Here is a 288,358-nt window from a genome sequence, read left to right as displayed (position 1 = left end):
ATGTAGTTATGTAGTTCTCAATTCCTTCGAGCAATCAATCATTCATAATAGGAAACACAGTCATAACTCGGTCACTCAAAATGATTCAGAAATTTTACTTGTTAGAATGAAATCAGGCTATGATTCTTCTTCTCTGCAGGCTCGTGCTTTGCAACAGTCTGCTAATCTGTACAAATAAAATGCCTCGTATTTTTCGGAGCGTTGTATAATCAGTCGGGAAACCTCACATCAAGCGGATATTTGGCTTTGATGAAGTTTAACCTTCCGAAGAAGTAATGGAGCTCTTGGATTATTAAATGTAGGTTCGTATCCAGTCTTTCGGAAGTTCCCTTCTGATTAACAACTACCCAATAAATCGATGAATGTCATTAATTCTCAAATGTCAAATAATGTAAATTGTTACACAACTTTTGTATGAAGGAGCAATATATATATATATATATATATATATATATATATATATATATATATATATACTTATCGCGAATGGACCCAGAAGGATCACGCAAAGCTTTCTGACGTCGTTTCTTCCATACTTCTTTCATTCGTTCTCCATGTTTTCTTTTTCTTTCTTCTGTCCATTTTGTTCCTGGTCTCTTTAGTGCTTCCTTCTCCGACAATACAATCCACTTTTCCACCTTATTTCTAAAAGTTTTTCTATCTTTGACATCTTTAAGTTCAATATTTGCTTTTTGTAAATCTAATTTTACTTGGCTAATCCATGGTGTTGTTGATTTGACTTTTTCTATGTAAGTGAGAATTCTGTTGGTGAGTCGTGTGGGGGGAAGTCTAGTGACATGTCCATAAAATTTTAATCTTCGCCTTCTTATGTCTGCTGCCAGGTTTGATATAGTTTCTGTGGTTCTTCTTGATTGTACCCGGTATCCTTCTTCTGTTAATTTTGGACCTAAAATCTTTCTCATAATTTTGCGTTCTTCTTTTAGTATTTTTTCTAAATCACATTTTGTGTGGAGTGTGAGCGTTTCACTAGCATATAGTGCTGCTGGCTTAATTACTGCGCAGTAGTGTCTGATTTTTGTGTTCGAGGAGATGATTTTTTATTGTATATTTCATGTGTCATACCATATGCTCTCTTCATTTTCTGTTGTCTGATCTTCTGTGCAACTTTCTCTCCTCCGGTTGGCTCCAAAATTTCACCTAGATATTTAAAATGTTTTACCCTATTTATTTTTCCATATTTTGTGTTCAAACTGTGTATATGGAATTTCGTACAGAAAAATTCTGTCTTTTGAAACGAAATTTGTAAACCTACTTTATCCGCGCATTCCTTAAGGATCTCTATTTGTTTGGTGGCGATTTCTTCATCATCTGCAAGTATGGCCAAGTCGTCCGCGAATGCTAAACAAGATATCTCCACGTTGTCTTTGGTTCTACCAAGATGGATTGGTTGCCAGTAGGATTGATTTTTTAATTCTTTTTCCCATTCCTTAATGACTTTATCCAGGACTATATTAAACAGAAGTGGAGATAGCCCGTCACCTTGACGTATATATATATTTTCCTTTTAATCGTACAGTTTCCTATCAGTTATCTTTTGTCATAAATCTCAATATTCAGATGACAATTCTTCAATGCTCAGGCTAATCGGCACGAAGACAATCTCGGAAGCTTTTTTCTAACAACCACCAGAGAGAGTACTACAAAGAATAATTGTGCGTTCATGGCATAGCTAATGTATGAAACTACTTTGCGCGTGGATTCCGCGAGTATGAAGATAGAAAATTAGTAAACGTCATTCAAGGGTAGAATTGTACCAGAATAATTCACCGAATATAAAGAGATATTGCACAGGTAGCACAGTACCGTCTGAAACTACAAGCCCTGCATGGCCCATAAGGAGAGGCTGTACTAATTGTATACGTAGATAGTTAACTTTCGTTATCAATAAATTTCTTACAAAGCAGTTACCGCTGGAAGGTTTATGTGGGTAAAAACATAATCCCAATTATTGTTAATACACGTATTTAATTGAATTAATTCTACATTTACATAAGGTATAGGAATCAGAATGGATGCGATTGATATCAGTATGGATGCGATTGATATTTTCATGCTTGTCTTGTATGTGATAACTGTCTTCAGAAAGGCATCCATAAATACAGGGTGTTTCAAAAATGACCGGTATATTTGAAACGGCAATAAAAACTAAACGAGCAGCGATAGAAATACACCGTTTGTTGCAATATGCTTGGGACAACAGTACATTTTCAGGCGGACAAACTTTCGAAATTACAGTAGTTACAATTTTCAACAACAGATGGCGCTGCAAGTGATGTGAAAGATATAGAAGACAACGCAGTCTGTGTGTGCGCCATTCTTTACTCGTCTTTCTGCTGTAAGTGTGTGCTATTCACAACGTGCAAGTGTGCTGTAGACAACATGGTTTATTCCTTAGAACAGAGGATTTTTCTGGTGTTGGAATTCCACCGCCTAGAACACAGTGTTGTTACAACAAGACGAAGTTTTCAACGGAGGTTTAATGTAACCAAAGGACCGAAAACCGATACAATAAAGGATCTGTTTGAAAAATTTCAATGGACTGGGAACGTGACGGATGAACGTGCTGGAAAGGTAGGGCGACCGCATACGGCAACCACAGAGGGCAACGCGCAGCTAGTGCAGCAGGTGATCCAACGGCGGCCTCGGGTTTCCGTTCGCCGTGTTGCAGCTGCGGTCCAAATGACGCCAGCGTCCACGTATCGTCTCATGCGCCAGAGTTTACACCTCTATCCATACAAAATGCAAACGCGGCAACCCCTCAGCGCCGCTACCATTGCTGCACGAGAGACATTCGCTAACGATATAGTGCACAGGATTGATGACGGCGATATGCATGTGGGCAGCATTTGGTTTACTGACGAAGCTTATTTTTACCTGGACGGCTTCGTCAATAAACAGAACTGGCGCATATGGGGAACCGAAAAGCCCCATGTTGCAGTCCCATCGTCCCTGCATCCTCAAAAAGTACTGGTCTGGGCCGCCCTTTCTTCCAAAGGAATCATTGGCCCATTTTTCAGATCCGAAACGATTACTGCATCACGCTATCTGGACATTCTTCGTGAATTTGTGGCGGTACAAACTGCCTTAGACGACACTGCGAACATCTCGTGGTGTATGCAAGATGGTGCCCGGCCACATCGCACAGCCGACGTCTTTAATTTCCTGAATGAATATTTCGATGATCGTGTGATTGCTTTGGGCTATCCGAAACATACAGGAGGCGGCGTGGATTGGCCTCCCTATTCGCCAGACATGAACCCCTGTGACTTCTTTCTGTGGGGACACTTGAAAGACCAGAAACAATTGAACAGCTGAAGCAGTACATCTCATCTGCATGTGAAGCCATTCCGCCAGACACGTTGTCAAAGGTTTCGGGTAATTTCATTCAGAGACTACGCCATATTATTGCTACGCATGGTGGATATGTGGAAAATATCGTACTATAGAGTTTCCCAGACCGCAGCGCCATCTGTTGAAAATTGTAACTACTGTAATTTCGAACGTTTGTCTGCCTGAAAATGTACTGTTGTCCCAAGCATATTGCAACAAACGGTGTATTTCTATCGCTGCTCGTTTAGTTCTTATTGCCGTTTCAAATATACCGGTCATTTTTGAAACACCCTGTATCTCCCCATAAAGTTTTCGAGAAGGCAATCGTAAGATCATTTGCCGCAGTACCTCCCTCGATATCTGCCAAATCTGTAGCCAAGCATAGTCTCAGCCATTGCTGCATTCCTCATTCTCTTATAATTAGTTTTTGGTGTGAGTAGATCTCAAGCTATAGGGTGCCGATGTGTTGCCTGTTTCTTCTGGTAGCGTTATCTGGCCTGGAATGATACTGGACGCGACACGTGTTTTCTGTACAAGAATGTGTTTGACACTTTAAAAATGAAGAAAAATCACATAAGGTGTTTCCTAGATTTCATTTACCAAGTACAGTTGTACCTCATTATCTTACAACTGCCTTTAGTGTCAGTAGATATCAAGACACCAGAAGCTGTGGAGTGCGGTTTAAGCATTTCTGTTGTATCGTCTGCTATTACTTCTTGCAGTGTTTTGTAGTCTGAAATAACACTGTCTATAGGAGAACATGTATTACGTCTGGGTACCGTCTGAAACCACCTAGTCTGGCTATGTAGCCCTCTAGATGAAATAGAACCAACTGTGACATAGGAAAAAACCGCAGATAAAATCAGGAATAGAGAGAAGTTTGAACGGCCATCAACAGTTTCCACTGTTTACATAGTAATGTATTATTTCTGCCCACTGGGCCAAAACAGACGTAAACGGGCACCGTAGTAATTTCTGAAAAGAGAGGCTAAATGATCGAAAAGCGCTGAACGCACAAGAAGTTAAACAGAAAAGGGCTGAACAGATTATCTGCCTGATCTCACTCATCGCTGTGGCGCAGTGGTTAGACACTGGACTCGCATTCGGGAGGACGACGGTTCAATCCCGCGTCCGGCCATCCTGATTTAGGTTTTCCGTGATTTCCCTAAATCGCTCCAGGCAAATGCCGGGGTGGTTCCTTTCAAAGGGCACGGCCGACTTCCTTCCCCATCCTTCCCTAATCCGATGAGACCGATGACCTCGCTGTCTGGTCTCCTTCCCCCAACAAACCAACCACTCATCGCTGATGTGCCAAGTGTTCCGTCACATCAGGCACTGTCGGACGAACTCCAGTGACCTGACACCTCAGCGATGTAACTAGTGGATATAGGCTCAGCGATAGAGGCTCACTAATTTGACAGCTTCAATTCTAACCGTGGAGAGTGATATGAACAATGAAGGCAACCTACTGACAGAGAACCAAGGTGACACCACACTATGGTAGTTGATGATGATTTTTGATTTGTGGGGGGCTCAACTGCGTCATCAGCAGCGCCCGTACAGAAACACAATTTTTATAGTGTCCGATCTAGCCACTGTCAGAAATGATGACGACGATGATGAAATGATGAGGACAACAACAACGTCCGCAGCTCGTGGTAGTGCGGTAGCGTTCTCGCTTCCCACGCCCGGGTTCCCGGGTTCGATTCCCGGCGGCGTCAGGGATTTTCTCTGCCTCGTGATGACTGGGAGTTGTGTGCTGTCCTTAGGTTAGTTAGGTTTAAGTAGTTCTAAGCTCTAGGGGACTGATGACCATAGATGGTAAGTCCCATAGTGCTCAGAGCCATTTGAACCATTTGACAACAAAAACACCCAGTCCCCGATCAGAGGTAATCCCAAACCCGACTATGGTAGTTGAAAAACTGTTGCTGAGTATACACAAACCGCATTAGAGACGCATATGGAGTAATTAATATGCAACTGACGTTCCACCTTGGCCAGTCGCTCTGATACGTACTGGTAATCAGTTTAATATCCTCGTTTCATTGAAACTACAAATTAATGACGCATATGTTTGTTTCAATTTATGTGGTAACGTATTACTCGCTTTTCCTTCCGTAGACTTTTGTTGTTGGTCTGATTTTAATAGTCTGACGCAATAACCGTTAGATAGAAATGGAGGGCCATCACTGCAATACCGACAGCAACAGTCACTCGTCTCTGCGCTCCTGGTGCTGGGTAAGACACAGTCTGTGACCCGTACCCCATGTGCAAGCCTGTTTACAAATCGCACCATTTTTAGAGAGTAATTGTAGCGTTAGGAATCACAATTGCTTCTCATCAAGCTGTAGTTCACTCCCCTGTCAGCAAATACACTATTTGCCATTACAATTGCTACACCACGAAGATGACGTGCTACGGACGCGAAATTTAACCGACAGGAAGAATATGGTGTGATATGCAAACGATTAGCTTTTCAGAGCATTCACACAAGGTTGGCGACGGTGGCGACACCTACAACGTGTTGACATGAGGAAAGTTTCCAGTCGATTTCTCATACACAACAACATTTGACCGGCGTTGCCTGGTGAAACGTTGTTGTGATGTCTCGTGTAAGGAGGCGAAATGCGTACCATCACGTTTCCGACTTTGAGAAAGGTCGGATTGTAGCCTATCACGATTGCGGTTTATCGTATCGCGACATTGCTGCTCGCGTTGTTCGAGATCCAATGACTTAACAGAAAATGGAATCGGTGGGTTCAGGAGGTAATACGGAAAGGTGTGCTGGATACCAACGGCCTCGTATCACTAGCAGTCGAGATGACAGGCATCTTATCCGCATGGCTGTAACGAATCGTGCAGCCACGCCTCGATCCCTGAGTCAACAGCTGGGGACGTTTGCAACACAACAACCATCTGCACGAACAGTTCGACGACGTTTGCAGCAGCATGGACTATCAGCCCGGAGACCATGGCTGCGGTTACCCTTGACGCTGCATCAGAGACAGGAGCGCCTGCGATGGTGTACTCAACGACGAACCTGGGTGCACGAATGGCATAACGTCATTCTTCGGATGAATCCAGGTTCTGTTTACAGCATCATGATGGTCGCATCCGTGTTTGGCGACGTTGCGGTGAACGCACATTGGAAGCGTGTATTCGTCATCGCCATACTGGCGTTATCACCCGGTGTGATGGTATGGTGTGCCATTGGTTACACGTCTCGGTCACCTCTTGTTCGCATTGACGGCACTTTGAACAGTGGACGTTACATTTCGGATATGTTACGACCCGTGGCTCTACCCTTCATTCGATCCCTGCGAAACCCTACATTTCAGCAGGATAATGCACGACCGCATGTTGCAGGTGCTGTACGGGCCTTTCTGGATACAGAAAATGTTCGAATGCTGCCCTGTCCAGCACATTCTCCAGATCTTTCACCAACTGAAAACGTCTGGTCAATGGTGGCCGAGCAACTGGCTCGTCACAGTACGCCAGTCACTACTCTTGATGAACTGTGGTGTCGTGTGGAAGCTGCATGGGCAGCTGTACCTGTACACGCCATCCAAGCTCTGTTTGACTCAATGCCCAGGCCTATGAAGGCCGTTATTAGGGCCAGATTGGTTCAAATGGCTCTGAGCACTATGGGACTCAACTGCTGTGGTCATAAGTCCCCTAGAACTTAGAACTACTTAAACCTAACTAACCTAAGGACATCACACACATCCATGCCCGAGGCAGGATTCGAACCTGCGACCGTAACGGTCGTGCGGTTCCAGACTGTAGCGCCTTTAACCGCTCGGCCACTCCGGCCGGCTATTACGGCCAGAGTTGGTTGTTCTGGGTATTGATTTCTCAGGATCTATACACCCAAATTGCGTGAAAATGTAATCACACGTCAGTTCTAGTATAATATATTTGTCCAATGAATACCCGTTTATCATCTGCATTTCTTCTTGGTGTAGCAATTTTAATGGCCAGTAGTGTAGTATCTGTTTCCCCTTTGTATATTTATTTCCACGTGAAGACGATTTCGCATTAGGTAAACATTGACCTAATAAGAAGTACACTGGTATTTCCAGTAACTGTTTTATTTACAAACTATGCGACCATCTCATCCTGCTGAGTAATCAAAACACCCCTTCCAGTACCATTTTTAGAGTGTGCTGTTCTGCAGAAAAGTACATCGTCAGAAGAATGCAAGAGATGAGCGGTATTGGAAACCACGGTCCGAATGAATGCTTACAAATAGCTACCATGAAATCCCCTGTGAGCCATCGCACCAACTAGTGCTGGCGAGGCAGTACAACCAGCCAGCCAGCCAGGCCCACCGCTGGGACTCGGCACTGATGAGCTCTTCCTGCCGCCAGAAAATGGTGGACACAAGCAGGCGACCGACAGCTGTCTCCGAGATAGTTTCATTCCCGATAACAAACTGACACAGAAAATCAGTTTTACTCTTTCCAAGATGATCCAAACATTTTTAAGGAAAAAATTTTCACTCTAGGTTTCGGACAGCTTCTAGCAAAAATGCTACGTATCTTGCACAGCATTTTATATCTAATACATAATTTAAAAATTGGTTACTCTTTCATTTGATATGCCTAAGGAGTCAACCATTTCATTCACCTCCAATCACCGATTGTACATCTCTTGCTAGCAAAATTTTCTAAGCGCCCTTCAGTTCCACAATAATGGCGATTTGTAAAGTACAGACGTAATTTTGCGCCACAAATTTTATAAAGCAGAGTCACTGCTAATAACAATTTACCACATGCTGTAAGAATCATTTGAAAACCTAATTAAAATGTTTTTGTTTCCTACAGCCTACCGTCCACCATGAAAGCTGAAACACTCACTAGTGGGCGGTAGGGATAGATACATAGCAATCATCGAGCGAGGTGGCGCAGAAGTTAGCACACTGGACTCGCATTCGGGAGAACGACGGTTCAAACACGCGTCTGGCCATTTTGATTTACGTTTTTCGTGATTTCCCTAAATCACTTCGGGTAAATGCCTGGATGGTTCCTTAGAAAAGGTACGACCAACTTCCTTCCTTATCCTTCCGTAATCAAATGGGACCGATGACCTCCCCTCCTCCAAATCAACCAATGAATCATACATACATACTGATCCTGCCGATCAGTTTGGCGCGTCAAGAATGTAAATGGCTTATCAGAATATTACATAATATACTAGAAAGAAAAAATTATGTAATCGGTGATTGAAAGTGAGTGCCCAATATAATACGAGGCGTGTTTTTTTTTTAAGAAAGTACCGTTTTGAAATTAAAAAAAGACGTGCAACGATATCTCAATAATTTTATTTTTATATGAAAGCCTGCACCTTAATCTACTTTTCTAAATAATTTCCGTCAATATTGGAGCACTTGTCACAACGTTGTACCAGTTTTTGAATACCCTCCTCATAGAAGTCTGCCGCCTGACTTGTTAACCACTGCATCACCACTGTTTTGACTTCGTCATCGTCTTGAAGACGCTAACCGCCTAGGTGTTTCTTCAAGATGAAACACGGGTGGACTACGTCACACCAGAATCAAACCAACAGTCCATGGAATGTCAGTATTCAGATTCACCCAGGAAAGTGAAGTTTAAGCAAACAATTTCTGCCCGGAAAATCATGTGCACAGTTTTTTGGGACAGAAAAGGAGCATTGCTTGTGGAATTTCTGCCTCGTAATGAGACAATCAATGCAGCAGCTTACTGTAAGACATTGCACAATCTGCGCCGTTCAATTCAGAACAAAAGACGTGGTAAGTTGAGCAAGGCCATCGTTTTGCTGCAAGACAATGCCCGTCCGCATGTGGCGAATCAGACCAAAGATCTCATCACATGTTTTCGATGGGAAACTCTAGATCATCCTCCGTGCAGCCCCGATATTGCGCCCAGTGACTACCATCTGTTCCTGCACTTGAAGAAACACCTGGGCGGTCAGCGTCTTCATGACGAAGTCAAAACAGTGGTGATGCAGTGGTTAACAAGTCAGGTGGCAGACTTCTATGAGGAGGGTATTCAAAAGCTGGTACAACGTTATAACAAGTGCCTCAATATTGACGGAAATTATGTAGAAAAGTAGATTAAGGTACAGGATTTCAAGTAAAAATAAAATTATTGAGATATTTTAGCACGTCTTTTTTTTTAATTTCAAAACGGTACTTACTTAAAAAACACGCCTCTTATTAATCAGTCTCCTGTCGTTTTCATGATCGAATGCGTTTTGAAACTTGTTTCATATGGACTTCCTTGAAGAGGTAAGAATACTTTTAACTCAATCAGCATTTACTGTCTTAACGTAAAACGAAAAGTATCTCCTAGAAACAACGCGCCGCGCAAAATTGCGGGAACCTCCTGGAGTGTTGCAGCAAAAGTACTTAAAACTACAGCCTTGTCTTTGTGTTACGCTGCAGGTAAAAATGCCAGCTAGTTTTTGTATAGTTCTGTCAACGCAAAACAAGCGGATGTTACTCTGAATGAGTCGTTTAGACTAATTACTGGATGTCTGGCAACTACACCACGGAGTAAACTCTATCATTTAATTGCTATTGCCCCTACAGACATCTGGCATGAGGTAGCTGTATGTAGAAAACGGTACAGAGTATCTAACTCAGACAGACACCCATTATATGGCCGCCACCCTCCTCCTCCATGAAAAGGTCCGTGAGGACAACAGGTAACACAGTCAAACAGGCATGTGCTCGACTATCTACGTGGAATATGATGTCTGAACCCTACTGGAAAATCGAAGAATGTTGCGTGTGGAAAACTTTGAATAGGCTCAGAACTTGGGTCGAAAGGTCAAAAGACAATCTGCAGAAGTAGGTTCATCCCACATTATCAGTCTTTTGTGACTGTAGAGTTCAAAGAATTACGGAGCACGTAATAACAATGTAGAGTATGTTCTGCAGGATGTGCCATTGATGACTTGATATCGCCAAACTCTGATGCCATTGCCATTACCAAGTTGCTTAGATTTGTGACTCAGGAAGTCGGGATGAGGGTTCCACTTAACATGGAAGGTCAAGGCCCCTATAATGTCACTCAAACACAATAACTACCAAAACAATAAATTAACAATTTATTCAAGACAATATTTACAAAACAGCTAAGAGACGATCAGCACGGGGCCATCTTTAAGACAATACCAAAATGTCACATAGCTTGCTTCTCAAGCAAAGCTGCAAATTATAATTACCAAGACTAACTTAGAGAGATGGGCCACAAAGATTTGAGTAGCTAAAGGAACAATAAATTACAATGTGAAGGTGATTTAAAAGTTACCAATTAATACAATTCATTCCCAAGCAAATTAAAAAAAAATTACGTGAAACACGTTAAAGTTTACCAAACGGCAGTGAAGCCAGGCTGCCCGAGGAAAAAGGTGACTTAACTTAAAATGCCTTAAACAACACCTAAACTTCCTCTGAAAGGGCACGGCCGACTTCCTTCCCCATCCTTCCCTAATCCGATGAGACCGATGACCACGCTGTCTGGTCTCCTTCCCCAAACCAACCAACCAACACCTAAACGCCGGGGCCCAGCCGGGAGTCACTTCCCATTAGATGTCACGTCACAGTTTCTGTGCACCGAAGCGAAACGTGGCGCCGCTCCCACACACGCCAACTCGCAGGAAATTAGAACACAAACAGACCGTAGAAGACACGGCAAACACCAACCCGACATTAATTAACAGTCTATAAGTTAAGATATCAATAAATAAGAATATAAATGAAGAAGCAATTGCTTTAATACTGAGTGAGTGCATTCAAACAAATGCACGTATATAAAGGAACTACGTATAAATCACTATCTTTACAAAATACGAGTCTTTACTACTAAGTGAGTGAATGCTTTCAATAAACGCACGTATGTAAATGACCAAAATTTTACATCAATATACATGGGACGTCGACTTGGTGGCAACCAAAATACATTGAAAATATCATACAGACAATACATAAACTTCTGGATACCGTCCCAAAAAGCCAAGAAATATAACACACCTACGTGCTAATCAGCTTCGTAACATTAATGCAACCAGTGACTTTTTAAAAGAAATTAGTAACTGCTGGTCTCCATGCGGTCACACACTTTGCAGGCTGCTCTTGCTTCAACAACGCGTACATTAGGGCAACCAAGCAACAAATACACTCGCTGGGACGCAAATGGTTCAACGAAACGAAGGCACCAAAATCACTTACACCTTCGATGGAGAGCGTTGTTCGAGATGGCCTCCAGTGATGGATCTCTCCGAGAAAATAGGCACGAAGGCAATGCGACGAACAGCGCCCGGCGTTGACATCAGGCAGGTCCTCCACAAACTCGCGACCGTCTTACGAGGTACGCCCGGCGGGCCGCTGCTGGCTGAGTACGCGTGTTTTCCTCTTCGTCCACCCAAGCACGTCCTTGCGCCCCGCCCCGTTGCGAGTCCAACACCAACTGCCGTAAGCGCGAAACACCGCGAGATCACAACAGGGGCAAAGATCCTAGTACAGCCGGGTAATCAATAGTGTCGTGCCAAAGATCTGGTGTCCAGAAAAGGCACGCCACGGCTCAAGATTGTCATCTTTGTCTTTATTTCTTTTGTTTAACACTGTTTCAATGTCCGCAAAGGTGGAGTATGAACTGTAAGATGCAACATTGTCTTCAGTTTTTTTTTAATTAGCAATCATAAAGTTATTGTTGCTATCCAGCCTACTACATGTATCTATCTTGAATGCTGAAGTTCCATATTTTGACACGAATAAATAAAGAAAAAACATTTAAACTGTTCTACAAATGAAATTGACATTTGAGATATGTTGTTGGCCAACGTGACCAAAGGAAATTTATTTTATATCAATGGCATCTATGTGCAATGACGAGGTATTTTCGTCTTTCCCTAACACATAATGTGATGTATACCTTGCGACAATCGTGGGGCATGCCTCTAAAACAGTCTAGGCCAGTAGGCCAGCAATAAGCAAACAGCTCTTCTCTGAACACCAGATTGCCTCGAGGCTACCTGACGTCGCTCCTACACAAACATAGCTGGGATTGTGCCGAGAGGAATGTGTGTACCGTAAACCCTCTTTCGGCAGTATTCGTGAGCCGTGACCAGGTGAGTGACCTCACATCATTACGAGTTTCCAACAACGCTTCCGGTTCCTGTTGGAGACAACGTCGATGTCGCGTACGTCGAATCGCCGCCGTCATCAGAGTGCAGTACGAGTACTACAGAGTACTAGAGACATGTGTAGCACATTCTAAATCGGACGTTACTGTTTCGCACCACACTTCTTTCTAGCTTAATTTCATTAACATTTCCACTTTCATTGATAACGGTGGCTTATGATCGCCACTGGAGGAAGTAACTGTATATGTCACATCCAATAATATTGCAAAAAGTAGTTATGCTTATTTTACATAATTATATTACTATTATGAACCGAAAATCATTTTTGACATTCACAGTTATGAAAAGCTGCTTAAGTGGAACTCTCCATCACGCGCCGAAATTACAACACGAACCAGTATAAATCAAGTCCAAATATACAGAAGACATGTAAGACGAGAGAACGGCGGGAGCTTAAATAACACCTCCAACCACTCGGACCGCATCTTGTTGAACGACGCGGAAAGGAACCAGAAATGCAAGCAACGAGGTCCAGGCGAAAGTTCACAACGTTCGTTGGCCAATGCACGATTCAAAACAGCGTACAGCGCTAAATCAGGCCTTACTAGTGTCCTCTTTCACTGTGCCACCGTCCGTTAATTTCACACAGACTTTCCCAGCTGCTGAAAACTCGTATTTCCTCCGCCCCTTGCGATAAACTGCGTAAAAGTAGTCGTCACATTAGTTCGAGCTACGCTCGTAACGCTTCCTTTTGGGGACAATAAATGAAGGCGAACCTACACTGAACTGGTTTAAGACAAGAAACATTTCGGAAGAAATTAAATACTGGTTCCTTACCTGATATGGCCGAGCGGTTCTAGGCGTTACAGTCTGCATCCGCGGGACCGCTACGGTCGCAGGTTCGAATCCTGCCTCGGGCATGGATGTGTGTGATGTCCTTCGGTTAGTTAGGTTTAAGCAGTTATAAGTTCTAGGGGACTAATGACCTCAGAAGTTAAGTCCCATAGTGCTCAGAGCCAGCCTTACCTGACAGCATAAATCAAGGATAGTCAACCTCTTTTGCTTCCCGCTCACTTTCGTGTATCTGTTACCAGAAAATTTTTCTAACCGCCCACCAGTTCCACAATAATATAATTTACAAAATATGGAAATGACTTTGCTTTATAAAATAAAGTTACAGCAAGTCAAAGCATATAATGAAAATTACTTATCGAATAGTTTATATAAAATTGTATGAAAACCTAATGAAAATGTCTTTTAAACCGCTAGAGCCTACCGCCCACCATGAAACCTTGAACGCCGACACGTGGCCGGTAGGGCCCTGGTTGACTACCACTAGCATAAATGAACGAGATATACATATAATGTCGTAATCAGTCTAACATGTCAAGAATGTATAAATGGCTTAACAGAATATAACACAGAATACCAAAAAAGAAAATCTACTACACAAAGATCACTATTGATCAAAAAAAGCTGAGCGGTTGGCCAGGGGTAGAAAGAAGGAATTTCTGGACTTTGAGGAAGCTTACGATCATCAAAGATGGATAAGCAGTTCTGTATCTAAATAAGAACGAAGCAAATCACACGAACAGTATCTATAAAAGGAATATTTACCAATATTGGCGTTCATATTCGCTATAGTTTGACGTTGGAGTCACAGATGCAACGAAGCAAGAAAGAAAAACGCAGAGATACAAGTGCTACGAGAACTAATATGAATGCTAAGGTCCGCATACAACCTCACCCCTATGGCTGAAAGAAAGGATATACTTTCTGATTAAAAGTATCCAGACAGGCCTATCTAATGCGGAATTGACCACTAGGTGTCGCGAGAAGCGAACGAGTCACTGTAGAAGCAGGTGGGGGCGGGGGGGGGGGGGGGGTGGATATTGTACTGCCGGAAGAACGTCAACAAACAAGTCATTGATTGGATGTCACCTGAGTAATAAAGGGGACATTTCAACTCTATTAAAGCTGCCTAAGACGACTGTTGTTGACGTGAGTGTGAAATGGAAACGCAAAGGAACAGCCACAGATAAACCAAAATCAGACAGACCTCACGTACTGACGAACAGGGACTAATGAGCTTTGCGGAAGGTAATCGTAAAAAACGCGTGAAATCAGTGGATGAAATCACTCGTGAGTTCCAAAGTTAACCGGCACTCCAGCCACCACAGTGACTGCGCAGGAAGTTGAAAAGAATGGGCTACAATGGTTGAGCAGCTTCTCATCAGCCACACATTTCTTGAGGTGGTGTTAGAGCGACTGTGGATGAATGGAAACGAGTGGTTCGGTGTGGTGAATTACGCTACACCCTGTGGCAATCCGATGGAAGAGTTTCGGTTTGGAGAAGGTCTGCAGAATCTTACCTGCCATCACATGTAGTGGCAAAAGTAAAGAGGAATTGGTGTTACGGTACGAGGAATGTTTTTGAGGTTGGGATGAGTTATAACGTCGATTTCTCACCAGACTCCAGCGTCCAACATCACTACCTTCTCTGGTTTCGGCCCTTGAGGAAGAATAAGCTGCCTTCCTCCAGAGACCTTCACATGCCACACTGAAAGTGTCCAGAAGAGTTCAAACCGTCATAAAGGCGAAGAGTAGACACTCCACATAAATGTCGACTAATAGATGCCCGGACACTTTTGAGCAATTTCTATTCTGCTCTTACATGACGCAGAATTTGAAGTATTAGAACAAAAGAAAAGCGTCCATGTAGCCAGATGGTTGGCAGCACTGCCTTAAGTGTGGTGAATCCCCGGTATCTCCTCAGATTTTAGAGCGGTCTGGAAAGGGGCCCACTTAGCGTCCTGAGGTCAAATGAGGAGATGGTTGAATAAATAATCAGCAGCATCATTCGGTTTCATCTACTGGCAATAACTTTTTGTAGGTTTGGCGACATGCTTATCACATGTCCCACAGACATAGATCGCTCCTCACACTGCCTTGTACGCATTACTCGGCCCGTCCGAAGAGGCTTAGGGCCTAATCCGTGAGTAGTGTTCATGTTTTAGTACAAAAGAAAAATGGCAAAAGTTAATACTGTGGAAAGAGAAAAACTGAAAACCCGGCTCAGAATAGTAGAAACGAGAACTGAATTTGCAAGATGGCAGGCAAATTACGAAAAATCAGTGTTTCTGAGTTTTCTCTCCAGCAATGATCCCATAATATAGTAAAAATGAAAATCTGAAAATACGTGAGTATGCGTCGTATGCGACGAGGTTCAAATTTAAAGAAACAACTAAATCGATGTAAAGTTAAAAGAAAAATTATTAAAGGTCTCCTGAGATAATAGTGGTCTTGGTACAGGGACTGTCCTAAACCAGCTCACAGTATTTTAGGTGGTATTCATGTGACAAAAAAGTTAATCCTTTAAGCGGTAGAGGAATATCAGGAGAAATACAAGACACGATTTGCGTAAATATATATTATCCGTCTGAAAGCAGTCGTAGAGGAGCGAGGACTGACTTTTTCAAACAGGAAATTACGTATGTTTTACGAACGTCGTGGAGCAAAGTCGTATTGGGCGGTGATTTTAATTCTGTTATTAGCAATAAAGGCCAAATAACAAAATTCAACAGGTACGTGAAACTCGAATACATGGTCAGAAATTTAAATATGATTGATACTTTAGTCATTCACTAATCATTCAGCGAGCAAAATAGACCAGACTTACAACTGACAAGACATAGCACGTAACGCCACTACAATAGAAATCTGCCCTGTATATTTTCTGCGCTGTGCTAATATTACCAGAATTAATGTATAAAAGCAAAAAGATACTAGATATTAAATATTACTTTATTTAAAGGTGAGGAATTAAGAATTTGGCACTGAAAACATGGAAGGCCTTTGTCACTAATTTAAGGAAAAACCCGGCTGATTGAATTGGTGAGCAGAGCATGTGAAACCCAAGCTAAGGAGATGCCTTAACCGATGTGGTCACAACAGAAGTAAGTGGAAGAAAAGTCCTGAGGAATTTTATTTCATGTGTGTCCGAGAATTGTAACAAAATACACGAGATATAACCACTGGAAGTCCACTGATAAAACAGATTAAAGCACAGATATTGTAAAAGCAGGGAAGGGAACTAGAGGATCTAAAAGTGAGGTCAAGAACTCACAGTATTGTTCAAAACGAAAATGCGTCAGTCTACCATCTAATCCGAACATCGAAGGGACAAAACACAAAATAACCGAGACAGCACGACTAAGCCCATATCAAAAATGTAGCACTGCAACACTTCCATGAGTTCTATGCTGCAGAAGAACTAAACAACAATCTCGAATCAGTTTTTCTGTATGTTACAGACGACGTGCTTACAGAAGCATTTAGAGAAGAGGAAATATATGAGGCGTTATTGAGAATTCAGAAAGGCAAGTCACAAGGAACAGATGGCATACCAGCTCAACGTTACCTCAGTCATGTTGATATATTGAAAGAAGAGTTAATTAACATATTCAACGATATATGGTACGTCCAACAGTTTCTTACATGCTTTCAAGAGGAGCTCGTCGAATTGGCACACAAGATCACCGAATCACTTAGCCCGATAAACGTGATGAACGACAGCTACAAATTATTAATTAACTTGACAGGCAAAAGCAAGATTAAAAGAGACTGCCGAATGTGTGCTGTCCCTGGACATAGTGTAGTCGATACCCTGAGTGACTTAGTGGTCATTATGGATATCTATAAAACAAGTGACTCCGTAATATCTATTGATTTTTCGAAAGCTTTCCACCGGATATCTCACAGTTTTCTACTGAAAGAAATGAGGAAATTTAGAACGTATAACAAATTTTCCCATCTTTGCAGAGCAATTTTGCAAGAAGCCCAGTTCAAAATACGGTCAATGGACAACTGAGCCATTCGATATAAAGCTATCGGTCTGTCAGGCTCAGCCACTACCGACAGTGATTTTATTAGGAAAGAAAATCATATGTTGAGCATTTTCAGATGATCTCATCATATTTTTCCTTGGCGCAAGACCAGTTAACGAAGGTAAAATATTTTCTCAAAACTTGCTGCGATGCACAAAAGCCAAGATCAGTTGTAATAAATCCAAGGTAACGAACATTGAGGAATGGCTGCGGTTGGACGAACAACCGCGATCATCCACAGCAGCAGATATACTACGTCTAGGGCTAGCTCTGGTGTCAAACTCGCAAAAAATGCAGACAAATAACTGCCGCCCGATGTTGAATAAAATTAAGTCCAGCAAACAGCTACATTTCGAGGGAAGTCTCGATCTGATCCAGAAATGAAAGCTAGTGAACGAGTTCATCTTATCGGTAATGTATTGCATAGCGTCAGTTCTGACAGTATCAGCACCAATAGCCAAAACTCTACCGCCAGCAACTGAATATTTTCGAATAAACATTAAACTTTGAATAAAATGGAATCGGGTTAACAAACACTGACGCTAAAAGCAAAGTATTACTAGTACGCAATGTCCTCAAACGATTAAAATTCTACCGTACTAACCTGAAAAGTGCCCTTAGAAAAGCACATCAGCCAGAAAACCACGTATCACCAGAAAACATCGGCATAAAAAATCCAAAACTCAGCTTTCTCACAACCTCCATAGCCGTGAGCAGCTGCGTAACTCAGGCAGACAAAATGTATAACGCAAAGAACTGATGAGGTCCTAACAGAATGCAAGCTAAATTTCCTCATGTCATTTGGCCTGAAGTATGAAAGAACATTCACAACAACCAAATTACTTCAGATGTTAGGACAACCTGGTGTAAAGTCGTCAGTGAAACCATTCCAGTCCACACAAAGATATACTCTACTCAACTTGCAGATATACTCATTTGAGACAAGTGTAATAAAGAGTATACACTTATGCACCAATTAACATGTTACCATGCACGCGAATTCTGGGAACGGATGCAACAAAAAATTGCATCGCTACTGAGGACAGCAACACAATAAACCAAGATACAAGAAGTTATCTCACCAGACCAAACATGGTACCCCACCCAGAAAAGCAATATGGTAATCTGGGTGTTGGGCCAATTCACACATTATTTGACAACATAAAAAACGCCGAGTTCAGCGGAGTTTTCTTATAGACTATTAACGTTACACCACGAACCGTCGAAAAAAAAAGAAATTATTTATTTATAGTCATCTAAATGAGCTTCGCTATATTATTACTTTCTTTTAGTTTCATGAAATTAAAAATTCCTCTTGTGATTTAATTTACAATTAAGAAGAAAAATAAATTTAAAAATAAACAAAAATGGTGTAAAAAGGGGGCAGCATCTTTGACAAAAAAGAGGGCTAGTGTCTTTGCCTCGTAATTAAAATATCACGGATCACGGGTTCGATCACATCCACTGGTTAAATTTTGAATAAAAATCACCAGTAATGGTGGCTGAGGACTTCCAGTGTCAGAGGTTATTCTCGTTCTTTTAAATGGGTAAACGAGCGGACATAAGACTGAGGCATTCTCTTGCCCATGAGGTGGGAAATTCCACCTAAATGGCGGCAAAATCAGCAACCATCAACGATGCGAGGATACAAAACGCAATGGAAGCCACTGCATTAAAGAGACATAATCTGTTTTTTTTCCCCTTCATTCTTCTAGTCTGGGTGCCATAGAAATGTAATAACACGTGAGGATATACTGAATCTACGGCTTGTCTTAGAAGATGGGTTAAAGAAAGGCTCACTCTCATTTATAGTATTTGTAGACTCAGAGAAAGCTTTTGCCAATGACAACTGGAACATATTCTTTGAAATTTTAAGGCAGTAGGGATAAAATACACGGAAAAAAGGGTATTTACCACCTGTAAGCAAATCACACTGAAATTGTGAGAGTCGAAGGATATGAAAGGGAATCAGTAGTCAGTATAAGAATGAATCAGGCTTGTAGCATGTCCCCGATGTTATTCAATCAGTACGTCGACCAAACAATAAACGAAACAAAGGGGAAATTTGAGAATTTGGTTAAAGTTCACGGAGAAGAAATAAAAAGTTTGAGTTTTGGGGATGACACCGTAATTCTATCAGAGACGGCGAAGGCCTCAGAAGAGCACCTGAACGGAATGGATACGGTCCTTGAAAAAGTGTGTAAGATGAACATCAACAAAACTGAAACTAGGATGAAATAAGGGTAAGGAATGTACCCGAATTTCGTCTGGCGATGCTACAGGAATGACACTAGGAAATGAGACACTAAAAGTAATAAATGAGTTTTGCTTTGTGAGCAGGAAAATAACTGACAACTGGTGAACTGAAGAGGATACAGAAAGAAGACCGTCTGCAGCAAGAATAGCATTTCTGAACAAGAGGAATTTGCTGGAGCGTAATTTAAGTTTAAGCTTTAGGAAGTCTTCTCTGAAAGTTTTGTAGCCTTGTATAGTTGTGAAACGGGAAGATAACCAGCTGAGGTACGAAGAGAATTGAAGCTTTTGAAATGTGATACTGTAGGAAACTGCAGAAGATGAGATGGTTAGATCGAGTAACTAATGAAGAGATACTGAATCAAATTGGAAGAAAATGAAATTTCCGCCACAACTCGACTAAAAGAAGGGGTCGGATACATGAGTACATATTGAGGCTTCAAGCGATCATCAATTTGCTAATACAAGGAAGTGTTGGTGTTAGAAATTGAAGAGGGATACCAACGGATGAACACAGTAAGCATATTCAAATGGAATTACTCGGAGATGGAGCGCTTCATCAAACCGGTCTTCAGACTTATGACTGCAACGACAATGTTGTGGTCTGTAACAGAAAAAGCGTCATGATGATATGTGCCGGATTCCATACGGATCTCTGGAGGGGAACTGACAAGAAGGGGGCAACCAAGACAGTAAGGCTGAATAACCAACGAGGGAGTACATTCTGCCAGTCGGAGTGTGGTTGCGCAGCTACACAATATGAAAAGTGAAAAGGAGGAGCTCAATGTAAATATAGTGGGGATCAGTAAAGTGAAATGGAAAGAAAATAAGAATCTCACGTTATACGAATGTAGGGTAATGTCAATAGCAGCAGAACGGTATAATGAGAATAAGATTCATTGTGAAAAGGCACGTAGGGCACAGTGTGAATTGCTGTGAACAGTTCAGTGATAGGGTTGTTAACAGATTTGGCGTAAAACCAACTCCAACGACAATAGATCAGGTATAAATACCGACATCGAAACCAGAAGAAGGTGAAATATAGAGGGCATACGAGAATATTGAGCCGGCCGATGTGGCCGAGTGGTTCTAGGCGCTGCAGTCTGGAGCCGCGCGACCGCTACGATCGCAGGTTCGAATCCTGCCTCGTGCATGGACGTGTGTGATGTCCTAAGGTTAGTTAGGTTTAAGTAGTTCTAAGTTCTAGGGGACTGATGACCTTAGATGTTAAGTCCCATAGTGCTCAGAGCCATTTGACCCAATTTGAGAATATTGAACAAGTAACTCAGTATGTAAAGGGATGTAGTAACCTAATAATTATGGGGGACTGGAACGCGGTAGAACAGGAAGGAATAAAAGACAGAGTTACGGGAAAATATGAGCTTGGTAATAGGAATAAGAGAGGAGAAAGACTAATTGGCTTGTTCAATAAATTTCATCTGATAATAACGAATATACGGGAGGAGGCATATATGGAAAAGGCCCGGTGATACAGGAAGATTCCAGCTGGATTACATCGTGGACAGGTATTATGAAATCAGACGTTGGATTGTAAGGTGTACCTCGGATCAGATTATAGACTCGCATTATATTTTAGTAATGATGAAGCGAAGATGAAGCAAAGACTGATGTTTAAGAGAATCGTCCGGAAAAAACAATGTGGACAGAAGTATTGATGAATAATGAAATGCGTTTGAAGTACTCTAAGGCTGTATATACTACGATAATGAATATGACAGTAGGTAGTTCGGTCGAAGACGAATGGACAGCTCTAAAAATGGCTAACAGTATAAGTGCTCACATTAAAAAGGATGTAAGATAGGGATGCAATCAATCATTCCTACAGCTCGTTCTATACATCGAAGAGTTAATGACAGAAATAAAAGAAATGGTTCGAGAGCTGGATTAAAATTCAGTTCGAAAGGATACCAATGATAAGATTCGCTGACAGCACTGCCATCCTCGTGAAACCGAAGAAGACTTACAGGACCCGCTGAATGGAATGAACAGAATGCAATGAGAACAGAATGCAATGAGAACAGAATAGACCGAAGAAAAATGAAGATAATGAAGAAAAGCAGAAATGAGGTTGGTGACAAATTTACACCAAAATTAGAGACCAGAAAGTAGACGAAGTTAAGGAATATTCCTATCATCGAAGCAAAATAACACAATATGGACGATGTAAGGAGGACACAAAGAATAGGCTAGCACTGGCGAAGAGGGCATTCCTGGTCCATTGAAGTCTAACACACCTTAATGTGAAGAAGAAATTTATGTTAATATGCGTTTATAGCACAGCATTGAATGGTAGTGAATAATCATGGACTGCTGGAAAATAGGAACAGAAGAGAATCGAATCGTTTGAAATTTGGTACTATAGAAGGATGTTGAAAATCAGGTGGACTGATAAGAAAATGAATGAATAGATTCTCCGCAGAATCGGTGAAGAAAGGAGCACGTTGGAAACACTGACAGGAAGGGACAAGATGATAGGACATGTATTAAAACATCAGGAAACAACTTCATGGTATAGGGCTGTAAAGGATAAAATTTGTAGGGCAAGACAGAAACTGGAATACAGCCAACAAATAATTGGGAATACAGGATGAAAATGCGACTCAGAGATGAACAGGTCGGCACAAGAGAGGAATTCGTGAAGGGCTGCATCGTAAGAGACTGATTACTCAAAAAGAAACTGTGCGGAGTGAGAACTAACTAATCTGTTCAAAGTAAAGCAGCTCTTCCGAGACGTTAAGGGGCCAGTGAAAGAACTTAAGTCCCATTCCAGTCGTCCTGGATGACAATTCGTTAGAAATTTTACACGATATTTGTAAATTACAACACGAAACTATTTGCCACTTCAGTAATCTAGATATAGAAAGTCTCTGATATTTTCTTCGCTATCATTTCTTTACCTTAAATCTTGTGGTCTAATGCGAACTGCTACAAATTTCCAATCTTCGCCGTGGTATGGCTAAAACATAAACAAGCGGTGTTAATTTAAATTTCGTTTGAACATTTTTTAGGATGCAAGTTTGCCATTACATAAAAATGACTACCAAAGGTCAGGATTTTAATTGAACCGGACTACAGTCACAAAACACAACACGCAAATGTTTCTTTAAAATATTGAATGATCATACGACGTAAGAAATGTTAAATTAGTGAATAGGACTTATCATTTCGAATGGCTGTTGTCTTAGCGTGATGCTACGAAGACGACAGAGGATTTTATGCATTTAAGGACACACATTGGGGAGAGGTGATTTGGATGATTTGGAATGGAAACTTTGAACAGTAATTATACAGGTTGCGGGCTTTCTGAAATAACTACGCACCCTCAGAGTTGCAATATTAAGAGTTTTGGCTGGTTTCGTTGTCTAGGGGCTGGGATACGTAGTTGCCGCATTACAAGCCAAATACTGCTGAGTCTACAGTATACGATAAGAATACACACATGAATCGAATGGTCGAAGGTTCTTATCACTAGGCATTTGCGAATTATTAATGTAACATACAAATTTATCAATGAAAGACTGCAATTAAATAAAATCTGCTGGTACTATCTTAACGACTTTAAATGATGAGTACGATAGTAGAAGTACTTTTGAGAATGCGGTATACTTCTGCAAAACACTTAGTGGTGTCGATGGTCCAGCAATTGTATAAAATACAAGTTGAATAACAGGGAAACAACAGATTCCTACTTCACGTAATTAGTTATGAACAACAACATGGCTCGCGAGATATTCACTTCTGAATGCATACTACTACTTCACTGCAAAAGCCACGGAAATCACACAAGAGCACAGGTCGGCACTCTGAAATATTTCTATCCTCCGCGACCACGCGCAAACTCCTCCACTGTCGAAGTCCTTCCTTCCGTGACTCTACGTCCGTCGCGCCGTCGCGTCCAGCACTTCCCGTGTCATCTCCCGTACCAAGTGCCGTACTCCCCACTTCCATAGTCTCTCCACTTAACGAACGCTGTGATTGGCTAGAGTGCTCTCGCCCTGTCTTCAAGCCAATGTGCTCTCACAAACATATTGAAACACATACGAGATACTGGATTTACATTTAAATAACTAGAAAGTAAATAAATTTTCCTACTGCTGGACCATAAACACGTTCTAACACACATCATTAAATACGTAAACAATTAAATAAACATATATCGAAAGAAAAGAAGCGAAAGGTAGGCCAGGAGGCTAATGTCTCTGTGCTTTCTAAAACACAGTAAATGTTTAACCAGTTTCTTCATGAGTATATATCGGATATAAACAAAGACATTTATGAATAACTATATTTATAAGCATGCTGCTACCGTTTTATCCTGTAACTGTGGAGTACATACGGCCTGACGCGATCGATACTAATCGGCCACTTTAACCTCCAATAACTCATGTACTATTCAAGTTACATGCCTGTAATTCATACCAACTTAGGTTTACACTAATAGCTTTCTAAAGACACGGCGATCGACAAAATCGGATGAAGCGTTTATATTTTGCAAATTAGTTTGTGGGTGTTACCTTTGTAATTTACCCTCAGATACTAAACTGTAAACTAACAAAGATATTGAAAATCTGATTACACCATCAGAGTCGTCGTGCAAATAATAGTAATGTACATGTTTCTTTTTGAGATATCATGATTCATCTGGCTGCTATTAATTTCTGTACGAACTGTGAAATGTCTGCCATTAAGGTTTCACAAAGTCAGCCATCTTTGGCACTCCCAGCATAGACATCTCCTTCATCGACACAAAGCACCGTCCTCGTCGTAGCGGAATTCCCAGCCACGCGGCTGGACCATGCGCTGGGGCTACCCCTCTCGTCCGGCTAACGTTTGCCATCACGTGTATTCTGCCGCGCCCCGGCTTTGACGAGCGTCCTGTGCGGTCGCCCAAATTGCGAGCATATAATATTTTCAGGGCGTCACAACTCGCCCGTTACCTCACAAGGTAGAAGCGTGGTAATGTTGTCGAGAAACTATCTTGCAAGCCCGGCCGACTAGCCGCGTGGTCTATTGCGCTGCTTCCCGAACGGAAAGGCGTGCCGGTCCCCGGCACGAATTCGCCCGGCGAACTAGTCTCGAGGTCCGGTGTGCCGGGCAGTCTGTGAGTGGTTTTTAAGGCGGTTTTCCATATACATCGGCGAATGCGGGCTGGCTCTCCTTATTTCGCTTCAGTTACACTGTGTCGGCGATTGCTTCGCAAACACCGTTTCCACGTACGCGTACACCATAATTACTCTACCACGCAAACATTTGGGGTTGCACTCGTCTGGTATGAGACATTTCCGGCGCCATCCTTATTTCGCTTCAGTTACACTGTGTCGGCGATTGCTTCGCAAACACCGTTTCCACGTACGCGTACACTAATAGCTTTCTAAAGACACGGCGATCGACAAAATCGGATGAAGCGTTTATATTTTGCAAATTAGTTTGTGGGTGTTACCTTTGTAATTTACCCTCAGATACTAAACTGTAAACTAACAAAGATATTGAAAATCTGATTACACCATCAGAGTCGTCGTGCAAATTACTCTACCACGCAAACATTTGGGGTTGCACTCGTCTGGTATGAGACATTTCCGGCGGCGTCCACTGGGGGTCGAAAACACAATAGCCCTGTGTTCAGTGTGGTGCGGCGATGGGGTGAGTAGACTGCTGTTGCCTGTTGTGGGATTGTGAACCACTGAGAGCTGCGGCGGACGAAGCTTCTCCATTGTTTTTTGGTCCCCGGTTTAATACAATACAAGTATGTTGGAATGTGCTGATGGATGAGGTTGAAATTTATTACAATTCGATGGCGCTATAGAAGTTGTACTATATTTTTATCATGAAAAGAAAAAAAAATGGAAGGAGAAAAAAGCAGGTAGAGCACTGACGGAGCCCACTATTGTATGTGATCCGAACACAGTTCAGTTGTACATGGAACAATTACGGCTTTTCATTGCCTAACGTCTTCATTTCGTGAAATTTGTTGATACTATTTCCCGATGACTGAATGCATTAGAATGCTATGGATTTACGGATAAAATGTAATCAGCCGATATTCATCCGGAAGGCGACACGGTATCGTTTTTCTCCTCCATGCGTCAAATCACTCCGAGGTCTCCTGTCTCAGTTCTCTTCTGTATATCGAAGGAGTGACTGTTCTATTAATTTGCGAATAGTATGCTTGATAAGTTAATTACTTCTTGAAACATTTCTCTTTCGTCCAGGATACAACATAACAGATTCCAATATAAATGGAAGCGTCTAATATTTTTATCACTTGTTCATGACCTTAGGCTATCTGAGGAAGTCTTGTAAATGTACATAATGTCAAAATCACAAATTCATGTTCGCAATACGTCCTGATAGCTGTTATCTCTGCTCTCATGATGGCCAAGTTCAATCGATCAAATTTCCATATGTCATCATTACTCCACTTGACTTCATTCGAGTCGGGCGCAGCCATCATAATCCAGTTCAAGCTCCAGCACTACGCAGGAGGGGTTGAAGCTGACATCCATATAGCTAATTAAGCGTTTCTGCCTCTTACACATTTTGAACTTGTACTGCCACTCACTAGTGCTCTGGTAGAACATCAGAAGTGAAAAGTATAACATATAGGAAAACGAAGTTCATAGCAACCTAGCAACAGTTACAACACTGGTTAGAGCTACTGAAAGGAATCTTTTATTTAAAGGGTTTAACTCTTCCAACGATAGCTAACAACTGTCACGATTTCTGCACGACTGCTGCAGCGTCGAAATTTGTTGGAATGGACCGAGTACCAATTAGCGGCTGAACATTAAGACTGGCTCGGGTCGTAAAATATTCCCCTGTTTTGCATGTGTGTGTAGGAAGAATGGGAAGGTAAATTTGCTGCTGATTTCCCCAGCTGTCGTGGTTGAAATTAAATATCGAAGTGGTCGGGGTGTTAGTTACAGACATAACGTCATATTGCTAAATTGCTTACGTTTCTTATTCCAGCTGCAGCATCTCGTCACACAGAGTACATATTTCAAGTTTCGTCAGCGTCTGTGTTGAGAACAACGTATTTATGCTGTAGCGCGCCTGACGCATCGAGCGAGGATGTGCAGTATTTATGTCCCATAATTCTTATTTGGTTCTAAAGAGAGCCAACGCTAATTTCGGCGACTACTAGAATGGTTCCTTCAAAGAACATGCCCTACTTGCTACTTCACCATTGTGGTTGCACAGCAGCCGGTTGTTTAATTCAGCTCACCAATCTAGCCATTGTTTCACCATTCGCTCCAGAATTTTGTGTTGCGACTGCACAATACTGAGGGTGGGAAGACCTTTGTGAAACACCTTTTCCCAATATCATACATAACGATAGATCACGTAAAGTGTCCTCCGCCACACACTGTTGGGTGGCTTGCGGAGTATAAATGTAGATGTAGATCAAAAGATAGTAAGGTCGCCGGGTGATCATTTGTCGACGCAAATACGAGTGACCGGAAAAAATACAGGCTGCTCCCTGAGGCATTTGTCACGACGGCTGAAACGCTCCCCGAAATACACTGCAGCAGCGAAAGTGACTCTGTCTGATCCGCAGACAGCGCTGCAAATACTACAGCATCGCCGTAGGCAACGTCACAATAACGCTTCGTGTTCGAGATAATGCAGCAAGCGGACGTTCTACAACAGATCAGTGTCGAAATTAAGTTTATTTAGGACAACGAGCTGGTGGACATGCTAGAAAAGAACGCCCTTACTACGGGCAGTCATGAGTAATACAACGTCTCGAATTTTTACTTTACTCTGACTTTGAAGTAATTACAAAGAAACCAGCGTCACAATGAATAGAGAACGTGTGATGCCATGGGGCGATGCTGTCGCGGGTTGCAGCTGTACGGTGGTAGTGCACACAAACCATGCTACACTTCTTCCATACGACGGTCACACGCCTGAAATTTAACCACGGACGCTAAAATCAATATCTCCACCGATTCGCAAGATCGGATTCCTCTACCATGAACATGAAAAGGAAGGAGATCTTGTGGGTGGGTGTCAACGACGGAAACAACAAGCGACGAACACTGCTCCCACAATTTGAAATCATAGAACATATGGAACTAGAATTGATCATTTTATAGTACATTTTATTAACTCCACTAAATACAATTCCGCCTGCCCTACTCGCTCCCATTTAACATGGACAATGCCGAGGTGGGCTGGCATGGCTGCTTCCACGGTACGGATTGCCGTAGATGCAGCCATGTCCGAACGATATCTGTGAGGAGGCCAAACAAACATATGTTTCATCAAGAGTGACAGTAGTCTATTCAGTATTTCTTGGGCCAACAGTGTGGATGATTGATTTATCTGACCGAACAACATTTGGCCAACATATTTCAGTTATGTTCGTACTGCGAACGGCTGAAAACAAGTGTACTTCCCGAGGACATTCAGCTCTGTTGTATGACTTAACGATGGTATTCTTATGGGTAAAATGTTTGGGAGGTAAAACAGTCCTTCATTCGAAACTCCAGGCGGGAACCGCACTTTTGGATGTTGTCATTAGGAAAAACAAAATTGCCATTCCTTAGTTCGGAAGAAGAAAAGAATGAAGTGTAACCTATAGGCCACGGATGTCCAGCCGTTTAGATTACCTGGGGCACATTGAAAGAAGACAAGTATTTTTGATCCGCACATAATATACTTAACATTTACGGTGTAACAATGAACGGTATGGCCTAATGAAAGAATAGTGCTCACTCCTTGGACTGTGTTGGTATGTGCTTTAGGGTGCGGGTTGCACGCCCCTGTCATAGACCTTTCCTGGATAGATACTGCGTGTGGCACACCCATGAAGACTATCATTCCAATACCAGAAACGAAGAGAGTGATATAAAATTAAACCAGAGATTCCATTAGTACCAAACACGGACGATTAATTTAAAAATTCCTTGATTAAATCATTCAGTTTGGCCATTAGAGCTAATTTTCTCCGACTGTCAAACCACGCCTTCATCGCGGACTATCGGGTGGAGGGGGCTAACTACTTTTCCCGTTCACCGATTATTTAGTATCAAAATCCCTCGAGATGGCCGGTTTTCTTGAAATTAATGGTGAACCTCCCCACTGACTTCGGAGCACTGCGAGACCTACTCATAAAAGTGTTTGACAGACGAGGAGAAAAATTTGACTTAGATGAAATTTACCGACAATCAGTGATGGCAAACGGACGACTGGCTTATGACTGGAACAAAACCTGGCCGCATGACCACATACATACCTATTTTCCATGACGACTAGAATAAAAATTGGACAACTAAACACTCACAACAGTCGACTGGTAATGCAGGAGCTCCGAAAGGAAGTGGTGGAGAAGAGACTAGATATACTCTGTTTACAGGAGCCGTATTCTCTGGCTGGAAAAGTTGCGTTCACTGCCGCAACATGGCAAATTGTCAGTAGCGGGGACAGTCCCAGAGCGGCTACTGTGATAACAAACACTGCACTGCGTGCAACACCTCTGTCACAGTATTCCAATAGTCACTGCAACGTCGTGGAGATACAATCTCCTTCTGGAATTATCATCATCATTAATATGTATTTCCAGTACGGTGAAAGAATTGAACGACACCTAGATCATCTAGCGAGTGTGGCCACGGCGTTGCGGGGACGCAAAATTATTATAACTGCCGATATAAATGCCAAGTCCCCCCTATGGTACAGTGGCACAAGGGATGAAAATGGTGCTAAGGCAGAGGAGACGATAATGGCTCTTCAACTGGTGGTGGCGAACAGACCAGGTAACCCCCCCACCTACGTGGCTGGAGGAGGACAGGGCACCAACATAGACGTGACGCTGGTCACGCCGAATGCACTGAATATGATACAAGAGTGGAGAGTGGAAGACAATGCCACCACCAGTGATCACAATTTAATCACTTTCACTGTAGGAGGCGGAGAGTGCCGCTGGGCCATGGGGTTGGAGGTGCAAAGAAACTTCAGAAAAACGGATTGGGAACGCCTAGCCAGAGAGTGCGACATTCCTCCATTACCAGAAGGAGACACACGACAGGACTTCAACGTGGACGACAGAGCCGAGGAATTGGTACGAGCGGTAACTAGGGCGATTAAGGCGGCCGTACCAACCAGGAGGAGGGCCGTGGCGGCCACACCGGCACCATGGTCAGCCGAGCTGCAAGAACTACGTCAGTCTGTTAGAAGACTGAGGAAGCACTACCAACGCAGTGTCGTCTGGTGGGAAAAGCAAAGATGGCTACAGTTATACCGGGAGGCAAAGGACAACTTTCAACAAGAGCTACAAAAGACGAGAATAAACAGCTGGGAAAGTTTTGTAACTAATCAGCTGGCCCTCGATCCATGGGGCGTACCTTACAGACTGGTGAGGGAGAAAATCCGCTCCCCAACAATGATATCAACGCTCAGGCACGGTGACGGAGTGACGGAATCTTGGCAGGAAACTGACGAGGTCCTCCTTCGGTCGCTGCTGCCTGACGATGACAGGAATGATGACACTGAAGAGCAGCGTCAATTACGAAACGAAGAGCTTTATAGGTACGTAAATGACGTAGCGGTCCTCCCCTTCTCGGAAGAGGAAGTTGCTGCTCTTATTAAGTCCTTAAAGAAAGGGAAAGCCCCCGGACCAGACGGCATTGAGGCGGAGGTAGTGCAGTTCTTGGTCCCACAACTAGTTGCCCCACTTACAGATCTTTATAATGCATGCCTTAGACAAGGCAAATTTCCAAAAACATGGAAAACCGCAGACGTGGTAATCATCAAAAAAGGCCCCGAGAAGGACCCTGCTGAGGCCAAATCCTACAGGCCCATCTGCCTGCTGGATGGCTTTGGCAAACTCCTAGAAAAGTTGTTAGCGAACAGATTGACGGCTCACCGCATGCTGCAGGGGATGAGCGACAGGCAATTCGGTTTTAGGCCGGGACGATCGGCATCTGATGCAATCGCCCTGGCGGCCAAGGTCTGCGGCTCAACCCCGTGTAAGTATGTTGTTGGCATCATGGTAGATATCAGTGGCGCCTTCGACAACCTGTGGTGGCCTTCGCTCTTCTCCTGCCTTCGGGAGAAGGGATGTCCAGGGCTGCTATATGGGTGTTTGAGGAGCTATTGTGAAGATCGGGAGGTATGGCTATCATCCCCTAGCGGGAAAGTCCGGAAAACCATCACCAAGGGTTGCCCCCAGGGCTCCGTGTTGGGTCCCCTTTTTTGGGACATCCACATGGAGCCTCTTCTGGAAAGCCTGCAACGGAGTGAAGAAGTGCTAGAGGTGATAGCCTACGCTGACGACCTCCTCCTGCTGGTCGGCGGCCGAAGTCGCGAGGATATAGAACCCAAAATAGAGCGAGCACTAAATAAACTACAACTATGGTGCCGCAACACCAAAATGACGATCTCACCAACCAAGTCGACGTACCTGCTACTTAAAGGACAATTAACGAGAAACCCGACTGTGAGAATTGACGGTACGCCCGTTTTACGGAGACGAGAAACGCGCTACCTAGGAATCATCATCGATGAAAGGTGGAACTTTGCAAGGCACATAGAAACCGTAACCCAGAAAGCCCTACAATTATTAAATAACCTGATCTCCATAGGACACAAGAGATTCCACCTTCCGCCCCATTTAATCAAACTTTAACACAATAGTATACTGACATCCATAGTGGATTACGGCTCAGGAGTCTGGGCTCACAGGCTCACGAGGGTGGTGCCTGCCATGACGGTGAGGAGAGTACAAAGAAACATGATATTAAGGTCCGTAGGAGCATATAGAACTTCTCCGGGCGGAGCACTGCTAATCATAATGAGGCTCTGCCCTTTAGATATTAAGATTAGGGAGCAGGCCGCTTGGTACTGGGCCAGAAAGGGTATTAACACAAAAGTAGAAGAAATTATGGGGGTAATAGTCAGGGAAAAAGGAGAGATAAGGGAAAGAGGGATAGATCTATGGCAGGAGATATGGGAGTTAGATGAAACTGGTAGAAGAACCTTTCAGTTCCTACCAGACGTCAAGGAAAGACTAAAAATGAAGTATTTCGAGCCAAGTAGGGGTTTGTTCCACTTCCTCACCGGTCATGGCCCATATCCGGCTTATCAAGTCGGTTTGGGAAAAGAGCGACGCCTGCGTGCGACTGTGGTGCACCGGAGGGTACTCCTGACCATGTGGTTTACGAGTGCCCCCTTTTCGATGATGTAGCCGGGACACTTAGACGACAACTACCAAAAACAAATACCTATGACCTTTTGAGACAAGAGGAGACTTTTCAAAGACTAAACATACTAGCCAACGAGGTATCACAAAAAGTATTAAAAGCTTTTTTGAGAGACCTACAAGCCTAGTTAAATAAAAAACACTGATTGCGACCACAGCTCCGGTCCCATACCGCCCGTTCGTGGATAGGTCGACTTCACAGTTGGAATCCGCCACGACCGGGACTAGGGGGACTGGGGTAATCCCGAATAGGACAACGCACCAACTTTGACTTAGAATAGGAAGTAGATTTAGGCAATTAGAATAGGATAGTAAATTAGGAACCTGCAGCGATAAACCATCCTTGCCTGCCCTGTGCCAGGGGCACGCCCATAGGGATTAGCTCTATGGGCAAGGCTTCCAAAGTAGGTTTATAAATTACACTGGCACAATTGTAACGCTGCAGGCAGTTAGTACTAACCCTTTCGTAGTAACTAGAAGTTAAGCTAACTTAGAATAAGAAGTAGTCTGCCTAGTACTAACCACATAACTGTCTGTAATTAAGTAAAATGTAGAAGCTGCCATTGTATAAAGTAGGAACATAGGACCCACTAATCATTAAGGTGGTGGGTCAATCATGTATAACTATTATTGTGTTATGAATAAATAATTTTTTTTAAAAAAAAAAAAAATTAATGGCCATCACCTTCAAATTTGGCCAGAGGGAAACGGAGGCGAAAATACCCAAATTCGTAACACGCTTCGGAGTTTTGGTGCCCAAAAAGGCCTGGCAACCTAATCTTCAAGCTTATAGCATTAGAAGCCAAGATCGCTTGATGTGAAATACTTTATTTCATGTGCTGTCACGCTCAGATTCTCGTATCTCCCAAAAATATAATTATACATCACTCGCGCCGACATACTGAGAACATGCTGCGGTGCGTCGACGAGATGTAATTCATTTCTGCGAGCTCTGAGAACTGAGGACAGTTAGTTACTGTCGAAACTGGTCATGAAATAAACTATTTCACATCAAGCTATGTTGGCTTCTAACATTATATTACAACGTTAGATCGTCCCAACAACACTGTGTTAACTATGTAATCTTCAAACACCGAACCATGTCTCCAGTCCGGAACACAGGAACCGTTGGCTTGACCCCCTCCAATTATGCTGCATCTGGAAACTTCCGCAGAAGTGCACTCTGGGGAAGTATTCCTGGTGACAAAAGTCTTGAGAGACCATATCTCAGCCCTAGTCAAAAAATGGTTCAAATGGCTCTGAGCACTATGGGACTTAACATCTGTGGTCATCAGTCCCCTAGAACTTAGAACTAATTAAACCTAACTAACCTAAGGACATCACACACATCCATGCTCGAGGCAGGATTCGAACCTGCGACCGTAGCAGTCGCGCGGTTCCGGACTGAGCGCCTAGAACCGCTAGACCACCGCGGCCGGCAGCCCTAGTCGTGCGCACTTATCTGGTGATGCAAGACGTGCAGCAGCAGCTAACTTGGAAGTGGCCGCAATTTTAGCCAGGACTGTCGCTTCATCACTTGGAAAGCAGCCTCGTGTAACATTCAATTGCTATAGAGTGACACGAATACCGACTGGGATCTTGACAAGACTCCGGTTGTTTCCCATGTGTCGTTAGAGGAAATACCACGCTCGCATCTAGTACCGCGACACCACCAGTGGTAACGTTGTAAGTCACATCGAGTAGCCTCTATCTCTGGTTTGGTACCACAACTTCCATGGTTTTCTTTCACTATGGTCGACGTAGAAATCTCGTAATCATTGTCACTCTCTCCCTATGGATTTTTTCTCAGTTTTATTGCTTTCTCGAACTGCACATGTGTTTACCTTGAATATTTAGTGGCCTATAGCGGGATGGAAGCTCGTCATTTAAGCCAGTATTCGTAATGATACTGTCATAATTTTTGTAGCGGGGCTACCTCCAATTGTGTTTTCTTTGAGAACAGTATATTTTCGAATGAACTTCTAAAAAGATCTCTCACTTACTGTAGCTTATCCCTGCCGCTTCCTTTTAACTCTATTCAGAATCTAGAAAGTAGGAGAAGAATCCGACAGCCTATGCGGTCGGCGAGCACTATGTCTGAAAGTGAGTGATTATCTCTCTGTCCGATTTGGCCAAAGGTGTGAAGTCGTCTGCGAATATTTAATCCCAATCGTCGCAGTTGCATCGATTGTTTTATCACTGTAACACTCCGTTACGTTCGAGTGATCAAACCCAAAATCTCTAGCCGCGCGGTTTAGATCGCCTTGCCACGTTTTTTCGTGCGGCTCCCCTCCCCCCCCCCCCCCCCTTCCCATCCGGTGGGAGGTTCGAGTCCTCCCGCCCCGCGCGCATGGGTGCGTATGTATTGTCCTTAGCGTAAGTTAAAGTTACATTAAGTAGTATGTAAGCCTAGGGACCGATGACCTCAGCAGTTTGAAACGCGTACGTTTCATATGTTTTCATTACCAGCGATGGCGAGGCATTACAGAATCTCTGACCAGACAGTTATTTATCGTGTCTAGTCTGCGCTTGACTGCGTGAGAGTTGAGTTGTGAGTTGGACTCAGTCGGAAGTGGTGTGTGAGGAGTCGGCGGGCGTCGACATGGGTCTCTGGTCAAGGTTCGGGACGAGGTATATTGTTAAATAAGGTAATGAAGCAGCATTGCGCACGTCTGATGATGTAATGTATGTTAATTGTAATTAATTTGTTCAAGAAATGCCCCAATAATAATTTTGTTTTCAAAGCAATCGTTTTTTTAAAAAAAGAATCATTCCAATTGAAACAATATTTCCTATGCTTTTCCTCCCAGAATCAATTTATCAGATTAATTATTGCACAGGGCCTAAGGTCAGCGATGCTGCCATATTATTGTGGGTTTAATGATTAATTTTCATTTCTCAATTTTTGTGTCGAGTTTACATTGGGCCATTATTTTTCAATATTTTTGTAGCGAAGGTACAGTCGCTTTTATTTCAATTTAACGATGTTTTGTGGGAGCTCAACAACATTTGGCTCTATTTCGATTAACATTTAATTATTGTCATTTCAAAATTCTGCGGGGAGGTTACACTTGGCGACATCCGGACCTGGATCGTATTTCTTTGAGAATCTTCTGAAAAGTAGTCAGATATCTGCTCTTATTTACTAAAATATAATTAGTATTTGGCGCAACGCTTTTACTAACTTTATGACTTTCTTTCCTCAGATCATCGGCAATTCGTTGCTCTTTGTTGTATTTGTATTTGTTGGATTTTGCATTGTCTTTGTTTCATTATTGAATAATTGTGATTAGTGTAAAAATGCCGCGAAAGACTATTAATAGTGCATCGCGAGGTATTATGAATGAAATAACCGAATTAAATAACTTCACCGATAGTACTTGCGACGCGCAATATAATGATGACAATCCACCGTTTACTGACAATCATCCTAGTGATGAACAGACGAATTCAATTGTGTCGTCTGTTAACTTAACGACAATTGATGACGCGGGGCGTTCTGTTGCAATGAGCGCTGCCCAGCTCAACACAACCGGTTTGCAAAATTCACGTGACGAACAGACGAATTTTTCCAATGAAAATGAACAGGATACTCAAAGTAGGACAGATTTATTTAATTCCGATTTAGTGACCATCAGTGTACATCCGATTAGCAAACATCTTCAAAAATCACAGAATATCCAAATGGATACACAAAACGTGACAATTGCAGACACACCATCACACAGTACAGAGAATAGAGATCTTCATTTTAGATTTGATCAAATTATGGCAATATTGCTACAACAGGGTAAAAAACAAGACGACCTTAAGGAAGATCTCAAACAACAGCTTAATGAAAATAACGAAAATCTCAAACAACAGCTAAATGAAAAATTAGACAACAATTCCAGACAGTTAAATGAAAAATTAGACAACAATTCCAGACAGTTAAATGAAAAATTAGACAACAATTCCAGACAGCTTAGTGAACAAATTAGAGACGTTGCCGCGCAGTGTCATGATACTAAGGAACAGTTACGCGAAGAAATTGAGGCTTGTTCAAGAAAAAGTAGCGAAGAAATTAGATCTGGAAGTGGCCGCAATTTTAGCCAGGACTGTCGCTTCGTCACTTGGAAAGTAGCCTCGTGTAACATTCAATTGCTATAGAGTGACACGAATACCGACTGGGATTGCAAACAGCTACAACAGAAACACTTAGAGAGGAAATTAGCGCAGTCGGTAAACAATGCTCTGAAAAGGCAACACAATTACGCGACGAGTTTAAATTAATGACAGCAGAACTTTCGCGCACAATGGACGCAAAGATAGACGCGAAATTCGAACAACAGAACACTCAAATTGACGAGCGCTTTAATCATCACCTACAAAACAGTGATACGCGTTTCCGTAAATTTATACAGGAACAGAATAAAGTAAAACGACAAGTCATGGACACAATCACTACACAGAGACAGGAAGACAAACGTAAATTGTTTGCGAAAGCAAAAACGTATGTAGACAACAATATTGTTTCAGTGTCCGATGAAATTAATACCATCAAACAGTCGAACACAGAATTACGTGACGAAATTTCCGATCTTAAATCGAAAACAGACACATACACAACAGATTTTCAAACAGTGACCGACAGACTCGAACAATTAGAACTAACACAGGATTCCGATGTCGTCAAAGCTGACGTTAAAAAACTGAGCGAAACCACACGTAAAATGCAAAAACAGATTAATGCCTGTGACACTAAAACCGATGATCAGGTAAAAATACTGACTGAAAAATGTGATGAATTAGCCAGTCGTATTGCTATTATTGAAAGTAATAATGACAACAAATCAGACGATACTGCACCAATTTCGTTTAACCAAACACCTGAATTCCAAAATTTACAGCAGACAATCAATGAGATCGATTCGTCTAATAACACATTGCGTAGAAAATTGTCAAGTTTACAGCAAGAGGTAACAGAGATAAAAAATATTTCAGTTAATAACACATCACAGCAGACGCATCTTTGCGAACATTTGTCAGACTCACGCAGCGCGTATAATTTAGGTAATCTACAGAGAGTACGTGAGTTAGATTCAGAACAGTCACAGTCAAACAGATTCTCTTACAATCCTGAACCTGTTCCATCATACAGAGACGATAATTTTGATTACAAATATTTTCTGTCAGTGGGAAAATTTAAAGTGTTTAAAAATGACAGAACACAGATTCACCCACTGGATTGGATACAACAATTTAGCTTTGCTTTTCCACCGAATTGGCCCGTAACGCGTAAACTTGAATTTATTTGCAGTTTTTTGGAAGGCGAACCGGCAATTCGTATGAGACCGATTGCGAGACAATGCTATTCGGTAGAAGAGTTTCAGAATGCTTTTCTATCAGCGTATTGGTCGAAGACGACACAGCGCGGAATTAAAGATCAACTAATTAGTTTACCAAATTATGAGAACACAAATTTTCCCAGTGTCACGCGATTTTTTGAGCATATGGTCCAACAAAACCAGTACTTAAGTGAACCATATAGTGAATCTGCACTCATTCAATTATGTATTTCTAAATTGCCACGATCATTAAGAGTGTCACTTTTAACGGATCAGTAAAAAGAAAATATTTCGGCATTCTGGGATCTGCTGCAGCTTTTAGAAGTGCAGCAATCAGATTATTCCTTCGTTAACAAAAATTTTTCATATAACAACCATGCCAACAAACTTACAGTGATTACGGTCAACCACGTAATTTCAATAGCAAAGGTAACAGACGCTTTAGGAACGACAACCACCAGAACTTTAATAGCAGACAAAATTTTGATTATCAGTATCGAGAAAATTATCAGCAAGAAGAACCACATTTTAGTAACAATAGACGTTTTTCTCCGCAACAGCATCAAAGGCAGCCGGTTAGCATACCTAACCAACAATGCAGTGTGCAAGGTCAGCCAGGGTTTAATGTTTCGCCGCGTGCACTTATAGTCTCAGCTCCAACAAATAGTAACGCACGGCAGCAAGGAAATAACTACGTGCAGAAAACACAGTACTTCAATTCCTATCGCAATGCACCGTATAGGAATGACTATCACGACAGACGTAAAAACAATGAGCACAATTATCAGCGTACGTATAATAACAGTCGATCTTACCAGCAGCAAAATGATCAGCAACAACATATTCTCATGAATGAACCCGACAGTAGGTATCATCCAGAGCGTAATACGTCTGGAAGAAATAACAGAACAGTTCAAATAATCGAAATGCCACAACATCCTCCAGAAAATAATAACACGTCAGATAGAATCTGACTAGATACTGTACAGGTCGCATCTTCCAGTAACACAAGCACTACTTTAGACACGCAGAAAGTTGTTCACGAGAATGTTATTACTTTTGACGACATCCGAGACACTCTTTTACAGGAAAGACCAGTTGTTCAGAAAACCATTTCGCACCCTGTCATCGAAATTAAAATTGGATCATCGAAATTTTCAGCAGTAATCGATTCTGGATCACCTATGTCAGTAATAAATGAAGAAACTTTCAACGAGTGTAACAAAGAGACTACGTATCCTACATTACCATTAGGCAAAACGAAAGTAAAAGGAGCAATATTGAGTAAAGGAGTAGATGTTAAATTACAGACACATTATCATTTTGCATTGCAGGTCACACATTTCACTCAAATTTTTGGATTGTTCCTTTATTGACAACAGACGTTATTTTAGGTACTAATTTTCTGATACAACACGACGCAGTTATTGATTTTCAAAATTCCTATTTAATGCTAAAGGATGAAAACGTACAATTGGCTTTAGAATTTCAGCACTCTTTATCTGCGGAAGAACAGACAATTAATCGCACAGAGGTCATTTCCGCATCACGTAACATAGATTGTAATTCCACATTGTTCACAGATACGTTCGTACATAACTATAATACTCCAGACGAAGCTGACTACGATGTAATGCAGATTATTTCTGATAAAGTTAAGCAGAGCAGTGCAAATACAGTAGACGAACGGACGCAACTACACAAAATTCTTTTACAGCAAGCTCCAGTTTTCGACAACATTCCTGGTACTATGTCCGGTTTTATGTATGAATTTCAAGTCAAACAGTACGACACATTTAAAGCAAAGCATTATCCCATTCCATATATCCACAGAGAACAAGTTAAAAAAAGAGTTGCAAGATATGCTCGACCAAGGAATTATAGAACCGGCAGTTAGTCCGTACATAAACCCGCTACATATTGTTAAGAAAAAAGATGGCTCACTTCGCCTCGTACTTGATTCACGTCACATCAATGACATAATTATTAATGAAACAGATCGACCACAGACATTAGAGGAACTTCTACAGAAATTTCACGGTACTGCTATTTATTCTACATTAGATCTGAAATCGGGATTTTGGCAAATTCAGCTGCATCCGAATTGCAGAAAATACACAGCATTTCTCTGTTTTGGCGACTGTTATCAATTTTGCGAATTACCATTCGGTTTAACTATTTCTTCTGCAGCTTTTATTCGCGGTTTGAACACAATACTTCCGACAGAACTTAAAGACAGAATCACAACGTACGTAGATGACATTCTTATTGAAGAAGCTAACTGGACTGAACACAATCTGATTCTAGAACAACTGTTGCAAACTTTTCATGCACAAGGACTCACAGTTAATCTCAGTAAATCGCACTTTGGCAAAACTTCTATAAAATTTCTTGGACATGTAATTTCAGCAGAAGGCATTGCGCCTGATCCGGAAAAACTTCAAGCTTTACGTGACATTACTGTTCCTACAACGAAGAAGCAATTACGCAGTTTTTTGGATTTAATTAACTTTTTTCGTAAATTTATTCATCACTCTGTTTTAGACACACCTAGATAATGCCAATTGACAGGTAAAAACACTATTTGGTCCTGGGATAATCAAGCACATTCTGAATTTATGAACCTGAAACATGCTTTGTTGAATGCACCACTTTTATCGCACCCAGATCTTACCAGAAATTTTTCCATTGCCACCGACAGTTCCAACACTGCTTTAGGCGTACACATTTTTCAGGAAATTGAAGAAGATGGCTCAACAGTAATTAAAAACATCGCATTTGCAAGTCGCATTCTGTCACATGCTGAACGAAATTATTCTGTTACAGAACTGGAAACGTTATGTGTTGTTTGGGTTTTTATGAGATTTAGGCACTTTCTTTATGGAAGACATACCACCGTCTACACAGACCACAGAGCGATACAATTCTTACTTTCAGCTAAATTCACTCACGACAGATTAAGCAGATGGAAACTTTACAATAGTTCACATTCCCGGCACACAAAATATTGTAGCAGACGCACTATCTCGTTCTCTCAGCAACAATCAGCAAGACATCGCAACCAACTTCTGTCAAGCAAATTTCAGCGTGATGTACATTCAACATGTTGCAAAATTCTGTGGGGAGGTTACAAGTTTGGTCCCATAGGAACTTACCACCACCACCAAAATCTCTAGTTGCTACAGAATGGAGTCTAGGGCTTAACGTCCCGTCGACAACGACGTCATTAGAGACGGTGCGGATCAAGGAGTGGAATGTTAGGTCCTTTAAATGGGTAGGTAAGCTAGAGAATTTTAGAAGAGGAATGGATAGACGTAAGTTAGATACAGCGCGAACTTGTGAAGAGCAGTGGCAGAAAGAACAGGATTTATGGTTAGGTGAGTTCGGGGTCATAAATACAAAACCAATTAGGGGTTCTGGAGGAATTTTGATAATGAATAAGAAATTAGGAATGCGGGTAAGCTACTATAAACAGCTTACAAACATACTATCGTAGCCAAGACAGATAAAATCCATCACCCAATACAAGTTTATGCTTCGGCTAGGTCCGCAGGAACACTAGACACTCATTACCTGAGATAGGAGAAATGAGTGGAATAAAAGGCGAAGGTTTAGCTTTGGGAGATGAAACAGTGAAGACAGCAAAGTATCACATCTGCGAAAAGACGAGGCTCAGTAGAAATCCTTGGATAATGCACAATTTACTGAATTTCAATAACCAAACGAGAAGAACATAAAAGTGAAATAAAAAAAACAGGTAAAAGTAAACACAGACGTTTTAAATTGACACTGACAGAAAGTGAAAAGGAAGAGCAGGAATGGCCGTAGAAGCAGCATTACTATAGGTAATATAGATGCTACCTATAGCAAAACATGATAATGAATATTAAGTGCTAAGATGTCACGCTAGTACTGAGAAACAAAGGGAAGGTTGAAAGGTGGAAGAAATGTATGGAAAGACCTGAAGGGCAGGGAACATGAATTCAGTATTATGAAACACAAGTAGAAGAAGTTGAGATGGGATGTAGGGCACTACAGTAAGTATTCGACAGAAGGCTGGAATACCTTATTCGGAACGAGGCGTCTGGATAGACGGCATTCTCTCAGAATTACTGAGAACTGTGGAAGAACTTACCATCACAACACTAATCTATCTCGTATGCAAGATGTATGACACAGGCAAAATATCTTCAGATTTCAAAAAGAATGTAATAATTTCCATTCTAAAAAAAGGCGTATGGTGAGAGAAGTGGATATTAACGAACCGTTAATTTAATAATACGTGACTGCAGAATACTGACACGAATTATTAACAGAGAAATCGAAAAAGAGCTAAAATCGATCTCAGGGGAGATCAGTATGAGTGCCGGATAAATATGAGAACACGTGAGGCAATACTGCCCCTATGGGTTATTTCCAACACAGACTGAAGAAATACAAACCTACATTATAAAATTTTTTAATGAGAGAAAGTTTTTGACATTGTTGTCTGGAATATACTCTTCGAAATTCTGATGTATTATGGATGGAATACAGGGAGCGAAAGATTACCAACAACTCGTACTGTAATCAGACAGTTATAAGAGTCGAATGACATAAAAGGGAGACAGAAGGTGAGAAGCAAAAATGAAAACTTTGAGAATTGGTAATGACGTTCTGTCAGAGACGACAGAGGACGTGGAAGAACAATTTTACGGAATTTACATCGCCTTGAAAAGATATTATAAAATGAAAATCGACGAAAGTAAGACTAGGGTATTAGAGGAGGTAATGATTCGGACTGGAGAGGAAAGAAATTTGTACGAAACTCTGATTAACAGAAGTGATCAGTTCGCAGGACACATCTTAAGACATCAAGGAAACGTTAGTTTGGTAACGGAGGAGTATGGAGGAGTAAAAGTTGTCTAGGGAGACCAAGTCTGGGTTTATAGCAAATAGATTCAAATGGCTGTAGATTGCGATACAAAGAGGCTTGTACAGAACAGAGTGGACAGCTGAATACCGCAACAGCAACACCTCCCTTCTCTTCAATCAGATATCAGTAACAGTTAAATGCGAATGGGTCATTTAGGTTATTTTGCTCTGTTCATAAACTCAATAATATTCCTTCGTTATTTTGCTCTGTTCATAAACTCAATAATATTCCTTCGGAATTTCTTAAATTACTGGAGGAAGTAGCATCAAACGACGTAATATGCAGAATCTGAGAAGCTGTAAGAATTCCATAGAAACATTCGGAAGAACATCAAAGGCAGATAAAAGCAAGAACTATCGTTCAATTAGCTTGACAGCTCATGCGTCTAAGTTGCTGACCAAAATAGCATACAAAAACATGGAAAATATGATTGACGATTTGTTGGATCATAATCTGCTTGGCACAAGAGCGGCAGTTCTAATTTTGCGTTAGATAATAACAGCAATACCTAAGAGAAATCAAGACAATTAAGTATGATCTCTGCAATAAAAAAATAGTTGTACAAGTGTTGCAAGATTTTTTCAACCCTCAGAAACAGTAGGTATACGATACCGAAAAATATGGGTAGTATATAATACGGATAAGAGCCAAAATGGGACAATAACAACAGAAGGACAAGAGAGAAGAGTGAAAATTAAAAAGGATTTAAGGCAAGATTGTAGATTTTCTCATCTACCGTACATCGCGAAAACAATGACGTAAATAAAAGATAGCTGCTGAGACGTGGAATTAAACTTCAGGGTAAACGGATATCAATGGCAGGATTCGCTGATGACAGTCCCATCCTCTGCGAAAATAAGGGAAAACTAGAGGATCTACTGACAAGTATGAATAGTCTGCCCAACACACAATATGTACTAAGAGTATTCTAAACAGAGTCAGAAGTATTAATCAGTAGCAGAAATGAGAGAAGTGACAAACTAGACATCAAAATTGAGAGCACGTAGTCTGGGAAGCGGAGGAATTCTGTTACCTTGCAAGCAAGGTAACGTATGACGAGCAAAGAAGGCCTGGACGGAACTAATCACCACTTTGTCAATTGTTGCGAAGCGTAACATAAAAAATATAATGCTACTATCCAGGGCAGTACGAATTCTATACAGCTTTTATTAACGCCAACAAAATACTCACAACAATTAGGCATACCACAAAACACTTATAAAATGTAAACAACATTAATGTAAATATTTCCAGAATCAGAAAAAACCTGTCTAATTGCAGCCAATATTTAACACTTGATTAATATTCTGTTAAACAACTGGTAAATAGGGAAAGTGTCATAATTGTTTTCAAAATATACTGCAGGTGATCCCTACGATATGAAATATATACAGTGCAGCGTAAAACACACGATACAGCGACTTTGAGACGATTTGCTATTCTACTGGTGACTGGTGATAAGTTGCCGTTTGTAGAATCTTTGCCATTTGTAGAATCTTCTTTGTAATTGTCCTTCACGAGAGATGATAACTAGAAATATGTTAGTGAGGATCAACGTTGAATTTCGTATAAATATCAACAGTTTGACCAGCTTCGTAATATCAGATACTAGTTTAGCGCCCCTTGCTTCGCGTAGACAGATCTGCATGTTTTTTTTTTATTTTTCTGCAACGTATTTTTATGTTTTCCACGAACTGCAACACCTTCTAAACTTTTCATTGGAAGCGGTAACGACCGTAAAATACATAGGAGTTACTATCCGGAGCGATCTGAAGTGGAATGATCACATAAAACAAATAGTGGGAAAAGCAGGCGCCAGGTTGAGATTCATAGGAAGAATTCTAAGAAAATGTGACTCATCGACGAAAGAAGTAGCTTACAAAACGCTTGTTCGTCCGATTCTTGAGTATTGCTCATCAGTATGGGACCCTTACCAGGTTGGATTAATAGAAGAGATAGACATGATCCAGCGAAAAGCAGCGCGATTCGTCATGGGGACATTTAGTCAGCGCGAGAGCGTTACGGAGATGCTGGACAAGCTCCAGTGGCGGACACTTCAAGAAAGGCGTTACGCAATACGGAGAGGTTTATTATCGAAATTACGAGAGAGCACATTCCGGGAAGAGATGGGCAACATATTACTACCGCCCACATATATCTCGCGTAATGATCACAACGAAAAGATCCGAGAAATTAGAGCAAATACGGAGACTTACAAGCAGTCGTTCTTCCCACGCACAATTCGTGAATGGAACAGGGAAGGGAGGATCAGATAGTGGTACAATAAGTACCCTCCGCCACACACCGTAAGGTGGCTCGCGGAGTATAGATGTAGATGTAGATGGAATCAAGGCCATAGAAGCATGGCCTTTGTACAAAGTGCGTTCAAAAAGCTATTTTTTTATTTTTTGCAGGAGGAGAATGATTTTTTTCTGAACATATTTGGAACATTTAGCTATAAGTTGGTGTACAAAAGTATTTTCTTTTATTTACAAGTGAGCCATAATGGACCGTGAAGTAGATGTGAGGTTGCGTCAACTGTCGGCGATGGAGTTCCTCTTCAAGACCGGCAATGAGTCAGCTACATCGATTCATAGGAAGTTGCTCCCTGTTTATGGGGAGGACATAGTAGATCGTAGCAATATCCAGCGCCGGTTGCAGAACTTTCAAGGAAGTGGTTTCTCTCTACTGGACAATCTACGATGCGGTAGACCATCGACTGCAGTGAGTGATGTGAATAACAAGACCATTGATCAAATCATCCAAAACGACAGATGTGTGACGGCACGACAGCTTGCTGAAATGACTCGTTTGTCATTGAGTAGTGTGATATCACTGGTACAGTCACTATGCTACAGAAAAATCTATGTTGGGTGCCTAGATTATTGACAAGAGAAATGAAAACGATGAGGAAGAATGTGTTCGAGGGTCTCATGAAAATCTTTACTGAAGAGTGGAAACAGCGTCATTACCCAGGATGAAACATGGTTGTTTTTGTCGGAACCTGAGAGCAAAACCCAATCCATGGAGTGGCATCATCCGGGTTTCCCTCGGAAGAAGAAATCAAGACTTTCACGAAGAGCAGGCCTAAAGGTGATGGTTTCCTTCTTTTGGGATGAGTGTGGTGTCATTTTCATTGACTTTTTGGAACCTGGCTCCACAATTAACCATGTTTGACTGTTTGTCATTGGACAAGCTGCGAAGTGCCATCAAGACCCTCAGACCACAGCTTCAGGGTCAGTCATCAGACTACACCATGACATTGCCAATCCCCATACAGCCCTTACGACGTAGGAGAAAATCAGGAAAATGGCTCGGAAAATGGTTCCTCGTCCACCCTACAGTCGGGTCTTGGCTCCGTCTGATTTTTACCTCTTTGGTTGTCTGAAGGCCCACCTGCGCGGTACAACATTTGATAATGAGAAAGACATTATTTCCTGTGTCAAGCGATGGTGTAAAAGTCAGTTCCCAGAATTTTACCAAAGTGCATTTACATCATGGAAAGAACGCTGAGCCAGATTCGTCACAGCAGATGGAGGCTACACTGAGTAGGCTCAGTGTATAATTAAATATTCTAAGTACATATGTTCCCAAAAAATTTCAATCTCTTCCCACAAAATATAAAAAAATTAGAGACGATTGTGCAAAACTTTTTGAACGCCCTTTGTACTTCTGACCAGCGATTCTGCTAGCGGAAGTCCAAGATTACCATTAATCCTGCCTTGGTGTCCTTGTGGTGATGTTTGCATAGAAACTTTCATCCCCTAACACGTTTCTTTACATCTAACCGAGAAGGGCAACACCATCTTTCATAGAATTAGCTTTAAAAATTATTTATGAAACGAAATACTTTCTTAAAAATTTTCAACCCGTATTTCATCCCCCTTAAGAGAAGCCAAGTTCAAATTTCCATAGATTTAACTTTGAAAATGGTTTGATAATGAAATCATTTCATTAAAATTCCCATCCCGTGTTTCACTTCCGTAGGGAGTTGAATTTCTAAAACCTCTGAAACATGTATTTTCTTTTTCTTCTTTTTTTTTTGTTTTTGTATCCAACCGTGCTTCAGTAGTCCTTTACTAATGATTTATTTTCAAAAAAATCTTTCACACAATTTTTACCCTCTTCGTGGTTGAATTTTCCAAAAATGATGAAATAATTGTTTTTTTTAATTTCTGAATGAGAAACCAAGTACCAATCTTCGTAGTTCTAACTTCAACATTGCCTTAACAGCGACATAATTTCAAAAACCCTTTCATCCCTATTTCGCTCCCATAGCGCTTGAGTTTCTAAAAATAGTGAAACACATTTCTTTTTTATTTTCAACCGAGAAGGTAAATACCAGTTTTCATAGATGCAACTTTAAAAATACTTTAGTAGTTCTTTAATTTTTTTTTCTAAAAATCTTTCACTTGCTACTTCAACCCCCTAGAGATTACGTTTCTAAAAATTGTAAAACTCATATTTCTTCATTGCTGACCGAAAAAGCAAAGAACAATTTTCGTAGGTCCAACTTCAAAATTGGCTTAATAACGACAAATTTTCAAAAAAAAAAAAAAGAAAGATTTCGTCCCCTATTTCACGTCTTAGGTACTCATTTCGAAAAATCTCTTCTTAAATGACGCTTACGCCTACAGTATAAGATCAGCACCCTCTCCAAATTTCAAGATTCTATCCTTAGAGGTTAGGGCTGGGCGATGATGAGCCAGTCAGTCATAACGTAGCCTTTTATATATATATAGATATAGCCAGTAAGATAAAAGAAATTGTTTCGCCTTAAGAAATAGATTACGCTAAGCCTCAACCTTAATTGAAAACCTCAGCTGTAAGCAGTGGTATAGGACAAGTTGGTTGTTTTGAGAAATTACTCAGTATAATTTCAATACAATTTCACAATTAAACGTTTCAGATACATTCATTGTGATTTGTTTGTTCAGTGAAGTCATTGTTTTAGATATTAATAGAGGAGCGACATATTTTTAAAATCGTAAATTATATTCAAAATTTGATTCCTCTTCACTATCTTACATCTTTTTAAACCTTTAATTACACTCTTAATTTCAGTAATATCTTCTTCTAGATTTTCATGAATCTGGGAATTCTAATTTATAGTTGCATTGTGAACAGTTCAGAAGATAAAGTGCTTTGCATGTATTTCTCAAATCTTAGTATTATTTAAGCCAATACTATCATTATTATATCTAAAGCAAATGCTTGGTATATGGCAGCTCATTAAAACCAAGCTCTTGGTGTGTGTTAGCTCTTTAATAGAGTCTCAACGATCTAATAGACGTTACGAAGTTAACTTTTTAAAAGATGAAGCTATTCCAGGGATTCTTTAACTTTCATTTATATTCCTACTGTTATTGTCCCTTGTTGTTTAAATTGTGCGTATATTCAATCTTTCCAAAGTATTTCTGCAGTTTTGTTATATTTATTCTTCCATTGATGATTTCCTACACATCCATTCAAGCGTGCATTTTTCATAGGTTTTTCTGACCCAAACGATCTGTTTGCTGTTCTGATGATTTCGTTAGATAATTCTTGCCCGTCTACATAGGACAAGATTTCATCTCGATTTTTTCTTTTAATTTTTGTCGAATATGCCCCTTTATGATTTGTATATGGATTTGGAGACATTCGAGTATTGGCTTTTCTTGAAATTTTTCAGAAGGAGATCAAATCCGGACTCAGCTGGAAACATTTACAGACATTTACTGTCATTCTTTTTTATTATTTTGTGTCCGAGATTTCACATACTGTTGTCTTCAAAGATTTCTCTTTCCCTATATGTGTTGAATGAGGGACATGGATACAAAAGTACCATGTGGCCACATATCTCTAGACAACACACATCAGAATATTCTTTCATCGATATACAAGTGCCGCCACAGCATGCAAAGCGTATTTTCTGTTATAGTGAGTGAAGAAGGTGAACTGAATTTTCAAAGCGATCATTATTATAGTAGCCTACAACTTCCGTCCTTGTAAAGTGTTACAAAGGTACAGAACTACAAAGGTACAGAACTAAGTGATACGGCAAGTCTAGAGGTGACAGGACTAGATTTTCACAGTCGTACTGCGCCCCAGGAACCACAAAAAAATGGTTCAAATGGCTCTGAGCACTATGGGACTCAACTGCTGAGGTCATTAGTCCCCTAGAACTTAGAACTAGTTAAACCTAACTAACCTAAGGACATCACAAACATCCATGCCCGAGGCAGGATTCGAACCTGCGACCGTAGCGGTCTTGCGGTTCCAGACTGCAGCGCCTTTAACCGCACGGCCACTTCGGCCGGCCAGGAACCACAGATTACGGAAAACAACCCACGATACCGCTTACCGAAGTGTAAAAAACGCCATGATTGCTCTGTGGAACAATGAAAGAAGGTTTCATATAACAGCGAGTTACAGTACTGCACATTTTGTGTGTGCGTGCGGTGGTGTGTGTGTGTGTGTGTGTGTGTGTGTGCGCGCGCGCGCGTGTGTGTGTGTGTGTGTGTGTGTGTGTGTGTGTGTGTGCGTGTGTGTGTGTGTGTATCAACCTAGTGCGTAAGTGACAAACACCATTTGATGTGGCCCGCCACGAATTCCTCTCCTGTGCTAACCACTTCATCTCCGAGTAGCACTTGCAACTTAGGACCTCAATTATTTGCTGGATGGATTCCAATCTCTGTCTTCCACTACAGTTTTCTCCCTCTACAGCTCCCTCTAGTATCATGGAAGTCATTCCCCGATATCTTAACAGATGTTCTGTCATCCTTGTCCCTTCGCCTTGTCAGTGTTTTCCACTTATTCCTTTCCTCTCCGATTCTGCGCAGAACTCCCTTATTCCTTACCTTATCGGTCCACCTAATTTTCAACATTCGTCTGTAGCACCACATCTCAAATGCTTCGATTCTCTTCTGTTTCGGTTTTCCAATAGTCCATGCTCCACTGCCATGTAACGCTGTACTCCAGACGTACATTCTCAGTAATTTCTTCCTCAAATTAAGGCATGTGTTTGATACTGCTAGACTTTTCTTGACCAGGAATGCTCTTTTTGCCAGTGCTAGTCTGCTTTTGATGTCCTCCTTGCCCCGTCTGATTTTGCTTATTTTGCTGCCTAAGTAGCAGAATTCCTTACTTCACCTACTTCGTTACCATCAATCATGATGTTACTTTTCTCGCTTTTTTTTATTTCTGCTATTACTCTCTACTTTCGTCTTTCTTCAAATGACTCTCAATTCATATTCCGTACTCATTAGACTGTTCATTCCATTCAGCAGATCATGTAATTCTTCTTCACTTTCATTCAGGATAACAACAACAGCGAATCGTATCATTGATATCCTTTCACCTTGAATTTTAATTCCACTCCTGATCTTTCCCCTATTTCCATCACTTCTTCGATGTACTGATTGGACAGTAGTGGGGAAAGACTTCATCCCTGTCTTACAGCCTTTTTAATCCAACACTTCTTTCTTGGTGGTCCACTCTTATTATTCCCTCTTCGCTCTTGTACATATTGTATATCACCCGCCTCTCCCTATATCTTACCAGAATTTCGAACATCTTGCACCATTTTACATTGTCGAACGCTTTTTCCGCGTCGACAAATACTATGGACACGTCTTGATTTTTCTTTATTCTTGCTTCCATATCAGCCACAATGTCAGAATTGCCTCTCTGGTGCCTTTACCTTTTCTAAAGGCAAAGTGATCGTCATCTAACACATCCTCAATTTTCTTTTCCATTCTTCTGTATATTATTCTTGTCAACAACTTGCAAGCATGACCTGTTAAGCTGACTGTGCGGTAATTCTCGCGCTTGTCAGATGATGTGGAAATGAGTGGATGGTATTTTTCCGGAAATCAGATGGTATGTCCCAGACTCATACACAACAACGTGAATAGCCGTTTTGCGCCACTCCCCCCAATGATTTTAGAAATTCTGATGGAATATTATCGATCCCTTCTGCCTTATTTGATCTTAAATCCTCCAAACCTCTCTTAAATTCTGATTCTAATACTAGATCCCCTATCTCTAAATCGACTCCTGTTTCTTCTTCTGTCACAACAGACACATCTTTTCCCTCATAGAAGTTTTCAGTGTACCCTTTCCACCTATCTGCTCTCTCCTTTGCATTTAACAGTAAAATTCCCGTTGCTCTCTTAATGTTATCACCGCTGCTTTTAATGTCACGGAGGGTTGTTTTGACTTTCCCGTATGCTGAGTCAGTCCTCCCGATAATCATTTCTTTTTCGATTTCTTCACTTTTTCGTGCAGCCATTTCCTCTTCGCTTTCCTGCACTTCCTATTTATTTCATTCCTCAGCGACTTGTTTTGTCTGTATTCCTGAATTTCCCTGAACATATTTGTACTTCCTTCTCTCATCGATCAACTGAAGTGTGATCTGTTACCCACAGTTTCTCTGTAGTTACCCTCTTTGCACTTACGTTTTTCTTTAAACTTCTGTGATTCCCTTTTTTGGAGATATCCATTCCTCTTTAACTGTACTGCCTACTGAGCTGTTCCTTATTGCTGTATCTATAGCCTTTGAGAACTTCAAGCATATCTCAACATTCCTTGGTATTTCTGATCCCACTTCTTTGCTTATTGATTCTTCCTGACTAACCTCTTAAAATTCATCCCGCTCTTCATCACTACTACATTGTGATCTGATCTGAGTCTGTATTTGCTTCTGGGTACGCCTTACAGTACAGTACCTGATTTCGGAATCTCTGACTGACCATCGTGTAATCTAACAGAGATCTTCCCGTATCGCCTAGCCTTTTCCAACTATACCTCCTCCTCCTACTGTCATTGTTGAACACAGTATTCGCTATTACTACCTGAAATTTATTACAGAACTCAATTAACTCTCTCCTCCCTCTTTCATTGTCCCGAGCACATTCTCTTGTAACCTGTTCTTCTACTCCTTCCCCTACAACTGCATTCCAGTTCCCCGTGACTATCGGATTCTCATCTCCCTTTATGTGCTGTATTACCCTTTCCATATCTTCATACAATTTCTCTGTCTCTTCATATTCAGCTTACGAGATCGTTGTCGGTGTTGGTTTGCTGTGGATTCTGACAAGAACAACCCTACCACTGAAGTGTTCGCTGTAACACATTCTTTGCCTTACCGTTCTGTTCATAATGAACCCTACTCCCGTTATACCATTTTCTTCTGCTGTTGATATTACACTATATTATCCTTGTCTTCTTTCCATTTCACTTCACTGACCTCTGCTATATCTAGACTGGGCCTTTGCAATTCCCTTCTCAGATTTTTCTAGTTTCCCTACCACAGTCAAGCTTCTGATAGTCCACGACCCCACACGTAGAAGATTATCCTTCCTTTCCTTAGTCAATCTTTTTCTCATGGTCACCTCCCAATTGGCAGTCTCTTCGTGGAGATCCGACTGGGGGATTATTCTGGAATCTTTTGCCAATAGAGAGATGATCATGACACTTTTTCAATTACAGGCCACATTTCCTGTGGATATACGTTGCCTGTCTTTAATACAGTGATTTCCATTGCCTTCTGCGTCCTCTTGCCGTAGATCATTGCTGATTATTCCGCCTTTAGGGTCAGTTTCCCAACCCAAGGACAAGAGAGTGCCCTGAACCTCTATTCGCTCCTACGTTCTCTTTAACAAGACCTTTGGTAGAGGAAGGGTGACGTCTTATGCCGGAAGTCTTCGGCAGCCAGTGCTAATTATTAATCAAAATTTAAGCAGTGGCGGGTTTCGAACGCGGGACCAAAGACATTTTGATTGCTAATCAAAGACGCTATTCCTTTTTTTCAATTAGTTCTTTATTATTCGCTCTATTTGTTCGGGGCGGACGTCCCATGACCCTTCTCATTATATATATATATATATATATATATATATATATATATATATATATATGTATATATATATATATATATATGTATATGTATATATATATATATATATATATATATATTACAGAGAGCAGCTAAACCTCTGACGGAACACGCTGAACTACCCTGCCGGCAGTCCTAGCTTACGGGTTTGTGATGTTGTAGAACTAGTCTGCTAATTTGTGTTACGACCTCTAGCCTTGGTCGACCACAAAATGAGTTCAGATGCTTACGAAAGCTTGAAGAAATGAATTACATACACAGTGCTATCTTACAATACATTTATTCACTACCGGTTTCGATCATGAACCATTTTCACAGTGGAAAAAATATATGTTGTGACAACTTCACATGTCACACATGGTATTTAACCAGAAAAATATACGCCATTTCTGACAAGTGGTGTTGTCACGGTAGACATTTTTTCACTGTGAATATGGTCCATGATCGAAACCAGTAGCGAATGAAGGTATTGTAAGACATCACAGTGTGGTATCATGCATTTCTCCCAGTACATCGACGCTGTAGACAGATGTCTGATAAACATTTTTGATTATGAAAACATTTTAGACAATAATGTACTTTCCAAGAGGTGGAAATTGTTTTCTGAATCTGTCAACCACAAAGATGGAACCACTGAATCGTAGTTCGAAGCTGAACAGAGAGATTTGTTAAAAAGTTCCTCAAAGCCCAGACATGATCACATGAAATATCTCTCGGATTAATTACAATCGTTTTACTGAATACTCTTCAACAAGCAGGTATTATGCTTCCCGGTTAGACCGATTAGAACTCAGAGGAAACCTTCTCCCGAAGATAAAACGCTACAACAGTTCTGAAACGATATCCTACACGATTGTAGTTACTTGACTAGAAAGAACAGCGATATATGTCATGAAACATTTCACTGCATAATGTAGTTCTCGGCTTTCTTGAGGCTTCACGATAGCAGTTTACTTGCATTAAATAAACGGTTCAAAATCAAAATTAGCGGAAAATGCCCACAGAATTGTGGTTTTCCACTGTGCCACCTCACTCTCCGTTATTTTGTGGCCGATAGTTGAACACTGTACAACGTCGGTTTCACTCGTGTCCATTTCTGTTTTCCACACTAATCTCGACACGCCTAGCAAAATTTATTAAGAGAGCATAAGGCCGCTGTGACTCACGGAGCTTCAGGACGTTGCTTCCCTGAACTCCCCAAGGTAAACTTGCGGTCCTAAAAGCGTTCTTACCTTTGACACACCCGGATGAAGGCACGCGGCCGCCATATTCCTGTAATCAAAATGCCTTTTTATGACGTCAGATATTTTCGGCCTATGAATCATGCTAGCCACATTTCCCGCAGAAAATAGCTAAAGCATTCATCGGTCACGATTCTCGGTAACTGCACGGTGTTCTTGGAAAAGCAGAAAAAGGATACAATCAGCGTACATTTGCTGTTCAAATACCGCTAAGCAAATCCTTACAGCGAACACGGGAGTTAACTTCAATTTTCTTCCCAGAGGTACCGTTGTGTCGTATCCTTATCAACTGGGAAAGAAACTGGATACAGTGATTTTGTAGCGTGTTTCTACGGTATGCGTTTTCTACGCCACGCGCTGTGCTTCATGGACGCGCTATAAATACGACTGTTGTTCGTTTCAGAAGTATACCCATGACTTCTGTATGAGAAGGAAGCTAGTTTCTTATGCGTTGCACCCATTATCAGTTAATAAAAGTCCCCAAAGAACCGTAACTGAAAATCATCTCAAGAACCTTAAGTGTTTTCTTAGGAAAAGACTATCTAAGCCGTAAAAAGTCGCATTCAGTGGATAAGGCTTACTCTTTTCCTGGTTTAGCACCATATTTGCAGGCTCTTATATCAACTAGCAGAAATCATTTATCACTACAGAACAGAAAAGTATTTTATTAGAACGTTTGTGCCAAAATTCTTCAAATGATATTTTGTGGCATCAACTACAAACGCAGTAAGCAGACCCGATAAAAAGCCCTGTGCGTAATACGATAGCGTATAGAAGCAGAGAAGATTATTTGTTGGCCATGAGTGCTCTGATTTTGAAGCTTTTATGGAAGAATCATGCAAACAACAAAGAATGTTTTCTACTAGTTGATATAAGAGCCTGCAAATACGCTGCTAAATCCTGAAAAGAGTAAATTTTATCCACTGAATAACTTATTAAGTTCAATTAATGCGACTTTTACGGCTTTGACATATTTTTCCAGAGAAACAACTTAATGCTTTTGAGATGATTTTCAGTTACGGTTCTTTGGAGACTTTTATTCACTGATAATGGGTCAACGCATAAGAAACTAGCTTCCTTCTCATACAGAAATCACGGGTATACTTCTGAAACGAACAGTTATGTCTAGCTCTAAGTCGTATTTATAGTGCTTCCATGAAGCACAATGGGTGGTATAGAAGACAAAAAGCCTTAGTAAACTGAGCGATCATGTGCTCTTACAACAATGGCAGAAATGTCTGGAACGCCCTTCGTTTTTCAACTTCAACTGTTTTACCTTGCTTCTGCAGATTGCCATATCAGATTCCTGAAGAGAAAAGTAATAAGTATAATATTCCACATGAAACTTTTTAATCTATAGTAACTTGTACAGGCGTAGTTTGCTGAAACACGTTATAACAGTTGTATAAAAATAGACTGCTCCAAACAGTTATTTCAATGTATAACACAGAAAACGGAATTCTAAAAATTTTTACTGTTTGGAGAACAGCATATTGCAATGGGACAGTACCTCTGTTGTCCTCGTACCGAAGAAGCACGGCACAAAATCTCTGTATCCAGTTTCTTTCCCGATTGATGTCTCTCTAAGGATACCAAACAACGGTAATTCTGGATAGAAAATTGAAGTAAACTCCTGTGTTCGCTGTAAGGATTTGCTTTGCGGTATATGAACAGCAAATGTACGCTGAATGTATCCTTTTTCTCCTTTTCCAAGAGCACTGTGCAGTCACCGAGAATCGTGACCGACAGATGCTCCGGGAGTAGACAACATTCTGTCAGAACTACTGACAGCCTTTGGAGAGACAGCCATGACAAAACTCTTCCATGTGATGTGAAAGATGTATGAGACAGTCGAAATACCCTCAGATGTCGAGAAGACTATAATAATTCCAATTCCAAAGAAATCGTTGCTGACAGGTATGAAAATTGCCGAACTGTTATTATAATAAATCATCGTTGCAAAATACTAACATGAATTCTTTACAGAAGAATGGAAAAACTGGTAGAAACCGACCTCGGGGAAGATCAGTTAGGATTTCGCAGAAATGCAGTAACACACAAGGCAATATCGAGCTTACGAACTTGACTTAGAAGATAGGTTAAGGAAAGGCAAACCTACGTTTATAGCTTTTGTATACTTAAAGAAAGTTTTCGACAATGTTGACTGGAATACTCTCTTTCGAATCCTGAAGGTAGCAGAGGTAAAGTACGTGGAGCGAAATCCTATTTACAACTTGTACAGAAGGCAGACAGCAATTATAAGAGTCGAGGGGCATGAAAGGGAAGCTGCGGTTCAAAAGGGAGTGGGACAGGGTTGAGGGATGTAGCCTAGCCACAATGTTATTCAACCCGTACACTGAGCAAGCAGTAAAGGAACCCGAAGAAATACTTGGAGTAACAAAGTTCAGGGAAAAGAAATAAAAGCTCGGAGGTTCGCTGATGACAGTGTAACTCTGTCAGACAGCAAAGAACTTGGAAGATCAATTGAACGGAAAGGACAGTGTCTTAAAAGGAGGACATAACAAGGATTATAAAATGTAATAGAATTAAATCAAGTTCTGATGAGGGACTTGAAAGGAGGACATAACAAGGGTTATGAAATATAGTAGAATTAAATCAAGTGCTGATGAGGGAACTGCATTAGGGAACTAGACACGTAAGGAAGTATATGAGTTTTGCTATTTGGGCAGCAAAATAACTGATTATGGCCGCAATAGAGACGACATAAAATGTAGGCTGGCAATGACAAGAAAAGCGTTTCTGAAAAAGAGAAATTTGTTAATATTGAATATAGATTTCAGTATTAAGAAGTCTTCTCTGAAGATATTTGTCTTGACCGTAACCGTGTATAGATGCGATTCATGGACGATAAACATTTTAGACAAGAAGAGAATAGAAGCTTTTCAAATGCTGTGCTACAGACGGGTGCTGAAGATTAGACGGGTAGATCACGTAAGTGATAATGAAGTACGGAATAAAGCTAAGAAATTGTTGGCACAACTTGCTAAAAGGTGGGGTCGTTTGATGGGACACATTCTGACACGTCAAGGGATCGCCAATTTAGTACTGGGGGAAAGTGTTAGAGGCAAAAATCGTAGATGGAGACCAAGTGATGAATTCACCAAACAGAATCAGAGGGATGTAGGGTGTAATAGTTATTTGGAGATGAAAAGATTTACACAAGAAGAGAAGTGTGGAGACCTGTATAAAACCCGTCTTCGGACTGAAGGCCACAACAACAGCAAACAACATGGGTGCTCCAAACGACCTTTTCACGGCTACATCATCAATCCTAATTGAAGAAAAAGACTGGACATTAGCAATAACAACTGTTTTTTAATATGCCATTCGTTTTATGTCTTATTTATTTATGTATTTTAAAGTATTTTTGGCTGTATTTCAAATGTAGTGCTACACGCTGAATAATAAATATTGCATATAGTTAATTTAAAATAAATCTGTTTTAAAACATGTTAGTAGTCCTTTTAAAATTAATCTGACTCAGAAGCAGTGTTTAGCGCAACGAAAATATCACACATGAAAATTTCTTGCTCAGTGTCTGAAGACTGACACAAAACATGGCATGGTATCAGACAAAAGACGCACTACAGCTTTTTTGCAAGATTCTTCGTTCTTACATCATCAGTATAGAAGCCTCGTAACACCAGTCATTACCGTCCCTAAAGGGTTCTTCTTTCATGTTCATCTCCTTCAGAGTAGACAGAGCTGAAGTGAGATACATCACCCTCCTCTCTTTTTCTACTCCTGGTAGTTTCCTTGGTTTTCTCGACTGGTGCTGGCTCTCGAAGGATGTGGAAAGCATGAGGTTTCATGTGATCAAAAATGTTTGGTGTTTTCTGTAAGCAATGTTGGCGCGATAACTTCTTTTAAGATAGCATTCTTGTTGAATGAAAATATTCCCTTTTCCTAAGCATTAATAATATTCTTCTCGCTGAAAGTATGGACGAAAACAAATGGTTCAAATGGCTCTAATAACTATGGGACTTAACTGCTGAGGTCATCAGTCCCCTAGAACTTAAAACTACTTAAACCTAACTAACCTAAGGACATCACACGCATCCATGCCCGAGGCAGGATTCGAACCTGCGACCGTAGCGGTCGCTCGGCTCCAGACTGTAGCGCCTAGAACCGCTCCGCCTCTCCAGCCGGCAAGTCTGGACAAAACTGGATTTAGTTGCGTGTGGAAGTTAGTCCCACTGGATTTCCCTGTTTCGTTTTCTTCCACATACGAACTCACGCTATCTGACCAGTGTGATCTGAGGTACCGTACAAATTACTATCTCCAGATGCTGCAGAAGATGTACAGTATGTGCAAGAAAAATCGGTAAGAAGATGCTGTTCTCCTCTGACGTCTTTATTGTGGTTCAAATGGCTCTGAGCACTATGGGAATTAACATCTGAGATCATCAGTCCCCTAGAACGTAGAACTACTTAAACCTAACTAACCTAAGGACATCACACACATCCATGCCCGAGGCAGGATTCGAACCTGCGACCGTAGCGGTCGCGCGGTTCCAGACTGAAGCGCCTAGAAGCTCTCGGTCACCGCAGCCGGCCATCTTTATTATGTTTAGACTGTTGTGCGAGGCACTGGATTCCATAACGAAGACAACTGCCTGCGTGTGTGGAACTGCATTTGTGGAAAATTGGTACTATTGCAGGAATATCTCGCTAGTGATTCACCCATTTGGAGAAAGTTTCACCACAACATTCGGCAAACAATCCCTTTTTAGCTGTTCACTCCATCGAACTTCCTTAAAAATGATTATATGAGGACATGAAACTGGCTCATTGCTGTCGGGACCAAACACTATACTCAAGTCACAACGTCAACCTGACACCGCGCGAGATGGGGTGTTCTGCAGCTCGCGAACTACGTGACGCACAGACTGTGTGCAATCCACTCAACGTGAGTTAGTTCTTCAGGAAACGTCTGAAGCATTTTGCGCAGGAGGAACAGGACTATTTCTTTCCGCCGACTGAATTATGCGCCAGTCTTCTCATCTCCATACTTGTCAGTCAACGGTCTCCATGATGCACATGCACAGTTGCCCGTCAGATAACAACTTCATTTTTGAGTCATCACATCACACCTACTACAACGCACCTTTCAGCAGCGTCAATCCAAACAACGATCTTTGCACAATCAAAATGTGTTTGCGGCTAGATGGTGTTCAACAGAGGGCTTATCATCACTCTGTTATTTCTGAAATGCAAATACGGTGGCTTGTAGCTATTCTTTAACACTAATGTTCACTGTATTCAGCAATATCAGACTATAGATAATGTCTTTGTCTTCAGGAGTCGTAGCCTGCAGTCTTTGAGCCACCGATCTCCTCTACCGCTCTTGCATAATTACAGTCACAGTTGTCCCACACGTTGCTGAAACGTAAAGGCGATTGTGAAGAAATCGCTGTTCCTTACCAGTTTTGAATCGGTGTTGGTGTATTTGTTACGTTATCTAGTGTAATCGTAGGGGAGTGTTGCTTGGAATGCTATTAATGCTTTTCCTCTAGCCAACCCTCTAGTGAAGCTTAATATATTTCTCTATTTCCTTTTGAAAAGATGGCATTCGTTTTATGTGTGTCGCAGTCCTTTTCTGAAATTAGAAAAATTACTCCGTAAAAGTATGGTTTTTCTAAATGTGAAAAACTATTCCAGGATACAACATGATCATGCACCTAGGAATGAGTAGACTGTTTAAATTTAAAAGTGTTCCAGCCGAGAAAATCTTGTCAGTACCGTCCGTATTTAATAGTCTACGTACTGCGTTATTACTTACTACAGGCCAATAACTAGTAAGTGAAACCAAATTAAAAAGCAGTATCATCAAAAACCAGTTACAAATTAAAAACATTATGATACAGAAGCTGTTGGCAAGTAACACACATTTCCATTTTCAGGACAGGGAAAATTGTTAAGGTATTAAAAAAACTCAGTTCATTTGCAAATGTCAACGTGTTCCATGGCAGAATACTTTCCGTTTGGTGCATTACTGATGACCTATGGCTTAACCTGACACACGTTACGTAAGTATACGTAAGATACATAATTTTACACACTATTAAACTATGTAACTGAAGAATTAAATGTGCACTCCGAATAGCTTTAATATATCGTACAGCACTTAAATATGTAGAACTCGTATTTTTTGTAAACGCTGCACAAAACATAACTCCATGTCTCACAACAACAAGAACACTAGAAAATGGCGGAAACTGGTATGGCCGTGATTATTACACATACCTTTATACTGGCATGATTCTAAAAGAGGTCACTAGATTGAAAAACTGACCAGGTAACTTCATGTGTTCTTAGGAACATTGTCCTCCAGGTACAGCACTCTCCCGTACAACAGACTGTGACTAACATGATATAACATACGTCTCAGATTCTCTACAAGTATTCAATATACGCAAGAATTAGAAATAGATGTCGGAAAGATGGCGGGGGGGGGGGGGGGGCGGCGAAGCACTCCTGGCGTCATGGGGAATAGAACAGTTCAGTGTGTGACGAAATTTTGATGTCATCAAGCCTTCTACTGGACTTCAGCATGATAATCGCCTGCAGGGTGAGCAAGACGCACCGTGTCAGTGCATGTGATCATGGTTGGATCGTTCGTTCCTGTTACATGGGATACTGAAGCTCCGTAGTTGCGCGCGCACTCGGCACTGTGTCAATGGTGTGTCGTGAGTATCTATAGGGTAAAAAGTCGTGTTGATGATAGATGTCGCTGTCGACTATCACGGATTATAATAGAGAACATATGGATCACAGTGTATAAGTCACTCGCCAATTCAGCATTGGCCCATAATCAGAGCTACCGTACTACCCAGAACCATCTGCTCATTCCTCACGGGTCAGAGCTTTGGACGAATTGGTCACCATTGGACACTCGATCCAAATGAAAGAGATCGCTTCCATTGATGATTGACGGTACTCATTGTAGACATTGATACCCTGCAATGGTGCCGTACGAGTAACTCTAATGTAAGTGGGGCGATGTATTGTGATTGTCAACAGGGAAGTTGACTACTATATTCTCTTGTGGGGGATATACGGGAAGAATGAAATTGGGCTCCTAATAAGTCTGTCATTGTTTCTCATCGTGAATGAAATACACCAACTGATCAAATGTACCCAGACATCCCTTTGCAGTGCACAACTGACCACTATAGAGGTCACGGAAGGTGGACCAAAAATGGCTCTGAGCATTATGGGACTTAACATCTGAAGTCATCAGTCCCCTACAACTTAGAACTACTTAAACCTAACTAACCTAGGAACATCACATACACCCATGCCCGAGACAGGACTCCGGCCGGCGAAGGTGGACCCAGCAGTATAAAAGGAGGTGGGAGTGTTTTGTTGTCAGCAGCAAAGCAGTAACAGCAGAATGGGCCAGTCAGGACAAATCAGTGACTTCGAACGTGGGCGAGACACTGGCTGTCACCTAAGTAAAAACCCCAACACAGATATTTCAACCCTTCTAAAGTTGTGATTCTTGAGTTTCTCCCGGCGTATTTGATAGTCAAAATATCCACGGGTGTGCTGCCGGTCTATAGTGTCCAACGGGCACAATATTTCGGCGATCATACATGTCGCCATCATCAGGTGAACTGACGGACTGAGCTCCTGTGAACGTGCCGGCACGGAGATCCGTACGCTATGGCTGCTCAGAGGGAACTGGGTTCGGTCGCGGCGGCGGCCGATTTAAATACCCTCCGCCCGCGGCGCGCTCCCTCCGCCGTCCGCGCCCCGCGCCACGGTCGCGCGGTGGAACAGATTGCGACGGCGTCTGAGATGACGTCGGAGTGATGGCTCTGTCCGCCGTGGTCGTCACAACTATACGTTTGCTCGATTTACTCTTGATTAACCCGATCGCTGGTTCCCAAGCCTTGCTAAGATTATAGCCACAGTCACGGTTTATGAGGTCGTCATTGGTGCGAATTTCGATGGCCTCTCTAACAACGCTGTCCCAGTATCTCGACGTCTGTACCAGAATCCTCGTGCGGTCATATTCCTTGGCGTGATTTTCCGACAAACAATGTTCAGCGACCGCCGACTTGCTCGGATACATCAGGCGAGTGTGCCTCTGGTGTTCACGGCATCGATCCTCGACGGTACGCATCGTCTGACCAATATACGACTTGCCACATTGACACGGAATCTGGTACACGCCGGCCTTCCTCAAACCGAGGTCATCTTTGGCGCTCCCCACCAGTGCACGAGTTTTATTTGGAGGACAAAACACAGTTCCGACCCGGTGTTTCTTCAGAATGCGAGCGATTTTCCCCGAGAGTGCGCCTGTGTATGGAATAAATGCAGTGCCTACCTCCTCCCTCGTGACTTCATCCATCTCAAGAGGTTGTGCCGCAGTGGTTGGGCGGAGAGCACGTTGAATCTGCCACTCTGAGTACCCATTTTTCCGAAATACAGTTCTCAGATGTTCCAATTCCTGGGGTAGACTCTCTGCGTCAGAGATAGTGCGCGCCCTATGTACTAGAGTTTTAAGTACCCCATTCCTCTGTGAAGGGTGGTGGCAGCTGTCTGCGTGCAAATACAGATCAGTGTGCGTAGTTTTCCGATACACCCCATGACCTAGGGTGCCGTCAGCCCTTCTCTTGACCAAGACATCGAGGAAAGGTAATTTACCCTCCGTTTCAGTCTCCATAGTGAATTTGATGTTGGGGTGTATGGAGTTTAGATGTGTGAGGAAGTCAAGGAGTTTATCCATACCATGTGGCCAGATGACGAACGTGTCGTCCACGTAACGGAAAAAGCAAGTAGGTTTCCATACGGATGACGACAGGGCTTCCTCCTCGAAGTTCTCCATGTACAAATTCGCTACCACCGGTGAGAGTGGGCTACCCATGGCGACTCCCTCCGTTTGTTCGTAGTATTCTCCATTAAAAAGAAAATACGTGGAAGTCAAGACATGCCTAAAAAGTTCAGTGGTCTTCTCGTCAAACTTCTGACTAATCAATTCTAGTGACTCTCGCAGGGGTACCCTCGTAAACAAGGAAACGACGTCAAAACTCACCATGATATCTGACTCATCCAACCTGAAGCTGTCAAGGCGTTTAACAAAATCCACGGAATTACGGATGTGATGAGGGCATTTACCCACATAAGGACTTAATATTCCCGTCAGGTATTTGGCCAGCAAATATGTAGGTGCCCTGATGTTGCTGACAATGGGGCGTAATGGTATCCCCTCTTTGTGAACCTTCGGGAGTCCATATAGTCTAGGCGGTGCCGGACCTTGGGGTAACAATTTCTTAGCGTCACCCTCCGGTAAATCTGCGTCCTTGAGAAGCGCCCTCGTCTTGTTCTCCACCTTCTTTGTAGGGTCAACGCTGATCTTCCGGTAGGAATCGTCATTTAGCAGGCTCTGCATCTTATCAGTGTAGTCCTTATGGGAGACAACAACTGTAGCATTGCCTTTGTCAGCCGGTAAGACAACAATTTCAGAGCGCTCCCTCAGATCACGAATGGCCGCCCTCTCTTTACTGCTGATATTTGACTTCATCGGCTTGGATTTCGTCAACGCACGACAAGTTTCACGACGTATTTCCTCGGCTGATTCTGGCGGAAGTCGAGCTGCAACCTGTTCAACAGCACTAACAATTTCTGCGACTGGAGTGAACTTGGGGGTGGGAGCGAAGTTGAGACCTTTCTGCAAAACCGAGACTGCATCATCACTCAACACCATGCCACTCAAATTGATGACAGTCTTGCACGGAACCTGCAGAGATGGTTTGTCAAGGAGACGTGAGAACTTAGCTGTTTGACGTCCCGTAGCCTTCTTATGGGCGGAATCAGCTGACACCCAGGTGACACCATCAATCCAATCCCAGGAACAAGAAGTAAACTTACTAGCCAGTTGCAAATGTAGTTTGAGTAATTCCTGTGAGATAAACTCAAGGCTCCGGCGGGTGAATTGCACTCTCTCACGTACCAATGCGAGGCTGGCTCGTTTCTTGATTCTCTTAGCTGCTGCAGAATCGATGTGATGCATGACCTTAGCAAAATTTGGAACAACATTCTCGGAACGACATCTCTTTAGAAAGGCAAGAGTACTTAGCAAACGACATCTACGGTGGCGCAACTTTTCAAATTTCTTCATGCTGCGATACATCTCCTCCCCGTAAAGGTGTATGATGTGATTCTTGAGTTTCTCCCGGCGTATTTGATAGTCAAAATATTCACGGGTGTGCTGCCGGTCTATAGTGTCCAACGGGCACAATATTTCGGCGATCATACATGTCGCCATCATCAGGTGAACTGACGGACTGAGCTCCTGTGAACGTGCCGGCACGGAGATCCGTACGCTATGGCTGCTCAGAGGGAACTGGGTTCGGTCGCGGCGGCGGCCGAATTAAATACCCTCCGCCCGCGGCGCGCTCCCTCCGCCGTCCGCGCCCCGCGCCACGGTCGCGCGGTGGAACAGATTGCGACGGCGTCTGAGATGACGTCGGAGTGATGGCTCTGTCCGCCGTGGTCGTCACACCTATACGTTTGCTCGATTTACTCTTGATTAACCCGATCGCTGGTTCCCAAGCCTTGCTAAGATTATAGCCACAGTCACGGTTTATGAGGTCGTCATTGGTGCGAATTTCGATGGCCTCTCTAACAACGCTGTCCCAGTATCTCGACGTCTGTACCAGAATCCTCGTGCGGTCATATTCCATGGCGTGATTTTCCGACAAACAATGTTCAGCGACCGCCGACTTGCTCGGATACATCAGGCGAGTGTGCCTCTGGTGTTCACGGCATCGATCCTCGACGGTACGCATCGTCTGACCAATATACGACTTGCCACATTGACACGGAATCTGGTACACGCCGGCCTTCCTCAAACCGAGGTCATCTTTGGCGCTCCCCACCAGTGCACGAGTTTTATTTGGAGGACAAAACACAGTTCCGACCCGGTGTTTCTTCAGAATGCGAGCGATTTTCCCCGAGAGTGCGCCTGTGTATGGAATAAATGCAGTGCCTACCTCCTCCCTCGTGACTTCATCCATCTCAAGAGGTTGTGCCGCAGTGGTTGGGCGGAGAGCACGTTGAATCTGCCACTCTGAGTACCCATTTTTCCGAAATACAGTTCTCAGATGTTCCAATTCCTGGGGTAGACTCTCTGCGTCAGAGATAGTGCGCGCCCTATGTACTAGAGTTTTAAGTACCCCATTCCTCTGTGAAGGGTGGTGGCAGCTGTCTGCGTGCAAATACAGATCAGTGTGCGTAGTTTTCCGATACACCCCATGACCTAGGGTGCCGTCAGCCCTTCTCTTGACCAAGACATCGAGGAAAGGTAATTTACCCTCCGTTTCAGTCTCCATAGTGAATTTGATGTTGGGGTGTATGGAGTTTAGATGTGTGAGGAAGTCAAGGAGTTTATCCATACCATGTGGCCAGATGACGAACGTGTCGTCCACGTAACGGAAAAAGCAAGTAGGTTTCCATACGGATGACGACAGGGCTTCCTCCTCGAAGTTCTCCATGTACAAATTCGCTACCACCGGTGAGAGTGGGCTACCCATGGCGACTCCCTCCGTTTGTTCGTAGTATTCTCCATTAAAAAGAAAATACGTGGAAGTCAAGACATGCCTAAAAAGTTCAGTGGTCTTCTCGTCAAACTTCTGACTAATCAATTCTAGTGACTCTCGCAGGGGTACCCTCGTAAACAAGGAAACGACGTCAAAACTCACCATGATATCTGACTCATCCAACCTGAAGCTGTCAAGGCGTTTAACAAAATCCACGGAATTACGGATGTGATGAGGGCATTTACCCACATAAGGACTTAATATTCCCGTCAGGTATTTGGCCAGCAAATATGTAGGTGCCCTGATGTTGCTGACAATGGGGCGTAATGGTATCCCCTCTTTGTGAACCTTCGGGAGTCCATATAGTCTAGGCGGTGCCGGACCTTGGGGTAACAATTTCTTAGCGTCACCCTCCGGTAAATCTGCGTCCTTGAGAAGCGCCCTCGTCTTGTTCTCCACCTTCTTTGTAGGGTCAACGCTGATCTTCCGGTAGGAATCGTCATTTAGCAGGCTCTGCATCTTATCAGTGTAGTCCTTATGGGAGACAACAACTGTAGCATTGCCTTTGTCAGCCGGTAAGACAACAATTTCAGAGCGCTCCCTCAGATCACGAATGGCCGCCCTCTCTTTACTGCTGATATTTGACTTCATCGGCTTGGATTTCGTCAACGCACAACAAGTTTCACGACGTATTTCCTCGGCTGATTCTGGCGGAAGTCGAGCTGCAACCTGTTCAACAGCACTAACAATTTCTGCGACTGGAGTGAACTTGGGGGTGGGAGCGAAGTTGAGACCTTTCTGCAAAACCGATACTGCATCATCACTCAACACCATGCCACTCAAATTGATGACAGTCTTGCACGGAACCTGCAGAGATGGTTTGTCAAGGAGACGTGAGAACTTAGCTGTTTGACGTCCCGTAGCCTTCTTATGGGCGGAATCAGCTGACACCCAGGTGACACCATCAATCCAATCCCAGGAACAAGAAGTAAACTTACTAGCCAGTTGCAAATGTAGTTTGAGTAATTCCTGTGAGATAAACTCAAGGCTCCGGCGGGTGAATTGCACTCTCTCACGTACCAATGCGAGGCTGGCTCGTTTCTTGATTCTCTTAGCTGCTGCAGAATCGATGTGATGCATGACCTTAGCAAAATTTGGAACAACATTCTCGGAACGACATCTCTTTAGAAAGGCAAGAGTACTTAGCAAACGACATCTACGGTGGCGCAACTTTTCAAATTTCTTCATGCTGCGATACATCTCCTCCCCGTAAAGGTGTATGATGTGATTCTTGAGTTTCTCCCGGCGTATTTGATAGTCAAAATATCCACGGGTGTGCTGCCGGTCTATAGTGTCCAACGGGCACAATATTTCGGCGATCATACATGTCGCCATCATCAGGTGAACTGACGGACTGAGCTCCTGTGAACGTGCCGGCACGGAGATCCGTACGCTATGGCTGCTCAGAGGGAACTGGGTTCGGTCGCGGCGGCGGCCGAATTAAATACCCTCCGCCCGCGGCGCGCTCCCTCCGCCGTCCGCGCCCCGCGCCACGGTCGCGCGATGGAACAGATTGCGACGGCGTCTGAGATGACGTCGGAGTGATGGCTCTGTCCGCCGTGGTCGTCACAACTATACGTTTGCTCGATTTACTCTTGATTAGCCCGATCGCTGGTTCCCAAGCCTTGCTAAGATTATAGCCACAGTCACGGTTTATGAGGTCGTCATTGGTGCGAATTTCGATGGCCTCTTTAACAACGCTGTCCCAGTATCTCGACGAGGATTCTGGTACAGACGGGAATATTAAGTCCTTATGTGGGTAAATGCCCTCATCACATCCGTAATTCCGTGGATTTTATTAAACGCCTTGACAGCTTCAGGTTGGATGAGTCAGATATCATGGTGAGTTTTGACGTCGTTTCCTTGTTTACGAGGGTACCCCTGCGAGAGTCACTAGAATTGATTAGTCAGAAGTTTGACGAGAAGACCACTGAACTTTTTAGGCATGTCTTGACTTCCACGTATTTTCTTTTTAATGGAGAATACTACGAACAAACGGAGGGAGTCGCCATGGGTAGCCCACTCTCACCGGTGGTAGCGAATTTGTACATGGAGAACTTCGAGGAGGAAGCCCTGTCGTCATCCGTATGGAAACCTACTTGCTTTTTCCGTTACGTGGACGACACGTTCGTCATCTGGCCACATGGTATGGATAAACTCCTCGACTTCCTCACACATCTAAAATCCATACACCCCAACATCAAATTCAATATGGAGACTGAAACGGAGGGTAAATTACCTTTCCTCGACGTCTTGGTCAAGAGAAGGGCTGACGGCACCCTAGGTCATGGGGTGTATCGGAAAACTACGCACACTGATCTGTATTTGCACGCAGACAGCTGCCACCACCCTTCACAGAGGAATGGGGTACTTAAAACTCTAGTACATAGGGGGCGCACTATCTCTGACGCAGAGAGTCTACCCCAGGAATTGGAACATCTGAGAACTGTATTTCGGAAAAATGGGTACTCAGAGTGGCAGATTCAACGTGCTCTCCGCCCAACCACTGCGGCACAACCTCTTGAGATGGATGAAGTCACGAGGGAGGAGGTAGGCACTGCATTTATTCCATACACAGGCGCACTCTCGGGGAAAATCGCTCGCATTCTGAAGAAACACCGGGTCGGAACTGTGTTTTGTCCTCCAAATAAAACTCGTGCACTGGTGGGGAGCGCCAAAGATGACCTCGGTTTGAGGAAGGCCGGCGTGTACCAGATTCCGTGTCAATGTGGCAAGTCGTATATTGGTCAGACGATGCGTACCGTCGAGGATCGATGCCGTGAACACCAGAGGCACACTCGCCTGATGTATCCGAGCAAGTCGGCGGTCGCTGAACATTGTTTGTCGGAAAATCACGCCATGGAATATGACCGCACGAGGATTCTGGTACAGACGTCGAGATACTGGGACAGCGTTGTTAGAGAGGCCATCGAAATTCGCACCAATGACGACCTCATAAACCGTGACTGTGGCTATAATCTTAGCAAGGCTTGGGAACCAGCGATCGGGTTAATCAAGAGTAAATCGAGCAAACGTATAGTTGTGACGACCACGGCGGACAGAGCCATCACTCCGACGTCATCTCAGACGCCGTCGCAATCTGTTCCACCGCGCGACCGTGGCGCGGGGCGCGGACGGCGGAGGGAGCGCGCCGCGGGCGGAGGGTATTTAATTCGGCCGCCGCCGCGACCGAACCCAGTTCCCTCTGAGCAGCCATAGCGTACGGATCTCCGTGCCGGCACGTTCACAGGAGCTCAGTCCGTCAGTTCACCTGATGATGGCGACATGTATGATCGCCGAAATATTGTGCCCGTTGGACACTATAGACCTTCTAAAGTTGCCCAAGGCGACTGTTGCTAACATGACTGTGAACTGGTGATGCGATGGTACAACCACAGCTAAGCAAGACCAGGCAGCATTTTGGGGGCGTGATAGTAAAAAATCGCATTAATTAAGCGGAAGAAATCATTCGTGAGTTCCAAAGTGCTACCAGCAGTCCTTCTAGTACAGTGACTGCGCTTATGGAGCTAAAACAATCCACAGTGGGCGAGCAACGTCTCATAAGCTACTCACTTCTGTATCCAATGCTAAGCGACACTTGTGGTATAAAGAGCAACGCCATTGTGCAGTGGATGACCGGAAACGATTGATTTGGAGTGATGAATCACGCTATACCATTTGGCAATCTTATGGAAGGGTTTAGGTTTAAGGAATGCCTGGAGAACGTTACCTATTGTCGTATGTAGTGTCTCCAGTGAAGTTTGGAAGGAGTGATGTTACGGTATGGGTACGCTTTTGGAAAAATTTGGAAATTTGTGATAAGGTTTTATGGGACCAAACTGATGAAGTCATCGGTCCCTGAGCTTACGCACTACCTAATCTAACATAAAGTAACTTATGCTAAGGACAACACACACACACATACCCATGCCCGAGGGAGAACTCGAACCTCCGACGGAGGGAACCGCGCAGGGAATGCTTTTCGTGGTTAGGGTGTGGTCCCCGTACTGCGCTTAAGAAAACACTAGATGGGTAAAGATACGATTCTCTTTTAGAGCATTGTGTCCTGTGTGACAGAGGAACAGTTCGGAGGCGATGATTGTATCAGCATGACACTGCACCCTATCATAATGTAGCATCTGTGTGGCAGTTGTTGTGGAGAATAATATTCTTGAAATAAGTGTCCTGTCCAGAGTCCCGATCTGAACCCAACTGAACGCCTGTGGGATGACTTACTATGTCGAGTTCCGCCCATACCCCAGTGTCCGATATCACTACCATCTTTGGTTCAAAAATGGTTCAAATGGCTCTGAGCACTAAGGTCATCAGTCCCCTAGATCTTAGAACTACTTAAACCTAACTAACCTAAGGACATCACACACATCCATGCCCGAGGCAGGATTCGAAGCGACCGTAGCGGACGCGCGGTTCCAGACTATAGTGCCTAGAACCGCTCGGCCACTCGGGCCGGCTACCTTCTCTGGTTTCAGCTATTGAGAAGAATCGACTGCCGTTCTTCCACAGACACTCAGACACCTCAATGAAAGTGTCCCCAGCAAAGTTCACTCCGTCATAAAGGTTAAGGATGGAAATAGCCAACATTATTGTCTGCTATTGGTTGTTCAGGTACATTTGACCAGGTTGTTTAGGCATCTGCAGGCTCACCGAATGCTTCCACTTGTTCGGCTACATTATCCGGACACCTGGCTGAAAATGACTTACAAGTTTATGGCGCCCTCCATCGGTAATGCTGGAATTCAACATGGTGTTGGCCCACCCTTAGCCTTGATGGCAGCTTCCACTCTCGCAGGCATACGTTCAATCAGGTGCTGGAACGTTTCTTGGGGAATGGCAGCCTGTTCTTCACGGAGTGCTGCACTGAGGAGAGCTATCGATTTCGGTCGGTAAGGGCTGGCACGAAGTCGGCGATCCAAAACATCCCAAAGGTGTTCTATAGGCTTCAGTTCAGATCTCTGTGCAGGCCAGTCCATTACAGGGATTTTATTGTCGTGTAACCACTCCGCCACAGGCCGTACATTATGAACAGATGCTCGATCGTGTTGAAAGATGCAATCGCTATCCCCGAATTGTTCTTCAAGAGTGGGAAGCAAAATGGTGCTTGAAACATCAATGTAGGCCTGTGCTGTGATAGTGCGACGCAAAACAACAAGGGGTGCAAGGTGTTCTATAGGCTTCAGTTCAGATCTCTGTGCAGGCCAGTCCATTACAGGGATTTTATTGTCGTGTAACCACTCCGCCACAGGCCGTACATTATGAACAGATGCTCGATCGTGTTGAAAGATGCAATCGCTATCCCCGAATTGTTCTTCAAGAGTGGGAAGCAAAAAGGTGCTTGAAACATCAAACACGACCACGCTATAACACAACAGCCTCCGAATTTTACTCTTGGCACTACACACGGTGGCAGATGACGTTCACCGGGCATTCGCCGTACCTACACCCCCCATCGGATCACCACATTGTGTACCGTGATTCGTCACTCCACACGTTTTTCCACTATTCAATCGTCCAATGTTTACGCTCGTTATACCAAGCGAGGCGTCGTTTGGCATTGACCGGCGTGATGCGTGGCTTATGAGCAGCCGCCCCGACTATGAAATCCAAGCTTTCTCACCTCCCACCTAACTGTCATAGTACTTGCAGTGCTTCTTGATGCACTTTGCAATTCCTGTGTGATGGTCTGGATAGACATCTACCTATTATACATTACGACCCTCTTCAACTGTCGGCGGTCTCTGTCACTTAACAGACGCGGCCGGCTTGTCCTTTTGTGCTGTACGTGACCCTTCACGTTTTCACTTCACTATCACATCGGAAACTGTGGACCTAGGGATGTTTAGGAGTGAGGAAATCTGGGGTAAGACGTATGACGCAAGTGACACCCAATCACATGACCACATATGAAGTCCGTGAGTTCCGCGAAGCGTCCCATTCTGTACTCTCACGATGTCTAATGACTACTGAGGTCGCTGATATGGAGTACAAATGTTTTTGGGGGTGTCTGGATACTTTTGATCACATAATGTATATGCACCACATCATCGTTCCTCAAACGTGTCGGAATGAGTGTGCTTATACTATTATCTGTGTGTGTGTGTGTGTGTGTGTGTGTGTGTGTGTGTGTGTGTGTCTCCGTTTCCTGTTTCGCCTGACCATAATTCTACTGAAAACACCTGGGAACCCATGGAATGAGATGTCTGCGCCTTGGGTTTAGCTCAGTCCAGTAGGTTTGAAGAGGCTGTTGAGTGGTCGCGGATCAGAATCGCTCCCCAACATTTCAGTGTTTCGTAGAACCCATACCGCAACGCATCGCCATTGTCATCTGTGCGAAGTGAGTACTATTTCTTATTTCGTTGGTTGCAAATAACTGTAAAGTGGGTAGTGGAGCTAAGTTGCATGTGCATCTTCATATAAGAAGCGTTTTGCTTAATGACACTCTATCTTCCTCTTTTACTCACAACTAGAAATTGTTGGACACTGATTGTGCTGTATTGTATTAAGTAATAAGGTACTATGTATTGATTTCAATAATTGTTGATAGGGTTACCCCAAAACGCATCATGAAAGTAAAATTGTCTTGGCGACCAATAAAAGTGTCTTACCATTTAGTGCCAATCTACATCTACATGGATACTCAACAAATCATACTTAAGTGCATGGGCAGAGGGTTCATCGAACCACCTTCGCAGTAACTCTCTATCATTCTACTCTCCAACAGCGCACGGAAAAAACGAACACTATGTCTTTTCGTGAAAGCTCTGATTTCCCTTATTTTGTTATGATGATCGTTTCTCTCTATGTAGACACTTCAAAATAATATTTTCACATTCGGAGGAGAAAGTTGGTGATTGAAATTTCGTGAGAAGTTTCGATCGCAACGAAAAATGCCTTTGTTTTAATCATGTCAACCCCAAATCCTGTATTATGTCCGTGACCCTCTCTCCCCTATTTTGCTATAACACAAAACGTGTTGCTCTTCTTTGCACTTTCTCCGTTAATCCTACCTGCTAAGGATCCCAGAATGCGTGGCAGCCCTCCACAAGAGAACGGACAACCGTAGTGTAGCAGTCTCTTTAGTAGATTTTCTGAGTGTTCTAAGTGTTCTGCCAATAAAACGCAGTCTTTGGTTTGTCCTCCCCACAGTGTTTTCTACGTATTCTTTCCAGTTTAAATTGTTTGTAATTTTAATTCCTAGGTATTTAATTGAATTTACGGCCTTTAGATGAGACTGATTTGACATGTAAGCGAAGTTTAACGGATTCCTTTGAGCACTCTTCATTATTCATGGTTAACTGCCAATTTTCGCACCATTCAGATATCTTTCCTAAATCGTTTTGCAATTTGTTTTGATCTTCTGATGAGTTTATTAAACGATAGCATTATCTGCAGACAAAGCCACCGGCTCAGATTGTCTCCTAAATCGATTACGTAGATAAAGAACAGCAAAGGGCCTAGAACGCTACCTTGGGGAGCGTGAAAAATCACTTCTGTTTTACTCGATGACTTTCTGTCAGTTACTACGAACTGTGAACTCTCTGACAGGAAATCACGAATCAGCCACATAATTGAAACGATATTCCATAAGTAATTTCACTACAAGCCGCTTCCGTGGTACATTGTCAAAAGCCTTTTAGAAATCTAGAAATACACAGTCAATTTGAAATCCCTTGTCAACAGCACTCAACACTTCGTCTGTGTAAAGAGCTAGTTGTGTTTCACAAGAACGATGTTTTCTAAATCCGTGTTGACTGTGTGTCAATAGACCGTTCTCTTCGATGTAATTCATAATGTTCGAACACAATGTATGTTCCATAATCCTGCTGTATATCAACGTAAATGATACGGGTCTTTAATTTAGTGGAATACTCCTACAACCTTTCTTGGATATTCGTGTGACCTGTAAAACTTTCCAGTCTTTCGGTACCGATCTTTCGTCTTCTTAAGTTTGGAACTATTGCATCAGCATACTCTGAAAGGAACCTAATTGGTATATAGTCTGGACCGGAAGACATGCAGTTATCAAATGATTTTAGTTGCTTCGCTACCCGAGGGTATCTACTACTAAGTTACTCATGTTGACAGCTGTTCTTGGTTCGAATTCTGGAATGTTTACTTCGTCTTCTTTGGTGGAGGAATTTCGAATGGCTGTGTTTAGTAAGTATCTTTCGTAGCACTGTCGTCGATAGAATGAGGGTTGCCCAGAAAGTAATGCACTGCATTTATTCTTCAACAATTCTTTATTGAATATAATGAGAATTACACACACGAAAGAATGGAGTTTTATCTACACACCTTATTTTTCCACGTAATCTCCACCTCTCTTCCTCCAGGGCGAAGCAAGGGCGTGTATGCCCTGTCGGTACCAATCCTTGTCCTAATGGCGGAGCCAGTGCTTCACTGGGTGAATCGCCTTCTCATCGTCCTCAAAATGTCTTCCACGAATGGCGTCCTTTAATGGCCCAAAAAAGTAGAACTCCGAGAGGGCTGGGTCAGGTGCGACAGCCGTGGATGGCCCCCCCTACCACTGCAAACCGTGGAGCTCTGCCGAACCGCATTCTGACGACCTCATCCTCCATGCCCAGTGGCTAACTGCATTTCTGTCGACAGCAGATGCTCCATAGACTTCGCACAAGCGTTTGTGAATATTCCCCACAGTTTCTTTCTCTGCAGTGAGAAATTCAATGACAGCACTTACATCACCTACAGACGCCAGTTTGAAACTGTCCTGCAGCTACGCTATCTGTCGGAAGAGGCGGAAACTTGGCGCGGTCACTCAGGAGACTTCAAACAATACATACGTAACTTTTCGCATTCATAGCATTGTTTCTGGCTAAAAAAAAATGCGGTGCATTATTTTCTGGGAAACCCTTGTATTTCCATTGTTATCCCGCAGAGAAACCATTGACTTTGTCTTGCCGTTAGCATACTTTACATACGACCAGAATCTTTGATTTTCTGCCGGGTTTCGAGATAAAGTTTCGTTGTGGAAACTACTACAAGCATCTCCTATTGATGTTCGCGCTAAATTTCTAGCTTCTTTAAAAGATAGCCAGTCTTGGAGATTTTGCGTTCGTTTTAAATTTGGCATGCGTTTTTCGTTGTTTCTGTAACAGTGTTCTCACATGTTTTGTTTACCAAGGAGGATCAGCTCCACCGTTTGTTAATTTATTCGGTATAAATCTCTCAATTGCTGTCGATACTATTTCTTTGTATTCAAGTCACATCTGGTCCACTCTCACATTGTTAATTTGGCAGGAGTGGAGACTGTCTCTTGGAAAGGCATCAAGTGAATTTTTATCAGCTTTTTTGAATAGGTGCATTTTTCGTTTATTTTTGGTGCTTTTGGGGGTTATTCAGTCTCACTATGACAACCCTGTGTTTACTAATTCCTGTATCAATTTTGATGCCCATTATTAGCTCAGGATTATTCGTTGCTAAGAGGTCAAGAGTGTTTTCTCAGTCGTTTACTACTGACGTGGGCTCATGAACTAACTGCTCTAAATAATTTTTGGATTATGCTTTTTTGCGTACCTCCGAGTTTAAACATGTATTTTCGCCAACATATCGAGGGTAAATTAAAGTCACCACTAACTAAAATTGTGTGAGTCGGTTACGCGTTCGAAATTAAACTCAATATGGTCTCAGACCTCTTTAGAACTCTTCTAAGCTAGAAAACTAGCTTTCTCGACATCTTCCGTCTGTCCAGTTTTCTAGAGCTACTACAGAAATCACGAAAATTTTCCTAGCAAATTGATGCATTTCACGGTGCAAATGAAATATTGAGTAAGAGTCTGCAAAAAAGTAGAACATCATGTCATGCGAAGTTTTCGCATATTGTTTCCAGGATGTCTGTTTAAAATTATTTTATATTATTAAAAAGCGGACTGATGGCAGTGGAAGTATTTATAATACAAATAACAAAAAACGAACACAAAGAAATTAGAAATATCCATAAAGACAATAATTTCGAACATTCCTTATCACTGATAGTTGTGATACTGGCGCTCTTACGCAACGTACGGCTTTTTCTACAGATTACTAAATAATACATAAAACACAATTGAAGGTAGCGGACTGCTTTCACACAAGAGCGCGCAAAAGAAGTGTTAAGAGCACAAGTTGTTCCATCGCCTAAATTGTGTTGTACAAAAGTGTGAGGGAAGGTAGAAAAACTACGCCTGCGAATCCTGCTCACGTAAGTATAGACCATTCACAAAATACATGCTTGATTCGAGAGTTTTTATTAGCATTTGGAATGAGATAAACGCGAAATAAAGCAAGAACGTCGATGTTAAACATATAATCTCCATGAACATCTGCTTCTCACGAATAATATCTTTGATGTATAGATGTTAGGTTTTGTATTGGTTATGATCATCTTGCTTCAGCAATAACGAACAAGTTACTCCAGTGTGGTACACATGAGAATATTTTCTCGTCACCATCCACCTAAATCGGGACTGTCACAGAGTCAAATGCAGTCTGAACTTCTGTAAGCAATTCTCAGTGTCACGTCAGCTATGTCGCACCTTGCTTCTGACGACAGTGAGTACTGTTCCGATTTTTCGTGCGATTCACTTACTTTGTCCACCGCAGGGAGAGGGGAAGACGGAGAAGCTGTGCCTTCAGCAGAAACTTCTGTAAGTATGAATGACGCTAATGATTCAGCTGAAGCTATGGAAGCAGGTCCTCAACTGCCGTGGTATGATGCCACTGAAATGTTTCTGAGGACAGCAGGTCGTAATAATACAGAAGTTGACGATAGCCCAGATCCATCTCGAAATGCACTGTCTGATGAAGCATGGACTGCAGGGTACGATGAGGCGTTAACGCAACCACCTAATGAAAAGGATGACATGCCTCAACTGTTAGACAGGTTGGTGTTGGCAAGTGGTGGTATCACCAAGACTGCAAGATCAGATGATGGATACAACCGGCGAAAAAGCTGCAACATACGCTTGGCAAGATCTTGGTCCTGTCTGCGTACCGGTAGCATGTCGCACAGAAGAACTATGACTGCCCCACCTGCCTCCAGCTCGAAACAAATATCATACCTCGAACTCTATAGGAGAAAGATGTACCACATAGGAGCAGCTACGCAGCAACCTGTAACTATAGTAAAACAAGAAGATCAGCAGCATCTGCTAGTGACTTCTAAAGAAAGCTCACAGGAAAAAACCCAGCAATGTGGACCTGAATGTCCCAGTAACACATCAGCCTCTAACGCAAGTGGCATACCGGTAGGGAACATCGACAGAAAATCAGACGAATTTTGCGCTGTTGAGTCCGAAGAAGCAATTGAAGAGCCTTGTACTAACTGTCCTCGAGAGAAACAATTCATTCAAGCTGCCTGCGAATTCACAAAAGCCGTCGGTGACCGTGAGACAGAGAACAAAAAACCGTGCATGAAGCGCACCACCACCAATGTTAAAAATTTCCGTCAAGCGCCTTTAAAATTAGGAAGTCTTGGATTCGATAAGCAAGCGGTGAAAGAGAAATACGAACGCTTTAAAAAGCAGCAATGTTATGGAGAACAAGTTAACATAAGAAATCGAATAAAAATGTCGCAAGCCCAAAAGACATATGATAAATCAGTCGAGGATAAAAAATATGTAAATGTAGGGAAATCAAATGTGCAAGTGTCAGATGTCGTTTCCAAAAAGAGTGGACTTGTTAGCATAGAACAAAAATCCGGCAGTCGACAGAAGAATGAAACTTCAAAAGCTGCACGTGCGAAGAACTATAGTGAAACTATTCGTGCTAGTGCATTAGCTGCTCGCCGTTCTGGTTTAAAATCCGTGATATTACCATCACGTGACTCAGTGGATTCGATTACGCCATTGGTTGAAAGACACATGAAGGAGAACGAAATAGTAGACACAATTCGGCGTAGCTTTGGGAGAACAAAATTAAATTTGAAGCCGTAACAAGTGTCACAGCAGTCTTTTCCAATGTTGAAAATTTTCATGAAATTCTTACGTGAATGTTTCAGTATAATTAAATGGACTGATAATTGTAATCCAGTACAGTCATCTACATAACACAACCTACCGACGACAGGCAACAGGCAGTCTACAGGACCTCACACTGATATCTAAAATGACGTGAATACACATATAGATGTCACCTGCCAATTCCTCCAGAGGATATGCAGAATGAAATTAATAAATTATAATGCAAACTCAATAAAGTGTTTTCTGATTTAATAACTTGCTGTTAGTTACCTGTAGCACCTTAATATTTCATAATGGCTGGTACTGTTCACATGATTTCCATCAAGATCAGTTTAGCCTATAACAACGTCACTGAAGCAATCTGTGAACATACATGAAGCTGTAATTGTTCTTATTTGTAGCCTATTCTTTGTTTAGTTCAAATATTATGTGGTCACATACATACTTGCTACATTCAGTGGCAATGTTTGTTAATCTAAAAATCCACCAAATATTTGACCTGGTGATGCAGAATATGTTTCTTTATTGTATAATTAAGCAGAAAAAATGGTTTATCCACATCTCAACTAACTTTTTGTCCTACATTCTTAAATCAGCAGCAGTTTTCATTTTCCTATTATAATAAGTACTGTGATCATAATCCATCTTGTTCATTCGTGTCAGATAAAGGTTGCCTATTTGTGCATGGTATAAGTTATTCACCAGCCTTCTGCTAAGGCTAAGTAGCACTGGTACCACTACAAAACCCTTTTGATATCAGCTATCTACTATTTTTAAGCTTTACCATATGTTAATGATCTGCCATTTTTATTTGTAGCAGGTATCAGAATTAGTCCTGATTGCAGATGATAAACATTTTTCCTTTGTGCTTGCATTGCTTCAATCCAAGCTTCTTCCATCAGTGTTATTTTAAAAATGCCCATGTTTTGCATGTTTATAATTGTAACTTCTCTCTTGTCTTGTTTTATTTCTGTTTTTGACCTCCTATTTTTGTAGATATGTGACATTAACCCATGAAAATCAGACATTATTGTTTGCAGAACTTTTGCTTCACATTCACTATTTTCAGTAACCAGTATTAATGATAATTTTATCAATGATGGTCTGGCTAAGATCAGTCACTGTTCTAGGAACATTTATTATTATTCTCATATTGCATTGTAATACGTTCATTTTAAATTTTGTTTTGGTTTTGATTCTTTACCTTTATCTATTTTGTAGTTTTCACATGTCACAGCATCCTTCATTTTAAACTTCAGTAATAATTTTGCTAATTGTTTTTTCATAAATATACCCAGAAAATTCTTACTTCACTCATCACTCCAGTAATTTCAAAATCTCTTTCAGTGTTTGCTGGAAGGTTTATTCATTTACTATTCAGTATCATGTAGACTACCAATTTGCTTCTTGTATATAGCAACACCTCCACCTGTATATTTCCGACTAATAATAATTAATCATCTAATAATAATTAATCAGATCATAGTCTCTTATTATTAACTACAAAGTTCTGCTTCATTTAACCCATGCTCACTGAGGTGTAGTACATCTGGTCATTTTTCACTCAGGAGCATTTCTACTTCTAGTTTCTTGTTGCCTAGGTATTGGATGTTTTTGTGAATGCTTAAATGTTATTTTCCTTCTGATGACATGATGTAGCATTTCGCAAACAGCTGACATTGCTGCTGGTAAACTTTTTGTGGTATACGGTCCATGAAACTGATTTGTTCCTAACATTTCATCCAGAATGGTGCTGGATTGTGTACAGTTTTCTGTTTTTTTTTTTTTCTTCTGTTGACGTGATCCACATCATAATGTTTATCATGAATTGGATCTGTGGAACTATCTAATTAATTAAAGCAACTTAATAATCCGCAGTGTCATCCGTGATGTAGGATCTTTGGAGAAAGATGATAGAAAGTAAGTTAATGTAACATTTATTTAATGTATAGAAAACAGTTAAGTGTAACCTTTGTTACATAAATAATAATTGCATTGCATCATTGAGACAATGCTCATATTACTGGAAACATTACGTTACTTCCAGAATGTTATTGCAAATCCATGATGATATCTTTTGTGCTAATTGAAAGTTTAGAGGACTGTTTTGTGCATATATTTGACTATGCACCTCTCCTCACTTAGTCGTATCAAATGCAGTTTGGTCTGCACTTGAATCCATCTTATTGCAGCTATCTACATGGATCACTGCCAGAGGCAATCTGTATGACCTAGACAGTATCCTAATACTAATAGCACCAGTTTTTAAGAGACATTTCAATGAACATAAATTCTTCTTAAATACAGAGCTGCATAGCAAATATTCTTTACTTGTCCATGGATCATTTCTTACAATGATATTGGACACTTTCATTTTTACATAAAATCTTGCATGTACATAGCTAGCTACATATATTTTATAGAATATTCGCAGAAAATTACATCAAAGTACATTATAAAAAATGTATATATACACACTATTTAATTTTTTATTTCAAGATATATTTAACACTGTAAGGGCAAGTATTCATCAGATGTCTTTTTAATTTTCTTCTATCATCTTTATACATTGTGGTAAACTGTTGTACACTACTTGCCCAGCATTTACAGGTTCTTTGTCTGTTGATTTTAGCCTGTTTCCTTCTATATGATAGTCATTTTTTTATTATTGTACTATGTTCATGATATTCCTTGTTTAGCAATGCAGTGCAGTAGCTCCCTGAATTTATTTCTGCAGGGTTCTCTAGGGGTGATACTTTTGTGATACATTGTACAGCTCTGTTTTGTAATCTTAATACCCTTTGTGTGTGCACATTTGCAGCATTTTCCCATGCCAGGATGCCATATGAGAGGTGTAAATGGACTAGTCCATAGTAAATTGTTTGTAGAGAGTGTCTTTTTACTAACTTTGGCATTTTTCTCATCAGGAATATGCTTGAACCTACTTTGCTGCACATGTTATTTATGTGATTCTCCTATGTCATATACCTATCCAATGTTACACCTAGAAATTTATAGCTGGCTGTCTCCTTTAGTTCTAGGTCTCCAAGACTGACTGTGATGTTGTCCAAAGTGTGTTATTTGTTTGCATGTATCTGTATATATGTTGTTCTGGTTCAATTTATAAAGAGATTGTTTTCCCTGATGTAATTGTTTCCAGTTTTCATACACTCCTGGAAATGGAAAAAAGAACACATTGACACCGGTGTGTCAGACCCACCATACTTGCTCCGGACACTGCGAGAGGGCTGTACAAGCAATGATCACACGCATGGCACAGCGGACACACCAGGAACCGCGGTGTTGGCCGTCGAATGGCGCTAGCTGCGCAGCATTTGTGCGCCGCCGCCGTCAGTGTCAGCCAGTTTGCCGTGGCATACGCAGCTCCATCGCAGTCTTTAACACTGGTAGCATGCCGCGACAGCGTGGACGTGAACCGTATGTGCAGTTGACGGACTTTGAGCGAGGGCGTATAGTGGGCATGCGGGAGGCCGGGTGGACGTACCGCCGAATTGCTCAACACGTGGGGCGTGAGATCTCCATAGTACATCGATGTTGTCGCCAGTGGTTGGCGGAAGGTGCACATGCCCGTCGACCTGGGACCGGACCGCAGCGACGCACGGATGCACGCCAAGACCGTAGGATCCTACGCAGTGCCGTAGGGGACCGCACCGCCACTTCCCAGCAAATTAGGGACACTGTTGCTCCTGGGGTATCGGCGAGGACCATTCGCAACCGTCTCCATGAAGCTGGGCTACGGTCCCGCACACCGTTAGGCCGTCTTCCGCTCACGCCCCAACATCGTGCAGCCCGCCTCCAGTGGTGTCGCGACAGGCGTGAATGGAGGGACGAATGGAGACGTGTCGTCTTCAGCGATGAGAGTCGCTTCTGCCTTGGTGCCAATGATGGTCGTCTGCGTGTTTGGTGCCGTGCAGGTGAGCGCCACACTCAGGACTGCATACGACCGAGGCACACAGGACCAACACCCGGCATCATGGTGTGGGGAGCGATCTCCTACACTGGCCGTACACCACTGGTGATCGTCGAGGGGACACTGAATAGTGCACGGTACATCCAAACCGTCATCGAACCCATCGTTCTACCATTCCTAGACCGGCAAGGGAACATGCTGTTCCAACAGGACAATGCACGTCCGCATGTATCCCGTGCCACCCAACGTGCTCTAGAAGGTGTAAGTCAACTACCCTGGCCAGCAAGATCTCCGGATCTGTCCCCCATTGAGCATGTTTGGGACTGGATGAAGCGTCGTCTCACGCGGTCTGCACGTCCAGCACGAACGCTGGTCCAACTGAGGCGCCAGGTGGAAATGGCATGGCAAGCCGTTCCACAGGACTACATCCAGCATCTCTACGATCGTCTCCATGGGAGAATAGCAGCCTGCATTGCTGCGAAAGGTGGACATACACTGTACTAGTGCCGACATTGTGCATGCTCTGTTGCCTGTGTCTATGTGCCTGTGGTTCTGTCAGTGTGATCATGTGATGTATCTGACCCCAGGAATGTGTCAATAAAGTTTCCCCTTCCTGGGACAATGAATTCACGGTGTTCTTATTTCAATTTCCAGGAGTGTATTTAGCAAAGCCTTCTCTTGCAGGTCATCTGTTGTATAACTGGTAACAACAAATGAAGTGTCATCTGCATACATGACTACACTATCGGATACTGATTTGGTCATATCATTGACATACAAAATGAAAAGTTGTGGACCAAGGGATGGATCCTTGAGGAATTCCATATTCAACAATTTCATAATTTGAAAAGACACTTGTAATATTATTTTCCACTTTTTGCTTTATTTCTACACACTGCTTTCTCTATTTTCCAAAAATGATTTAATGATGTCTGCTGCTTTCCAACTTATACCATAAAGATGAAACTTTTCTAACAGGATGTCATGACATACACAATCACATACCACAGACTTTCTTCTGTTCATCAAATGCTTTAGTTACCAGTGTTACAAATTCAGCTATTGCTGTTTTGGTAGTTTTGCCCTTTCTGAATCCATGTTGTTCATCGTTTAGAATATTTCATGTTTATATAAAATTTAATATTCTGTCTTTTATTATGGTTTCTATTATTTTAGAGAGTACATATATAATGGTTATAGGCCTGCAATTTCCTGGGTCTTTTTTGCAGCCTCCTTTATGTATAGGGATTATTTTACTCTTTTCCAGGCACACTGGAAATATTCCTTTTTCTATAGATAAGTTCATCAGACAGGCTAATGGCTTTACTACCAATTGCAAACAGCATTTAATTAGTTTAGTGGACATACCATCAAGTCCCTCAGTGTTTTTGTTTTTACACTATGTATTATTTTTACAATTTCTGATTCATTAGTTGGAGTCAGGAATAAGCATTTTGTCACACATGGAATTTTTATTGTGTATATTTTGGAAATATTATTTTGAGTTATTAATTTGTCCACAACTTCAATATAGTGTTTGTTTAAAGTATTGCTGAGATTTTGTGCATCCCTTAGTTCCCTCCCATTTACCTCAAGTGTTCTGTTCTCAGTGTTTTCAACACCTACACCTTTCCTCTTTTCATTTATGAGAGACCATATGGTCTTAGTGATATTTGTTGAAGTTGCTCTTTTATCAGTTTGGTGTATGTTTTCTTCTTTTCCCTATATACATCCTTATTTTCTTGGGTTGGCCTTAACTGACACTTTTCATACATGCTTTTCACCTCTTCCCTCTCCCTTTTTACCTCTACTGTGACCCAATTTTTATTCTTCTTCTTATTTATTTCTCTAGGTACTGATGGACATGCAACATCCATGTAATGACCTAATGTTTTGCAGAATGATTCTCATCCTTTATCTAGATTTTCTGTTAAGTATACTTCACTAAAATCTTCGTTTTCCAATAGCCTTTGTAGCCTATCTATATTTGTTTGCTTTGTTTGTCTAAACTCTTTAAATTTTTTTTTTCTGGCTTTCCTATGTTGCCTGCTAATTCAACTACTACCCCATAGTGGTCTGGGATGGTCGTGTTTATGACCTGTACTCTCTGCCTGCTCTGTTGTACATTAGAGATCAAGTGATCTATTAATGTTTCTGTATTTTTATAGTATCTCGTGGGACTGTCTACTGCTAAATAAAGTCCATAAGATTTAATCAGATCTTGAAAACTTCTTATATAGCAGTTGTCATTTAGTGTCTCAATATTTAGGTCACCAGCTACAATTATATAGGAGAATTCTCTGCTAGCCTTGCCTAACAGTACTTCTAACTCTTTTAGAAATCCATTTATCTGACTGTTTGGTGATCTGTAGATACCTATTGTCACACATTTCTCCCCATAATATGTTGTCTGTATTGCTGCAGCTTCAAACAACAAATAGTTGCAAATGGAACAACTCTCAGCAGAGCAATACTTTGTAACTTGGACATAGCCATGGGTATGATGAAACATTCACTCAAGATATGCACAAATATTAGAAAGCCAGTATAACATTATTGTAGAAATATTAAAAGAAAAGGAAAATGACAGTTAATACAAAGAAATGAAGTTAGGTGCTAATCCCAAAAGGTTATCTAATACTATACTAAACCTCTTTTTTATGTAGAGCTTCAACTATCGTTCTGACAGAACACAGGCTGCCATTGGTAAATAAACACACTGGGGAAAACATCACCTGCAGGACACATCAAACTGATATTGCATATCATTGCCTTTAGCCTTGAAAATGACCTCAGTTCTCTGAAGAAAAGAGGCTAAAAGTTTCTTTGGTTATGACATAGTCATATGAAGCCACTCACTGATCCTAGAAGCTACCAAATTGTGGGGACATCAATTACTATGTTTCACACACTGTTCCAAACGGCCTCAAACTTTGAAAGCAGGCAAAAATTTTGACTCATCAGACCATACTACATCTGTCTATTCAGCCACTGTCCAGTTTCTGTGTCATTTGGCCCATTGAAAGCAGGTACCTTTATGTGCCAATGAGGGCACTGGACTTTTATCAGGTACTTGCTTCTAGAAGTCCACTGCATACTGTTCCCTTCACAGATGTCACTTTGAAACTGGTTTAGATGGACTCACATTTACTGATGGTAGTAGTATCTATTAGGTTTGCAGTTGATCATTACTGACAAGTATGATACCAGCAGTCACACTATTTTTGTAACAACTGTACTTAAAACCAGGCTGTGAGTGATACACTATCACTTTTAGACTTGTTTGACAGTTCATGTTGATTGGTGAACTTCGTCCACAGTACCGGTATGTCCTTGGGTAAGTCCAAACACAACAGCTCCTTTCTGTCATTTTTTCAGGTCTCCAGTGACCCATCCTACTGTGCTGATGGGCATATACACACCACTTCCAACCCATGACTTGCATCGGCTGCAGAGGGTCACATGAGAGCTTGGTACCAGTTGCACACAGGCTACGCAACTCCAAAGTAACCCAAGTGCTCCTTTAAGGGATGAATAATATTTTGTTATGTGTGAATGTCATCAGTTTCATCACCTGACAAAATTAACTGAAGAGTAGCAGTCTGTGGAGAATTTTATGTTGGTTTTCAGCCAGATAGTATCAGTTGAGTATAACTGTAGTGTTTCTTTCAATTATTCAATACCTTAAATTTACTGGCTATTGGAATATTAAAATTCTGAGTGGCTGATATTATTTATCTTAGCTATCTTTGTAATGACACAATGACTTAAGATAATTCCACTACAGCATTTCTAATAGTTATACCTACCTATGAGAATGGAGGTAAGCATATCATCCATAATAATGAGATTCACTAGTGTCATGCCTTCCTAAAATTTTTTGAAATGCTGGCAGGAATAGGGAAGTAACCCTTTATTTCCAAGCAGAAATACTTAGTGCCTTGCAGTTAGGATTTGGTGAAAGACTCATTTCTAAAAATCTGACAGTAAGTAGACACTGGGATTGATATAATCTCCTTGTTGGCATTTAGTGTGTCAGCGTCACCCTTGTTTTGTCTATAAAATTGTACCTGGGAAACTAAAATATTATGGCATTAAGAGAACATTTGTTGTATAAATAACAAATGGAGAAAATTAGCTAATTTGTCTACAGCAGACCATCAACCTTAATTGTTTGCTTGTTACAGTTGTTTTAGCATTGGTTCAGTTAGCTGAATTTTCTTTCTGAGTTATTAAGTGTGAAATTCAGAAAATTCAACTTATTTGCTAAGCATCAAATGTTTTTAAATATTAGTTGTGTCACAAGAATCATGGTGACTGCAAAGCTTATCATACAATCCATATGTACTTGTATGTGAGTGAGCTAAATGGTAGTTACAATTAAACATATGTTATTTGGGATTTACAGAAAAACAAACTGTCAGCAGATACTTTGGCAAGCTTCCTCCTTCTGGGATTGTGTGATTAAAGAAGCTATTGAAATTAGGGTCCAAAATGGCCTAACAAAGGTAGTGGCCTACAAGCTGAATCAGATGTGAAACCCTGCACTGAGCCTAGAAAAAGAAAAGTGTTCCCCTTCAGTGAGATCCACATCCAGCACTGATAGTGCAGACATTGGAGATCACAGACTGCAGCTGGGTACCACTACCTCCTCCCCCCACCATCTACCATAGCGACTACACAGATAGTGACAGGAACAGAGTGATGTAGGGGTAATGGCCAGTTACATGGGACTCTAACAAGAGCAGAGCAGCAGCCATTAGGAACAACCTGAAGATGACAATGAGTCTGTTTGCCAGAGTATCATGGGAACTCTTGGTGGGACCACAGGCAGACACCCAAGAATTCCACAAGTGAGGAATGCCCCAAGAAAACCTCAGATCACAAGGAGCTAAGCATTTTTAACTGCTTGTTCACAACGTACATATTTGCTAATGAAATTTCTCATTAAAAAAAAAACATTGGTTTGAGAAGAATGTTAATGTCCACATCTACAACACAAGAACAAAAATTAACCAATAGCACTCATTATTAAAGCTGTCAGTATCTCAGAAAAGAAATCAAATCACTGGTACAAAAGTCTTTGATGATTTGCCCTGTAACATAAGATGTCAGACAGGTGTTATTGGTAGTGCGATCTACCATCTGAAAATGGGTTTGGTCTAGCTTTCCAAGCTATTCCGTCCTGTGCAAGCCTCTTTATCTCTGCATACCACTACAGCCTATTACTTAAACATAATATTTAAAATTCAGAAAAGGGTGCTGAGGTGTCACAGTACAGCTGTTTCACAGTTCACAATAAATGTTCAAATATACCATCACCAACTTCAGTACATATGTGACTAGTATTATTGGAAGCAAAAGGTGATTGCCATTTAAACAGGTACAAAATCAACATATGTGGCATTGTTGCCAATGTGGAGATTGCAGACACACTGTATATGAAATGGGTACACATTTTCCACATGTAATGTTGTCTATAGAAAGTCACCATGTGCTGGTAGTAGTACTATGCTGCACTGTTTCAGTAATGTATTGCTGTTCTTGCAGAGGTTGTTGAACTTCATATTCAGAGGAAAAATGGGAACTCAGAAGAATACCTGTTTCACACAATGTGCTGAAACTCTGATAAACTTCTATGAACAGAAATTTGGTTTGTCAGATAGTGCCAATGGTATTCTTTGACTGCAGCAGGAGTACTACCACTGCATAAGCTGTAAAATACACTACATATATTTTTTCTTCATGAGAGCAGATTGCGCCATTTTAATCAGTGTATGTACAAAAACAGTTAACTGATTCTTCTCTCTGAGACACTTCAATCCCTTGCACTACTTCACTCACAACACACCATGGACACATGTGCGCACAACAGATTAGTTTAATGAGAGAAGGACATGCCAAACAAAGAGGTCGAAAGCAGTGAGATAGGATGAGCTAGAATAAAACATCAAAAAGGTTGAATTAGTAAGACAAATACGTGCATGCCACTAGCCCAAAACAAATATACATTAAATGGTTCTATCTCGGAAACCATTCAGAAAAGCATAAATGTTATTTGAAGTTTCACGCTTCAAATGAGCATTTCTGCCATATCCTTGAATATTGACCATTCCTCCTGGAACACCTAGTGTTTATCAAAATATTATGGTAGTGAGAGCAAGTGATAAACACTTCCTAAATAAAGACATGCCTGACCACGAAACAAGAGGAAAGGAAAATTACTACACAAGGCAGTGAAATCTTAAACTGACAATGAATGCTCCGGATGAAGCTGGCAAAAGATTTCTTCACAAGCTACAAAACTCAATTAAGACAGAAAAGGAATTCAGATTTTTCAAAAATTATTTAAAAGTGTATGTCTCAGTAAAATGTGCATACAACATGTGTGAGTATTAAAATGAAACTAAATGTTAATGCTATATTGCAACAGAAACTATGTAATAACCTTTTATGTGACCGTAAAGTATAATCCTATTTCCTTTTCTGTACATTTATTGTGCATATGATGTATTTTTACATAAAATATGCAAAACCTTTTATCTGCCTATAAAATGTAATCCTGAATTCTTTATTGTCTTTAGTTTAATGTATCATGGTAAATGCAGTTTGATCACATATGTTACAACTGCCTTAGTCTGTCAGTCTACAAAATTGCATAGCATAACCATTATTCTCACCTGAAAATTATCAGTTAGACTCCATGGACAAACAATAAATAAATATCAATTTGAACCTGCTCACTACATTCAAGCCTTGGCCTTCGTCAGTAGCTTTTACTCCTCCCCCCATATTGTATTGTATTGTATTGAACTGGGGACTAGAAACGACGGAGAGGCGTCGTCTCCACCGTAGCCCTCAGTGATTCACAACCCCACAACAGGCTACAGCAGTCCACTCATCCCACCGCCACCCCACACCGAACCCAGGGAATTGTGCGGTTTTGCCCCCAGTGAAACCCCCCCCCCCCCTCCCCCCCACACACGGGAACGTCACACACCAGACGAGTGTAACCACAAATGTTTGTGTGGTAGAGTAGTTATGGGGTACACATATGTGGAGACAGTGTTTGTGCAGAAATTGCTGGCATAGTGTAACTGAGGCTGAATAAGGGAAACCAACCCACATTCACTGAGGCAGATGGAAACCCCCCCTCCCCCCCCCCCCTGACTTACTTCCATTATGCAATTGACAATTCCATGATGCTGAGTAGATGTCCTACTAAGCAAACTCATCTTCTAGTAGAAGTACATCATAAATTTCTGTTTTTCATAATCCGATTTAGTACCTCCTCTTTTGTTATTTGATTTCCCTATCTAATCTTGAGCATTCTTCTTGAGCACCATATCCTTTCTCCCATTCCATATTCTCTTACTATGTTCATTTTGTGTCAATAAAAATGTACTGAAACTTACCGAAAGATAAAACCTTGGTCTTTCGTGGGCAAGTGCCTTACCATCTGTGCTATGCAAGCACAACGCACAGCCCATCCTCACAGCTTTGCATCCACCAGTACCTCATCTCCTACCTCCCAAACTTCACAGAAGCCCTGCTATGATACTTGTAAGACTAGCATTCTTGGAAGGAAAGCAAAGCTCTTAAGTTTGAGTTTTGGTATGGCACACAGTTTTATTGCACCAGGAAGTAACATACCAGCACACAATCCACTGCAGAGTGACCATTTAATTCTGGAAACATCCCTGGGCTGTGGCTAAACCTTGTCTCCTCTTCCAAGTCTCTCAGGAGAACTTATGTGAAGTTGAAAGGTAGGAGATAAGGTACTAGTGGAAGTAAAGCTGTGAGGGCGGGTCATGAGCTGTGCTTGGGTAGCTCAGTCAGTAGAGCACTTACCTGCAAATGTCCCAATTCTGAGTCTTGGTCCAGCACACAGTATTAATCGGCCAGGGAACGTAATAACAGTGAATACTTCACTGCAGAGTGAAAATATTATTCTGGAAACATCCCCCAGGTTGTGGCTAAGTCATATCATCACAATAGCCTTCCTTCCAGGAGTGCTAGTCCTGCAAGTTTCACAGAAGAGCTTCTCTGAAAGTGGGAAGGAAGAAGACGAGGCACTGGTGGAAGTAAAGCTTTAAGGACATGTCATGAGTCATGCCTGGGTAGCTCAGTTGGTAGAGCACTTGCCCTCAAAAAGCAAAGGTCCTGAGTTCAAATCTCGGTTTGGCAGGAAGTTTGGAATCATTGCACACTCTACTGCAGTGTGAACATTTCATTCTGGAACCCTGTACTGACCTGACCAGAAACTGTGTTCTTCCTGCCACCACACTTCACTAATTCACACAGGATGTAACTTCAACCTATCCATTTCCCTTTCTAAACTCTCCAGTCTACCTACCTGATTAGGGGATGTAACATTCCACACTCTGACCTGTAAAAGTACAGTTTCATTATTCCTTATGACAACATCCTCTTGTATAGTCCCTGCCTGCAAATCCAACTGGAGAACTGTTTTTCCTCTGGAAATTTTACTCAAGAGGGTGCCATTATCATTTAGCAATTCAGCAGAGCAGCATGCTGTTGGGAAGAATAATTAGGGCTGTAGTTTTCCCTTGCTTTCAGCCATTTGCAGCACCAGCACAGTGAGGCTACATTACAACATCAAGCTGGTCAACCATCCACAGTGTTGCAACTACTCAAAAGGTTGCTGCCGCTCTTCAGCAATCACAGGTTAGTCTGGCCTCTCCACAGATTCCCCACCATTATAGTTGCAACTGTGGTGAACCACTTGTGTCGCTTCCCCAGCTCATTCATTCGGGAGAGGGGTTCAGATAGTTACCACAGTAAAATTTAAACCTTGCTTTACAATATTTCTTTTGGCCAATTTCTTCCATTCCATAAACAAATATTTATTAAAAACTTGTAGCCTGTGTAGCTAAATAAAATAAATTTGTTTATCATTATTTACATGAGTAGTATTAAACTCTGGTAGTATGCTGTTAGTGATCTCTAAATGGCTAGAATGTAGCTACGCTCATAAACATATCATGAAAGCCTACATACTCCATAAAGATACATCATTTTGATTCAAAAGAGGTCTGCATAAAAGAAATAACACTTTCAGCAGTGTTGACTGTTAGGAACTGTAACATACTCAGACATTATCTAGAAATTATCTGCCAACTGCTCAGAAATATGCTGTTTTATGTAATACTCAATTGCTTTGGAGAAAATAAGTACCCGTTAAAAAAAAGTCACCTGTTTTATAGAGGGAAATCTGTTTGTAAGACAGTCTGGAAAATGATCACTTAAATATCCAATTTATATGTGTGCAAAGCTGATACGATATTAAATCCATTATATTTCTAGCACAAAAGTTGACAGGCCATATATGTCACATGTGGAGCATCTGTTTCACCACTAATTTAATTTGATGTGGTTTATTAGCGTCCTTTGCATCACTTACATGATATAGGAATTGTCATAATACTGGACAGAATGGCTCTACAAATTAATGCAATTAATATAAAATTAACATTTTACAAAAGTTTAGAAAATGACACAATGAAGCAAAATATTGGTCTTATACCATATATGCTCTCTGAACAAGTAGATAATGATTTGGCATAGATGCAGTAGACTTTGAGAAACACATTTATCACATCAATTAGAGTTAAAAGAGTAAACAAACAAAGAAGAAATTTACAGTGCAAACAGCATGATTGATGACAATAAAAAAATACAAGTGTTTATTAGTGATTTAGGATTTCAAAATATTTCTCTGTGATATAAAAATAGTTACTTAATAATTAATTTTTTAATTGTGACTTAAAATTTCCCTCATCCCTAATTCCTTCCATAATGACTCACGTGTTTTTAATGTTTTGTTTTTCTTGCTCATTTTAAATGCAAATTCTTACTGATACATGTAGTGTACTTACGAAGTCTGAATTTATACAAACAACAATATAAGAGGAAGATAGGTTGCTTCTCACTGTAAAGATGACATGTTTAGTTGCAGACAGGCACAATGAAAACATGCTTAAACATTACCTTTCAGCCAAAACATTCCTCAGAAAAGGAAACACACACACACATATTCATGTAATTATACGCAAGCACACCTCACACACACAACTGCCACCTCTAGTGTATTTTCATCAACAGTGTAGTACAATTTATTTAAAAGATACATTTTAGAGCCAATTTAAGATTCATTACAGTATTTTGTTTTTTATGCAATGTGCTACGTTGTTCTGAAGTTTTCTCCCTGCATATAGAAGCCCATCTTGCCACAGTTTTGTTTTTGCATATTATTCACTACGCAGTTCCATTTTGTGTCATGTATTATGTTCAAGAACTGATTCATTTTTATACACTATCTGGTCTTCTGTGTTCATTATTTTCTTATTGAAATATGTAACTTCCAAAATATATAAGCAAGGTAGTAGTAGAAATTGCAGGTTCTTAAACAATAGCTTGCTTAAGCCTCTAGTACTTAGCATTCCCTATGGCCCTTACAGTTCATCTTGGGACAATAAAGCTACTTCTGCTGGCAGATGAGCTGCCACAAACAAAAATACCAAACTTTGACAGTGATCCCACCTGTGTATACTATACATTGTTTATCATTTGCTGTGTCATGCAGCTAGTGAGAATCTCATACAGGTCTCACACTCAGTAGCAGATGGTATTCAATCTTTTATTGATAATGTTGACATCCTTATCCCTCTTTAGATTTTCTCAGATTCACATTCCTAGAAATTTACTGAGGTTTACAGTTTCTGTTTACCAAATAGAATTATGGCAATGCCAATTATTACATGTACCATAGACAATTTCAGTGGGAATGTGATGCTACAACTATTTGGTGTAAGAATTCTAATGATCTTCCCTGTAATCTCCTCAGTATCTAAACAGGCTTGGACTAGGGGAGGAAGAGTTCTAGTGGTGCAGACTCATTCATCATGGTTAGATTCAAGGTGATTTCAGGTTGTTGGATTCATATTGATTAATTTTAATACAAAATTTGGCACGGATATACCACTGTTATAGACAGACAGAAGATTTACATGCTTCTTGAGAAGTCTGCATGTTCATCTGCATTTGTAATCTGCAAACCACTGTGAAGTGCATAGCAGAAACATATCCTACTATACCAGTTGTTCGGACTTTTTCCCATTCCATTCATATATGGAGTGTTGAGAGAATGGTTGTTTGAATGCCTCTGTGAATGCAGTAGTTTATTAATCTAACCTGACTCTCATGATCTTTACAGGATCAATACATAGGGAGTTCTAATATATTCCTGACATTGCCATTTAAATCTGGATTTGAAACCTGGTAAATAGGCCGTTTTGGGATAGCTTACATCTGTTTTCAAGAGCCTGAAAGTGGGTAAGTAGACTTTTTGGGGTGATTTAGAACTGTCTTTGAGAGTCTGCCATTTTAGTTTCTTCAGCATCTCCTTGTCACTCTCAGATGGGTCAAACAAACCTGTGACCATCTATGCTGTCCTTCTGTGTATATGTTCAATACCCCTCCTAGTCCTGTGTGGTTGGCCTACAGGTCTCACACTCTTGAGCAATATTATAGGATGGATCACACAAGTAATCTGTAAGCAATCTCCTATGTATACTGATTCTGTTTTCCTAGCACTCTATCAATAAACCAATGTCTGTACATCTATAACCCACTACTGAGCCTATGTGATCACTGCATTTCATATCATTACAAAGTGTTACACCCCAGTATGACTCATCCAGTTCCAACTGTGGCTCATTGATATTATAGTCATTGGATACTTTTTTTAGTGAAGTGGACAGTTTTAAATTTCTGAACATTTAAAGCAAGTTGCTAATCTTTTCATCACTTGGAAATCTTATCAAGATCTGATTGAATATTTGTGCAGCTTCTATCAGAAATTACTTCATTATAGATAAATGTATCATCTCCAAAAAGTGTGAAGTTATTATTAATATTGTCTATACAGGCATTAATACACAGCAAGGATCTCAGCAGAGTTCCCTATTGCACACCCAGAGTTACTTCTACATCTATCATTGACTCTCCATCTAATTTCACTGGCTGTGCTCTCCCTACCATGAAATTTTTAATCCAGTCACCCCATATAGTCATACTTTTGATAACAAGCATAGATATGGTTCTGAGTGAAATGCTTTTCAGAAATTGAGGAATACTGCATCTACCTGACTGCCTTGATCCATACCTTTCTGTATGTCATGTGAGAAAAGTGTGACTTAGGTAACACATGATCAATGTTTTCGGATTCCATGTCAGTTGGCATGGAGAAGGTCATTCTCTGCAAGATAGCTCGTTACATTTGAGATCACGAGTTCAGAATATTTTCTAAGATTCTACAAAAGAAATTGTATCAGTGATATACAGCAATGGATTTATGGACCACATCTAATACACTTCTTGTAGACAGGTACCTGTGCTTTCTTCCAAGTACTGAATGTGGTGCTCTCAACAGCTCTATGAATGATTATAGTTGAAGGAGGGGCTAACTGAGCCACAAATTCAGGATGGACTCTGATAGGGGTTCCATCAAGTCCTGAATCTTTGTGTAATTTTAACAATTTCAGCAATATCACAATGCCACTGACATAGCAGTTACTTCACTCATCTTTTCAGTGATACAAGGATTAAACTGTGGCAATTCTCCTGGGTTTTCCTTTGTAAAGGAACAGTTGAAAACAGAGTCAAGAATTTCTACTTTCACTTTGCTGCCTTCAATTTCAATCCCTCTCACATGCACTCATGGCCTACAGTAGCACCTTTCACTACTGATCAAAATGCCCTCAGTTCTCCTTAAATTTTGACTAAAGATCATCATGGAAGAGGTGTGAACCAGATCTTGCAGGAGAAATCAGGTGACAGGTATCAGGTCACAAGCTTTTTAAGCCCACTGCATATTTTAGCCAAGTGATAGATGATGTAGGATTATTGTGCAAGGGTTTTACAAATCAGGGTCACATTGTGATAGTTGGTGAAGTAAGAGACTGTATTGATAATGATCAGAGCTACAATATTGAGTGTGACCTGGTAAAAATAGTGTCTGCAACGGACCATACAAATGTTGGCTTGGATCCTGTTTTCATGAAGTATGATTGACCCCAATTGGACATCATCATCGGGAGGGTCAATATGGAGCTAGATCAGCTGCTTCAGGTAGCTACTTTGTCAGGCATAGGATTCCTATTGATGGTAATGGTAGGTGGGACTTCACAAGACATGGCCTGCATCTCAATAGGATAGGGAAGGGTAAATTCGCTGGGATAACAGCAAAATTTTTAAGAAGGGGGGAGGGGCACTGAAACTCATGGGAGTACCTATTTTTTAGACTAAGATCAGTTTCCAGTGATTCAACATTGAATGAAATTAAGCTTTATGAGAAGCTCAGACAGGCAGGTACTAGATATGTTAAAATATCACCAGATTCTTGTAAAAGTACAGTGAAAATAATATTAGTATGTCACAAGATTCCCATAAAAGACTATCAGGGTATTACAAAACAAAGTAGATGAGTTTCTTGTTTGTTTAAAAGATTTAGAAACTGAGGTGGAACAAATGTACGATGCCTGTCTGAACATAGTCACAATTATGGCAAAGGTAAATGTAGGTGGATACAAGCTTTCAGCGCATCTAAGCAGAGACACTGTGAAGAGAGGAAGAGTTGCCATATAAGTTAAAATTTATCACAGTGTGAAAAACTTAAAAAAAAAATTCTGTGTATAGCAACATATAGAAGCGTGTGCATGTGACCTTAAACTACATAATGGTACTTATATAATTGTAGCTGTGTATAGGTCCCCACTGGGAAATTTTCAGCTATTTTTGATAAACTTGGATTCTTTGTCATCTTATCTGTCAGTGGTGATTTCAATGCAGATTTTCTGAAAGAGTCCAATACAAAGCTTGACCTAGAAGTACTACTTAGTTCTTTCAATTTGACATCACTTATTGATTATCCTACTCAGGTGGTACAAGAAAGCAGCACACTGATAGATGATGTTTTTATACATCAAGATAAATTTAATCAAATAAATACTTTCCCTGTTAAGAATGGTCTGTCTGTTCATGATGCCATAGGTAGTTACAGTATAATACATCACACCATACAGTAATGCAAAACAGTCCTCCAAAATAATGCTTCGAGTAACAATTTAACAACTGCTAATTTTACAGAAAGATTGCAACTGTTAGACTGGGATAAGGTGTACAGGGAACTTGATGCTAATTTACATTTTACATATTTTATTATACCTTTGTGAATATATTTGAAAACAGTTTCCCTAAGAGGACAGTGAAATACATCTGGAAGAATCCATCTAAAAAGCCATGGCTTACTAAGGCTCATAGCCTTCTAGATAAGATTAAGTAATGTGGTATAGGGATAAAAATATCTTGTCAACAGAAAATAAAAATATATCTTATAACTAGGAGAAGTAATGATCCAGAAACAGTGAAACATTATAATAACTACGCACTGAACAAAGAAAAGTTATTAAAAAGTCCAGAAGTCTGTGCATCATGTCTAAGATTAGAACCTCTGATAATAAAATTTTCAAAAGAGTACTAAAAGCTTGTTCCCAGTAGATAAGTAGGATTCTCAGCCACATACGTAGTTTTTTTTTTTTTTTTTTTTTTTGGGGTCATCAGCCTACTGACTGGTTTGATGCGGCCCGCCACAAATTCCTTTCCTGTGCTAACCTCTTCATCTCAGAGGAGCACTTGCAACCTATGTCCTCAATTATTTGCTTGATGTATTCCAATCTCTGTCTTCCTCTACAGTTTTTGCCCTCTACAGCTCCCTCTAGTACCATGGAAGTCGTTCCCTCATGTCTTAGCAGATGTCCTATCATCCTGTCCCTTCTCCTTATCAGTCTTTTCCACATATTCCTTTCCTCTCCGATTCTGCGTAGAACCTCCTCATTCCTTACCTTATCAGTCCACCTAATTTTCAACATTCGTCTATAGCACCACATCTCAAATGCTTCGATTCTCTTCTGTTCCGGTTTTCCCACAGTCCATGTTTCACTACCATACAATGTTGTACTCCAGACATACATCCTCAGAAATTTCTTCCTCAAATTAAGACCGATATTTGATATTAGTAGACTTCTCTTGGCCAGAAATGCCTTTTTTGCCATAGCGAGTCTGCTTTTGATGTCCTCCTTGCTCCGTCCGTCATTGGTTATTTTACTGCCTAGGTAGCAGAATTCCTTAACTTCATTGACTTCGTAACCATCAATCCTGATGTTAAGTTTCTCGCTGTTCTCATTTCTACTACTTCTCATTACCTTCGTCTTTCTCCGATTTACTCTCAAACCATACTGTGTACTCATTAGACTGTTCATTCCATTCAGCAGATCATTTAATTCTTCTTCACTTTCACTCAGGATAGCAATGTCATCAGCGAATCATATCATTGATATCCTTTCACCTTGTATTTTAATTCCACTCCTGAACCTTTCTTTTATTTCCATCATTGCTTCCTCGATGTACAGATTGAAGGGTAGGGGCGAAAGGCTACAGCCTTGTCTTACACCTTTCTTAATACGACCACTTCGTTCTTGATCGTCCACATATTGTATATGACCCGTCTCTCCCTATAGCTTACCCCTAATTTTTTCAGAATCTCGAACAGCTTGCACCATTTTATATTGTCGAATGCTTTTTCCAGGTCGACAAATCCTATGAAAGTGTCTTGATTTTTCTTTAGCCTTGCTTCCATTATTAGCCGTAATGTCAGAATTGCCTCTCTCGTCCCTTTACTTTTCCTAAAGCCGAACTGATCGTCACCTAGCACATTCTCAATGTTCTTTTCCATTCTTCTGTATATTATTCTTGTAAGCAGCTTCGATGCATGAGCTGTTAAGCTGATTGTGCAATAATTCTCGCACTTGTCAGCTCTTGCCGTCTTTGGAATTGTGTGGATGCTGCTTTTCCGAAAGTCAGATGGTATATCGCCAGACTCATATATTCTACACACCAACGTGAATAGTCATTCTGTTGCCACTTCCTCCAATGATTTTAGAAATTCTGATGGAATGTTATCTATCCCTTCTGCCTTATTTGACCGTAAGTCCTCCAAAGTTCTTTTAAATTCCGATTCTAATACTGGATACCCTATCTCTTCCAAATCGACTCCTGTTTCTTCTTCTATCACATCATACAAATCTTCACCCTCATAGAGGCTTTCAATGTATTCTTTCCACCTATCTGCTCTCTCCTCTGCATTTAACAGTGGAATTCCTGTTGCACTCTTAATGTTACTACCGTTGCTTTTAATGTCACCAAAGGTTGTTTTGACTTTCCTGTATGCTGAGTCTGTCCTTTCGACAATCATATCTTTTTTGATGTCTTCACATTTTTCCTGCAGCCATTTCGTCTTAGCTTCCCTGCACTTCCTATTTATTTCATTCCTCAGTGACTTGTATTTCTGTATTCCTGATTTTGCCGGAACATGTTTGTACTTCCTCCTTTCATCAATCAACTGAAGTATTTCTTCTGTTACCCATGGTTTCTTCGCAGCTACCTTCTATGTACCTATGTTTTCCTCCCCATCTTCTGTGATGGCTCTTTTTAGAGATGTCCATTCCTCTTCAACTGTACTGCCTACTGCGCTATTCCTTATTGATGTATCTATAGCGTTAGAGAACTTCAAACATATCTCGTCATTCCTTAGTACTTCCGTATCCCACTTCTTTGCGTATTGATTCTTCCTGACTAATGTCTTGAATTCAGCCTACTCTTCATCACTACTATATTGTGATCTGAGTCTATATCTGCTCCTGGGTATGCCTTACAATCCAGTATCTGATTTCGGAATCTCTGTCTGACCATGATGTAATCTAATTGAAATCTTCCCGTATCTCCCGACCTTTTCCAAGTATACCTCCTCCTCTTGTGATTCTTGAACAGGGTATTCCCTATTACTAGCTGAAACTTGTTACAGAACTCAATTAGTCTTTCTCCTCTTTCATTTCTTGTCCCAAGCCCATATTCTCCTGTAACCTTTTCTTCTACTCCTTCCCCTACAACTGCATTCCAGTCGCCCATGACTATTAGATTTTCGTCCCCCTTTACATACTGCATTACCCTTTCAATATCCTCATACACTTTCTCTATCTGTTCATCTTCAGCTTGCGACGTCGGCATGTATACCTGAACTATCGTTGTCGGTGTTGGTCTGCTGTCGATTCTGATTAGAACAACCCGGTCACTGAACTGTTCACAGTAACACACCCTCTGCCCTACCTTCCTATTCATAACGAATCCTACACCTGTTATACCATTTTCTGCTGCTGTTGATATTACCCGATACTCATCTGACCAGAAATCCTTGTCTTCCTTCCACTTCACTTCACTGACCCCTACTATATCTAGATTGAGCCTTTGCATTTCCCTTTTCAGATTTTCTAGTTTCCCTACCACGTTCAAGCTTCTGACATTCCACGCCCCGACTCATAGAACGTTATCCTTTCGTTGATTATTCAATCTTTTTGTCATGGTAACCTCCCCCTTGGCAGTCCCCTCCCGGAGATCCGAATGGGGGACTATTCCAGAATCTTTTGCCAATGGAGAGATCATCATGACACTTCTTCAATTACAGGCCACATGTCCTGTGGATATACGTTGCGTGTCTTTAATGCAATGGTTTCCATTGCCTTCTGCATCCTCATGTCGTTGATCATTGCTGATTCTTCCGCCTTTAGGGGCAGTTTCCCACCCCTAGGACAAGAGAGTGCCCTGAACCTCTATCCGCTCCTCCGCCCTCTTTGACAAGGCCGTTGGCAGAATGAGGCTGACTTCTTATGCCGGAAGTCTTCGGCCGCCAATGCTGATTATTTATCAAAATTTAGGCAGTGGGGGGGGAGGGGGGCTCGAACCCGGGACCGAAGACGTTTTGATTATGAATCAAAGACGCTACCCCTAGACCACGGTAACATATGTAGTAGCTCACTGAAACAGGGCATTTTTCCAGATATACTGAAATATGCTATTGTTAAACCATTGCATAAAAAAGGGGATAGGTGTGATACTAACTGCCAATGTCCAATCCCACTTCTGACAGCTTCATCCAAAATTCTCGAAAAAGTAATGTATTCAAGAATAGTAGGCCTACTACCAAAATGTCAGTGTGGTTTTCAGAAAGGCTTTTCAACAGAAAATGCTATATATGCTTTCACTGATCTAATATTAAATGCTCTGAATAACCAAATATCACACATTGGGACATTTTGTAATCTCTCAAAGGCTTTTGACTGTGCAGAGCACGAAATTCTTCTAGATAAGCTTAAGTAATGTGGTATGAGTGGGACAGTGCACAATTGGTTTAATTCATATTTAACTGGAAGGTTGAAATCAACAGTATAGATAGCCTGAAAAAATCAGCATAATTCACTAACTGGGGAGGTATCAAGAATTGTGTTCCACAGGGTTCAGTCTTGGATCCCTTATGGTTCTTAATAGATATTTGTGGCGACTATCGACCAAGCCAGTATAACATTTTTGTTTGGCAAGCTCTTTGTGAGCAGTCTGTGGTCACATGCAAAATGGTAAACATGTACCGAGAATCAAGAGATGTGTATATCTGCAAATGTGCACTTCGGACCAATAAAATAGAGCCTTTTACATGTGGTATAGTTTACATAATTGGATCCAACAATCTGCGACACTAAACCCATACTGGAGACCCCGAATTTATTCACGTGTGCTACAACGAACTCTCGTTCTGTTGAGCCATACACAATGGATTGCTTGCTGCCCGCTACACTGCACAGTTGTCAACTAGATTTTCCAACAGACGCTTTGGCATCCACCTTGTGTTCCCAATAGTTCGACGCAGTTTCCGAACACACCGGCTAGCTGTACTCAACAGGACAGTGCTTCTACATTCCCTTAGCCATGTGTGCTGAGCTTCAGGTATGAACAATAACTTTTCATTATTGTACATCAATCAGCAGTCGTGTGGCAGTGTTCCATACCAACAGAATGTTTTTCGAGCACAAAACTTCACATCCCAACATTTTACATCGAATGTGAACTTTCCACGTGTTCTGAGTGCTCAACAATGACCAACACAATGGGCTCAAAACCCAGTGACTATGTTTACAAGTTTTCCCAGTGCCAGTTTGAAATTTCCACCTGAGTCAGTGGCACTACAAATCGAGCCGGACGCGCAAGATAGGAAATTTCATGATGATCCCGGAAATCTGGATTTTGCACCAGCCACGCTACTCCCCACCCCCCCTCCCCCATACTAGCGTCTGCTTTACAAGTGTTTCCGACAGCACACACCGTTCCTGCTGTCTCTGTTCCCCAAAGTTAGGTGATTTTTACAATTTTAGTGCACCTGTAGGGGCAGGGCCCGGAAACTGTACAGTCATTTTCCGCACTTTGGTCGACTACAGTCGATTCTTACATACTGGTCCTTTCATTTGAGCACCACGACTATGTCGCTGTTTTTGTGGATGGGTCAAAACAAGGGGGTTCCGTTGGTTGCCCTGTTGTTTTTCCGGATCATGTCCTCAAGATCCAACAGCCTCAAGCATTTACTATCTTTGATGCAGAATTATCTACGATGTTGCGGGCACTGGAGCAGATGAGATGCTCTTCCTGTCCTAAATTTCTTGTCTGTTCCGACTCACTGAGTGCCGTTCACTCATTGCAACGTTCGTATCAAGCAGATAAAATAGTCCAGACCGTCCAGGATGCCCTCCTCCAATTACAACGACTGGGGAAGGAGGTGGCTTTCTGCTGGGTTCCATGGTACATCGGCATTGCTGGGAATGAAAGGGCAGATCTTGCAGCCAAGGAGGCATGTCTCGATTCCCAAATATTTCAGTGTGCCATCCCCCTGCACACACTCATCTCGCTGTTGAGCTCATGAGTCGTGCGTCAGTGGGAGGATGAGAGGCTGGAAATGACTCACAATAAGCTCTGTTTAGTCAAGCCCACAATGAGTGTGTGGTGGACTTCCTTCCAGCCACATAGACAGGATGATGTTCTCCTCACTCGGCTTCAGATAGCCCACTGTCCTATGACACATAGCTTCCTGCTCTGGCGAAAGGACCCTCCAATGTGTGGTACTTGTGGCTTCCAGGTCACTGTGCGCCACGTTTTATTGGATTGCGTTTTATTTTCTTACCAGCGGGCCACGGCTGACTTGCCAGCGGATCTGCCATTTCTGTGACTTGTCCAATGTTTTACCAAGATTTTAGGGAGAGGGTCTTAATATGTTCACAGGGTGACTGGCTCGCCCACATTTTACGTAAGTGGCCAGCCAGTGACAATTTTCAGTGGAATCCTTGACGCTCTTTACTCGTTTACCTTACGTTTTATTTTCTTATACAGCATTTTTCGTCTTTTCCAGTTTTCTTTTCGTGTATGCATCCATTTTACTAAATTTGTCCACATTCGTTTCTTTTAACGTGTGTCAGGGCACTGATGACCTCGACGTTGAGCTCCCGTAAGCCCCAAAACACACACACACACACACACACACACACACACACACACACACACACAAACACACACACTGTAATATGTGACACAATACAAAAAATTTTTGTCCCACAAATCAGTGCTCTTTCCTATCATTAATAAGTGGGATTCATCAATAAAGCATCAAATAAACAAGGAGCAGTAACATGTTTGATGAGAGTACAACATTTTGTTCTGTAAATTCTAGTGGTGTTTCCTTTAGCTATCTTATTTATTAAGACTCTCAAATGATCAATAGTTTTTATTACTGAGTACTATATGCACATCTAATAATGGCGTTTTCTCTTTCCCGATATCATTAATGACTTGTACAAAATTGTTTAATCCCTATTGCTATTTTTGAGAGTACCATAAACTGGGGTGAATAGGGACAGTTTTGTGTTTCTTTTGTCACTTGTGAACAGTAAATAACTTCCGTACTGAAGGTAATATTTTTATATTGTGTAACACTGTTCATGCAATCCATGCCATATAATAAAAATCTGTTCTCCTTTTTCTTACACATGTATATATTTCTTTTGTTTGTGTCCCTATTCCCCCCAATGTCGGGGTGAAAAGGGACATGTATTTATTTATCACTGTGTTCCCTATCCAAATATCTGGTGGGCTGTATAGGGACATAATTTTTCTTTTTAAGACAATTTCATGATATTTATTACATAAATGTAGCAGTACAAAGGAACTTTTGTTCATTTTAAACCCATCACTATAATTTTTACAATACAATTTACAATTATACACATAAGGGCTAGCAAAAAATGAGCAAATTGATTATCCAAAGAAATCAATCATTACATAAATGGGTTTGGTTTGAAGGTGTAACATCCTCTTCGCACAGTTGGTGTCTTCAAAACACCAAGAATATCAGCTTTTGAGAAAACACACTCATTGGGCACATCAGGAAAAACAAACACATCGGAGCACTTGTTCGATTGGCAAAGAAATGTTCCATTGTATTGTCTATTTTCTTTATCAATTTGAAGAACCTTTCCAATCAATACCTTCACACACTTATCATAAGAAAACTTGACTTTAACCCAGTCTCCTTCCTTTAAATTGTTTATCTCATCATCTGCAGTGGCTGCATCACCATTTTGCCCATCTTCCACAGAAGAGTGTGGGTCATCTGGAATGGTTTCTTCTTCTTCATCTGATAACTGTTCATGGTCATCTACATTAGTTTTCTGAAAGTCCGCTAGAGTAACACTGCGACCGGCTGGGACATTCAGTCTCTTTTTCCGACCCCTTGTCTACTCTGTGTCATCATTCCCATAAGGCATTATTTTTAAAAATTCTGTCAGACTGTCTGTTGTAGAGGTTGGGGCAGCAGTTCCTTCATTTTCTTCGTGTTCAATTGGCAAGTTGTCAAGTACTTTCTTCCGGTTAAGAGGAAATATACATGTTTTTTGAAAACCAGATTGGATATTATCTTCCAATGCTTCTTCCATTAAATTTAATGTTTTCTTCAGAAGAGATGGAATATACTTTTTCTCAAATGCTCTACATTTGTCATTTGCATTGGATTTATTATTCTCAAGAACTTTTCTCCAGCTTACCTTGAGTGGTCGGAATAGGGCAATATCTAATGTTTGTGTCAGATGCGTCAAATTTGCGGGAAGGAATACAAACGAGATGTTATGGTCCTCGCATACTCTGATAACAATTGGTGATAAGTGAGAATTTAAATTGTCACCTATCACGAGCTTCCTCCCCTCAAATCGCCGACAGTAAGGTATTATAATTCTCTGGAACCAGTCAAGGAAGCAATTTCCATCCATCCAGCCAGACTTACTGTGGTTATAAAAGGCATTTGGAGGGCTGCCTCCAGTCCGCAAGTCATACATATAAGCTGCTTTGTAGATTACATAGTGGGGTAACAGCATCCCAGAAGCAGATGCTGCAAACATGACAGATACACTGGACTTGCTTTGATTCATCACCCTCTCTGGGTATTTGCAACCTCTTTTAAAAATAAGTTTTCGTCGGCCTGGGTCATCAGAGAGAGCAATCTCATCATAGTTTATTATCAGATGTGGTGGTACACTGGCTCCAGTACCTTCCACTGGTGCTGTCAACTCATCAAAGTAAGTGCTGATAATTGTTGGGGACACTTGTGCTCGGCTCCTTTTAATATTTTGACACAATCGTTGGGAGAGTTTAGTTTTGTGTCTAGTGAGGAAGCCAAGTGCCCACTCATATCCAGGCATGTTATCTTTAAATTTAGCTACATTCTTGCGTAATGGATATCCCCAATCTGCACAAACTGTAAGACATTCAACAAGTTCTTCTTCAAGATGATTAGGAAGGCAAGTCTGACCACCTTTCTTCCTGAACTCAATATTCCCAGCAAGCGTGTCTCTTGATTTCTTCACATAACGTTGTACGGCTGATTTAGAAATTTCAAATTTTTTTCTGCTTTTCTTATAGACATTCCACGAGCAACTGCCTGAACTGCCTGCATTATAATCTTTTCATCAACAGGACGATGTATGTTCGATCGAGGATCTCTTTTATATGTCCTAGGCATCGTGAAACACTGGAATGAGGTTAACATTAAGGTTAGGGTAACCAGTAAGTAAATGAAGTTGTTAAAAGTAAATTTTGTTTATCATCAAATTAAATATTTTTAAGTTAAATATGTCACCAGAACTACTTCCAGTATTTTTCGCCTTGTCCCTATTCACCCCAATATAGCAACACAAAAGCTACTTGAAACAAACAAATTAAATGGTTGCTTTCAGAATGAAGATCACTAAACATTTGTTATGTGTAAATACTCACAAAAATACACTGAACTGAGAATATAACTCCAACAACACGTCAATCCAGTCACTAGCTAGCATCAATCAACAGTTTAAGAGGTATAAAAATTTAATGCAGATTACCAGCAGATTAAAATGTTTGCCAACATGTCAACAATAAAAACACGATTTTGGCGCCAAAACATCTTGTAGACAACAGAATGGCCATCTTAACTGCACTCGTCCCAACACCCTAGACGAAAACACAAGTGAAAGGTTTCATTTAATTCGATTTTCCCAGTTTTTGTCCCTATTTCACCCCCACCCCTGTCCCTATTTACCCCAGTTTATGGTACTGACTTTTCATTTTTTAGACGTGAGATTTCCCTGTTGCATGCTCCTGCAGGTCAGTCTTATAGTCACACAGATATTTCCTATAAACACTGCAATAGATACAGAAGCTTCTGTAAAGTTTGGAAGGTAGGAGACGAGGTACTGGCAGAAGTAAAGCTGTGAGTACCGGACGTGAGTCGTGCTTCGGTAGCTCAGTTGGTAGAGCACTTGCCCGCGAAAGGCAAAGGTCCCAAGTTCGAGTCTCGGTCGGGCACACAGTTTTAATTCTTTAATACTCACATTTACCTGCCAGCTGTCAGTAAGTTACACTGACTACTATTCTACAAAAAGATATCCAAGAATCATTTTGAGTAAGTATCTTTGGCTATTTATTTCGCAGCATATGCAAAGATCATGAAGAGGCATCTACTTCCTTTGACCATAGATCTATGGTCGAAGTCTACTTCACATACTATAATCAATGCCACATTTCGATGGTTGGGTATATCTCTGCCACTAATGTCATGTATAATGCATGTGCTCACACTTCGTTGCTTGCAGATGAACTTTTAGCCATAAACAACACTATAAAGTTTGTGTAGCCTCCATGTTTTCCAGATATGGAATCATGTGCCTTTCTGTGTTCCTAAAAACAAAGAAATTCTTAATGGTTTTCAAGCATAGACACGATTAGAAACTCATTACTGAAAGAGCTAAAAGCTATTACAAAGATTGAGATCTAGAAGTGTTTTGGGTATTGGAAAAAGTTCTGGGACGTATCTAATAGGCATATATCTTAAAATGCACATTCTGGATCAGGTAACATTGATGAAGACGAAAGAATAAAAAATAGTTATTTTTTGAAAGCACCTCATATATAAACATGTAAACGATTCTATAAAAAATTGTTTGCATGGGGTTTGGTGTCTTGACCACCATGGCAAACATCCCTCTCCCCCTACCCCAGCACACACACACACCTTCAGTCATCTGTGGATCTGCACATGTCCTTTAGATATTTCACAGTTTCAGGGAGCAACAGTGGAAAGATTTGTTTTGAAATGCAAGATAAATAGCTCAAAGTATATAAGTCAGCTACTGCTGGGAAATGAGTAGTTATGCCAGTGTAATCGCTGAAAGAATTTCATTTCACAAAATAGTACTTTGCTTAAAGGTACAAGTTTTTAGTTTCCTTAGTGGAAAACTGGAATGTTGTGGTGACATTATTCTCAAATTTGCAAACGTCACAATCACTTTATATTCATCACACATAGCATCTCTGTCATTTAGATACCGTTCTGTATTACCGATAGTCACCTTCGTGTTTTTTTTCTTTTTTTTTGCTTCCACCTTCCATTGTTGCAGTAAAAGCAACAAAAATTACTGAGCAAAAAAGTGGTTGCATAGCAGCGCACTTAAGCAGTGAGGGGCAATTGTGGATAAAAAAAGCATCCATGTGTACAGTACAATCCCTCCAGTACATTCCATCCACTAATTTTTGAGGATGCACATTCATTCCCATGTGTCTGTGCTTGTGCACAAGGGAAGGTATTGTGAGTACATACTGGCCTTTTACAATGTTGCTATAATCCTGAGCTGATCTGTTAATAAACAACATCACATTCTAGTATGACTAATTTGGTACATTTTGACCATTGTTGGATGTTGTATAATGGATTCAAGGACAGTGGTGTGTGTTGTTACAATCAATCTTGACAATAGCTGTCTGGGACTACGACTGTAGTATTTGATCACAATGTCTTGAACCATTATGGATCTGCAAAAGTTGGCAGAAATCGGTCGATCGTTAATGTTCTCTTCCTTACCGCTGGCAACCAATGAAGTATTCATGTTTTGCTGCAGTTATTACTAAGTGTTTGTCATGCTGTGCTGTGCCAGAACAGTAAGCAAATGTGTTGTTCCAGTGCGCTTTGCCCCTCGCAACGCTTCTCGCCTCGCCCCCTTCCCCCTTCGCCAGCCAGCGCTTCTTCCTGTTCAAAATTACTAAAAAATGCGAGTTCAACTACCTCATTGCTTCCGGCATTGCAGCATGAGATTTCCTATATTATTCCCAGTATGTGTGAGCTGCGTAGACAGTTATATGAAGATAAGGAAGTGTATAACAGGCAGAAATTCTTTTTGAATCATGCCTCATTTACTCGAGGTACGCCTTGTTGATACATGGGAGTGCGATCGTTCGTAGCACAGAAGCGACTGGCATCACAAAAGTAACTGCGAAAATGTTGACAGGGAGATATCTAGATGAGCGTCAAGAAGGTCTTAACTGTTCACCAAGAAGTGATAGCGAACATTTGATCTGCCAGTGAGTGTGATTACTCTCTGCCGATGTCTGTTTTCCTACTAATTTTCGATCTATGTAACCCCTCAAAAAAAAATTAACCATTATATCTCATAATCGAGAAACCCACTTAGCATTCTATCACCACTATCCCCTGGTTTGGAAAGACATTTTGAACTTGATGCTATGGTCAGCAAAAAGATTTCACTACTCTCCAAATAACATTTTACACCAACATCTATACTCTCAGACCATGTGGTACTGTACCGTGCAGGTAGGGATCTAGGTTTTGTTTTACACCTATTATGCAGTACATGGAGGGTTCCTTCCATCAGAACTGTTCTACTAGGTACCGGTACATGTCTGTCTAGGACAAGAAGAACTATTCCTTCAAACTTTAGCCATAGTTCTTCCACATGCTCCTGTCCTGTGCTAAAAGTTTCAAATTCCTCACTGAGATATGATGGTACTGTTTCTTGATCTGCTTTGCTTAACATATAAATCGTTCTACTTATTTTAGTTGCTCCAAGGTTTCATTCTGATTAGTGCTTGTTTGTTTGAGTCTGTGCAATGTAAGTATCCCCCATCTTAGTGTCTAGGCTTTCCTAACCCTCATTCGAATTATGTTAGAATGATTTTCATACTTAAGGTAAATTGCAGGTAAGAAAGATTTGGAATTATTACTAGTTATCATGGTGTTGCTTCTAGTTGTTCTACATCTACATCTACATCTACATCTACATTGATACTCCGCAAGCCACCCAACGGTGTGTGGCGGAGGGCACTTTACGTGCCACTGTCATTACCTCCCTTTCCTGTTCCAGTCGCGTATGGTTCGCGGGAAGAACGACTGTCTGAAAGCCTCCGTGCGCGCTCTAATCTCTCTAATTTTACATTCGTGATCTCCTCTGGAGGTATAAGTAGGGGGAAGCAATATATTCGATACCTCATCCAGAAACGCACCCTCTCGAAACCTGGCGAGCAAGCTACACCGCGATGCAGAGCGCCTCTCTTGCAGAGTCTGCCACTTGAGTTTATTAAACATCTCCGTAACGCTATCACGGTTACCAAATAACCCGGTGACAAAACGCGCCGCTCTTCTTTGGATCTTCTCTATCTCCTCCGTCAGCCCGACCTGGTACGGATCCCACACTGATGAGCAATACTCAAGTATAGGTCGAACGAGTGTTTTGTAAGCCACCTCCTTTGTTGATGGACTACATTTTCTAAGCACTCTCCCAATGAATCTCAACCTGGTACCCGCCTTACCAACAATTAATTTTATATGATCATTCCACTTCAAATCGTTCCGTACGCACACTCCCAGATATTTTACAGAAGTAACTGCTACCAGTGTTTGTCCCGCTATCATATAATCATACAATAAAGGATCCTTCTTTCTATGTATTCGCAATACATTACATTTGTCTATGTTAAGGGTCAGTTGCCACTCCCTGCACCAAGTGCCTATCCGCTGCAGATCTTCCTGTATTTCGCTACAATTTTCTAATGCAGCAACTTCTCTGTATACTACAGCATCATCCGCGAAAAGCCGCATGGAACTTCCAACACTATCTACTAGGTCATTTATATATATTGTGAAAAGCAATGGTCCCATAACACTCCCCTGTGGCACTCCAGAGGTTACTTTAACGTCTGTAGACGTCTCTCCATTGATAACAACATGCTGTGTTCTGTTTGCTAAAAACTCTTCAATCCAGCCACACAGCTGGTCTGATATTCCGTAGGCTCTTACTTTGTTTATCAGGCGACAGTGCGGAACTGTATCGAACGCCTTCCGGAAGTCAAGAAAAATAGCATCTACCTGGGAGCCTGTATCTAATATTTTCTGGGTCTCATGAACAAATAAGGCGAGTTGGGTCTCACACGATCGCTGTTTCCGGAATCCATGTTGATTCCTACATAGTAGATTCTGGGTTTCCAGAAATGACATGATACGCGAGCAAAAAACATGTTCTAAAATTCTACAAGAGATCGACGTAAGAGATATAGGTCTATAGTTTTGCGCATCTGCTCGACGACCCTTCTTGAAGACTGGGACTATCTGTGCTCTTTTCCAATCATTTGGAACCCTCCGTTCCTCTAGAGACTTGCGGTACACGGCTGTTAGAAGGGGGGCAAGTTCTTTCGCGTACTCTGTGTAGAATCGAATTGGTATCCCGTCAGAAATGTATTATATACATTACAATACATTGTTATGTAATTTACGAACAAGTGCTGTAAATTCAAGTGAGTTGGCAGATTTTACTATGACTATAAAGTAAGCACATCGTCTGAAAAACCAGGCACATCTGTTGTTTTTGATATTTGGAAACAAATGCCAGTGTGGGTGGATCACATCTTGTAGAATAATTGCGGCCCCACTAGTCTTGTCAATTATTATTAACTATTTCCTAACCCAGTTCCTTATGTTGCTTCTGCCTCTACAAACAGAGGTATGAACCAAAGTGTCAACAAGCTGACATCAACTGCAGTATATATTAAATCTACAATTAATTTTATGCAACTATTCACCTGTGAGTGTCCCTTCATTGTCACTGCCGTACCATACTGAAGCTGCCTCGAATGAGAGAATGATGTTTTTGATGTTTGTCCAAAGATTTTAACAATTTTGACATGGGTATTTCTTCTCATTTCGATTCAGCTACCCATCATCAATGAATCACAACTGAAATCCATCAATTTCTACAAATAAACGGGTGTAACAGTTTGTGGAGTTCAGAAGTGAAGTCATCAAGTAGGCATAACCCTAGGTGGCAGATGGCATTGGTAGGATGCTTGGAAAATGCAGTTAGTCTTCAATGGAGATTACTTACGAATCACTCATCTAACCAATTGTAGCAGTTTGCTCAAATGTTTACACCCATGCCACACCAAATAAGACTATCTGGAGACACTGAACTTATACAAAGGACAGCACAAATGCAAAATAATACCCATTACCAGTCACAATAAAAGGTGATTTTATTTAACACACAACTGGATTCAGGCTGGTGCTCATCTTCAGGTTGTTTACAGTCACATGCACGTTTCCATAGTCATTGGCAGAGATCACTGTTTAAATTGGCAACAAGTGATATAATGAAGACTAAGTAGACCCAAATGAAACATCTGAAAATGCATAAGAGACATTTTTTGCAAAATATTATGGCACTTACATAAAGCTGGTGTATCCATAGCGCCGGCCGGGGTGGCCGAGCGGTTCTAGGTGCTACAGTCTGGAACCGCGCGACCACTACAGTCGCAGGTTCGAATCCTGCCTCGGGCATGGATGTGTGTGATGTCCTTGGGTTAGTTAGGTTTTAGTAGTTCTAAGTTCTAGAGGACTGATGACCTCAGAAGTTAAGTCCCATAGTACTCAGAGCCATTTTTTTGTATCCATAACGTCTTCACAGTACATTTGTCAATTTTTGTACAAAAATATTTCGTTTTTCACGTGTTAATTCAATATTTTTCACCATGCTATTCATTATATTATGTCTTTGATAAGGTAATGGTACCTCAGATGTTGCTAACTTCATACACACACGAACTCACAACCCCCAACACGTTCACATTTGAAAAACAGAGGTTATTGTCAAAGAGCTTGAGTCATAGAAGTATAGAGATGTTACATACATCGCTATATATTATATACATTACAAATTATGAAAATGAAATTGTTATATGTGGTTCTTGAAGTTTTCCAGCATACTGAGTATTCTATGAGTTTTCGGGATGCAGCTGGATCATGTTGACTTCTTGCCACAATATTTCGGCTGCAACCGTTCAGCCATCTTCAGGTGAGTGTCTCCCAGTGGAGACTACAAGTTCCTGGCATAAGCTTTACAGCAAAAATTGATGCGGAAACGCATGCGCATTGGCAGCCATCACAAGATTGTCCTCTATTGAAATCCGCGCCCTTTGCAAATACTGTTCTACCTGTGGCGCACAGGCGCATGCGTACAGGTGAAACTACAAGTCCGCCCTCTGTCGGAATGCGCCCCCTTGTCGCTAAAACCAGACATCAGATGTCGCCATAAGTTTCTTTATAAATAAACTATTTCTCTCAGAAGAAATTAGAGAGATCACTGGGTCCCAAGCCTTGTCCAGTTGAAAGCTGCCTTCGCGATTTTGGGCTAGACGAATTTCCACAGATTCTTTAATTACTGAATCCCAAAAAGCTCTCTCTAGGGTCAAGATTTTGTGACAGAATAATCCATAGATTGTCCTGTGGTAATACAATGCTCAGCTATAGCCGACCTAGTGGACTGCGAAAGGCAAGTGTGGCGCTCATGTTCTATACACCTTTCGTGTACTGTGTGTATCGCCTGACCTGTGTAAGCTATGCCTCACTTTCTAGGAATTTTGTAGATACCGACCTTCTGCAGACCAAGATCGTCTTTTACTGAACCGAGAAGGGCACAAATCCTCGCCAGTGGCTGGTAGATTACTTTAACTTGATGTTTTCTTAGGTTCTCCCCTATTTTAGAGGAATGGTTGATGAGCTAGGGAAGGAACACCGTGGATTTGAACAACTTCTTGATGTTATGGGTGGTCACACTTCTTCCTCCTTAATGCTGTGCTGTCTGACGTGGAGAGTAACTACTATTTTTGAACACCGACTGTAGATGTTCTAGCACCTTTGTAAAGCTGTCTCTATCAGAAACAACATGAGCCCAGTGCACCAACCTTCTAAGGACGTAAAAATTTTGTGAAGAGTGATGGCAGGTCGACTCTCGGAGATAAAGGTTCGTATGTGTGGGCTTGAAGTAGACAGAATGCCCTAATGACCCATCCACTTTCCCAGTAACCAAGACTGAGTTCAGATGTTGCAAGAAGCATGACAGTTCTTCTTTATCATGGGACCACACTACAAAATGTCATCTACATATCGTCAGAAGAGCTACCATACTTTTTTTATGGAAGACTTTGAGTGAAGGGCATTTGATTCAGCAAAACTGAAACAGAGAGTCTTCTGGTGACTTGTAGATGACATTTTTGTAGAGTGTGGCTCCATGGCGAAGAAGAAGTGTCAAGCTTTTTGCAACATCTGAACTCACTCAATAAGAACAACCAGTTTACAAAGGAAATAGAGAAGGATGATTGCTTACTGTTTTTGGATGTGGTGTTGAAGCCAGGTTACATTTGGGAGGGAAGTGGGTGGGAGACGTAGACAGTAACAAACTGTAACTGCATCCGCCACCCCCCCCCCCCTCCCATCGTCTCCCACCTGAACAGAATCCTGGATCTGTTACTGGTAAGAGATGTTCTTGGTAAAAATGTGAAGATTACGTGGCTTTCTTTGCTTCATTTGTATTTAATTTTGTAAGAAAACTGTTTACGTAACTTTACTGAAGAAACATTATAGACTAAAATCCTATGACTCCACAAATTTGTGAACATCATAGAACCCACAACCCAACAGATGTCAAGATCGCCAAATTTGTTCTTTTTTTTATAATTTGTTTCCTTCATTTCTATTTCTAGTTGTGTGCTGAAGTATTATACCTGTGCCATCTTTTTCTGTTGTGCAGGTTTAAGATTCCTCAGCTGTTGTGCTACTGAGTCTCCAGAACATGAAAATTCATCCACAGTTCTTGCATGAAGTTTTCCTAAATTTGTAAACTGCTTCTTTTCTGTTTTCCTACTCATCTGATTTTTTACAGTGAAGTGACCATACCTTCAAATAATCTTTAGAGGAGAGATTTAATATGACTTCTCTTTATTAGTAATTATCTATAAATGTCAGTGCACTTTCTTTGGAATCAACAGACATCATTCCACATTAATCGCCTTAATAATCCATAACGAAGTTCTCAACGAAATGCAGGTGCACCTAGCTGCCTGTTGTCTGCTTAACAGTGTAAGAGATTCCCACAAAACTCAGAAAACATTGAACTATTGAGGCACACGCCATATGCATCAACAAATCTGCATATGTACTGTGCTGTAGGAGCGCATATGAAAAACTGAAAAGGAGAAATGCATTATAATAGTTTTTGCTTGTTCAAGATGTAGAGTATTCAAATGAAAAAAAAAGTCGACTTGAAAGGAAGAAGCGTTAAGACAGGTTCAAGAACGTCTACACAGTTTGTGACACACTGCAGTTGCAATGTAGTTGTGTGTGTGAATCCTTGGTTTTAGTGATGCACCATAAGAGATGCAACATTTCTCATACAACAAAAAGTTCAATTTGGTTTCACTCTGTTGCTCCACTTTCCTACCACCACTGTTCCCTGGTGGCTGCATTAAAAAAAAAGAGCATTCTGTCGCAGTTATCGGGGAGTAACTGCTGCTGTACACCATTGGATTTGAGTGTTTTCATTTTATCACTGAAAAAGCCAAAGCAGTTGTCGGCAGATACACTTTCGTACCTTCTGGAACAACAGGAACCTTTGATTAATTTTGTGTGTGTGTGTGTGTGTGTGTGTGTGTGTGTGTGTGTGTGCGTGTGTGCGCAATATTTACTAGCCAAAGATGTATCCCATAATCCCGACAGGTATTTGGGATGCTTGAATAAATAAATGTAATACGTAACCAAAAAAGTGAGTTATATAAACTTTTTAATTTGTGAGACCAAGCCCTGTAGAAATTGTGGATTACTATACATTCGGGAAATAGCCCCCGAGTGTGATCTGGCAGCTGTTAAACTAAAACTAGTCATTCAAAATGCTTACATCAATGAATACAACAAGAATCTAAAATCTTGGAAGATTGGCGAATTTCCTTATGATATTTACATTCCAGGTGTTGGTTACTTTGCCACAGAAGACAGAGTTTGTGTCTTCAAGTATTATTTATTTTGTAAATGCTTTTGTGGTTCTTGATTTATCCCTGCGCGAAAAATATGTTCGATTCCAGCAGTAAGAGTGCACCTTCCTTGTATTTAACTCTTGTCTCAGCTCTAATGCCATAACCTGCACTATAACATTGATACCTGACCACATGACTTCAACTGACGCTACATTGTCTTATTTGAACAGTAGGTCACGGTGTCACTATAGAAACGCCACAAGTTGTGGCCTCACATCAGTTACACGTGTGAACCAGGCTTTACATGTTGTTGTTGTGGTCTTCAGTCCTGAGACTGGTTTGATGCAGTTCTCCATGCTACTCTATCCTGTGCAAGCTTCTTCATCTCCCAGTACCTACTGCAACCTACATCCTTCTGAATCTGCTTAGTGTATTCATCTCTTGGTCTCCCTCTACGATTTTTACCCTCCACACTGCCCTCCAATACTAAATTGGTGATCCCTTAATGCCTCAGAACATGTCCTACCAACCGAACCCTTCTTCTAGTCAAGTTATGCCACAGACTTCTCTTTTCCCCAATCCTATTCAATACTTCCTCATTAGTTATGTGATCTACCCATCTAATCTTCAGCATTCTTCCGTAGCACCACATTTCAAAAGCTTCTATTCTGTTCTTGTCTAAACTATTTATCGTCCATGTTTCACTTCCATACATTGCTACACTCCATACAAATACTTTCAGAAATGACTTCCTGACATTTAAATCTATATTCGAAGTTAACAAATTTCTCTTCTTCAGAAACGCCAGTCTACATTTTATATCCTCTCTACTTCGACCATCATCAGTTATTTTGTTCCCCAAATAGCAAAACTCCTTTACTACTTTAAGTGTCTCATTTCCTAATACAATTCCCTCAGTATCACCCGACTCAATTCGACTGCATTCCATTATTCTCGTTTTACTTTTGTTGATGTTCATCTTATATCCTTCTTTCAAGACACTATCCATTCCTTTCAACTGCTCTTCCAAGTCCTTTGCTGTCTCTGACAGAATTACAATGTCATAGGCGAACCTCAAAGTTTTTATTTCTTCTCCATGGATTTTAATACCTACTCCGAATTTTTCTTTTGTTTCCTTCACTGCTTGCTCAATATACAGATTGAATAACATCGGGGAGAGACTACAACCCTGTCTCACTCCCTTCCCAACCACTGCCTCCCTTTCACGTCCCTCGACTCTTATAACTGCCATCTGGTTTCTGTACAAATTGTAAATAGCCTTTCGCTACCTTTATTTTACCCCTGTCACCTTCAGAATTTGAAAGAGAGTATTCCAGTCAACATTGTCAAAAGCTTTCTCTAAGTCTACAAACGCTAGAAAAGTAGGTTTGCCCTTCCTTAATCTAGCTTCTAAGATAAGTCGTAGGGTCAGTATTGCCTCACGTGTTCCAACATTTCTACGGAATCCAAACTTCTTCCCCGAGGTCGGCTTCTACCAGTTTTTCCATTCGTCTGTAAGGAATTCGCGTTAGTATTTTGCAGCTGTGACTTATTAAACTGATAGTTCGGTAATTTTCACATCTGTCAACACCTGCTTTCTTTGGGATTGGAATTATTATATTCTTCTTGAAGTCTGCGGGTATTTCGCCTGTTTCATACATCTTGCTCACCAGATGGTAGAGTTTTGTCAGGACTGGCTCTCCCAAGGCCGTCAGTAGTTCCAATGGAATGTTGTCTACTCCGGGGGCCTTGTTCCGACTCAGGTCTTTCAGTGCTCTGTCAAACTCTTCACGCAGTATCATATCTCCCATTTCATCTTCATCTACATCCTCTTCCTTTTCCATAATATCGTCCTCAAGTACATCGCCCTTGTATAGACCCTCTATATACTCCTTCCACCTTTCTGCTTTCCCTTCTTTGCTTAGAACTGGGTTTCCATCTGAGCTCTTGATTTTCATGCAAGTGGTTCTATTATCTCCAACGGTCTCTTTAATTTTCCTGTAGGCAGTATCTATCTTACCCCTAGTGAGGTAAGCCTCTACATCCTTACATTTGTCCTCTAGCCATGCCTGCTTAGCCATTTTGCACTTCCTGTCGATCTCATTTTTGAGACATTTGTATTCCTTTTTGTCTGCTTCATTTACTGCATTTTTATATTTTCTCCTTTCATCAATTAAATTCAATATTTCTTCTGTTACCCAAGGGTTTCTACTAGCCCTCGTCTTTTTACCAATTTGATCCTCTGCTGCCTTCATTATTTCATCCCTCAAAGCTACCCATTCTTCTTCTACTGTATTTCTTTCCCCCATTCCTGTCAATTGTGCCCTTATGCTCTCCCTGAAACTCTGTACAACCTCTGGTTTAGTCAGTTTATCCAGGTCCCATCTCCTTAAATTCCCACCTTTTTGCAGTTTCTTCAGTTTTAATCTGCAGGTCATAACCAATAGATTGTGGTCAGAGTCCACATCTGCCCCTGGAAATGTCTTACAATTGAAAACCTGGTTCCTAAATCTCTGTCTTACCATTATATAATCTATCTGAAACAGAAAACTACTATTATTTTAGAAATGAGAAAATGATTCATAGAAATAACTACACATAAAGTACAGTCAGTTTATAACTTTTGAGCTACAATAACAGGAGTTTATTTTCTCATTGCAGAAACAAGAAAGATGTGGTAATGTATTTTTTAAAATTAAATATTACTCATATATTCCGCATAGAAGTAATTAATAGTCATTATAATCGTAAAAGAAATAAATTTTCAAGTACTTTCAGAAATGATTAACAGTCGACAGTTATGAACGTTTGCGCCAGTTTTCGTAGTGTTAAGCAATGTGGCTATACGATGCAGCGATGTTAACTTTCTTTGATGCTAATGAACTTCCGCAGTACTAATGTTTGACAACAAATGTAGCAGACGACTGTTGTGAATGGCAAGATCTTTATTATACCTGGAAAACATGAAGCGAAGTTTAAGTCTGAAGCATGTAATATATAGTTGTAGAAACCTTTGTTCTAAAAAGATGAAGGAAATGAAACCAACGGCAGGGATTGTGAGTAAGTTTTATATTTTGTTGTGAGGTGTAACTCTTAAATTGCGCGTAAGAATTAGCGGATAGATTTTAATATATATGAAGAATCCTGCGTGCAGCTTGATGAAGAAAACAGATCGATTGTTTTCCAATTACACAGAAAAAAATCGAGGCGCCATTATCAAAGATGCAGCACAAAAAATGATCTATTATGTGAAAAGTGGATGGCAAGACTATTTGCCGCCGACAGCTGTGGCAGAGCGGTTCTAGGCGCTTCAGTCCGGAACCGCGCTGCTGCAACGGTCACAGCTTCGAATCCTGCCTCGGACATGGATGTGTGTGATGTCCTTAGGTTAGTTAGGTTTAAGTAGTTCTAAGTCTAGGGGCTGATGACCTCAGATGTTAAGTCCCATAGTGCTCAGAGCCTTTTGAACCATTTTGAAGACTATTTGCCAAAGCACAAAAGAACTGCAATCAGCACCAGCCATGGCTTGTTATGTGTTCAGACAGATTTCCCAAAGGTTATCCTATCCAAAATGTGCCAAAAGAGAATTTTGAAGACACGTCATGATTAATGCAGATGTTTTTGGCGGCCAAAATGTACAAAGAAAATTAGTCTCTTGTGTGTGTGTGTGTGTGTGTGTGTGTGTGTGTGTGTGTGTGTGTGTGTGTGTGTGTGTGTGTGCGTAAAAACAAATCTAAAAGTGATTTTTATTACTAGCCCCCAGCAACAGAACCATAGGAAAGAATTCTCATTGATTGTGGTGGGCAATTTTGAAAAGCATCCTGGTTCATATGTGTGAATGCATTCTCATAGTTCCTATATGAGATATATTTGACATGGTGTTAACAACTTCAGACACCCAATAAAGGCACTTAAAAAAATCATTGCCATTGAAGGATTCCCCAAGTCCATAGTTTCTGATAATGATACACAATTTGTATCAAAGGAATTCAATGATTTCTGTGGAAGGAAGGGCATAGAACACGTGAAGTCTACAGCTTCATTTCACCCTGAAGCAAAAAGATTTGTAAGAAATTCCAAGGAAGCCATGAAAAAGGCCAACTGAGGAGGAGAGAAGAACAAAGATGAAGCAGCAGTTTTAAAGCTCAAGAAGGAAATTATCAAGAAAACTAAATTGGTGCACTTTGGCACAACTGAAACAGTTGTAATAGTCACTGGTGCATCTTCGTAGTCAGAGCAGTGTTGCCTCACAAGTATTCAGATGGACCAGAAAAACCCATCACCTTTGCTTCCAAAGATTTAAATGAACTTCAGATAAAGACAGATGCTATCTGTTATTAATGGGGTCAAGAAATTTCATCAATAATTGCAGGAAAGAAGATTTGGATTGATCACAGCTGGCCAGGGTGGCCGAGTGGTTCTAGGGGCTACAGACTGGAACCGCGCGACTGCTATGGTTGCAGGTTTGAGTCCTGCCTCGGGCATGGATGTGTGTGATGTCCTTAGGTTAGTTAGGTTTAAGTAATTGTAAGTTCTAGGGGACTGATGACCTTCGATGTTAAGTCCCATAGTGCTCAGAGCCATTTGAACTATTTGATTGATCACAAGCATCTGGTTTCAATATTCCATCCAAGCAAACAGCTGCCAGTAAAGTCAGTTCAGAGACTACAAAGATGGACAATCACATTGATGGGATATATCTGTGAAATTGGGTACAGATTCACAGAAGTACCTTGCAATGCCAATGCTTTATCAAGATTGCCATATGGTTTGAATGAAAAATTCTGCGTGTCAGAACAACCATGATTTCAACTTTATGTAAAAATTAGTAAGCAGAGTGATTCATTTCCAATTTACCAGAGAAAAATTTGAGAAGCCAAGAGCAAAGATGCATCAGTAAAAATGATTTTGCATTATGTGGGGACTGAATGATGAGATATTTGCCAAAAAACAAACAGTTCTTGCAGCCACCTTTTAACAAACAGATTGCTGCCAGCACCAGCTATGGTTTGTTACCTATACAGACAAATTTCACAAGGGTTATCACATCTAAAATGTGCGAAAGTAAAATTTTGAAGACTCTTACGATGGCCACTGTTGGAATGAAACAAGTGACTGCTAACCTAATAACATATTATAACTGAAAACAGAGGGACCAAAAATGGTCTATCAAAAGCAGATGCAATAAATTACATAGACAGGCAATGAATTCTCTACCAGAACACATCAGTTTTGCCAACTCATCTGTTAGAGAAATCACAAAGATCTTAAATCACCAAAAAGTAGTAACACTTCTGGCCATGGTAATATCCGCAAATGTTTTTTTCTGTCTTGATTTCTCCACCCTTGAGATGTTTTCAATGAGTCAGTGTGTATCTCTTGAAACACTGAAGTATGCAGATGGAAGTATAAATATACAGAAGTGGAGATTACGGATTTCTTTTTGTAGAACAGTCTCTATCCTTTCCTTGTTATCAAACATTTTTGAAAATGTAGCTTACAACAAAAAACTGAACCATCTGTTGTGAGAATAATCTCTTAACAACAGCGCAGTTTGGCTTTTGTAAAAGGCTTCAGTACCAATTAGACAATGTTTGATCTCGTGAACTCAGTTCTAGTACAAATACACAATAAAAGTTATGCTATTGGTGTTTTCTGTGACCTTTCCAAGATCTTTAATTTTGTGGAACATAGGGAAACGAAAATGGTATAGCATTTATAATTTCCAGAAATCATTTCAATACATAACTGGAAGAATTCGTACTTCAAATGTCAACTGTCCATTGCTACTGTACATATTTTACATAGGTTAAGTAACTGCTATTTAAACACCTACTTACACCACGTTGTTAAGCCAATAAACTCTGTTAACTGGTTCGGATTGTGTGAAGGATTTGCATATGCTACACTTTTCCATATTTACAAAAACATCATATAATTGTTTTTCTTTCTCCCAGCATAACAATAATATCATCCCTTTAGAAAATGTGAGAATTTCATCCCAGACATGAAAAAACTTTTTTACAGTAATTGGAGATGAAGTCTTGAAGGGCCAAACATTGGATACAAATTCACATTTTATAGCAAAAAAGCTGTTTGATATTGGAGTAAAGGTGAAAAAGGTAAGATTTCTTTGTAACACATCATTCTTTTTATAGAAATATCTGTGTTTTAGCTAAAGAGAAATATGTAGCTACAGGTAATAGAATTTTTGGTTAATAGTTAGCACAAGGTTGCGCCTTTGTAAAACATGAAATTTCTCCGATCCAATTAACCGTAGATAAATCTCACACACATTCTAAAACAGTGTATGTGTTTTTAGTTTCGTAGATTTTTCACTTTGTGTCAGTTCTCCATTTCCATGCAACTGAAATGATTCTTGATTCATAATAATGTGTGAATCTTTGAAGCTGTCAATTCCTGATCTTACTTGAATTTCACTGCAGAAATTTATTTGACCATCTCTGTCCTTTCTAACAAAGATTCTCATGTGGCTGTAGTTTGGACTAAGGTGTGGAAAGATCTCCACCTGAAATGTTGGATGTGGTGACAGTCTGATCAGTAGTGCAGTCCAGTGTCAACATTGGCGCCATATTCAATACTCTTTTCATTAAGAAAGGTGAAACTGATGGGCAAATTCAGAAAAGCGGTGTTTGCTAATAGACAAATCTCTGGGGAGTATTTTGGTGCATAGATCTGATATCAGTAACTTGTAAGAATGCTGATGTTTGTGGCATGGACCTTAAAGGGCTGTGGTGGAGAAACTTCTCTGTTGCCAAATTGTCTTCTGTGGAGAATCCGAGCTCTTAAAAATGTCTGCTTTGGTGAACCTCCAGGTGCTATACTAGCAAGCTTCTCTGGATACAAAATTACCACTGCAAATTATCCATCTATTCTTGTGTATTGCAGAATACATGATGCTTTTTCATACTTATTAACACCATGTTTACTTCTTCATAGATGAAAGTGTGGCAGCTCACGTTAGTACTGCAGGCCCCATAAATATTTTGACAATTTTTCTTTGTACTAGGAGGAGACTACACTGTCCATTCACGTTAATATGACTGCCAGTCGAAAGCGTGAACATACACCTTTTGCAGCATAGACCGCTAAAAGATGTGTTGGAAGAGAGTTATGGAGGTTTTAGAAGGTACTGACAGTGATGTGAAATAATTTCTACTCTGTTGCATTGACCATCTGCACTACACACTACGTTTCTCAGTTGAGGATCCCTGGTGCTTACAGCCCGACCGAGATGCTCCCACAGATTCTATGTGGTGTATTTGGTGACCAGGGAATACAGTGAAATCCCCCCACCCTGCAGATCCGTGTTTTAGAATAGGCCCGAGGTATTCCTGCCTGTTATTAGAGGCGACTAAAAGGAGTCTCCCACTTTTCAGCCCTATAAGTTCAGATCCCATTTTATGGTTTGACCTCCTACTTCACAAATTCTACAGAAGTGCAGGCCGTTTGGGGAAGGATGCCTTACGTGGTGCACCAGTTATCCATAGTGCCATTACCGGTAGATTCGATCTCCTGCACCTTTTCTTGTCATGGCTTTGCATGTCCACCTGTAATTCAACTATTTGGGCGAGGACACCTTCTGGGACATGTCATTTATTCCATTGTCTCCTCTCCTCTTTCACCCTCGTGACAATATCGGATTTCTCTGCACCCAGTATTCAGCATGGTAGCCAGTCCCTTGTGGTGGATCTGTCATGTACCCGTTTGTCGGTAGCTCCCTCACAACACAGGGATTGCACTGCTGATACCTGAGCTGTAAACTCCCCCTGTATGCCAAGGAGTAGATGCACCCATCTTCCTGGGGCATCAGGAGTCCTGGAAATGGCCGTTGTGCCAGGTGACCTTTGCTGTGGCTGGGTTGTGCCTGTGGGGAGAGCCCCTGATCGGAGTGGGTGGGCAAGGAAGCAGACTAACTCATCTTTTGCTATGGACTGAATGGCCCCAGCAGTCTCTAAGGAAGGAAAGGTTGAGTTCAATGCTTATAGGTATACCCTAAATCGTTCCTCTCCATATGGATACGAAGCCTCTGTTTTTTGTTGAGCACCTGGAGGATAAGTTTGCGGAAGTGACAGTGCTGTCTAAAATGCGCAATGGGTCAGTTCTGATTCAGATGGCATCCCCAACCACCCCTGAGCATTACTCGCCAGTGACAAGCTGGGGGGATTCTTGTTTCGGTCACTCCCCATAAAAACCTAAACATGGTCCAGGGAATTATTTTTCATTGCGACTTCTGTTGCAGTCTAGTAACGAGCTATGTGCCAATTTAGAATGGCAGGGTGTTCATTTCGTCTGGCGCGTTTACAAGGTACCCAGAGACAATAGGGTTGTTACCAATGCCTTCATCTGGGCCTTTGAGGGTGCTTCGTTACCTGAAAAGGTCAAAGTGATGGTGTACCACTGTGACATCAAACCTTACGTCCCTCTCCCTATGCGATGCTTTAAGTGCTGGGAGTTCAGGCACACGTCCTCTCGGTGCAATTCCAGTGCCACATGTAGAGATTGCGGACGTTCGCTGCATCCAAATACTCTATGTTCGCCTCCTCCCACCTGTGTCAACTGTGGAGAACACCACTCGCCCTCCTCACTGGGCTGTCTGATACTCCAAAAGGAGTGGAAAATTATGGAGTACAAGACCCTGAACAGGCTGTCTTACCATGAGGCTAAACTCAAATATGAAAGGCTAAACCATGTTCACATGCTGTTTTCCTATGCTGCTGCCAAGATGGCGTCGCCATCAGTGACACCATTACACCCATCATCTAAGGTTACTCCAGTAGGCCCTCAGGGTCACCCATCTTCCTTTCCGCTCCAGCTGGCTGGGGGAAAGTCTTCTTCTGTTGCTCCCAAAGCTTCTACTTTTGTAGCATCACCCCCCCCCCCCCCCCCCCAAATGCCAGGGACATAGGTCCCATCCCACCAGCCAGAGAAGAAACAGCCTCCTCTCAAGCAGAAGGGGTACCTTGGGTCTCTACGTTTGACGGTCCCCCCCCCCCCCCCCCCCCCCCCAAGTGGTCAAGTGGACACCAGCCAGTGGCTGAAAGAGCTGGTCAAAGGGCTTCATGGTCTTCTGTCCCTGAAGCAACTTCTGAGAAGCCCTCCCAGCAAGCCCCTAGGGACCGGTGAGAGGGCAAACCACCAAAGAAGGAGGCCACTAAGAAAAGGGAGCCTACAGTAGCCCCTGCACTAGCACTCCCCCATGACTTTGCGACTGAGGAATGGGGTGGAGATTCTGAAATCCTCTGAAGAACTAGATCTTGCCGATGCCTCGGATGCAATGGGACTGGATGCTAATACTCAGTTGGTGGCAGCAGGTGATGCTGAGGCCTAATTTTCCTCCTTGGTCACTTCATGCCTCCCCATACGACAGAAAGTGTCATTCTCTGGTGGAACTGCGGCAGTTTTTTCTCCCACCTGGCCAAGTTATGTCAACTTTTAAGTGTTACACCTGTTCTTTGCATTGTCCTTCAGGAAACCTGGTTCCCAGCTGTGCAGACTCCTGCGCATTGTGGCTATAGGGGATATTACAAAAACTGTAGTGACTGTAATAGTGTGTCAGGTGGAATTTGGGTCTATGTCCTGCAGTCGGTATGTAGCGAACCTGTGCCCCTTCATACTCCTCTTGAAGCTGTGGCTATCAGAGTAAGGACAGCACAGGGAATAACTGTCTCCAACTATATCTTCCTTCAGATGGTGCAGTACCCCTGAATATATTGGCTGCACTGATTCATCAACTCCCTAAACCTTTCCTACTTTTGGAAGGTTTTAATGCCCATAACCTCTTGTGGAGTGTCCGTCCATGGTAGCTGAGTGGTCAGTGCGACAATATGTCAATCCTAAGGGCCCAGGTTCGATTCCCGGCTGGGTCAGAGATTTTCTCCGCTCAGGGACTGGGTGTTGTGTTGTCCTAATCATCATCATTTCATCCCCATCAGTGTGCAAGTCGCTGAAGTGGCGTTAAATTGAAAGACTTGCACCCCAGCAAATGGTCTACCCGATGGGAGACCCTAGTCACACGACCTCTTGTGGGTTGGCTCTGTGCTTACTGGTCGAGGTAGAGATGTCGAAACCTTATTGTCTCAATTTGACCTCTGCCTCTTAAATGCTGGGGCTCCCACACATTTCAGTATGGCTCATGGTGCTTACTCAGCCATTTATTTATCACTCTGTAGCCTTCTCCCATCTGTCCACTGGAGAGCACATGATGACTTGTGTGGCAGTGACCAGTTCCTCATCTTCCTGTCACTCCCCCAGGATCATTCCCCCTGGACACTTACCCCGATGGGCATTAAACAAGGCAGACTGGGAAGCTTTCACCTCTGCAGACACTGATGAATCTCTCCCACACGATTACATCGATGTGGTTGTTGAGGGAGTCACCAGAATGATTATTTCTGTGGCGGAAAATGCAATCCCTTGCTCCTTAGGGTGCCACCTTGGTGGTCGCCAGAAATTGCTGAGGCCATTGAAGAGCGTAGGCAGGCTCTACAGCAACATAAGTGACACCCTTCCCTGCAGCACCTAATAACTTTGAAATGCCTCTGTGCCCGTGTTCACTGTCTCTTAAAAAGATGGAAACAGAAGTGTTGAGTTAGGTATGTCTCGACCATTGGGTACTGTATGTCGCCTTCACAAGTCTGGACAAAGATCAGACGTGTCTTTGGGTACCAGCCCCCAACCGGTGTCCCTGGCATTCATATAAATGGAATGTTATCTACCGATGCAAATGTAATTGCAGAGCACTTTGCTTGGCTCTCTGCATTGGAGAATTACCCCCCCTCCCCGGCCTTTGTACCCTCAAATGGCAGATGGAAGCGAAACTCCTCTCATCCACTACATGCCACAGAAAACCATATAAGACTGCATTTACTAAGTGGGAGCTCCTCAGCACCCTTGCACATTGCCCCGACACAGCTCCTGGGCCAGATCAGATCCACATTCAGATGATTAAACATATTTTGTCGGACTACCAGCGACATATCCTCATCAGCTTCAACCGCATCTGGAGCGATGGCGTCGTCCTGTCGCAGTGATGGGAGAGCACCATCATTCCTCTGCTCAAACCTGGTAAAAACCCACTTGATGTTGATAGCTATCAGCCCATCAGCCTCACCAGCATTCTTTTTAAGCTTCTGTAAGCTGCTACAACGTCTGGTGACTCGGCGGTTGTGTTGGCTCCTGGACTCACAAGTCCTATTGGCTCCATGTCAGGTTTCTGCCAGGGTTGCTCAACTGCTGATAATCTAGTGTCCCTCGAGTCTGCCATCCAAACAGCCTTTTCCAGACAGCAGCAACCAGGTTGCCATCTCTTTTGATTTATGAAAAGCTTATGACACGACCTGGCGACATCATATCCTTGCCACACTGTGTGGGTGGGGACTCCAGGGTCCTCTCCTGATTTTTATCCAAAACTCCCTGTTGCTCCATACTTTCTGTGTTCAAGTTAGTGCCTCCCATAGTCTCCCCCCCCCCCCCCCCCCATATCCAGGATAATGGGGTCCTGCAGGCCTCTGTATTGAGTTTATCTCTATTTTTAGTGGCCATTAATGGTCTAGCAGCAGCTGTAGGGCAGTCTGCCTCACCTTCTGTGTATGCAGACGACTTCTGCATTTCCTACTGCTCCTCCAGTACTGGTGTTGCTGAGCACAAGTTGCAGCCATGGGCTCTAGCCCATGGCTTCCAGTTTGCAGCCGCGAATCTGCATGTTGTGTGCTTGTGTCGGTGCCATGCCATTCATCCGGAACCAGAACTTTACCTTGCTGATGACCTATTCACTGTAGTGGAGACATATCAAGTCTTAGGAATGGTTTTCAGCGCCCAATTGACTTGGCTTCCTCGTCTTCATCAGCTTAAGTGGAAGTGCTGGCAGCACCTCAATGCCCTCCACTGCCTTAGCAACACCAACTGGGGTCGCTCTACACTGTTGTGGCTCTACAGAGCCCCTTGTTCAATCCCGTCTTGACTATGGGAGTCTGGTTTATGGTTCAGCGGCGCCCTCAGCCTTGTGGTTGCTAGACCCAGTGCATCACTGTGGAGTTCGACTAGCGATGGGAGCTTTTAGGATGAGTCCAGTGACCAGCGTACTGGTGGAGGTTGGAGTCCCTCCATTGCAGATCAGGTATCCATAACTGCTCGCCAGTTATGTTGCACACATTCGTAGCTCTCCTGAGCATCCAAATTACCGTCTCCTTTTCTCAACTACAGTGGTTCACCTCCCACATCTATTCCTGCCTGTCGTACGAGGCGACTAAAAGGAGTCTCCAACGTTTCGGCCTTATGTGATGGTCCCCTCTCGGGTTTGACCTCCATCTATCTAAATTATTCCGAAGAGCGAGCCAATTGGGGAAGGGCACCTTACGTGGTGCACTGTATCCTTCGTGCAATTAGACCTATAGCCGTCTTTCTCGTCGTTGCAATGGAGTCCCGCTCGTTTTCGATCTCTTGGGCGATTACCACGCTGCACTCTGCAGTGTTTCTTTTAACTGTGACGGCGACCTTGGCCATTTTTGCACCTAAGATCCAGCACGGTAGCCAGTCCGTTGTGGTGGGGTCGCCATGTACCCTCTTGGTTGTAGCCCCCTGACAACACAGGGATCGCTCTACTGATGCCTGCGCCGTTCACTCCCCACGTATGCCAAGGAGTAGATGCCCATCTCCCTGGGGCATCAGGACTCCCGGCAATGGCCATCCTGCCAGGTGGCCTTTGCTGTGGCTGGGTGGCGCCCGTGGGGAGGGCCCTTGGTCGGAGTAGGTGGCATCAGGGCGGATGACCCGCAATGAAGCGTGGTACATCATCTGTCGCTGGCGGCCAGCCGCCAGCAGTCTCTAAGCGTTCTCGGGCTCAATTTAATGCTGAAAAGTACAATCCGAAAACGTTCCCCTCTCTGGCCACGCCGTGGGAGGAACGTAAATCTCAGGATGGCAGTAGCACTTATTCGCCCCGATTCTTAGTTTGTACGAGAGCTGATGGGGAGTCTTTTCTCTCAACAAAGCCTCAGTTCTTCGTCGAGCATTTAGAGGACAAGTTTGGGGAGGTGGAGGGCTTGTCAAAAATGCGCTCTGGATCGGTCCTGATCCAAACGGCATCCTCTGCCCAGTCACGACGGTTACTTGCTTGTGATAAGTTGGGGGATGTTGCTGTTACGATCACACCGCATAAGAGTTTAAATATGGTCCAGGGAGTTATTTACCATAAGGACCTTCTTTTGCAGTCTGATGACGAGCTGCGCGCCAACTTAGAGCGCAGAGGTGTACATTTCGTCCGGCGCGTTCATCGGGGTCCGAAGGAAAATCAGATAGCTACCGGTGCCTTCATCTTGGCCTTCGAGGGTGATACGTTACCGGAAAAGGTCAAGGTGATGGTCTACCGATGTGACGTCAGGCCCTATATTCCTCCCCCGATGCGGTGCTTCAAGTGCTGGAAGTTTGGCCATATGTCTTCCCGCTGCACTTCCAGCCTCACATGTCGAGATTGCGGACGCCCGTCTCATCCCGATACTCCATGTGCCCCGCCTCCCATCTGTGTCAACTGCGGGGAGCACCATTCACCTTGCTCGCCAGACTGCAGAATCTTCCAGAAAGAACGCAAAATCATGGAATATAAGACCCTGGACCGACTGACTTATACTGAAGCCAAGCGGAAATACGACCGATTACATCCCGTGCGAATGACGTCATCCTACGCCGCCGCTACGACACCTGTGCCCGCCCCATCAGTTTCACGACTTCCAGCCAGCTCGATAACCAGTAAGACTCCTCCTGCCCCCTTGCCAGTGGGGGGCTCTACCCACCGGGTTGCTCCTGCGCCACCTACCTCAGGGGCAACACCATCCCCCCCATCAGGGACGTCCGTCCCTGCTTCTAAGCCGGAGAAGTGTCCAACTTCTTCGGCTTCTCACGCTCGCAAGGGGTCCCTCGGGTCCCTCCCTTCCCAGGTTTCCACCAGTGGGAAGGCTGACGACCGCCAGTGGCGTAAGTGCCCGCAATCAGCTGGTCGACGGGCTTCACGATCCTCCTCAGTCCCGGAGACTGAATCGGTGAAGCCCTCCCAGCCAGTTAAACCCAAGGAGCAGCGTGAGAAATCAAAGAAGAAGAGCTCTAAGCCCAAGGAACTCGCGGTGGCAGCCACCCCACCGCCACCTTACAGCTCTGCGTCTGAGGACGAGGTGGAGATCCTGGCGTCCGCTGAGGACCTAGAACTCGCCGGTCCCTCAGACGCCATGGATAACACTAGCACGGGTGCTCAATCGGAGGCAGCAGGTGACCCAGCGGCGTAATCTGCCTTCCCCGTCCTGTCACGCCTTTCTCAGCCATGGACAATACCATCCTCCAGTGGAACTGCAGCGGTTTCTTCCACCATTTAGCTGAGCTCCGCCAACTTCTCAGCCTTCGCCCTTTCTTCTGCATTGCTCTCCAGGAAACTTGGTTTCCGGCGATGCGAACCCCCGCCCTCCGTGGCTATCGGGGTTATTACAAGAACCGAGCAGCTTATGAAAGGGTGTCTGGTGGCGTCTGCATTTATGTCCTTCACACTCTGCACAGCGAATCTGTCCCTCTCCAGACGCCTTTAGAGGCTGTCGCTGTACGCGTGTGGACGCCACAGGCTGTTACCGTCTGCAGTCTTTACATTCCACCGGATGGTGATGTCTCGCAGCATGTCCTGGCTGCACTGGTCGCCCAACTGCCGCCACCTTTCTTGCTATTGGGCGACTTCAACGCTCATAACCCTCTGTGGGGTGGGTCAGTGGCAACAGGTCGAGGCGCCATCATTGAGCATTTATTGTCGCAGCTCGATCTCTCGCTGTTAAATGATGGTGCCTTCACACACTTCAGTGTGGCGCATGGCACCTACTCCGCCATTGACCTTTCAATCTGTAGCCATAGCCTCTTACCGTCTGTCCAATGGAGTGTGCATGACGACCTGTGTGGTAGTGACCATTTTCCGATCTTTTTGTCACTACCACAGCGCCACTCTTCTGGGCGCCCTAGCAGATGGGCTATGAATAAGGCTGACTGGGACTTGTTCTCCTCCACTGCCGCTTTTGAGCCTCTCTCTACCGATGACATTGATGCGGTGGTTCAATCGGTCACCACCGGCATCGTTACTGCCGCCGAATCTGCCATTCCCCATTCCTGTGGGTCCCCTCGGCGGAAGGCTGTGCCTTGGTGGTCGCCTGAGATCGCTGAAGCGATTAAAGATCGCCGGCGGGCGCTCCAGCGTCACAAGCGACACCCCTCCCTCGACCACCTTATCGCCTTCAAACGGCTGCGTGCGCGGGCCCGCCTCCTTATCCGCCAAGGCAAGAAGGAGTGCTGGGAGCGGTACGTGTCCACCATTGGCCTCCATGTCACTCCCTCGCAGGTCTGGGCCAAGATTCGACGCGTCTACGGCTATCGGCCACCTGCCAGCGTCCCTGCGCTCTCACTGAATGGAGCAGTTTGTACTGACTCCGACGTCATTGCCAATCGCTTAGCGGAGCATTTTGGTATGAGTTCCGCTTCTGCGAATTACCCCCAGGCCTTCCGCTCCATTAAAGAGCGGATGGAACGTCGGAGCCTTTCGTTTCGCACCAACCACCCAGAATCCTACAATGCTCCATTTAGTGAGTGGGAATTTCGCAGTGCCCTCGCTGCTTGCCCTGATACCGCTCCTGGGCCAGATGGCATCCACTGTCAGATGCTGAAACACCTTTCAGTGGACTGCCAGCGGCGCCTTCTCGATCTTTACAACCGTCTTTGGGTCGAGGGGGAGTTTCCGTCGCAGTGGCGGGAAGGCATTGTCATCCCCGTTTTGAAGCCTGGAAAGAACCCTCTGGAGGTGGACAGCTACCGTCCCATTAGCCTCACCAACGTTCTTTGCAAGTTGCTTGAACGGATGGTGAGCCGGCGCTTGCATTGGGTACTGGAGTCTCGGGGCTTTCTGGCTCCATCTCAGGGTGGGTTCCGTAAAGGCCGCTCCGCCGCCGACAATCTGGTGAGCCTGGAGTCGGCCATCCGTACTGCCTTTTCCCGCCGTCAGCACCTGGTCGCTGTCTTTTTCGACATGCGGAAGGCGTACGATACGACATGGCGTCATCACATTCTTTCTACGCTTCATGGATGGGGTCTTCGGGGTCCTCTGCCGATTTTTATCCGCAATTTTCTGTCGTGTCGTACCTTCCGCGTGCAAGTCGCGGCCTCGTATAGTTCCTCCCACGCCCAGGAGAACGGTGTGCCACAGGGCTCTGTTTTAAGTGTCTGTCTGTTTTTAATAGCCATTAACGGGCTTGCTGCGGCCGTGGGACATTCTGTCTCCGCTTCCCTGTATGCTGACGACTTCTGCCTTTATTACAGCTCTACTGGCATTGCAGCTGTTGAACGTCAGCTACAGGGCGCTATCCGTAAGGCGCAGTCTTGGGCTGTAGCGCATGGGTTTCAGTTTTCGGCAGCCAAGACCTGCGTCATGCATTTCTGCCGGCGCCGAACAGTCCATCCTGAGCCGCGGCTTTATCTTGCCGACGAACTCCTTGCTGTGGTGGAGACCCACAGGTTTTTGGGGGTGGTTTTCGATGCCCGGTTGACTTGGCTGCCTCATATCCGGCAGCTTAAACAGACGTGTTGGCGGCATCTAAACGCTCTGAGATGCTTGAGCAACACCCGCTGGGGCGCCGACCGCTCTACACTGTTGCGGCTCTACCAGGCGTTAATCCAGTCCCGTCTGGATTATGGGAGCCTGGCTTATGGCTCAGCATCCCCATCTGCGTTAAGGGTGCTGGACCCGATTCTCCACAGCGGGATACGCCTTGCCACTGGTGCTTTCCGCACCAGCCCTGTGGACAGCGTACTAGTGGAGGCAGGTGTACCTCCACTGCGGTTCCGATGCCAACGTTTGCTGGCCGCTTATGCTGCCCATGTACTAAGCTCGCCCGGGCATCCAAACTATCGCCTCCTGTTCCCGCGGTCGGTCGTCCGTATGCCAGAACGTCGGCCGCGGTCTGGTTGTACAATAGCGGTCCGCGTCAAAGAGCTTCTCTCTGGGCTCCAGGGTTTCACTGTTCCACCTCCTTTCCGGGCTACTTTGCATACACCCCCATGGTGTGTTCGTCGCCCTAGCCTTCGGCTCGACTTGGCACAGGGCCCTAAGGACTCAGTCCCTCCTGAGGCCTTCCGCCGCCGCTTTTATTCCATCCTGGCCACGTATCAGGGCTCTGGTGTTGTTTACACTGACGGTTCGATGGTTGCTGGTCGTGTCGGATATGCGCTCACTCTAGGGGACCATTCCGAACAACGTTCCTTGCCGGATGGCTGCAGCGTTTACACTGCTGAACTGGTCGCCATCCTTCGTGCCCTAGAGTATATCCGCTCCTGCTCAGGTGAGTCCTTCGTTATCTGTAGCGATTCCCTGAGCGGTTTACGAGCTCTCGACCAGTGTTTCCCTCGTTCTCGTCTGGTGATGGCTATCCACGAGTCTCTGCATACTCTCGCCTGTTGCGGCCGCTCTGTGGTCTTTGTGTGGACCCCCGGTCATGTCGGTATCCCGGGTAACGAACATGTTGACCGCCTGGCGAAAGAGGCCACCAGCAAGCCATCTCTGGACGTTGGCCTCCCAGAGACTGATTTGCGGGCAGTCTTCCGCCGCAAAATCTTGGCGCTATGGGACGCTGAATGGCGGGAACTGACAATGCGCAATAAACTCCGTGCTGTCAAGGAGACGACGGCTGTGTGGCGGTCATCCCTGCGAGCCACTCGCAGGGACTCAGTAGTTCTTTGCCGGCTCCGCATTGGCCACTCCCGGCTGACACACAGTTATCTACTGCGCCGGGAGGACCCTCCTCTATGTCGCTGTGGGGCAGCTTTGACAGTGGCCCACATTTTGCTGGCCTGCCCCCTTTTAGCTGTGGTCAGGCAGACATTTGCGCTGCCTGATACGCTCCCTGCCCTTTTAACAGACGACTCCACTATGGCTGACTCAGTTTTACGTTTTATTCGGGCAGGGGGATTTTATCATTTACTCTGAGTGTTTCTGTTTTCTTTTAATGATTTGTGTTGATTCTGGCCTTTGGCCTATGGTTTTACACTGATTTTTTAATGTGTTTCTCAGTGGTTGGCCTTTCCTTTTTATGTCTCTGGTCGGCCAACCACCGTCACACTCTGTGTGGTTTTAGTTTGTTTTGTCTTGTCTTTGTCTCAGTATCTCTTGTTCTGTGTCGTCTGTGATCTCTTCTGTTCCTTGTTTTTATTCTCTGTGGGTGTTCTTTGTCTTTGGAAAGAGGGACCGATGACCATGGCAGTCTGGTCCCTTTAATCCCCCAAACCAACCAACCAACCTCCCACATCGTCAGCCCAGGTCAGGGCTTATGATCGCAGTGCGCCCCCAAACCCTTCTGTGTGAACTAGAGTGCTTTCCTTTACCTCCTCCCCGCTGGGTCCATTTGCATACACCTCCAAGGTGTATATCTAGGCTGCAGCTTCACCTGGACCTTTCGCATGGCTCAAAGGACTCAGTTAATCCTGCGGCTTTCTGCTGTCACTTCCTCTCAATTGTCGACGTGTCCCAGGGCTCTGAAGTGGTTTACACTGACTGCTCAACACCTGATGGTCACATTGGCTTTGCCTATGTTCACAGGGGACCTATTGAACAGCTCTCCTTGCCAGATGGTTGCAGTGTTTTCACCGCAGAGCTGGTGGCCATATTTCGTGCTCTTGAGCATGTCCGTTCTTGCCCTGGTGAGTTGTTTCTTATCTGTATTATCTGTAGTGACTCCTTGAGCAGCCTACAAGCTATTGACCAGTGCTGCCCTCGCCATCCTTTGATATAGTGACCATTCAGAAGTCTGTCTACGCCCGGGAACAGTCCACTCGTTCAGTGGTGTTTTCTGGACCCCAGGACATGTCAGAATATCAGGCAGTGAACTTGCTGACAGGCTGGCTAAACAGGCTACACAGAGACTGCTTCTGGAGATCAGCATCTCTGAAACTGACCTGCGTTCAGTATTACACCTCAAAGTTTTTCGGCTTTGGGAGACAGAATGGCATAACCTCGGTATGCACAACAACTGCGTCCATTAAGGAGACTATGAATGTGTGGAAGTCCTCCATGTGGGCCTCTCGCAGGGTCTCTGTGGTCCTCTGCCAACTCTGCATTGGCCATGCTTGGGTGACCCATGGCTATCTGCTGCGCTGTGAAGACCCGCCTCAGTGTCGGTGTGGTGCCTGGTTGACAGTGGCCCCGGACTCGTTACTGTTAATTTTAGTTGACAACACCTCATCAGCTGATCTATGTTTTATACGTGAGGGTAGGTTTTATCATTCTATCTAAGTTTTAGTGCATGTCCTTTGCCCCTCTGTCTTCTTGACCCTAGTGCTTTCAGGCTGGAGGTTTTAATGCGTTGCAGAGTGGCTGGCCTATCCGTTTTACTCTCGTGATCAGCGAGCCATGGTGATCTGCTCTCTTGTTTTAATCCCTTCTACCTGTTTCTTGTGTCTCTATGGTTTTCTTGTCCTATTTTGTCCATTGTAATGTTTGTTGCCCTTCTGTCATTCTCGTGATTTTTTCTTACTTGTGGTTTTGTGCTATAAGTGTAGTTTGTTTTATTCTTTCCCTAGAAACAAGGGACTGATGACCAAGCAGTTTGCCCCTCCCCCCACCCCCACTCTCGCCTTTAAACCCTTACAGTAAACTCGTTCCAGTGCTCTTCGAACCATGCACGTGACAGGTTGCATTGTCCTGCTGGTAGTTGCCACTGTGCTAATGAAAACCAAACTGCTTGTAGGGGAGGACATGGTCCCCAAGGATAGATGCATACTTGTGTTGATCCATTGTTCTTCCCAGAATGACAAGTTCATGCAGCTAGTGCCTCGAAAACATTCCTCAGACCATAATGTTCTCTCCTCCATCATGAGTCCTTCTGACAATTGTTGCAGGCTGTTTGCTTTCAGACATTCCACACTGTACACGCCAATGACCATCTATCCGATGGAGCATAAAACATTTAATCTGAAATGGCCACCTACTGCCACTCAGTGGACCTCCATTTGCAGTACGAGCATGCAAATTCCAAGCTTCGTTGCCGATGAACAGTAGTCAGCGTGGGCGCAAGAACCAGGTGCTTGATGCATGGGCCCTTATGCAGTAATGTTCACTGAAATGTCGTTGAGGAGACACTGTTGGCAGCCCCTTGGTTCATATGGACAATCAGTCATTCAGTAGTTGCATGTCTGTTCACCCAAACACATCTGCACAGCTGTTGTTCAACCCTGTCATCTATGACCCATAGTGCACCACACTTACCACAGAACCCATTTTGGATAGTGCCATTTTGGCATGCGTGGAATACTTTAGTCAGAGTGTCATACAAGCTATTTACAAACTTAGCCATTTTGGATATGCTTCCACTCTTGGCCCGTCAAATGAATCATTCCAGCGTATATTGTAGGAAAACCACAGAAATGCAAACTTGTATGGTTAGGTGGGGATCCACACCCTGTTGTCTTAGGGTGCAAATCCCGTGCTTTAATTAATGTGTCACCTCATTTGATAACACCAACAATAAACCTACTTCTCATCCAATCATAAAATTATCTTTCTGAACACAAAAAAATATTAAACTTGTGGCAAAGAGCGAATACTCCGACACATCTCCACTAGAATGAGAAGAGACAGGTTTTGGTTTCAGAGTCTGTTTGTCTGAAACTGGTAAGCTTTCTGGAAGAAGTGACTGGTAGGGTCAACCGTAGATATAACAATTTCTGATGTACCAGAATTGGTAAGGTAATCAATTGCAATACTGGTATCCATAATTTATCTTTCAAATGATATTAATTTAATTGGCCCATCCTATTAAAAGAACATAATTATTAGTGTGCTTGTGAAACATGAACTTGCTAAGCATAAACCACGAAACAGATCACAATTACTTGGTCCAGTGACCACCACATACATTCTACATCTACGTACATACTCTGCCAGCCACTGTACCACGTGTGGCAGAGGGGCCCTGTACCACCAGTGATCCCTGCCTCTCCTGTTCCACTCACAAACAGAGCTGTGGAAAAATGACTGCCTCTATATGAGCCCTAATTTCTCATATCTTATCTTCATGGCCCTTACACGAAAAGTATGTTGGCGGCAGTAGAATCGTTTTGCATCAGTTTCAAATGCCTCTTCGTTAAATTTTCTCAACAGCGTTCCTTAAAAAGAACATCAGCTTCCTCCAGAGATTTCCATTTGAGTTCCTGAAGCATGTCTGTAATACTTGCGAGTGGATCGAACCTACTGGTAATAAATCTAGCTGTTTACTTTTGAATTGGATTCAGTGTCTTCCTTTAATCCAACCTGGTGTAGGTTCCAATCCCTTGAACAGCATTCAAGAATAGGTCTGACTAGCATCCTACATGCAGTCTCCTTTACAGATGAACCATACTCTCACAAAATTCACACAATAAACCGAAGTTGACCATTCGCTTTCCCTACCACAATCCCCACATGCTCATTCCATTTAATATTTTCTGCAATGTTTTGCCCAGATATTTAGACAATGTGACTGTGTCAAGCAGGACATTAAACCCTAATAATGCTGTAGCTAAATATTAAAGGTTTTTTTTCCCACTCAACCACATTAAGTTACATTTTTCTACATTTGGAGCTAGGTGTCATTCATCACACCTACAAGAAGTCATCTCGTATCGTCCTACAGTCACCCAACTTTGACACTTTGCTGGTACACCAAAGCATCATCAGCAAACAATCACAGATTGCTGCCCACCTTGTCTGGACCACAGATTGCTGCCAACACCATCCACCAGATCATTTCTGAATGTAGAAAATAATAGCAGTCCTATCACACTTCCCTGGGGCACTCCTGGCAACGTTGTCTCTGACAAACACTCGTCGTTGAGTACAACATACTGCGTTCTATCACTTAAGAGGTCTTTGAGTCAGTCACACTCTGTGGAACCTTTTCCATATGCTCATACCCCTTAACAGTCTGCAGTGGGCACTGTGTCAATGACTTTCAGAGACCTACACATTTGACATCAATGTGCAATAACCAAACACAGACACCAGGCAGCAGCACTAGCAGTGGAGGGCATATAAAGCATTTAATGAGCATTTTCGTCCATGTCTAAGTCCAGTACTATCACGTGCTCTGTATCTAATGACCCGATCGTTATTGGAATGTTAGTTTATTACTTGAAGCCTATGATACAGGGATAAACTACAGATTGATGTCTCACACATCCACTGTTGTAGTCTAGCATAATGTGTGAATTTAATGCATACACATGCATAAGTTTGCACCATATGCTGCTGTAGCTACTTTGTGAAGCTTGAAGTCATGTGACTGTAGATACTACTTCTACATCTACATCTATACTCCGCGGGCCACCTTACGGTGTGTGGCGGAGGGTACTTGTTGTACCACTATCTGATCCCCCCTTCCCTGTTCCATTCACGAATTGTGCGTGGGAAGAACGACTGCTTGTAAGTCTCCGTATTTGCTCTAATTTCTCGGATCTTTTCGTTGTGATCATTACGCGAGATATATGTGGGCGGTAGTAATATGTTGCCCATCTCTTCCCGGAATGTGCTCTCTCATAATTTCGATAATAAACCTCTCCGTATTGCGTAACGCCTTTCTTGAAGTGTCCGCCACTGGAGCTTGTTCAGCATCTCCGTAACGCTCTCGCGCTGACTAAATGTCCCCATGACGAATCGCGCTGCTTTTCGCTGGATCATGTCTATCTCTTCTATTAATCCAACCTGGTAAGGGTCCCATACTGATGAGCAATACTCAAGAATCGGACGAACAAGCGTTTTGTAAGCTACTTCTTTCGTCGATGAGTCACATTTTCTTAGAATTCTTCCTATGAATCTCAACCTGGTGCCTGCTTTTCCCACTATTTGTTTTATGTGATCATTCCACTTCAGATCGCTCCGGGTAGTAACTCCTAAGTATTTTACGGTCGTTACCGCTTCCAATGATTTACCACCTATGGCATAATCGTACTGGAATGGATTTCTGCCCCTATGTATGCGCATTATATTACATTTATCTACGTTTAGGGAAAGCTGCCAGCTGTCGCACCATGCATTAATCCTCTGCAGGTCCTCCTGGAGTACGTACGAGTCTTCTGATGTTGCTACTTTCTTGTAGACAACCGTGTCATCTGCAAATAGCCTCACGGAGCTACCGATGTTGTCAACTAAGTCATTTATGTATATTGTAAACAATAAAGGTCCTATCACGCTTCCCTGCGGTACTCCCGAAATTACCTCTACATCTGCAGATTTTGAACCGTTAAGAATGACATGTTGTGTTCTTTCTTCTAGGAAATCCTGAATCCAATCACAAACCTGGTCCGATATTCCATAAGCTCGTATTTTTTTCACTAAACGTAAGTGCGGAACCGTATCAAATGCCTTCCTGAAGTCCAGGAATACGGCATCAATCTGCTCGCCAGTGTCTACGGCACTGTGAATTTCTTGGGCAAATAGGGCGAGCTGAGTTTCACATGATCTCTGTTTGCGGAATCCATGTTGGTTATGATGAAGGAGATTTGTATTATCTAAGAACGTCATAATACGAGAACACAAAACATGTTCCATTATTCTACAACAGATTGACGTAAGCGAAATAGGCCTATAATTATTCGCATCTGATTTATGACCCTTCTTGAAAATGGGAACGACCTGCGCTTTCTTCCAGTCGCTAGGTACTTTACGTTCTTCCAGCGATCTACGATAAATTGCTGATAGAAAGGGGGCAAGTTCTTTAGCATAATCACTGTAGAATCTTAAGGGTATCTCGTCTGGTCCGGATGCTTTTCCGCTACTAAGTGATAGCAGTTGTTTTTCAATTCCGATATCGTTTATTTCAATATTTTCCATTTTGGCGTCCGTGCGACGGCTGAAGTCAGGGACCGTGTTACGATTTTCCGCAGTGAAACAGTTTCGGAACACTGAATTCAGTATTTCTGCCTTTCTTCGATCGTCCTCTGTTTCGGTGCCATCGTGGTCAACGAGTGACTGAATAGGGGATTTAGATCCGCTTACCGATTTTACATATGACCAAAACTTTTTAGGGTTCTTGTTTAGATTGTTTGCCAATGTTTTATGTTGGAATTCGTTGAATGCTTCTCTCATTGCTCTCTTTACGCTCTTTTTCGCTTCGTTCAGCTTTTCCTTATCAGCTATGATTCGACTACTCTTAAACCTATGATGAAGCTTTCTTTGTTTCCGTAGTACCTTTCGTACATGATTGTTATACCACGGTGGATCTTTCCCCTCGCTTTGGACCTTAGTCGGTACGAAATTATCTAAGGCGTACTGGACGATGTTTCTGAATTTTTTCCATTTTTGTTCCACATCCTCTTCCTCAGAAATGAACGTTTGATGGTGGTCACTCAGATATTCTGCGATTTGTGCCCTATCACTCTTGTTAAGCAAATATATTTTCCTTCCTTTCTTGGCATTTCTTATTACACTTGTAGTCATTGATGCAACCACTGACTTATGATCACTGATACCCTCTTCTACATTCACGGAGTCGAAAAGTTCCGGTCTATTTGTTGCTATGAGGTCTAAAACGTTAGCTTCACGAGTTGGTTCTCTAACTATCTGCTCGAAGTAATTCTCGGACAAGGCAGTCAGGATAATGTCACAAGAGTCTCTGTCCCTGGCTCCAGTTCTGATTGTGTGACTATCCCATTCTATACCTGGTAGATTGAAGTCTCCCCCTATTACAGTAGTATGATCACGAAACTTCTTCACGACGTTCTGCAGGTTCTCTCTGAGGCGCTCAACTACTACGGTTGCTGATGCAGGTGGTCTATAGAAGCATCCGACTATCATATCTGACCCACCTTTGATACTTAACTTAACCCAGATTATTTCACATTCGCATTCGCTAATAACTTCACTGGATATTATTGAATTCTTTACTGCTATAAATACTCCTCCACCATTGGCGTTTATCCTATCCTTGCGGTATATATTCCATTCTGTGTCTAGGATTTCGTTACTGTTCACTTCCGGTTTTAACCAACTTTCCGTTCCTAATACTATATGCGCACTATTTCCTTCAATAAGAGATACTAATTCAGGAACCTTGCCCTGGATACTCCTGCAGTTTACCAATATTACGTTAACTTTTCCTGTTTTTGGTCTCTGAGGACGGACGTTCTTTATCAACGATGATAATGTCCTCTCTGGTAAGCCGTCAGGTATTTTATCGTTTCGCCCAAGGGGGGGTCCCTCTAACCTAAAAAACCCCCATGTGCACGCCACACGTACTCTGCTACCCTAGTAGCTACTTCCGGTGTGTAGTGCACGCCTGACCTGTCTAGGGGGGCCCTACAGTTCTCCACCCAATAACGGAGGTCGATGAATTTGCAACCATTATAGTCACAGAGTCGTCTGAGCCTCTGGTTTAGACCCTCCACACGGCTCCAAACCAGAGGACCGCGATCGACTCTGGGCACTATGCTGCAGATATTAAGCTCAGCTTGCACTCCGCGTGCGATGCTGGTTGTCTTCACCAAATCAGCCAGCTGCCGGAAGGAACCAAGGATGGCCTCAGAACCCAAGCGGCAGGCGTCATTCGTTCCGACATGTGCTACTATCTGCAGCCGGTCACACCCAGTGCGTTCAATAGCTGCCGGAAGGGCCTCCTCCACATTACGGACGAGACCCCCCGGCAAGCACACCGAGTGCACACTGGCATTCTTCCCCGACCTACCCGCTATTTTCCTAAGGGGCTCCATAACCCGCCTAACGTTGGAGCTCCCTATAACTAATAGGCCCGCCCTCTGTGACTGTCGGGACCTTGCCGGAGAATCGGCCACTGGCCCAACAGGCGAGGCATCCTGTGGTGGCTCGGAAACGATGTCATCACCACTAGGAAGCACCCCGTACCTGTTGGAAAGGGGTAAGGCAGCTGCCACGCGGCCAGATCCCACCTTCGCCTTTCGGCCAGGCACGCGCGAGCCCACCACTGTCCGCCATTCACCCTGGAGTGATGGCTGACCGGTAAGATGCTCACTGCCGGAAGACGCAGCGACATCAGGGGTTCCATGTGATTCCAAGGCCACTGAAGTAGGCATAGGTCTCACCACAGTTGCCCCAACGCCACTACGAGCCGACGCCTGCGCCTCGAGCTCGATGAGCCTAACAGACAAAGCCTCCACCTGCCCCCGAAGAGTGGCCAATTCTCCTTGCGTCCGCTCACAACAACCACAGTCCCTACACATGACTATGTTTACCCTACTCTATACGGTGACAAATTCCCAAGATAATCTTCTGATGAGCTACTCTGATAATCAAGAAACACTCACTGAAATACGAGACGCGAAAACTACGCTAGGTTTTCCCAGAAAAACTATTTAAAAGCTAAGCGCAGCAAATAAGTACAAAAACGCTTTATACAAACAGTACTCGCTGCTGCTAGTGCTCTCGCTCTGGCTGTCACAAGACAACTGCTGATTCAAGTGACTAGTGGCTAACGGCCGCGAAACAAACAAAAGACGGTTTTAGGGCGCTTTCTGTTCTAAACGATCAAGAAAACACTAAGAAATCTAACACGAAAACTACGTAAAGTTTTATCAAGAACTGTTAGTTACTATGCAGAGCAGATAAACACAAATAGAATCCCTTCCTTAGTGGAAGGTCGTAAACAAAATGCAAAATAAACGCTTTATACAAACAGTACTCGCTGCTGCTGGTGCTCTCGCTCTGGCTGTCACAAGACAACTGCTGATTCAAGTGACTAGTGGCTAACGGCCGCGAAACAAACAAAAGACGGTTTTAGGGCGCTTTCTGTTCTAAACGATCAAGAAAACACTAAGAAATCTAACACGAAAACTACGTAAAGTTTTATCAAGAACTGTTAGTTACTATGCAGAGCATATCTTGCCGAGAGTTCATGATCACAAATGATTCTGGAGTCCATGCACACATCCACTGACCCGTTGTCTCCACACCAGAGGACTTGCCCACAGATATGTAACTGTTCTTTCTAACACAGGAATGTTGAAAATTAGGAAAAGATTGCAAAGTTATGTCTGTTAGTAGGTGATGGCCTTGGGAAAAGAATGGGTTACGATATGTGGCAGGGGTATATTTCACATTCCAGAAGATAGCATCATAGAGCTAGGTGGTGAATATGTAGAAAAATAATTTGTTAAACTCATTCATATTCTTTTGTTGCATGTGAAATTTGTAGTTTTTGTTAATTTTTTGTTTTGTTTTAAGATGTAGAATTCTACATGTTTGACTGTTTCTTTGCATACTTAGCTAGGATTAGTCCTATCCATCAACTGACATTTTTTTATTTTTTGGGGCAATATATCATATTTTGTAACTTCTCTGGCTAGTGCCTGAGTGTAACAAAGTAATTTAAAAAATCGTAGTAATTTTAGAAAAAATAATGTCTCAATTGTTAATACAGTGAAAGCCCTGTTTTACATTTTCATGTGGTGCAGACTTAAAAAACGCAAAGTTCAGGAAAATACAGAATTGAGAAAAACATTAAAATAACCAAAATAAAAGGGAAAACATATGTAATTGGCATGTATGATTAAAAATTTTGACCCTCTCCAACACATTGAATGAAGTCTGTATAAGTGAAGGACATTAAACATAATATACAATGTTTATACAATCATTTGTTGTAATGAGTTTCATTAGTTCTTAAAAAGTCACAGGTGTGTAACAACAAGTGAAAACTCTTCGAAAAACTGAAATTGATATCTTGTACAAGGTAATCAAGCTATTTTCCAATGTGCTACGACCATAATTTTACTTCATTCAGGAATTGCTGAACGAAGGCAACAAGTATTTAAATGAAAGAATTACTGTAAATTTGATACAATGAGGCAGACTTTTGCAAACAATAATAGACCTGGACATACAAGTTTGCAGCAGTTACAAGCTAAAGTGTCCGAGCGGTCTAAGGCACTGCAGTCATGGACTGTGCTGCTGGTTCCGGCAGAGGTTCGAGTCCTCCCTCGGGGATGGGTGTGTTTGTTTGTCCTTAGGATAATTTAGGTTAAGTAGTGTGTAAGCTTAGGGACTGATGACCTTAGCAGTTAAGTCCCATAAGATTTCACACAAACACAAGCTAAAGTGTCATCCAATTTTTATTTTATGCATTGTAGAAAGGAAAAATATCACAGCACTGATCATTGACAAACTTCATCACCATTGCTGTTATTGTTTAACGCTTTTCTTACAAGTCACACTTCATATGTTCACTGCACTTCATGTGCTCCACCCCATCAAAGTGATATTTTAGGGTCAATGAGAGAAATGTGAAAAAGTGAGTTTACTTCCTCAGTTGACATTACAAACTTAATCGATGTCGCCTCAGTGAATTTCTGTACACTGAGTAAAATATAAATTTAAGAGAGAGCTCACACGCTACAGTTTCACTTCTGCCTTCTATCACTGCTGTCAATCTTTAGGATCTATAGTGTGTTGTGCAAAGTATATACTGAGCAGTGGTGGCTTCTGTGGAAGAGCACAAGAGCATGTGAACACCCTAACTTTTGACATCTTGCAGATTTATTGGTTATTTATCTATGAATGCTGTTAAACACAACATACACTCCTGGAAATTGAAATAAGAACACCGTGAATTCATTGTCCCAGGAAGGGGAAACTTTATTGACACATTCCTGGGGTCAGATACATCACATGATCACACTGACAGAACCACAGGCACATAGACAAAGGCAACAGAGCATGCACAATGTCGGCACTAGTACAGTGTATATCCACCTTTCGCAGCAATGCAGGCTGGTATTCTCCCATAGAGACGATCGTAGAGATGCTGGATGTAGTCCTGTGGAACGGCTTGCCATGCCATTTCCACCTGGCGCCTCAGTTGGACCAGCGTTCGTGCTGGACGTGCAGACCGCGTGAGACGACGCTTCATACAGTCCCAAACATGCTCAATGGGGGACAGAACCGGAGATCTTGCTGGCCAGGGTAGTTGACTTACACCTTCTAGAGCACGTTGGGTGGCACGGGATACATGCGGACGTGCATTGTCCTGTTGGAACAGCAAGTTCCCTTGCCGGTCTAGGAATGGTAGAACGATGGGTTCGATGACGGTTTGGATGTACCGTGCACTATTCAGTGTCCCCTCGACGATCACCAGTGGTGTACGGCCAGTGTAGGAGATCGCTCCCCACACCATGATGCCGGGTGTTGGCCCTGTGTGCCTCGGTCGTATGCAGTCCTGATTGTGGCGCTCACCTGCACGGCGCCAAACACGCATACGACCATCATTGGCACCAAGGCAGAAGCGACTCTCATCGCTGAAGACGACACGTCTCCATTCGTCCCTCCATTCACGCCTGTCGCGACACCACTGGAGGCGGGCTGCACGACGTTGGGGCGTGAGCGGAAGACGGCCTAACGGTGTGCGGGACCGTAGCCCAGCTTCATGGAGTCGGTTGCGAATGGTCCTCGCCGATACCCCAGGAGCAACAGTGTCCCTAATTTGCTGGGAAGTGGCGGTGCGGTCCCCTACGGCACTGCGTAGGATCCTACGGTCTTGGCGTGCATCCGTGCGTCGCTGCGGTCCGGTCCCAGGTCGACGGGCACGTGCACCTTCCGCCGAGCACTGGCGACAACATCAATGTACTGTGGAGACCTCACGCCCCACGTGTTGAGCAATTCGGCGGTACGTCCACCCGGCCTCCCGCATGCCCACTATACGCCCTCGCTCAAAGTCCGTCAACTGCACATACGGTTCACGTCCACGCTGTCGCGGCATGCTACCAGTGTTAAAGACTGCGATGGAGCTCCGTATGCCACGGCAAACTGGCTGACACTGACGGCGGCGGTGCACAAATGCTGCGCAGCTAGCGCCATTCGACGGCCAACACCGCGGTTCCTGGTGTGTCCGCTGTGCCGTGCGTGTGATCATTGCTTGTACAGCCCTCTCGCAGTGTCCGGAGCAAGTATGGTGGGTCTGACACACCGGTGTCAATGTGTTCTTTTTTCCATTTCCAGGAGTGTAGAAGCTGCAGTCTGAAGGATACAGCACTTAAATCTACCGTGCTGCTGCTCCTCTAGACTCCATGAAACATAACAGTAGAGTCATGAGCACAGCTTCAGTTGTGCACATTTTAAGTAATTTTTGCACATGCACTTCACACATGATGTAATTGCCTTACGAGCCAAATATGTACAGATTTGATAAACAATCTGTACAGTTCACAAAGAGCACAGCTAGCCCTTGCCACTCAACTAGAAATTTACGTCAGTGCCACCAGGTGGCAGCACACAGTGGCAGACTTTTGCCACCATTTGCTTGGCATAAATCCTACTAGATGATAGAACACACCACAGATATTCTAATTCATGTACTATATACTTTAGTAAAATTAAATTGGATGTCAGTATATGTTAAAGTTGTACACACAGTAATCCATTTGAAGTGCTGGCAAAGGAAACACTCTAATGCACCCCCCCCCCCCCCCCCTTCAGATTTAGTGGTGATATGGTCCAGTGGATAGCCTGTCAAAAACTGAATGCAAATCAAGCTTCAAAACAGGAAGAAGGTGTACTGAACTGTGAAAAAAAGCAAAATAGAAACAGCAAACAGTTCAAGCTTAAGATGTACAACATAAAGTGTTGTTGAACAGCCATGGCTTCATAGTTAAGTGGTCATGGTATTGTACTGAAAAGTGGATGAGAATTGTTCAAAACCCCCTCATGTCAAATTTTTTAAATTTTTTTTTTTAATTTTTTTTTTCCCACAACATTATCAACTGTCCGTCCAGTCATTGAAATGTTTGTTTTATTTCTGTAGTCTTGGCAATTGTCATACTATACATTGGTTATAGAATATGACTCGTGATAAGAATACATTACTCTGGAAGTAAATGTGATGAATAGTGAGAGCAGGAGAGATACCACATAGACATCTCACAGAAATGATGACAAATAAATGGGTGTGATCAATCTTACAACAAAGCGATTGCAGAGTCAAAACTTCCAAAAATGGAACACAACTTCAAAAATGTTAAAAACATACGAGGTGCTATCCAAACTTTTTTGGACTGATGCTGCCATCTGGACTAACGGTCACCATCACCCTCAAAGTAGTTCCCATCTGCTTGTACTCACCGGTCCTAGCACTTCTGCCACAGGTCAAACATTTTCTGGAAGTCCTGTTCTTCAAGGGTGTTAATCACCACCAGCCATCACCACCAGCCATGCTTTTTGAATCCTCTCTAGAGTGTCAAACCAACGGCCTTTCAACTTTAGTTTCAGTTTTGGGAATATCACAAAGTCACAAGGTGCCAAATCTGGTGAGTACAGTGGGTGGGGTACAACCGCCATGTTGTTTTTTGCCAAAAAGGTCCTGGTGAGCGAGGACGTGTGACAGGGCGCATTGTCGTGATGCAGCAGCCAGTTCCCTTGACCCCAAAGTTTGGGCCATCATCACTGCATGTTTTCACGGATCCATTGCAAAACGTCACAGTATTATGCAGAATTCACTGTGTGGTTAGGTGGGATGAATTCTTTGTGTACAATTCCCTTGGTATCAAAGAAAATGATGATCATACTCTTCACTTTGGTCTTCACCTGTCTCGCTGTTTTGGGTTTAGGAGAGCGTGGTATCATCCGCTCAAACACACGCGTATGGCTCATGCTCTGTCCCCCAAACAATTGTTGAATAATTGCAAGGGTCATCATAGCACTTTTTCTGAGATTCACACAGAATTTGACACACATGCACTGTTCTGTTTGCGGATGCATTGTAAAACACCACACACCAAACACACAGTATTACGGAAATCATTGTGGACACACAACACTTGCTCCCAGCTGAATGCCGCTCCGTCCACTGACTCATCAGATATGCAGCTCTCGCCACCTGGCAGTGCAAAGATCTACTTTCCAGATGGCAGCACCCGTTCTGAAAATTTTGGATTCCACCTTGTATGTTTTGATAAAACAGTGTGATTGTGAAACTGTTGAGTTCATTTGTTGCAGCTTGTGTGACAAACTGTTGTGATTTCACCATTTCCATAGGAGTGATCACATTCACATTCATGATGATGATGAGGTCTCATACTCCGAGGAGCGTAGGGGACGATGCGGGAAACCCGCACCGCCGTACTAGACAAGGTTTGCCATTGCCTTCTTCTGACCATTATGGGGATGAATGATAATGATGAAGATGACACAACAATACCCAGTCATCTCGAGGCAGGGAAATTCCCTGACCCCGCCGGGAATCGAAACTGGGACCCCGTGCGCGGGAAGCGAGAATGCTACCGCAAGACCACGAGCTGCGGACTCACATTCATACAAATAGGCCTACCTAAATCAGGCGAGGAAGCATTTGTCACTCACTCACCAGGCATACCAGTTAGGTGCATTGATAAGAGATTCCTATCATATGACTCACATACTGTCACTAGTGCCGAGAATGACACACCAGACGTGTTTTCCGGTGGAGGATTTGGTTGATTTGTTGCCTTGTCATCAAACATTTGTGGTTCCCATTCGAAAGCCACTTACTTTTGGCTGCTAATACAGTAGTTGTTCAGAGTTAACTTTCATTATGGGTCTCTTCCTTACACCTCGATGTTGCAGACAGACATTACAACATGACACAGACATAAATGTGAATGTTACGAACAGACAGATCAGTGACTGAATGGACAGTTCATAATTTTGGGGGGGGGGGGGGGGGGGGGGAATGGTGCGATGGTGCTTTTAATGCAGACTCTGTGACATTTGCCTACTTTATTTCCTCGTTGATTTCCTCTGTGTTGACGTACTGCGTTGCTTTACTGGCTGAAAAATGGAGGTGGAAGTTCAACACTGACTACTTTAAATGATGTAGCCAACAGGTGCAGATTTACATTCCACAGTTCTTTACTTTCACTGTTCACAACCCCCCAATATACACATTTAATATGGCCAGTTAACTGTTGTCTAATTTTCGATAAGCGTAATTAATAGGTTGCAGGCAAACATCCACATACTGCTACAATAGTTTACTGTTGAACATCTATGAGCAGTAAAAACCTATCCACACATTTCACAGCCTTTCAGATAAGTTGAACAGACACTGTCATTGCTTAAACACATGGCCTATTGGTGTAACACTTATTTCACAGTTGAGTTGATTTGTTCTTGTTGATCTAACCAATATGGGTTCCGCATCTGAAACACGGCCGTGGACTGACTGTGTCGGGACCAAAAATTGGGCCCTTATATATTATGGCAATAGTAAGCACTGAAACTACACATTGTTTGATGTTTAATTTACAGAAATAACAAACATAACTCATTAAATGAACTGAATACATTGAAAAATTGCGTCTTTTTAACAGTTTCTTCTACTACAAGGGTTAAGCCATATTATTTTGTTTAAGTCATGAAATTACAAATATAGTTACACAAACAATACTTTTGACTAAACTGGAAATTACTTTGGAATTAATTAAGAGCTGGCTTTGCTAACGTGTTTTCGATTAGAGCCAAATAGATCCTTTAAGAATACTATTAGTTATTCCTCCAAATGTTTACAGTTATTACAGAATTTATATTTGTTCATACAGGGTGAAAAGTATTTAAACTGACAAACTCTCGGAGGTTGTAGGGGACATCAAAACAAATATTTTTCCCTATCGTCATTTTTTCCTATGAGGATTATTTAAACTGGTGGAGGCCGTATTAAGCTCTTCAGTTGTTAGAGGCTGTATTACGATCTTCATTTGTTAGAGGGCGTATTATGCTCTTCAGTTGTAGGCAACTGCTGTCCACCAGTGTAGTAGTGCATTGTCTCTGTTTATTAATGGAGCGATACACCTGGAGTAGGTACACTGATATGGTTGGTGCGTACTACTTGTATGTAGTGCACCACAACGGACAAGCTGCACAGCGGGTTTATCAACAACAATATCCTAATTGCTGTATCCCACATCGTATGACTTTTGCTGCTGTGTACCAATATCTGCATGAGACTGGGTCATTTAGCAGATTACGTGGACAGGGACGCCGTCACACAGTAAGAACGTTGCAATTTGAGGAACATGTCTTGCACCATGTGGAGTGGAATCCTTCAGTCAGCACTCGTGCAATTGCATGTAACATGGGGACGAATCAGACAAATGAAAGAACAGCCGTTCAAGAGTAATTGTTACGTCCATTTCACATACAGCGTGTCCACAACATGAAACCAGTTGATTATCCACCCAGAGCACAGTTTTCGCAATGGTACCTGGAACAGTGTGAAATGCATCCTACATTTCCATCCTCTGTGTTGTTTACTGATGAAGCAACGTTCGGGCATGATGGAGTCTTCAACATGAACAACTCGCATGTTTGGAGTGAGGATAACCCACATGCCACAGTTACTAGTGCTCATCAAGTGCAGTTCTTTGTTAATGTGTGGGTCGGTGTTGTTGGGGACTGTTTAATTGGAGTGGCTAGCACACTGGACTCGCATTCTGGAGGATGACGGTTCAATCCCGCGTCCGGCCATCCTGACTTAGGTTTTCCGTGATTTCCCTAAATCGCTCCAGGCAAATGCCGGGATGTTTCCTTTGAAAGGGCACGGCCGACTTCCTTCCCCGCCCCTCCCTAATCCGATGAGACCGATGCCCTCGCTGTCTGGTCTCCTCCCCCAAACAATCCAAAAACTGTTTAATTGGACCGTGTCTGCTACCTAGGCCATTAAATGGCAGGCTCTATTACAGTTTTCTCACCAGAGCATTGCCAGAATTGCTGGAAGACGTCTCGCTCCCTACAAGGCAACACATGTGGTTCCAACATGACAGGGCACTGGCACATTTCAGTTGTCTTGTGCATCAATTCTTGGACCGACGGTTGCCAGAAATGTGGATTGGCAGAGGCGGTCCTGTACCATGGCCTGCTCGATCCCCAGATATGTCCCCTATGGACTTTTTTGTGTGGGGAGAGATGCGCAACCTTGTGTATGCAACTCATGTTGCATCAGAAGAGAATCTGGTTGCCCGGATAGTAGCAGCAGCAGGAACAATTCAGGATACTCCTGGGATTTTTGCCCGTGTCAGACAGAACATGATCCGACGGTGTAACCTTTGTTTACGTGTCAATGGAGGCATTTTTGAAAATATTCTGTAATTGACATTGGGTTGTGTTAATGTGTTGTCTCTTGGTCATAAAAAAATGGAAAAGTGTTTGTTGCTTTAATTAATTTGCCGCCAGAAAAATCTTCCTCTACTGGTTTAAATACTCCTCATAGGAAAAAATGACATTAGTGAAAAATATTTGTTTTGATGTCCCCTACAACCTCCCAGAGTTTGTTGGCTTAAATACTTTTCACCCTGTTCATCAACAACAGAATTGAAGTTATGAAACACTCACTGATTTCACTCTGTAATGAAAGTATTAACAAGGAATAGTCACAATAAATTAGAAAATCAATTAAATACATAAAACTAAGCACAAAATTAGATCTGGTTTTATATTCTTTAAAACTGAGGGCTAACCTTTCCTTTATATAAAAATGCAGATTATACTCACATATGTTAATAGTAATTAGTCAAAGATGAAAAAATGAATTTTTAAGGAGGCAGATAGCAAAATAAGAGGGAAAGTAAAGATATCCCAGCTTGCTTCATCACAGCTTGTCCACTTTACAGTCCAACACCATTAGCGCTTAACCACTTGGATCGTTCACTATTTCTATTTTCCATTTTTTTTTCATGCTTGATATCTGTTCAGTTTTTGACGGGCTTTCCACTGGGCGCTCTTACCACTAAATCTGAGTGGGGGGCGATGTGGAGTTTTCCTTGTGAGAATCGTAAGGGCCTAAAGCACATTACCACCGATTGTGTGATTGTAGTATTTATCCATGCTTCAGAAGCCTGTTGATCTTATGCTGAGTCACATTTATCTGTGCTATAGGCCCACATGAAAATTCATGAGAAGCTTCTTTCTCTGATAATTCACTCAAATGTGGGATTGACGGTGGTGTGCTTTAGGCCCTCATTTATATTCTAGTCAAGTGACCATATTGATAGACTTGCTTTTAATTATTTCCACAAACAGCACTTTGTGTTTGGAGTTGGTTGTTTACTATGTGGAAATTGACTTTCATGTGCAGTGCAAACATGAACTTTGTGGAATCTATTTGAAATGCTAGCAGGAAAGTAAAGCTGTGAGGACAGGTCTTGAATCGTCCTTGGGTAGCTCAGTCAGTAGAGCACTTGCCCGTGAAGGGCAAAGGTCCTGAGTACGAGTCTCGGTCCAGCACACAGCTTTAATCTGCCACGAAGTCTCATATCAGTGCACACTCTGCTGCAGAGTGAAAATCTCATTCAGGGAACAGAAAAGTAAATTATTAGGAACAGTTAACCGCAAAGGCACTGGGGCCTCCAAGAACAGATCCTGTGATTGAGAGAGTGACGAAGTCAAATAAGGGTGACTACAAGCGAATGTTTAACAAGGAACTGTTCAGTTAGCAGAAGTTGTTCGAAAAAATTGAAAAGCACAAAAACTCCCACTTACACAAAAACCTGAAATGGAGAGTTGCGAAAGCTTGGACACATTCTTTTGTTAATGCCCTAGACTGTATTTAATTATGCACAAAACAATAAAATTCCACAAAAACAATTCTTTCTTTTGTCAGATCTTAGGCATATTATTATTTTTATTTCTTTCCTTTCTCAGACGTTATGTCTGGCTAAAAATGGAAAGTGATGCGGACCTTGATCAAGCGTGACTTCCTTTTAACTGTACGGTATATGTTACATTGCATTTAGGAACTTTTGGGTAATTGAACATGTATCAATAATTACATATTTCTGTAGTTGTATATATACATGTTATAACCTTTACTCACTAATAAAGTGCGTGGAGATACAAAAGTAGAAACACTAGCGGGTTACATGTTACTAACTCCGTATCTGTCATTCGACTGCCGGGCCGTGACATGCGGCCGGCGCCGTTCATAACCAGGTGGCGCTCCCGCGCTCGGCCGAGCTGCGGAGCGCCTCTATTGCCGTGTTCGCGTACTAACGTAGCGGCACTTTTGAATGTCGTGGCACTGTCACAACATTTTTCCCCCCTTGAAAAAAAAACGTTCACTTTCGTGGAGACACGGACAGTGCGGAGACATCCATGGCCTCTTGGGAGGTCCCGAGAAGATCCCACGGAGAAACACGAGAGTATGGTCGAAAATGTCCGGGACGGAAGCTGGCGCGTGGAACGTGCCTCCTGGACGAGATGATGGGTGAAAACTCCGGAGCAGCATCCATAGGTGTCGTGGACCTGGAGGTGTGCTCCACTGAGATGGGTCCCGGAGAAGGCGGCGTCGCGGCTGTGGCCGGTTCCGGCGTACTCGGAAGTGGTAGCGACGGCGGCGGCAGCAACACGCCCGGAAGATCGGCAGCAGTGACAGGACTGGCTTCTCGGGCTGGTGGAGACGAAAAAAGGGGCGGTGGTACCGGCGTGGCCACCACTCGTGGGCGCATCTGGTCGTAATGGCGAACAACCATGCCGTCGTCCGTACGTATTTCACAAAGCCGGCGGCCGCGAAGAGCCTGGACCACCCCTGGAATCCATTTAGGGCGAGATCCATACCCCCGTGCCCACACGTAGGCGCCCACCGGGTATTTTCCCGCACTAGGGGACACAGTACAAGGCCTGACAGGGTGAAGCAGATGCAATAGGGTGCGCGGTTGGCGGCCATGCAAGAGTTCAGCAGGGCTGCGATCACCCAGAGGCGTGAAGCGATAAGAACTCAGAAATTGCAACAGAGCGTCATCTGTGGAAAAATCACTAAGGAATTTTTTCATTTGGCTTTTGAAAGTGCGGACAAGGCGCTCGACCTCCCCATTCGATTGCGGATGGAAGGGCGGTGCTGTAACATGATGAATCCCTTGTCCAGTACAAAAATCACGGAAGGCCTGCGAAGAGAACTGAGGGCCATTGTCCGTGACAATCGTGGATGGAAGACCTTCTAGCGCAAAGATTTTTGACAAAGCCAGCGTCGTCGCCGCAGTTGTGGGCGACGGACAGCGAACAACAAACGGAAACTTCGAGAAGGCGTCAATCAACAGGAGCCAATAAGTGCCGAGGAAGGGGCCGGCAAAGTCAGCGTGCACCCGTTCCCACGGCTGCGCCAGATCAGGCCACGGAGAGGGCAGAGTACGAGGCGCAGCCAGTTGTTGAACACACCGATCACACGCAGCGACCATGTGGGCGATGTCTGAATCGATATTGGGCCAATAAACGTGCCTGCGGGCCAGGGACTTAGTCCGAGAAATCCCCCAATGGCCCTCATGCAATAGTTTGAGAACAGCTTTGCGAAGAGAGGCGGCACCACAACCCGTGGAGATGCGCCATCCGTGGCCAGAAGAACAACACCCTCACGAACAGACAGACGAAGGCGCAAGGCATGGTAGTTGCGAAGGGGATCCGACGCCCGGCCCTTGGTCCTGTCCGGCCAACCCCGCTGAACAAAACCGATCACCTGACGCAGGACCAGATCCCGCGCAGTAGCCGACGCGACCTGCGAACCTGTAAGTGGAAAACCCTCAACCGCACGACGTTCTTCCTCATCAATGTGGAAACACAGGAGTTCATCGCGATCGAAAACCGGGTCGGGGCCCATCGGCAAACGCGACAACGCGTCAGTGTTGGCGTGCTGGGCCGTGGGGCGATAGTGAATCTCATAGTGAAAACGAGACAAGTATAAGGCCCAACGTTGCAGGCGGTGAGCTGCCTTATCCGGAAGCGACGCCGAGGGGCTGAACAGAGAGACCAGCGGCTTGTGGTCGGTGATGAGGTGAAACTTAGAACCATACAAAAAAACGCTGAACTTTTTCAGAGCATAAATGATAGCGAGCGCCTCCTTTTCTATTTGAGAGTAACGCCGTTGGGCATCGTTGAGCGTCTTGGAAGCGTAGGCGATTGGTCGTTCCGACCCATCCTCATACCGATGGGCGAGAACAGCCCCTAGGCCATACTGTGACGCGTCAGTCGCCAGAACCAAGTGCTGACCCGGACGGAATGCGGCAAGACAAGGCGCCGACTGCAAATGAGCCTTCAGGTGGACAAAAGCCTGCTCACACTCGGCGGACCAACAGAAAGGAACGTTTTTGCGTAACAGTTGATGCAGAGGATGAGCCACTGCCGCCGCGGAGGGAATGAATTTGTGATAATAAGCAACCTTGCCTAGAAACGCCTGAAGTTCTTTGACCGTAGACGGCCGGGGTAGAGCGGTAATGGCCGCAACGTGCTGTGGTAGAGGGCGTATACCCTCACGGGACAAGTGGAAACCAAGATACACAATGGAGGGTTGGAAGAACTGAGACTTGTCCAGATTGCACTTCAACCCTGCTGAATGCAGAACCCGAAACAGTGAACGCAAATTGCGAAGGTGCTCCTCAGTGGAGGCCCCCGTGACAACAATGTCATCCAGGTAGTTGATGCAGCCGGGAACGGAAGCCGTGAGCTGTTCCAAAAACCGCTGAAAAATGGCCAGCGCGCTAGCGACGCCAAATGGTAACCGCTGTTACTGATACAACCCACAAGGAGTGTTGATGACGAGAAATTCCTTGGAAGATGCATCCAACGGCAACTGATGGTATGCCTCCAATAAGTCAAGTTTGGAAAAGAACTGGCCCCCAGCGAGCTTGGTAAATAATTCCTCAGGACGGGGAAGAGGATAAGTGTCAATGAGGCTTTGAGCGTTGACAGTGGCTTTAAAATCACCACACAATCGCAGACTCCCGTTTGGTTTAGAAACCACCATGATGGGCGATGCCCATTCGCTGGAGGTAACAGGAAGGAGAATCCCCGAACCCGTTAACCTGTCTATCTCAGCTTTGACAGGCGCACGCAACGCCATCGGAATAGGGCGTGCCCGGAAAAACTTAGGGTGAGCCGTAGGTTTAAGAGTAATGTGGGCTTCAAAATCCTTGGCACGACCCAGACCAGCAGAGAACACGGACGAGAATTCAGAACACAAGCCATCCAGCTGTGGATACGGAATGTCCTCAGATATGAGGTGCACATCATCATCAATGGAAAACCCGAACAACTGGAAAGCATCATAACCGAACAGGTTTTCAGTGCCCGCATGATCCACCACATAAAACGTGAGGGGCCTAACAACAGACTTGTAGGCAGTGGAAGCATCAAACTGGCCAACGATAGGACTTTTCTGCTTATTATAAGTTCGTAGATTTCGCGTAACGGGAGACAAGGGAGGGGAGCCCAATTAATGAGAGTTACTGCAGAGCCAGTGTCCACTTGCATGCGAATGTCTTTATCCAGAACACGAACAGTAACAAACAACTTATTCGTTTGAGAAAGCACACAGTTAACATCCATGTCCGATGCCTCGTCCTCGTCAACAGGAACTTTAGGGGACTGACACACAGAAGCAATGTGGCCTTTTTTCCTACAGGAATTACACGTGGCCCAACGTTTTGGACACGCGGCTCTGTCACGCTGTACGAAACAACGTGGACAAGAAGGAAGGGCGGAACGAACCTGCTTTTGTGGGTGCTGTTTTCGCTGCGAGCGTGGCGGCCCAACGCGACGTTGTTGACGCGAGTGCACCGCCGCCACATCGTCGTTTCCCTGTGAAACAGGCACATTGTCTGCGTCGAAAGTGGTCTGGACAGCGCCTACATCACACCACGTGTCTATTTGCGCACCAGCAGCGTGAGACACTTCAAACGATTGAGCGATGCTGAGAACTTCCGACAACGACGGGTTTGGCAATTGTAAGGCACGTTGCCGAACTTCTTTATCAGGAGCAAGCCCTAAAATAGCGTCCCGAACCATTGAATCAGCGTAAGACTCATGATGAGTGTCCGTGACAAACTGACATTTCCGACTCAGACCGTGTAGTTCCGCCGCCCAAGCCCGGTAAGATTGATGGGGCTGTTTACGACACCGGTAAAAAGCCACGCGGGCGGCATGACATGGGTGTTTTTTCGGTAATAGTTAGACAATAAGTCACACATTTCTTGGAAGGACAGAGAGGCAGGTTCCCGCAGAGGGGCTAACTGCGATAGCAGCTGATAGATCCGTGGGGAAATCCAAGATAGAAACAACGACTTACACATAGGAGCATCGACAACGCCGAAAGCCAAGAAGTGTTGTCGCAAACGCTTCTCATAATCCTCCCAGTCTTCAGCGGCCTCGTCATAAGGAGGGAACGGAGGCGGAGAAGAGGAAGACAGACGATGAGTAAGCGATGTCGACAACGCCTGAATAGCAGCTGTCAGCTGTGTTTGTTGTTCAATAAGCGCTTGCATAAGCTGTTCCATGTTTGCCCCGACACGAACACACAAGTCCACAACGCAGGAAAAAAAATATCCGACCTCATCGCCAAAAAGTGTTATAACCTTTACTCACTAATAAAGTGCGTGGAGATACAAAAGTAGAAACACTAGCGGGTTACATGTTACTAACTCCGTATCTGTCATTCGACTGCCGGGCCGTGACATGCGGCCGGCGCCGTTCATAACCAGGTGGCGCTCCCGCGCTCGGCCGAGCTGCGGAGCGCCTCTATCGCCGTGTTCGCGTACTAACGTAGCGGCACTTTTGAATGTCGTGGCACTGTCACAACAATACGTTTGGATGTAGCTGTATTGCGTTGATGTACTGGTGGATATTGTGTGGTATGACTCCTGTAGTTGATAGTATAACTGGTATAATGTCAACTTTATCCTGATGCCACAGGTCCTTGACTTCCTCAACCAGTTGGATGCTTTTTTTCAATTTTTTCTCCTGTTTTCTTCTGTATATTAGTTGTATTGGGTATTTATATTTCAATTAGTTGTGTTAATTTCTTCTTTTTATTGGTGAATATGATGTCAGGTTTGTTATGTGGTGTTGTTTTATCTGTTATAATGGTTCTGTTCCATTATTATTGTTATTATTATTATTATTATTATTGTTAATGGCTATTGTTGTATAAACTTGTTGATAAGCATGACTGTTATACAGCAGATGCAATTAATTTCACATTCCCAAATTAACATGAGTCTAAAAATTTTTGAACACCCAGAATGTATACTCACAAGCCGCCACTGTTTGTGAGTAGCGTATGTATCATATAAGATTTGAACACGGAAGTCTTTAAAATATGTTATTGCAAAGCCATTGTTGTATGTCCTTGCAACGAAAGCAACGGTTATCCATCCATTCCCTAAACCGGAAGAAGTAGAACTCTTCATCAAAGAAAAATTAAACCTCGCGCCACAAAACAAAGTAGGTCCATTGATAAGAACAAATTGAGCAGTTTTACCTACTCCCCTTACATCATTCTTTTTCCCCTTAGCAGAAGATGTCGAAGCACCAAGAGTGCCGTCCACATTTACAAGTGTTTTGTAGACAAGCAATCGTCGGCGACGACGATAACAACGTCTTCCGGTTTAGGGAATGGATGGAGTCAAAGATAAACTCCCATGTGGCATAAGGTAAGAACCCTCACCAGAAATAATAACCTCAGATACAGGTATAGTACGGTAAGCCAAAATTTCTCGAGTTTCAAAGGATTCCAAACCAGCTCTCCCTGCACTGTTACATGCAACGAAAGCAACTGTTATCCATCCATTACCTAAACCCGAAGAAGTAGAACTCTTCATTAAAGAGAAATTAAACCTCGTGCCACAAATCAAAGTAGGTCCATTTATAAGAACAAATTGAGCAGTTTTACCTACTCCCCTTAATTCGTTCTTTTTCCCCTTAGAGGAAGATGTCGAAGCACCAAGGGTGCCGTCCACATTTACAAGTGTTTTGTAGACAAGCAATCGCCGACGACGACGATAACAACGTCTACGAGGTTTAATTTTTCTTTGATGAAGAGTTCTACTTCTTCCGGTTTAGGGAATGGATGGATAACCGTTGCTTTCGTTGCATGTAACAGTGCAGGGAGAGCTGGCTTGGAATCCTTTGAAACTCGTGAAATTTTGGCTTACCGTACTATACCTGTTTCTGGTGCCATCTATTGAGCAGCCCAGGGACTTGCACAGAGAGCATCCCAGGGTGCCCCAGAGAGCTACAACACCAAGAAGAATCGCTTCTCGGCTTTTGGCAAGATCAATGTGTAGTATTGTGGCCCTTAAAAGGGCCTTTTTTTGAGAACTGCTTCAATGGTTATACAGAGTACAGTCACCCACAATGCGACAATCTTCCAAAGAGGATGAACCACTTGCCTTCACCCACAAGTGAATATTGCAATCAGAATTTATCTTAACACGTCTATGACAAGTCAAAGATAAACTCCCATGTGGCATAAGGTAGGAACCCTCACCAGAGATAATAATCTCAGAAACAGGTATAGTACGGTAAGCCAAAATTTCACGAGTTTCAAAGGATTCCAAGCCAGCTCTCCCTGCACTGTTACATGCAACGAAAGCAACGGTTATCCATCCATTCCCTAAACCGGAAGAAGTAGAACTCTTCATCAAAGAAAAATTAAACCTCGCGCCACAAAACAAAGTAGGTCCATTGATAAGAACAAATTGAGCAGTTTTACCTACTCCCCTTACATCGTTCTTTTTCCCCTTAGCAGAAGATGTCGAAGCACCAAGAGTGCCGTCCACATTTACAAGTGTTTTGTAGACAAGCAATCGTCGGCGACGATTCGTAGACGTTGTTATCGTCGTCGCCGACGATTGCTTGTCTACAAAACACTTGTAAATGTGGACGGCACTCTTGGTGCTTCGACATCTTCTGCTAAGGGGAAAAAGAACGATGTAAGGGGAGTAGGTAAAACTGCTCAATTTGTTCTTATCAATGGACCTACTTTGTTTTGTGGTGCGAGGTTTAATTTTTCTTTGATGAAGAGTTCTACTTCTTCCGGTTTAGGGAATGGATGGATAACCGTTGCTTTCGTTGCATGTAACAGTGCAGGGAGAGCTGGCTTGGAATCCTTTGAAACTCGTGAAATTTTGGCTTACCGTACTATACCTGTTTCTGAGATTATTATCTCTGGTGATGTACCTCTCTGGGGCACCCTGGGATGCTCTCTGTGCAAGTCCCTGGGCTGCTCAATAGATGGCACCACAGTGGCGCGTGACCTTGAGTGTGCGAGAGAGAGCGCTGTGCAGTGTGTGAGAGAGAGGTGCCGCGAGCCCTAGTATTACTAGGCTCGCGGCGGGCTAAAATCAAGATTGCAGAGTCATTTCCGGCGGCTGTATGAATGGGCCGCCTTATCAGTCCACATCCGCTGCGTGCGCCAGGACTGATGCTATATAAGAGCACACTGTCCTGCCAGCGCATTCACTCTTGTTTGAGTGAATAGCCACTGAGGCACTGCTTCTTACAATGGTTCGCAGACGTTGTTATCGTCGTCGCCGACGATTGCTTGTCTACAAAACACTTGTAAATGTGGACGGCACTCTTGGTGCTTCGACATCTTCTGCTAAGTGGAAAAAGAACGATGTAAGGGGAGTAGGTAAAACTGCTCAATTTGTTCTTATCAATGGACCTACTTTGTTTTGTGGCGCTTGTCTACAAAACACTTGTAAATGTGGACGGCACTCTTGGTGCTTCGGCATCTTCTGCTAAGGGGAAAAAGAACGATGTAAGGGGAGTAGGTAAAACTGCTCACTTTGTTCTTATCAATGGACCTACTTTGTTTTGTGGCGCGAGGTTTAATTTTTCTTTGATGAAGAGTTCTACTTCTTCCGGTTTAGGGAATGGATGGATAACCGTTGCTTTTGTTGCATGTAACAGTGCAGAGAGAGCTGGCTTCGACATCTTCTGCTAAGGGGAAAAAGAACGATGTAAGGGGAGTAGGTAAAACTGCTCAATTTGTTCTTATCAATGGACCTACTTTGTTTTGTGGCGCGAGGTTTAATTTTTCTTTGATGAAGAGTTCTACTTCTTCCGGTTTAGGGAATGGATGGATAACCGTTGCTTTCGTTGCATGTAACAGTGCAGGGAGAGCTGGCTTGGAATCCTTTGAAACTCGCCACAGCACATGAGCTGCGCAAAAACTATTTTTTTCAGCACTTCACAAAATGTTTTCACCCATACCTGCATTCCTGTCATTGAAGGAACACTCCCCCTCTCCACACCTTCAGCAGGCAAGGTCATTTTACATGTGGCAGCTCCGCTGGATGTTTTGTGACATAACAAGACACCAGCCAATAAGAGCTCACTAGCTGGAAATGGCCTTTTCCCTGATGCTGACCATGCTTATTCTTCAAGATTCAGTGTTTGAATTTAAAAGATTGGTGATTGATATTGTTGCTGAATACAGTATGTCGGAAGTACAGTACATGCAAAAAGATTGAGTTATAAGTTGTGTCCCTCATCACATAATGGATCAGTATGGAACACTTTGCGCCAACTGTCTTGTTTTTCCTTTGCTGGTGAAGCTAAACGATGTAAATTGTGTTGGCAGTGCTGATCATGGATTATGTATGCATTTCCTCTCTCTCTCCCCCCTCTCTGCAATGGCCCAAAATACGCCCTTAACTCTACCACCACCCGTGGTGCGAACTGTCTTTCTTTTGTGCCACTTCTAACATGTTCAGTCACATTAAATGTCAATAGGAATAAAACCAGATGAAATTGAGCAAGATGTCGAGTAAGAATGTAAAACCGAGGTAAACCTATTTAGGAAGAAGTGTAAAATTCGGGAATTTTTAGCAATGATCATTTGGGTTTTACAATTGGCTACAAATTTATGGCATAGAATGGCAAAAAACATAAAATTCAAAAACTGGTGCAGAAAGCATTTATTTTGGTGACCCATTTTTTCATGCCATCTCTGTAAAGTGTCATCAGTTTCAGCAACAACACAAGACTTTTCTTGACGAACAACCTTCACAGCTAAATGATAAAGTTCATTTTTTGTCACTGGATGTAGCAATAACAAGTGTCGTATTGGTTTTGAAAAGTGCCCATGATTTGCTATTATGTGATTTATCACTTTCTGTGCAGCCTTCTTAATGTAAAATAAGTTACAAGGTCCATCAGAGCTAAATCACATATTTTCAAACTATTATTCTGCCCATTTGTCTCCACTGAACACCTGCATATCAATTCAGTCTGTACAAAGTGCTTTTTAGTTGCATGCCATCCTTGGTATTGTCCATATTCTTTGGAGTTTCAAATGATTCATACATAGTGTACCAATCACGCTGATTTATTGTGTGCTGTGCTACACCACTGTCAATGTACCACTCATCACAGCCCAGTGTACAACAAAATTATTGTGGACCAGCATTAAAACTTTGTTCTGTTTTTGAAGTATCTGTGTGACTACATTGTCTTGAAATTTCCACTGATTTTATACCAGATGACATCATAGTACAGTCTTCCCTTATGCCTATGCTAATACATTAAATTGATCGGTGGCCCTTCTTCTTGCATTTAAAACAAACCAACCCTGTTTTACACTCTTTTGATAAGTGACTTCCTTCACCACATGAAAAGCATTTTCTATCTTCATTTCTTTTACACTGAAGCAACAAAAGTCATAGGATACCTCCTAACATCATGTCAGACATCCTTTTACCCAGTGTAGTGCAGCAACTCAATGTAGCATGGACTCTACAAGTCGTTGGAAGTCCGTTGCAGAAATATTGAGCCACGCTGCCTCTTTAGTCTTACATAACAGCGAAAGCGTTGCTGGTCAGAACGTTGTGCACAAACTGATTTCTCGGTTATGTCCCAAAAATGTTCCATGAGGTTCATATTGGGTGATCTCAGTGGCCGAATCATTCACTTGAACTGTCCAGGATGTTCTTCAAACCAATTGCAAACAATTGTGGCCTGGTGACATGACTTCGGTAACATGAACTCCAAGAATGGCTGCAAATGGTCTTCAAGTAGCTGAACATAACCACTCCCACTCAATGATTGGTTCATTTGGATCAGAAGACCCAGTCCATTCCATGTAAACACAGCCCACACCATTATGGAGCCACAATCTGCATAGTGTCTTTTTGACAACTTGGGTCCATGGTTCATGGGGTTTGTGCCACACTCAAACCCTACCATAAGCTCTTACCAACTGAAATTGTCTGATCAGGCCACAGTTTTCAGTTGTGTAGGGTCTAACTAATAAGGTCAGGAGGCGTAGAGAGGCACTGCAGGTGATTTTATGCTGTTAGCAAAGACACTTGTATTGGTCATGTGCTGCCATAGCCCCTAATGCCAGATTTTGCTGCACTGTCCTAATTAATGGATATGTTATACATCCCACATTGATTTCTGTGGTTATTTCATGCAGTTTTGCTTGTCTGTTAGCACTGACAACTCAAACGCAAACGTTGTTGCTGTTGCTCGTTAAGTGAAGGCTGTCAGCCATTGTGTTGGTGATAGGTTAATGCCTGAAATGCAGTACTCTCGGGACACTCTTGTCACTGTGGATCTCAGAGTATTGAGTTCCCTAATAAGCTCTGAAATAGGATGTCCCATGTGTAGCTCCAACTACTCTTCCATGTTCAAAGTCTCTTAATTACCATCACACAGCCATAATCACTTCAGAAACCTTTTCACAGGAATCACTGGAGTACAAATGATAACTCTGCCAATGAACTACCCTTTTACACCAGATGTGTATGATGCTACTGCCATCTGTATATTTTCATATCACTAATCCATGACTTTTTTCACCTTAATGTATACTGAGTTGTTTTTTGCACCTTTAGCACTGTTTGTTAATCTCCATCTTCAACATCATTGTTGTAGCAACACTTTTATCATCGTGATCTGTTATTCTCACTTTGCAAAGCTTGCAAAAATCATGCTCAGAGCTCACTATCATCAATTAGCTTTTCTAACAATGAAAGTTGAGTTTGAACCTCATCAAATTTGGATAAATCACCTTGTACACCAGATGCTTCCGACATGATGTTATGTAATTTGTGTGAAAGCAGATCAATGTTTTTGGGTGAGTGAACATCATAAATTCTATGTACCTCATCTCAAATCTCTTCAACAGTCTTATATTCACCAATATAAAGTAAAGGCTCGGTGTCAAGTGAAAGAATTTCACAAGATTGGTTTTGTAATGTTGTCCACTTTCTTCTGGCTTAATAAGCTCAACATTTATGACATGAAAGATTTTGTCATCCTCTGAAATAGTTCTCATTATGGTTCTTAAAGTCCCCAAATTTTCTTCACTAGTGAGGTTTTCTATTTGCTGTATTTCATCAGCCATGGACTCGTCTTTTAACACTTCTGTAATTTCGAACATTTCTGTAATTTCGAATTATCATCGAGATTGGCTACAGCTGTCACAATTCATGAAAATTTTGTCGAACATGCTCTGCTAACATGTTGACAAAACATCAAATGGCATTTTCAAAATGAAACATTTATTTAAAAACCACGAAAGAAACCATCTGTTTATGACATTTACATCTTAAAATGTCAATTGAAATAAAAAAGAACTCAGTTAATCTTTAATAAAGAATATGATTAGGATTACTCTCTCCCTCAGTAGATGTATTAAACTCATACTGACACTGCACCACTTAGTAAGAGAGGAGCCATTGTCTTCAGTAAGCAGACATGTCCAGGACTTCTGGAATATGTTGGAGGAACAAAGTCCTTCCAGGCATCAGATGAGAGAATCTGAAAGGTAAAAATTAAGATGAGGAATGTTTCTGATGCTTAGATCACAAGGGGTCAACACACTTTTAACTGATCTCTCATATCTCGATTACTCTATGAACATGTGTTGAGCAGGGAACTTTTATTCAGTGCTCTATCATTGCATATACATTAGTCCATCACATCTCATTAAATGCTGGTACTTGACATCAATATTCCTTTATATGTGTAAGACATGTTCAGAAAGTAAGTACTGTTGTGGAAAAAAATCATAAAACATTTTTGTCAAACTAAAATTTATTTTTTCAAGCAAGAGCATTTCTTAAACTGTATATCTACATAGTTGCCACCATAGTGCAGATGTTTGTTGTAGTGGGAAACCAACTTTTCTTTGTCCTCTTCACAGAAAGATACGGCCAGTGAAGACAACCCCTACTGAACACCATTTTTTGCATCGTTTTCTGCTTTTTGAGTTCCATCCCAGAGGTGAAGCTATCGGTGTAATATAATACAGTAAAACATTGAGAAAATTTACACACACAATTTAAAACAAAGAACATCGGATACTCACTCAAGGCATTGTGTTGGTTCATGGCAATGCACATCCCCATTCTGCTGGTGTCTCTCAAAGTCTTATTCAGCAATTCGATTGGGAGCATTTTGATCACACACCATATAGTCCCGAGCTCGCACCTTCTGGCTACCATATGTTCTTGAACTTGAAGCATGGTTTTGGAGGAAGGTGCTCAGACAGCAATGATGACACAAAGAACAGTGTTCAGCAGTGGCTCTCTTCTCTGGCAGCATCTTCGTATGAAGAGGACATAGAAAAGTTGGTTTCCTGCTATGACAAAGGTCTGAACAAAAGTGACAACTACGTATAAAAGTAGTTAAGCATTCCCTTTCTTGGAAAAACAAATTTTGGTTTGAAAAAATGTTTTATATGGTTTTTCCAAAAAGGTACTTACTTTTCAAACATGCATCATGTGGGATAAGTATTTAATCTCTAGACAGGGTCTACTATACTGCTGTGCTGTACCACCAGGAAAATTCTGAAAATTACAAGATTAACCAGTGTAGGATTCTAAAATTAATGACTTATGTTTCCTGAGGCAACAGGTAGCATAACTCATTTATAAAGTCACCCCCAAGAATTTTTATCCATAAAAGATTTTGTCCCTCTCCAAGTAGTTGATGCTGTGTAGACTAGTTTAACTGACCTCAGCTATATTATACTCAGACACTATACAGTACATTTAACTTCGAAAGAACGAATCTATAAAGTTTGATGTGTCCCTTAGCACTGCAAAACACCTTCTGCTTTTTGCTTATTATGAAATTAAACTCATGAATGTATTACTGATTCCATATTTATCTTATTGTATTTGTACATTTAGTAGAATTATATTTCTTATTAATCAGCTTTTTATTTTCCTTGGCTTACCAGTTTCCTTAAACTGAAATATACAGTTTACATTGGTTACAGATTTTGGTTGTTGGAGATGATATAGATGCAGTAGCAAATGAAATAAAGGCACTATCTGGTGAGTTTACATATATTATAACAACGGGAGGCATTGGACCAACACATGACGATATTACATTTGAAGGTGAGGACAACACAGAGGTTTTGTTGCAAACAGATTTTGTTAAGTGATGCTCCATTAGTTTTTTTGTTTCCCCTTCTTCCTTTGTACTTCCTTCTTCTCTCTTTTCTGAAGTAATAAATCCTTTCCTAATATCATCATTATTCCATTCTGGTTTTTCCATCTCTGAAGTAATAAAAATTAGATAGATGCTGTATTAACTTGAACACTAAATTGTAACAACAATTGTGGCCTCTCTTTGTACCTCATTCATTTCAACTATGCCAATGTGTCGTTTGGGTATTATACTGCAATGACAGGGGTCATTATTCTTTTCATTATTTTATTTGGATAGTGTGAAAAATGATGAAAGATGATGCTGTTGATTTTGATGATGCAGCGGAGACAGTATGCAGTATAGAAATTCAGCATTTCAGATGCTCATAAAAGTGAGGCATTGCTCTGATGGATTAGTTACGAGCAGACATGAACTGTGGTGATCTTCGTGTGCAAGATTCAAAACAGGCAGCTTGGGAAGCATGCTGTTGAACAACACTGTTCTTTGTGGTCGGGAGACATTTGATGTCATGGGAGGTGGACTTTCAGATGTTCCCATATCCTGAAGTGACCTACAAGTGGGTGACATATTGTAGATTGTCAGGAGCTGTATCCTGCTGTCCAACAGTGGTTGCATCCTACTCTGAACAAGTGTTCAGTGACAGTTTTCATAGGCAACTACAATGGCAGCTCAAGTCAGACAATTGAAGGAAGGCTTGATTTTGTAGCTGATTATTTTTTAATCAAAAGTAAATGAACATGGAGATTAGGTCAGAAATCAGTGATTCTGACAATGAACTTAATACTGTATGGAATGTAGTAAAGTGAGAGGCAGTACAAGCCACAGAACAGTATAACATCACTATTAATTTAAAAGGGAGGGCTGTAAATGATCAAGTCACAAGTAGCTGGTATGTTTAATAATCATTTCTTAAATGTAGTAAAAAATACAGGTTCAAACAGTTCAAGAGCATAAATCAAAAAGTATGTTGAACGAGCAACTTACATGAAAGTCAATCCTAATCTCATCTGTGACCTATCCAAGGCATTTGATTGTGTGAATCACAGTATTCTCCTGGATAAACTGAAGTTTTATGGAACTGATGGTATAGTGAGCCAATGGATAATGTCATATCTAATTAAAGGAATGCTAAAGTTATAGTTAATAATTCAACCAGTGTTAAGTGGTGGCGACTCTTCTGACGGGAGAGAGTATGGGGTACCACAAGGTTTGATCTTAGGTCCACTACTGTTTCTTGTATATGTAAACAACTCTCTGTTTAATACATAACAAGCACAATTAATTCTTTTTTTGGATGACCCGTCCATTGTAATCAATTCAAGCATACAAACAGCAATAGAGTAAATGGTGAATAACATTCATAATAATGTTACTCAGTGGTTTTCTGCAATTGGTCTCTTTCTCAATTTCGAAACAAGACAACATATTTAGATCTGCTTGACAATGTCATGGTATTGGTAATAGCCCAACCAGAGGCTCATAAGATCTTAAAAATGTTGCAAGCTGACTATTCTCAGTGGTCCCTGATGATACAACAGGTGAAACATGCCTGGATTTCAGACCCGGGTGATATTCAGCTGGCCTCCGCCGCTCACACAATGCTTTGATATTAACATGTGTCTGTGCAGTGCGGACATCCAGAAGCTGGTCTGATATATTTTGCCCAGCATGTGCAGCAATCCATCAGTATGTCAGTGCAGCTTTGTGCAGGTCCACACTGTGCCCAGTTCAAATGGATGAAGCTGTTCAGCAACAGTACATACTTGTCAGTGGGGCATGGTTGCACCCTAGAATGAATGTTGCAAACACCGTTTGACTTTAAACTCAGCACAGCTACTGCCTGGAGAGCCAAAAGAGAGGGTGCACAGACAGGCATTCTGAGCGCAATCTGATCACCAGTGACACTGTATTTAAGGAGTTAGGCATTTTGATAGCTGCCTCACAGTCTACTTATTCCCACCTGAAGTTTGCTGTAAATAATCCACTGGAATTTAAAAGGAGCAATGTTGTACATGATCACAAAATCATAAGAAAAAAATGGCTTTCACAACTTCACATTAGTGTTATATATGCACAAAAAGGGGTTCACAAAGCTGCAGCCAAAACTCTTTGTTACTTACCAATTGATATAAAATGTCAGACAAATGACAAAATTAAAAATAAAAATGAACTGAAAATTTTATTTTATGTTTTTGTAATGTGTAAAACGTGCTGGGTAGCAATTAATTACTCAGAACTGTGTTAAAACACAATTTTAAAACTCTGTATGTCAATTTTTTTTAGCAAACTTTGCAGTACTCAGCTGTTCGATAGAGGATATCAAATTAAACATGTTTCAGCCATCAATTTTCAACCTTATTTTGTTGGACAACGAGTTTCACTGTTTTACTGTGCCATCTTCAGGCCCTTGACAGACTTGTAGAAATAATCTACCTCACTTGTGATCAAAACAGGGGCTAGCAATACTGGTATTAGTAGATATTTGTTACAGTGACCACTTCAACCAGCACCTGCCTACCCAGGTAATGATTGAAGTGGTCACTGTAACAAATATCTGCTAATACCAGTATCGCTGGCTCCTGTTTTGATCACAAGCAAGGTAGATTATTCCTACAAGTCTGTCAGGGCCCTGAAGATGGCATAGTAAAATGCTGAAACTGGTTGTCCAATAAAATAAGGTTGGAAATTGATGACTGAAAGGTGTTTAATTTGATATCCACAATTTTAAATGGTCAGCCTTTATCCATATTTACATACAAATGTATAATATGAATGTAAAATGACTCATTCCACATCGTTATGATTAATCATCCATCATCCATGGCACGTGAAACTGTAATAACACAATACAGTGCATCCCTCTCACTTAGCATGTATATATTGTTTCTCATTGTGTTGCCTTGTTCATAGTGATGTTACAATGTATTTTTTTGGAATATGAGAATATTGCACTGATTCTTTTGTTTCCATTTTCAGCAATTGCAAAAGCATTTAATGAAACAACCTATCCACATCCAAAGTTAATTGACATTTGCAAAAAATTTTTCAAAACAAGTGATGATACAGCTCCTGGAATGAAGTTAGCGCATGTAAGGTTTGAAAGTACAGGTACTGCTGTATTTTATACAGAGAATATAACATTAAACAGTGGAAGCTCCAGGTAGGAATATCAACAATGTAGGAAAAGATAGATTGCTACTTACCATAAAGATGACACATTAAGTTGCAGGTAGGCACAATTAAAAAACAGTTACATATAAGCTTTCAGCTACAGCCTTCATCATAAAAAGGAACACACACACACACCATTTCCTCAAACAAGCAACTTCACCTCACACCTGTCCGTCAACTGCAGCAGCTCAGGCTAAAACTCCAAGAGTTGACAGTCATGTGCATGAGGTGTGCTTCCTTGTGTGAATGAATGGTGTGCATTTCTCTTTTTCCAATGAAGGCTGTAGCTAGAAGCTTATGTGTAATTGTCTTTTAACTGTGCCAGTCTGCAACTTAATGTGTCGTCTTTATGATAAGTAGCAGTCAGCCTTTTCCTACAGTGTTGAAAATAGTATTAAAAACTTGTAATTTACAAAAGAGTTATCCACAAAGGCAAACTAAATATGAGAGTGAATCTTTATTGCTGCAGGACTGAGATCTCACACTTAATTGATCATTGGGAAACCCTTTACTAAGTTCCCAAGTTTTTACATTCCAATAAATATATTTCAGAGTTTCCTGCCTTATTAATGTGTTTAGAATTCAGTAAGTGCCTATTATGGGGGAAGTATTGAGAAATCTAATATCTGAAGGAATGTTGTAAAAAGTAATTTTGAATTGTACTTCCCTGCTCCGTGTTCAGTTGCAAATGCCTTTCTAAAGTATTGTGAAGTGAGGAGACAGTATTGTCCTTTGGATAAGGGTGACAATAAAGTAACCCTCTTAAGAGCCATTCTGCATTCAGCATTTCAACTGTTACAAGTGTTTCAGCTGTAAATAAAAGATGATTATTTCTGAACAGTGTTCCCTATCTGACGCTCCCTTGCTGAATATCTGCGTGTGTCACCACTTCGGGAGAGAGAAAAAGAAATGCGCCCTCACAAACATGTAACTTCAGTTGTGGCATTTACAGTCTGTTGTCTTCAGTTTTTCTTCTTCCCTTGAGTCAGACATGAATAGCTTAACACACAAATCTATAAAGTCAAAATACATTTCACACTATTCCCATATAAAAAACTATTCCCTAAAAAAAAGGAGCTGCTGCACTCTGAATACACATGAATATTTTATGCAGTTTTAATTTCTGTGGTTAGGAATCCCATTGAATTTTTTGAACAGAAATTAGCCAAGGACTGAATAACCTCCCCCTCTCATCTCCTTTTACATTAATTTGCAATGATCAGATGTGGATGGGGGATGGTAAACAGTAAGAACGTGCTCCGTTGCAAAATAAATTTGATTGTGTTGCCTAATACGAAAATGTACAGCATTACTTTAACAAATTTTAGGTGGAAAAATATTGCTTTGAAAGGATAACAGTACAGATCATTTTACTTCATTTATTCACTTTTTGCAAGTAACAAACTTCCTAAAAATCCCGAGATCCAGCCATACTGGTATTAACACTTACGTAGACTCCACTTTCAGACTGAAGTTTCCCATTGCTGTATTGATTTTGCAAATTAATCTTTCATGTTATAATTGTCCATGACAGGTTTTTTACATTTATTTTACTAATAATATTTTCCCCTACTGACAAAGAATGACGATACTGTTTTGCCCACTGATTTTGTAGATAATTATCCGAACCTTCCACAAATAAACCAGATTGTTACTCACTGTTACCCTACCAATTGATGTAGTACTTACAGACTCATAATTCATCATGTGAGCAAACTATTCAAATAATTTTGGTGTGGCAAAGCTACATGTGACCGATAAATCCGAAGTCCCATATAGTGACTCCCTCCTCGCATTATGACGTATGACCGGTAGTGCTTGGGCCTTGTTGGACATAACCGCAAGACAGTGCGCCTACTGAAAAAATGTGCTCTCAGCTCCAAAAGTTCCATAGAACCAGCAATGTTTAAAGGGTATGGTCTGCTTTGTTATACCACTATTGATAGTAGTACCTCTTACATGCCTCCTCCTGAATTTTTCCAACAAATGCCAAAAATGAGTTTTTTTGGAAAACTCAAAAGAATCTAGAAATCCCAAGGTGATCCAACAATGACATCCCCAGAAAAATGAATAATTGTACCCTAATGAACAATTGAACAAGATCTCCCTCCTCCCTAAGTCGTCATAACTATAATCAAATAAAAATATCAGGCATACTCAACATTCTCTCATCCTACACTTGAGGCTACAATCTTTTACAGTTTTGTTATATGTGTGGTATGTATACAAGTGTTACATAAGGAATTTCTCTGGTTTGTGGCAATTATGTGAGATCGTGCACTCGGCATGTGCAATCAGCTGATGGCCACAAAATGTTAGGGAATTCACATGCCTGTCACATGGAGTGCTGCTGCCGCACGCTTATTCCTTGCTGCAGCACAGACAGTCTGTGAATTCTGTGATTTAGCAATTAATTATTCTGTTGTTATTAAGTAGTAACTGAGTCTTCCACTACTGCAGAAGGAAATAAATATTCATATTCTCTCTCCTATTCTAGTGTATTACACAGAGTAGCTGGAAACAATGTATGTTAAACTCAGCAGTGAATTGTTGTCTGTAGTCCACATGCCAAGCGCGTCAAAATAAGGCCCAGCCTTGTATCCCTACAAGATAAGCTGCACTGGTGGCCCTGACGTGATCATTGTCAGGAATGTGGATTATAAGAGAAGATATTGTGTTGCACAACAGAAACATGACGAATAACAATGCCCCTGTTACTTCAAGACTGACAGTACGACTTCACCGTTTTGACTGAACAACCCCTCGCTGTGGTTTGCACTGGTGGAGGGAAGTTTTCTGTGTTCTGGAATAATAATGATTCTACCAAATTTGTGCTATTGATTAGTCAGCTTAATCACAGGTATGCAGCAGAGGTACAGGATATTATAACAGTGCCAATCGGAGACAGACACGTACCTGAAACTGAAAGCTGAACTCATACGCTGGGTATCTGCCTCACAGGAAGAGAGGGTACTACAAGTGCTCATCCAGGAAAATATAGGTGGCAAAAAGCCTTCTAATACCTCTGCCATGTACAAAGAAAGGTCAATGCACACACTGTACCGGACATGCTACTACGCATGTTGTGGTATAGCAGATTGTCAGCACAAATCAAGGCCATAGTTGCATTGCAAACTGAAATGCTTTTGGATGAGGTAGCTGATCTGGCTGACCATATACAGGATGCCATCGTACCTACCTCCTACCCTGACATGACTAAATTGCAACAGTACTTCGACAGATGTCAGATGTGACTTCAACAAATTGACAAAAAAAGTTGTGGCACTGGCACAGCAACTGAATGATGTCCTGTTGAACTAAGTTGACGCTCTAAGCAAACTACGGAGCAAACTTCTTGCATAGTGCCATGCTAAAGGTAGATATTCACACAGATCACAGAGTGGTTCTACATCCAGTGCTCCTCATGATGATGACTCAGAAGCAGCTAACATATGCTGATACTATTAGCAGTTTGGTGACTAAGTACATAAGAGTAATCTGCCATGTGAGTATGTCAACCTTAAACAGCAGGCAGAAGTCGATGTGTCTGGTTGTTCCTCTGCCCACCTGTTTATGACTGGCCACAAATTTTTGATTTTCCTGGGATCAGACCTAAGTATTTTTCAGAGAGACAAATTGGGTATGTGCTGCCTGGTCTCAAACTTCAGACTGTCGGCAGCTAACAACTCCACCATCCAGTTGTGCGTGGTCATCATCTCTCCACCTCGTTTTCTAGAAGAACAGTGTATGGTGGCCATATGGTTATTACCATGCCTTAAATGCAAGGACCATCCCAGACTGTTGCCCTGTGTCACATTTGAGATACTACAACAGTGCCTTGAGTGGAAAACAAATGTTCAGCGTTCTTGATTGTGCCAAGGCGTACATCCAGATTCCTGTTGCTGAACAAGACATTCCTAAAACAGCCGTTATAATACCTTTTGGCCCATTTGGAAGTTTGTTTATGACCTTTAGCATGAGGAATGTGATTCAAATGTGGCAGTGATTTATACATATGGTGCTATGAGGTTTACTGAATTGTTTTTCGTACTTGGACAATATCCTTGTCTTTCCAGAAACATTGGAAGGACATAAGCTACACCTCAAGCAAGTTTCTGAGTGCCTGACTGCACACAGTATCATCCTGAATTTTTCTAAGTATTTATTCAGCCAACCTGAAATAACTTTCATGGGCTGTCAGATTTTGTCAGAGAGATCGCATTCCTTACCAGAGAATGTCAAGGCAATTTGAAATAATCTGCATCCAGTAACAGCAAAGGAACTACGTAGATTTCTCAGCATGCTCAATATTTACCGCTGCCATCTGTGTGGACAGCCAAACTGCACACTCACCAGTCCAAAAGTGAAAGGCACTTGTGCATTGGACACTGGTGATGATTGACACATTCAAAGTTGCCAAAAAAACCATTTCCAACCCTGTACTACTCGCTCATCCAGTGATAGATGCATCCCTGACTACCATCGGGCCTGCGCTCCAACAATATGTTGCCTTTTTCTCATGCAACAATTATGGAGTGTGCATATGAAAGAGAATTGTTGGCTGTTTATGTGGTGGCGAGATATTTCTGTGAAAAACGGACCATAAACCTCCCACGAACATTTTCCATGAAAGTAATGACAAGTGCTTGCTGAGACAATTCAACCAACTCGAATTTGTAGCACAATTTTTGATGGATATCCAGCACGTCTCAGGGCTGAATAACATTGTAGCTGATTGCTTGTCACAAGTCGGTGCTGTCACAGAAACTGTTGACCACCTATGTTTGTCCATTGTGCACCAGTCTGATCAGGAGCTCTGTGATGTACTCAGAGATACTAAGGCACACCTTTGACTCAAACTTGTAAACCTGCCAGGAACAGACATGCAATTATGCTGTGACACAGCCACTGTAAAGGCGCGTCCATATCTGCCAGCAGAGCTCTGAAAGTGCAGTTTTCAGAGCCTTTATGATCACCCAGGAACCGCGGCAACTGCTAAACTTGTCTCCGCCGATTACGTACAGTCCAGAGTACAGAAGGATTGCTGGCAATGGGCTTGTATGTGCCTAGGCTGCCAATGTAGTAAAGTCTTACACCATGTCCATGCACCCATTGGGAACTTTCTGGAGACAACTGAGAGATTTTCCCATGTTCAAATTGATGTTATGGGACCCCTGCCACCATCAGACAGGCAACGCTATTTACTGACAATCATAGACAGATTTATGTGTTGGCCAGAAGTTATTCCAATGGAAGACATCTCCACAGAGACGCTGGCAATGGCGTTCATGTTTCATTGGGTTGCGCTTTATGGTTGTCCACTCAGCCTTCATCAGTCATTGTCCTTTACCCATGTATCCCCTTCCCTGCTCCCATTCCAGCTCTACACAGCCTTCTATTCCACCAATGCACTCACAGTCTTTTTATTTTCTCCTCTTCCACTGCCCCGCACCCTCCATCTAACCTCCCGACTTCACCTAGCTGCTGTATCCTCTCTCCAGCTCATCTCTGTATGCTCCCACAAGCACCACTTTACAGTCCTGTACTCCTACCCCGCTACCTCCCCCCCCCCCCCCCCCCCCCCCACTTCCCCCTCTGCCTCAGCTTCCTATTCATCTCCACCACACAGATTGCTTCTCCCATCATGCACTGCTGCTCACAGTCTGGCCTCAGCAGCCAGAGACTGTGTGTGTGTGTCTGTGTGTGTGTGTGTGTGTGTGTGTGTGTGTGTGTGTGTGTGTGTGTTGGTGTGTATCTCGTCTAGTCCCAATGAAGGGCTTCTTGGCCCAAATCTTACGTGTTTGTCAGTCTTTTTGTTGTGCCTATCTGTGACTCATTGTCTCTGCTATATGGTGAGTAGCAGTCTGCCCTTTTCATAATGTTATCATTGTTCAAATCTGGATTTTCCTTTTTGCTTTGAAATTAACTGTTAAAAACTGATATTTGGGAGCCTTTTGATTGGAATGTTTACTTTTGCAAAAACTCCAGATTTTTTTAATTTTCAATATGCTATTTTCTTGCTTTCAACTTTGGCTCTAGTCAAGGTTTCAACAAAGGATTCGTTCTATTGAGAAAAAGCAGCATTATTTTCTGCCGGAGAATAGAGTTCTTCTCTCATTTAAGGTGTTTCTCAACATTTGTTTTTCTTTTCCCACCCAATTTGATAATTAAAAAATCTGCAGAATTTATAATTTTTGTGGGCATTCATAGCAGTGTGACTCATACTTGACATCATTACAGATAGAACCGACAAAATACTTAGCATATAAGTAGAACAAAAATTAAATCTATTTGCACTCTAGGAGAAAATTTTTGGCATGATCGAAATACATTGCCAGTTTTTATTTCCTGGTTGCTATAGTGTAGAGTGCGGACACTATAAACTGGCAGTTGGCTGTGAGTGTAAGCAAATCAGAAGTATGATTTCTGGTGAGGGGAGCAATGCAGTGAAACAAACCCCACCTCCCTCTCGTAGAGCAGTCAGCCACATGTATGTTCTTATCTGCGAAAGTAGAACTGACCTATTGTCAGGGTTGTGAGGATCATAGTAAAACTCTGTGATGGAGAGGATTAGTCACTTCACTCACTCCAGATTAAGAAACGAAAACAATGAACAACAAAATGCATTTGGTAAGTGCTACCTTGCAGTTGGTTGCTGAGGTTGACATTGTCATAATTGAGGTAGTTCATGTCCGACCACTACTGATATTTGATGCAACCACAGTTCAAAATACATGCCACTTAAAACTACCATGTTAAAGTGTCCAAATTGTGCCAATTTTTGAACTTGAGGTAACAGATGATTGCATTGCTTTGTGAAAGATGCTAGGTCCCACAGGCATATCCTGTGTTGCATTACACAGTGTGTATATTATTAGGTAATCATGCGTCTTTGCATTTTGAGGCAGAACGTGCATCTGTACTGGCATTTATAGCAATTGCGAATTTTTCAGTTCCATACGTATGATGTATGAGACATGTTTGGAAAAAAATCTCATGAAAACATTTTTTCCAAACCAAAGTTTATTTTTACAAGAAAGAGCATTTTTTAAACTATTTTGCTACATAGTTGCCATTATTCTTCAGACGTTTTTCACAGCAGGAAACCAACTTTTCTATGCCCTTTACAAAGACAGATGCTACCAATGAAAACAGCCTCTGCTAAACACTGCTTTTTTAGTTATACTTAGTTGTTAAGTCGAATCCATTCCCATTCTACAGAAATGATCAATTGTCTCTGGAACCTTCGAATAAGCAAGTGTATGATTTACTAAAATAGTCTTAGGTTTCATTATTCTCTTGTTTCTCCCCAGAAATCAAACTGGATAACTGCACCATTCTTTCCATTGGCAGTCTGTAGTAGGTGATAGGGACCATATTTCGGAGCCTGGGGTGGTGAAGCTGGTGGTGTCAATTCTGTAGAATTCACGAACCCCTCTATTCTCCAGCCCACCAGTGAAGAGACCCCCAGGAATGTAGTCCTATGTGTTGTGTGTGTGTGTGGGGGGGGGGGGGGGCAGGGGGCAGGGGGCGGGGGTGGGGGGGGGGGGGGGAGGGAGAGGGTAGAGTACCAGTCTTTGGGGGGCTATCTTTTGTCCTCCTTCATTCTTTACACTCCTAGTTCTTCCTTTTCCTTTCTTTCTTCCCCCAATGGGGTACAGGTTCTATCTTCCCAGTATCCAACTGCAATAGTTGCATCGCTACCATATTAAGAGTTTAAAGACATATTTTCATTAATTGTGTGCATGATGGATTTGAACCGTACATTACAAAACATTACAGTATATGGAATTACCTTTTATTAATTACACACGTACTAAAAAAAGGATTATGTGACAATGCTAATACATTTACACAGGCCGACAGGTGTGAGATATTTTGTAGCCAAATTTTGGAAGTAAATAATTTTGTTCAGTGGAAGTGAAATTTCGTACTAATTTTGAATATAAATGAACAAGCTTTATTGCTAGAATTGTGTGATTTTTGTTATACAGGATAATTGTTCAGAATATAAAGCTTTAATTATTATGTAAGAAGATTTATTAAGGGAGAAGTCCTGTTTTGTGTATTTTATTATTTGTATGGGGTGTTCCACGTGGTTGCCGTGCCGTTACAAGAGAGTTGAAGACATATTTGGTGTCCTGGTGGCAGAGTAGTCAAATACGACAAAGATCTTCTGTGGCAGTCATGCTGCAAGGAATACCAATGACCAGAAGTTTATATCAATAAAGTATACATTTATGTAACGAAAAAAAGCTTGTTATTTGTTACACAGAAAGTCTCCTGTAATGAGATACGTAATCGTCTAATATGTGTTGTATTTAAAGGCACAATAAAAGCATTAAAAGATTGGAATTGCCAATTCCTGGATTTTAGGAAAAATTAAGTTATTCTACAGGTAAGAAGAATATTTAACTAGTTGGGGATTCAGAGACTACTCCAAGCTGAAGATCACAATGAATTAAATTAAAAACATAACTTAAACTAAAAACAAACCCTTGCACATTCCATGCCTTTTGTTTTGAATTACATACCAAAGCTTTCTCAGTGTTTCACCTGTGGGGAGGAACCCAACAAGCAGATTTACATTTCTGTCCCAGAACACAGTGCAGTGATTTTTTTTTTTTTTTTTTTTTTTTTTTATGACAACATTGTTCCAATTTTTTTTTTTTTTTTTGGAAACTCATCTCTAAGCACTCTTATTATGAACCTGGTGTTTGATTTGTCTGTCATTGAATTGTCTCGCCAACTTTCTCATCATTCAGTCAGTTATTACGTTTCCACCCTAAATCTCAACAAGTTGATGAATTTCAGCTGACTATAACACTTCTTGCATTCAATAACTGTATTACATAGTGAACTTTACCATCAGTGGATTTTGAAATTGTCTTTAACATTTTGATCAATTACTTACAGATGTAATACTCATAGCCCAATCTAGCTGTAGCCTCAGGGGAAAAAATGAACCAGGGAGACAAGTATGAATTGTGCAGAACTGTAACATTAGTGCTGCAGTGGGAGTAGAATGAAATGGTATTCACTTTGTGGACATGCCTCCCGTGTAAGTTCTTAAAGAAGTTATGTAGGCAGCAAGTGACAAGTTGAAACTTTGATTCCAACTTTAAATTTTGTATTGATATAGCGATTTGTACTCTTCCAACTGAAATAAACAAGTTAACTCTCAGTTTTTTGTTGTGGGTGCAGATTTAAAATAGTTAATGGCAATACAACTGGGTAAAATAGCACAGTGTAGCCAATATTTTGTTGTGTAATATACCACATCTTTCCCAGTCCACAATATGCATTGCACCCTGCTTCTGCTCCATACTTTAAACCCAAGATAGGCGAAACTATAACATTGTAGACAAGAAAGGAAAGCATTCAGAAAAACAGACTACAGATAATTACTGCGTAAATGTTGGTGACGATTAACTGGAATGTAATATATTTGTTGCAATATAGCTGTCACAAGAATTAGGATTCTTCCATACACCACACCTGCATTGTATGGCTCTGTAAGATCTTCCTGCCTTTGTTGTTTGATTTAGCTGATTTGTTATAAAGGGTAACAAAGTCAACCATTACTCTCTTCACACTGTTGAAATGATTTATGTAAAGCACTTTTACAGTTTTCTTAATTATTTTTTAGTTTTTTGTGCTGTTGAAATGATTTATGTAAAGCACTTTTATGTTTTCTTAATTTTTTTTTGTTTGTGCCTTAATCTACAACATTTATAGACTTACGTCTGTGGACTTCTGTTATGAGACATTATTGCTAAATGTTTATAAAACCATTGCAAATAACATTGCATTATGTAAATGAATGACAATTCTTGGTGATTGGAGTGATCTAAAATTTGCTTATCTAAGATGTACTTCATACTTAGCAGAGAGTTCTCTCAAATTAGGATTCTTCCATACACCACACCTGCATTGTATGGCTCTGTAAGATCTTCCTGCCTTTGTTGTTTGATTTAGCTGATTTGTTATAAAGGGTAACAAAGTCAACCATTACTCTCTTCACACTGTTGAAATGATTTATGTAAAGCACTTTTACAGTTTTCTTAATTATTTTTTAGTTTTTTGTGCTGTTGAAATGATTTATGTAAAGCACTTTTATGTTTTCTTAATTTTTTTTTGTTTGTGCCTTAATCTACAACATTTATAGACTTACGTCTGTGGACTTCTGTTATGAGACATTATTGCTAAATGTTTATAAAACCATTGCAAATAACATTGCATTATGTAAATGAATGACAATTCTTGGTGATTGGAGTGATCTAAAATTTGCTTATCTAAGATGTACTTCATACTTAGCAGAGAGTTCTCTCAAATTTTATCCAGGTACCTAAGTCAGCAAAGCTGAATTTTGGCTTTGATGAGTTACGTGGACGTCACACACTCTATCCTTGTGTGTCTGTGAACAATGTCTACATTTTCCCAGGCGTACCAGAACTGTTGGAGAGGCTGTTTACAATTCTTTACAAGGTAAAGAAACAAAAAATCTATATCTAAATTGAAAATTTTAGAATACATGAATCATGTGACAAGTAATGTTTCATATTATCCATGTAATATGAAGCTACATTTCTTTTTAATATGACATATGTATTCTTAAATTTACAGCTTTTGTATGTATGTAATATTGACTGTAGTAATATGTCTGAGAATAAATGTGAAATTGACTTTCTGACTAAAATCTTGTTATAAATAAAAAGTCTGAGTTGAAATCTGGTAGCAGTTAAGGAACTCATTCACTTTTTTCTGTATAATGTGTTTTTGATATTCTTGTGTCTGCTTTTAAGGCAGTCAGAGTTTACATAAACTGTCACCAGGTGATTGAGCCATTTGTAAATCAAAGAGTCCTATGTATACTCTTGAAGGACAGCAAAATAAATTGAAAAATGTGACATAAGAATTAATTTGTTCTTGTAATGGTAACAAAATTACACAGTAGTGCTTTAATTAACACCTCTATCTTACCACATAACACTGACATCCAATCTTTAGTAGAAGGGTATTTTCAACTTATGGAGTTAAACCAGTTAGAAATATGTTACAAACAATCTTTCTTTGCACCAGAATCCTTTTGTATGATGTGTCACTGTTTTGATGATGATGATCTCTGTTTTGATACAGAGACCTAATGTATCGATGGAGTAGTTCAGTTTACCTTAGCTTTGTTTTCATTGTGTCAAATAATTTTGGAAAATGAGATGAATTTAAAGAAATTTTTCAACACACCTCTGCCAATCCCACCTCTGTTACGTACAATGTACTTAGGTTTTCACTCTTATTAACTCATGCATGATGTTTAAGCAGTAATCTCAGTCTGCATGTTAGCCTGTCTTCCACCTTTAAGCTCTCAGATTTTCAAATCTCGTCCGATGCACTCCCCAGCAGTCAGTCTTTCCTCCTCATCCTGTACGATAAGTCTTCCCTGACCTGCGGTTCTGGGTGACTTTCCCGAAATTTACCCCTTTTCCTAGACCTCTCCGGTCCTTTTCCTTCACCCTTCTTCTTTCTCTCTGCTTGAAGGAGGAGCCACTGGCTCCAAAAACTTGCCAGTTACAATCGTCTATTGTGTGTGTGTTCTGCCGTTGCTTGGTGAGTAAATTTTTTTTGTATCCAATTAAATAATTGTGTCAGTAGTTGACTGTTTTCGTTCTTATAATGAAATTTTAAGATATATAAAAGAATGAAAGAAAACCAAAAACTGGTGTTGCAAAGATGACCTGTGGGATAATTTAGATGGGTTCAGTATAATAATTATGTCACTAAAGAAAAACTTCTGCAAATTAAGCTGGAAATTTTGCCCAAGTTGATCAACAAGTTATATCTAATATCTGACAGCTCAGTACTTCAACAAGACACACTTATTTTGAAATATGCACAATGTAGAGCAAAGAAAATCATGTCAAAATCTAAGTATATTAAGTGTTCCCTCACTATACATCTACGAGCTGATTATCTTTGTACACAGTAACCCTGATTTATTTGTAGAAAATAATTTTATGCTGCCCATCCACCATTTAAAACTTCATGTTCAAATTCCACGTTATGTGGCCAAGGAAATTTATAACAAAGTGAAAGGAAGAGAATTGCTCAGTATAAATTTAGGAACACTGAAAAAACCTTATATAAGAAACTAGCGCTGAAATGTTTTATTCAGTAAAAGAATTCATGAATGACAACATGAAAATTTGAGCTGGAGAAAGCAAGTACTTATGACTGTTAATTTTTGAAAGTTGGTTACTTGCAAAGAAAAATTATTAATTTCTTAATTAATTAACTATCTGGTACAGTATATTATATTACTGATATTATAAAAAAAAATTGTAAACCAGTTTTTGTGTTTTGACGAGTCTCCTGTACATTAAGTCGCTGACTTGAAATAGTATGCTATGACACAGTAAACTTATATTCTATTGTATTCATGTACCCATATGATTACTTTTTCTTGGGTCAGAGGGTGGGGGGGGGGTCGCCACAAAAAATCCTCAACTCATTAAAGACTGTAATTTACAGAGTAATATTCTGATGACTAGATGCATTTTTATCATACTTAAGCTGTTTTTGCTCGACTATTTTTTCAGCTGAGAGTGAGTAATGAGGAATTTGCCTTTTTTTCTTGAAGGCATCAACCTTTTCTCAAATCAATCCTCAAACCACTACTTCCACAAGGGTGTAAAGCAGCATTTATATTTTCTTTCTGCATTACTGTTTTCAGAAACACTCAAAGATGAGAATTCTTCACAGAAATTACTCATGTCTCTTGAACAAGGTTAACCTTTCTGTTTAAGATTGTTTGCTATTCATCAAGCTTTTGCCGTTTTTGCAGTTTTCCTGTTGGTTGTTTCTGCTAAGTTTCTGTAGACAGCTATTGTAATGATGTGATTATAGCAACATACTAAGTAAATAAATATGTTTTGTGTGCAAGTAGTTTCACTTTGTATTCACTTTCCCTTTTTTCCGTAATCTACCATACAATTTATCCTGCCTGTATATACTCAATAATATGTAATTTACTTCCAAACCTGTATGTGCAAGTAGTTTCACTTTGTATTCACCTTCCCTTTTTTCCGTAATCTACTATATCATTTATTCTGCCTGTATATACTCAATAATACGTAATTTACTTCCAAACCAGTGTGTGCAAGTAGTTTCACTTTGTATTCATCTTCCCTTTTTTCTGTAATCTACCATACAATTTATCCTGCCTCTATATACTCAATAATACGTAATTTTCTTCCAAGCCATTTTAATATATTTTTCCCATGTGGAATGTTTCTTTCTATTATATCATAAGTAAATAAATAAGTATATACAGCTGTGAATCAGATGCACACATCACAGGAAAATTATATAAATCTCTGTAACAGACTTTAATTATCTCAGTAGGGAGTAATTACAGCAAGTGGTTCACACAACAAAATAATCGTTAATTCTTATTTCTCCATTGATGCCTTCCATTTTTTGATTCATAACTTCCTAATAAGCAGAATATTTGGAAAACAGCAGGTGGACTTCCTAGATATGACAGCTAAAAAATTGACTGCAGCATGTTGAAACTTGCCAAACACAGTGCCTGTCACATAACTCAAACATCAATAACTGCAATTAACTGGGCTATTTTCTGTTATTCTCTAGCTGAAATAGGGGTGTGGCAAGGTGCCGGCTGACACCAGAAAATGCATGCACCCCATTATTCGGAGTTCTTCATCTCAAATATTGTTTGCTACATTGAAGATATTTGTAGCCTATTTTAATTTATATGATTTTTATTAAATAAAGTAATTACCACCATGTCTTCATAATCTTATTAACCAGTGTTTTTCATTTTAGTTTATTATGTCTATTTGTTTATTGACCATTATGGTACTATGCTGTTTTCTGGCTCCAAAATAGAACAGCTCTCCCATAGTGGTTGCAATATGTATTTGACACCGAGCGAGGTGGCGCAGTGGTTAGCACACTGGACTCGCATTCGGGAGGACGACGGTTCAATCCCGCGTCCGGCCATCCTGATTTAGGTTTTCCGTGATTTCCCTAGATCACTTCAGGCAAATGCCGGGATGGTTCCTTCGAAAGGGCATGGCCGATTTCCTTCCCCATCCTTCCCTAATCCGAGCTTGTGCTCCATCTCTAATGACCTCGTTGTCGACGGGACGTTAAACACTAATCTCCTCCTCTCCTCCTCCAATGTATTTGACAACAGTTTCTCATGAATGCTGCACTTGCACACAACCTATGATGTTTGGTTGTAGAAAAGAAAAATAACTATTTCAGAAATAAAGTTTGCAGAAGTTAGACTACATTCAGGAATAGATCCTCAAATATTTTCTCAGAGCCATTACACTCCTTGAAGTTGATTCACTAGAGCTGAAGATGGTACCAAGAAATGATTAATTTTTGCTTCACTCAACCAAGTCATTATTATTGGAATGAGAAAGTAGCAGGAATTAACATCACACATAAGCCACACAACCAGGAAAGTATAATCAGATGCACAAACAATGTGAGCCTGTGAGACATAAAACAATGTTTGCTCATATTGCAGAACTGTGCCCAGCAAGTGTTGTTTCCTAATACATTGTCCATTAGTTTTATGTGACCTTGTCATTCTGTTTCTCGCTTCATGAACAAACAGAGCCCATCAGCCCACTGCTGCCATCTATGTGTGCGGTACAGTTCCCTTGGTTGGGCACTAGGTGATCTGTCTGCTCCAAATACTATAACTGCTCTTGTTTTCCTGTGACAGTTGTTTTCTCACATTTGCAAAACAAGTATGTGAGTCATTTGTACGCAGGTACTGGATGTCTGTCAGTAAAATTAATTTTGCAAATAATAAAATCCATTTATAATAGTCACAGGGAAGATGTGTAATTCTTGATGAGAAAATTTCAGTGGTATAACAATTTCATAACTCTGAAAAGTTACATAGGAGAAATTCATTTAAAACTGAGAAATTTTTTTTTGCACTTGAATGATGTGCCACCCAATACTTCATGCCTGTAAATTCACTAAGATAGCTGTTTAATCACTATGTTTTTTCCACATCCCACAGGTGGATTTGAGTGAAGTAAAGTGGTATTGATACATACAACAATCAGGTTTATTTTCAGTTTACAGCTTCAACATCAAACCAATTTCATCTGATGATTAAAAATGAAAACTTGGCTATGCTTACAGCCAGCGGGGAAGGGAGGGGATGGAGCTCTGCATCCACCCAGTACCATCACCTTACTCCTACTCCCCATCCCCTTTGTGGGTGCCCCTGCACACATTGTCAGAATTAGTTACATGTGTATTACCTGGTTTCCCTAATACTTATTTTGATAATACTGACAATATTTCACCTATTTTGTTCACTGCAACGTGTGGAAGGTGATCATATAGCCTTAGAAACATGCTCCATACCCATGTTACTGCAGTATCAGGAACCAAATGTATTGTAAAATCTGTTTTTTTTTCTCTAATTGTCAGTTGTTCTCTACTTTAGTGAAATGAAAAATGAATAATCTGTTACAAATGTCATATTTTAATTTTACATGGCATTTCTTGATTTACTTTTTCAGGATCTGTTTGGTAGTAAAAACAAACATGCACATGTGAAAGAACTCTACCTGTCAGCAAATGAGGTTGCTGTGACAGAGAAACTTAATCAAGCTGTGAAATTATTTCCAATGGTATCTTTTGGCTCATATCCAAAATTTTATCACAGGTTTGTTGTGTTTACTTAAATTACAAGTACATCACATCATCTTACAGTCTTAATCAGATTGGTCGGTTGGTTATTTCTGTGTTCCATAGACTACCAACACAATGTATATCAGAATGACATAGAAAATGTCATATGTGATTTATTTGCATATAGAACAACATGCTGGTTATTTCTGAGCTCCTAAGTAGCACAGTGGCATTGTAGGAAAGTACCCCTACCTAACACAATAAAATACTTACAAACATATAGCTGAAGTGGAGGGCATGAGAATGGGTATATTGGGTACCACATGGTGAATATGTTCACAGGGGGTTAAGCAAAATTTATTCAAATAACTAAATTACAACAGGGAGCACTGAATGATCTCAAAATTTAATAGTTTGTAGCAAAATTCACCTGCTGATATGATAACATTAAGTAAAGAGCAGGACAGAAAGAATAGTGTCCTTTTGCTGACTCATCCCAAAAAATAGAAGGGATAGTCAAATGAAAATGAGACACATGGAAAAAAGTAAGTAAACTGTTTATTATTTCAAAAGTAATCACCGTAACTGTTAATAAATTTATCCAACTGTGAGACAAAAGAGCCAATGCCTTCATGGAAAAATGTTTGCAGCTTCCTATAGAACCATTATTGTAGCCAGGCATATACTCTTCTTCATCCAAAGCAAATCAGTGGTTACAAATATCTTTCTTGAGGGCTCCAAAAATATGCAAACTGCATGGGGAGACTTCAGGACTATATGGAGTGTGTGTAAGGGCTTTCCAGTGAAACTTCTGCAGCATAGTAGAAACGGAAAGATATGGGCCTACCTACATGCACCATAGTTAAAACAACCTTGGCAATATGTGGGTGTGTCGCAGTACTTTGCAGTGAGTGTGTGGAATATAAAGTGACCATGTGGCATGTATGCCATGGTGCATGGGCAGGAGCAATGGAGGGAAGATCAGAACTGAGGATGAGGTTAGGTGAGCAAAATCTGGAGGGAAGATCAGAACTGAGGACGAGATTAGGCCAGCAGAAGCCTAGCTAGATCTGGTGCTGTTGTCTAGAACCCTGTAGTCAACTATTGTAGTAAACAGGTGTCCAGTTGCACGACAGAATTGAATCAAGAGTGGGAGCAGTGCTGGCATAGCGTGATTGGTTTCTGGCCCTGTCCTCGGTGGAGCTGCAGTAGAATTGTGTCGGGGGGGGGGGGGGGGGGGTCGTGGCAGAGGGGTGCTTCAAGCAGTGACAATGATGACACAGCTGCTGGCAGCATGGCAGAGGTCACCATGCAGAGGTCCATCAACTTGCAAAAAAGGGAATATGTGAATTTGATGCTCACAGTCTGTTGTGATGTGATGTGGGCAGCTGAAACAGACAATCCACTTGGAGACAAAGATGGTGGTCACTATGGTGGTGACTACTGTGACAACAGTAATGTCACGTATTGGCATTGCCCGAGGCCAGTGGGAATAACAGCAGCTGTCAGAGGAAGGAAGAGGGCCACCAATGTCCATGTGAATGTCGGAGAAGTGATGCCTGACATCTATGCAGGTAGTGTCAGGTGTGTATATATGGTGATGGACTTTGGCATGCCAACAGGCTAGGCAGGTATGGACTCAGGTCTTGCAGTCCCTCTGAATACTTGGCCACCTGAAACGCTACATCACCAGGGTGGTAGAAATGCACATGCTGGGGTGCACCAGGTTGTGTAACTGCTCAGATGTCGCCTTGGGGAAGGTAGTGGGGAGGAATGGGTGTGCTGTGCTGGTGGATATGTTACACCAAATACTGCAGTCTGAATCGGGGACTGATGTATATTGAAGGTGGAGACCAGAAGTGGCATCCAAGCAGAGGTGGGTGAATATCAGGTTGTGACCATGGACGGTGCTGAGTGCCTTCCAAGGATGAATCAACAATGGACCTTAGGCAGTCAGTGACGATTGTTATCATTTCAGTAATGCAGCTTATGTTTGTAGTAAACTTGAATATGAACAACTGTTACCGGAAGTGACATGGAGGGAATTGGTCAATGTTTTTAGGGAGCGCTTGGGTTTGGTGAAGACTGTGGAGTGACCGGTCTCCACTGATGGCCAAAAATATTTTATTGCCGTTTAGAGGGCAAGTAGCTCTCTGTCATATGTGCTCCAGTGCCATTAGATGGCAGAGAGCGTGGATGAGAGAAAAATTAGTGGCTGCCAGTTGCTGCTGAGGTGCTGTTGCAGGCAATCTGACTGGCATCGATCACGGTAGCAAATAGGGGTGGGGGAAGGAAAGCAAGGTAGTGTTTGCTGAGTCGCACTTGGTGGCAACAAATCTGACTTCCATTTGTAGTGTCCAAGACACAGGCTTGAACCCCTTTGTTTTCACACCATGAAGGGCTGTGGTGAGTGGCTCCTGTGCAGGAGTGGCATTCCTTAGGTGACAGTTGAAGAAGTTCAACATGCCAAGGAAATGATGGAGGTCCTTGAATGTCTCAGAGTGTGGGAAATCTAGGATACCTCACATCTTGTTGGGCAGTGGACAAAAATCGATGGCAGAGATATTATGGCACAGGAATACCACCTCGCTGACACTGAAACTGCACTTTGCTCTGTTTACGACAATGCCAGCTTCCTGGAGGCACTCAAGGATAATCTGGAGTTACTTGCTGGATTCTTCGAACATCACAGAGACATTGAGGATGTCATCCAAGAGACAAAACACCAGGGCAAGCCTTGCAGCATACTTCCCAGAAAGTGCTGCCATATTTGGGCAGCATTACAAAGGCTGGGTCATAAAGATGTTTTTGTACAGGCTGAAGGGATATCCTCATGTTTGAGAGGGATCTGGAAGAGATGCTTGATGCAGTTTAAAAAAATTGTGCATAGTGGTTTAGCTGCATAGGAGTGGCACCGGTAATCAGTTGGGAATGGTACAGATGTTTAGCACTCACTAACCACGCCTTGAGTGCCAAGAACCATCCTACTCTTGACAAGTTGAAGGGTGGACGCCCAAGGGCTCTTTGAAGGATGCAACAAGCCAGTGGTGGTCAGCTCATCAAACTCCGCCTTGGTGATCTAGAGCTTATCTGGAGGTAGGGGCTGTAACCAGCAGAAGACAGGTGGTCCAGGCATGGCAACAGACAGTTTAATTGGAAACCTCCAATTATGCACTGGAGGGGCATGTAAGAGCAAAAAACTGTGCCAGGAGGTCGGCATGAGGCCAAAGAATGCCACCTTCTTCACATGGAAGAAAATGGTGAAGTGGGTTGTGCACTTTTTCTTAGTTGATTTCTTGGTATTGCTGTCGATGAGCTGCTGGCTGGTGATGTCATGGAGCAGACAATAGTGTTCAATGAAGTCTGCTCCATTATTGGGGTTGGTGATGTTCATGTTGACAGGAGAGGACCCATTCCAGGGCATGATGATGTTTGCCAGAGGTGGTAATGATAAAGTTGTTCGCTGCCATCAGGAAGATCGCTGAGGCAGCTCTTGGGTCCCATCCAAGCCACATGGGTAGATAGACAGTGTTGATCAGGAATCGTGTGGTGCGGAGGCATTGCAGACAAGCAAGCACTGGCAGACCTGAACAGCAGCCAGGCATGCCTCGTCCTGACGGATGTTAGAATTTGGGGCTCAAGAGCAGGGCTCTATGCAGTTAGCAGTATTGGGCTTAAGAACTCGTGCTACTAACAGAGACCAGCCATGTCGCAAGAGGCATTGACGTGGTGGCTGGAGCTGTGACAGTGGTAGCCATCATTATGCTGTCAGGTGGTGTCAGTTGATGTCAAGGTGGGCGAAGGTAGCCTGCAGCATTATCATGTCTGCAATAGACCGACAAGGGTGTCATATATTCAAGAGTATTGGGTGCTGTGCTGCGGGTTACTGGAGTGAGAGGTGGCTGGTGACATCTCCGCATTGAGCAATGAGTGTCAACTCTTGATGGGGTGGCTGTCAGTCAGTTTGATGGCTGGCTGGCAGAGTCGAATGGGAGTGCAGGTGCCAAGTGATGGGGGCAGTGGCAGGCAGGGAGACCAGTGTCTCGTATACCCTGTCGGTGGGGTTGGTGGCATCGTTGAGGGAGGGGGATCGGCATGCAAAGCCACAGCTGTCTATATTGGGTCCAGAAGGCAAGCTAGTCAGAAGTTGTGCAGGAAACTGTCAGAGAGCATGTGTTATTCCATCATGTGGATGTGGCAGAGTAGTTGTGAGGGTTACTGCTTTCCGCACTGCTTGAGGGGAGGAAGGACCCAAACGTGCTGCATCTTGGAGGACACGAGTTGCATCACAAGATGACAGTGGAGTGTCTTTAGCAGTCAGTGGCTGGGGAGTTGGCAAGATGAACATTGCGGGCCTCCTTCATGTATTTTGGCTTGAAGTGGCTGATCACCATTGGGAACTTCGCGTCGTCATGGGTGATACTGCAGCCAGTGAAGATGGCATCAGCAAGGAAAACTGCACGTGTGGGTCCCAGTGATCAAAGGGCTGTAGATGAGCTGTGGTGCAGCCAGGTGGAATTGGAGTGCAGTACCAGAGGCTGGGCTGTTGATCTTCTTGTCACCTCGAGTTGTGCATGTGCAGGTCGGTGTTTCAGTTCCTCAAGATGGACAGTCAGATCAGCGATGACGGGGGTTTCTAGAGAAGCAACCACAGGTGGCGAGGCATTGGTTGGGCTGGTGGTGGAAGCCATGGTTGTTAGTTTGAGAGGGGGAAAACATGCTAAGCACACACAATAGAAATAGCTTGTGGTGTGAAGCATGTGCTGGGGAGTCTGAATGCACTGCTGATGCTATGAGGTGACCATCAAAATCCAGGATTTTTAGATTTAGTCACCTGAGTTAATTGTTGTATCACCAGTGTGAGAAATTGTCCCTACTTAAGTTAGTAAAATGATCGCAAAAATGTAGCTGAAGTTGAGGACAAGAGAGCAGGCATGTTGGGTACAGCACGGTGAATAATGTTCACAAGGGGTTGAGAAAAGCAACGGATTTCTTCAGTTAATTACAACAAGGAGAACTGAATGATCTCAAAATTTACTAGTTCTTAGCAAAAGTTGCTTGCTCATATTATAACACTAAATAAAGAGCTGTGCAGTAAGAATCCTTAGTGCTGATTCGCCTCAACAATAGAAATCTGACAAACATTCCACATTAATGTGGAATACAGAAAAAAGTCACTATCTCATTTCCGAGTATTCGCTAGCATGAACACAATTTTTGTTCTCTAGAGGTGCGGAATTGGTTGTGTCTTGTGGGAGAAATGGCCAGGACAAGATCCAAAGGAATGGAACTCAGTTATCACCCAAACATACTGGCCATAATGGGTGGGAGCTTGAAACTTGATTAGTATCCACATGGCACAAACACTTGCCGGTTGGAGGGAACACAGATGATTCTGAATACTTTTTCACAAGTGTTTCAAATATGAAGTGCATCAACAAGTGGTGTATCCATCACACTGTGCGCAGGACTGAATTCTGATATTATCATTGTAAAGAGAAGGTCTGAACTGAGAGTTAGGTTAGGCCAGTAGAAGCCTAGCTAGGTCCAGAGCTATTGTCTAGGTCTCAGCAACCCAAATAAACAGTGTACAGTAGAGTGGCTGAATCAGGAGCTCTTGTGAAAGTAGGGAAATGAAGAAAGAAACTTGCTTCCTTAGCAGATGGGAGTAATGAATTAGGGAGGTATGGAATGGGGCAGGATTGCTAAGACAAATGCCCTGGGAAGAGCTGACAACCATGAATTGAGTGAAAATGAACATGTTAGTGTTTGACACTGTTGTTACTAATGAAACGTAATTGACTTTAACACCAACATAAACATATTTTTCTACTGTTCTACACAGAGGCTGATTACTAGGTTTTGATTAAAAATGTTTCTGCAGAACAGAAGCAGTTGTTCAGAAGAAATAACTTCAATTTTAAATTTATTTTGGTACTTAAGGTGGTTTTGAAAAATGATTAAAGTTTTCAATCATGTAGAACTAAAATGCTGTAGAATGTCCACAGTTTGTGTTTTTTGTCAATAAAATGCCTTTGTGGCTACATATTGAACATATTATTAGAAGGTGCAGCCACAATGCCAAACTTCTCTCAGTCTTTGTATCCTCTCCTGAAGTGGATGGAGTTGATGTTCAAGTGTTCCACATGTGTTCTATTGGAGGGTAGACGTGATGGTTTTGCTGGCCAGTGGAGTCCCTTAACGCCATGAAGGCAGTTCATATACACATATGCTGCATGAGAATGAGCGTAATTGATACAAAGGCGGTACCAGGAAGCTATTTCAAGAGAGGTAACAAGTAAGGCCGCAATATGTCTGTGAAATGCCACTGTACTGGTAAAGTTCAATGAATCTGTACCAGAGGTGACTTTAATGTCATACCCAATAGGTCCCCACACTAATATTATAGGGATAATAAGATTGTGTGTCTTAAAAACCTTGGCGGACTGTGTCATCTCTCAGTGATGTCACCATACTGCAGACGGTGGTCATTTGAGGTAATACTGAACCCTAATTCATCACTGAAACTATTACCTGTCAGCATATAGCGTCTCTTTTTGGTTTGGAAATTTACTCCTCCTACTGTTATTTCTGATTATATTGCACCACTGTAGTTTTCAAAATAAATATATACTGTGAAATAAAAAGTTGGACTTTGTGCATAATAATCTGTTTTATTGGTTAAAACTGTAGACATTGGCCTTCTTACATTAGATCGTGATGAGGTTTCCTATCTCTTGATAAGTTTTTATCTTTCTGAAGCTCTAGTCATGATTAATCCCATCTCTGTATAAGTTTTTATCTTTCTGAAGCTCTAGTAATGATTGAGGGAGGTTGACACTGTCCTATTTATCCTCCGCCATGCACTGTACAGTGGCTAGCAGAGTATGTAGGTGTAGAACCTAGTAATTGTAGTGTACCAGTACTTAACAGTACTGAATATGGTGTTATCAACACTCTGGCTTGAGGCATTGCATATAAAACTATCAGGTACTTCATTAACAGTTGAATAATCTAACAGCCTATCAAGATTGGGCACATGTAATGTATGGTAGGAATCACTTTCACAGATACTCCTTACCTAATTTGTGGCAGTTGTAATGCAGCTGTTGAAGCCCAGGCAACTGACAAAAATTTTGCAACAATTATTTCACTAATAGAAGAACAACTTTGGCCTGTGTGATACCATCAACTTACCAAGCAAATTCAGTTGCTTATACTCCATCAAGTTCCACATCTTTCTCTGATATGTGATGGGTTATTGGTGAAAAACTCCATAGCGTCAGATAATTTTGAGCACTATGTCAACAAATTCGTGTCCTCCAGATAGCTGGATCATCCAAATGCAATTGTGACGTTGCTAAATCTGAAGGTTCCCTACATGGGTAAGGAGGAAATGAACAATTTCCTTTCCCTCCTCACTGGATGTGTGGCATATGAGTGGTTCATAGATATATTGAAGAGAGTAGTTTCTGTAACAATTCCAAATAAAATTTTCCACCTTTGATAAAATAAGTATTTTACAATAAGCTAGAACCTCTGGCTATTGTGTTAACTAGAATAGCAATACGAGAGTTCTGACAGCAGTCCACAAAGGAATGTACCTAAAATACAAACATGTTAGTAAAAGGATGAATGGCCTTTCAAACCATGATGCACAAATTTTAACACTAAAAGGCTTTTGCACTCAAATAAATGTCACATATAATTACAAACTATGCAGGAAAGTTAATCCAACAGCAATAGAGAGTTTTTTTAAACCTCATCAAGGAAGAAGGGTGGCAGGATGTTTATATGCCGATAACATATATGACAAATATAATGCTTTCCTTAACACATTTTTCATGCTCTTTGAGAGTTGCTTTCCATTAAAATGTTCTAAATGGGGTACTAGCAGTAAAAGGCAGCCCGGGTGGCTGACCAGTGGGGTAAGGATATCATATAGAACAAAGCAGGAATTATATCAAAACATTAGAAGTAATCACAATCAATCTACAGTAGCCCATACAAATAGTACTGTTATTAGGAGGGCAAAGAATATGTGGTATGTAAATAGAGCAGCTAATTCACAGGATAAAATTAAAACCATATTGTCAGTTGTGAAGGAAGTGTCTGGTCAGCAGCACAAGGTTGATAATATAAAGTCAGTTCATAGTAAAAATATTTCTGTTACTGATAAATCAGATATATGTACAGTATTTAACAATTATTTTCTTAGCATTGCTGGTGAATTAAATAAAAATTTAGTTTCTATAGGGAATCATATAACTCTCTTGGCAAATGCCTTTCTGAGATTGATGTCTGAAATACTCCTCTGTGATACAGACAAGGGGGAGATTAAGTCAATAATTAAATCACTGAAGACTAAGGACTCTCATGGATATGATGGAATGCCTAGCAGAATATTAAAGTACTGTGCTGCACATGTTAACCCTGTTTTTAGCCATATTAGTAATTTTTCCTTTAGGAATGGTCAGTTTCCTGAAGTACTCAGTAGTAAAGCCACTTTATAAAAAGGGAGACAGGAATAATGTAGACAAAGGAAAAATGTAGACAATTGTAGACCTATTCTTATACCATCAGTGTTTGCTAAAGTTATTGAAAAGGCTGTGTATGTAAGGATAATTGATCATTTTGTGTCATTCGATTTGATATTAAATGTACAGTTCGGCTTTAGAAGTCATTTAACAACTGAAAATGCTATATTCTCTTTTCTCTGTCAGGTACTGGATGGATTAAACAAAAGGTTTCATATGCTAGTCATATTTTTTGATTTACCTCAGATGTTTGATTGTGTTGATCAAAAAATATTGCCCCAGAAATTGGACCATTGGGGAATACGAGGAGTTTCTCACAATTGGTTTCACCTCTTACTTTAGCAACAGAGAGCAGAAGGTCATTATTCACATTGTTGAGAATGGCTGTGATTGTGATGTGGGGTCTGAGCAGGGTACTGTCAGGTGGGAGGTGCCCCAGGGATCAGTGTTGGGGCCACTCCTGTTCCTTATTTATATAAATGATATGCCCTCTAGCATTACAGGTAACTCTAAAACATTTCTGTTTGCTGATGACACTAGCTTGGTAGTGAAGGATGTTGTGTACAATATTGACTCGGTTTCAAGTAGTGGAGTTCATGACATAAGCTCATGGCTTGTAGAAAATAAACTAACACTAAATCACAGTAAGACTCAGTTTTTACAGTTTATAACACACCATTCAACAAAACCTGACGTTTTAATTTCACAGAATGGGCGTATGATTAATGAAACTGAACAGTTCAGATTTCTAGTGGTTCAGATAGATAGTAAGCTGTCATGGAAAGCCCACATTCAGGATCTTGTTCAAAGACTTAATGCTGCCATTTTTACTATTCGAATGGTATCTGAAGTGAGTGATCGTTCAGCACGAAAATTAGTCTACTTTGCTTATTTTCATTTGCTTAAGGCATATGGTATTATATTTTGGGGCACCTATTCCCATTCTAAAAGGATATTTTTGGCTCAGAAACAGGCGATTCGGGCAATAAATTGTGTAAGATCACAAACCTCTTGTCGACCTCTGTTCACGAGTCTGGATATTTTGACATTTGCCTCTCAATATATATATTCCTTACTGTCATTTCTTGTTAACAATATTAGGTTATTCCCAAGAACAAGCAGCTTTCACTCAGTTAATATTCAGCAGAAATAAAACCTGCATTTGGATCCGACTTCCGTAACTCTTGTGCAGAAAGGTGTGCAGTATTTTGCTGCATCCGTTTTCAATAAGCTGCCAATAGAATTCAAAAATCTTAGCAGTAATCCAGTTGCTTTAATCGAAACTGAAGAGTTTCCTCATGGGTCACTCCTTCTATTCTGTCGAAGAGTTCCTTGAAAAATTAAGCTGATTCTCGTTGTATTGTTGACTCCGTTTACTTAAACTTATGGCTTGACTTTTTTTGGGTTCATAAATGTATTATTTTTATGTGTTACTACTTTTATGTTGTAATTTCATGTTCTGACACGTTCCATGACCTTTGAGATTTGCTCCTCAATTTGGTTCTATGGAACTTGATGTGTAAATAAATAAATAGAAAATCAACACCAGGCTTAAGCAGTTCTTGAAACAGCAGAAAAGAGAAGCTCTGAAGCTGTTCTGTGCCTTGTTCAAATGCAGCACTAACATGATGAGTGCATGGCAGAAAGTTAAAAAGATGTAGAAACCTAAATATGGCTACAACACTGGAGATAAAGTCACCAGCTGGATACAAGACTTTGCACACACAATTACTTCTCCGACTATTAACACTCAAGAAATTTCATTTGGTAGCATGGCAGGCGATCACTTTCTGTTCATCTTGAAAGAAATCAGGCTTGAAACAATGCCAAAGAGATGCTCAGAAGTTGTTCTTGCCTTGTTGTAATGCAGTGCTAGCATCGTGAGAGCACTAAGGAACTTCCATTGGCAGTCAAGCAAAGACCACCTCCAGGTTTTACAACATTGGTTACCACATGCTTGTGCAAATACATCATCTGAAATATGGTGTTGTTGTGGTTATCCATCGAAGACTGGTTTGATGCAGCTTTCCATGTTACTCTATCTTGTGCAAGGCTCTTCATATCTGAATAACTGCTGCAACCTACATGCTTCAAACCTGCTTACTGTATTCATCTTGTGGTCTCCCTCTATGATTTTTATCCTCAACATTTTCCTCCAGTACTAAATTGGCGATTCCTCGATGTTTCAGAATGTGTCCTGTCAACTGATCCCTTCTTTTAGTGAGGATGTACCACAAATTTCTTTTCACATCAGTTCTATTCATTACCGCCTTATTAATTAGGTGATCTACTGATCTAATCATCAACATTCTTCTGTAGCACCTACACTCCAGACAGATATCTAGCTGGCCACCGTGGCCGAGCGGTTCTAGGCACTTCAGTCTGGAACCGCGCTGCTGCTACAGTCGCAGGTTCGAATCCTGCCTCGTTTGCAACTATGATTTATTAAATGGATGTGTGTGATGTCCTTAGGTTAGTTAGGTTTAAGTAGTTCTAAGTCAAGGGTCTGATGACCTCAGATGTTAAGTCCCATAGTGCTCAGAGCCATTTGAACAGATATCTACAGGAAAGTTTTCCTAATAACTGAATCTACATTTGATGTTAATAAATTTCTCTTCTTCTCCTTCCCATTGCCATTTTATTCATACATTTTATATCTTCTCTGCTTTGGCCATGATAAGTTACTTTACTGCCCAAATAGCAAAATTCATCTACTACATTTAATTCCCTCACCATCACCCTATTTAGTTCAACTATATCTCTATTATAACTATATTCTGTTATCCTGGATTTGATTTTGTTGATGTTCATCTTATATCTTCTTTTCAAGATGATGTCCATTCCATTCAACTGCTCAGGTGTTCTTTGCTGTCTCGGAAAGAATTACAATGTCATCGACAAACTTTCTTCTTACTGAACTTTAATTTCATCTCCAAATTTTTCTTTGGTTTCCTTTACTGTTTGCTCAATGGACAGATTGAATAATATCTGGGATAGGCTAAAACCCTGTCTCATTCCCTTATCACTCGCTGCTTTCCTTTCATGCTCCTTGACTCTTTATAACTGCCCTATGGTTTCTGTATAAGTTGTAAATAGCCTTTCACTCCCTGTATTTTACTCCTGATACCTTCAGAATTTCAAAACATGTCATCCAATCAACAAAAAGTTTTCTCTAATTCTACAAACGCTATAAATGTATGTTTGCCTTTCTTTACCCTATCTTCTGTGGTGCATGATAGAGTCAGTACTGCCTTGTGTGTTTCTACATTTCTCTGAAATCCAAACTGATTTCGCCGAGATTAACTTCTACCAGTTTCTCTGTTCTTCTGTAAATAATTCGTGTTAGTGTTTTGCAACTATGATTTATTAAATGGATAGTGCAATAATACTCACTCCTGTTAGCACATGTTTCTTTGGAATTGGAGTTGTTACAATATATTTTCAGTTAAATGTGGCTTACAGAATAATCTCTTACGAAATAACTGCACAAATCATTGTAGTCATAGTAAAGTAGGGAACAGATGAAGGCCATGCCGTGTCCTACATGCCGTTTTCTCTGTGCTATTGCATCAACAAAACTCTGAAAATGGAGTATTAAACTGCAAATGGAATGGAGGCTGGAAGACAACTAGTTACTTTGTAGCACTTAGATTGCTTCAGATAGGAATTGACAGCTTTGTCACATTCATTTGGTGCAGATTGTTCATCAGTTTTTTGTGACATCTCAACTGTGAACGATGGTGTACAAAATCATGTACTAATGCATAAGCTATGCTGTCTTAGAATCCCAGTTACTTTTATCACAGGTATATATCACCTGCTTCACATTTGATGAGTGTAAACGTGGTTATGCAATGAGATGAATGTCCCATACAATATATAGCAAGACCTCCATCTAAGGACAGTCTTCAGCTCAGTATTTTACACCATATGTACTGCCTGTATTGAAAGCTCTTTGCTGGCAACTGTTGAACTAGTACATATGCAGACAAAATATTCCTCTACTCAGTGACTGTGCCTTTCCAGGATATATGCAAATGCAGTGGCCGGATCCTATTAAAATATTTTCTAATGTGTTGAAGTAACTATAAACTATTTGCTTTTAGCAACTTCTGGAGTTCTGAGTTCCATACAGAATACTCACCCGCTCCCTGTCCAGAAGATATGCCAGTGGTTACAGTAGAGCAGTGGCATCATGAAAACTTCTCAGTTCATCAGGCACCTGGGACGGAATAAGATCCTATTTCTATTTGAAACAATAAGTGCATTGTCATCTCTCAACACCTCCAGCATCTTATGAACATTATGCAAAAGATGGTTGGTTTACAAGGATATGGTACTTTCATGAGACAGGTGCTTTGGGAAATCCTATGTGTTAACCAGTCGACCAAGGCAGACAACAAAATGGATAAGTGGATTGCCCTGTAGAATGTGTGACACAAATTGAGTACTTCATCTCAATTTTAGTGCATCTGACCACATCCCTAAACTGAAAGTTAGGGATATAAATCATGGAAAGAAAAGTTGGAAGAAACATAGTGGAACTGAGATCCAATGCTATACTCTGCAGTATGTTGCAGAACAGTGTGGTGTACAGTGCACATGTGATAGTTGGCATCTAATGTCATTTCATTAGGATACACTTCCATCATGGTAACTTCCTCAATCACCTCTGCAGGATAAGTCATCAGGAACTCTTCAACAGATTCACATGACTCAACTTCAGAAGGTGATTTAAAAAAACATATTCCTTTTGTGTGAGCTATTGAAACCAGCAAGTTACTTTATGCTAGATACTAAGCAAGCTGAAACAACTACTACTCCCAAGTGTCGCCACTATCTTCCCATCAGAACGTGCAGCAATTTAGAGGATGGTCATGGACTTTTAAAGAGATTATAAATTATAAACATAGTCGAGAGTCTATTACCATGGAGAGCTTTTATGCTACCTTATGGACTATCTGGCAGTTGATAGTGCCATGTGGAACTACAATGATGGGTTGTTATGACCAGCTTTCAGCAATTATATGCTCTGAGTATTCTTTTGTTTTCCTAATTAACAGATGTACCACCTGTGTAATAAGGTGTTGGCTACGTGGTATATACAGAAAACACCAATAAAAGAAGTAAATACTTGAAATGTTTGATTAGTATAAGATCACTGTATGTCAATCGCACAGGTTTAGGTTGCAAACAGGAAATTAATGTTTTAATAGGTATTTATCAAGGTACCGCTCAGCATGCACTGTGTTCCAAATGAGATACAGACTCACAACTTTTTTGGATGTCATGTCGCACCACACTGTGACATTTGTGTGATGTTGGCTTTGTTCAACAACTACCTTTGGATTCTCTGATGCCCGATATTGACAACTGTGCTGGAGACCAAACCTCCCAACATGAAACACAACTTCAACTGACCATAGGAGATTGCCAAAAATATTTGACAAATCTACATGCCTAGCAAGAATCATCTCCCAGTATTCCAACTTATGATCACAGTCTTTGCAAGCTATCTTTCATTACGATTTCTGTGGACTTTGAATGAGTATTTCCTGAACCATCGGCACATCCTCCTCCATCCTGGATGCTGAGGGTCGACTGCTTCTCTTAAGATTTGGTACAGAAGCTGTGTCCAGTAGGTCTGACTGGAAATTTCTTATGGTCTTTGGACCAACCAAGGCACGAGATCATTTCGCACTTTGCTACCATCTCTTACTTGTACCAAGGATCACCATACTTTGTATCTGTATGCCAGCTGAGCCTGCTCATGCAAAGTTAGAGATTGCACCATGGTCTGCCTCAGATATCTGCAATGACATAAATGAGATTCATGATCCAATCACATTAACAAAACCATCACATATGTTTGATGTCAGTGTGCAATAGTCATTCACGAATGGCCGGTGCCAGCACTAGCATGATGGCATGCAAAAAGCATCTGGGGACACGGAAAGCAGTGCAGTTGTTGTTGTAATGTGGAAATGGAGTCATTTATCCGACACCCAAAAGAGCCTCATCATTGGCTTTTTGGCCAAGGGGGAATGAATTTGTGAAATGGCTAAGTTTGTAAACTGTTTGTGTGTCACCGTAGTTGAAATACACTGTGCATGGCAAAATGATGCGATCCAAAACTGGCACTGAGGCAGCTGTGGTGTGCATGGGCCATAGAAGAAAGGGGTCAAGGACAGTTGTGGAGATGTGTACAGGCAGATAGACATGACTTTTGATAGTCCAGATGAACCAAGGGGCTACCAAAAGTGTCTCCTCAATGGTCGTTCAGCGAACATTGCTGTGTATGGGTGTCCACAGCAGATGCCTGCTTCACTGATTCATGCACTCAAGTCGACTGCTGTTTGTCAGCAACAAAGACTGGAATTTACATGATAGTGCTGCAACTGAACATGCACTGAATGATGACTGATTGCCTTTCCATGTGAATCATGTTTTATGCACCAAGCAAACATTCTGCAACAATCATTGGAAGAGTTTTCTGGCATTCGCTGTGTGATCTCATCAATCTGGAAGGCACAGTGAATCAGCATCGAAATGCATCTGTCCTTGGGTATCGTGTCCACCCGTACATGCAGTTTGTCTTTTCTCAGCGCAATGGCATCTATCATCAGGACAAAGCAGCATGTCGCACAGTTTGCAGTGTGCATGTGTGGTTTGAAGAGTACCAGGATAAGTTTTCTGTGTTCCCATGGCCACCAAACTCACCGGATTTAAAGCAAACCGAGAAACTGTGGGAACCCATTTCAATCAGGCTGTTCACACCATGGATCCTCAACTGCTCAACTGAGAAATTAGTGCAACTGGCCACTGCACTGAAGTTGGCATAGCTCCACATCCCTGTCAGTAACTTCCAGAAATTATTGACTCTTTTCATGCACTTCTTGTAGCAGTCCACACTGCAAAAAGTGGTTATTCAGGCTTCTGACTGGTATTCATGTTAATGTTACTAGACAGTGTATAACATAATAAATTCTACCATTGTAAAGAACAGAATCTTTTTTGTTTACTACCCTGACATACGTGAGGATAGTAACTTAAGCAAGGTTGAAGCCAATTGTTTTCCCCATCAAAGTCCAGTTTCATCTGAATTAGGACATCATCTCTAATGGCTTCAAAGTTCTCTGGACACTAAAATATAATCTTTCTTTTTTGGATAATCTGTCCCTTTCAAATATGTTATTACATTTCCACATTACTCAGTGAATGAAAATCTATTTAAACTGGGTCATAATGTGATAATGGTTCTTAATGCTTGTTGCGTGAATGTTTTCTTTTTAAATGCCCTAAAGGTAAACATTATGTATCAGAGAATCCAACATTGATTGTGTTAAAATATGAATGCTATGAATAGAATATCCTTGATAAATCTTCTGTTTAAGAAATGTGATTATTATACATCCACACAACATTAATAATTACTATATTACTTTTCAGCTATTACAGTTTACTAGTTACTGTGGAATCTGACGTAGAAAAGGATGCTGAGGAGGCTTACAATATGCTGAAATCATTATTGGGAGAAGGTGCTGTATCTCGTCATCTATTCAGTGCATTTTATCAGGTTTTATATAAATTTGATGGATTTCCATATTGTACCTGTTACTGATACTACTTCGTTTTGTTCCAGATATTGTAGTATCCTATGACAAGTGCCCACTGGATGAAACATATAGAAAAATAGAACAAGCAGTGGCCCGTGGAGACATGGCAACAGTGCGAGAAGCATTCCGTTATGTAGCATCATTATGTCAAAAGTACAAGTTAGTATCAGCCCTAAGTGTTCACTAATTGGAAGTACATCAAGTTGACAGTGAGACTCAGGAAGCCTTTTATTAGTATTTTCCTTGAAAATATCTTGTGTAGTTTATTGTTATTTCCTCCCTTTCTGGTGCATTTGAAGTGACCTGCATTTTCACATAAGAATAAAATGGTGTGTTATGCCTGACATTTAGCTATTTCACTTGCTTTCTAGTGATGTCCCAGTAATGCTTCTCTTAGGTATATTTTAACATTCCCTTTTTTGAGTGTATTTGAAACATGTTCTGGGTGAACACAAGTTTCATTGGTGGCAGAGATCATTCTGTTTTACAAAATTTTCTACTTAGCTGTTTTCACTGCGGCATATGGCACTTTACACCACTGTTAGGTACCCTTCATCCTATGAACTCCCAGCCTGATATCATCCTATGTCCTGTTCTCAAGATATATTACACATCCTGTTGTTGCCAGTTCAGGCCAAAGAAACTGGTACACTTGCCTAAGATCATGTAGGTCTCACAAGTGGGGGAAAGCAATACAGTAGAAGAAGAATGGGTAGCTTTGAGGGATAAAATAGTGAAGGCAGCAGAGGATCAAGCAGGTAAAAAGATGAGGGCTGGTAGAACTCCTTGGGTAACAGAATTTAATTGATGAAAGCGAAAATATAAAAATGCAGTAAATGAAGCAGGCAGAAAGCAATAAAAACATCTCAAAAATGAGATCGACAGGAAGTGCAAAATGGTTAAGCAGGGATGGCTAGAGGACAGATGTAAGGATGTAGAGGCATGTAAGAGAGATACTGCCTACAGGTAAATTAAAGAGTCCTTTGGAGAAAAGAGAACCACTTGGATGAATATCAAGACCTCAGACGGAAACCCAGTTCTAAGCAAAGAAGGGAAAGCAGAAAGGTGGAAGGAGTATATAGAGGGTCTATACAAGGGCGATGTACTTGAGAACAATATTATGGAAATGGAAGAGGATGTAGATGAAGATGAAATGGGAGAAACGATATTGTGTGAAGAGTATGACAGAGCACTGAAAGACCTAAGTTGAACCACGGCCCCAGGAGTAGACAACATTCCATTAGAACTACTGATAGCCTGACAAAACTCTACCATCCGGCGAGCAAGATGTATGCGACAAGTGAAATACCCACAGACTTTAAGAAGAATATAATAATTTCAATCCCAAAGAAAGCAGGTGTTCAGGTGTTGACAGATGTGAAAATTACCAAACTATCAGTTTAATAAGTCATGGCTTCAAAATACTAACACAGATTCTTTACAGGCAAATGGAAAACTGGTATAAGCTGACCTCGGGGAGATCAGTTTGGATTCCGTAGAAATGTTGGAACATGTGAGGCAATACCAACCCTACGACTTATCTTAGAAGATAGATTAAGGAAAGGCAAACCCATGTTTCTAGCATTTGTAGACTTAGAGATGCTTTTGACGATGTTGACTGGAATACTCTCTCTCAAATTCTTAAGGTGGCAGGGGTAAAATACAGGGAGCGAAATGCTATTTACAGTTTGTACAGAAACCAGAGTTTGAGGGCATGAAAGGGAAGCAGTGGTTGGGAAGGGAGTGGGACAGGGTTGTAGCCTACCCCAGATGTTATTCAATCTGTATATTGAGCAAGCAGTAAAGGAAACAAAAGGAAAATTCAGAGTAGGAATTAAAATCTACAGAGAAGAAATAAAAACTTTGAGGTTCGCCGCGATATTGTAATTCTGTCAAGAGACGGCAAAGGACTTGGAAGAGCAATTGAACTGAATGGACAGTGTCTTGAAAGGAGGATATAAGATGAACATCAACAAAAGCAAAATGAGGATAATGGAATGTAGCTGAATTAAATCAGGCGATGCTGAGGGAATTAGTCTAGGAAATGAGACACTTAAAGTAGTAAATGAGTTTTGCTATTTAGGGATCAAAATAGCTGATGATGGTCGAGGTAGAGAGGATATAAAATGTAGACTGGCAATGGCAAGGAAAGCGTTTCTGAAGAAGAGAATTTTGCTAACATTGAGTATAAATTTAAGTGGCACGAAGTCTTTTCTGAAAGTATTTGTATGGAGTGTAGCCATGTATGGAAATGAAATGTGGACGATAAATAGTTTAGACAAGAAGAGAATAGAAGCTTTTGAAATGGGGTGCTACAGAAGAATGCTGAAGATTAGATAGGTAGATAACATAACTAAGGAAGAGGTATTGAATAGAATCTGGGAGAAGAGAAATTTATGGCACAACTTGACTAGAAGAAGGGATTGGTTGGTAGGACTTGTTCTGAGACACCAAGGGATCACCAATTTAGTACTGGAGGGCAGCACGGAGGGTAAAAATCATAGAGGGAGAACAAGAGATGAATACACTAAGCAGATTCAGAAGGATGTAGGTTGCAGTAGGTACTGGGAGATGAAGAAGCTTGCACAGGATAGAGTTGCATGGAGAGCTGCATCAAACCAGTCTCTGGACTGAAGACCACAACAACAACCCACGAGCACGCAGAAGTGGTGCAACACGATGTGGCATGGACTCGACTAATGGCTGAAGTAGTGCTGGAGAGAATTTATACAACGAATCCTGCAGGGCTGTCCATAAATCCGTAAGAGTATGAGGAGGGGGGGGGGGGGGAGGGGGGTCGAGGTCTCTTTAGCACGTTGCGTGGCATCCCAGATATGCTCAACAACGTTCATGTCTGGGGAGTTTGGTGGTGAGCAGAAGTGTTTAAACTCAGAAGAGTGTTCCTGGAGCCACTCTGTAACAATTCTGGATGTGAGGGGTGTTGCATTGCCCTGTTGGAATTGCCCAAATCTGCCAGAATGCACAATGGACATGAATTGATTCAGGTGATCAGACAGGATGCTTACGTATGTGTCACCTATCAGAGTTGTATCTAGACATATCAGGGGTCCCACATCACTCCAACTGCACATACTGCATACTATTACAGAGTCTCTACCAGCTTGAACAGTCCCCTGCTGACATGCAGGGTCCATGGATTCATGAGGTTGTCTCCATACCCGTACACATCCATGTGCTCAATACAATTCGAAATGAGTCTCATCCAACCAGGCAACATGTTTCCACTCATCAACAGTCCAATGTTGGTGTTGACAGGCCCAGATGAGGTGTAAAGCTTTGTGTCATGCAGTCCTCAAGGGTACACAAGTGGGCCTTTGGCTCCAAAAGCCCATATTGATGATGTTTTGTGGAATGGTTCACAAACTGACACTTGTTGATCACCGAGCATTGAAATCTGTAGCAACTTGGGGAAGGGTTGCAATTCTGTCACAATGAATGATTCTCCTCAGAAGTTGTCAGTCCCGTTCTTGCAGGATCTTCTTCCGGCTGCACTGATGTCCGAGATTTGATGTTTTGCCAGATTCCTGATATTCGCAGTTCACTCATGAAATGGTCGTACAGGAAAATCCCCACTTCATCGCTACCTCGGAGTTGCTGTGTCCCATTGATTCTGCACTGACTATAACAGCACGTTCGCATTCACTTTAATCTTGATAACCTGCCATTATAGTAGCAGTAATCAATCTAACAACTGCACCAGGCACTTGTTGTCTTATATAGGTACGGCTGACTGCAGTGACGTATTCTGTCTGTTTGCATATCTCTGTGTTTGAATAGACATGCCTATACCAGTTTCTTTGGTGCTTCAGTGTATTATACAAAAAAGGTTCAAATGGCTCTGAGCACTATGGGACTTAACATCTGAGGTCATCAGTCCCCTAGAACTTAGAACTACTTAAACCTAACTAACCTAAGGACAGCACACACATCCACGCCCGAGGCAGGATTCGAACCTGCGACCATAGCGGTCGTGCGGTACCAGACTGAAGCGCCTAGAACCGCTCGGCCACACCAGCCGGCTCAGTGTATTATACCCTCAGTTTTGCTAATGTACAGTAATTTGACTCCTTGATTCACATTTCTTGTACAGTTGTGTTAGACATACTGCACAGTAAATTGACATTCCAGACCATGGTAATATGGTAGGTCAGATGTATTCAGTCAATTTGCGTACTGTTCACTAAATGGCAAAAGTTACTTTTCATGGTAGAGCACATATTGGAATACATAGAGCAGATACGTAAGTACATAGTTAAAAACTAAACATTATGTATACACAATATCTGTGAATCTAGACATTACTTTATCAGCTTGACTCTTATTTAATATTTTGATTTGTATTTAATAAATTTTATTTTTATGAAATTTTGGTACCCTTGGAACTTTAGTAATTGTGTTATTTGTTAAAGTGAAACATGATTGGTGGAACGCTTGGCAGCTGGTACTAAATTTGCTGTTTTTCATTTTCTGTCATAGTTATGGTCCCCCTGAAATTTATTAATACCTAGTTCTGACCACAGTGTTCATACTGAAACTATTACCTGTAGATGTGAAAGGAAAATTTCTCATAAACAATAAAGGGAAAGATAACAAGAACTCATAATGAGTAAGAAAATAGAAATACGGGTAAGCTACTATGAACAGCATAGTTAACGCATTATTGTAGCCAAGATACCAGTAGACATGAGGAACATGCCTACCACAATTGTACTGGTGTGTATGTCAACTAGCTCTGCAGATGATGAATAGATTGAAGAGATGTGTGATGAGATAAAAGAAGTTGTTCAGATAATTAAATGAGATGAAAATTTAATTGTGACTGGAATTCAATAGTACAAAAAGGAAGAAAAGGAAAACTAATAGGTGAATATGGACTGGGGGAAAGAAATGAAAAAGGAAGCCGCCTGGTACAGTTCTGCACAGAGCATAATTTAATTATTGCTAACACTTGGTTTAATAATCTTAAAACAACGTTGTATACTTGGAAGAGATTGGTGACATGGAAAGGCTTCAGATTGGTTATGTAATGGTTAAACCGAAGTTTAGGAACCAAATTTTAAATTGTAGAACATTTCCAGTGCTAGACATGGACTCTGACCACAATTTATTGATTGTGGGCAGTAATTTTAAAACTGAAGAAATTTCGAAAAGTTAGATGGGACCTCGATAAGTTGAAAGAACCACAGATTGTTGAGAGTTTCAGAGAGAGCTTTAGGCAACAGTTGACTAGAACAGGTGAAAGGAATACAGTAAAAGACTAATGGGTAGCAATTAGAGATGAAATGGTGAAGGCAGCATAGGTTCAAGTAGGTAAAACACAGGGATACTAAATTTAATTGATGAAAGGAGAAAATTTCAAAATGCAGCAAATGAAACAAGCAAAAGGAAATATAAACATCTAAAAATTGAGTTTGGCAAGACGTGGAAAATGGGTAAGCAGGAATGGCTCGACGACAAATGTAAAGACTTAGAAGCATATTTCATTAGACAAAAGATAGATACCACATACAGGAAATTAAAGAGGCCTTTGGGGAAAAGAGAAACAGCTGTATGAGTATCAAGAGCTCAGATGGAAAACCAGTCTAAGCAAAGAAGGGAAAGCTGAAAGGTGAAAGGAGTACGTAGAGGGTCTATACGAGGCAGATGAACTTGAAGGCAATATTATAGAAATGGAAGTGGACATAGATGAAGATGAGAGAGAAGATATAATATTGAAAGAATGATTTGACAGAGCTCAGAAAGATCTAAGTCGAAACAAGGTGCCGGGAGTATGTGATACACCGCCAGAATTACTGATAGCCTTGGGAGAGCCAGCCATGGCAGAAATCTTTCATCTGGTGTGCACGATGTATGAGCCAGGCGAAATAATCTCATACTTCAAGAAGAATGTAGTACTCATTCCAAAGAAAGCAGTTGCTGACAGATGTGAAAATTAATGAACTATTAGTTTAATAAGTCATGGTTGCAAAATACTAACACAGATTCTTTAAAGAAGAATGGAAGAGCTGGTAGAAGCAGACTGTGGGGAAGATCAGTTGGAGAAATGTAGGAACACTGGCACAATACTGACGCTGCAGCCTATCTTAGAAGATAAGTTAAGAAAAGGGAAACTACATTTATAGCATTTGTAGACTTAGAGAAAGTTTTTGACAGTGTTGACTGGAATACTCTCTTTGAAATTCTGGAGGTATTGGGGGTAAAATACAGGGAGTGAAAGGCTATTTACAACTTGTACAGAAACCAGATGGCGATTACAAGAGTTGAGGGATATGAGAGGGAGGCAGTGGTTGAGAAGGGAGTGAGACAGGGTTAAAGCCTATCCCCAATGTTGTTCAATCTGTACATTAAACAGGCAGTAAAGGAAGTAAAAGAAAAATTTGGAATAGAAATTAAATTCAGATGCAAGAAATAAAAACTTCTAGGTGTGCCAATGACATTGTAATTCTGTCAGAGACAGCAAAGGACTTGGAGGAGCAGTTGAATGGAATGGACTGTCTTGAAAGGAGGATATAAGATGAACATCAACAAAAGCAAAACAGAGATAATGGTATGTAGTCAAATGAAATCAAGTCATGCTAAGGGAAACAGATTAGGAAATGTAGACCCTTAAAGTAGTGGATAGTTTTGTTACTTGGGCAGCAAAATAATTGATGATGACTGAAGTAGAGAGGATTTAAAATGTAGACTGGCAATCCCAAAAAAATAAATAAATTAATTAATAAATAAATAAAAATAAAGCATTTCTGAAGAAGAGAAATATATCAAATATAGATTTAAGTGTTAGAAAATCTTTTCTGAAGGTCTTTCAAAATGTGGTATTACAGAAGAATGTTGAAGATTAGGTGGGTTGACCATATGAGTTCATTCATAATACAAAAATTTCTAAGTGGAATACAAACAGCAAACTGAGACCACCCCCTCCCCCCACTCTCTCTCTCTCTCTCTCTCTCTCTCTCTCTCTCTCTCTCTCTCTCTCTCTCTCTCCCTCCCCCTCCCTCTCCCTCTCCCTCTCCCCCCCTCCCCCTTCCTATCCCCCTCCCCTTCCCCCTCCCTCTCACCCTCCCCTCCCTGTCCCCTCCCCCTACCATTCACCCTCCCCCTCCCCTCCCCACCCCTCCCCTCTCCCCTGCCCCTCCCCTCCCCTTCTGCCTTCTCCCCCATGTGGTGTGTGTGTGTGTGTGTGGGGGGGGGGGTGATGACCTGGTTCTGTAGAGTACTTTAATAGCTGTTATCATTAAAACAGATGATGTGTTATTTTTCAAACGCACTTGCTATATAATCTGCTTTACACTTTAAAAATGCTGATAATTGGCATCTTACATAATTTTTAAAAGAGTCACTATTTTCTAAATTTCTCCTCCTTTCCCACTACTCAGTTGCATTTCATTATTACTGCATCCACATTTTTTAAATATAAGAATAATGGAAATTCGTGGATGGAGGAATGTGTAAAATAGGGGGAAGACCCGCTTATAGTGGAGTGATGTGTGGCACATACACACATACAACAGAAAACTTTATTCACACTAGCTTTCGATCTCTTGCTCTTTTTCTACAAAAGTAAATACTTTTCATGCACACAAAAACACACAGACATCCAAAAGCATACTCCCGCACCCACAGCGAGACTGATTACTGACTGTTCATTGTTAAGATCAGTTGCCTGAGCTAATGGTTTGGGAAGGAGTGAGGAACAATGCATGAGACAGGGTGGGGGTAGCAGGATAGTACAAGGCAGGTGTTTTGACAAAAGATTCAGTGGCTGCACAACAAGACAAAAGGACTTCAGGAAGTAGAGCGTATAAGAGATATAGAGAGAGGAGATGGGGGAATAGGCGAGGAGGGGGGAGATGAGGAGGAGACAGGAAGGAAAGAGAGAAGGTGAGAGGGGTGGGTAAGTGCTAGAGAGAGGGGCTGACTGAGGAATTTGGGGGGGGGGTGAGAGAGAGAGAGAGAGAGAGAGAGAGAGAGAGAGAGAGAGAGAGAGAGAGAACCTCCACATGTGTGGTGGGAGGGGGGGGGGGATGATGGTAGGAGAAGGCAATGGTAATGAATAGTAGGAGAAGGTAATATATGATGTGGATGAGAAAGGAGTAGTGTGGACAGAAGATAGGATAGAAAGTGTAAAATGAATCAGTAGGAAACAAGAAGATAGGATAGAAAGTGTAAAATGAATCAGTAGGAAACAAGTTAGTGGAGATTAAGGCCAAAGAGAATGTGAGAGTGCATGATATGCTGGAGAGACAATTCACACATCTGTACATCAGAGAAACTTGTGTAGGAAGGGAGTATACAATGGCCTGCATAGTGAAGCAGTTGTTGAAGTCACTTTTCATGGTGCCCAACATGATCAGCAACTGGATGTTGAAATTTACAATTTGTCACAGTTAGGCAGTGGCCTGTTAAGCGAATAGACAGTTACTTATTTGTTGTGGCCACATGGAATGCCTCAAAGGAATTGCAACACAGCTGATATATAACATTAACAATGTAGGAAAAGACAGAGTGCTACTTGCCGTAAAGAAGACATGTCAAGTTGCAGACAGGCACAGTTAAAAGACACGTACACAATGCTTTTGGCCACAACCTTCATGTATAAAAGATACACACACACACACACACACACACACACACACACACACAAAGCAAGCACACCTCACACACACATGACCTCCAACTCAAGCATCTCGGGCCAGAATACAGCTATCACATGGGATACAAGCAGTAATCTAAATGGGATGGGGAACAGGAAGGGATAGTTGTGTATGGGTGGGTAGAGAGGCAAACACTGTATGGCGGGGTATGCATGGTCTATGCTGTCAACAGGCATAGGGTCAGTAGGTTGTGGATCAGGGAAGTGGAGAAAAAAGCAGCAAAAAAGGAAAAGGATCAGAGAAGGACAGATATATGCATTGGCAGAGGACTGCAAATAAACAAGGTGGGAGATGAGAATGGGGCGGAGATGATAGGACACAGGTAGTGGAAACTGTTGGGTAGAGGGTGTGGAGACAGTATCTTACTGTAGGTTGAGGCTGGGATAATTATGGGAGCAGAGAATGTGTTGTAAGGATAACTCCCATCTGTGCAGTTCAGAAAAGCTGATGGTGGAGGGAAGGACCCAGATGGCTCGGGTAGTGAAGCAGCCATTGAAATCAAATGTCTGATGTTCAGCTGCATGTTGTGCCACAGGGTGGTGGCCATTCATCCTGACAGACAGCTGGTTGGTAGTTACACCAATATAAAAAGCAGTGCAGTGATTGCAGCAGAACTGGTGATTGACATGGCTGCTTTCATGAGTGGCCCAGCCACTGATGGGGTTGGATAAACCTGTGGCAGGACTGGAATGGGATATAGGGGGGGGGGGGGGGGGGATTGGGCATGTTTTGCACCTGGGTCTTCCACAGGGATATGATCCTTGCAGCAAGGGGTTGTGATTGGAAGTGACGAAGGGATGGGCTAGGATCTTGTGAGGGGTGGGAGTATCTCGGGTAGGATGTTCCTCATTTCAGGGCACGATGATAGATAGTTAAAGTCCTGGCGAAGGGTGTGGTTCAGTTGTTGCAGTCCAGGGTGGTACTGGTGGAGGGGGCACTCCTTTGTGGCTGGTTCTTGGAAGTGGTGGAGGATTGGGGGTGTTAAGGTAGATGGCATGGGAGATCTGTTTGTGGACTAGGTCTGGGGAATAGTGCCTGTCTATGAAGGCCATGGGGCCATGGTGAGACCTTCAGCATACTGAGCAAGGGAGTTTTTGTCAGTGAAGATACGCTGTCCCCAGGTGGCCAGACATTATGGGAGAGATATTTTGATGTGAAAGGCAGGTACTGCTTGTGGTTGATGGGTTTAATGTGAGCAGAGGTGCAGATGGAGCCATCAGAGAGTAGGAGATCAACATCAAGGAAGATGCCACGTGGTCCTCTTCAACCCAGTGTGCCATCTCCTCTCTGATGGTTCCATCTGCACCTCTATCCACATTAAACTCACCAACAACCAGCAATACCTGCATTTTGCCAACTGTCATCCCTTTCACCAGGAATGGAATAGGGATGGAGAAGAAATTCTATAGGTTCGATGGACACTAGAACACTTCCTTATGTGATGTGCTTAGGATATCTCACATTTCATGGTGTGATGAGAAGTAATCAAAGCACTGATGAAGAATGGGATTGAGCCTTTCAAGGTCAGGCTGATATTTGGTGAACAGTAGCTGGTTAACAAGTTTACTGGTGTCAGAGTAGGAGATGGATTTAAGGATGAGCTGGATAGAAAATTTTCAGTAAAGGCTGTGATCAAATTATTGGTGTATTTCAATATCTCCTGTTTTCCACTGCACATGCAATGTCCATGGTTGATGAGACTGTAAGGAAGAGACTTTTTGATATGAAACGAGTGACAGCTGCCATAGTGGGTGGTGCACTTGATATGGACAGATGTATTTATGGAGCCATCTGAAATGTGGGAATTGACATCTAGAAAGGTCTCCCTCTCTCTCTCCCTCCGAATGTGTCATAAAACATAGTTTCATGTTTGTCAGTGGCTAAGTGCCACACTGTGGATCCAAAGATTTGGGGTTTGATCCATGGTCATCCTAGGATTTTTATCTACAAGGGTCACTCCAAAAGAAATGCACACTATTTTTGGAAAAATACAGTTTCCGTGAAAGTTTTACAGCGTGTAGATACATCCTTCCCGCTTGTTTTCAAACTTAGTTCAACCTGTTGCCGTGAGTGGCACTGTCACAGCATATCTTCAAGATGGCTGCTACACTTGACGTTCATCAGAAGCAATGTGCTGTCATAGAATTCCTATGCTGTGAAAACGAGACAGTAGGAAACATCCACAAGAGATTGAAAAAGGTGTATCGAGATGCTGCTGTTAATCGCAGTACAGTTAGTTGGTGGGCAAGCAGGTTACGTGATGAAAGCGGGCACGGCAATATTGAGGATTGTCCTCACAGTGGCAGGCCTCGTACTGCACACATTCCAGACAATGTGCAGAGAGTTAACGAATTGGTGACTGCTGACAGACGCATCACAGTGAACGAATTGTCACACTACGTTGGGATAGGGGAAGGAAGTGTTTGCAGAATACTGAAAGTGTTGGCGTTAAAAAAGGTTTGTGCCAGGTGGATTCCCAGGATGTTGACAGTGGCTTACAAAGGAACAAGATAAATTGTATGCAGCGAACTTTTGGAACAGTATGAGAATGGTGGAGATGAATTTCTTGGAAGAATTGTGACAGGTGATGAAACGTGGCTCCATCATTTTTCACCAAAGACGAAGAGGCAATCAGTGGAGTGGCTTCATGAAAATTCACCCAAGAAAAAAAAAATTGAAAAGCACCATAAATTCTGATGTGTATGTGACAACATTGAAGAAACTTCAAGCTCGACTGAGTCATGTTCGACCGAATCGGCAAAAGCAGGATGTTTTGCTGTTGCATGGCAATGCATAGGCACATGTCTGTCAAAAAACCATGGAAGCGATCACAAAACTCGGATGGACAACACTGAAACGCCCACCTTACAGTCTTGACCTGGCTCCACCTGACTGTCATCTCTTTGGGAAACTGGAAGACTCTCTTCGTGGAACAAGGTTTGAGGGTTGGGGTTGGGTTCTTTGGGGAAGGAGACCAGACAGCGAGGTCATTGGTCTCATCGGATTAGGGAAGGAAGTCGGCCGTGCCCTTTCTAAGGAACCATCCTGGCATTTGCCTGGAGCGATTTAGGGAAATCACGGAAAACCTAAATCAGGATGGCCGGACGCGGGATTGAACCGTCGTCCTCCCGAATGCGAGTCCAGTGTCTAACCACTGCACCACCTCGCTCGGTGAATAAGGTTTGAAGATGATGACTCCCTTGTGCACGGTGCCAAACAGTGGCTCCAATAGGTTGGTCCAGAATTTTACCGTGCGGGTATACAGGCGCTGGTTCCAAGATGGTGTAAGGCAGTTGAGAGGGATGGAAATTATGTAGAGAAATGAAAATATTGTTCCTACAGGATGTATCTACACACTATAAAACTTTTAAACATGTAGAATGAAAGATGGATTAAAAAAAAAATATGGCGTGCACTTCTTTTGGAGTGGCCCTCGTATGACTTATAATTTCTTTCATTATTGCGAAAAATGCCTAATTACCCAGTCATTTAGACTGCACAGTAAAGTATACATTTTCATATGACTAGCTGGATAAGTAAGTTCAAAATCAGATGAAAGAAAGGAAATAGGATCATGCCTAATAAAGGACTGTGGTGTTAAAACCAACCTGTGGGTTGACAACAGCTTTATAGCATTACTGTAAATTTGATCCTCTGTTATAGGAATTAGTTGTCTGGCACCCAACATTTACAAAGTGTATAATTAATGTAATTATGTTTTTAAAAGCAAAGAGCTAAAGGAATCATTAGAGTTTTCTGTGAGGTGGTAAATTCGTCCACAGCTCCAGGTGTAAGTAAACATATTAGCACAGAGTAAGAATAAATATTTTAGTTACGTCTGGGTGAATAGCCACAATGAATTACGTGACTGAAAACATCCTTCCACACTGTGATTACCTTTCAGTGGAATGAAATATCTCTTTATATTTTGATCTATCGAGTGGCAACCATTGTGGCTGAATGTTTTCCTTTGTAGAGTAAATCCTTTTCTTCTCTTATTCTCTACTAATACTTCTGTCTGTATTACATCACTCCTGATAATGCTTTCTGGAGTATTTACAATATGTGGAAACAGATTCTTGTTAGGTATATGACAAATGCTTGCTTCAGAATATAGTAATTTTAAGTATTCAGAACAAATTCATTGTATTTCAATATAGGCCAGAAGAAGTGTGTCTTTACCTTGATGGAAGCAAAGCAGCAACTGCACTTCTCCATATGCTGTATGCTTGTATGAAGGAAGCTCATTTTGCTGCAAGAGTTGAAGCTATTTATGCAGAAGGTGAAAAGTCCAATGTGGAAGTGATGAAATTTATTAGGGAATCAGCAAAGAGGTAATTACTATTTCTCTCTCTCTCTTTCTCTCTCTCTCTCTCTCTCTCTCTCTCTCTCTCTCTCCCTCCCTCCCTCTCCCCCTCTCTCCCCTCCCCTCTCTCCCTCTCTCTTCCTCTCCCTCCCCCCCCCCTCTCTCTCTCTCTCTCTCTCTCTCTCTCTCTCTCTCTCTCTCTCTCTCGTGTGTGTGTGTGTGTGTGTGTGTGTGTGTGTGTGTGTGTGTGTGTTACTTCTGATAGTAAGTGCTGTGTGTGTGTGTGTGTGTGTGTGTGTGTGTGTGTGTGTTTTACTTCTGATAGTAAGTGCTGCATCATGTAAGTTGTATATGTCATTTTGCACTTGTAACATTGCAAAAGAGCATTTGTTGCATATCAGCTCATGTATAGTAATTATTCATGACTTACATTTGCTTCAAACTTGAAGTTATTTTTGTAGCATGATTAATTAAAAATAATGTGTGTTTGTGATACACAACACACTTATTTTACTATTATAGTCTCCTAAACTGTCATCATTCACAAATGATTTGGGAGAAAATTGCTATCTCCAGTATGCTGACCCATACTGATGGAATATATGGGTGTTGAGACAAAGCTTTTGTTGTAAGTAAGCTTTGTAGCGAAGGCTGCATCCCAGTTCTATTAATCTAGCTGAGATGTGCAGAGCTCTGACTGATGGGCTTTATTTCCAAGCTTTTCATGGGGCAGTAATGGAACTTTGAAAGCAGAAGAAAAATACTTCCATGGAGCTGTAACAACCATTGTTCTAAGAAAGTGTTGGGTTACTACTCCTACTCCTGATGAAATGTTTATAGGTAGGGTATTTGTGGATAGTTAAAGGGCAGAATCATGCACAGATGTATTTATTGTAGTAAAGAGGGAGCAGGGAAATGTGAAAAATTATTAGTTTTCTGTATTTAAGACTGTCTGTCAGTCATCACAGAAGCTTTGAAGTCCATAAATGCCTCTCTAATAATACTCTCGTGATAGAGATCATCACACAGTGTTCCAAGTACACTAGGGTTTGAATGTGAATCCCAAGGAGATTATCCAGCTACAGGTATGTCAGACAAAAATTACTTTGGATTTGGTATTGATAGTATCCCTTGAATATAAATAATGCAAGTTAATGTTAAAGAGATGCTGAGTGTGCATGAAGAAAAACATATCACTTAGGTAAGGAACATAAAAAAAAACATCAGTGGCACACTGGGAACAACATGTGCTTTCATTCTAATATTTAATTCAACAAGCTCCCATTTTATAATAAGACAGAATTTATCTGATCCAGGCTTGTGGGTGATATGACTAAAGCAACTGCAAACTCAAGACAGAATTTTAGTGTGTCATCCCCCAATCACCTTTTGGGATAGTGACCCGAGATGGAGTAGAGAGAGAACTCAGTCTTCGCCAAAGAGAAGAATATACAGGGACTAAATGTGACAAGCTGAATGATGTGCAGCAGAGTGGGGAAAACTGTAATGCATGTTTTTCTAACAGAGCTCCATGGAACAGGAGTGAGACATAGTGTGTAGGTGGGAAGAGTTCGGTCAAAGTCCTCCAACCATAAGATGATGAAGCTAACATAACATCTGCTTACACCAATGTGTTTTGATCGTCACAAGTGTGCAAAACGTATGAAGTAAAAGAACTTTCATACAATGTGTCGGTGCCGAGTAACATTTCGATAAATCTTGGACTGTGCATAGAAAGAACTTTTTCACTGCAGTACAGAAGATAACCGAAAGAAATACATAATGAGACAAACAGAAATGATACTTTCATTCAAAGAGAGTGATTGCACTGAAATCACAGTGATTCCTGTACATTACAAAAGGTGGGGCATGGTTCTTCATTGAGAGTGTGCACTCCACTTGTAATACAACAGTGCAGTGCCTCATATATTTTTCAGCTACTTAATTGCTTGAGTTTGTAACCACATTTTGTAAATATGTGTACATATTAATGAATTTTATCAGTAATAGGTGTTTGTGATAACATATGTTGATAGGGTAGGTAAGAATTATTCGTGTCAAATCATTGTAGTAAAAAAAAATGGCCATGTCAGTGAAGTTTTTATTGTATAAAGCACATAGAATATCTTTTGCATAACAATAATGTTGTTGTCATGAGTACACACGGTTGTAGAGCTAAGGCAAAGGAGGAGTTGTGCCGCATTTGTAGTGTGGAACAGATGTATGTGTTGGCACGCAAATGCCACAATGTTTTTCATTGAAAATACTGTTGTAATACAGTATTTTGTAGCTGCGTAATAGGCACACCACTATCTTAGAAACTTTTTGCATCAGTATAGTGTGTTTAGACATTGTAATTCTGTCAGAGACAGCAAAGGACTTGGAAGAGCAGTTGAACGGAATGGACAGTGTCTTGAAAGGAGGGTATAAGATGAACATCAACAAAAGCAAAACGAGGATAATGGAATGCAGTCGAATTAAGTCGGGTGATGCAGAGGGAATTAGATTAGGAAATGAGGAACTTAAAGTAGTAAAGGAGTTTGGCTATTTGGGGAGCAAAATAACTGATGATGGTCGAAGTAGGATATAAAATGTAGACTGGCAATTGCAAGGAAAGCATTTCTGAAGAAGAAAAATTTGTTAACATCGAGTATAGATTTAAGTGTCAGGAAGTCGTTTCTGAAAGTATTTGTATGGAGTGTAGCCATGTATGGGACGTGGACGATAAATGGTTTAGGCAAGAAGAGAATAGAAGCTTTCAAAATGTGGTGTTACAGAAGAATGCTGAAGATTAGATGGGTAGATCACATAACTAATGAGGAGGTATTGAATAGAATTGGGGAGAAGAGGAGCTTGTGGCACAACTTGACTAGAGGAAGGGATCGGTCGGTAGGACATGTTCTGAGACATCGAGGGATCACCAATTTATTATTGGAGGGCAGCGTGGAGGGTAAAAATCGTAGAGGGGGACCAAGAGATGAATACACTAAGCAGATTCAGAAGGATGTAGGTTGCAGTAGGTACTGGGAGATGAAGAAGCTTGCACAGGATAGAGTAGCATGGAGAGCTGCGTCAAACCAGTCTCAGGACTGAAGACCACGACAACAACAGTGTGTTTAGTCAAAGAAAAAAACTTGTGGAGTTGTCAGCTTTCAGTAACATTCTATCTTTTCCCCATAAATTCTGAGAAGGTGGTGGTAACTATAGCTGCTGATATAGTATTGCACTATTACTGCAGACAATCAGCTCAAATTAAAAGTGATTTAAAGTTAAAGTTATGTTTTGTGACAAGAGCATGCTGGCTTTCATGTATTCAAAATGGGGTTAGAATTTTAAGTTGTATTTTTTATATGATACTATATTCATACATCTATGTAACATTTCTACTGAAAAATAATTATTGCAATCAATGGAAGTTTTTACTGTATCTGTTCCAGAGTAGTCGTTTGTAGGGTAATAACTAAATACTAATAATCAGTTTCTATCACGATTAAGTGTGTTGTCAAACAGACAGCATTATCGTGATATACGTAACACAGTACAGTTTCTGTAACTTGTTGCTAGTACTTGATTATTATTAGCAGTCATTATGGTAACTACACTGGACTTGCCTTCGGGAGGACGACGGTTCAATCCCGCGTCCGGCCATCCTGATTTAGGTTTTTCGTGATTCCCTTAAATTTCTCCAGGCAAATGCCGGGATGGTTCCTTTCAAAGGGCATGGCCGACTTCCTTCCCCGTCCTTCCCTAATCTGATGAGACTGATGACCTCGCTGTCTGGTCTCCTTCCCCAAACCAACCCAACCCAACCCATTATGGTAACTAACAGCATTGCATTCCAACTTAGTGTCTTTAGTGTTTGTGTCACATGTGTCTTTACTTGTGAGGCAGGGTGTGTGCATTTTATCCATTTGGTGCTTGGTCTTAGTCACACGATGTTCTCCTGATTTCAGAGTCATTAGTTATTTACTAGATTTAAATTTTTGCTTATTTTGGAGCTGGCAGCCATTTTATTCATTCTAGCCACATTCTGGCATCTAAAATTATGGCTAATACAATGAAGCTGTAATTTGTTACTGTTTTTTACAATTTGGTCATTGGTGTATGCAGTATTGAACATTTGTGTGATAGCGATCAGGTTGTAACTATCTATATTCTGTCGGTAAACATTGCTCTTTGGATTTGATGCCTTGCTTCCACTAATAGACGAACATTAGATAAACGTGTCACAGTAAAACCTTACATACAGCTTAGACCTCCCCCCTCCCCCCCCATGAACCATGGACCTTGCCATTGGTGGGGAGGCTTGGGAGGCTTGCGTGCCTCAGCGATACAGATAGCCGTACTGTAGGTGCAACCACAATGGAGGGGTATCTTTTGAGAGGCCAGACAAACGTATGGTTCCTGAAGAGGGGCAGCAGCCTTTTCAGTAGTTGCAGGGGCAACAGTCTGGATGATAGACTAATCTGGCCTTGTAACACTAACCAAAATGCCCTTGCTGTGCTGGTACTGTGAACAGCTGAAAGTAAGGGGAAACTGCAGCCATAATTTTTCCCGAGGGCCTGCAGCTTTACTGTATGGTTAAATGATGATGGCGTCCTCCTGGGTAAAATATTCCAGAGGTAAAATTGTCCCCCATTCAGATCTCTTGGCAGGGACTACTCAGGAGGACGTTGTTATCAGAAAAAGAAAACTGGTGTTGTACAGATCAGAGCGTGGAATGTCAGAACCCTTAATCGGGCAGGTAGGTTAGAAAATTTAAAAAGGGAAATGGATAGGTTAAAGTTAGATGTAGTGGGAATTAGTGTATTAGTGAAGTTCAGTGGCAGGAGGAACAAGACTTCTGGTTAGATGAATACAGGCTTATAAATACAAAATCAAATAGTGGCAATGCAGGAGTAGGTTTAATAATGAATAGGAAAATAGGAATGTGCGTAAGCTACTACAAACAAGCATAGTGAACGCGTTATTGTAGCCAAGATAGATACGAAGCCCACACCTACCACAGTAGTACAAGTTTATATGCCAACTAGCTCTGCAGATGACGAAGAAATTGAAGAAATGTATGATGAGATAAAAGAAATTATTCAGATAGTGAAGGGAGACGAAAATTTAATAGTCATAGGTGACTGGAACTCGATAGTAGGAAAAGGCAGAGAAGGAAACGTAGTAGGTGAATATGGAATGGGAGTAAGGAAGGAAAGAGGAAGCCGCCTAGTAGAATTTTGCACAGAGCACAACTTAATCATAGCTAACACTTGGTTGAAGAATCATGAAAGAAGGTTTTATACATGGAAGAAGCCTGGAGATAGTGGAAGGTCTCAGATAGATTATATAATGGTAAGATAGAGATTGAGGAACCAGGTTTTAAATTGTAAGACATTTCCAGGGGCAGATGTGGTCTCTGACCACAATCTATTGGTTATGAACTGTAGATTTAAACTGCAGAAACTGCAAAAAGGTGGGAATTTGAGGAGATGGGACCTGGATAAACTGAAAGAACCAGAGGTTGGACCGAGTTTCAGGGAGAGCATTAGGGAACAATTGACAAGAATGGGGGAAAGAAATACAGTAGAAGAAGAATGGGTAGGTTTGCGAGATGAAACGGTGAAGGCAGCAGAGGATCAAGTAGGTAAAAAGACAAGGGCTAATAGAAATCCATGGGTAACAGAAGAGATATTGAATTTTATTGATGAAAGGAGAAAATATGAAAATGCCCTAAATGAAGCAGGCAAAAAAGAATACAAACTTCTCAAAAATGAGATCAACAGGAAGTGCAAAATGGCTAAGCAGGGATGGCTAGAGGACAAATGTAAGGTTGTAGAGGTGCATATCACTAGGGGTAACGTAGATACTGCCTACAGGAAAATTAAAGAAACCTTTGGAGAAAAGAGAACCATTTGCATGAATATCAAGAGCTCTGATAGGTGGAAGGAGTATATAGATGGTCTATACAAGGGCGATGTTCTTGAGGACAATATTATGGAAATGGAAGAGAATGTAGATGAAGATGAAATAAGAGATATGATATTGCATGAAGAGTTTGACTGAGCACTGAAACACCTAAGTCAAAACAAGGCCCTGGGAGTAGACAACATTCCATTAGAACTACTGATAGCCTTCGGAGAGCCAGGCCTAACAAAACTCTGCCATCTAGTGAGCAAGATGTATGAGACAGGCAAAATACCCTCAGACTTAAAGAAGAATATAATAATTCCATTCCCAAAGAAAGCAGGTGTTGACAGATGTGAAAATTACCAAACTATCAGTTTAATAAGCCATGGCTGCAAAATACTAGCACAAATTCTTTACAGATGAATAGAAAAACTGGTAGAAGCTGACCTCAGGGAAGATCAGTTTGGATTCTGTAGAAATGCTGGAACACGTGAGGCAATACCGACCCTATAACGTATCTTAAAAAATAGATTATGGAAAGGCAAACCTAAGTTTCTAGCATTTGTAGACTTAGAGAAAGCTTTTGACAATGTTGACTGGAATACTCTCATTCAAATTCTGAAGGGGGCCAGGGTAAAATACAGGGAACGAAAGCCTATTTACAGTTTGCACAGAAACCAGATGACAGCTGTAAGAGTTGAGGGGCATGAAGGGGAAGCGGTGGTTGGGAAGGGAGCGAGACAGGGTTGTAGCCTATCCCCGATGTTATTTGATCTATATATTGAGCAAGCAGTAAAGGAAACAAAAGAAAAATTCGGAGTAGCAATTAAAAGCCATGGAGAAGAAATAAAAACTTTGAGGTTCGCCGATGACATTATAATTCTGTCAGAGACAGCAAAGGACCTGGAAGAGCAACTGAACGGAATGGACAGTGTCTTGAAAGGGGGTCATAAGATGAACATCATCAAAAGCAAAATGAAAATAATGGAATGTAGTCAAATTAAATCGGGTGATGCTGCGGGAATTAGATTAGGAAATGAGACACTTAAAGTAGCAAATGAGTCTTGCTATTTGGGGAGCAAAATAACTGATGATGGTCGAAGTAGAGAGGATATAAAATGTAGACTGGCAATGACAAGGAAAGCGTTTCTGAAGAAGAGAAATTTGTTAACATTGAGTATAGAGTTAAGTGTCAGGAAGTCGTTTCTGAAAGTATTTGTGTGGAGTGTAGCCACGTATGGAAGTGAGATGTGGATGATAAATAGTTTAGACAAGAAGAGAATAGAAGCTTTCGAAATGTGGTGCTACGGAAGAATGCTAAGATTAGATAGATAGATCACATAACTATTGAGGAGGTATTGAATAGAATTGGGGAGAAGAGAAATTTGTGGCACAACTTGACTAGAAGAAGGGATTGGTAGATAGGACATGTTCTGAGACATCAAGGGATCACCAATTTAGTACTGGAGGGCAGCACGGAGGGTAAAAATCGTAGAGGGAGAACAAGAGATGACTACACTAAGCAGATTCAGAAGGATGTAGGTTGTAGTATGTACTGGGAGATGAAGAAGCTTGCACAGGATAGAGTAGCATGGAGAGCTGCATCAAGCCAGTCTTTGGACTGAATTCCACAATAACAACACCACCTTAGAGTATAGGTATGTTGTAACTAACGGCAGTGCTTGCTCTGCAATGTGCTCCACAAGGTTTGTTAGGAGTTCTTGTGCTAGGGTGCTGGATTCCTCCCCAGTGTCATTGACAACTGCTGAATGGTCATTGCTGCATGAGAATGTGCTGCAATGTATCTCCCAAATGCAACCCTTATGTGCTCATTGGGATTTAAGTCTAAGGAAGGAGAAGACCAATCCATTATCTGAATATCCTCTCATTGGAAGGAGTGCAGCATCGCAGTGACATTAACTGGTGAGTGTACCACTGCATTCAAAGATTTGGAGGTCAGTGCACCCATGCAACATTATGCTTCTTCACACCATCAGACCTGGACCATCTTCGTGTTCCACAACATTCCTGGGTGCATTGCGTGGTCTTACTTCTGACATATGATGTTACATTGATTTCGAACATGATTGTTTTGGTGGTCCAGGTACTGTGGTGTGGGGAGTAAAATGTGCATGGCCGCATTGTCCTCCAAATGTTTGAATATAGTACACTCACCAGTTAACATCATTCTGACATTGTCCTCCTTCCCTATGTGCATCCTTTCAGGGGGTATATTCAGCCCTGACTTTATTTTTATGGATGACAGTGGGGAGACCAATTGAATGGCACTGGTGGAAGAGCTCTTGGAATGAGAGAACATTCAATGAATGGACCACACTGACTGTTCTCCTGACTTAAATCCCATGGAACTCATGTGGGTTGCATTTGGGAGAACTATTGCAGCATGCACACATACACCAATGACAATCCAGCAGTCATCAACTATGCTGGTAGAGGAAAGGAATGCCCTACCACCAGAACTCTGTACCAACCTCGTGGCCAGCATGAGAATATGTTTCAGAGCATAGTGATCACACACCGTATTAAGAACTGTATCCCATCTTTTGTAATGTCCATAAGACTGTGTTAAATCACAGTGACCTTAGTATAATTAATGCTTTCAGTAAAAGTGTCACTTCTGTTCATCTCGCTGCATATTTCTTAGAGTTACCTTCTGTACTATAGTGTAGTAGTTCTTTCTGTGTATTGGTCTAAGCTGAATCAAGCAATGTTACTTGGCAGTGAAACAGTATTTTCCAACATTAATTTAAGTTTTATAGGACTGACAATATAGCCAACCAATGTATAAGGTCATATCTAATCAAAAAATGCAGAAAGTTGTAGTTAGTAATACAACCAATATAGTCCAGGGACATAATTCTGGCTGGGGAGAAATCATATATAGGGTTCCCAAGGGCTCAGTCTTAGATCCATTATTGTTCCTCATGTATGTAAACTGTCTTCCATCTAATACACAACAAGCAGAATTAGTTCTTTTTGCAGATGATTCTTGTATTATAATCAATCCAGGCATACATACGGAAACAGAAGAAATAGTAAACACTGTTCGTGAAAGTATTATTGACTGGTTTTCTGCAAATGGTCTCACCCTCAGTTTTAAAAAGACACAACATACTCAGTTTAGCATGTCTAGGGATACACCAGTGTGGTAAGTGTAACACGTGGTGAGGAAATAATAAACAGTCTAGAAACTTCAAAATTCTTAAGTGTCCATATTTATGGGAATTTAAATTGGAGATAGCACGTTGTGCAACTCATAAAACAACTTAGTTCAGCCACATTTGCACTTAAAATTGTTGCAGATCTTGGGGAGAGACAAACCAGTAAGTTGATATATGTTGCATATTTTCATTCAGTAATGTCATATGGAATATAGTCTTTAAGAAAGATAGTCTTTAAGAAAGTCTTTAAGAAAGATAGTCTTTAAGAAAGATAGTCTTCATTGCACAAAACATGCTGTAAAAATAATATGTGGTGTTCATCCACAAGCATCTTGTAGACTTCTGTTTTAAGTGTTGAACATTATGATTACTACTTCACAGTATATTTATTTTCTCATGAAGTTTGTTGCAAATAATTCACTGCAGTTCAAAAGGAGCTATGATGTACATAATTACAAAACCAGAAGGAAAAATGACATTCATTACACCTACGCTGTCATATAAAATGTCTGAGAGACAGCAAATTAAGTTTTGGAAACAAACTGAGGAGGTTTCTCCCTGATGTCTCCTGTTCCGCAGAAGAATTTCTGTTACTGTAACGTGTAAAAGGTGGTGAGCAGAAATTCCTAACTCACACCTATATATCTCTTTTTGTTTTTGTAATACATGAAATGTAATATATGAAACTTAAAAATGTTCAGACAGTAACAATTTGTACAAATTAATTAGTGACGTGAATGTAAAATGGCTCATTCCACATTGTCATGATCTATTGTGCTAAATGATCCACAGGGCATATAACTAACAGCTTGCTAAAGCTAGTTTCATCCTAAAGATACAGGGTACTTTTCTGGCTCAATATTATCTAAAAATCAACACCTATTTCTTTCAGGCACAGTTTATAATGTATATGTTTTACAGATCTTTGTTGATATCAGTTAATGCAGCACACTTTCTAAACAAATTAGAAGTATTTTGAATATTTTTGAACCTGCTTAGGGTCATTAAAAAAATTACAAAGAAAGTGATGCAATTTTTTTTCAAAATTCTTCCTCAAATTGAGGTATCATTTAATCTAATGTTATGTTATACATTTGAAGGAGAACAAATTTTTACCAGATACACATGACATGATGGCTGAGGTACTAGACCTTTTGTAATTCCATCTATTATGTATATTACAAGGATAAAAAATAATCACATTTTACATTTTAATTTTTATAATTGTTTTCCTAATAAAAATGTTATTTTTTCTATAAATTAGTCGATTCTGCAATATGGACTACTGAAAATTACGGAAAAAAATTAGAGCAATACTTTATAAACTTTAGGAAATATTTGTACCTGAATTCTGAAAAATACTACTTGCGGGAAGTTGTGAATGAAGATAAGGGTCCAATTAAACTGTGCCTCAGAACATTCTTGAAGCATAGTCTTCATCCTGCAGCATTTCTTCATCTTCAAGCTTCCTCTTGGCATTCTTTTAGCACTTCTTGCTTCTTTGGTAACTTGAAGAGCGAATCTTTCAGCTTCAGTCACCCGTTGTCTATCACACATATATTAGAGCCACATTTTATGCCTAAATTTCTCAGGACTTCCAACCTTCCTGTCACTTCATCATTGAAACATATCACTGCATCTAGTACATCAACTTTTAATGTATTTAGTTGTACAAAAACCTTCCTGGGTAATCTTTCCCATATGCAATGGTCAAAACTTTCCTTTGTATTCTGAGTGCCCCCATGAAGACATTTACTAAGCAAAACAGGGTCACTCAGGTCTCTAAAAATTGGTTTTATTTCATTCATAACAGGCTCAGGAAGAGAATGGTTATGATGGTATATTTGACCACTTTCATTTGCTTTTTGGTAACCACACCAAGAATCTGCTCCTTTAGGGCAAAGTCTGTGAACAGGGTGGTCATTTGTGGACAACTTCTGAAAGTAGGTGGCCTGTACAGCTTTTCTCATTGCTGTAATATCATTCAGAGGTGTAGTTCGTCTAATCGCCAGTCCATAATAACTCTGAAGAAGGTCTATTTCAGTTTCTGTCAATCTGCCTCAGCCAGACAGAGATTTTCCATCAGATAGCAACTTTCCTTTCATTTCTCTTTGTAGCTTCCTCAATCTGGCACCCATCCTCTTATGCACATGTCCACAACACTCCAGTTTTGTTACCAAGGTATCTCCATAAACATTGAACTCATTAATTTTATTGAAAGCTTTAGAGTCCCCATCGCCTAGCTACTTCGTATATCTAACGTTATAAACAGGCACCAACCTCTGAAATATTTTTAGAGCTCCCTCATACTCCATACCACCACTGAAACCATCATAATTCTTAGAACACTGATGCTCAATATGTCCTTCAGTGTTATCATGGCAGATGAGGCAGTACTTAGATAAGCACTCAACATCAACAACTTTTCCATTCTCCAGAGAATTAGCACTTACAACACCATTCAAGGAACGATGTCCTCAAGGTTGCCATGTCCCATCAAGTGTGAAGCAATGTCCCTGGTTCCACTAATATTTACAGTTTCTTCTACTGCACGTTTCATAGATGCTTTAGACACAACCGTCAAGGCACCTAAAAGTATTTTTACATACTTGCTGAACCTACTGGAAGGAGAAGGAAGGTCCATCAAACCACAAAACGTTTGAGCAGTCTTTTTTTCCTATTCCTATTGCATGCATTGCGTACAGTAACTTCAGGGACCGATGACCTAGCAGTTAGGTCTCTTCCCCCCTCTTTTAAACCAACCAACCAACCATACACTAACTTCAAATTCACATCTTATGAATTATGCACAATGTTCGAAGTCATTTTCGAGGTAGATTTAGTGCAGGATCTACACCGAACAACTAGTTTTGACACTAAACCCTTCCTGCTACTTTGTTGTTCAGTTATTTCCAGACAGCATACACCGTCACATTGTTTACATTTTGCCAGTTCCTTTATCAAAGAAGATATGATGCCCACATCAACAACAACAAATCCACTACAAACAGCATCATTGTTAACGCAAAAGTTTGAATCACCAGGAGGCATGCCATGTGACAGTTTCTTCCCTGAAGAACTGATACATCGGTTACTTTCAAAAGTGTGGCTTGCTTTGTTTGTGAACTGGTTATCGCAAAATTTCCTTTTATTGAATTTCTTGATGCATGGCATAGTTCTATTTATTGCACACTAAAGGATATGTTCTTCCACAAATATATGTAGCACTTGAGCAACCAACATTCAGTAACATGTGAACAAACTGCTTCAGTGAAACGAAAGTAAATACTAGCAAAGATAATCATTTACAGACACTAGGAACCAACATATACAATGTATCATATATGTGGTTGCTGGAAATGGAAAGTTCACACTTCTTTTGGAAACAATACTGGTTTCTGTAACAGAAATAAAGGGGGCATGGCATCATACAAGACCATAACTTTAAAATTTTGTATATATAGGTCATTTTTCATTGGAAACCCTATGATGTATATATCAATGTAATCAGGAAAGACTATAGTATTTAATAAAGTCATAAAAAATTTCAATTTTTCCACCATTTATAAGTACCCTTCATCCTTAAGTTTTGCACACCAGAGGGCGAGAGAGAGAGAGAAGAGAGAGAGAGAGAGAGAGAGAGAGAGAGAGAGTGTGTGTGCGTGTGTGTGTGTGTGTGTGTGTGTGTGTGTGTGTGTGTGCACGCATGCGCTCTGGTGTGTGTGGGGTGGGGGGCAGGGGGGCAGTTGCTTCTGTGCAGGGGTGTGCTTGCATGTGCATGCATATGTGCAAGTCACATCCCTTTGTTGCAGCAGGAACATTTCTGGACTTAACAGTGCCTTGTGCTTGAAAAGTACTCAGCCTGGTGAAAAAAATACACATATTATGTCATCTTCATGGAGCGTTTTAGGGACAGTTGGAAGACTAAGCATGCAGAGACCTAGTATCAGGCTTAAAGGCAACACAAGAAACATATTGCTGTAGAAGTTTTAGAAGTAAATTGCAGTTGTTCATGCATTGTGACATGTTTATACTTTGAGGTTGAAAGACGATCAAACACAAATGAAGCAGCAGCAGTTCTTACAATATATGAAGGTGCTCAGATTATAGAAATTAGTTGTGAACTCTTTCTTAGTATCATGTCATGAATGATTGTGTATTGTAACGATTGCAAAATGTTTATTCGCAAGGTGCCTGGTGGTGCTTGGAATTTCTTTCCAAACAAATAACACTGAAATTTGGTTATGGTCATATATCCACAGAGACATCCCAGGGGAATATTTGGTGGTTAGTAGCTTGTTTGTTCATATTTAAAGAAGGTACAAATGTATCTACCAGTGTACAGCTTTATATCTAAAAACAAAGATGATGTGACTTACCAAATGAAAGTGCTGGCAGGTCGACAGACACACAAACAAACACAAACATACACACAAAATTCAAGCTTTCGCAACAAACTATTGCCTCATCAGGAAAGAGGGAGGGAGAGGGAAAGACGAAAGGATGTGGGTTTTAAGAGAGAGGGTAAGGAGTCATTCCAATCCCGGGAGCGGAAAGACTTACCTTAGGGGGAAAAAAGGACGGGTATACACTCGCACACACACACATATCCATCCACACATATACAGACACAAGCAGACATATTTAAGGACAACGAGTCTTTGTCTTTGAATATGTCTGCTTGTGTCTGTATATGTGTGGATGGATATGTGTGTGTGTGCCAGTGTATACCCGTCCTTTTTTCCCCCTAAGGTAAGTCTTTCCGCTCCCGGGATTGGAATGACTCCTTACCCTCTCCCTTAAAACCCACATCCTTTCGTCTTTCCCTCTCCTTCCCTCTATCCTGATGAGGCAACAGTTTGTTGCGAAAGCTTGAATTTTGTGTGTATGTTTGTGTTTGTTTGTGTGTCTGTCGACCTGCCAGCACTTTCATTTGGTAAGTCACATCATCTTTGTTTTTAGATATATTTTTCCTACGTGGAATGTTTCCCTCTATTATAATCATACAGTGTACAGCTTTAATTATTTAAGTATTGTCATTGTGGAAGTGTAAGTAACTTAGGAACTTATAGATGTTTTGGTATTTATGAAGCTATTTGAGTCTCAGTGGGGAGTAGGAATTCTCTGTGAAGAGCTCTGTTACCATCATCAGAATTTTGTTCCTCATTTAAAAAAAAAATAAAGCCGATACAATTCGGAGAGAACTTTTGTATATTAATTTCTTCATTCATCAAGAAGTATTGTATGTCAAAAACGAGAAATTTAGGTATTAAGTGAAAATTGTGTGGTGAAATGTATAGACTTTGTGTTACATCATGGTGTAAATTGCTTCCAGTTCAAGGAACTGCTGAAGAATCAAGAATCAGAATATAGAGATGGGTACACTTTACCACAGCACAGTTTGATGGCATAGCCATTCATGATGTTTTCTTTCCCTTTAGGAGAGAAAGCAGTTTAGTGTGTGAATAACGAAAAATATATAACAGGCATAGCTTTCCTGGCATAACATTTATGCAGTTAAACAAATTGAATACACTGTATGGCAAAAGCAGCTAATAATTAATAAAAGAAAAAGTCCAAATGTTCACAGAAAGATGCAAAAGAGCAAATGAAATTTAACATTCTCAATCTGATTGATCAAAACTTACTTGAAGGTACCACTTTTGCTGATTATCATGCTAAATTAAACCAGCTCATAAAGTATATAGCACAGCGTTCTTGGCTTCATCCTTACAGATACGAGTAAAATAAAAAGCAAAGGAAGATAAATTTCTTAATGCACAACACTGAACTTACACTTTACTTTAAACCAGCAATCACTTTGATGCATGATATTTCACAACATTTCCAATCCATCTGAAGAAACTGTGAGCTTTTAGAATATCAAATGCAATGTTATCATGACAGAACTGTCTGATAGCATCTCTTCCACTTTGTTCAGTGTAGTATTACACCTGGAATATGTTGGTGGCTATACCACAATCCTCACCAACTGCGGTTGGCGGCTTATAGGATGATGGTATACAAACCCATTTGATTGATCACTGCAACTGATAATTCTCCTTGGAACAGCAAACACTTCATAATGACATCGCAGTATTTATGTTGTTAAGAAAAATGCTGTAAGATTCTTTTGTACATGCATGCATGTCCAAAGGAACAGACACTGTGGCGACTACAGCCATTATGAAATGCAGGAAATGTATTTGTGGTTGCAAATACGGACAGCCATCAGCTGTATAAGGAATGACGACAATGAAAATTTGTGTTGAACTGGGTTTCCTGTTTTGCATGAGCAGTCGACCTGAACTGTTTTGGCTATCTGTGCATGACCCAGGCCTAAACTTCCATACATCATCATTCCTGCATCACAATTTGTACTCGAACACCCATTATATAATTCACGTGCAGGGGAAGGTATTTTACTCTACAGTTGCTGCCTGCAGTGCCTATATTGTTAAGAACAACAGTGCAGTGTTCCTTTCCTAGTCGATTGCAGGGATGTGTCTTCTGCTCCATAACAAGCTGCAGTTAGCCTCCAGTCATTCCTAACTGACATACACCTTACCCTGTTACCTTCTATTCCCTGACTTTTTTTTAATAATTTATTCCTAACAACTTCCAGCTGTCATAGCAATTTTCTTTTATCCCCCCCCACCCCTGACCCCACCCCTCTTTTGTCTGTGATTTAAAACTTAATTGGTTTCTCCTTTATTTCTGCTGTACCAAGTATAAAGGGCCAGTGACCTGAATGTGAGCAGTCCAGGCAGCACTTTATGGCTGGCCAGCAGCCTCTTCAGCAGGTCCAAGAGTGGTGAGTGGATCTCTACTTCTCGCATCCACGGGGGCTCAGCATTCATTTGCTGGATATGTTCTTGGTAACGCTGGAGCTCTTGAGCTGGGGACTAGTAAGCACTGCCACTTCTGTCACTGTAAGCTCCGGGCATGCTTCAGTGACCAGTGTGTGGCGCGACAGTGGGACGTTATGTGTCATCGGGATCCGGTATACTGGCTTGCCTGTGTGGATTGTGAAGATGGTAAAAACTACTCTTAAAAAAACACTCAATCTCAAGGCATGCTGCACTTCAATGAGATGCATGGCTGTTGAGGTAGAGCAATCATTAGTGGGCAACCTCTGGGGAAACAGTCGCAACTCAATTGTATAATGCTTACTCAAGCAAGTGGACCTTTATATCCCTGCTGCTTATGGGAACAAGATGGAACCCTCAAAATTATCTCCTCCTCCCAGTGGAACAGGTGGGCTTCAGAGGAGGAGGAGGAGGAGGAGGAGGAGGAGGAGGAGATTAGTGGTAAATGGTAAATTCCTATGGGACCAAAGATTAGTGTTTAATGTCTCGTTGACAATAAGGTCATTAGAGGCAGTGCACAAGCTCGGATTAGGGAAGGATGGAGAAGGTAAGCAGCCATGCCCTTTTGAAGGAACCATCCCAGCGTTGCCCTTAAGTGATTTATGGAAGTAACAGAAAACCAAAATCAGGATGGCTGGATGTGGGTTTGAAATATCATCCTCCAAAATGTGAGTCCAGTGTGCTAACCACTGCACAACCCACTCAGTGAGGGTGGGCTACTGGTAGGTTATAATGCACATTATAACAAGAGGGCTTCCATACTCAGGAATATCTCAGAATTCTAGATTCTGTTGTAACAGACTAGCATGTGCTACTCAGAATGTGTTTTTAGTAGTTAAAAGGAAAGAAGGAAGATTTGAAAAAGTTGCACCTTTTTACATGCTAAAGGCTTTAGAAGGGATTGCCAGTACATTAAAATCTGTTAAGTGGTTGCAAAATGGGTCATTGTTGGTTGAAAGCTCAAGTTCTCAATAAGTGGCAAATTTGCAGAAAGCCAAAAGCTTTGGGGAATATGCCATTGAGCCTGAGCTCCTTACCACTTTGAACTACAGCAAAGGTGCTGTGATATGCAGGGATCTGGTGGACATTCCCAAAGATGAATGGGTCAAAGAAGGCATTGTTGACACCCAAAGTATAATGAAAAGGGTAGGTGGTGATCTGATTAAGGCAGACTTGCTTGTACTTACTTTTAACAACATGAAACTATCAGAGTGCATCAAGGTAGGCTTCCTTAGCTTAAGCATGTAGCTTTACGTTTCCAACCCAGTGGACTGTTTCAAATGCCAGCTCTTTTGGCACACTTCTCTTGGGTGTAATGGAAAAGTCACTTCTAACAAATGTGGCAAAGCCGCCCACAAAGGAGTTGCTTGTTCATCTCCTTTAAAGTGTGTGAACTTCTCTGGGGATCACCCTGTTTGTAGCAGGGCCTGCAGTGTGTACCTTGAAGAACATAAATACAAGAATTTAAAACTACGGAGTGCATTCCATTTGGTGACGCCAAAAAAGACTTATGTCATACTGCCCCCACCCAGCCTCCCCCATGTTCGCTATCTCCTTTGATTCTGTTCGTAAACAACCAGTTCAGGAAACCAATGCTGCTACACAAATGCAAGTTGCTAGTGTCAGTACTAGTACCTGTGTTTGTCAATGCACTTGCGCTGCCGCAATTACTTCAGAACCTGCACCTCCCCTCAAAACATCAGAAAAGGGCATGGTTGCTGAAGTTGTATAGTTTGCTGTCCCTCCAAAGGCTCAGATTTGTCCACCATCCAGCACTGTCACTTCCACTTGCACAATTGTGGGTCTGAAGCATTGACAAGAAAACAAATCAAAGTCGGAAGCAAAGAATCAACTGCTGATGGAGAAGGGACGTAAGCAGTCTTACAATGTTGATGTCACTCTCTCTGATGTCTTTTGTGATTCAGCCTGGCGTGCAGATCTCACACCAAGAATGGGTCTCCACCCTCTAAGGTATCCCCTCCCCAGCAGAATGACAGGATAAAAGTGCAACTCCAGTGATAATTGGCTCCCATACTACAGTGCAACATTAATGGATTCAGGACACATGGAGGAAATGAAACTGCTTGAACAGGAGCACCCCCTGTGCTTGTGTTTGCAGGAAACACATTTTAAAGCATCTGATACTCCTTTATTGTGGGGCTATACTCTTCAACGAAATGATGACCTGACAGAGATAGGGCCAAGGAAGGAGTCATTGTGTTTGTTGATAATGCACACCACCCCTCTGCTCTCCCCTTGGTTACTTACCTGCAAGCAGTTGCAGTTGAAATTCATGTGCATCGGAGAATCACTGTTTGCTCACTGTACTTACTTCCACAAGATTTGTAAGACTCTGTGGCTATCACGGATCTTATAGAACAACTCGCCCAACTGTTTGTCATACTGGAAGAGCAGTGCCCATCATGTTTTGTGGGACTCGACCTCTGCTTGCTTTTGGGGTCAAATTTCTGAGAGCCTTGTGATGTCTCGCAAGCAGTGTATCCTCAACAGTCATTCCCACTTATTTCTGTGCTGTTAGTGGGTCATCCTCGGCCATCAGCCTCTCTTTCTACTCTCCAACCCTTGCGGATTGTGTTCAGTGGCAAGTCACTGATGGCCTTCATTCCAGTGACCACTTCCTAATCTGGATTCACGTACTGGATGAAGCTCTGCCTGCATGTATGTGGCCATGATGGATGATCAGCAGAGCCACTTGGATGTTGCTCAGAAAGTTGGGTATGTTTGAACACTATGACAGCATCCATGAGTGGATGGACCACATGACCCAAGTAATCCACTGTGCCACTAACTTCTCTATCCTGAGTCCTCTTGTCATCCTAGGGGATCACCTGCCCCTTGGTGCACTGATAAGTGCTGGGCAGTAATCCGGGTCAGGCATGCAGCTGTGGGATGGTTTAAGTGCTGCCCGATTGCGGAAAACCTCACAGCTAATCACTTAGCAAGGGCCAAGACTATTTGCATCATCATGGAGAGCAAGAGGAGGTCATGGGAAGCGTTCCTGAACTCTGTCAACTGTCCCACTTGTTGCACTACAGTATGGAAAGCCATGAGGACGATTTCCGGTAAAGATAGTTGGTTACCCATAGTGGCGTTTTTGAAGCAGGAGTTTCTCCAAACAACTCCTGGAGACATCACACAGAGAAGGGCAGAGCATTTTACAATGACCACTGCCAGATGAGATCCAGTGTTCTGTCATTAACATGCCATCATAGAAAGGTATGAGTTGGACTTTAAGTCCAAAAATTCGTAGTCCTCCAACTGCCTGTTCTCCATGTGGGGGCAGAATTTGGCACTTTCTGTGGCTTGTAATACTGTGCCCAGTCACGACCAAAACCATTGCAGCATGCCGTAGAATTTGAAACCAGTGTCAAAGGAAGTCCTCTGAAAATGCTATAATTTTATATGGGGGACAGGCTACTTTCCCAGCTCATGGAGGGAGATAATTTTGATACCTCTCCTCAAACCAGGAAAGGTTCAATTGTGTCCCAGTAGTTACCAGAGCATTGTCGTAATGAGCTGTGTAGGAAAAACCTCTGAGCAAATGGTCTGTATGTTAAGAGTCCAGGTAGCTCCTAAGCTGCTCTCAGTGTATTTTCAGGAGATGTCGATCCACTGTCAACAGCCTGATCCTGCTGGAGGCAGCTATCCAGCAGGCTAGTAGCTACTTAAACAGCATTGTATATTCTTTGACTTCAGTATGGCATACGACACTACTTGGAGACACAGTATTCTAGAGGAGCTCCACCAATGGAGTTTTCTTGGCTGTCTCCCCATCTTCATTCAGGCTTTTTTTTATCAAAGCACCTTTTTATATTTTCACTCTGCAGCGGAGTGTGCGCTGATATGAAACGTCCTGGCAGATTAAAACTGCGTACCAGAGTGAGACTCGAAGTCGAGACCTTTGCCTTTCGTGGACAAGTGTTCTACAAACTGAGCTCGCCAAGCATGATTCGCAATCCATCCTCATAGCTTCAGTCCTGCCAGTACCTCATCTCCTACCTTCCAAACTTCACAGAAGCTCTTCTGTGAATGGGTAAGTAGGCCATGTGGGAGTTGTGCAAAGTGTTTGTTGGAGTCCCTTGGTGTGGGATACGTACTGACTCAAATCTGGCATTTTAACCAACTGTCATCTGGTTACTGCAGAGGCCCAGAATAATTTTAGATTTAGTGCAGTACATGAGAGATTGCACTCCTGCTTCTGTTTTTAATACAATATTTTCCCATATTTTAAACGAGCAACAAAGTTATGTTGCAGTATTCACAGGTTGGTCTGAAAAGGGGGAATCTGAAGGCTGCCCTTGTTTTCCTGTATTGTGTCCTCAAGATTCGGTTGCGTCTAGAGTGTTGAATTATCTGTGATCTTGAGGGCACTGGAGCAGATGAGATGCGCCGGATCTGCTAAATTCCTCATCTGTTTAGAGTCCCAGGGTGCCCTTCAGTCTCTGCAACACTTGTATGCAGCCGATAAAGTTGTTGTTGTTGTTGTGGTCTTCAGTCCTGAGACTGGTTTGATGCAGCTCTCCATGCTACTCTATCCTGTGCAAGCTTTTTCATCTCCCAGTACCTACTGCAACCTACATCCTTCTGAATCTGCTTAGTGTATTCATCTCTTGGTCTCCCTATACGATTTTTACCCTCCACGCTGCCCTCCAATACTAAATTGGTGATCCCTTGATGCCTCAGAACATGTCCTACCAACCGATCCCTTCTTCTGGTCAAGTTGCGCCACAAACTTCTCTTCTCCCCAATCCTATTCAATACTTCCTCATTAGTTATGTGATTACCCATCTAATCTTCAGCATTCTTCTGTAGCACCACATTTCGAAAGCTTCTGTTCTCTTCTTGTCCAAACTATTTATCGTCCATGTTTCACTTCCATACATGGCTACACTCCATACAAATACTTTCAGAAATGACTTCCTGACACTTAAATCAATACTGGATGTTAACAAATTTCTCTTCTTCAGAAACGCTTTCCTTGCCATTGCCAGTCTACATTTTATATCCTCTCTACTTCGACCATCATAAGTTATTTTGCTCCCCAAATAGCAAAACTCCTTTACTACTTCAAGTGCCTCATTTCCTAATCTAATTCCCTCAGCATCACCCAACTTAATTAGACTACATTCCATTATCCTTGTTTTGCTTTTGTTGATGTTCATCTTATATCTTCCTTTCAAGACACTGTCCATTCCATTCAACTGCTCTTCTAAGTCCTTTGCTGTCTCTGACAGAATTACAATGTCATCGGCGAACCTCAAAGTTTTTATTTCTTCTCCATGAATTTTAATACCTACTCCGAATTTTTCTTTTGTTTCCTTTACTGCTTGCTCAATATACAGATTGAACAACATCGGGGAGAGGCTACAACCCTGTCTTACTCCCTTCCCAACCACTGCTTCCCTTTCATGTCCCTCGACTCTCATAACTGCCATCTGGTTTCTGTACAAATTGTAAATAGCCTTTCGCTCCCTGTATTTTACCCCTACCACCTTTAGAATTTGAAAGAGAGTATTCCAGTCAACATTGTCAAAAGCTTTCTCTAAGTCTACAAATGCTAGAAACATAGGTTTGCCTTTCCTTAATCTTTCTTCCAAGATAAGTCGTAAGGTCAGTATTGCCTCACGTGTTCCAGTGTTTCTACGGAATCCAAACTGATCTTCCCCGAGGTTGGCTTCTACTAGTTTTTCCATTCGTCTGTAAAGAATTCGTGTTAGTATTTTGCAGCTGTGACTTATTAAGCTGATAGTTCGGTAATTTTCACATCTGTCAACACCTGCTTTCTTTGGGATTGGAATTATTATATTCTTCTTGAAGTCTGAGGGTATTTCGCCTGTCTCATACATCTTCCTCACCAGATGGTAGAGTTTTGTCAGGACTGGCTCTCCCACGGCCGTCAGTAGTTCCAATGGAATATTGTCTACTCCGGGGGCTTTGTTTCGACTCAGGTCTTTCAGTGCTCTGTCAAACTCTTCACGCAGTATCATATCTCCCATTTCATCTTCATCTACATCCTCTTCCATTTCCATAATATTGTCCTCAAGTACATCGCCCTTGTATAGACCCTCTATATACTCCTTCCACCTTTCTGCTTTCCCTTCTTTGCTTAGAACTGGGTTTCCATCTGAGCTCTTGATATTCATACAAGTCGTTCTCTTATCTCCAAAGGTCTCTTTAATTTTCCTGTAGGCGGTATCTATCTTACCCCTAGTGAGATAGGCCTCTACATCCTTACATTTGTCCTCTAGCCATCCCTGCTTAGCCATTTTGCACTTCCTGTCGATCTCATTTTTGAGACGTTTGTATTCCTTTTTGCCTGTTTCACTCACTGCATTTTTATATTTTCTCCTTTCATCAATTAAATTCAATATTTCTTCTGTTACCCAAGGATTTCTACTAGCCCTCGTCTTTTTACCTACTTGATCCTCTGCTGCCTTCACTACTTCATCCCTCAAAGCTACCCATTCTTCTTCTACTGTATTTATTTCCCCCATTCCTGTCAATTGCTCCCTTATGCTCTCCCTGAATCTCTGTACAACCTCTGGTTCTTTTAGTTTATCCAGGTCCCATCTCCTTAAATTCCCACCTTTTTGCAGTTTCTTCAGTTTTAGTCTACAGGTCTTAACCAATAGACTGTGGTCAGAGTCCACATCTGCCCCTGGAAATGTCTTACAATTTAAAACCTGGTTCCTAAATCTCTGTCTTACCATTATATAATCTATCTGATACCTTTTAGTATCTCCAGGGTTCTTCCATGTATACAACCTTCTTTCATGATTCTTAAACCAAGTGTTAGTTATGATTATGTTATGCTCTCTGCAAAATTCTACCATGCGGCTTCCTCTTTCATTTCTGTCCCCCAATCCATATTCACCTACTATGTTTCCTTCTCTCCCTTTTCCTACACTCGAATTCCAGTCACCCATGACTATTAAATTTTTGTCTCCCTTCACAATCTGAATAATTTCTTTTATTTCATCATACATTTCTTCAATTTCTTCGTCATCTGCAGAGCTAGTTGGCATATAAACTTGTACTACTATAGTAGGTGTGGGCTTCGTATCTATCTTGGCCACAATAATGCGTTCACTATGCTGTTTGTAGTAGCTTACCCGCATTCCTATTTTCCTATTCATTATTAAACCTACTCCTGCATTACCCCTATTTGATTTTGTGTTTATAACCCTGTAGTCACCTGACCAGAAGTCTTGTTCCTCCTGCCACCGAACTTCACTAATTCCCACTATATCTAACTTCAACCTATCCATTTCCCTTTTTAAATTTTCTAACCTACCTGCCCGATTAAGGGATCTGACATTCCATGCTCCGATCCGTAGAACGCCAGTTTTCATTCTCCTGATAACAACATCCTCTTGAGTAGTCCCCGCCCGGAGATCCGAATGGGGGACTATTTTACCTCTGGAATATTTTACCCAAGAGGACGCCATCATCATGTAATCATACAGTAAAGCTGCATGCCCTCGGGAAAAATTACGGCTGTAGTTTCCCCTTGCTTTCAGCCGTTCGCAGTACCGGCACGGCAATGCCGTTTTGGCTATTGTTACAAGGCCAGCTCAGTCAATCATCCAGACTGTTGCCCTTGCAACTACTGAAAAGGCTGCTGCCCCTCTTCAGGAACCACACGTTTGTCTGGCCTCTCAACAGATACCCCTCCGTTGTGGTTGCACCTACGGTACGGCTATCTGTATCGCTGAGGCACGCAAGCCTCCCCACCAACGGCAAGGTCCATGGTTCATGGGGGGGCCGATAAAGTATGGTAGTCCATTATATCCAGGATACCCTTCTCCATTTATAAAGACTGGGGGAGGAGGTGTCTTTCTGCTGGATGCCAGGACACACGAGTATTGGAGGGAACGAAAGAGCAGATGCACCAGATAAGGGGGCATGTTATGATCCTCAGTTCAGTGTGCCATTCCCACACTTGCTATCATTATGCTGTTGAGGTCCAGAGTCATGCACCATTGAGAAGGTGAGTGGCTGGAAATGACAGACAGTAAACTCCATCCAATAAAGCGCACAACATGGCTGTGATGTACCTCCTTCCAGCCACTTAAGTGGGACGAGCTTCTCCTTACTTGACTTTGCATAGATCATAGTCCTATGATGCATGGCTTCCTCCTCCGGCAAGGGGACCCTCCTATGTTTGTGCTTGTGGTGTACAGATCACTGTGTGCCACATTTTATTGGCCTAAATCCAACAATAGAAGCTCTGTAATTGAGCCTGTCAGTAACTTAACATGTCCTATTTATAGTAAAAAGCAATCTACCTTTCCTTACACTTTATTAGACAGACAGAGGGCAGTGACAAATTTGCTGAGAGATCTGCCCTCAATTTTAAGTGACATTTAAATGATTGTGATCAGAGTTTTAAGGTTTTCTGATAGGTCCTATTTGTTTCCAAATGTTTAGTGAGGGCACTCCATCATCAGGCCACAAGTGGCCCATCGGGACCATCCGACCGCCATGTCATCCTCAGTTGAGGATGCGGATAGGAGGGGCGTGTGGTCAGCACACCGCTCTCCCGGTTGTTACGATGGTTTTCTTTGACCGGAGGCGCTACTATTCGGTCGAGTAGCTCCTCAGTTGGAATCACGAGGCTGAGTGCACCCCAAAAAATGGCAACAGCACATGGTGGCCCGGATGGTCACCCATCCAAGTGCCGGCCACGCCCAACAGCGCTTAACTTCGGTGATCTGACGGGTACCAGTGTATCCACTGCGGCAAGGCCATTGCCAAATGTTTAGTGAGATGTTCTTAATTTACACCCTTGTGTTTTGTAAGTGGTCTGCAGTCACCTTTCACTGTGCCTTTCTTTTAGCTCCTCTTTTGTAACTTTCACCCTTTCTCTCCATAGTGTAAAGGCATTTGAGGTCAGTGCGAGTGAGGTGGGAGTGAATGAATGAGTATTATTCTATAGGTTTCCTCCTCACTGTTTGAAAACAATTTTAGGCATTTTATCCACATTCGTTTCTTTCAGTGAGTGTAAGGACACTGATAACCTTGCCATTGAGCATGTGTAAGCTCCAAACACCGGCGTATTAAACACACGTGCCATTAACTTGTAGAATTCTTGAGAAGTATGTTGTCGATAAAAAAATTGCCATTCTTTTGGTGATTTCCGACAATGCAAATTGTCTGTAAATTCTTAGTTGAATTTTACAAGAAATGTTAAGTCTTGTGTATTATCTAATTTGAGATGCACTTTTGTTTTCACAGGTATGATTCCAACTTTCAAGTTCTTAATGGAGATTTTAACAAGGCCATGAAATCACACATATCAAAACATAAAGGACTGAAAATTCTAGTTGTTGGTTATTCTGTTGAAGGTAACTTCATATTTGCTTTATGTAGCTGTTAAGACATAAACAAATGGAGCTGGATTGGAGCCTTTGTTTAAAAAAGTTTTAAAATTTATGTCAAAAACATATATTGAAAAAAATCTAGAAATTGGAAATGATGCAGAAGTAGACTGAAGTATGTATTTACATTTTAAGAAGGCTTCTATGCTTGCAGCATGCAAATACCTGATATTTGTGACAATTATCTGTGTAATCTTACTGATATTAAGTAATTAGTGCACCTGAGGAACCAGCAGCTTTTTTAAGGATAGCATCTTTACTATTAATTGCACTATATCAAATTTGGCCTCTGTAGTTACAAATGATCTGATAACTAAATTAATTTTTAACACAGAGCAGAGAATTCGTGTTACTTTAGCATTGTTTGATGTCTAATTGGTGTATACTACAAATCCATGTGTCCAGTTTTCAGTGTTGCATCGTTGTTTGGAGTCCATGTGAAACTGTAGATCCTCCTGTAACTGGGTGGGTAAGTTGGTTTGAAAGGCAGACAAGGGCATACCGTTTCCAGTAGGGCCAGGTCTAGTAAAGCATTGTGTTGTTCAAACTCATTTTTCGGTTGACAAGGGCTTTACCTTTTACCTTCCAGACATGTGAATGTTCTCATTCACTGTGGAATTCATGATATAAAATGAATGTAAACAAGTACAGCAACAACAACAGTAACAGTTTATACATATAATGACATGATCTTTGGGAAAGTTAGTAAATCAGTGTATTTTAACTGTTGTTCTTTCTGCTTTGTTGATCACTCTTTTGCTTCTCTTGGCTGCAAGATATAGCCTGGGCTAATGGTGTAGGTGATTTGTTAGCAACCTCAAGTCTGATAACTAGGCCAGGATTTCTCCATTAAGGTGTAAATAGCAAACGCACTGGACAAAATATTAGTCAGCCCCAGCAGACATCACACTGATAACATTTAGCAGGTCCTCTAGCCTTAACAGTGGCCTTAATTCAAAAAGGAAGAGAATTCAGCCTTAACAAAAGGAAGAGGGTCCATAAGTTTCTTCTGATATGCAATATGCAGTCGAGGCCACGTATCGGTGATTAGGTTTCGTAAGGCTACCAAATTCCTGGGACATTGGTTGCTATTTATCACCCATTGTTCCAGAGAGACCCAGACATTTCTAATGCCTTAAGACTGGACAGTTTAGCAAGTCAGTCAAGGTGTGAGAGGGTGCCTGAATGTTGGTCAAACCATGAGTGTGTGTATGCAGCCCTATGAACCCAGCTGTTGTCATCTTAGAAGATGAGAGTGTCTACAGTATACTCATCATGAAGGGGGAAAACAAAAGGCAGCACTTGGCCACTGTGACTGTTGAAATAAACACCCTTGTTGATGCTCACATCAACATGAATGAGTGATCCCCATGTTGTGGTGTAAAAATAACCCCAATTACCTTCGAGACATATAATCTGACAGGCCAGTGCAAAAGTTCAAAATCTGCATGCTTGCAATTGCCTGATCTGAAAACTTGTCTCTGTAACTCCTGCAGGTAGAATAGTTGTGTATCCCGCAGTTTCACTATATGTAATAATGTGCTTCCGTTAAAACAGTCTTGTAATTGATATTTCAGTGAGTAGAGTGATAGGAGCTAAATATCAGTTCTTTTTTCGGGGCATCACATGCTCAGTGTGTTTCTGATTTGTAAGTACATACAGATCAGTATCAGGCATAGCAGGTTACAAGGAATGGTGGTGGTGGGGGGGGGGGGGGGGGGGGGGAGGGGTGTGGCACTCATAAACTAAAGATTTCGTCACCTGTTGTGCCTCTTAAAAAATACACTGATGGAAAAAGAATCACAACACCAAAAAATAATTAATGTAGAGTAATGAAATTTTTGGATTACATTTGTCTGTGTAACATATATAAGTGATTAACATCACAAGGTCAGAGGTTAATGTAAGCACAAGATAAGTCATTACAAATTTGAAAAGCTAGTACATTACTAACCAATGTAAGGGCTGCCAGAATGTTGAATGCAAGCATGCAAACATGCATGTGTTGAGTTGTATGGGTGCTGGATATCAGTTTGTGGGATGGAGTTCCTGCCTGTTGCACTTGATCGGTCATTACAGGGGGGTTAATGGTGTTTGTGGATGACACTGGAGTTGTCGTCTGATGATGTCCCGTATGTGCTCAATTGAAGATATCTGATGATCCAGCAAGCAGGCGAAGGCAACATGCGACATTCTGATAGAGCATGTTGGATCACAGCAGTGGTATGTGGGTGAGCATTATCCTGTTGGAAAACACCCCTTGGAATGCTGTTCATCAATGGCAGCACAACAGGTTAAATCACCAGATTGACGTACATATTTGCAGTCAGGGTGCTTGGAATAAGTATGAGAGTGCTTCTGCTGTCATACAATATCACACCCTTCATCATAACAACAGGTATAGGTCCACTGTGTCTAGCGCACAGACAGGTTGGTTGCAGGGCCTTAACTGGCCTCCTCCTAACCAACAGATAACTATACCTGGCCCCGAGGCAGAACCAGCTTTCATCAGAAAACACAACAGACCTCCACCCTGCCCTCCAGTGAGCTCTCACAAATTTTGGCAGTTTGGGGTCAGTGGAATGGTTGCTACAGAGCATCTGGCTCAGAGCTGTCCTGCAAGTAACAGATGTGTAACAGTTTGTTGTGTCACGGTGGTGCCAACTGCTGCTCAAATTGCTGCTATAGATGTAGTACAATGTGCCAGAGCTATATGCTGAATATGATAGTCTTCCCTCTTGGTAGTGCCATGTGGCCACCTGGAGCCCGGTCTTCGTGCGTCCATACATTCTCCTGACCACCACTGCCAGCAGTCATGTATGGTGGCTGAATTCCTGCTAAGTCTTTCTGCAGTATTGCAGAAGGGCATCCAGTTTCTTGTAGCCCTATTACAGGAACTTGTTCAAACTCAGTGATGTGTTAATAATTATGTCCTTGGCACCTTAAGGTGTTCCTAACCTTAACTCACCACATCCAATCTCAAATGTAACTAATGCTCATGACTGTTACAGTATGTATTTAAAACAAACCTGATTTGCATCCTCACAATGGCACTACTAGCTGCACTCTTATGTGACAAGTGTGATATTTTAGTAGACATCATCTTTCAGGTGTAGAAATAAACCTACCAACTTTCATTTGTGTCATGCAACTCCTTCTTGGTGCTTTGATTTTTTTTATGTCAGTGTAATTGGGCAAGTAAATAAGCAAAGCTACACCAGTTTCTGAAGGTAGCCTTTTGTTAAATCATTTACTTTATGTGTAAAAAATTGAAAACACTTTTTCTATTCACAGTCTTTAGGGAAGCTGTATTGTTATTAAATTTGATTCTTTTCTACAGTCACACCTCAAGGCTTCATAATGAAATGCCATCTTTTCATGGTAGGATTTATGATGCTTCAAAATCAAGTAACCTGTGGCACTTAAGCAGAAGAGTTTCAAATTAAAAGTGTGGTCACTGACTACTTATCATTAAGTGGGATGTAAATCATGTGTTCCTGTGCACAGCACGTGGCAAACATACTGAAATTGTTCCTAAAGTTGTAAGGAGAGCTATGTCTCACTTCAATCTGCTGTAAAAATATTTTATATAATGTACAATACACCATACTACATCATGTTAGAAGCTGTGCTTGCATATGATACCAAATTCATTGATGTATTTTGTATTTATCTTTTGTAAATGGGTTATCAAGTTAATCACAGACACAGTAGAAGTTTATATTGCATAAACAGTTCTTTTCATTTGTGAATTTGTCTACAGGCAGGCTACTGCAGATACAGCATTATATTTATACACAGCATAAACCATTCAAGTTGTAACACTTCTACTATTTCATAATCAGTCTGAAACATCGAAACAAGATTTCTTGCACACCATGTTTATACTCTGATTGAAATTACTTGGTGACTGACATTTCAACATGCAATGTTGTGTATGTTGCAAATTACATTTAGCACATTGTGATGCGTGGCTGGCTGCACATCAGCAACACTGGATCCCCCCTTCCATTCCCTCCACCCCACTATTGCAATCTATCAATCACAAAATAATTTTAATTTAAGTATAGCAGACAGGCAAGTATTTTGACATAGGTTAACACTAGAAACTTTTTGTGCCTACATATAGACGCAATTTTGTTACAGGAGAAGAGGAATATAATGATGTAGCAAATGCTAATAGTTACTGTAGAACATTTTTGGGAAAAAAGAAACAATAACCAGCACCATGTTAATTGATTTTCTTGCTTGAAATTACTGACAGTGGAGGTTTCATAGAAAACTATATTTTCTTCTGAATCACAGTATCTGCTACACTGGGTGTTGTTACTAAGATTAAAATGTCCTTTTATTCTGTGTTCTTCACTACTTATTCATGGGATACTATGTGAGTGCTTCTGCTCATGAGACTGACGTGGGTAGTTAACAGGGTGCAATATGGAATATTTGTTCAGTTGATGGGAGCTTTGTGCATTGCATTAGTTGAGCCATTACAGGTAACACTTGGAATTCTCCACTCAATCTCCAGATAACATGAAAAAGCAGCTGAAGAGAGAATAATATCATGAAGTGCTGAATTTAATAGGAATACAGGCCACAAGCAAGCAGCAAATCCACAGTCTGATTCTCCATCTGTGGAAGATATAATGTGATGATGCCCACACAGTGAGACACACCTATGGCTTTCTCCCAGATATAAAACAGAGACTGGGAATGAGGCACCTGAATCCCTCAACAGGCCTGACACATTCTTGCAAAGCCACAGCCCTTCTCTGCCTGCTGGCATCAAATTAGTCAAACAAAAACCTCCAGAATGGTGCTTGTGGTGATGGAGGCATGCAAGAACATATTATCTAGAAAGTCTTCCTGTATGCCGATGTTGCTAATGTTGATTGGCAGCAACTGAATCGGCTCTGAGGACTTGAGTCAAAGGGATACTGTGTTGAAACTTTCTGGCAGATTAAAACTGTGTGCCGGACTGAGACTGAAACTTGGGACTTTTGCTTTACAGAGGCAAGTGCTCTACCCCACAAACAGCGAAGGTCCCGTATTCAAGTCTCGGTCCAACACACAGCTTTAATCTGCCAGAAAGTTTCATATCAGTGGACACCTCACTGCAGGGTGAAAATTTCATTCTAGATGGATAGGACAACTTGGCCAATGCTATGTTAAGAAAGGCTTGACTAGTGTGTTACCTTATCAGTCAAATCCTGTGTACTGCTCTTGTGAATAGATGTTCAAGAAGCAATGCAGTGAAGACAGCTGAGGTCAACACACTGTGGCAGGTGAACAGCATCGCATCCACGGTGATCTCAACAACAGCAACAGAGTGGGAACACAGCAGTGGGCCATGTCTCGGCCACCATGTGACTGTGCTCCTCATCAGCAGCAATGATGTTCCTTTGAAATGGGAGTCGCTTCTGCAACCAGGAAGCTGACAGAGACAGATGAACCACAGTGCTTTCCACAGTGCGTAACGAATCAGCAGAATGTGTCTATGGACCAATGGAATGCATTGTGGAATGTGGCAAACAAGAACTGATGTTATAATATTGGTACACTAGATATGATAGTAGCTGTAGTTTTTATTAATAGTAGACTTAGTTACAGTGGTGGGAAGTAGTGTAGTGTAGGATGTAATAATGTATATTTCATAACTAGTTGTTGATGTGTAGGGGAAAAAAATCTTGTTGGTGGTAATAATTTGTTTAAACTATGGGTAACAGGCTACGGTGTAATAAATAAATAAGTTCCTCACTGCTGTACTGTGTTTTGAGTGTGTAGCCATTTTTCAATGTATAGTATAATCCACTGTACAGACATGTTTGGGTTGCAGTCATAACCTACATTGGTCATATATTGTAAAAATTTAGTGGGGTGGCTGCTATAAACAGTCCATCACCAGACCGTCTTGTGGTTTATATGATGGGTGTTCATAAATTAACTTCTGACTGGCTTTTAAAAATTAACAAATGGCTGTAGCTTCATGGTGCTTGCACAGTAGGAAAAGGAGACTTGGAAGGTCAAATTGTGTCAGGCGACAGTCTGCTACGTTTGTAATGTGTACGCAGTGCACAATTTAAATGTACTGCATTATTATGTCTCCTGCCACTTGCCAGGTATGTTCTGTCATTCACTTCTTACAAGGAGGAGGAATCAGTGCAGCCCAGATTCGCTGTTGATTATGTTGTGTTTGTGGAGTTACAAGTGAAGGTGTTATGAAGGAGTCATGCAGAAAATTCAAGGCTAGATGTGCAAATGAGCACAGTGAAAGTGGTTGAGGAAGACATTCATGTGAGACATTGGTTCATAATTTCTAAACTTTCTTTAATGCTGTCACAGACTGGTTAAGTTAGTGTAATTTTTGTCCACAGTGGATACCCAAATATATAACCGATGTTTACAAAACTGAAAGATTGGACTCAGCCTTTATATTCCTTCAGTACTACCGTGAAGAGTATGAGGATTTTCTGAACAGAATTGTGACTGGGGAAGAGACATTTATTCTTCATCCATCCAAAGATCATCTCTCAATGATATAGTAATTGTCATAGTAATACAAAGCAAATCAGTAGCTCAAAATATACAACATATGGAATACATGACAAGCTTTATGAGGATAGGACAAGTGGTCAGTCATGACTTTGATTAAGGAACCATCCCGGCATTTGCCTAAGTGATTTAGCAAAACCTTGGAACACCAAAATACGGAAGGCCGAACAGAGTAACTCCATCCTCCCAAATATGAGATCAGTGTTTTAACAGCTGCATTGCATCATTCGGTTGGTCTCTAATAGTGTTCCTTGATTTACACACAATTTGTTTCAGGTAACATTTAATGTAGAACATAGTTTCCTTTTTCATCACCGCTCACAATAACGACACCAGCTGATGGGACTGTAAAGGCACTACTGTACCTGACTCCATGTCTGCACACATTCAATTATGCTCTTCAGACCACTTGAAAAGCTGAGTCAGGAACCTCCCATGATGAGTGAAATGTTGAACTCAGGAGAATAAGAAATTTAAGACACTCTGTCATGCACTTCACATCTTGTCACATGATTTCCTTACAGAAAGCAATAAACCATATTGAAATGTGACAGGATGTTGTAGTTATCCACTTTTGTTACTGTCCGCTAGTGAGTCCTCAAAGTAATCTTTAATTGTGCAGTATGTGGTATTTCTGAAGAATGTTTTAGGTGACATTTTAAATATGTATTTTAGTAATCTTTTCAGTTCCTTGAGCAGTTTACTAGCCAGTGTAATTACCAGATAGAAAATGCTGTTTTGAGATTGTTTGCTTGTTTTTCCTAGATAAATGTTAGTCCAAACTGGTTCTTGTTCCGTAATTATGTATAGGACTGTTAGTGAAATATTTATTAATGTTTTCCCTGGTATGCACTGCAGACTGGTAAATGTATTCACTTGGTGCATCAAGGGTGCCCAAATTTTGTAAATAGCTCTTTACACTGATACTTAGAGTACTACCTCTAGTTCTTACTCTAGTTCTTATTCTTAAGGCCTTTATCATACGTGGATGCTGTATGTGAACTCCAAAACTAACAAACAGTCCAAACAGTGGATACACTGTTTGTTCCTAATTAGACCAAACAATTCAAGCAAAATGATGGCTTTGGTTTTTCTGGGATTGCAAAAGAATTTGGCAATAGATTTAATGAGGATATCTTGTGAGAATACTGTGACATCACAAGTTTATTGCGAGACTCTTACAAAACTCTGATGGTCAGTCCGAAACAAGTGGTGCAAGATGGTTACCAAAGCAATCATTCTCCTTTATGACAGTGTGAGCTATGCTGCATATTGAATGGCGGAAAAACTGAGAATTTTTGGATGGAAGATTTTTCAACTTCCTCCATATAATCCAGTCTTTGCATCAAGTGACTTTCATATCTTCCCCAAGATGAAGGCCTGGCTAGCTATTCAGCACTTCATGACTGACAATGAGCACAAGGATGCTGTAAGTAACTGTTGAGAGCACCAGGCAGTACCATTCTTTGAAGAAGGGATAAAAACAGTTGGTGCCATAGTATGCAAATGTTTGAATTTGGGTGGCAACTAGTGAAGAAGTAACTTCGACATGTAAGTACAGATCTTATGTTAAACAAAGTATCTATTTTTTTAACAGTCAATTGAAAGTTAATTTATGAATGGCACTCATATTACACCCTTGAAAACTGTGGAACCTGTGCAGCAGTAATGAATACAAAATGACAGGCTACTTTAAACCAAGTAATCACAGTCAGTGTGGCAATTGTTGTCATTCAGATTACTTGTTTCAGCTTTGTATCCCCTCCCAATTGAAATATTAGAAAATTTGGAGCACAGTGGTGTGAAACACACAAAGAAAGTAATGAAAGCATGAGAGAAAAAATTTGTCATGAAAGATAACAGTAAATCTAATTATCTCCTTATAACAGCAATTTTAGTAAACACACAACAGCTAAAGTGGAATGCATCTGTTGATGGTAAAACCTTTTGTACTGAAACTTTAGTTGTTTTAATAAGACATTTTTTTACTTCACAACATTTACTATGTGATACTGAACACTCATCCCAGTACCACTACTCACCCTCAAATATGTTATTAAGATATTGATGTACAATCAAAGTTACTACATTTATGAGCATTTGGCATCCTATCTGTACAGGGTGAAATCACAACCTCCTAACAGTCACGGAGTTATTGCCCCCAGGGGCTCAGCATTCATTTGCTGGGTACGGGCTTGGCGACCCCGGGGTGCCTGAGCTGGGGACTGGTAAGCGCCGCCAGTCCCCTGTCACCGTAAGCTCTGAGCATACTTCAGCGACCACCGTGCGGTGCGGCGGTGGAACGTTGTGTGTCGCAGGGAATGGGGATCTTGGCCTGACTGCCTGGGTCGCGAGGATGGAATACACCTCTATAAAAAAAACCTCAATCTCAAGGTGTGCTGCGCGCCGATGAGATGCATGGCTGTTGAGGTGGTACAGTCGTTAGCGGGCGACCTCTGGGGAGTCTGCCGCACCTCAGTTGTATAAGGCTTACCTAGGCACGCGGGACTCTGTCTAGGTGGACTCCTAGTTCCCTAGCTGCTCGTGGGACCGAGATGGAACCCTCGAACTTTTCTTCTTCTCCCCCCAGCGGAAAGGGTGGGCCGCTGGTAGGTTCTAACACCCAATCTCACAAGAGGGCTCGTGTAGCCAGTCCTCCTGATTCAGGTAGTAGTAGTAACAGAACGCATACTGCTTCGCAGAATGTGTTTCTTATAATTAAAAGAAAAGATGCGAGTTTCAAAAAAGTTTCGCCATTTTACATCCAGAAAGGCTTAGAAGGTATTGCTGGTACATTAAACTCTGTAAAGCACTTGCGAAATGGCACCTTGTTGGTTGAAACATCTAGCTTGCAGCAAGTCCAGAACCTTCAGAAGGCACAATTTCTTGGGGAGTTTGCGATTGAGACTGAATTTCACAACACCTTGAACTACAGCAAGGGTGTTGTGACTTGCCGAGATCTCGTTGATATTCCCCTAGACGAACTGAAGGCTGAATGGTCCCGGGAAGGAATTGTCGACGTGCAACACGTTATGAAACGGGTGAATGGTGCTCTCCTGAAATCTGACTCGTTCATCCTTACGTTTCACAGCACCAAATTGCCCGAGCATGTGAAGGCAGGTTTCCTACGTCTCAGTGTACGGCCTTATTACCCCAACCCCATGCGGTGTTTTAAATGCCAACGCTTTGGACACACTACTCTTGGCTGTAAAGGGGAAGCCACTTGCGGGAACTGTGGTAAAGCCGCCCATGAGGGAGTTGGTTGCTCCTCTCCTCCCAAGTGTGTCAACTGCTCTGGGGATCACCCTGTGTGGAGTAGGGAATGTAGAGTTTTCCTTGAGGAATGGAAGAGCCAGGAACTTAAAACCACCAAACGCATCCCGTACGGTGAGGCAAAGAAAATTTACAAGTACCTGCAGCCGCCCACGTTCGCTGCTTCCTTTTCTTCCGTTCTGAAACAGCCAGTCTTGAAAACTGATGCCGCTACACAAACGGAGGTTGCTACTGTCAGCACTAGCACCTGCGTTTGTCAATGTACGTGTGCTGCTGCTGTTCCTGTGAAGCCTGCTGCTCCTCCCCGGCCTTCTGACCAGGCCGTGGTAGCTGACATCATGGAACTTCCTGCCCCTTCCCAGGTCCAGTCTTGTGCAATGCCCAGCACTGCTACACCCCTACTGCTTCTGAGGTTTTGGCTCCACTGCCACCTCCGGCCAGAAAATCGAAGCCCAAACCAAAGGTGAAGACTCGACCGCTAAAGGAGACTGAAGTTCTACAGTCTGCTGATGTTGATGTCATTCTTTCTGACGTCTCTCTCGACTCCTCTTCAGAGGCGATGGAGGTTGATGTCAGACTGGGGCAATCATCTCGCCACAAAACTGAGCCTCCACCTGTTGTGGGCTCTCCTCCCCGACAGAAAGTGAGACTGAAGGTCCTCCCACCCTGATCGATGGCTCCCATTATACAGTGGAACATGAATGGATTCCGGGCACATGTGGAGGAACTGCACCTCCTAGCACGGCAACGCCCCCTGTGCTTGTGTTTACAGGAAACACATCTAAAACCATCTGATGCTCCTGTACTCAGGGGCTATACGTTGTATCGCAAAGATGACCTGACTGGAGACAGAGCCAAAGGCGGAGTTGCCATGTTTGTCAATAATGACCACCACTCCTCTGCTCTCCCCCTGGATACTGACCTGCAAGCAGTTGCAGTTTCAATTCATTCCCGTCGAAGGCTTACTGTTTGCTCCCTTTATTTACCCCCTCTGGATGCAATGACCTTAGACGCTCTCACAGATCTTATCGACCAACTCCCCCGCCCCTTTCTCCTCCTGGGAGAATTCAGTGCCCATCATGTCCTGTGGGGCTCCACTTCTCTTTGCACTCGAGGTCGAATTTTGGAGAGCCTCCTAACATCTCACGTGTTGTGCATCCTCAACACAGGTACTCCAACTCATTTCTCTGCCGCTACTGGGTCATTCTCAGCCATTGACCTATCTTTCTGCTCTCCCGCCCTCGCCGACTCTGTTCACTGGGAGGTCATTGACGACCTTCATTCCAGCGATCACTTCCCCATCCTCATTCATCTCCTGGATGGTGTATTGCTGGAGCAGAGACCGCCATCGTGGATGGTTGGCAGGGCTAACTGGCCTCTGTTCACTCGATTGGCTGTCTTTGAACGCCACAACAGCATACAGGAATGGGTGGATCACATCACACTTGTGATCCATCATGCTGCTGACCTGTCCATACCACAGTCTTCTGGCCCTCTTAAGCGGCGCCTTGTGCCTTGGTGGACGGATGAGTGCCGTTCAGCCATCCGGGACAGGCGTGCGGCTCTTCGCCGATTTAAATGCCGCCCAACAGCAGTCAATCTTACCGCCTTTCGCATCGCGAGAGCCAGGGCACGCCGTGTCATTAAAGAGAGCAAGAAAAGGTCATGGCAGGAGTTCCTGGACTCCATCAACCATTCCACTTGTTCCACAAAAGTATGGGAACCCATCCGGAGGATTTCCGGCAAACGCAGCCGTCTACCAATAGCTGCAGTCCTGAACCAGGGATGCCTCCAAACAACACCCAGAGCCATTGCTCAGACGCTGGCAGAGCATTTTGCACAAAGTACTGCCACTGCAACCCAGGATCCAACATTTCGTCGCTACCGTGCGACTGTCGAACGAGCGAAGTTGGACTTTCGGTCGAACAATTCTGAGGCCTACAACTCCCCTTTCTCCATGTGGGAACTTGAATCAGCACTTACTGCGGCTTCTGACACCGCACCAGGTTACGACCGCATCCGGTACTCCATGCTTCGCCATCTGCCAGCGGCGTCAAAGGAAATCCTCCTCGAATGTTTTAATCTCATATGGCGGACAGGAGTGTTCCCCACCTCGTGGAGGGAGGCAATCCTCATCCCTCTCCTCAAACCAGGAAAGGACCGCACATGTCCCAGTAGTTATCGTAGTATTGCCTTGACAAGCTGTGTCGGAAAGACCCTGGAACGGATGGTTAACTGTCGTCTGGTCTGGCTGCTAGAGACCAGGCAGCTCCTTAGCCGCTTTCAGTGTGGATTCCGAAAATTTCGGTCCACAGTCGACAACCTGACACTCCTCGAGGTGGCTATTCAGCAGGCTATCCTCCGTCAGCATCACTGTATCGGTATCTTCTTTGATATCAGTAAGGCATATGATACTACTTGGAGACACTGTATTCTTGCACAACTGCATCAATGGGGCTTTCATGGCCGCCTCCCCATTTTTATTCGGTCTTTCCTGTCTCAGCGTTTTTTTCGGACCCGCATTGGTAACACACTGTCTGATCGCTTTGAGCAGGAGAGCGGTGTCCCCCAGGGCAGTGTTTTAAGCGTTACCCTCTTTGCCATAGCCATCAACAGTATAACGTCTACAGTGAGGAGTCCAGTACAGTGCTCCTTGTTTGTGGACGACTTTGCTGTTTTCTGTTCCTCCCCCAGTGTTGCAACCGTGAGCCGTCAGTTGCAGCTAACACTGCGGCGGTTAGAGGAGTGGGCTGCAAAGACAGGTTTTCGGTTTTCTGCCGATAAGTGTGTTTGTGTTCATTTTAATCGTTCTCGTCGTCTTTTTACTTTGCCTGCCTTGCATATGGGGGTGCTGTCCTACATTTTAGAGACACAGTGCAGTTTCTGGGACTAATTTTTGACTCCAGGTTGTCATGGCTGCCACACCTACGTGACTTGAAAGCCAGATCCCTGAAGGCACTGAACATCCTCAAGTGCCTCAGCCACAGGTCTTGGGGAGCGGACAGGGCGCGTCTCCTTCAGTTTTATCGGGCTTTTGTGCGTTCACGGCTGGACTATGGGTGCACAGTATATGGGTCAGCGAGGCAGTCTTATTTGCGGATCCTTGACGCTGTCCACCATGCTGGGATTCGACTGGCCACGGGTGCTTATCGGACCAGTCCCATACCCAGTCTCTGTGCTGAGGCTGGCGAACCGCCACTTACCATCCGGCGGCAGCTCCTTCTGGTGCGCCAGGCTTGTAAGTTTCTTGCGGCTCCCAGCTCGCCTGCTCACCGCCTTGTTGCCCATCCACCTCTGGACCGCCTTTTTTCCCACCGTCCCTGGGCTACGTTGCCATTTGGGATCCGTGTGCAACGTGTTCTAGAGTCGCTCGGTGTGGAGTATGTACAACCCCAAATCCAGGGTTTTAACCGCCTGCCATCCTGGTTACTGCAGAGGCCCAGAGTGATTTTAGATTTATTGCAGTACAAGAGAGGTTGCACTCCTGCCATGGTTTTTCATGCAGCATTTTCTGCTGTTTTATCTGAGCACCACGACTATGTAGCGGTTTTTACGGATGGGTCGAAACAAGGGGATTCCGTTGGTTGCTCAGTTGTTTTCCCGGATCGTGTCCTTAAGGTCCGACTGCCTCAGACTTTTACGGTCTTTGATGCAGAATTGTCTGCGATCTTGCGGGCGTTGGAGCAGATGAGACATTCTTCCTCTCCTAAATTTCTTGTCTGTTCCGATTCCCTCAGTGCCATTCAATCATTGCACCATTTGTATCCGGCAGTTAAAGTAGTCCAGACCATCCAGGATGCCCTCCTCCGACTACAGCGACTGGGGAAGGTTGTAGCTTTCTGCTGGGTTCCGGGGCATGTTGGCATTGCTGGGAATGAAAGGGCAGATCTCGCAGCCAAGGAGGCGTGTCTTGATCCACACATATCTCAGTGTGCTATCCCCGTGCACGCACTCACCTCGCTGTTGAGCTCCCGAGTCATGTGTCGGTGGGAGGACGAGTGGCTGGAAGTGACTGACAATAAGCTCTGTCTAGTCAAGCCCACAACGCGTGTGTGGTGTACTTCCTTTCAGCCCCATCGACGGGACGAGGTTCTCCTCATTCGGCTTCGAATAGGCCACAGCCCTATGACGCATGGCTTCCTGCTCCGGCGAGAGGACCCTCCAATGTGTGGTGCTTGCGGCGTCCAGGTCACTGTGCGCCACGTTTTATTGGATTGCGTTTTATTTTATGACCAGCGGGCCGCGGCTGACTTGCCAGCCGACCTGCCAACTCTTTTAGGCAACACTTGGACGAATGTGGTTAACGTTTTAAAGTTCTATGCCCTGTCAAATGTTTTTACCAAGATTTTAGGGAGGGGATTTTAACTTGTTTCCTGTGTGACAAGCTCGCCCATATTTTATGTAAGTGGCCAGCCACTGACAATTTCCTGTGTCATTCTTGTTGCTATGTTATCCCTTACCTTAGGTTTTACTTTCTTAGGTCGTATTTCCCCTCTTTTCCTGCTTTCTTTGGGTGTGTTTTTCAGTTTTATTAGGTCTCTCCAAATTCGTTCCTTTTACTGTGTGTCAGGGCACTGATGACCTCGATGTTGAGCGCCCATAAACCCCAACACACACACACACACACACACAAACACACACACGGAGTTATTTTATTTAAGCCGTAATAAATGCATAAGCTTCTGTCAATGAAGTCAGGTTTCAGTAAAATTTTGTGAGGAGATCGTAGTGTACAACACTGTGTAGGGGCATCCATTGGCCATCACATAGTTGTCAAGTGGTGTCCATAATAGAGTTGAAGCAGGAGTGTTTGTGATTTTTTTCCAGTTTAAAACTAAATTTTATTGTGACTTTGAGCAAGTGCTTGTAATACTTGGAGACATTTCTCCACCCACTTTCATGACCATAGTCTTGTAATGGGTGCTTGTGCAGTTGTGAAGGATATTCCCCTGAGAATGAAGATCAGTGTAGGTGTTCAGAAACAGAGCCTACTGATATTTTTTTTTAAATTTGTTTTTGCCATACACATCCTCAAAACAAATCCTGACCTAATCATAGTACCTGCAGACAAAGGTTCCACCACCACAATTGGTATGAATTGCAATGACAACCTGGCAGAAAGCCTCCACCAATTGCCTGACTCCTCCACCTATAAACTTCGCAAGAGTTATCCCATTCCAGAAGTCCAACACCAACTCCAATCCCTGCTTAAAGCCTTAGGCCCTTGCCAAAACGTCTCCCCTGAATCCACCCCCCCCCCCCCCAAAAAAAAAAAAAAAATCCCAATGGCACTCTGCATACCCACCTTCTACATGCTCTCCAAAATCCACAAACCCAACAATCCTGGACAGCCCATTGTGGCTGGTTATTGTGCCCCCACTGAAAGAATTTCAGAACTCACTGACGAACACCTCCAACCCATTGCCTGTAATCTAGCCTCCCACGTTAAAGACACCAACTACTTCCTTCAGTAATTCTCCACCATCACCACCCCTTTACCTCTTGGATCCCTACTCATCAATGTTGACACTGCCTCCCGATTCACCAACATCCTTCATGCCCATGGTCTTACCGCTATTGAATTCTACCTTTCCCAACATCCATCAGACTCCAAACACACTATGTCATTCCTCATATGCCTTACTAACTTTATCCTAACCCACATCTACTTCTCATTTGAAGGGAAGGTATACAACCAAATCTGCATCACAGCCAATGGCACCCGCATGGCACCCTCCTATGCCAATCTTTTTTGGGCCATCTAGAGGAGACCTTCCTAGTCTCCCAAAACACCAAACCCCTAGTCTGGTTCAGGTTCATTGACGATATATCTTCATGATCTGGACTCAAGTCTAAGACGCACTATCTTTATTCCTTCACAACCTCAACACCTTCTGTCCCATTTGCTTCATGCGGTCCTCCTCAAACCAGCACACCACCCTAGATGTTGACCTCCTCCTCTCTTATGGCTCCATTCATACCTGTATTAAACTCATCAACCACCAACAGTACCTGCATTTTGACTGCTGTCATCCCTTCCTCACTTAAAAATCCCTTCCATATAGCCTGGCTACCTGGGGAAGGCATATGTTTAGTGACAAAAACTCCCTTACTCAGTGTGTTGTGGGTCTCACCAAGGCCTTTGCAGATGAGCACTATCCGCCAGACCTAGTCCACAAACAGATGTCCCATGCCATTTACCCCCACAAACCTAATCCTCCCACCACTCCTGAAAACCAGCCACAAAGGAGTGTCACCCAATAATATCCCTGACTGGAACAACTGAACACCGTTCGTCGTGGCTTTGATTACCTATCACTGTGCCATAAAATGATGAACGTCCTTCCCGAGATGCTTCCTACCTCTCCTAAAGTGGTGTTCTGTCATTCACCCAACCTTCACAACATCGTAGTCCATCCCAATGCCACTCCCTGTCCCAACCCCTTGCTGCAAGGATCATTTCCCTGTGGAAGACCCAGGTGCAAAACATGCCTAGTCCACCCACCCAGCACTTTCCATTCCAGTCCAGTCAGACATTTATCCTAACCCATCAGGGGCTGGATCACCTGTGAAAGCAGCCACGCCATTCACCAGCTCTGCTGCAATCATTGCACAGCTTTTAATATTGGTATGACTACCAACCAGCTGTCCAACAGGATGAACGGCCACCACCAAAGTGTGGCCAAGAGCAAATTTAACCACCCTGTGCCACAACATGCAGCTGAACGTAACACACTTGATTTCAATGGCTGCTTCACTACCTGAGCCATCTGGATCCTTCTCTCCACCACCAGCGTTTCTGAACTGCGCAGATGAGAGTTATCCTTACAACACATTTTCTGCCCCCATAATTATCCTGGCCTCAATGTACGGTAACATACTGTCTCCACATCCTCCACCCAACAGTTTCCACCCCCCATGTCCTATCATCTCCTCCCCATTCTCGTCTCTCACCCTGTTTATTTGCAGCCCTTTGCCAATGAATCCGCCCATATTTTTCCCACTCCTCTCCTGTTTTCTTCCTCTTCTCCAAACCTCACAGCCCCACAACCTCCTGACACTGCACCTGTTGGCAATCTAGTCTCTGCACACTCCTCCAGATAGCATTCGTCTCTCTCCCCACCCATACAATACTATCCCTTCCCCACACCCTCCGGATTGCTGCTTGCATCCCACGTGATGTCATATTCTGGCCTACGATGCTGGAGTGGGCGGTTGTGTGTGCAAGTGCGCACTTGTGTGTGTGTGTGTGTGTGTGTGTGTGTGTGTCTTTTAATTGTTCCTATCTGCAACTTGATGTGTCTGCTTTACAGTAAGTAGCAATCTATCTTTTTGTACATAGTTTTTATTTATTTATTTACCTACTACAGATGTAAGGAGTCCACTGATTGGATACACAGCCCTGTATTAAAAACTTACATGAGAGTTTTCACATATGAAATGCTTGCCTTTAGTGGACAATGTATCTCCTAATCCAAGATTAAAACAGCGACATTTGCATTTTCACCAAAAGATGCTTGAATGATCTGTTTCCTGCAATTGAAAAACGATATCCAACATTAACTGACAGTGAAATGTGCTTTAAGAGATTTGTCCATGCTCTGTCCTTTACATCTGTCATGTTTCTGATATTGCCTGTTTTCTCTATTTTGGTTTGAAAGGGTAAATGTTAACTTTGAAAGCAACTTAATTAATTTAATATTTAAATTACTGCTGAATATTCTGTGGTCCTCTCCTCTAATACAATATTTTCCTTCATCTTTGTCCAGTCATCTAACTTCTGAATTCCTTTGATGTTTACTGTCGTGCCTGCATCATAACAGTACTGGAACTTACACTAAAATTGGTGGCACTGGTATCTTGTTTGTGGTTTCATTTTCAGAGGCACCATAGTTTTCCAGAAGTCCACAACAAATCAACTAACTCCAGTCATGTTCCCTTCTGCCGATTGCTCCTTATGTTCCAATTTTTTATTGCTTAATAGATTCATAATTACATCATTAAGCAATGAAAAAACATGCAGAAATTTACAGTTGATCTTGTAACCAAATATTATACGGTTATTTTTCTGTGTTATGAGCATTGTATCCTCATTTAAAGAGCTGCCATTCATTAGACGAACTGGACATTCTTGTCTTTAACTTAAGATCATACTTGATTGCCTTATCCAAATAGTTTTTTTGTGTTAAAATATAAGAATTTTCTATAAGATTGATCTACATTTATTCCTCCTGTAAAATATTGATGTCTATTTCAGTGTGCATTGCCCTTTTAATTCACAGTAACAACTAGTTGCTTCTGCTTTTAGATGACATGCAGTACCCAAGGGCATCATTTGAAAGTCTACATGGAATTGACATATCTGCTCCATTACAATCATGTACATCATCAGAAATATGGAGCTTCATCCGATCGTTGTACATACCATACTGTGGACTTTATGACAGAGGGTAATTATTTCATAGTTTTTCCTTATTGTTAATACATGAGCATAGCTGCAACAGTACTGTAATAGTTTACAGCTTTCAAAGATAATTAGACTGCGTGTATTTTCTGAAAATGGTTTTGTTATGGGCTGTACGAATAGCAAAAATATTCAGACAAGTTTTAGTGTGTCCATAAACAGTTTTTAAGCACCATGCATAAGACACATCTGCATTATCAGCAAAATTATGTTATTGTAATGGAGAATAACATGATTTTTTTTGCTGCCAGGTTAGAGCTTACTTGATTACCAATGCAACAGATGTAGTAAACATATACCACTGCAGAATTGTGATAATGATATATAGAGCTTTTTATCCCATGCTATAATGTAGTGTTGTTGGTATTAGTATGTAAGGAACATGAAGCTTTGTAAAACATTTAAATATGTACTCAGTGTTTGTATCAGCTTAGCTCTAAATGTGATAACGAATTTATCATGGAACTGACTGTACATTTGTCATTCTGTGCTGCTTTATTCAAATATCCTGTGGCAGGTATCCCACCATTAGAAGCATGATGGAAGAAGTTCATCTTACATCCCAGGAACCTGAAAGAAGTCATGATGATGGCAAGAATATTCATCAGTACAAACCTACGAAAACATCTTTGGAACCATGAGCTCCACAAAAATGAACTGTTAGCACTTTAGAAATTGAGCATTAGGCTTATGTAACAAAAATTGTATATATTTCTTCCATACCATTTATTGTTTGATGTATTGACTATTGTTTCTAAATAATAAATAGATTTTACATAAGTTGTCCATTAATAAGGAAAATCTTATCTTTTCTGGACATAATGCTGACAAAAAATGGGACAGTAATATATTTCTGTTACTCAATATGAAAAAAAAGTCAGCCAAATTTTATACGTGGGCAGAAATGTTAGTAGCAGCTGTCATGGTGTGTAATGTTAGTATTTTTAATTTGTTGCTTCATGTGCATTTTGTACAGGATTATGTCAGATTTGGATGGACTCAATGAACAATTGTTTTCTATTTCAGTAGATGCTATACCACAGCTATTAACTCTCTGAGGAGCATCTTGGAAATTCTAACTTAAGTGAAGTACAAATCGACTGCATAAAATGTGGTTCTAATGATAGTTTTCTCTGACAATTTTTGATTGTAACTGATGTAAATACAACCAAAGAACAAAGATATTTTAACAAAGATAAATACATGTACTTTTTCTTCTGCAGCAAAAATTCTCAAACTGGCACTGTTCCACGGGACTGTTAATGTGTGTTTTCAGAATAAGTGGACATGAACTTTTCAGTGAGCGAAAATAATGAAAAACAGTTTGAACTCCAATGATGCAGGATGATTTAAGAATAGACCAGATGGAAGATAATTTTCTTCTGATACACTAGTAAATTAAGGGTGTCACATGAGAACTATTTTCTGTTCCTTATAGATTAAATCGAAGGTACTTATTTTACTGTAGTGAAGGTGTTGTTGATACTGTGATGCCAAATCCTGACCTCTGCATTCTAAAGTAAAATTATTCATGTTATTTTAAAATTATTCATCATTTTTACCTATTGTGACATTCAAATAACTAGAAAGTTTAGAATACAAACTTATTATACATGTTCAAATGACTTAAGATGCATTATCTGTGTATCTTTGTAAGTTCTGTAATACATTTTTGCATATTACTCCATTCTTTTTTGTACTATTATTTGAAACCTCCTTTCTTGCTTGTAACTTTAGTGTGATCTACTTAGTTATCTTAGCAGTTAAATGTATGGTTGGGGGGTTCGAGGAGTCTGGTCAACACTAGTTGAGTTCAGGTCAAGTAGCCCAGACTTCCAAAGTTTGTGAACTGACAGCATAAAGTCTGTAAATAAGGCCAAGATTATGTTATGACAATTTATTTGTAAAGGACCATCTTGATCAAATAAATTGTACAATTCACAGTTACCTGTTCAGCCATAATCATCTTCAGATCTGTTACAAAGAAAAACAGTTTTGTAACCAAGCAAGTTCAATTAGCTGGAGTGAAATTTATAACAGGTGTAGTGACACACAAGAAAAGTAAGCATTCCACTCATACAAACCATAAAAATATTTTAATGTAGGTATCAACATCAAAATCCATGTATCTTGGTACATAGTAAGTCTGCCGATGGCCAAGATGCGCCCATTATTTATACTAATAACTGAGGCCAGTAGAGCACACTGTTGCTAGGATACATGAATAACGAGTATTGTATATTCAATAGTTAAAATGCAGTACATGTAATCATTAATTAAAAGTACTTCATATGGCAAAAATACAGGGAGCAAAAGGCTATTTACAATTTGAACAGATACCAGATGGCAGTTATAAAGAGTCAAGGGACATGAAAGGGAAGCAGTGGTTGGGAAGGGAGTGAGACAGGGTTGTAGCCTATCCCCGATGTTATTCAATCTGTATGTTGAGCAAGTAGTAAAGGAAACAAAAGAAAAATTCGAAGTAGGTATTAAAATCCATGGAGAAGAAATAAAAACTTTGAGATTTGCCAATGACATTGTAATTCTGTCAGAGACAGCAGAGGACTTGGAAGAGCAGTTCAACGGAATGGATAGTGTCTTGAAGGAGCAAAACGAGGATAATGGAATGTAGTCGAATTAAATCAGGTGATGCTGAGGGAATTAGATTAGGAAATGAGACACTTAAAGTAGTAAATGAGTTTTGCTATTTGTGGAGCAAAATAACTGATGATGGTCGAAGTACAGATGATATAAAATGTAGACTGGCAATGGAAAGGAAAGCATTTCTGAAGAAGAGAAATTTGTTAACATCGAGTATAGATTTAAGTGTCAAGAAGTCATTTCTGAAAATATTTGTATGGAGTGTAGCCGTGTATGGAAGTGAAACGTGGACGATAAATAGTTTCGACAAGAAGAGAATAGAAGCTTTTGAAACGTGGTGCTACAGAAGAATGCTGAAGATTAGATGAGTAGATCACATAACTAATGAGGAGGTATTGAATAGAATTGGGGAGAAGAGGAGTTTGTGGCACAACTTGACTAGAAGAAGGGATCGGTTGGTAGGACATGTTCTGAGACATCAAGGGATCACCAATTTGGTACTGGAGGGCAGCGTGGAAGGTAAAAATCGTAGAGGGAGACCAAGAGATGAATACACTAAGCAGATCCAGAAGGATGTAGGCTGCAGTAGGTACTGGGAGATGAAAAAGCTTGCACAGGATAGAGTAGCATGAAGAGATGCATCAAACCAGTCTCACGACTGAAGACCACAAAAACAACATGGCAAAACGAACTTCTGACAATGAAACTTGAACTGTCATATGATATGTGGAATTAAACCCATACGTAAAATCCATGTAAAGCATGTAAACAGAAATAATAGAAAGTTCCCACCTGACAAAGTAAGTAACACATAATTGTGTAAAACAGCAAAAAGTTTAAAAGTAATATCACATCTAGAAATTGAACTGTTTCAGCATGACAAAACAATAAAACATAACAGTAAGTGTAAGATAATTAAGAAGACAATGATTATTTATTAAAATCTCTATAGTTGTTGACACATTTGAGTGGAATCCCATTGGTGCCGCGTCATGGTTTTCCTGTAAGAAGTTTTTCTTTTCCTGTGGTGGAGCTTGCAGAAGAAGGCACAGTCTCCTTGCCACTGATAGCTGGTTCACATAACCGCACATCAGGCTACTGCAGCACTTGATTCTGCTCAAACTGGCTAAGTTTCTGAATACATCAAAGAAGTATTCAACTTGAATTCATTCTGTTCAGTCAGCAGTAATCCTGGTTACCATTTTCTGTGTATGTAAACTTCCGTGTCTTCGAGTTGGTTCAAAAGTGTCCTTTGGTGCCTTATGCTACAGTTACATATTATCCTCTACACTTCCTTCCACATGTTTTCATTTATCAAGATGTGTACCGAATGCGCTCTTATTTTGACTGCATGTGTGTTCTCTAAAACAAGTCTTGAAATTCCTTCCCGTCTGACAAATATAAAACTTATCACAGTCTTCGCCATGGATCCTACTGGCACCAGCAGGGTGTATACGACCCGGGAGATCCGGGAAAAGCCGGGAATTTTTTCATCCGGGTGAAAACTGGGAAAAATCCGGGAATTTTTTAGAATTTTGGGAATTTTTCATTGTTTTAGTTTACAGTTAATTTTTTGTAATTTTGACTGGTAAGAACCAATACTCTAACAAAGGATATTACTGTATCCCACTATTGCAGAATAATACTGCACCAATAAAACATGAACTAGGGAAAAAACCTAAAATAAAACTTAAATTGCAAAGGAAATGTGCCATACGCAACAACAAAACGCAGTACTCATACAAGCATCTGCCAATAGAAAAATGTGTCAAAGGCTTTAGGGAGACTATGCAATGCTTCATAACAACAAATTGCCTCCGATGAGCGTGATGTCACAACTGTTTACATTTAGATTCATTTTAGCTGATACGAGTGAGCTCATGCACATGCGCAGTTGAGTCGCGGATGAGTAGTACGTTGTCCCACTTCTGGCTACAGAAACGTGATTGTTGGCTGTGTAAGCAGTCGCAGCATCAGCTAGATGCAACTGGGAAAAATTTTACTCTCGCGCCCAACCTGCCAGATTCACATACGCGCGTCAGGCCCGGATATATGGGAGGGAGCGGGGCGGGGGGGGGGGGGGGGGGAATTCATATTCTTGAGGTAAAAGACCTCGTTTCACAAAGCGCCTAGCATCCAGCGCACGTTGGTCTATCGATTACTCATATGATTTTGAAACGCATCCCTGTTGGTTTTTGAACACATTCTAAGCCGATTTCTGAATGAATCATAAGTTGGTTTTTGAATGTGTGCATAATGTACATGATGTGTATGTCAGGGGAATCCTCGTCGTATCTTGAAATAAACTTTCCTGCAGGCAAAAGGGGATGGGGCTATACAAGCTGAGCGGAGTAAAGCCGAACGGGTGAATGCCAATCGCTGTCTGATTATGTGGTTGATTGTGTTTGCGAATGACCAGTGTTGTTATAATTACAAGCGAAATCCATAGATTCAGACTACCAGAGTGGAAATGAATGACTAACAGGAATAACAGGTAAGAAAGATTGCGTATTATATCCTCGGTGTATCCAAGGAAATGAAATTTTGACAGAAAATTTTTGGTCAGATCACTACACTAATAAGGGTCAGTTGCACAGTTCCCGGTTAGCAGTTCTATTCTGGAAGTAGCGCGGAAGACGCGCTGTACATACATATCCAAACGCCTAACCGGAGAATAATGGCGCTATAACTAAACTGGTGATTCTGGTAGGGTTAGTGAAATTAACCGGCGAATAAGTTTTGACAGTGGCAGGAATAGTTCCGGAATTAGTGATGATAAGATTGTTTGTTAGAATGAGGAATGGGAAGAAACATGGGCATCACACAAATTATGGAAGAATATGACAATTTCAAATTTATATAAAAATTTCGTACTACTATGTTTCGATCTCATGCTTGAGAAACTGGAGCGTTTGAATGAAATGTGAAACTAACATAAAGCTTTTTGCGTGTAGTAGGCCTAATAGGCATTTGATATTGGTACTTTGTGAATTATATTCTGTCGTGTTATAAAAATGACCATTTATGCCAAAACAGGCTGGTTTATTTGATGTGTGTGACAACTGCTGCAATATTAGAAAGCCTATTTTGTTTTATTTAGCAGACAGTGACAAAATACACGTAATCAGTTTGAGAAACCACACTGTTCTTGGGTACTATATATACTAACAGCTTTTGCAGTATTAGACAACCACATTTCGACTTTTCATGTAGCAAAACGTTTGACAAACTTTGTTGAGGTAATATATTCTTTTGCGGAAAGGAAAGCATGCCATATAAAGCCGTAGCAAGGTTAGAGAGAAAAAAATGCTAGGAGTTAAGGATTGAAGAAAAGTTCACTGCCTTGCTTGTCTCTTGTCTTTACTGGTTTTATGTATCCTATATTTAGTTTATGTCAAGCGAAAAAGAAAGTTATTGCCTAATAGTCAATAAAGAGCTCAAATTTTCTCAGCTCTTGTTCTCCCATTACAAATTATTGCATCATCTATTAATTGCGAGATTTTTTATGATTTTTATTAAAAAAAAAGAAAATAGAAAGAAAGAGGTGCAGGGTGTCAAACTGGCCGACTGGGAGCAGGAGAGGTATCACTGGACATTTTAATTTCCACTGTCCTCAATATGGTTTGATGGCATCCATTACAAAATATATGCGTTTCAATTCCACAGAGTGATATACAGTGACGTGCGATAGAAGAATGCTGTGTGAAGAGGCGTGGCACTGCACTTTGGCACACTTAAGACCAAATAACATGCCTTACATTTCATCGAGCACATATGTTTTATGTATCAGACTCTTCAGAAAGATGTGCAGTACAAATGAACATATTTTTGAAAATTCGATTTTTTTTAAATTTTTGACGTATCTCAGACGCTCTATGTAGGAGGGCGGTAGGGGGAGGGGGGCGCCACTATCTCATACTGCCCAGGTGCGGAAATAATGTAGATCCGGAGCTGATGTGCAGAGCAGTCTGAATTATAGTGGGGAAGTGTGTAGTCTCCACATGACACATGACTTGTGTTTACATTTAGTGATTTTGCTGTTTCCTCTTCGTTTACTTTTTTGTCGTCAAATGAAAACAAATCGAATTTCTGTGGCTATCGAGTGAATTAAAGTACATTCACATAATTACGGAAGGCTAAAATATGTTATTAGTTTCAGATTTATTTCCACCTTTCTGACAGCCAAGCATTAATCGCCTTGCAGAACAATGAAGTTATTTTTGTCCGTTTGGTAAAGTAATTTGGCTTTTACTAATCTTTTCCCCTAAGGCAGTCAATGTATTTTAAACGAAGTGTTTAATTCCAAACTATTGGCTAGTTTCAAATGCTCACTGCATTTCAAGTGCACATTTTCATCTTCTAGCATCATTATGCCATAATAAAGAACCAAACATGAGACAATACAGTACTGGTATTCCAAGAAAATTTACATCCTGAAAACCACACTGAAAAGCTTAAAATCAGGTTGAGGCCTACTTCATTGAGAATCTGGACATACGAATGTGCACTTAAAATGGTGCAAATGGCTCTGAGCACTATGGGACTTAACTTCTGTGGTCATCAGTCCCCTAGAACTTAGAACTACTTAAACCTAGCTAACCTAAGGACATCACACACATCCATGCCCGAGGCAGGATTCGAACCTGTGACCGTAGCAGTCGTGCGGTTCCGGACTGAGCGCCTTAAGCGCGAGACCACCGCGGCCGGCTGCACTTAAAGTATGCAATTTAAATGTGCACATTTTAGTATGGTTCACGAAATTCCGATGCTTTTTGGGGTATCCTCTGATGTCTTGTTTGTTTTATGACCTAATGTAAGACCTTTTAATGTTTTACACATACGAACATACAGGCTTTCTGCGCCATCATAAGCTGCGCAAGTGCGGTGCCACCTGTTATCTGTCGCTCTCCGGCAACTGCTGGAACGAGCCTGTTTCTAATATGGCGCGGGAAAATATTGCGAATGGATGTCTGAAACGCGTTACTTTAACACGAGGACCGCCGAGTGGTCAATTTGACCACTTTTTATGTTTTAACATGTTGTTATTCGGTCAATTTCTAATCTGTGCTGTTGTAAGTTAATGACTTTTCCTAAATGTTTATGTAGAACATATAAGTAGTCCAATATTTATTTTATCTTCATTAGTTTTTTTTGAATGACCACTTATACTTAAAACCGCTGAGTGGTCACTTTGACCACTTTACATGTATAATTGAAAACAGATTAGTTGAAAATTGTTGTGCATCAGTCACCGGATTTATTCGTAGCACTCGTCAACAATGTACTAAATATGTTGGTTACTGAAGTTTATTTGCATTGTTTGAATTTAAAAGCTCAACAATGCAATATGTCATTTATTGTTTGCTATTGGGTTTCGCATAAACAAGACTGATTAGTTGAGTACTGGTCTCAGAGCAGTAGACATGGCTCAGATGTCACAGCGATACAAACCATGGCCACGGCCACTTTCAGATGAAGAAATTGTCACACTTTTGTATGAATCGGATGCTGAAAATGATCCTGAAGTTGAGGACCTTGTGAAAGATTTTACAGATGAAGATTACCAACCTGTCGCTAATGTGGAGAGTGACAGCTCCAAGACTGAAGATGAAGGTAATTTACATTCATTTTTATTATTATTATTATTTCTTCTTTACTTTCTCAGACATTAAGTCTGGTTAAAAATGGAAAGTGACGCGGACCTTGATCAAGCGTCACTTCCTTTTAACTGTATGGTATGTGTTATATTGCATTTAGGAACTTTCGGGTAATTGAACACGTATCAATAATTACGGATTTCTGTAGTTGTATATAAACGTTTGGATGTAGCTGTATTGCATTGATGTACTGGTGGATATTGTGTGGTATGACTCCTGTAGTTGATAGTATAATTGGTATAACGTCAACTTTATCCTGATGCCACATGTCCTTGACTTCCTCAGCCAGTTGGATGTATTTTTCAATTTTTTCTCCTGTTTTCTTCTGTATATTTGTTGTATTGGGTATGGATATTTCGATTAGTTGTGTTAATTTCTTCTTTTTATTGGTGAGTATGATGTCAGGTTTGTTATGCGGTGTTGTTTTATCTGTTATAATGGTTCTGTTCCAGTATAATTTGTATTCATCATTCTCCAGTACATTTTGTGGTGCATACTTGTATGTGGGAACGTGTTGTTTTATTAGTTTATGTTTTATGGCAAGTTGTTGATGTATTATTTTTGCTACATTGTCATGTCTTCTGGGGTATTCTGTATTTGCTAGTATTGTACATCCACTTGTGATGTGATCTACTGTTTCTATTTGTTGTTTGCAAAGTCTGCATTTATCTGTTGTGGTATTGGGATCTTTAATAATATGCTTGCTGTAATACCTGGTGTTTATTGTTTGATCCTGTATTGCAATCATGAATCCTTCCGTCTCACTGTATATATTGCCTTTTCTTAGCCATGTGTTGGATGCGTCTTTGATCGATGTGTGGCTGTGTTAGATGATACGGGTGCTTACCATGTAGTGTTTTCTTTTTCCAATTTACTTTCTTCGTATCTGTTGATGTTATGTGATCTAAAGGGTTGTAGAAGTGGTTATGAAATTGCAGTGGTGTAGCCGATGTATTTATATGAGTGATTGCTTTGTGTATTTTGCTAGTTTCTGCTCGTTCTAGAAAGAATTTTCTTAAATTGTCTACCTGTCCATAATGTAGGTTTTTTATGTCGATGAATCCCCTTCCTCCTTCCTTTCTGCTTAATGTGAATCTTTCTGTTGCTGAATGTATGTGATGTATTCTATATTTGTGGCATTGTGATCCTGTAAGTGTATTGAGTGCTTCTAGGTCTGTGTTACTCCATTTCACTACTCCAAATGAGTAGGTCAATATTGGTATAGCATAAGTATTTATAGCTTTTGTCTTGTTTCTTGCTGTCAATTCTGTTTTCAGTATTTTTGTTAGTCTTTGTCTATATTTTTCTTTTAGTTCTTCTTTAATATTTGTATTATCTATTCCTATTTTTTGTCTTTATCCTAGATATTTATAGGCATCTGTTTTTTTCCATCGCTTCTATGGAGTCACTGTGGTTATTCAATATGTAATCTTGTTTAGTGTGTTTTCCCTTGACTATGCTATTTTTCTTACATTTGTCTGTTCCAAAAGCCATATTTATATCGTTGCTGAATACTTCTGTTATCTTTCGTAATTGGATGAGTTGTTGATTGGTTGCTGCCAGTAGTTTTAGATCATCCATGTATAGCAAATGTGTGATTTTGTGTGGGTATGTTCCAGTAATATTATATCCATAATTTGTATTATTTAGCATGTTGGATAGTGGGTTCAGAGCAAGACAGAACCAGAAAGGACTTAATGAGTCTCCTTGGTATATTCCACGCTTAATCTGTATTGGCTGTGATGTGGGTATTGGCTGTGATGTGATATTATCTGAATTTGTTTGGATATTAAGTGTGGTTTTCCAGTTTTTCGTTACTATGTTTAGGAACTGTATCAATTTAGGATCTACTTTGTGTATTTCCAATATCTGTAGTAACCATGAGTGGGGTACACTATCAAAAGCTTTTTGGTAATCAATGTATGTGTAGTGTAGCGACCTTTGTTTAGTTTTAGCTTGATATGTCACCTTTGCATCTATTATCAGTTGCTCTTTACATCCTCGTGCTCCTTTGCAGCAGCCTTTTTGTTCTTCATTTATAATTTTGTTCTGTGTTGTATGTGTCATTAATTTCTGTGTAATGACTGAAGTTAATATTTTGTTGATTGTTGGTAGGCATGTTATGGGGCGATATTTAGCTGGGTTTGCTGTGTCTGCTTGATCTTTAGGTTTCAGATAAGTTATTCCATGTGTAAGTGTATCAGGGAATGTGTATGGGTCTGCAATGTAACTGTTAAATAATTTAGTTAGGTGTGAATGTGTTGAGGTGAACTTCTTTAGCCAGAAATTTGCTATTTTATCATTTCCAGGGGCTTTCCAATAGTGCGTAGAATTAATTGCTCGGGTGACTTCATGTTGCAAAATTATCACTTCAGGCATTTGTGGTATCATCTTGTATGAGTCTGTTTCTGTTTGTATCCATCGTGCATGCCTGTTATGTTGTACCGGGTTTGACCATATGTTGCTCCAGAAGTGTTCCACGTCTGTTATGTTTGGTGGATTGTCTATTTTAATGTGTGTGTTATCTATTGTTTGGTAAAATCTCTTTTGGTTTGTGTTGAATGTTTGGTTTTGTTTCCTTCTATTTTCACTTTTTTTGTACCTTCTAAGTCGTTTGGCCAATGCTTGTAATTTCTGCTTCTTTTCATCTAATTGCTCTATTGCTTCTTGTTTTAAGATTTTACCTAACCTTTTTCGTTTTTTGTCTGATATTTCATTTTTTATAAATTGTGTTAGCTGTCCGATGTCTTTTCTCAGTTTTTCTATTCTGATCTGTAGCCTGTGTTGCCATGCTGGTTTTGTGGGTTTCTTCTGTGTGTTGGTTGGTTCTGATCTCTGCCTAGTGTGTATATTTAGTGTAGTGAGTACTCCTACATAAACCAGTAGTTGTAACTCTTCCATAGTTGTATTTTCATTTGTTTTGTTGTGTATGATTGTGTTGATAGTTGTTATTGTTGTTTTGACTTGTGGGTTATTTGGTGGTCTATGCAAGATTGGTCTAATGTCTGTATTTGTGTCTTTGTATTCTATATATGTCAGCTGAAATTTCTTTTCTATATCTTATATGTGTGTCACTTCGTGTTCTATTTGTGCTTGTTCTGGTGGCTGTCTTAACATTTCGTTTTCCTCTGATTGTTTAACTGACGCGTTTTGTTCTTTGTTTGTTTTCTCTGGGATGTTTGAGTCCATTACTGTATTTTCTCCTTCTTCTGATTGTACATAATTTTGTTCCAGTATTTGTTGTACTTGTTGTTTGATGTTTTCTAATTCTGACTGGGGTATCCTGTTATTTTTTATTATTACACGGATCTGATCAGCTAGTCGTTGTTCTGTTAAAAATTTTAATTCCGGGTATCTGGTAATAAATGTTGTGTATACTTGTGATCTGAATCCAGTTGTGTTGGTTCCTAGGTTTGTTGCTTGGTAATAACAGAACATAAGGTGTCGATTAACTTCATCTGACCATCTCATCCTCTGTCTTTGTTTTCCTTCTAGGGTGGTTGCAGGAAGCATATCCTGCAAAACACCTCTATTTGGATTTAAATCATTTTCCAGTTGGCTAGCAGTGTCGTTACCATTGTGGGCGGGCATAGGGTTCAAGCGTCGTCCCCGACCATGACGGCGCTTGTCTGAGGCTTCTCTAGTTCTGTCCTGAACCAAGTAATCACACTAAAAGGGGGGTTAGCCCTATTAGTGGTTTGTTCTTTTCGTCACCTTTTACGACTGGCAGAACATACCGGAGGCCTATTCTTTTTCCGGGCCTCCACGGGGATTATTATTATTATTATTATTATTATTATTATTATTATTACTATATGAATAATGATCACTATTATAATAGAGCTGACACTTCTACTGCTACTTCTATTACTGCTATTTTATTGTGTGGTATGTTATCTTTATAATGAGTTGTAGCTTTCTAATTGTCTCTTTCCTTGCGCAGTTGCTGAACCAGGACCAAGCTGTAATATAAACAATGCTAGAGAAGGACCTACCCTGGGTAAAAAAAGAACTGCACCTCCTGTAAGTGGACCAACACAGAATCAACGTAGAAGAGGAGAATGAAGTGAGGGTTCACTCCCAGAACCTGGCTCAAAACTCCTGGGGAAGGATGGGATCATGGAATGGACTTTAGCAGACTTCGGTGTTACTACTCCAGGTAGGATAGGTCAACAGAATATATTGAAAGAAACACGAGGATCTACTCCACACGCAAAGCGGCACATCTCCAATGGTAATGTTTCGAGTGCCTGGCGCCTTTTAGTTGATCAATCAATTCTGAAACACAAAGAAATGCACAGAAGCAGAGGCACAACAGCTTCTTGGAAATGATTCCTGGAGTTTGCATTTAGAAGAATTAGATGCATTTGTTGCTTTATTATATGTTCGTGGTGCACTAGGTGCCAGATGTATTGAAGTAGATGAGTTGTGGTCGAAAAAGTGGGGAGCCCCATTTTTCACTGACACAAAGATCAGAAACAAGTTTTGAGAAATTTTGAAATATCTGTGTTTTGATGAAAAAAATACACAGTTGGAACATTTGAAAAGTGATAAAGTTGCACTTATATCAACTACTTGGAACCATTTTATAGAAAACTCTCAGTTGAATTACATACCTGGATCAAATGTCACTGTGGACGAACAACTTTTCCCCAGCAGAACCAGGTGTCCGTATTTGCAATATATGCCAAATAAGCCTGATTAATTCGGAACCAAATTCTGGCTTCTAGTGGATGTAGAAACAAAATATCTTTGTAATGGGTTCCCTTATGTAGGGAAGAATGAACAGAGGGCACCTAATGGGAAACTTCCATAACAAGTAGTAATGAAGTTAGTAGCTCCATATCGCAATAAGGGGCGAAATGTGACTACTGATAATTCTTTCACTACGGCCACACTTGGGGAGAGACTGGAAAAAGAGAAAACTAGTCTTGTCGGCACTATCAACCGTGCAAGAAAAGAAATTCCGAACAGTATAAAAAAAATGAAAACTCCTCTTTATATGTCTGTTCTCTTGAAAAGGAAAGGTGGTATTCTGACTGTTTACCAAGGGAAAAAGAACAAAAATGTTCTTCTGTATAGCATCATGCACACAGATGTTAAAATACAAAATAATTCGAAACACCTTCCCGAAACAGTGAGCTTCTACAATAGCACAAAATTTGCTGTAGATATCTTGGACCAGATGACGAGGAAATACTCTGTCCGCTCTGGTACTCGTCGGTGGCCTGTACACGTATTTCACAATATCCTTGATTTAGCAGCCATTAACGCATGGATCATTTTCAAGCTAGTGACAGGGATCAAAATAAGTGGGAGGAATTTCATCCTAAATCTAGCAGAATAATTACGTAGAGCCTATATGTAAACCAGAAATCAGGAAAGGATGCCAAGGGATGGAAAAGAAAAGGAAGAAAAGGACGATGGTGATGAAGAAAGAGAAGAAGCAGAAATTCCTGCGAAAGTAAGAAAACTATGCCAAATGAGGAAATGCAGAAACAAGACAAATGAAGTGTGCAGTAAATGCAAGAAATAGGTTTGTGGGCGGTGCACATATAAAGTAATAAAGACAGTAGTTTGTAATGCTTGTAAGTAGGATTAGGTACTATACATGGTCATATTTTTTGATTGGTCTTTCTCTTAACATATTCATGGGTACTTAGTTTCTCCAGTAAGATTAATTTCTATTAATTTTAAGACTACTGCAATACAATTAGTATGTTTGCAGATAAATATTGTGAACTATGTTCTTTAATATTAGTAATATTATGTTCCCATTGTTATTGTAAAATACAATGGTACTGTTATTAAATGTAATTAAAGTGGTATATTGTTATCAAGGTCATTAATATTTACGTTAAACAGCACAGCATGTACTTACAAAGAAAGTGGTCACTTTGGCCACATTGGCGGTTCTAAGTATAGTACTAGTTCTGGGGGTTCTAGTGTTAAAAGTAAATTTCCTTTTACGTAAGTCGGACTATGTGCGAGAATGTATGATGAATTTCTTAAATCACAGAGTGACTGACTCTCATTTAAAAATCAACTCTTTGGTGACAAGCCATTTAGAGGAATTTCGAGCCCAGAAGATCAGACGTTGTTATTATGAGCAAATTGATGTAGTACTACAGCATGCCCTCTCTCCTCTCTGGTAACTAACTTATTTGTGGGAAACTTCGAGGACAAGTCACTGCACGTGGCTAAAAGTTTTGCTGGCACATTTGCGTGATAAATCCCAAAGTATAACACGCGCAAAAAAGATCAACATTATATTCACTACTGGCCATTAAAATTGCTACACCACGAAGATGACATGCTACAGACTCAAAATTTAACCGACAGGAAGAAGATGCTGTGATATGCAGATGATTAGCTTTTCATATCATTCACAAAAGGTTGGTGCCAGTGGCGACACCTACAATGTGCTGACATGAGGAAAGTGTCCATACGATTTCTCATACAAAAACAGCAGTTGACCAGCATTGCCTGGTGAAACGTTGTTGTGATGCCTCGTGTCAGGAGGAGAAATGCGTACCATCATGTTTCCGACTTTGATAAAGGTCGGATTGTAGCCTAGCGCGATTGCGGTTTATCGTATCGCGACATTGCTGCTAGCATTGGTCGAGACCCAATGACTGTTAGCAGAATATGGAATGGATGGGTTGAGGAGGATAATACGGAATGCCGTGCTGGGTCCCAACGGCCTCACAGCAGCATCTCGACTAGCAGTCGAGATGACAGGCATCTTATCCGCATGGCTGTAATGGATCGTGCAGCAACGTCTCTATCCCTGAGTCAACAGATGGGGACGTTTGCAAGACAATAACCGTCTGCACGAACAGTTCAATGACGTTTGCAGCAGCATGGACTATCAGCTCAGAAACAATGGCTGTGGTTACCCTTGATGCTGCATCACAGACAGGTGTACTCAATGACAAACCTGGGTGCATGAATGGCAAAACGTCATTTTTTTGGATGAATCCAGGTTCTGTTTACAGCATCATGACGGTCGCATCCATGTTTGGGGACATTGCGGAGAACGCACATTGGAAGCGTGTATTCGTCATTGCCATACTGGTGTATCACCCGGCATGATGGTATGGGGTGCCACTGGTTACACGTCTCGGTCACCTCTTGTTCGCATTGACAGCACTTTGAACAGTGGACGTTACATTTCAGATGTGTTATGACCCGTGGCTCTACCCTTCATTTGATCCCTGTGTAACCCTACATTTCAGCAGGATAATGCGCGACCGCATGTTGCAGGTCCCGTAAGGGCCTCTCTGGATACAGAAAATGTTCGACTGCTGCCCTGGCCAGCACCTTCTCCATATCTCTTACCAACTGAAAATGTCTGGTCAATGGTGGCTGAGCAACTGGCTCGTCACAATACGCCAGTCACTACTCTTGAAGAACTGTGGTATCGTGTTGCAGCTGCATGGGCAACTGTACCTGTACACGCCATCCAAGCTCTGTTTGACTCAATGCCCAGGTGTATCAAGGCCATTATTATGGCCAGAGGTGGTTGTTCTGGGTACTGATTTCTCAGGACCAATGTACCCAAATTGCGTGAAAATGTAATGACATGTCAGTTCTAGTATAATATATTTGTCCAATGAATACCCGTTTATAATCTTCATTTCTTCTTTGTGTAGCAATTTTAATGGCCAGTAGTGGGTGAAAGCTTAGCTTTTCTTGCAGTATGTGAAAGCTTTGCTTTTGTAATAGCAACACTATGTACATTAATTTATAACATTAACTTTTCCTGTTTGTATATTCGTGCTACTTATCAGTGATGATAAGTACATCACGTGTCCTATGGTCTGAATATCCGCTTTCATCGCTGGCGAGATCACGTGACATGATCTATGATGCTTACAAAAGCGGATCGCAATCTCTATTTCAATGGTTTGGAAAGTAACATGCAGTGTTTGGTGGAATTAGAATTTATACTTTTGTAATATGAAAATATGCAGCGTACATGTTGCTGCCCATCAAAAATCTTTCCAAAACAAGTTTTTCCCTGAGTTTTGTTTTCTAAAGTGCTGGGAAATTCTACACCCATGTATAAAAACATAACCATAACCATAAGTTTTAGAATTCTGAAGGAAAATCTACTGTCATTTAACATGGAAAACGTGTGTTTTCATCTGGGAGAAACTTTATTTCTAACCGGGAAATCTGGGAAAAATCCAGGAATTTTTTTTCCTTGTTCGTGTTTACACCCTGACGAGATTCTAAATATTTGTTGCTAACTTAGTTGCATAGCCCAGAATCAATTGCACTTTTCACTTGAGATCCAATTTCTACTTTACTTTTCTGAAAGCTAGTGCAGTTCTGTCAGAAAATGCGTACAACATAGCAACAAACCTCTTGCTTTCTGGATCTGTTGTCTCCTTGTCTTGCATGTTTGATTTTAGTTACAAGATTTGGTTACATCACAGAACTTGCATCTGTTAATGCTGTTTATCCTTAATCAGATTTAATTCTTTAACTTTGTTGTTATGGGTGAGTGGTAATTTTAGCATCTTGTTGATCACGCATGTAAAGTATGCCCATTTATGCTGTTTAGGGTGACAGGATTTTGCATTTACCGTCAGGTCAGTAACCATTGCCTTCCTAAATATGCTAATCCTATATTTTCCCCTCTTTCAATTAACTTAAGAACCAGAAAACTTATAGATCCTTCTTGTTCCAGTTCCACTCAATTTTTTCATGCATCCTACTCATTCTTCCAGCTACCTCAAGTATTTTGTTTTCGTCATCTTTGTACAGTAGTATGATGTCATCTACATTATGTCTGTCACAGGCAATTTTTTTTTTTTTTTCATATGGCAGGATTTTGATCAAAAAACTTATTTTCTAGGTCATTAATGAACACTTGAGCTAAAATAATTTGGGACTTAGATTAACTAAAAGAGATGGAAAACATAAGATTAGCATATTTAGGAAGGCAGCAGCTACTGACACAGTTGGAAATGCGAAATCGTGTCACCCTAAGAAGCATAAATGGGTGTGCTTCAGAGGCATGACCAACAGAATGCTGAAACTAATATTCACCCCTAACAACAAAGAGGAAGAACTGAATGTGATTAAACAAGTAGCCAGGACTGTTGGGCATAAGGGCTGTGATATAATGAACCTTTGTAACAAACTAAAATCAACAATATGTGACAAGAGTGAGGCAGTAGATTGAGAGGGCAAGAAGTTTGTTGATATGTCATATAACGTTAAGTTCTCTGATGACACTGCAGAAGCCTAAAGAAAAATGAAAGTAAAAGTTGGATTTCAAATGAAAGGTACAGTTGGTTCTAGGCTATGTCACAAAGTTAACAATAATAGCAGCAAATATTTAGAATCTGGTGTCTACTATATCAACTTCCAAGACTGTGAACAGTTTTGTATCTGTCAGATGAGAAGGAATTTTGATACTAGTTTTAGAGAGCATGAGAGCATACATACATCCAAAATAGAAGTCCACATGGTACACATTTGGATAAAGAAAAGCATTTGGCAGGAAATATTGAGAGGTAATGTGGAAGCGTTGCACAAGGCACCAAAAGGACAGTTATTGAACATACTGGAATGAAATGGCAATCAAGATTCCTGCTGAATGAATTCAGTGAGTCAGTGAGTTTAACTTGAATGCTTATTTTTATGCTCCACCGCAGGAGAAGAAAATTTTTTTACCGGGAAGCCATGAGGTGGTACCACTGTGATTCCACTGCAAATGTGTCATCACTTATCGAGATTTTGATTAATATCATTGTAATGTTTAACTGTTTTGTCATGCTGAAATAATTTGCTTTATAGATCTGATGTTATTTTTAAACTTTTTATTGTGACTTTTATGCAGTTACATGTCATTTAATTTGTCAGGTAGCAGCTTTCTATTATTACTCTTTACATATTTTACATGGATTTTAAGCATGGCTTTAATTTCACTTATTGCATGTCCATTCATGTTTTGTTGTCAGATTTTGTCATATGAAGTAATTTTAATTAAAGACTATGCATACTGCATTGTAACTGTTGAATTTGTGGTACTGGTTATTCATGTACCCTAGCTGTGGTGCCTTCTATTGACCTAAGTTATTTGTACAAATACTGGGTGCTTCCAGACCATCACAAGCACTTCAGTATGTACCTAGGTATACAGATTTTGATGCTGATACCTACGTCAGAATATTTTTATGATATATGTGGCTGGTATGCATGGCTGTTAATCATATTAATATTTTTTTTTTCTTTTTTATCGTTAGACCTGATAATGATTTTACTTCTGCAAATTGAATTTAGTTGGTTACCTCAATGTTTTTTTTTTTTCTGTTTTAACAGATCTGATGGTGACAATGACCTAAACTGGGAATTATGAATGGTACAGTTTATGTGATCAAGACAAACCTTTACAAATAAACTTCCTGAGCTGGTAGGCTGGTGGTGCCACCAGCTTTCTCATACTGTAAGCTCTGAGCCTTCCTAAGTGATCAGCGTTGGGTGTGACTAACATAGTAGGCAACAAAGTGAGTATACTTTCGTAACTGCAAGAACTTCAAAAAGGGATGAACTCTATACAAGACAGAAAAAAACCTCAATCTCAGAGGGGTGTTGGCTTGCTGAGGCACAACAATTAATATTAGGTAACCTCTGCAGCAGCTGTTGAACCCCAGTTTGGTTGACCATTAATTTATGGTGATGCTTGAGTTAACTTATACACTATGTGATCAAAAGTATCAAGACACCTGGCTGAAAATGACTTACAAGTTCGTGGCACCCTCCCTTGGTAATGCTGGAATTCAATATGATGTTGGCCCACCCTTATCCTTGATGACAGCTTCCACTCTCAGAGGCATACGTTCAATTAGGTGTTGGAAGGTTTCTTGGGGAATGGCAGCCCATTCATGGAGTGCTGCACTGAGGAGAGGTATTGATGTTGGTTGATGAGGCTGGCACGAAGGTGTTATGTAGGATTCAGGTCGGGACTCTGTGAAGGCCAGTCCATTACAGGGATGTTATTGTCGTGTAGCCATTCCACCACAGGCTGTGTATTATGAACAGGTGCTCAATTGTGTTGAAAGATGCAATCTCCATCCCTGAACTGCTCTTAAACAGTGGGAAGCAAGAAGGTGCTTAAAACATCAATGTAGGTCTGTGCTGCGATAGTGCCACACAAAACAACAAGTGGTGCAAGCCCCCTCCATGAAAAGCACGACCACACTGTAACACCACCGCCTGTGGAGGAATTTCTCTGTCCTAAAAAAATCCACATGTGCACACCATGCATACGCTGCTATCCCTATTTGTATCATAAGGCCTAAAATATTTCCACTGTGTGGAAGTTGTTGCACAAGTTGTTCAAGACAGTTTTCAGTGAAAAGTTCATAACTTATTTGTAAAACCATCTATCCATACTACTTGCATCAAATCCATAAACACAGACACCCCAATGTATACTTGGCAGGTTAAAGTACTCCAACTAAGCTACTGAGTGTAGACTTTCCTTGAATGACTCTACAAGTATTATAGCAGAATTTGGTGGATGGCAAAAACATCTGATGACTAATTTGAGTTGCCCTGCATCCTGACAACTTCACTGTCAGACTATATTTTTACTTCGATAGATGTAAAAATTTTTTTGACTGCAATGATCACTTTCCATACTTTACTGTCTGCCCTATAATTTGGTACTCAGGCTATGCCTTCCCCACTTCAGTATGTGTTGTTAAACTGAGAGTACAGTTCTTACATAAGCTCTTATAACATCAATTTATAGGACTGTTACCAGCATTTACATGTTCTCACAGTGACTGTGTCTTTCCCTGTTTTTATTAGTGTATAGCCAGCTATGTATGCCACAGGATAACTTAAGCACATTCTTCAGGTAATTCTCGTATTATTTACTCTTTTATGTCGTGACTGTACTATAGTTTTATTTAAGTGTGAGAAAAGGGGTGATTGTGTGTGTCAATTTCAGTATTCATTTTAATTTATTGATAAGCAACCAGTGTCTCTTACCATTGGCAGACAGCCTGCCAAGTGTGTAATGTGTGTCCAGGAAGATTGATTGTAAGGGAAAACTTTATATTCACTAAGCATTTAATTCATATTCTGCAAGGTCACTGATAACCATGTTGTTCAGAGCCCACAAACCAATTTTTTAAAAGTGTGTGTATGTGGAGGGCAGGGACTAAACTAGCAAAGTAAAGATACTAAGCAGGAAAAAATTATTTAGAAAAGGTGCATTGTACATCAGAAATAGGGAAATGGCAGAAATGGGGGCACGGAGTACAAGGTGCACTCAGTGTGTATGCCTGGGAGCACTCAGCTTGTTAAAGAGGCTATTCTGGCAGCCATTGGTGGAACAGAGCACAACCAACAGAACACTGTGGTGCAAATTGGAAGTCTCTCTGCCTGGGCTTTGAGTTCATACTTTGCTCATTCCAGTGAATGGCAGAGAAGGTTGAGAACACCAGACGTGTTCACAAAGTTGCAGTGAAGCTCACAGTCTGCAGCATTGTCCACAGAATTGTCCACAGAACTGATCAGGTCTCTTGTTTCTGAGTCAAGTGGAAGGATTGAACCAGAGTCTTCAAAGGTTCTGAGATGAAGTAGGCAGCAACTTCCTGGACTTGCATTATGGGGTTTAGAACTCCAGTGTCCTCCAAAATGAGTTAGGCGTGCACTACACTTCAAAGGCTGCTACCCGCATAGCTAACAGTGTGTGGGATGCAAATAAGAGTTTATTTTTATTATTTTCTTATCAGGCAAATCTCCTCCCAGTCCATAAAATGATAGCTGTAGGGAACCTAGAAGTATCATTACAAAATCCAAAGAAATGCCCCTTCAGGTGAGAGTATTAAATTTCTAAAGATTAGCTGCTGAAGCATTCCCAACGAAGTGCCAGCATTTTAAGTGCTCCTCAGGAGCAGTGGAGCACACTTAGTAATAGGTACAGTAAGTTGGTTCAAACCCAAACTTGAAAGTACTAAGATTTTTAGGAAAATTTTTAAGTGTATATCGAAAGGATGGGCCAATGGTAAGTGGAGGTGGTGTATTTGTCGCAGTAGACAAGGACATTGAAGTGCATTGAGGTTGTCACTTAAGACTCAATGTCATTGGTGAGCATAAACTTGTAATTGGATACTTGTGACTACCACCAGATTGTGTAGGTACATATTGAAAGACCCCCAGGATATTGTCAAGTTAAAATTTATTAAAAACAAAAAATGAAACACCGATCGACCATTAACATTGGCAAAGACATTACTTATGAATGCACGGTAAGGCACAGACAAATGAAAAAAAGCAATCATTCATTTTTCTTTGTACATGGTTTTGTGTCTGTTCGGTTTTGTATCATATTTGTTTCAAAATAGGAGAAGATTTGATATCAGTATTAAGTATTTTTTATTGAAGTGAAGCGGAACCAAGTAAGGATGATTCTCTTATTTTTGAAAGTCACTGGTGTCCTTGAAGTCTGCTGCATGCATCTACAATTGAAATGTAAGAGAGGAAGTTCAATTAGCCAAAAATCATACAAGTACAACATTTCTATTAATCCAGTTAATTTTTTTCCGTTCGTAGGTGTTATATATTAAGTTTTTTTTATTATAACGCAACTGGCGACCTGAGTCAGGCACCGGTTGTGAGTAGAGTTTGTTAACTGTTGTTATAGTAAGAAATTTTTATGACATTGTTATTAGTCATAAAAACTAATTGTTGTATTTTCTGTTTACATGAATCACAACGGGGACGAAGTAAAGCAAAAAGACAAAAATTGAGGAGAAAATTTTGGAAAGGAATAAGAATTGGATACAGGTTAAATAAAATTTTCCATAGTAAGCTGTTTTGTTCGGGATGGCTATGCAAGATGCTCGCATTTTTATGCTGGGTAGTGCCTCTTTTGATGGAGATAGAAACCTTTTCTTCATTATTCGCTTCCTTGAATGTTATTGTAAAAAAAATTACAGGAATTGTTCAGTGTGATAAACATTGTCAGTAAAACATAAAGAATTGCAATACAATAGTTTTCACATCATAATAGATGTAAAACAGGCTTTGACATGATGTAAATTAGAATTATCAAGTGTAATAATTAAAATATGAAATTTTAACATTTGTGTGAGATCTGTATTTTTGCATACTCATACAACATGGCAGAAAAATGTCAGTTGTTGATAGCAATAGCGAAAATGCAATCAGCCAAGATGGCGTAGAATTGCACGTTCGAACAATTGAAGTTCAGGCACCGTGCATGCCTACTGCAGAAAGTTTAAGTGGGCCAGAGATAAGTGTCGCAGGTGTGACAAATGATAGCAACTCTCTACAGTAGATTAACCTTGATGATACAATGTTTACAATTGGTGAGACAATGTCACTCATCTCTCAAAGAGACATACTGCTCATGAATGAAACACTGGAGATCAATTCCAATATGAATTTTGACAACATGTTACAAACACCACTTGGTCACAACACAAACATTAACTTGGAAAGTACAGCTGACAGCAACCACAGTAGTACAACTGAAGCACTGCTATGGCAGTTATGTAACAAACACGAAATTTGATGATATGAAACACAATATGAACACCAAAATTGATAATTTGACACCTAATCTGAACACCGTCACACAAGATCTGAATACAGTGAAACAAGAACAAAAGCAAGTATTCAAGGGTTTGCAAGATACAGTGCCACAGAAGTATGATGACTTAGCCAAAAATTTTCACACTGAAATTGATGAAAAATTGAATGATATGAAAAAACAAGTAAAGCATGAAGTACTTCTAGGGTAGATTCTCTTAACGACCATAATTATCTAGTAGAGCAACAGATAAAGACTATTTGTAAGAGAGAAGATCAATGACTGTATGAGTGATATCATTAGACAAGCTGAAGCAGGTCTTTTAGATAAGAGGAATAACATTGCAGAGAAGTTAGTAACAGATTGTAAGTTATACACAGATGTAGTAGAAAAGGCTATTCATAAAAAAGAAAATGAAGTAGTGAACAAGGTAGACATTAACATACAAGCCACGGAAAATAGGATCTGTAATCTTTTAGAAGAAAATATCATCGGATCTCAAAATATGCCTGTAAATAATACACAGGCTACAGTGAACAAAGCACAGCCTGTCAGTATTTATGCACAAATTGTCACGAGTCCCACAGCAGATACCAGTGACAGTTGTGTGTGGCAAATTGAACATTTTACAGTGAACTGCAATTTTCTTATAATTGACAAAATGGCTCTGAGCACTATGCGACTTATCTTCTGAGGTCATCAGTCACCTAGAACTTAGAACTAAGTAAACCTAATGAACCTAAGGACATTACACACATCCATGCCCGAGGCAGGATTCGAACCTGCGACTGGAGTGGTCGCTCGGCTCCAGACTGTAGCGCCTAGAACCGCACGGGCACTCTGGCCAGCTATAATTGACAAACTTATAGTTAATTGTCTTATTGGCATGAACATGTTTAAAGATACAAAACACAGATTGACATAGGTGATGGTAAATGACACTTTTTTTTTTTTTTTTGTAAAGGATCAGATTTTTTTTCTATTCGTTTAGCCAAAACACCTGATGAAAGTAACAAAAACAAACCAGAGTCAAATTTAATAGCACAATATTCCTTCCCAGCTGTATATTTCACAAACAAATTTGATATTGAACAAGATGCAAACACTGAGGTTAGTTATGAGATGGTAGAGTGGAAACTAAGTGAATCATAGATACTAAATGACATGCAATGAGAAGAACTTTCTAACTTGTTATTTAAGTATGCGAATGTTTTCAGCAAGGCACCAGGAGTGGTCAAAGACTATGAATATAAATTTGAAGTCTATCCACATGAAACATTTTGTGTAATGTCAAATCCTATTCCATGGGCAAAACGAGAGGCATTAAGGGAAGAGATTACACATACGATTAAATGGGGTACTATACAACCTTAATTTTCACCCTATTGTAGTCCTATATTACCAGTAAGTAAACCGGACGGTTCTGTAAGATTAGTTCTAGATGCTAGAGGTATCAATAAGATTATAGTATCAGTATGCATAAGACTGGAAAACTTGGATGAACAGCTTGTAAAGTTTTACGATACAAAATGTTTCAGTATACTCAATCTCAAGATGTCCTATTGGCAAATACAGCTCCACAAAGAAAGTCGAAAATATACAGCATCTGTTTGTGGTGGCAAAAGTTACAAATTGTGTTCTACCTTTTGGACTGAACATTAGCACAGACGTGTTTGTATCTGCATTGGACAGGGTTTCAAGACCAGAATTGCTTAGCGAAGTCACTGTTTGTGTAGACAACATGCTAATAGCTACTCCCAATTGGTTAGAACATATCAGGCTCATTGAATAGGTGCTTCAACAATTTGCAGATTACAGAGTAACAGCCAATGTAAAAAAAGTCTAATTTTGGTAGCGAGCAAGTCAGTTTTTTAGGACATGTTGTGTCAGAACAAGGTATATTACCTGATCCAAAAAAAACTTGATGTCATACACAATTGTACAGCTAGAAGGAATAAAAAACAACTAAAAGACTTTTTAGGACTAGGTTTTTTTTTTGTTTTTTGTAAATTCATACCACAGAAACTGATGAACAGTGATGCATTACTCAATTTGTTACAAAAAAATAGTCCTTGGTTATGGGATGATAAGTGTCAGGAGGACTTTAATAACATTAAGCAGGCATTAGTCAATGCAAACATTTTCAGCCACCCTGACATGTCCAAGAATTTTTGTCTATGCACAGATGCCTCATCTCAGGTGCTGGGGGCTTGCTTGTTTCAGATGCAAGAAGAAGAAGGTAAAGAAGTACCCAAGGTCATCAGTTTTACTAGTTGCACATTATCAGAAGCAGAAAGATTTTGTGTCAGAATTGGAAAGTTTAGCTGTAATATGAGCATTTGAAAAGTTTGAATATTTCTTGTGGGGCAGGAATACCAATGTTTACTGTGACTATCAGTCAGTGTCATTTCTTGTAACATGTAAACTGTTGCACCATAGATTGGCTAGGTGGTGTCAATATTTACAAGAATTAAATCTACAGAAAGAACAGATATCATCTTCATATAGATAAGGCTTACCGGCCAATGATCTTCTTCAGTGCGGATGCACTCACATTGCCCAAATTCTTATGGGAATCAGTAGATTGACTGCTGCGAGTAATGAGTATAGTGGGCAGGGGCAGTACAAATGTAGTGTGTGGACAGTAAGTTGGGAATGTGGGTCTCGTGGGGAGCATGCCAGATATAAGTCCCTGCAGTCGCACCATCCTCAGTGTCCTCGGTGGCTCAGATGGATAGAGCGTCTGCCATGTAAGCAGGAGATCCCGTGTTAGAGTCCCTGTCGGGGCACACACTTTCAACTGTCCCCATTGATATTTATCAATGCCTATAAGCAGCTGAAGGTCTGGATTTCATTGTAATTTCATTCCTCAAGAGCTGCAAGATCACCAGTGGTATCTTCTTTCGGACATGTCCAAAAGAACAGATACATCTTCATATTCACACAGAGTTAAAGAATTCCGATCCAAATGCAGGTTTGATTTCTGCTGAGTGTTAACTGAGTAAAGGCTGCTTTTTCTTGGGAATAAGCTAATACCGTTAACAAGAAATGACAGTAAGGAATATAGATATTGAGAGGCCAATGTCAAAATACCCAGACTCATGAACAGGCGTTGACAAGAGGTTCATGAATTTACACAATTTATTGTCCAAACTGCCCGTTTATGAGCCAAAAATATCCTTTCAGAATGGGAAGAGTTACCCCAAAATATAATACCATACGACATAAGCGAATCGAAATAAGCAAAGTAGACTAATTTTTGTGTCCAATAACAAAAACGGCAGCATTAATGCTTTGTTGCATGCAACATCCTTCATTACCTAGCTAGTGTCATTAGGTAAAATAAATATTTTAGGATTACCTGTAATACTAGAGGGCCGGCCGGGGTGGCCAAGCGGTTCTAGGCACTACAGTCTGGAACCACGCGACCGCTACAGTCACAGGTTCGAATCCTGCCTTGGGCATGGATGTGTGTGATGTCCTTAGGTTAGTTAGGTTTAAGTAGTTCCAAGTTTTAGGGGACTGATGATCTCAGAGGTTAAGTCCCATGGTGCTGAGAGCCATTTGAACCATTTGAATACTAGAGGGCATATCATTTATGTAACTAAGGAACAGGAGTGGCCCCAACACGGATCCCTGGGGCACCCCGCACTTGATTGTACCCCACGCAGACCCAACATCACAGACGTTCTGAACATTGTGAATAATGACCTTTTGCTGTCTGTTGCTAAAGCAATAGGTGAACCAATTGTGAGCTACTCCCCGTATGCCATAATGGTCCAACTTCTGGAGCAATATTTTGTGATCAACACAATCAAACGTCTTAGCTAAATCAAAAAATAAGCTAGCATTAGAAAACGTTTGTTTAATCCATCCAGTATGTCACAGAGAAAACAGAATATAGCATTTACAGTTGTTAAGCATCTTCTAAAGCCGGACTGTACATTTGATAGCAAATCGTGTGATATAAAATGATCAGTTATCCTCACATACACAGCCTTTTCAATAACTTTAGTGAACACTGATGGCATAGAAATTGTCTACATTATTCCTTCCTCCCTTTTTATAAAGTGGCTTTACTACTGAGTACTTCAATCATTCAGGAAACTGACCACTCCTAAAGAGGAAATTACAAATACGGCTAAATACAGGGCTAACATGTGCAGCACAGTACTTTAATATGCTGCTAGGCACTCCATCATAACCGTGAGAGTCCTTAGTCTTCGTGATTTAATTATTGACTCAATCTCCCCCTTATCTGTATCACAGAGGAGTATTTCAGACATCAGTCCCAGAAAGGCATTTCTCAAGGAAGTTATATGATTCAAATTAATGATATCAATATAATAGAGGGAAACATTCAACGTGGGGAAAAATTATATATAAAAACAAAGATGAGGTGACTTACCGAACGTAAGCGCTGGCAGGTCGATAGACACACACACACACAAACACACAAAATTCAAGCTTTCGCAACAAACTGTAGCCTCATCAGGAAAGAGGGAAGGAGAGGGAAAGACGAAAGGAAGTGGGTTTCAAGGGAGAGAGTAAGGAGTCATTCCAATCCCGGGAGCAGAAAGACTTACCTTAGGGGGAAAAAAGGACAGGTATACACTCGCGCACACACATATCCATCCACACATACAGACACAAGCAGACATATTTGTCTGCTTGTGTCTGTATGTGTGGATGGATATGTGTGTGTGTGCGCGCGCGCGCGCGCGCGCGAGTGTATACCTGTCCTTTTTTCCCCCTAAGGTAAGTCTTTCCGCTCCCGGGATTGGAATGACTCCTTACTCTCTCCCTTGAAACCCACTTCCTTTCGTCTTTCCCTCTCCTTCCCTCTTTCCTGATGAGGCAACAGTTTGTTGCGAAAGCTTGAATTTTGTGTGTATGTTTGTGTTTGTTTGTGTGTCTATCGACCTGCCAGCGCTTTCGTTCGGTAAGTCACCTCATCTTTGTTTTTATATATAAGTTATACGATTCCCTATAGAAACTAAATTTTTATTTAATTCACCAGCAATGCCCAGAAAATTGTTAAATACTGTACATATATCTGATTTTCAGTAACCTAAATATTTTTACTACCAACTGACTTTATATCGTCGACCTTGTGCTGCTGACCAGACACTTCCTTCACAACTGACCATATTGTTTTAATTTTATCCTGTGAATTAGCTATTCTGTTTGCATACCACAAACTCTTTGCCTTCTTAATATCATTTTAAGCACCTTACAATACTGTTTGTAATGGGATACTGCAACTTGATTGTGACCACTTCTAATATTTTGATATAATTCCCACTTTGTTCTGCATGGTATCCCACTAGTCAGCCACCCGGGCTGCCTATTACTGCTAATACCCCATTTAGAAAGCTGCTCTCAAAGAGCATGAGAAATGTGTCAAGGAAAGCATTATATTCATCATCTATGTTATTGGCACTATAAACAGCCTGCCACTCTTGTTCCTCGACAAGGTTTAAAAAAACTCTCTATTGTCATTGGATTAATTTTCCTACATAGTTTGTAATTACATGCGACATTTGTTTAAGTACAAAAGCCTTTTAGTGTTAAAATTTGTGCATCATGGTCTGAAGGGCCATTCACCCTTTTACTAACAGAATGCCCGTCTAATAATGAAGAATGAATAAAAATATTGCATATGACTGTGCTGCACCCTAGTTGGAAAAAAAGTCTCCATCAGATCATATGAATTTAGATCTTCCAACATTCTTTTTCTTGCACCATCATACACAAAATTTATATTGAAGTCACCACATAACTAATTTCTGGTACTTCCTACAAAGTGAATCAAGAGCCCTCTTTAGCTTGAGCATAAATGTGTTAGGGGACCGATAAACAACAACAATTAGAAGTTCAGTTTTACCAAATTCAACTGCCCCTGCACGACATTCAAATATCTGTTCAGTGCAGTGCCGTGATATGTCTATGGACTCAAATGGAATACTGTTTTTTGCATACATAGCCACTCCCCCCCCCCCCATGAATGATTAGTCAGTACACATTATTTCCATGAAATAAAAGTTCCTCGGGAACTAGTCCATGACTGTACAAGTAACATTTCCTCATAAATCCTTGAACCAGTAGATGAGTATTTCCTTTCTTCTCTCCCAAACAAAAGAGGCTGTGCCAAGCAAAATTAGGCCAGCAATGCATAATGTTTTAGTCCTATTTCCAATCGTTTTCTCCCACCTCTACCTAAGGAAGAAATGAGCTCCCATAAGTGATAAAAGCCTATCTATAATATGAAGTATGAATGTATCATATGCTTGTATTGTATCATAATGACGTGTATGTAATTAATTTGTTTACGAAGATAAGTTAAAACTAACAAACATACTGTAGTAACAGAACCCATTTAACGAAAATTTTATGATCTTTTAAAACATAAGAAATTTACGTTCATAGTAGGAGTGATGGATGGAATGTCTGCCATAGGTATAAGCTATCATGTTATGTACATTGTTGGAACTAAATACTTGCATGAATTTTCATTGGAAACCAAACTCTTCTGTGAAGGAATGAACTTTCAAGACAAGCAATTTATATAACGTTTTGGACGGCTATGTGTGTCTTTGAACAAGTAGATGCTCAAGTGTGGTGACATTAAAATGCATGTGCAATGAAATAATGTCTCAGTATCGTGACTCACAACACTTGATACATTAATACGTGAACTATAGTTGTTCAAGCCAGTACTTACCTCATCGATGGATGCTGTTGGCCAGGGTTCTCTCCGCTGAAAATGTGAGTATGATGGGTAATAATGAGGCCCGGGCCATAAAAATGGAGACCTTGAGCCACAGCATCGGATTTTGAACAATAAGTGTACACCCACTGCACTCTGAATGAAGACAAACGCTACAGCAATTCTTTAATATGTGGTACTCAAGTGATGAAAGTGTGACACTCAATGTGAAATCCACACTAAGAAAACGAGTGCATGCACATGTGATGGTAGCAGCTAACATGTTAACCGTTAGCGACAAGTTCTTAGCTGCCAAATCTGCCAGTATGCGAAACCCAGCAGCAAGGCTGAAGCAAACTGAGCGTTATCATCAGTGCACTAAATTCAAATATGTAATGTACTTCATTATGTATATAATCTTTTAATTTCTTGTAGAACTCCAACACACGTAGGATAAGCCAACATATCCACTCCATTAAATAAAAGAGAAGCCAACAAATAAAGGGCACCGACCCCTTACTGTATGTCTCCATACCATGTCAATGCACAGTGCGGGGGCAATTGTGTTGGTGAAGATATCATAAAGTTAAAATTTATTAAAAACAAAAAATGAAACACCGATTGACCATAAGCATTGGCAAAGACGTTAATTATGAATGTGCGGTAAGGCGCAGACAAATTAAAAAACAAATTGTTCATTTTTCCTTGTACATGATTTTGTTTCTGACTCTCTTATATGTAGAAGTTTCTGTTAAGATGTGCAGTTCAGAGTGTGATGGGCTGCGAGTGTTTTGTATCATATATGTTTTGGAGTAAGGGAAGATTTTATATCAGTATTAAGTATTTTTTATTAAAGTGAAGTGGAACCAAGTAAGGAGGACTTTCTAATTTTTGACATGCGCTGGTGCCCTTGATGTCTGCTGCCTGCATCTAGAATTGAATTTTAAGAGAGGATGTCCGATTAGCCAAAAATTGTACAAGCACAACATTTCTAAAAATGCAATTAATTTTTTTCTATTTGTATGTATTACATATTATATTTCTTTTATTATAACACAACTCACCTCCAGATATAATTGAAAACTTAAGTTCAATAATATGTAAATTCTTCAGTCATACTGTCATCGGAGGAGACTTAAACCATCCAACAATCAGTGGTGAAAATTACGGTTTTGTAAGTGGTTGGCATGATAAAACATACTGTGAAGCAATGTTAAATGCATTCTCTGATAACTACCTGGAACAAACAAATAAACCTGACCACTCTGAGGATGTCCACATTGAAACAGGTATCGGTGACGATGAGACAATTCCAGCAACAATGTCTATCAAAGTACAAAATGTGACTAAAACAAGTATAAGGATTTATATTTTCAGCAAACTAGATGAAGAGGCAGTACTGTCATATCAGCTAGGAATTTGAAGCTTTGAGGTCTGGAGAGGACCATGTAGAAGAATTGTGGCTCAAGTTAGAAGAATAGTTGACCATGTACTTGACAGCTATGTACCTAATAGAACAGCTTATGGTCAGATGGGTCCTCCATGGCATTCAGTCAAGTAAAGAAACAAATATTGTAGTGAAATAGGTGTAAAACAAATCATAGGGCTATAGATAGGGACATGCCAAATGAAACACATTTGGCTATCAAGAGGACAGTGTATGAAGCCTTCAGCGACTATCGTAGCAGACTATTATCAAAAGATATCTGACAAAATTATAGAGAAATACTGATCATACATAAAGGCTGTTAAAGGTACCAAAGTTACTGTCCAGACACACAGAGACAGAAGAGGGACTGAAATTGAGGATAGCAAAACAAAAGTAAAAAACTGATATCTATTTTCAAATGAAAATACAAAGGTGTTGCCACATATTATTGAACTTAAGTTTTCTCTACAGTTTTCAATTATATCTGGAGGTGAGTTGTGTTATAATAAAAGAAATATAATATATAATGCACTCCTGTAAAGATGAGTGATATATAGGATGGTCAGAAACAGCCCAAAAAGCTTGTTAGGCTCTTGCAGGGTATTTTAGGCTGAGAAATAATTGTTAAGAAAAAAAATTTACATGTTAGTTATACCATATCCGAGTCAACTGGCATTAAAGTTAGCTAATCAGGCCATTGTATGCACAGATTTGAGTGGTCCACCAGATACAATTAGTGTTAGTTGGTCTCATAGAGTAAATGGTAACACATGAGACTGTTCAGCCTTTGGCTCAGATTCAACCCTTTATACCATCACATGTCCAATTTTTGTATTATGCTCTTGATTGATGAACACATTTGTCGCACTGTCTCCTGCAGGCCGCTTGCATTTGTGTGTGCAATGGCCCAACTGGCTAACTTCAATGCTAACTAACTTGGAAACGACACAACATGTCAAATTTTTTCTTAACAATTACTTCTCAGCACAACCTAACCTGTAACACCCTTACAACTTTTTCAGACTATTTCTGACCACTGTGCAGATATTTGTGTCAGTGGAGTCGAGAAATAGCTGAAATCGCTCAAACTGAACAGAGTTCCATGAGCAAATGCAGTTCCTATCAGATTCTATACTAAATTTGAGGCATAGTTAGCCCCTATTACAACCATAACTCACCACTGATCCATTGAACAAACAACTATGCCCCATAGTTTGAAGAAAACACAGGTCACACACTTCTACAAGAAGTGCAGCAAAAGTGAGCCACAAAACTATCATCCAGTGTTCTTAACATCCATTTGTTATACAATCTTAGAACATATTATGGCCTCAAACATAATGAGATATCTCGAACAGAATGACCTCCTCCATGCCAACCAGCATGTATTTTGTTTCAGTTATGTGAAATGCAACTCTCACTTTTCTCAAATGACATGCAGAAGTCTGTGGATCGAGATAGGTAACTGCCACATTTCTTGATTTCTGAAAGGCTTTTGACTTAGTATGATGTCTATGCCTAATATCGAAAATGAATTGTATGGTATATCAAGCAATATTTATGACTGAACTGAAGATTCTTGGCAGGGAGAAAACAGTGTGTTATCTTCGATAGAGGGTAATTGACAAATGTAGAAGTAACTGTGGGTGTGCCCCAGGGAAGTGTGTTGGGGCCCTTGCTGTTCATGTTGTATATTAATGACTACACAGAGAAAATAGATAGTTACTGAAGACTTTGGAAGGTGATGCAATTATCTGTAATGAAGTACTGTCTGAAGAAAGAAAAAAACCTGCACCAATATTCAGTTGGATGGTCAAAAGATTTCAAAGTGGTGTAAAGACTGACAACTTGCTATGTGCTCAGAAATGTAAAATTGTGCACTTACCAAAGTGAAAAAAAAAATAGTATCTAATGACTACAACATCAGTGATCTGTAACTGGAGTTGGTCAACTCATACGAATACCTCGGGTTAACACATTATAGATAAATTAACAGACAAACCCAGAACTGCACAGGTATTCATTTTTTGCCAGGTTTCAATTAGAAATGAAACAAAAAAAGCACTGTGTTTATGATGTAATATGCTGGACAGTTTCTTATGGTGGGCATCTCTGCAGCAGCACTCCTTCACAGCTCTGTAGATGGCGATTGTTTTT

At 41.5% G+C, this 288,358-nt stretch overlaps 1 protein-coding gene and 1 pseudogene across 2 annotated transcripts; one reads left to right on the top strand and one right to left on the bottom strand.

Annotated features, from left to right (window-relative positions):
- The first annotated feature begins 116,247 nt into the window (after nucleotides 1-116,247).
- Nucleotides 116,248-257,099, top strand: LOC126478473 (FAD synthase-like). Of its 2 annotated transcripts, XM_050103704.1 has the most exons (12): nucleotides 116,248-116,423; nucleotides 119,391-119,485; nucleotides 163,409-163,532; nucleotides 166,564-166,676; nucleotides 177,103-177,246; nucleotides 182,337-182,482; nucleotides 198,435-198,523; nucleotides 198,628-198,760; nucleotides 211,437-211,610; nucleotides 236,787-236,896; nucleotides 255,063-255,204; nucleotides 255,736-257,096. In XM_050103704.1, the coding sequence occupies exons 1-12, from the start codon at nucleotides 116,297-116,299 to the stop codon at nucleotides 255,857-255,859; spliced, it is 1,521 nt and encodes a 506-aa protein (XP_049959661.1). In that variant the 5' UTR covers nucleotides 116,248-116,296; the 3' UTR covers nucleotides 255,860-257,096. The 2 variants fall into 2 exon arrangements, with proteins under 2 accessions (XP_049959661.1, XP_049959662.1); XM_050103705.1 differs by lacking the exon at nucleotides 119,391-119,485 and having other exon boundaries at nucleotides 116,248-116,419; nucleotides 255,736-257,099.
- LOC126425705 (5S ribosomal RNA) lies at nucleotides 236,187-236,304 on the bottom strand (annotated as a pseudogene).
- Nucleotides 257,100-288,358: the final 31,259 nt, after the last annotated feature.

This window comes from Schistocerca serialis, chromosome 1 (assembly GCF_023864345.2).
Source record: "Schistocerca serialis cubense isolate TAMUIC-IGC-003099 chromosome 1, iqSchSeri2.2, whole genome shotgun sequence".
Lineage (NCBI taxonomy): Eukaryota > Metazoa > Arthropoda > Insecta > Orthoptera > Acrididae > Schistocerca > Schistocerca serialis.
This window is presented reverse-complemented; position numbering and strand designations above follow the sequence as displayed.

What these genes read in the sequence shown, in the direction of transcription:
- LOC126478473 (XM_050103704.1), top strand. Translation starts at nt 116,297, where the DNA reads ATGGCAAGATCTTTATTATACCTGGAAAACATGAAGCGAAGTTTAAGT. An exon ending in TCATTATGTCAAAAGTACAA is followed by an intron (nt 198,761 to 211,436) that starts GTTAGTATCAGC and finishes ATTTCAATATAG; the next exon opens with GCCAGAAGAAGTGTGTCTTT. An exon ending in TGTGGACTTTATGACAGAGG is followed by an intron (nt 255,205 to 255,735) that starts GTAATTATTTCA and finishes ATCCTGTGGCAG; the next exon opens with GTATCCCACCATTAGAAGCA.